At 35.4% G+C, this 288,358-nt stretch overlaps 1 protein-coding gene and 1 pseudogene across 2 annotated transcripts; both read right to left on the bottom strand.

Annotated features, from left to right (window-relative positions):
• Nucleotides 1–99,780: 99,780 nt before the first annotated feature.
• LOC122894850 lies at nt 99,781–99,862 on the bottom strand (annotated as a pseudogene).
• Nucleotides 99,863–109,738: 9,876 nt separating this feature from the next.
• On the bottom strand, nt 109,739–285,693 carry DPH6 (diphthamine biosynthesis 6). Of its 2 annotated transcripts, XM_044230901.1 has the most exons (9): nt 285,637–285,693; nt 281,734–281,828; nt 269,388–269,581; nt 181,898–181,971; nt 177,117–177,235; nt 143,905–143,966; nt 118,999–119,093; nt 111,684–111,771; nt 109,739–110,370 (listed from the first exon to the last, which is right to left on the bottom strand). In XM_044230901.1, the coding sequence occupies exons 1-9, from the start codon at nt 285,657–285,659 to the stop codon at nt 110,317–110,319; spliced, it is 804 nt and encodes a 267-aa protein (XP_044086836.1). In that variant the 5' UTR covers nt 285,660–285,693; the 3' UTR covers nt 109,739–110,316. The 2 variants fall into 2 exon arrangements, with proteins under 2 accessions (XP_044086836.1, XP_044086838.1); XM_044230903.1 differs by lacking the exons at nt 109,739–110,370; nt 111,684–111,771; nt 118,999–119,093; ... (1 more) ...; nt 177,117–177,235; nt 181,898–181,971 and adding an exon at nt 249,401–249,586.
• Between the last annotated feature and the right edge of the window lie 2,665 nt (nt 285,694–288,358).

Genomic DNA, 288,358 nt, shown 5'->3' with positions numbered 1-288,358 from the left:
AGCTTAAAATCAGGTAACGTGATGCCGCCAGCTTTATTTTTGTTTTTCAACATTTCCTTAGCGATTCGGGGTCTCTTCTGATTCCATACAAATTTTAGGATTATTTGCTCCAGCTCTTTGAAGAATGCCGGTGGAATTTTGATCGGAATGGCATTAAAAGTATAGATTGCTCTAGGCAGTATAGACATTTTAACAATTTATTCTTCCGATCCAAGAGCATGGAATGGTCTTCCATCTATTTGTGTCTTCTTCAATTTCTTTCATGAGTGTTCTGTAGTTCCTCAAGTACAGATCCTTTACCTCTTTGGTTAGGTTTATTCCCAGGTATCTTATGGTTCTTGGTGCTATAGTAAATGGAATCGACTCTCTAATTTCCCTTTCTGTATTTTCATTGTTAGTGTATAAGAAAGCCACTGATTTCTGCACATAGACTTTGTATCCTGCCACATTGCTGAATTGCTGTATGAGTTCTAGTAGTTTGGGGGTGGAGTCTTTTGGGTTTTCCATATAAAGAATCATGTCATCTGCGAAGAGAGAGAGTTTGACTTCTTCATTACCAATTTGGATACCTTTTATTTCTCTCTGTTGTCTGATTGCTGTTGCTAGGACTTCTAATACTATGTTGAACAAGAGTGGTGAAAGTGGGCATCCTTGTCTTGTTCCTGATCTCAATGGGAAGGCTGCAAGGTTTTTCCCATTGAGGATGATATTTGCTGTGGGTCTTTCATAGATAGATTTGATGAGGTTCAGGAATGTTCCCTCTATCCCTATACTTTGAAGCATTTTAATCAGGAATGGATGCTGGATTTTGTCAAATGTTTTAAGTACATTAAATTAAATTTGAGAGAATTAAACATGGGAGACATATATACATATACATTTGAGAATATGATTTTCTTAAATGTATCAATTTGGCTGATACATACAGTTTTAACCTGAAAATTCTAAAAACAATATTCCATTGTCTTTACATCTGTAATTTGAAAACTCTGAAATCCCTAAGCATTCCCATTTCCCTGCACTTTTTAAGTGATCTTCTTTCTAAATGTTTTTTTTTTTTTTATCCCTGAGGTTTAAACTATATATCTTGATATTGGCGATTCTTAAAAGCATTTTCTAAAGCAAACTGAATATTTTTGATCTATAGAGAGGATTTTTCTTCTTTCGGAGACTATTTTTTTGAATTTTTGTGGGTTTTATTTATTCTGTACCCTACCCCCTTACCCCTGCCAGCATATAATAACCATATGTTAGCTTTCCATTTTTCTTCACATCTACTTTGGTATTTTTAAGTGCTTAACTCTTCATGACTTCTTATTTTTGTGTGACTTTTCACAACCCTGTCCTCAATCCTGTCTGGGTTTTCTACATTACTGGGTCTCTTCTTTTCTGTTTTTAATACATTACATTTTTTTTTTCTTGTGGTGTTATTTTCCTCTCAATTTCTTTCTTTTGTTCCAACAGCTTCTTTTTCACTGATTCCATATATTATTCCTGTATTATTCCATATTGGATCTATTATTTCATAAAATTCAATTTTCTTGAGTGTGCAAAATAGCTGCAAAATTTTGATACCATTTTTGAAATGCATTTTCTTCCAAAGTACTCCCTCTCTCTGAATTTTATATGTTCTATTTTGCTGCTTCATTTTTTTTCTCATTTTAGTGGGAACAGAATTTATTTTATAGCTCTCATTTCTAAAGAGGGTCCTTCAATTCAAGCCTACCTTATTCCAAAATAGTATGGGTGTAGTCCCATTGCTTTTCCTTTCTTGAATGCCCAAGCACTCAGTTAGTTTTCTATTCAAACATATATAGTGGACATATGTCAATGGTCAGTATTATTTGTTTTGTGTCTCAGATATCCATGGGGCTGGGAAAAAGAGTGAGGAAATCCTGTTTTTGACAGCACTTCATTCAGCCTCCTCATACATCAGAATTCAGAGGTGGGTAAGTACTCTGTGCTTCACCTGTGATCCTGTTAGCATAACCCAGATACTTTCCTGTGTGGTTCATATGGTTTGACCACACATTTTTTTTTTCCCCTTGCCTCCCTGACTTTGTTGGCTGCTGCTTGCCATTCTTGATGAAGCACATTTATCCACAGAAATTATTCCCCTTTTCTCTCTTCTTTCCTCCTGGACCCAGAAGAGAAATGACCAAGCTCAGTTAGGGTGAGGGTTAGAGTTAGGATTAATTTTTGTTAATTTTTGGTGAATTCCACAGAAAAAAAATTTGTGCAACTTCCCCTATGTTGCCTGCCATTTTTCCTCTAATTGCCCATTTAAAACACACAGGCACGTGTGCGCACGCACACACACACATGTATCTTGGGAAAGTCAATTGACCTCTTTAGTCTCAACTTGTAAAATGAGGGGATAGTTAAATGACTAACAGGGTCCTGCTCATTTCCATGATGACATGAATAAAGTATGTTCACTATGAAGTCAACATATAAACAAAGAGCTGAATAAAAATATTGGTGCACTCTTACCTTGCCTAGTCTATAAGCAAAAATTAATTTACCCCATAGGCAGTATTCCTATTTAAGACTTCAAGTTTCCTTGCCTCAAAATTGGCCTTAGATACGTACACAGACTGTTCATTTGCAGTAACAGGAGGAAGGCAGATAGAATATTGAATGTGGAGCGGGAGGTTGTAGAAATTTTGCTCTGATTGCCTCCATTATCTCAGAGAATTAAGGTCATCATCAGGGAGTCAAGAGGTAGGAGGAGTTGTTGGAGGTCTGGTGATGAGAGGAGACACTGTGAACTAGTTATCAAGGAGTGTTGGGGAGTGAATGGATTAGAGAATATAGTAAGATTGCTGCATTAGCACAAAGGGCTCAGCTGGGGTACATGCTCACAGATTTAAAGTAGACAGTCAGTATAACAGTGTTTTTTCTTAGCCAAGTTTAGGTGCCCAGGTGCAGGTAAAGAGTGTGCAGTCAACAGGATTTAACTGGGGTTGGGTTTATGTCAGGTGAGTATAATGGAGGGAAGGGGAGGGAAAGGAGCAAGGAAGATGAGGGTGAATACATGGCGTGATCATAATGATGGGCCATTACATCTACCCAGGGAAACAAAGATAGGAAGGACAACGGGGAGCTAAGAAGGGAGGACAAAGGACTAAGAAGCATTAAGAGATGGCAGGTTTAATGATTATAGGTCCTAGTGGAATCAGAGAACTACAGGAAATAAACTAGACAGGTAGGAGGTGGCAAACAAAGAGTAAGTTGCTGGAAACAAGAAAATGGAGGGCTTGCTGTTATTAGTAAAATAATCCTCAGTGTATGACTATGAGGCTTGGTGTCTGTGGATGAAGAGTAGGTATTGAAAGGACTACCTTGACTATTTTGAAAGGTTATTGTAATCACCAAGAGCTGACAGAGAAACTGAAGTATATACATATAAGAAATGAGGAGAAATAATCTGAGGATATGTAGATGACTGAAATAAGAACTTCTACAGTATTTTTCTTCTATGGATTTGCAGAGATGAAAAATATTGACAGGTCCAGTGTTGAGCCAGTGTGGAAGAGCATGGCACAATATTTTCCTAGTCAGTCTGGCAATATTTATCTGTATTCTCATACATTCACTCAGCAATTCATTATGGGGAATTTGTCCTACATAAATTGTTGCAGAAGAATACAAAGACTTTTGTACAAGAATGTTCAAATGAAAAAATTTTTACAATAGCAAATAACTTGTAAATAACCTAAGTGTCCATAAATAATTGGTACAATAAATTATCATAAACTCACCAATGAAAAATCATACAACCATGAAAAAGAATGAAGAGGGTGGTACATGTACAGACATGAAACCATGTCCCTGGTACCTCATTAAGTGGCAGGGGGAGGGGAAGGTATAAAATGGTATACACAAAAGAAGTCCTTTTTGTTGTTGAAAGCAATTAAAAATTTTTTGGATTTTATAAACTTGTACGAGTTCTAAAATAAAAATTAGAGTTATTATAATACAAAATCAAGAAATAGTATTAGACTTCATCAGGGTTCCATGGACTACTCCAAAGACTTAAGAACTTGAGTTGGAGAATTAAGACAGTAGCAATTCAAAGTTCATCTCCAGCTGAACATGAGCTGCCCTTAAAGACAGACACAGAGGACTCATAGCCAATCTAAATTTATAGTAAGAACAGGAGATTAGTAGTTAACTATTAATTTCTTTCCTAACATGCACCTTTTTTCCTTCCTAATATTATTCTGAATGTCCAAACTCTGACATTTGGATTATATTGACTCCATTCATGGATTTAAGCCAAATTTAGTAATGGGCATGCAACACAGGCTTAAGCCAATAAACACTTTGCATTTCTATGGTCTTATCAACTGAAGTAGGATTAAGCATATGATCTAAACTGGATCAATGCAAACAATCCAGTATTTTTGCTGTGAGAATTGAGATATGGATTCCCTCATATCTATTTGTGCCCAGTGTGTGGAAATAGAAAGCTTGAACTGCAAAGGAATAAGGAGAGAAACTGGAACTGGTAGGAGGTCATATCACAATGGAGTAAACCCATAGGAAGTAGAGCTGAGAAATGGAACCTGATGGTATCGTGTGAATACCAGAGCATGAAGTAAGAGCTACTCAATTTCTGTATCCTGAAATCAAAATATTCATAACAGATACCAAGGAAAATGTAGATCTGAAGTTGGGCTCTATTTCTATCTCTGGTATCTGGGATACAACCTGTTGCAAACAATGTCAGTACTCTGCCCAGAAGCCCTTTTATTTTCTATTTCTATGCACTCATGTCCCTCTGGTGTGATGGCCACATCTTCCTGGGCCACTGGAACCATTTGGCTCACAAGTAACAGACAGCCTGGGAGTTTCCACTGACTTTCTAGTTCAGGGGTCAGGAAGTCCAGTTCCCTTGCCTGGGTTGGGACAACCCTATGGCATGATGTGTACTCCAGTGTCCACATGCTGGATATCTGCCCGAGTCTGCCCCATGCCAGGCTTCCTTTGTTTCTTGTCCTGCCCAGTTCTCCCAAATCACTTGCACGCAGATCTTCATTCAGGGTCTGATTCTAAGACAGTGCCCTCTCAATGGGTGTGCAAGGGTCAATCGTTGGCAGAAGAGGTCCAAATATGAGAACTAGGAGACGAGAAGTTTCTCTTTTGCCCAATTTGCACTGGCTCCAGAGAGAACAGAGAGAGCCATCTGCAGGGCAATTTCACAGACACTTCAATCACAGACGTAGTTTTGAGTGTGTATGTTCACCAGGATACACAATGTTTTAAAACTTCAAATTCATAAAAACCTAGAATTCCAGCTCTTAGCTTTTAGAATGGAGAATTATTTTTCAAATATTTGAATTCCTTGTACTGAGGTATCTGCTTACAACATTATTCTTTCCTACAGTGTGCTGTATCTGCTGTCCGGGCTGTAGGAAAATATACTGCTGTCACAGGATACTCAGCTTAGAAACTACTGATGGTTCCTTCAAAGTCTAATTTGTGGTATGAGTACTTTCTTAGTTAAAAAAGAAACAACCAAAAAACCACTGTGACTAATAGCATACTGAAATACCACCACTACATATGCTTATTTTAATGTGTGATTAGAGGGCATCAAAGAACTAAATGCTTTCTAATCTACTATTTATATAGAACCACACAGATTTCTGGCTTTAAGTTTTATGTTCTTAGTCTCATTATGTGTGTGTGTGTGTGTGTATGTGTGTGTATATGCATATGTATATATACACATACATATATATATATGTATGAAATGTCACTTATCTGATATTAAGTCAGCATTTTAGTATTCATGGAGAAATAATCATTTCATTTTATAAAGTTGATTTATAGGTCAAGATAAGTGGACAAGAAGTCAGAGGTTTCACACTGGATTATGGTGACATTTTTCAAACAGGGATAATTTGGGGTAGTTAAAAACCAGTAATTATAGGCCATGTAATCTCTTAAAGGAATTTGCCTTATTATAATCATATGTTAGGAAACCTTGAGTTTTGTTGATATTTGGGTATCTATGATTCTTATGTATTCTAAGGGTTATCTTCCCTGGATTTTGATGTCCTTTCTGTAGACCACCACTACTTATTAGCTGGTGTAATTTGATGAGTTTAGATAAATAATCAGTAGTTAAGAACTGTTGCTTTAATTAAAAAACATAAATTTAAATATAATTAAAATATAATTAAAAAATATAATCTGGAAGTCATTTAGTTACTAAGTAGCTTCCTGACCCGGATTCTTACATACTGCTTTCTGTGACACAGTTAATGTATTCTGATAAACTCCACCTGTAGTTCATAGTGGACAAAACTGATGGGTAGGTAATAAGTGGCTTACACAAATTGTATCATCTGGTGAGTTGTTGAGGACACTGGACCTGAGAATTCTGAAATTAATGGTTAAGGAGCTAAGAAAGTCTTATGGAGATTTAAATGAAATTCTATTTATAAGTAAGTGTAAGTATGTTTTACTCACCTCTGAATTTCACTACTAGAGAACATACTTCCAATTAAAAAAATGGAATTAGGCAAATTTTGGATTTAGGGCCCATAATGAATAATAAGAGAACGCACAACAATGACATGGGCCTTTGGGGTTAGTCCTGAATTAAAATCTAGGTTTTTTTTTTTCCTACTTTTAAGCTGTGTGCCCTGGGACTACCTACATAACAACCTCCTAAGTCTTATTTTGATGTTGTTGTTTTTTTTTTTTTAAAGATTTATTTATTTATTTATTGGGAGAAAGAGAGAGCAAACTGAATCATGATGAGGAGCAGAGGTTGAGGGAGAGAGAATGCTCAAGCAGACTTGCCACTGAGCCCAGAGCCCAATGCGAGGCTCAGTGCCAGGACCCCAAGATCATGAGCTGAGCCGAAATCAAGATTTGGATGCTTAAAAGACTGAACCCAGCAGTTATCCCTATTTTGGTGTTATTTTTAAAATGGGAATTAAAATATCTCTTGTGGAGGCTGATTGTGAGGCCTATGTGAGTTAATGCATGGAAAATACCAGATTTATAATTGGCCCTCAATAAATGATAGCTATCATTGTTGTTAGTAGCAGAAAACTCCCGAGATCAGAAAATTACTTATGGGTTGAAGGCTACTTTCAATCCATAGTGATACTAATCAAACTGGGATGGTTGGTAAGGATTTATGAATTGTTCACATGGCCTTCAACACAGTTGGCTTCTTTGTCATCATCCATAACATTCAAATCAATAGTAATTTTCAGTGCCTGTTATGTATATGGTATTGTTTAGGCACTAAGAGAATTCAAGAGATTATTGTCTCCAAATAGTTTATAAGCAAGTGGGGCAACAGATGAGCCTATGGCACCCTGTAAGACAAAATGTGATAAAAGTTTCAGGATTTTAAAGAAAGGGGAGATCAAAGAAGAACTGAAACAATTCATGGAAACCAATGAGAATGAAGACACTTCGGTCCCAAACCTATGGGATACAGCAAAGGCGGTCCTAAGGGGCTGATACCTGTTTTAAGAGTGACAGAGGAGGAAAATGGAGGGAAATTGCAACCACTACCATCTTTTATTATAACATTAATACATATGAGAAAGGGAAATCTTTGGTCGTGTAGCTAACAAATGGCAAAGGCAGCACTCAAACCCTATCCACCCAATCCCCACACTGATGCTTTCAAATTCTATGCTAACCACCATGTATGGTCTTAGACTGTCTTAGATGCTGCAGTTTTCATATTGTACACCGCGACCGATACCAGTTTTCTTGGGGTGGAATGGATACACTCAGTTGTCGTTTGGATGCTGGGGTTTTTCTATACAATCCCACTTTGATGATAATCCTAACTGAGATTTTCTCCATTTCTTGACTGGAAAGGCCAGCAAAGAAAGAGTGAGCATAAGCAGTAAATGAAATCCTGCTGTCAGGAGTCTGTGACAAGACTGACTTCCCGCTTAAAAAATCATTTCATTGTCAGTAGCTGCCTCTCCTCACTACTGGACAACACTTTATTAAGACATTTCAACAATTAGCTATGCAAATGAGAACCACCTTTAGCAGCAGATATTATTGAAAACAGAGCCATTTGGGGAACATATTCCCAGATTTGCAACTCAGTAATGAGAGTATTTTGGACAAACTTGCTCATATTTCTGTGGCTCACTTTATCTCCTTGGGTATTTGGGAACAGAAAATGTTGCCTATCCAGTTCTGTCATTTAATTCCTTTCCATCTTGCATCATTACTTACATAATAATTTTATTTGACTTACCAGTGTAAAAGCTACTTCAATACAGCAGTTAGAGTAGTATCTTGCACATGACCAATAATTATTAGATGAATGATTCATAAAACCGAAACATTTCCAGTGAATGTTTGATGCTCAAAAACAAAACAAAACAAAACAAAACTCCAAGCAGTACTGGATTATAATTCAGCACAGTGATGGAAGCTTTAAAGAGTAAACACTTTTTAGCTTTAAGCTCCTTGAAGGCAGAAGCTATAAACAAATGTCAAATATTTTTATGTTCAGATAAGAGTGGGATATAACAAATGATGCTTAATTAATGATTTTGAATCAATATAAAATGAGAATGATGCACAGTGCAATCAACATTTTTTTAAAAATTCCAAACTATCTGCTTTTTATGGCATTTTGCCCCCTTTCCATTTTTCCCTCCCCTCTGGGAACTAGAAGAACCCCTGGAATGACCTCTTTAAATGCTAAGCTTTCTCTATTGCACTTCAGTGTGAAATCTTTTTCTCCTTCTGAGAGCTGGAGGGAGCTTCCTGGATGATTGATTGGTGAGGTGTCCCCTGGACACACTGGTGCAAACACCATGCAGCCACTGATTGATGTGCTCGCTCTTTCACGAACACATTCATTTTCTCTTCTCTAACTCACACAATTTATTCATCCCATGATGCATTTATGCATCCATTATCACTGTCTTTCAATTTTTAAGCAGGTGAAGAGATGAAAAGTTAACACTTATAAGGTTATAAGGCTTATAAAGCAGGCTTGTCTTAAGTAAAAAAATCTATCTTCCCATATATCTAGAAGAATATTTTCTGAAGGGTTTCTTTTAGTCTGATCAGCTACAAATTTAGAACAACTTTGAGAAGGAGGGATGAAGTTCTCAGCTTCTGCTACATACTTGGGTTGAGTTGGCTACTAACACCAGGGCTAAAAGAGGGATCAGAAGATCAAAATTCCAGTTGGGGGCCTATCATTGCTTGTGAGTTTGGGAACGTTAATTATACTTCTTGGAGTTCAGCTTCCTTATCTATACAATGTGAAGAATGAACTAGAGCTTGGAACTTTGAAGGCTTCTTCTAGTTAGAGTGTGCAATGATTCTGTAACCGCCACTGACAGGTAGTGACATCATGAAGAAATCTGACACTCAGGAGAAATTTAAACCACAGTCATTACACTTTCTGGGTGGGGCTAATCATGGTATATTCTGTTAATGTGATTTAAATATGAACAACATGCCTGCTCTGGAGAAATAGGAATAATTTATAAAAGAATCCATCACACAACTCAAGATTGTATAAAACCAGAAAAAATTCCCCAATCCACACATAGTTTAGGAGCACACAGTAATCTTGTAAGCATTTCTGGGTAACTGTTTTTATCCTGGGGTAAAGAAGAGGGATTATGAGGGAAAGCAGAAATTTAGTTTAAAAATTGGTTAGCCTTTGGGTTTACAAAAGAGAGAAAGCCTTATCTGTACAAGATAAGGTTGCTTTTATTTTCCAAGAAGACTTATTTCCATATGGCTTATCACTTCAGTGAACTGCAAAACAGTCCTTTCAAATCAACCAAATCAATACGTTTTAACTTTCATGAAATTAAGCATTTTGAAATGTCTTAACCCAAGAGTCTCCCACAACAACATAATTTACAGTGTTATCTCTAAGAAATTATAATCACAGAAGATTTAAGGAATATAATGCAGGACATTCTGAAGCAAATACTGAAAGCATCTGAGAGAGAAGTTTCATTAGCAGGTCAAACCACAGTGGTGAACTTTTATTCATTCATTAATTCAGATGATATTGGTTGAGCAGTTAATTGTCAGGTGCAATCTTTTGTTTATTTTGTTCATCTATATATCCTTTCCAAAGATGACACGTAGATGATAATTTGTACTTTGTGATACCAGCTACCACTACCCAACCCGTTTCTCTGTCAGTGTCTCCCTTTTGAATAGTATTTTTCTTCAAAGCTCTGCCTGCCTTTTACTGAGCAATGGGATTACTGCCAGACCGCAGTAAGCAATTTGTTCATCCTTGGAGAGCACATTTGCACTACCCCATGATACAGGCATTTAAACGATTTTATTCGTTCACCTGTGTTGAACATTAAGGGGGTAAATTTTCAGTCCAGGGATTTGGCTTTAAAACTCCAATTGATGTTAATGAGAATTTGTAATGAGCCCCTTCTTCTTAATTAGTGGCACCATACCTGTGACTGTAGGAGGCATGGCTTAGACGTGGGGAGCTTAACGAGGTGATAACAAGGAGAAAATGTTTAAGCCTGGATTTTGGCCTGGTCCATACTTTACTATGCAAACATACTTTAGGAGCTCATGCTTTAAAGTAAATTTATTACCTGGCTTTTATGGCTGTGTAGACCTTCCCTAAGAACAATCTGTCTTTTCTATAAAAATACTCTTGTTCCATAGAAAAAGAGTGACACAGAAGAAGCTAAATCAAAGGATGAAAGAATAGGATCAGATTTCCCCTCCTCGTTCATGTAGAGAAAATTTGATGTTGAAACAAACTGTCTCTTGCTGTTTTGTTCGCCTCGATTAAGGAATACCACTGCTTATAAAACTCTTTCCACACTGAGGGGGAAAATTCTCTTCTTTAGGTAAACTGAAACGCCACATATCATTCAGGATATTACAGGGATGATTTAAGGAAATAAGAATCTGACTTTTATAGCATTGTACCTTGAATATTATCTGATCATTACGGTATGTGGGTAAAAACACAAGTTTTGATCTTGCAAATTCTACCCACTTGAGCTGTTTCTTACTGCTACAGCACATGACCTAATCCAGAAAGAATAAAATAATCGCAGAATAATAAAATTTTCACTGTACCTAGCAAAGGACATAAAAGTTGGATTATTGATTTTGTTTGAATGATGTGCTGTAATTTCATACGCCAACAGAGTGGAGCACAAATCCTGGCCTGCCAGCTTTCATTACTGGAATTCACTTTCTCACCACCAAGTTACTTCTACCGAGTCACAAAATAAATCTGGATTTCTCAACTTACTGAAAATGAATCTCTTTAGCCCCAGGTAATTAATAGGAATTTGAGGACTATAGATCTGCTTCATTTGGGAGAGGAGGGGAAATACCTGAATGGGGGTCTGTAACTATTTCTCTAGCTTGCAATTATCCCCATGCCAAAGATACAGTAACATGCGTACAATTTCCAAGTCCTTTCCAACTCCTATCTCTTTGCCTCCTTGACATATTGTTTTTGGTGCTTTCTGCTGGTTTCACTGTGCTAGTTTAAAATAGTTTAAAGTAATGGTAAAAGCAAAAAAACTATGCATCAAAAAACTGAAATAAAACCAGGTAGATGGCAATGTGGCCAGATTTGATCATTGTATGCACCATTTGGCTTTAGCTGTCATACATTCATAGAGCCATACCTATCTGAGAGTTAAATTGTACTGATTTTTAAGAGGAAAGGTGTGGACGACAGTATAAAATCAATGGTAAATGGTGCATAGGGCCTGCTAACATGTCAGTTTGTCCATGATGCAATCCTTATGTACAAAAAAAATTAGAAATCCATGTGTAACTAAAGGCATATACCATGCAAGTGACAAACTATCTCTGATTTATTTAAATGGCAAGAATTTTGTAACACAGGCAATATATACCAATGAAATTAGAATTTTACCCAGTCAGGAGGAGCTATGTATCTAATTCCCAATAATAGTTATATAATTAAAGGACAAGTAGTACTTAAAGCTTTATGCATTATAGTTTTCCTTCTGTACTCTAATAATATCAAATGAAAATATGTCTCAAGTATCAGAGTTAACAATGAATAAAGATGGCAAGCTTACAGAACTAGAGGAAACTGCAGAATTATATTACAGAATTCCAGACCTTTGGGATATTTTGTAATTACTTGGAGAAAAAGTGGCCCATATTAAGAAAAGTCTAATATAAGGCTCAACAAATTAGGATTTTATTGAAAAATGAGATGGTCTATGTATTTTCAGGGACTATAATCCCTCAACTTGTTCCTTGAGAAAGCAGCCTTTTATGAACTATATTCATTCCTGTAGATAAAATTAATCTGCAATTTGGAGAATATTTGGCATATTACAGGGAATTAGATTTAAAAAAACTGGTGATGAAAGAAAAAAATTTGAATAGAAGAAAAATATCTAGATTGGAAAATGTTAGATATTTAGATTAGAACAGGTTTAGGAATGAGAGAGTTTTCATGGTCACCTTCCCTTTTGAAAGCATAAATTCCTTTCCTAAAAAAAATTAAAAAAAGAAATCTTAGAAATACTTGAAAAAATGCATGGTATAAATCTTCATTCCTGGGGGTAACAAAGGCATGGATAAATTATTTTATGTAAAAATTCTTTATGGTGGAATGAATAATTATTAAAACTTTTAAGACCTTCCACAGTCTTTATATTGGTTATTTTTTACTTCTTGTCTCCTTGCAGGACAGATTTATAATCTTGGTATTGCTTAAATAGGGTAGAGAGGAGAATGTAATATGCTGCTCCAATTTGGGAGTTAAGAACAACTTTAAAAAATAGCGTATTAGCTCTGAATTTGGAGCTGATAATGTCCTTTCTGCTATCACTTACGTTTGTGTGATATGCTAGGGAATGGGGAAAACTGGCACAACATGAAATTAGATTAGAATACTTATAAGCAGAACATGAGGTAATAGGAAGAACAGTCAACTAATGTCTGATAAAATTTTATAAGATATAATCTAGTGGTTTAACATCGCCATAAGGCTAGAACAGGACTCCTGGGTCTTGAAACAGAAGGCCAGGCCAAAAAGTGGTTCCGTAAAAGGGAAAAGAGGCTTAAGGTTAAAACACAAGGCGTCAAATATCCTCACCACGGTGTGAGGTGTTGTGAATATCAGACATTTGATAATCATCAAACTAAAAGTTTGGGTTTATTCTTCCACTAAGTTTGTAACATGGCAGTTCAAATCTATGTGGGAGGCCAATACAATCTCAGTGTTTTAAACGTACAAGTAACACATTATGCAAAAGTTCCTACGTGGCGTTTTATAATTAACAATGATGAATATTGTTTGAATTTCTATTTCAGAATGAAGTTAGAGGAACGGTGTCTCATGTATTATATATCTTCACCATTCACTAGGCACTTACTATGCATCAGAAGTCGGGAAGGGCCTGGAAATACAAAGACAGACAAGCTCCAGGATCCAAGAAACTCAGAATGAGAAAGGAGAAGAGGAAAGAGAAGGAAAGCATGGCCATAACAAACACAATAAAATATTAGAAGTGTTTTAGCAGAGCCACATGTAAAACCGTGTGAGCATGCAGATAAGGAGGCAATTTTTCACTACAGTTTTTAACTTTGTATATGGCATTTTACATTGAATTTTTAGGTGTATATTCCCATATACCTCCAGTAAGTTAGTGAGTTAGTCACTTTTGATTTGTACTACTAGTAGTTTTCACGAGTTGTATCAAGTAATCTACATAGGTATTCAATTAGTCTTCCTTGAGAAGAAGATTAGAGCTCTAAAACTGACCGCAGGCTGGGGCAAATGGAAGTTTCTTTTTGAAAAACACAGTCTCTATTTATGCAATTAAATTAAGTCTTGATTTTCACACCTCCCAAACTAGATGTACCAGTCTTATCCTTTGTTCCTCTATTTTTCTTTTCCTCTCTCCCAATGAATCAGTTGTGGACTTTCACCAGTTCTGCCTCAGAAAAGCCTCTTTCATCTCCGTATGTCCTCTCCCTCCCCACAGCCACTGCCTCAGTCCAGACTCAAACAATGTTTTCCTGCCTCCCTCCTCTTTGTCAAGTTTCATTTCTAAAAAACAAGGCTGATCATGTCATTCTCATACATAAAAATTCTCTATCCGCTTTGTTGTCTGCAGGATACAACTCAAACTTCTGAATGTGGATACAAAATCCTTCATACTTGGGCTCCAATCTACCCTGTCAGCTTGCCACACACACTTGGTACAATCAAGATCTTATACTTATCCTCATTCCCCAGATTCTTTAGTCTCCTTCACAGAAGGTAAAACTGGTCTCTCTTTCTCTCTCTGGAATATCCCTTCTTCTCTGGCAGTTTCTGAGACATCTGGTAGCTTGTCAGCTACCAACTAAAAGCTTTGGGGTTTCCTAGAGCTGGCAAGAGACTCTCTGTCATCAGCACTCCATAGAGCTTCAGTTATTAACTTTGAAACTGCCCTTCCCATTTTGTTCCATAATTTACTAGCTTACATGTCTCCTTCTCCCTGTTTCTACCTTAACCTATTGACTCATAACATCTCTAGTTCCAACCCCACACCTTATATAAAGTTTACTACATGAATACGTCCAGAAAATCAAAGCCAATAAAACTATGGCACTGGTCTCAATAATAAAACTAACAATATTACAATTAGTAAATAATGTCGATGGCAAATAGTTACATAACACAATGTGACAGGCACTACTCTCAATGTTTTGCATATATTAGCTCATTTAATCCTCATGCCAATGTTACTAGTATGATCTCCATTTATAGAAGAAGAAATTGAACCACAGAGAAATTAAACAGTTTGCCCAAAGGTGTTTAAGCATCCCCCAATTTCCATGAAAGATATTCACTGGCTTTAAAAGAAACAAACATATAAACGTATTTAAAAAAAAAAGGTTTTGTGTTCAAAGTATTTTTTGGAAATCCTGGGTTAAGTAGAGATAAACAAGTTTCTTTAGGACAGGACTCTGAGGAGTCTTTACTCCGCCAACAAGCACTGTGACACTCTAAGTGGATTAAGGGCATATATGACTTGATTCTCTAGACACAGCCTTTTGTTGGCCAAGCATCTCGTGGAACTAGTGATCTAAGAAATACACTTTGAAAAACACTGCTGGAGGGTTATAGAAGGTGACACAATAAAATCTGTTATTAATTAATACTTGCATGTCTCTTTCTCTTCCTCTCCTTCCCTGATCCCAAGATAGATCTTAAGTTCTATGGTCCTGCCCAAGGTTAGAGGTGAACAAATAAACTGTCAAAGACAGTAGTTAATTTCCTTTACTGGTGTCAAGTATAGTTCTTAAACTATAGCACATAGTTTTTTATACAATGGCTAGAAAACTTCAGTGACTTTCTGTGTCTAGTTGAGGACTGTACATTACAATTGTATCAACCTTCCATTGAGCTTCTATGTGTTTCTAAAGGCAGCAAGCAAAATGTGTACAAGGTAGAAATAAAGAGACCTGGCTCTGCTTTGACTAGCTGTGAGGTCTTACTCCGTGCCTCAGTTTCTTTATCTGTATATGAAGGATATTTGAGTAGCAATCTCTCAAGAACCACTTAATTCTAAAAGTCAAACACAAGCATATTGCTCCTCCAAATTCACTGAAGCAGAGAACAGAAAAATATTAACTAAATATCTAAACTACATCAGTGGGAGTTCCCCCCCCCCATATTATAAAGAAACTTCTGTCGATGAAATTAAATATAAATAGTATGTCGTGGAAAGCATCATCAGGAGAAGTGACGAACAGGAGGTAAAAGGAATAAAATTTTTACTGCTTCCTTGGTAGAGATAGTTTTTTAGGCTAGAGAAATGGCAGATTCTTATATTCTGGTGTACAGGAACCGTATGAATAAAACATGGCTGTGCAAATGAACTCGCAACCTTATTCCAAAGCACCATTCGGGAATAATACGTTTAATGTCTCATCAACTTCCCCAGAAAAGTGAGAGTAAACCTGTGCACACAGACAAAACAACCATAACAAAAACCAAGGTAGAAATAAATCTGCTATGGGGAACAGATTTGATCGACATTTGAAGGTTTTCAAAACTCCAAGTAATATGCTACTCACTTAAAAAAATTCCCACATTTCTGCTTTCTCCCATCATTCTATGCCTTAAGATTCATCTGTCAACTTTGATGCATCTTTTTAAGTACCCCTCCAAGCCTAAAAATCCAGACCACAGCAGAGCCCTCTTTGCTTTGAAACGAGCTGATCAATCCATAGATCATTTACCTGCAAGGATTATTGGGCGAAGCTAAAGCAGCACATCAACCAGCAGCATCTGAGGGCTGAGGCGGCAGAACGTCAACAACAAATTGTCATTGGCATTCCATTTATGAACCTTCAAACGGCATCAGATCTTTTCCATGGGAAACCAGATCAGGTCAGACTAGAGCTGAATATTTCTTAACAAGCTAACCATCAAAAGGATTTACGTTTCGAATAAAAAGGCTATCATTTGTTGATTTGAATATCAAAGGGATCCACTGCAAACTCCCAGTCTAGAAAAACCTCCCTAAGCTACACTAGACAGGTGTTTAATAATCTATTATTAAGGCACTATTTTAGGTTACTCAGAATTATAAAAAATAGCTGTAACTGTGAAGCTGCAAATGGGACCGCACAAAGAAATGAATGCTATTAACATACTATTAACAATTCAAAAGAATGAGTTGACATACCAATCAAACTTGTTAATTGACTGTCAATGGCCTGTCCCTGAATATACAACATGACTGCATTATAGATTTCAAATGCTGACAGGAAGACAGTTCCATTTGCATTAACTTCATAAACTGATCAACAACCAAACTGCCACATACATTTATAATGGGAAGCTGAATCATTTCAATATTCATGGAGCTCTGTAATTGTAAATTAGGTACTGGCAAACAATACAATACTGTACATACTCTAAAATATCCTAAATTTCATTGACCTACTTTCATTCTGACTTTAAAAGACAGAAAAAAAAGTTTCATCTTGAAGTGATCATTACTTTATTTTATGGTTTGCGCCTTGGGCAACATTTGTTTGCAACCCAATTTGCAGCTGTGGTTTACAGTTGCACTCCAGAAGCATCAGCAGTCTAGAAAATACCAGGTGTAAAAGGTGATGCGCAAGTGTTCTTGCCTTACTGGGGGGCTTTGAATACAGAAATCTGAGACAAGATGGTATCAGTTCCTTTGGTGACAACCAAATGACCCATTATGACAAGATGTTTAGCAAAGAAACATGAACATAATGAAAAGAAGGTTATGTATCAGTCCTGCACTGGGGCTTCCTCAATTCTACTTAAATGAGACCTGCTCTTCTGAACCATACTTCAAAATCTTCAATCATCCGTCAGTTTGGGAATCAATAGAGTAACAGTGAAGATGAATGAGTGCTAAAGATTATGGCTAACAGAGGCTTCATGAGAAATGATCTGAAATTCAATAGTTATCACATGGAAATACTCCTTTCAAATGCTTCTATGATCTCTTGAAGAATTAACACTGATTTCTTTGAAAAGCTGTTTCCCCCAGAGTAAATACTACTTTTGTCTCTAATATTTTTGATGATTATCTATGCATGACTTCTCCAGCCACTGGAGGTTGCTCAAAGTTTGTAGAGCAGTCCTGGAGAATCTGAATGTGTCCTCACACTTGTGGGTGGGCCAATTTACTCTCATTAGCTTCAGTAAAAAGTTATTAAGATTTTTTTTGTTGACTTTCCCAATCATTGCCTATTGCTAAATAATTAACCAAATGAGTTTATTGGTTGAATGGACATACTCCTAAATCATGTGAATGTTACCCTGAGAGGATTACTCATCTTATCAGTTAAGATTTTAAAAATCTTTTTGCAAGTAAGCGATAATAAATACTACATAAAAGTAAATGACATATGCACACAATAAATATGTGTGTATAAAGCATATACATTTATATAAATATTTATATATTATCTATAATATACAATGTATATGCTTACTTACATTTATACCTATAAATGTATATAATGCAAATACATATATTTATTGTAATATGTACACACTATATATATTTAATAAACTTTTTATTTTATAGTAGTTTTAGATTTACAGAAAAGATGCACAAGATGGTATAGTGTATATAACCTGCATCCTGTTTCCCTTATTTTTAACATCGTACATTATCATGGTACATTTGTCACAACTAGTGTACTGATACTGATAACATTATTATTAAGTAAACTCCATATTTTATTTGGATTTCCTTAGTTTTTAGCTAATGTTCTTTTTCTGCTGCAGGATCTCATCCAGGAAACTGCATATAGTCAACCGGTCTCCTTTAGCTACTTTAACTGGTGACAGTTTCTCAAACTTTCCTTGTTTTTGATCAACTTGACAGTTTCAGGTAGTTCTTTTCAGGTATTTTATAAATTATTCTTTGATTTAGGTTGGTCTGATTTTTTCTCATGGTTATACTGGGGTTATGGGTTTTGGGGAGGAAGACCACAGAAGTAAAGTATCATTCTCAATACATGATATATTTTTCTCTTTGAATGTCCTCAGGATATTAACTATACTTAAAATATAATATTTTGTTTATTTAGAAATAAAAGGCAAGTTATTTAATCATCAGTAATAATATACAAAGGAGGTTGTGTGGCTATAACAGGAAGGTGTTCCTTTACTAATTAATAGCATAGCAGATGTCAAGCTATGGGTTCTCTGTAGGTTTTGGCCATGTCTGGACATGTCTGCAGTACTGGTAGTTTGGGTCCATCGGGGTTGCATTCACAAGAGAGGGAGTCAGGAGGGTAGACACAGGAGTGGAAGAAGACAACATCCTGATCAAGGAGAAAAGAGAAAATTTTTTGAGTCTGGCTCAGGGTCATTGGACAAGCTTGTGTGTAGGGCAGGGGGGAACAGGAATAGTGGTGATCTTGACCACATCATTTTCAAATTAGAAGGCAAGAAATATATATCAAGAGCATAAAGAAATATTAAAAAGAGTTGGTTAATAGACATTAGAGGCAGTGGTGCCAGCTACCTCAGCACTGATAGAAGGTCAGTGGTTTGGTAGTGATAAGGAGGAGTGTTAGTGACTTGGGAAAAGAATAAACTTTAGTGCCATTATTTAGTGTCAGAAATGACATGGGCAGGTATCACCCTTAAAGATGATATCAGTATGGCAAATGAGGAAAGGAAGATAAACTGGAGATGCTTTGTAAATAGCCAAAGGTATTAGTTTTTCATATTTATGTAAACTTTTTCTTAAGAATATGTAACGTCTTTGGGAAAAGTCATAGGGCTGGATTTTTCTCAGACAGCGTACAGCATCTCATCAGAGATACACCAGATTAGACAGTTTTTTACCTATGGGCCTGACCTATAGCCCTTTACATTTTCTTTGAGTTTCTATAAGCATGAAATGGGATCTGACCTACTTCAAAAAGTTGTTCTGAAACTTTGTAGATGTGAAAGTGATTTGCAAAGTATAACAGGTTCTTTAAGTAGGCTCCTTTGGGTTACATGCAACTGAGGTTTAAGAAGTGGGGATTTATGTAGGAATCTAAGGGACACGATAGGAAATAAAACCTCAAAAAAAGTCCTCGTGAGCACTGGAACTAAACTCTTGTGGATGGAGGGTGGTTCTTAACAACCAGAGTAGCAGTTGCTCAGGAATCTCCATTCTAATGTTCAAATGAAATTATTGTGATCTTCTAGGGGTCAGCTTTTCCTGTGTTAGTGTTCTCTCACTCGTTCTATAATTACAACACATCTGTTGATTGACTTGTGGCACTCCTAAACAATTTCAGTGTTAGCCTTAGATCATAAAGGAAAGCAATGAAGGGATCTCCAAAATGGCTACCTAGTCTACAACTCCATATAGCTTCCTACTTGTTAGGGTTGTTAGGTTCTGGTTTCTTATGGGTACAATGTTAGCTCTCCTATGGAACCTCATGGTTGCTCTTATTGTATGACATCTTTCTATGGATTGTTTTTACCTTAGCAGCATGATAATAGCCCAACCCATATCTTTTGGGGTAGGATGTTATTCTTTTTGCCTTTTAGTTTGTGTCAAGCTGTTTGAAAAGGCCATTACATGACTGATGGAAGGCTTAGTCCTTTCTTGGACAAAAAGTCTTTTCTGGACAAAAAGCCACTGGTGGTGGGAGTGGTTAGGTTATGCCCTGTACAATGAGAAGCCTGGAACTGCTTTCCTCTATATGAGATTGTCAGGACAGTTTCTCTTACAAGGGAACAATGGACCTGGCAGCCTCCAAGAATAGTCAAGACCAGTGTAAGACATGAGAAGAGATGTTTTGATTGTGATACTAGTTGGTTGTACAAAATCTAAACCAATATTCTAAAATCTGCTCCTCAGAAAAATCACAGAATTTTAGAGTTGGAAAGGATATTAGAAATTGTCTGGCCTAAAATTTTCATTTAATAATTTTCATATTAATATATGATGAAATGTATAATTATGTAATACATAATTTTTCATTACATAAACTTTTCATTTCATAATTTCGAGTGCAAAAGCTCAAGTCTGGATTAAGGGCATGCTAAAGGCCAGAAGGCTCTTTAGAACAGTGGTAGGTTCAGAGATTAATGTTCTTTTTTCTACCCCAGGAAGCGTAGATATATGTCAATGTGGCCATAAGCCTTTATCCGGTTAGGAACTCAATTTTCTTTGATTTTTCAAAAAGTTTTTATTTATTTATGTGAGAGAGAGTGAAAAAGAGAGATCACAGTGGGAGAGGGAGAAGCAGGCTGGCCGCTAAGCCGAGAGCGCAATGCAGGACTCCACCCCAGGACCCTGAGATCATGGCCCGAGCCAAAGGCGAAGCTTAACCCACTGAGCCACCCAGGTGCCCCTTCAGTTGAAAAATACACACCCTTTTCTTTATTTCTTCTTCTTTTTCTTTTGGCCAATACTTGGACATTTATCTTTTACATGGTTTCATAAAGACTCCTTTGTTTTCACTAATTGGTGATATATACACCGACATTTTCTTTAGCTTCCAAATCCTTTCTCCTTCCCTTAGATATTTACTATCCCTCATACTCCCCTCATACTCTTTTCCTTAAGATTTGTCCTATATGATCATCTCTCCCTTCCTGTCTCCTCATAAATTCTGTTAGATGTATTCTAATTTCTATCACATCTTTGTAGGGGCAAGCTTAAACCAACGCTTTTTGTCCCACTTCAGTCAATATCTCATGGGGCAACAGAAAGAAGAGAGCTATTGGCTACCTGTTACTTATTCAAAGCAGAGATTTTTGCTACAAAAATAACTATGGCTGTGTGTGTATACACTACTTCCCAGAAGGAGAAGCTGTCTTTGACACATAACTTATTATAGAAAGAAAAGATCCATTCCTGTAATTAATGATAGTATTTATTCAAAAGTAAAATAAAATAGATAATGATATTTCAAATGGGTTAACTGATACACAGAAATAAGTAATGTCATGATGTTTACTAACCAGAATACAGTCAAGAGCCTTGAAGCAAGCTCCTTCCCACCTTCTTCTGCAGAATTAAGCCACTGAGCAGCCAATCTCAATCCTGAAAGAGCCAGAAGCTTAAGCTCACACAGTCTCAGTGCAGTTTCTCAGATACATCCTAAAAAGTTACTTGACTTTAGTTCTGGTTATACCAAGCTTCTTGTCTGGTTTTTCTGCCTACAATAAGTCAGATACAACAAATTGGAAAGTGTCAGAGAAGGGGTCATGAGACTCAGGCTCATGGATGATACCAAGAAATGACAGCTGGTCAACTAGTAGCCAGGGAGGAGACACAAGGACTACATAAAACAATTCCAAACACTCTAACCGTCCTATTAACCTCAGTAGCCTTTGGGAGAATAACTACTTTAGAGTAAAATAATGTTCGTAATATGACCTTTAAAGAACAAATCTTTAAGAACAAATAAAATTCTTCTTCAGTTTTTTTTTTAACATGCAGGTAGAAGTGAAATATATTTTACCATTTTTTTAATTCAAAAAACTGAAATAACATAAGTAGTCTGAATACTTCATGTATACAGATTCTTTTCCTCTATGACTTTAGGATAAATGAAGTAGTTTTGTACAACAGCTGTTCAACTCACTTTAGTCCTGATGAAAATTCAGATACTAATTTTCATGTATTTTACCTAGTTCCTTTTTTTCTCCTTCCCTATCTCAAGAGGAGAGCTCCTTTATAACAACTGTATTATCTGCTGGTTCTTATTTTTTAGCCTCTGACCTCAGGCAATCCATTTAAGAAAGCCTCTCAAGTCCTTCAGAGTATCTTTTTCTTTGTTTCCAGATACACTGGGCCTAAGGACATCAAAATGATCTGTAGAGGATTCCTGCACAATTGTTACTTAGTGATATTCATTAATTTTTCTGGAGGAACTCTAAGTCATTCCTTTCACCTTACATATTTTCTATATAACATTTTAACAACTACCGATACTTATAGTTATTCATGTCTCGACTATAGATTTATGAAAAGAAATTCCCAGAAGTCAAAGCCCACGATCTATTAAATCATTTTTTCTTAGAAGTCATTTCTGCATACCTCGGTCCTTCTTGCCTCATCTCCTTAGATGACTTAGATTTTTTCTTTAATGGGTTGCCCCAGATACATTTCTTATGTAGTTTCACTTGACTTTTATAGAGAGATTTTATCCTTCCCGACGCAGCACCATGGCAATACAGTGTGCCCCAAGCACAGTACCCATAATCGCGCCACTCTTTGCTGTCATGCAGAACTAGAAACATTCAGCTAATCTGAAATCCATTGTTATCTAGAGGTCTTCCTTGGCTTTAAGGGCTTCCTCCTGCCTCCTCTTGAAGATCTTTTTTTGCTCCGTCTTTTAGTTCAACTTGAACTTAATTCTCTTCATGATGATTGTTTTTCATGTTCACTATCTTTCGCAGATGCTACTGCATAATTTAAAAGTTCCACCTTGATCATTAATAAAGTCACAAACACATGTGATTTCTCCAAGTTATTAGACATGAACTTTACATATATAATAGAACGGCTCAGGTAAACTGATGTCTCAGGATAAAGCAGGAATATAAATCTAGAAGGTTAGTGAAAAAAGAAAATTCCTCCTTGGAATTACAGACTGGAACGGGAATTTTAACTTATGGTGACCCAAAGCATGGACTAAAACAGTTTTAACTGAACTGATAGTGGTGAAGGAGAAGGGAATAACATGCCTATCTAAAAGGCAATAGGGTGGAGACATACCCAAAAAAAAAAAAAAAAAAAAAAAAAGGGTGGGGGATCTGCATGAGAAGTGCTGTGTATGGCCCTTGTACTCTTCTCTGTGTTCACTATCCTGGGAGTTTTGCATAATACAGCTAATGAACATACTAGAAAAACTTCTTATAACTCAAGGTTCCATAGCAGTCAGTAAGTTTATATACAAATGTATATAATTTTTTTGTTCCATTACATTAAAGATTTAAATTAGTTTTCTTACTAGAGTTCCCTAAAATTTCCCATTTGAAAAGTATTATAAAATTTTTTCATGTAATCTCCAAAGTGCTTCCAAAATAAGGTAAAAACAATTTGTAAAATATTTTAATTCTAATAATGAGTCAGAATACATTTAATCTAATTAACTAATTTTCGCTGTCTTTAAAAAATTTTTTAAAGTGATTTTTTCAGAAATCTTAATGAATAGCCATTTATGGAAGCTTTTCTTTATTTCTTAATTGTATAAATATCTCTTTGTTTTCTTGACAGACTCTGTAGAGAGATCTTTACCATATTACTCCCAGGGGGTCTGCCACTAGATTATTCTTATGCTTACATGTTTTAAAGTGGAAAACTAAAATGGGAGAACCATGCAAAATTCTGCCCTTACAAATCATTACCAAATTAAAATTTTACCCTCAAATAAGGAATATACCTTTAAAATACTTGAGGGGCATCTGGATGACTCAGTTGGCTAAGTGGCTAAGTGTCTGTCTTCAGCTCAGGTTATAATCTCAGGGTCCTGGGATGGAGCCTGGATTGGGTTCTCTGCTCAGCAGGGAATCTGTCCTCCCTCTCTCTTTGCCCCTTCCCCCATTCATGTGTGCACTCATGCTCTCTCTCAAATAAATAACCAAAATCTTTAAAAAAAAATTTTGAGTCTTGGCGGATTTTAGCTCGATATGGATAATTAAGTGCCAAAAGGAAGACCTCTGCTTGACATGATAAGAGAAAAAGACCTAGCAATGTTCTAATGAAGAGAGACATCTCAATGGATTTGAACTCATTACTTTTGATAACTAAGGAAGATACTTTGTTCACTAGTTTATCACACCAACTAATAATAATACTTTATCTATATATATTGCTTCATCCGGAGACATAAGACAAACATCTCATTAATCTTCTCAAGCCCCCAGGGAGACTATGGTACTTGGGAATATTAGAGGCATACATTATCTCTAGAAAGATCGTTCCATATTATCTCTAAATTCACAAGAGAATATTACCAAGAAAATATTTTAAATGGAATATAACAGTCTATATTTTTAATGAGATTATTCTAGTCCATGCCAACTTTTCACTTATTTAAATTGTCTCATTTTAAAATTCAGGATAAATGGAAGGATACAAATATTAAAACAGGTATCTCTTAAATGTCACAGGTTCTCTTTTCTCTTTGAGAGCAAGGGCAAAATCTATTTCAAGAATTTATGCAGTATGTCTTTCAAATGCTGTATGAAAATGAAGAATAAAGTTTTGTTTGTTTTCTTCAGTACTATCTGCTCAATAGAAATTAGATGCTATTTGACATTCATTTCACCTGAATTTTTCTTTTTTCTACTTTGGCAATGCCACTCTTCACCTTCAAGATGTTCAGAACTTTGCTCAAAATGACATTTTAAAGTTTCTACTCTAACTTGACCCAGCACTTTAATATCTCTTCCATATTATCCTGTGGCCATATGTAAACCATAATGGACTCTCTTTGATTCTCTCTTAGATTTCTCTTCTAAAACTACTGGTCTATAAGTGTTGTTTGAAAACCAAAGGGCTTACTGTTTTTAATTTTAATTGTAGTGAATAAAGAAATGCCTGAAGTAGCTCCTGCATGTCCTAATCATGTTGCTGAACCTATCTTCACTCTGTGGATGGCAACTGAGCAATAGTCATGTGGAATAGCCTTTAAAAGAGGTATCAGTTTAGTAAAACAAAAAACGACATGCCTATTCATTTGTTCATGCATTCATTCAACAAACAGTTGCCAAGGTAGGTACTGAGCACACAGAGATAAAGATGACATAGTCAAGACTGTAATGGATACAATGTTAATAAGGAAGGTATTTGGGGATCAGAAAGGCAAAGTAACTCTGTTGGGGGTCAGGGAAGACCTCCTTGATGAGATATTTGGCCTCTACTGGCTGATTAAGAATATAACACGAAAAGCAGGATTTGAAGAATCCTCCTGGACATTCAGAAATGATTGAATTGAAGTATATTACACTCCAATGTTCATAATTATTATTGAGAGTAAATGTTATGCCCCTCCAGACTGGGCCATGTTGTCTGTAGTTCGTAAAGTGAGAGCAAATCCATCGTGTCTACTAGAAAAATAACCAAATATAAGCTCCAGGTTCTAGTGGTCAGCAAACATAAAATATCAGTACTGTTTTTGACTGTAAACATAGTAAAATGAATTAAATGTAGAATCTAAAGAGAATCAAAAGAGATATTTAATCCTAAAATGCTTTGGAAAGGAAAAAACCACAATACAAATGTAAGAAGCCATTATAATGAAAAAAGAGTAAACTTTCTACTTAGCCATAGAAAGCCAAAAAACTTCCTTTTGATAATCCTTAAATTAAATTCCATTTTTCAGAATGTGTCTCTTTTTCTTGAAGGCATCCACAGTCTTCCACATGATGCCTAAGTGTAGCCAGACTGAAGTGACATTCTTTAGGCATTTCTTCAAAGAAAGGAATAAGATCTGACAGATTACTTTGCACAAGGGGAAAAGGCATAGAAGGACAAGGTCTGGTGGGAATCTTAACATTACTCTCTCCATCTGCAAGATAGTCCTTCTCTGCTACACTGTGATAATAGCTTCTGAAGGTGTTAGCACCCAGCAAGACATTGCTCTGTGTTTTTTTTTTTTTTTAATTACATAGCTTTTATTTTTGGATGGAGACTAATCTATTGTCTTTAAATGCACACACACGCATCCCCATAATCTGTTAGAGTTTTGTTTAGAAATACTAATTTTCACCACTTGACAGGTAAAATATGGAACCAATTCAGAAAACAAATGCCCTCCCCAAAAGTAAATTGACAAATAAAAACAACAACATGGTCTCTCTTTCATATCGCTATCACATGACAGTTGTGGCATTATCAGTATTTTGAAGTATCCATATTTTGAAGTAACACTGAAGTGTGATTGACTCACTGTAGCATTTTACCCCAACTGCCTTGTTAATGTTGAAGAATATAGATGACGGGTATAGAAGACTACAGGATAGGAGAGTACAGACTACAGTCAAACAATTTTGTTTATAGTATTCAACAGCTGGCTCCAAATACAACTACTTCAGGACACATGTAAAGAATATGTTTTTGAAAAAGTATGTGTAATATAAAAACATCTAGGCCCAAAGTAATTTTTCCACCTGAAGTAGTTTGAAAAGACTCATTATATCATGAAGGCATGGGCTGCTATTTGGTGGGGCTTGCTCTTGTACCAACTGCATAGTTATGGGCATAGTCAGTGGAGGTGCTTATTATATACTACGGAGTGTGACACTCCAAATATAATGCTTATAGGTCCACAGAAGTTTGTAATAATGTATGGAATAGGCAATCACACTATAGTTTCCATACACAGGAGAGCTATGGTAGCAGAAGGGGAGAAGGAAGTATGATCAGATTAAGTATTATAATAGTTTCATGGGCTTTTATTGGTTTTATAGATAAATCTAATAAAAAATTCAGTTAAGATATATAAGATATGGCTACACACCAACTGTTAGTCTCTGGCAAAAAAGGAATTAAACTTTTAGTTTACTTTAGTTGAGTTCCCACTTCCAATCAATTAATACAAATTTGATACTGTGCCAGTCAGAATCCATTCTGATTGGTTAGTGCCTATTCAATAATGACTGGTACATGTTTTGAATATTATTCCCTGTTGGTATCAAATATCCACAGCAGGTAGACCAGACTACTTACTTTCATTATAATTGTATTTAACAGTATCGTATATATATGATTTGAAAATCAAAAATATAATATTGAATCAGCTGATAATCCTTTATAATTCTTTTCCATTGTCCTTCCTGGCTCTACCTTTCTACAATGGAATGGGTACTATAGTAGGAGTTTTGGCTTAAAGTAAAAAAAGTAAAAAAAGACATTGTTCATGCACTCAAGGAGTGCATTAGTATCTATCACTAAGATAGATACAATGATTAGAGAACAGTTAAGTGTCAAACTGGGTAGAAATCATAAAAACCACAGATATTCAGATGAAGTTATAATCACTGTAGGGAGCAATAAAAGATGATTTCAAGGAAGATATCAGTCATAAACTGGTCTTGAAAGAATGGGAGGATTTGAACAAATGAAAGATGAGACGAAGGAATTGTTACAAGTGCGGAAGTGGAAATGTGCGTGGACAGTATAAAGTGCATGAAAAACGAAACAAAACAAAACTGAGAGGAGTGAAAAATAAGGCCAACAGGAACCCTGCTTGCTTCCCAAGAGCCTTGCAAGCTGTGGTGAATGGGAAGAGAAGAGCCTTGACTCAGACTGGGACTCTTTTACTGTGGAGGCCAAAATGTCACACAAGAGTGGATGCTCTTTCTTGCTTTTCTTCTGCTCTAGAAGCTAGATTGGTAAAAGGCCTAAGTCCTTCTTTTTTGGGTAAACTAGTTCTCGCTCTGCTGCTGCTGCTACTTCTTACCCATCAGGCTGAGAGATAAGCCCTTCTCAAGGCAGATACTTATTTTTACCTACTTATTGCCTGCCTCTCAGTCTGTCTGTCTCTATCTGTCTTCCCCACTCCTACCGGCACTTAGCTTCCCAGGAGTTCTTATTATCTCAGGCTTGGTGATTTGTTTATGGCATGATCCGGCCTTTGCAGGATGAGGGGGTTGTCTTTAGGCCTAAACCCCCAATTGCTCATCAGTTTTCTAGAATAATCTGAAGGTTTCAGACACTCTGCTGATATTACATATAATTCATATCCTAATTTGCCATTGCTCTTTGTGTATTTATTTCCCTTGAGAACCTCATTAGAACAAGGGCTGCATCGCAGGACAGGATATAGGGACTCCTGGGTCCCTTAGCACAAGGCTCTAATGGGATCCTCATGCTACCAGTATAGTCTAATGGAAAGCAGGGAAAATAATTTGAACTTGACACAGTATACTAAAGGAACCCAAAGGATTTTGAACAGTCAAGTAACAATAATAAAACAGTGTCATCGCCATGTCTTCAGGAAGAATTTGGAAGGAGGGAGATGGAGATAGGTAGATTAGATGGACGACAAGTGGAGTTGTCTAGATGTAAGGTGGCAGGATGGCAGTCTTAGGAAAGATAATGAAAGACAGATCTGAGAGGCACCGTGAAAGAAACAATGACAGGACTTGGTGAAAAATTCAATGCAGAAGTGATGATGAAATATTCAAATGTGACTTGAGAGCTCCTGTTTTGGAAGCCTGGAAGATTAGTGATTTTATAGCACTAATGAGAAAGAGTGGGATGGAGAGTTTTTTTTTTTTTTTTTCCTGATTTTTCTTTTCTTTTCTTTTTTAAGGGGGATGTAGAATAAACTTAGTGAAGGTAAGGTGACTGCAGGATACCTTCTAACACCATTTTTTTTTAAACATAAGATTAGAAGGCAGGAGGTCATAGGTGAAGTCATGCTACAGAACCACAAGGACAGATAGGCTAATTTACAGAAGACATAAAAAAATGAATAAGTGGTCTAAAAAGGAACAAAGTGCCAGGAATTGGGATTTGTGGAAGTAACCTTGACTAGGGCACATGAGGAAGAAAATATAGAAAAAGTGAGGGTGGCAAGGTAGAGTTGGGGAAGGCCACTAGGTAAAAGAGATGATTAAATAAGGAAAACTAAATATGTTACATGTAAAACAATGTCAAGATGGGGTATTGGTTGGCTTGGTCAGGGGAGCATGTGACTCTTGATCTCAGGGTTTTGAGTTCAGGACCCACACTGAGTATAGTGATTACTTAAAAATAAAAGTCCTTTAAAAAGTGTCAAGATGTATGTGGTCAACACAAAAACTACCTTTTTGATTATATAAATCTCTGAGCAAATAATTATGTTGATGGGGTATTTAAAGTAACTCCTTAATTTTAATCTCCAATTTCTTTGCTGCTGTTTAGACTCATTTTGATCTACCTGTAAAAGTAAAGAGCACCTTATGAGGACTATCTATATAAATTCCTTACATATGTTTGAAGACAACAATTGTTTTTGAAACCATTGTTTTCTAAGTTAAGTGATTTTACAACCTATAGCCCTTTTCCCCCATTGCTGTCTTATGAACTGTCCCACTTATTAGGTATTGATTATTCCTAAAATTTTAAAAAAATGACTATAGGGTCTGCCTTAAACTATAGACATAGGGAGAACTTAGGCAATTCCTGAAATCTTTGAACACAATAAAATGTTTAGACTTCTTAGTAGTTTCAGTTAGTAAGAATAAACTTATTTCAGGGCCTCATTTTCTGTATTTTTGCTTTTTACAATATTAAGGCTAAGCTTCTAAACTCTTTAGAATGTTGACTGAAAGACAAGATGCAATCCATAGAATTGGAACTGCTGTCTGCTAGCAACAAAAAGAACAATATTCATTGGCACGAACAAGGAAAATAAGAAATACAAAATAAAAAGAAACAATGGAAATGTACTTGCTATAATCCTCAGCCTGCTACGATGCAGTGGGAAGTCATTTTCAGAGAAACAATACTGTGAATAGAATGCACCCAGTTCTGCTAATCTTGTTAGCTATTTTGTTATTTGTACAGTAAGTTAAAGGTAAGAACATTTCAAAGTTGAGCAGAAACATCAGGGCTTTGGTTCCCAAATATGAGACAGAAGTATGCCAGGTGAGTGTTACAAATTTCTTCCAGCCTTCCTGAATTTTACTTCAAGCCCTGGTATGCTGATAATACAGTTGCACCTATGTTTTAATAGCTATTTCTGTATAAGGCTTTGGGCTTAATTAATGCATTTGGTCTACAATAGTGAGAATTTTGTCTATTTTATTTTTTTTAAGGCCATCTAGGAAAAGTCCACGCTATTTCTCCAATACCCTTGGATATCCCGAAGTACTTAATGCTCCTTAAAACAGCTCTTCCATATGCAGAGAATGGCCATTGCCTAGAAGGATCGAGCCCACCACATATTTTTATTATGGTCACGTTTTCTAATAAGGAGACTGGGAAACAAAGACAAGATTGTTGGGTTTCTAACACAGACAAGACACATAGATACATTTTCACTTAATTTTCATAGCAGTTTTATGACAAAAGATCATTTCCACTTTATATCTGAGTAAACAGACTCAGAGAAATTAGTAACTTGCCAAAGGTCGAATCGGTTGTAAAATGGCAGAAGTGGGAGTTGAAGTCAAGATTATCTACCTATAAATACCCTGTTCTTTAGTTTTTGGTAGAAGCAGATGGAGAGGAGTTTAAGGTAGGATATGAACATGCCATGAAACCACTGGCAGCCAAACATAAGAATTCCTCTTTTTTTTTTTTTTTAATTTTTTAAAGATGTTATTTATTTGAGAGAGAAAGCTCACAAGGAGAGGGAGAGGCAGGCAGAGGGAGAGGGAGAAGCAGGCTCCCTGCTGAGCAGAGAGCCCACTGAGGGGCTCAATCATAGGACACTGAGATCATGACCTGAGCTGAAGGCAGACACCTAACTGACTGAGCCACCCAGGCACCCCCACCCCCTACCCCTCCAACAGCGGTCTTATGTTTAGTGCAGCCCAACCTTAGGGTTAGTGCAGCCAAACTTCTTCACGTTGTGAATCTAACCCTAATCCCACAAAGCTGCCATGCTGCCAGAACTGCAGCCGGTTCCCTTAGGAATAGAGTCAAATGGCAGTCCATTGAGTTAAACAAACAAACAGACCAAACAGGCATTACTCATCCTTCCTGGTTTTTCTTTTTCCAATTGGATACCTTTCTTTTCAAAACTTGAAGTAAAGCAGGAAGAAAACATATCCTTTGCAAGTATATCCTTAGGCAAGAAGAAAAACATTTGACAAAAACACTCTCAATAATTAAACTTGCTTCATGGAAAAGCATCTGGAACAAGATGCTATTTTGGGAGAGAACAACAGTAAAACAAGATGAGTGAATGCAGAGTGTATGATTTACTTGTTTGGGCCATTCATAGTAATACATGGATTTACAAGCAATGAGAGTAATATGCAGTGCTAATTTTCCCACTCCTTTAATCAATACTCTTATGTACTATGCAGGGCGAAGCTAATCCACACTGGTCAGAGAATTCTCTCGCTTAGGCATATGGGAGGGGGGACCAAAAGAACTGTAACATGGAAACTCTGGAGCTGAAGGCTGGTCATATTCCTCTGTGTGGACTGAAGAAGCAGAGAAAGCAATGCTGCAAAATAGAGCAAACACTGAGACGGAAGCAGAGATAGAGAGTCATGCTGGCTTTCGTTAGGGCAATTTGGTTCAGTGTTCAAGACCATGGATTCCACAGGCAGAAAACTATGTTTAAACTAGGCATCATTTATAAGTTGTGTGACCTTGGCCATGTTACTTAACATGTTACTTAATCTGCTTTCTTTTCCTCATCTATGAAATGGTGATAAAATGGGTTAGTGCAGGGAACCCTACTTCCTAGGGAAGTAGGATGCTATAGACTGACTTGTATTCTCCCCAAATTCATATGTCTCAACCCCCATTGGACTGTGTTGAGAAGTAAGGCTTTTAGCAGGTGATTGAGTTTTGTGAGACCATAAGGGTGGAGTCTTGTTTGATAGGATTGATGGTCTTGCAAAAAGAGGAAGAGAGAGAGAGATTGCTCTCTCCTTTCAAGTCCATGCACTGAGGGAAGGCCGTGTAAGCACAGGGAGACGGCACCTGTCTGCAAGGCAGGAAGGGAGACCTCACCAGAAACCGAAATGGCTGATACCATGATCTTGACTTCTCAGCCTCCAGAACTGAGAGAAACAAATTTCTGCTGTTTAAGCCACTCAGTCTCTGGTATTTTGCTATGGTGGCCTGAGCAAACAACACAAACATGACAGAAAACTTTGCTGTCATCGTTGTTCTGATTTTAGTTCCTGGTTCTAGTTCTAGTAACTTCCTGAGGGCTAGACAATTTCTACCTTGAGGTTCTGAGATAGTGCAACATAATCATCATAAATTTCCTACCATTTGCTTAAGTAGGTTTCTGTAATTGATAATGGAGGAGTCTTACCAAGAAACGATATTGGATGTTAATGTAGACAGAAGTCACTTGTAGCTCATGGCTGGGATGAAAGTTTCATGGAACAGATGGGATTTAAGCTGGAACTTAAAAATGGCTAGACTTTGAAAAGGTGGAGGGAGAGAATGCTGTGATAACTGAGACTATGGCTTAGAGTTAGTTGTGTGTGATTGTGTGTCACAACCGTAAACATATCAAGTTCAGGAGTAATAATATACATGTGAAACTTGGATTATTCTGTATTAGATTTTCATAGTTACAGAAAACTGTTTGCCAATATATCTTAAACACATTAAAGGTACAAATTTCAAATTTAAATATCTGGATGTTAAATAAGTCTAAAGTATTGTTAAAATAGGTAAGGTAAAAAAAAATTTTTTTCTCTTTTTTGTTATGTTCAGTGAGGATCCAAATCCCATGAATTCCCTCAATGTTATCCAATTATCATTGTTTTGGATCCGTTTTTAAAAGTTTAAATTCTCTCAGATATTATAGCAAATTTGTTGGCTCCTTTAGGTCTTTGTTAGATGATTCTAGGCCTTGTACTGATGAAAGCTTCTTCAAACATAATATTAAAATAGACAGATAATTGCCTATCTGTCCTTTAGCACCACTTCATTTACAATTCTGAGTGAACTGTCCTGTAAAAATCAAAAAGGTATCTAAAGTCTTGCTCCCTCAAGCAAACTCTTATTTATAGGGGATCTCAAGGGTGAATTTCACCATACCTCCTTTTAAAACTTTAATCAAACCATTCTAAAACAAAATTATTAGGTATATTTCTCCAAATAGCTCATAAAACTAAAGACCCAAGAAAGACATTGCCTGAAAACTATTATTTAAATGTTGCCATTTAAATTAAATGCACCAAGACATATTTTGATTCCAAAGAATTGTTAATTGAGACAGCATGTGCCAATAATATGTTTTTCAGTGTCACTTAAAACAACCAAGAGGAGACATGCCTTTTGACTTGAGCAGGCTACTGGAGGAAGGGAACTCATTTTCTTTTCTATGGCTTTTAAGAAAGTCATGACCTCTCAACATTCATTCTTCTTTCTAAAAAATTGGCCCACTGTTCAGGTGTCATCTCTTTTAGGGAAGCATTCATGAATTCCCTGGCTGGTTAAGAAAAGTACTCATTCATTCCGTCATTTGTTCATTCCTAAAACATTTATTGATTATTTTGTATGTGTCAGGCAAACATTCTAAGCAAATAATCACATAGAGCCAATACAGGTTAAGGAAAGATGTGTCATTGAGACATTTACTGTAGATCTCCCAGTAGCCTATGTCAGCCTTTCAATACCCTCTGGTCAAGATATTCTCACATGCAACAAACTGGTTTTTCATTATGTGCTTATTTACTTGTTTTCACCTAAATTCATTCCCTTATATACTGCCTTCAGTTAATATTCTCATGAAGCTGCTTCATAATTTACACAACATAATATTTAAGAGTATAGTAATAGTCAACTCATCTTATTAGTCCTTGCTTCTCTAAGACAATCCATGTGTCTTCTATTTCCTCCTCGTAAAAAAAATAATATTCCAGATCTTTACTTGCTTTTCTTACTCCTAAGGCATGGTTCAGTTTCTGCACATAGGTTTTTAAAGAAGCTTAGTCTTTACTTTTTTTTTTTTTTTAACTGGGTTCTTTCTTTCCTAAACTAGAAATATGATGTATAAAAAGAACATAATTTGAAGTCAGGTAGAACTAAGGATCATATCCTATTCTAGCAGGTACTAGCTATGTGCTTCTGGACAAGTTACATACCCTCTCTGAAGCTCACTTTCTATACTTGAGAATGGGGTAATAATATTCATCTGAAAGGATGGCTGTGAGGATTAAGTAAGAAATGTATAGTTTAGCATGAGGAATATACAGTCTTTATGGTTTTGTCCCTGGCCCATGACCAGTATTTTTGTTGTTGTTGTTGTTTTTGTTTTTTTAAAGTCTGAACTAACTTATGCTTAAGAATGGTCTTGCTCTTCTATGGAGCCTGGCTTCTTCATCTGGACTTATTGTTCTCATTTACATTTTGGGTGTTGTTGCACCGTAATCATATGGCCTTGGAAGGGAATGCCATCTTTTCCTGGACCTTGACTCTATCACATTAGGTCCCCTTCCTCCCCAGAAGCAAGCCTTTTTTTAAAAAAAGATTTATTTATTTATTTTAGAGGGTCGGGGAGGGGGAAGAGAGAGAGAGAAAGATATTGGGAGGCATGGCAGAAAAAGAGAAACTTCAAGCAGACTCCCAACTGATGCACCGCTCAATCTCACAACCCATGAGATCATGACCTGAGCCAAAACCAAGAGTCAGATGCTTAACTGACTGAGCCACCCAGATGCCCCAGAAGCAAGCTTTATGTCTTCCTATTACCAGCTCTCCCCACTTGTCTTGGTGTTCCTAATGACTCATTACTTATATGGTCCTTCCATCCCCTCTAACTCTGGGAAAGATCCTATAGAATCACATCATCACCACCAAAACACTTTTAACCTAAAGTAAAAACAATGGCTACCATTTCTAGCAAAAAAGACTGTTTACTTTTATTCATTGGGCAAAGAGCACACATGTGGTGTTAGATAACTTCCAAATGCTTTGGAAGGCAGTAAAGACATCTTATATATGAGAAATATGCCATAGCAATATAAATGGTGGGGAGAACTGACTCTCTGAGAGTTACATTAGTGATTCTTTTGGCTATCTCTTTGCTGTGGTAGTTTCAGACATCTTATTCTTTCATCAGGAATAAATTTTAGAATCCATTAGTTTTTAATCCAGTTCCAAGGAGCCAACACAACATGGAAACATCGTCTTTTCTGGACACAGTTCTATTCTGTCAACAGGAAAGCTTTCCATTTTAAATGTGATCTTATCATCCTCCACAGACTAACAACCTTTTCTCTTTCATTATCTATTCAATTCATTTATGAACTGCCACACACTTTCAGAAATTTTGAGTTTGATGACATCCCACTTTCATAAGTGCACAGTATGATCATACCTCATATTTACAACTAATATATTTCCCATACAATATATACAAGAAAAAAAATCCTCTGAATGATCTGTGAGGAATAAAATTACCAAGAGTGTGAAGGAAATGAAAGTGATGCTATTTTTTGGCTAAGTTAAAATGACTATCATTTGGCTAAATTCTTATCCTGAAATTCTCCAAGGAGCCTTGTCTACATCATAGACTAACAGACTGCAAAAATTTTCTGGGCAATAAAAATGGTGGTTTAAAAATTAATGAAGGGGTGCCTGGGTGGCTCGTGGGTTAAAGCCTCTGCCTTTGGCTCAGGCCATGATCCCAGGGTCCTGGGATTGAGCCCTGCATCGGGCTCTCTGCTCAGCGGGGAGCCTGCTTCCTCCTCTCTCTCTGCCTACCTGTGATCTCAGTCTGTCAAATAAATAAATAAAATCTTTAAAAAAAATTAATGAAGAAGAAAAAAATGAGAACTCATTGTTTTATTTATTTACTTTATCACTATAGAATTGTTTTCTAATATAAATTATACATAATATATAAATTATTTTATAATAGCCAATGGACCTCTAATATATTGCGGGGGGGGGAATAGTGAGGTTAGAAAAGAAAGGATGAAGGAAGTACACCTTCTTTCCCCCACAGGGCTGGTAAAAGGGCTTCAGGGCTTCCATGGCAAATTTTAGCCAGAAACAAGTACAATGAGTTTTGTATTAAAAGAAGCAAACCAATGATAGATATAAAAGAAAAATTCACGAGTGAACTTCCAAAATTTATTAGAGACATCCACCCTGGTGAGGGAAAAGAAAACTGTAACTGAAAGAAGTATATTCTATTCTTAGCCTTAATTTCTTTTTAGTTATTTTCCACTACCAATAATTTTTCAAAGAATTTATTAGTAACTGAATGTTTTTCTTTAAAATAATAACTTTAAAATTCAAATTAATTAAAATATTAATTACTTAATCTGTTTCCTTTATTTTAGTAATAAATATTTAGGATTAAGTTCTGTGGATAGTGGTTTAGCTAACACTCTCATTTACTCAAGGAATTTACCTGTCTACTCTGAACTATCTACAAAAAATATCTTTATGGTACTTTTTTGTTGTTGTTGTTGTTAAAAAAAAAAAAAGATTAATTCATTACTTTGAGAAAGGAGGGGTGGGGCAGAGGGAGAGAGTCTTAAAACTGACTCAGCCCATCTAAGGGCTTGGTCTCATGACCCGGAAATCCTGAGCTGACCGTGCTGACAACCAAGAGTCTGCGCTTAATCGACTGGCCCACCCTGGCACCCCTACGGTACATTCTTTCTTAAGGTCTACTGGCTCTGTGACACTCTTGGCAATCAACATTTTCTTTGATCTTCTCTCTTGAGACTACTTGCCCACCATAGAGAATCCTAAGGAATAACTCAAAATGATAGAGTTAATAGAGATAATGATAGATATATACAATATATACAAGAAATGTATACAATATATACATATATATTAAAAATTAAAAAATTAAAAAAAATTAAAAAAAAAATTAAAAAAAAATCCCAAATACCATTAATAGCCCTTGAAACATTAAGTTTATTAAAGAAGACAGGTTAGTGAAAGCAGAAAGGAAAACAAATATAGTTTACTTCCTCAAGTCACCTGTACTGTGCAAAAAATACCAGTTTATTCTCAAATAAACTGGTGATTTGGGTTGCATCACAAACTAGGTGGACAAAGAACCACACATCAGATATCCTTCTGTTAACATGAAGATTACCAGGTACTTTGATAATGTAATGAGTTTTCCAGGCAAGCACCAAGAACTGAATCCGGTCCAGATGTGATGATAGCACGTTAATAAGCTAATTCCTTTAGCTACCTCTTCATTTTCTGGGGCTCATTCACAGAGTGGCAATGCCATTAACTCTGGATGAGGCGCTTTGCCCAATAAATACCTCTTGATTAAATTCGCTGATTGGGCCTTCTCTGCTCAGTTCACTTTCTATCCCTCTGGGAAATAAACTCTCACGTGGTGTACCTCACAGGACACAGAGGAGGCACCATAAACAGTAGGAGCATATACTGACTGAGTGAACAATTGACTGAATAAACAGTTCGTAAGACATCAGGAGTTAAACCAGCATCGCTAGGTTAGTGGTCACTAGCTAGAGTAAGAGAACGATAAAGTTAAAAGACACCTAAAAAATTGGTCTCTCTACTACATTACTCTTTTTATTTCATTTAGAAACCTTTGAGTGAAAAATATAATTTTAATTTAAAATTTAATTTAACTGTCATTACATTAAAATATTGAGGTGGGTGGTGAGATGTATAATTATTTGAAAAAGCTTTCATCATTCATTGTCATTTTCTATAAGGAAAGCTAACAAAGGCTGTGGGTTGGTTTCTCCTCTGAAGATAATCTGTGAGTTCTGTGGCTTTGCCATTTAGGGGCAAATGCTAAAAAGATTCTAACCAAGACAAACTATCTGGCAGCGCAGGAACATTTCCTTCAGGGAAAGAAATTTCACAGAAGCAACAGGTGCCTTATTTTTTTTTTCCATAGTAGTATCCATCAAAAATAAGACAATGGAAAAAATAGTTAAAATGTGGCATAGACAATAGGAATGGAGTCTGCAATCCCAACTCTTTATGCAACAAATACAGTACAGGATATCCACTTAGTAGCCACGGTGCTGAAATTTGGCTGAAGTGTTACAATCCAGCAAACAGGGTTCATTAAAACAATCTTTTTTATGAGTCAAGAGATGATATATTAGGGAAATAATGTGCATAAAAAACCTAGTGTTTGACAATTGGCACCATAAAGCAGTTATTATCTCTGATTAGTAAAACAGTGTGTTTGAAAGCAACCAGTTCTGAAGAATAGAGACAGGAGGGCAAGTTATAAAACATATGAGGTTTATATAGAGGGCTATTATTTTACAAAGAACAAATGATTTAAAATGCTCTGAACTAACAATTATTTGGCGTCACTTTCATGTTACAGAACTCAATAAATAATACTTTTTAAAAAACTTCACACAGTTCTTCTTGATCTTCTTGTAATTGTAGGGCAGTATTAGTTTCGTGTGTATCATGTTTCCAGATACTGGGTGTTGAAAGATTTATTCATGTTGAGCTCTGCCCTAAGGTAATTTTAGTTTTCATAAAACCTAATTCTACAATTATAACCATCTGAGAAAATGAGTATTCTTTCTACCTAACGCTGTAGGAAGAAGAAACATTCTTATTATAAGCCTGATCCTCACCAGTGATTTTTTTTTCATTTTCTTTAAATTCCTTAATTTTTTTTTCTTATTAGACCCTCAACCCACAAATGTTCAACTGTCATAAAAGATCAGTGTTACTGAACTGCCAGCATTAATCTTTTGTCTGAAACATATAAAGAAAGACAAATAAAGGAGACATTGCAAAATGTCTTTGTGAAGTAGAAGCAGATATTGAAATGATAAATAACATAACCTGCGAACACTAGTTATAATGTTGGGGGAGAAGAAATTCCTAAATATCAAAGACAGCAGCATGACTGTCAGGTGCTCCATAAATAAACCATGGACGTTTCCTGACATTGGACCTTTCATTCTTGCAATGCTCTGCTAAATAAGCATGCTCTCCTTGCCTGTCTGAATTCTACATGCCCATTTCCAGAAATGCTGCTGCAGATAAGTAACACTGTCATGTTTGTTTTGTCAACTACATGCTGATTATCCTTTCCTATCTGCAGTTTGGGAACATTATCAAGGTCAGAAGCAATCTCTCAGAAAACCTATCCTAATGTGGCTGCACTTGATCATTTCTGTAAGGGCCTCCATAAACAAACTTTGCAGAAACACACATGTATTTTCCAAGATTTGACTTTTAGACCATGATAAAAGGAAAGATATACCCGAAAGGCTTTGGGAATTTAAAACCAAAAGGAGAATGAAAAGTATTCGTTCTATGTATTTTCCTTTACTCACTGAAAATCTGATCCTGGAGGATGGCATATCCAATTCTTTGGGATGCTCCTGCAATGACCCTACTTTCTCTACCTTCCTAACCTCTTCTAATTTGTTTTATTTTATTTTGACAAATCGTTTATGAAGCATTTGCAACTGATGCACATATCACCAAATTATTTCTGCCACGCTTCCTCTGTAACCTGCCGTGGGCCACGACATGCTCCAAGATACATCGCTCTATCAACCCACATTTTTCCAGGACAATGCAAATTATGACAAATTCCATCATCCTGCATTTTGTGCTTCATTTTAATCTCACTAATTCTGAAGAATCAGGAGGGCTCGCTGTTCTGCTGAAGGGCATCCTGTCGGACTGAATGATAGGAAAACATTTGCCATCCCCTTCTCACAATCCCAGCTGTGGCCACCACTGCCCCACTTCTGCCAGGCATCTGCTCTTGTAACTTCCACGCCAGAATTAACTGCACATCAGCTGCGCCGGCTGACAGGAAACTACCTATCACCCATCAAGATGGTTTTCAAGTCCAGAAAATAAAAAAGGCATTCAGTGGTAAAATGAAAAGAGGAGACTGCATTTTCTACTGGCTGTTGGAGATCCATACTCATTTTCTGCCGTTTGAAATGAAGAGTGGAGATCAAGTTGATCTGTTATATGATAACGACCAGACAGACTTGAATGTGTTTGTTTGGGAGTTTTTTGCTTCTGGACCACTCACTGCAAATGGCCACCTGAGAAGTCTTAAGAGGGAGCGAACCTTGAGGATAATCCCTCTGTGCTTCAGAAGGTGGCAGTATTACTACATGAAAGAAGCCCACAGTCTGCGTGCTAGTCCGTGGCCACATTGCTGAAATAAACATGTTTAATTCCCCAAGAAACATATATTTTATCCGGTGGCATAATTTACTTATAACATTAAAACTCAAACATGGAGCAATTTGTAGCAATAACCATGATTATGCTGTTAGTGGCCCAAATGTCACTGTCTAGATTAGGCTAAATGATACCTAGCACCGAAGAGCTACTATGATTTATTTTTTATGATCACGGGTAGAACTTGCATGCTTAAAAGGCTCACCAGAAAACTGCCTTCAATAAATAAAAAAGGATGAAAAGATTGAAAGAATCTTGTATTATTGTTCGGAGATGTGCTTGTAAAAAATTGTCACAGGAATGAGGTAAATTTTAAATCTCAGAGACACTTCTGAAAAGAAAAAAAAAAGACGTAGATATCTTGAGCATTTCTAATGTTATCTTTTAGATTTTAAAATACTTTGTTGTAAATAAGTCACTCTTCTTATAGTGGATTAAAACGTATCTATAGTGTTTTCTCCATTATGAGTGTCTTCTGAAATGTCAGAACAAAATAAAGATTTTTAAATACATGTAATGCATTAAAATTGATTATTTTAACTACCTGTAAAAAATGCAGTAAATAAAAATCTGCTGGTAAGTGTTAGAAGTAAAATGGCCTGTTCAAAGCTCTAATAATTTGCTTTTGGGGAATTCTGGTCTGATGTGTTCTTCTACCTGGAAACTACATAATACCATAGATCTTTTGGGGGCCATTATCATATATTAAATTGAAATTATTACCGGAGTCAAGGAAAAAGGAATACAACCTGTACTATCTAAAGTTGAAAAAGGATTTTACCATAAACATACATTTTACTAATTACTAAAATTTCAGTCAGCATTTCTACTTGTACTTTAATGAAATATTGCATAATTGGTTGAATGTTTCTAGGGAGTCCTTATATAAGCTTCATAAGTACACAGCACAAATCGACATTAAAGTGTTACTAAGAAGAGACAGGAAGAGGTTTAGCTTTCTGCTTTACTCCCAGTGAGACCCAAGCCCCTCCGAGGAACACGGCGATGTGAGCGTGGCTTCGGCGAAGGCACTGGGCACCCTGTGCGTGCTGTGGCTTGTTGACAGGAACCAGGGCAGGCAGACACCAATAATACATGAAGTGCGGTTCAGAGGCAATTAGGATCAGTTGTCAAGGCCAGGCCATTAATGAAAGAACATGTCAGAGGAGCTGGAGACTTCAATGGTTGAGGGCAAGAAGGCGATTTAGTGTGACAGATCGAGTCCTTCCAATGTCCTCAGTGGTATATGCTAATACCAGCCTTAACAACCTTTTGTGGCAGTGTATAATGCGACTAACATGGACTTTGATTCAGCAAAATGACTGCTGCCACTGTTAGTCTGTCTCATTCAAACAACAGTAAAAGCATTGCTACAAATAATTATCCACTTCCGTCCCTCCCTCTGCCACTTAATGCATCCGCCCTTTGTGCATGCTATAGTGTTTGTTACTAGAAGGTTAGGGTGTTTTTCAATTTTGGTTTATGTGATACAATTTTTTTTTTTTTTTTTTGGTGGTGGTGCATATAATCCTAATTAATTAATTAGAATGTGTTTTAGAAGGCAAAAGGAATAAACTTATTCCATTCTCATGTAGTTAACATTAAAAGTTCCTAACACAAGTCAAATTTGTCTAAGAGAAAAACAATGTCCATCCTGTATGTTACTCACAGGCAGTAAGGGAAGTTCCTTACCTACGCTCTAAAACCCATTAGTAGAAAATTAACCTAATCTTCAAAGAACCGAAAGCAGGTGCATTACAGAATTATCACTTCCCTGCCACTTTTCTGGTCTTTACAATTTGATAGTGATTTAAGATAAAACCTACATGCCTATAACCTGATAATCATCAATGAGTAGGAAGATGTGTTAATTACTGGTTAGCAATCGAGAAAAACAATGACAAGGGAAATATGATATTCTAACACAGCTCAGCCTATAGATTTTTATGTTAATAATAAAACTCCATAGTCTCAAACTCTTAAATGGTTTTTATGTATAAACCCTGTAATTTGTTAATTTTTACTTTTCTTATTTTCTGCTTATTTGGATAAGATATTCTTATGAAGGGAAACCTGACTTAATAGAAGATAAGTGGCATATGTTTTCTTATCATTTATTTATGTTTGCATCCCCTCCCATTTTTCCGGGATTTACTTCCAGCATCTCAGCTACAAAAGCTGAAGCTGTGATACCTTAGGGCTTATGGCAGATAGCTCAGCCTTGTCTGCTTACCAATGACCAGCAAGATATGCAGAAAGGTGTTTGTGTAGGGATTAATGGGAATCATGTTGTCAGGATGGTAACTTCGTACATATATACATTATTTTTCTGTGTCAGATTTTTTCTTCACTTCTGAGATAGCTTACATTTCTTTGTTTCCTATCTCACATACCATTGTTGTCTTTTTTGGAATTTTGTTCAATTTTCTTTGCTCACTCTTTTTTTTTTTTTTTTTTCCTTGCCTTAGCCATAGCTATCCTTTCCCTCATAGTTGATTAATTACAGGTTTCTTGCTTCCTCATATATGCAGTTTTTTTCCTTTCTCAGGGAAGTTTTCAGAACTGAGCCCTAAAAGGAGTACTAGTGTTAAAGGAATTACCAGTACAAATATCTAAATGTTCATGCAGTCTCAAAACACATTTTCATAAAAAAATACTTTTTTGATAAGAAATATATTTAGGGAAAAAAGGTTACTCTGCTAAAAATTTATTTCTTATAGTTATATCCAAAGTAAACACATTTTCTAAATACCTGGCTGTGTTAAGCTATTATTACATTAAAATTATACAAATGTAAATTGTCTACTTGGTCCTAACCAATAATAAATATATACCCTTCTAGAGAGGAGTTCAATAGACCAATATCAACTCTTGGTCAGTCTGCAAGACATCTAGCATGGAGAACCCTCCAAGTCTGGGTCTCTGTTGTGAGACATAATATCTCTGCAACTTGATGTAAGATCAGTTGATATCTATTTTTCCCCCTGACCTTTTAGGACTAATATGATAATAGAACTGGTTCAGCTGGTGACAGGGACTAGTTTTCATTATTTTTTTTCAGACTCCTAGACTTCATGAAACAGAATCAGATCTACTGGTATAGAAGTTAATAGCACAAAGTTAGCCATGGCACTACCCATTGGTAGGATTCAGAGTTTGCTGAAATAAAAATAATTTATATTTATTCATTTGATTAATAAAAAAATTCCAAATCTATCAAAAGGAAATTCCCAGAAACTTCCTATTAAAAAAAAAAGTACAGTTTGAAGTGAGCAACATTTTTTAAGATGGCCTTTGATACTCTCTACCTCTTTGTTTGAAAACCAGGCATTTGTCTTGTCATAATGTGTTTATTTTGAGTATAACATTTTAAAGGTGTTATTTTGTCTTCTAAAAACTACTAGAAGGTTTGTTTCTCTTTACAAGCATAATTATATCTAGTTTCTTCAATCAGTGTCTCATATTTTAATAATATGTTGCCATTTGGGTACAGCTATAACCATAATAATGAACAGGGGGTTCAAAGATCACTAGATATATAGATGCCATGAACCATTAGTAAGAAATATTCTACACCATAGAGATCACACATTAGAAAACCCTGAAATTCACTACAGAATTTGCTGTTCTGACTAAGGCATCCTTCTGTGTAATTAACATAAATCTCTTTACAAAACATGCTAGTTTTAATAACAAATAGGGACATTGTACAGGAAAAATAAAGAATAGAATACAAATAAAATTATGATATGAATAATTTAGTTATCTCCTTCTCATACCTCATAATGACATTTGTGTAGTTATAATGGACCTAGACCGGAACTATTTCCCTTGAAAAACTGGCTTATCTCCTTTTCCTATATGCCACTGAAATTCACATCATCACTTCCACACAAATACACATAATTAATCCTAATTGCTTCCAACACTCTGAAGAGGAGATATGGAATCTGGGTTTTTCTTTTTTATGTATGTTAAGCTTTTCTGGCCACAAGGGCACCATTTAGTAAGTTACTTCCTCCAAAACACTGACCAGTGGCCTCTTGTCCTGAAGGAGTTAATGCAGTTGCAAGAGGTGAGCCATTGAATTCCTTTGTGACAGAAAGATGGAACTCAGTGATTGCTCAGAGGTGTCCTCTTCTGCCATTGAATGATGATCCAGTAAGGGGAAAAAAAAATCACTTCTCACAAGCAGGTTTTAACAAGACAAATGACAAGTATGCACCATAAAAGCACAGAGGGGGTGGGTGTGAAAGGAATGTAAGGGGGCTCCTGACTGGCACAAAATTAAAATGGAAACAGAATGAACTCTTCCCTAGAAGTGATTCTTCAACTTTGTTAGGACTTTTATCCAAGATGACCTGACTGTATTTTCTGTCTTATGATATTTGTTTGGGGTGACACTTGGTAGCACATGGGAAGAACACAGTTCCCATTAAACTCTGGCATTCCAACCTCTAGACTCCAAGTCCTGCTCGAATGGAAGAAAGCCTCACATCCCAGGTAGTGAAGTCAACTGCTCCAACTCTGACTAACTTTGCTTTTCCCAAACAACTCTCTGAGGCATGGCTATACTCCCCCAAATGCCCCAGTACCAAATGCCCCAGTACCTAATTCAACTTCGGTCAAGCGCTTCTTTGCTTCAGAATATCGCAGTGCTATTTTTTATCCTTTCTCTCATCCTCCCTCTGCACTCTACCCCCAAAGCACCTCTTCTTTCCTGGGTGCACTCTGCTTCCTCAGACACTTGACAGAACTGTAACAGCTGTATTTCCTTAGTCAGGGCTATGTTCTTGCAGGAGCTGTCTTTGAAGTGCTCTCCGGATTTTTGTTGTCCCCCAAGATTTCCGTCTTACACTCCTCTGGTAATTACTGTTGCAACTAATAAAGTCTTCAAGTAGCTCTTTGCTTTCAATAGGTTCATAGTGTTGCCTCCTCAAGATTAGCTAGTTCATGTCCACAAGGACTGAGCTGTAGGCCTTTAAAAAGATCCTGACTATTGCAGCAAGATGTCCTCCTTGCAAATCTAACAGTTATGTCTTATTGGTTCTCTTTAGCTCTCTTGGCACCCCTTCCTTTGGGTATTAATATCTGCCAGGTCTGATTTTGTTACTTCATTACATTCATCATTGCTGAGCACCTACTGTATGCGACACACCATGCTTGAGGTATAGTAAAGTGAACAAAAGCACGTATATCCTTTTTGTATGAAGCTTAGTCTAGTAAAGGAGTCAAATTTGTTAAAACGGTCTCAGGTATAAAATGCAACTCAGATGCACTCATAATAGATTTAAAGGTGAAGCACAAGGTGCTGTAAGAACCTGGTCAGGGATGCCAGGGAGTCAGGGAAGGTTTTCCTGAGCATTTGTGGCTTGTGCAGAGGTCTGAGAGAGGATGAACAGTTAGCTAGTTTCCAGGCACAAGGTCAGGTATGTGCAAAGGTCTTCTTGCAGGAAGAAGCATGGTTTAATTTAAGGGGCTCAGTGAAACTGCCTCTCCTCACAGCCCCAACCCCTCCTTCTATTGCTACATCAGCTACCTCAAGGTTGAAGGGAAATCCCTGGAATTGCTTTGTTCCCAGTGAAGCTGCTCTTCCTCAGCTGAAACACCGTCTCATCTCCACAAACTATCTAAGAAACTGAACTGTGGAGAAGGCTCATATGGACTGAACACCCACCTTTCCTTACATTACCATCATGACTAATCAGATCCATGTTCATCTTAGTCCAATGTTCATCCAGTCAGTTCCCCATCTTCCACCTTCTCTGACCTCCCAAAGACTTTCCTTGGGCCCTGTGGAAGAACCAAACTTACTAAAACAATCCCAGAGCAATAACATTTCCTATTTGCACAAGCCCTTCTCTCAACTTTTTCTTCACTTTTTTTGCTTACAGTGAAATCAGGCTGTATTCCAAGTCTACATCTTTCCCTGAGGTCATCAAAACCAGGTTCCTTTTTTCTTCCTCACCCCACATTCCAGGACCTGGGGCTGGTGCGTCATCTCGAGTTCCTTCAGACCCTGGCCTCTTAGAAACAAATCACCACCAGATTGTACCGCTCCTTCTACTTGATATTGTTGAGCACCTGTCAACTTGGCACGTCACTCATTCACAGACTAAGTTAGCATCTATTTCTCTGTCTTCCACTGTGCCATTATTCTCGTCAACCTTGGCTGCTTCCACATCTAGACAGATAATCCATCTGACCCTGTGGATTCTCAGGTGTCTTGAGTTTCGCATTTCCAACAATCCTTTCCCCATTCCAATAGTCTTTATAGTTGTATTTTTAAGCTGCAAGTTTGGGTCTATTACTGATTATAAAAATCAATGAGTTTTGATTTGATTTAATGAGTCACAACCAGGTTTTTTTTTTCTTTTAAGTAACATAGAATACATTTTTAAATACTAGGTGACTACATTAAGTAAGGTAAATATTGTTTTATGAAAGCTTCCTTCAGTCACACATCATATATGTATAGGCATACAAAGTTGTTCTGAAAATCATATTACTTACTACGTCCAGTCCAAAAATTGTGAGAAATACTGATCAGCTTGGTCTTCACCAATAACTACATTACTTCCAAAATCTTGGCTTTAAACATCCCACTTGCTAACTTCTACCTTCAACTTTTAGAGCCCACTTATTTCAGTCTCCTCTCTCTAAAAAGTTTTAACCTCATTCAGAGTTCCAAATCATTGATTCCACCACTTTCTACTATACTCCCCACTCCCCCATCATATGCTCACATCTCTCCTTGTCTGGCTCAGGTTCCAGGCTCTAAGTTTAATCATTCCCTTAATTGCTTTTCCCCTTGCTACTCTGTTTTTTTGGTTTTTTTTTTTAAAGCCCAAAAGCTACACCAGACTCTCCAACTACTTTGAGCAGCATCCATGCTGCTCAATGTCACTGTATGAAACAGAACTGTGCAGATATCACATTGAATTTCTGATCACAAATTCCAAGCAGGCTTTTGTTGCTGCCCAATCCTACTATATTTCCCTAGTAATTTGACTTCCCCATTCTCCTGACAACCACTGTATACTTCATCTTCTCTAAACTGATGACCTGGCTTATTTCATTTTTCCAATATCAAATGTATAAACAGTTGAGACTATATATTGCATTTGCCCTTAGATAACAACAGAATCATCCCTGCTCCTATTTAAGGTTAAACCACCCCACATCCATCTTGTGGACACAAAGACTTAGATTATAGAATTACAGTTCTGTACTCCTATGGGTTCAGTTTTATCCTCTCATTTGGATTATACCCATTAATATAAAAATATGCTGTAGTAACTTCCATTTTTTAAAAAGATTTTATTTGATATATATATTAAGGGAGCACAGACAGGGGGAGCAGTGGGCAGAGTGAGAAGGAGAGGCAGGTTCCCCACTGAGCAGGGAGCCTGACATGGGGCTCCATCCCCGGACCCCGACATCATGACCTGAGCTGAAGGCAGATGCTTAACTGACCAAGCCACCCAGGGGACCCAGTACCTTCCATCTTAAAAACAATAATCTCTAGATGCTGATTTGCAACTGCCCTATTTTTGTTCCCCTATATAGCAAAACCCTATGAAAGTGTGGTCCAAATCCACTGTGTCTTTCTGCCACTTGTACTTTCACCATAGCTATCAGGCATCTATCTCTACCTGTCTGTTGAATCCAGTCTTGTCTAGTTCTCAATAAACCCCACTTGGCCAAATCCAGAGGTCAGTTCCCTGTTGTCATCTCATTCTATTCAGAGCAGCATTTATTTTGCTACTTCAGTCTTCATTATATTTTTCCCACTCACTCATTCTTTAACTTTATTTGCTTAAGATAACATGCTTTCTTGGTTTTCTTTTTATCTCTAACACATAGAGATCCACAAAGGAAATTAACTGATCTTATTAAGAGTCCTTCTCCTCTCTTCACTTCTCTAACTTTTCTCTATAGGTGATTTTATTCCATTCTTAGATTTTAATCTGCATTGATCTGCTATGGATTTCCATTTTAAATATAGAGACCTGACCTCTTCCTTACACTCCTGACTCATGTAATCATGTATCTACTTGATAGAGGCACTTGGATGTCTACCACATACCATAAATTCAACCTGCTCCAGCAGAAGGGAAACTGGATTTTCTCCCATCCCATTACACTTGCATCTTCATTACTCTTCCCCATCTTAATTTATAGGACTACCATTCATTTGATAGTCAAGCCAAATATCTAGACACCACCCATCTCCCCCCGCCCCACACACCCGCCGTTACTTGAGTGTAGTTGACACAGAATGTTATATTAGTTTCAGGTGTACAGCATAGTGATATGACAAATTTATACATTATGCTATGTTCACCACAGGTGTAGCTACCATCTGTCCCACTACATTGCTACTACAATATCACTGACTGTATTCCTTATCCTGTTCCTTTTATTCTTGTGACTTATTCATTCTATCTACCTTTCCCCTTCCCTTCTGACAACCATCAGTTTATTCTCTATATTCAACATTTTTTGTTCTTTCATTTGTGGGTTGCTTTGTTTTTTTAGAGTCACTTATAAGTGGAATCATGAGTGGTACACGTCTTTCTTAGCCTGACTTATTTCAGTTAGCATAATACACCCTACATCCATCCATGTTGTCTCAAATGGCACAGTCTCATTCTTTTTTATGACTATGTAATATTCTTGTGTGTGTGTGTGTGTGTGTGTGTGTGTGTGTGTGTGAGTGTACCATATTTTCTTTATCCATTCTTCTTTTGATCCATTCTTCTATTGATAGACCCTTAGGTTGCTCCTCTGTCTTGGCTATTGTAAATAATGTTGCAATAAACATATGGGGACATATATCTTTTTGAATTATTGTTTTCCTTTTCTTTGCGTAAATACCAAAGAGTGGAATTACTGGATCATATGGTATTTGAGAAACCTCGATATTGTTTTCTACAGTGGCTGTACTAATTTACATTCTCAATAACAGTGCACAAGTGTTCCTTTTTCTCCAATCCTCACCAACACTTGTTATTTCTCGTCACTCTGATTGTAGTCACTCTAACTGATATAAGTTGCTATTTCATTGTGGTTTTGATTGGCATTTCCCTGATGACCATAGATGCTGAGCATCTTTTCATGTGTCTTTTGTCTAGACATCATCCTTAATTCCTATCTTTCTTTTACAGCCATTAGCAAATTCTGTTAGCTCTACCTCCAGAATGTGCCAATTCATTCCCTCTTCTTTATTTGCTATCATCATCTCCTACCTCTCTAACCTTATTTCTGACTATTTTTCTCCTCATTCACTATACTGCCCCCGCCCCCAATCCTTCCTGCCTCTTTCTGCAGATCTTCACAAGCTAATCCTTAGGGGAAAGACTCTCTAATCTAAAAGTGAATACATGTCCTAATTATTCTCCATGACTGTGTCCTAATTTATTTTTCTCCTAGTATTTGGTAGATTCTGAAATTATTCCATTAGTTTGTATATTTAGTGTCTGCTTCTCCAATAAAATAAAAACTCTCTAAGTTCAGGGCCATATGTTCAGCTCCAAGAATGTAGCTGAATGAATGAATGGGAGCTGAAAGTGTAATAGAGGTGGAAAGAGTAGTGATGGAAAAGGAATAAAGAAGTCAACAAGATCAAAAATGTACTTTTAAGAAATATCACTCTGGCTAGAGAGCCAGAGTTGACACCACGACCATGGAGGAAACTGCTAGAATAGGCTGGGTGAGTGATGATGTACTAAGATAGTGGGGGTGGAGATGGTGAGAAGAGAATGGATTCCAGAGATACTTAGGAAGATCACTTGATGTCCTATCACACTATGACATAAAAAAATGAGGGTCTGGGAAAGAGGTATTTGGAGGATGTCATCACAGTTTTGTGCTTAGGTGTAACTACTGACTTAGGGACATTGGGAGAGGCCAACATTTAGGGACAAGTCATGACTTGTTGTTTAGGCATGCTAACTCTGATTTCTCTTGACACATTTATGAAGAGATAATAAAATGGCATCTAGATATAAAATTCTGGAGTTCTGAGAAATAATTTTTTGTTTCTTTAAATTTGTGAGTCATTTGTATATACATTTGTGATACTATAAATTTGTGTGTCATTTGCATATACACAGGTAGTGACTGAGGTCGTATGTATGGAAAAATGGAACTCTCTACATTTTTGCCTTCAGAAACTGGCTGAATATTTATGATGTTTCCCATGGTGGGAAAGACTCAAGGAGAAATGATTTGGGGAGATAGGTGGAAGTTAGGTCAGGTTAATAAACTATTATGGTGCTTTATTGTCTTTCACCACACATAGTAAGTCTGTATATCACTTAGTAATTCTGGTGGCTGTTTCCTTGGGTTAGTGCTGAGGACTGAGGCTCTCAAATATTTTTTGCAACATTTGAGGACAAGGAATCTCCTTGGTAATGATCTCTTATGCCTCTTTAAGGTCACAGGCACATATAGTATCATTATGCTGGGTCCTATACATTATTCAACTATATTACCTGCTTCATAGAGTACCATCAATACAATTCAACAATCTATTCTACCACCATTTCTCAAGGTATGAGAAAAATCATCCACTTGCCAATTATTAGTATTGGATGATCACAATGGAGTTATTCAAGATTATTTCTTGACCTGAACTACAAGAAAATGATCCTCTTCCCAGGTTTAAAAAAAAAAAAAAAAAAAAAAAGGAATCAAGAACCAAGAAATTTCCTGAATTTAAAACTAAATCACACTAATTATTTCAAATAGTACTATGTAGGTTTCAAGAAATTTACAATTAAATGTATTACTAAAACATCCCTTCTAATATTCCTTTGGCCATCTAGGTAACCATATATTTTATCATCCATGCCAACACATTACTAGGAATGAAAGGAATTACTGATTGTTACATGTAAAGACCAGGACTGCCCAGGCATATTGGGACTTATGGTCCCTCATTTTATATAGCCTGACATCTTAACAATGAAAAGCCAGAGCAGTATCTGTTTTCATTTACCTAAATCAGGTGGGGTAATATGAAGCATAAAATGAAACTCAGGAATTCTGCACCTACTTGATGTTCTTCTTTGTTTTTCATTTGGTTGATTTAAATACATAATAGCTGATTAAATTTTGAAAATTAAATTTGTTTACATACCTATGAATTAAATTTGTGGTACAAATCCAGATAAGATTCCCATTTTGTTATATCAACCTAGGTCATATTTTAGTGCTTTAAAAACTTAAAGATGGTGCCCCAGGCATATCCCTTATGCATTAAAAGAAAAATTAAACAGATTTCAGAGGCCAAAATTATAAAATTATTAAGATTAAAAATACCAATTCCAACATCTGTTGTAATCAATACATAAAATGCATATATTAATAGGTTTGTTAAATATATGCATACAAAGGAAATAATGTTTACATATAGCCTATGACTATCATGTCTAAGTTAAATCAAGCTAAATACCACATCTTTAGAAACCAAAGGGAAAAGGTTCCCCATAATGTAAATATATACTTGGGGATGTTTATTTTCTCATTTCAGTTCCATTTTCAAAATATGCTGTATTTTCTGTGTAACCCATTTTTCATCTGCCCAATTACTAGCAATCTTTTTTCTACTATCAAAAATGATCATTTGTTTCTTTATTGTCGTAGATAAAACATCCTTTCATTGTTTCAGCTCACAAGCTGTGCAGATCCTACCCACTGTTCTTGCCTCCAGCACTTCACATTATTGGTGTATTATTTCATGCATGCCCTACTCTTTTATCAATTGCTTTTGAAGTAATGTTAATAGACTAGAAAATTGAGACATTTATGAAGTATAGGCAGTGTTTATGAAAAAATCCATAAAATATGACACAGGCAAGACAAGATAAAAGCAGCATTTTAATAGATTATGGCAAAGAGATCCTGTCAGAGTTGACAACTGACTCCTTCGAGATCACTAATTTTTATGGGATTAATTCTGTGGTATAAAAAAATGAAGTTAAATGTCCTAATTAATCTGTAAATAGCACACCCACAATTAAACCTTGTGGCCCCTTCTTGGATTGGGGCTGCAATGATTTTTGAAAAGTAATTATCTCATATTCATAATGAAGAAGGTTTTTCCTTTTTCCTTTTTTTTCCCCCCTCATGGCATTTCAGCTAAAAATCCACCTGGATGCAACTGGAATAGCAGCCTTCTGAAACACAAATCAGTTCACAGCCTGGTGTGGAGTGACAGCTGCTAGACTTGTAAGCCAAATATTTATGGATGGTTTATGTATTAAGAAAATAAAATTTGGGGCAATGGTACAGAGTGAGATGGTGGAGGAAAATCTAGAGTTTCTACATATTTGAGTAACTCTTCTTTGTTCCACAATTTATAGCACCTAGAAAGGTATAGAGTTCCCGTCTCTTACGGCAGGGATAACATGGCAAAGCCCTATCTCTTACAGGAGTTAGAAGGTGTATTATGTAGAAGGTGGAAAACAAAGCTATTGTCTGACTTTTCCCGATACTGTGGCGGGCTACTCAAGAAATGTTGGTTCCCTTCCCCTTCCTGACTTCACCTTTAATATTTGAGTTTTATAATACTTTCTGTAGACGTATGATGTTATCTGTACGTTTTCAAATGGAAATAATGCAATTTATTAAATATAAAATATTTTATAATATTTTTGTGAGAGTTAATGTTAACAATACATACTAGCCTTTATGATTCACATTCATTATTTCATTCATTCAGACAACATCTCCAAGATAAGGATTACTGCTACTACCTTGTTAAAAACAAGGAAACTGGGGGCGCCTGGATGGCTCAGTGGGTTAAGGCCTCTGCTTTCGGCTCAGGTCATGATCCCAGGGTCCTGGGATCCAGCCCCTGGTGGGCTCTCTGCTCAGCAGGGAGCCTGCTTCCTCCTCTCTCTCTGCCTGCCTCTCTGCCTACTTGTGATCTCTGTCTGTCAAATAAATAAATAAAATCTTAAAAAAAAATAAGGAAACTGAGGCTCAGACATGTTAAAGGAATTATCCTAATCATATCTACATAACAGGTAATAGAACGGATTCTTGAAGACAGATCTCTTGATTTAAAGTCTTATGCTTTTTCATGATAAGTAAACTGTGAGGCTGTATCTTTACAAAGAAATACTCTGTTGATATAGTAAAATATTCTGTTTTGTAAAGAAAAAAATATTCTAATTAGTGAGCTCTCAAGTTAAAAAAGGTTAAAGGGCTACTTCTTTTTTGTTTGGATATTCTGCTTCTTAGAGAAATAGGGATATAGTTGTCTTTTTTAAAGAAGGGCAGTTATTTTCTTCCTTGAGTCCCATGAGAAAGTAGGATTCAGAAAGTTAATCTTTTTAATTTTTAAAGAATTTTTATAGCCTATGGCCTGGCAATAGGTAAGCTATGGTTATAATCCAGAAGATAATGTTGTAGCAAAATCATATACTACTACTGTATTTGAAAGAAAGATCTTTTAAATTGCCATTACTTAGGAAAATAGTACCAATACTAAGAAAACTGATATTGATGTTCTCAAGATATGACAATGTAGTTTTCTTTTTTCATATTTTAAAGATTTATTTATTTTTAGAGCAAGAGAGAGAGCATGTGAGAGCAGGGGGAGGGGCAGACGGAGAGGGAGAGAAGCAGACTCCTCACTGAGCGCAGAGCCCATCATGGGACCTGATCTCACAACCCTGAGATCATGATCCTGAGATCACGGCCTGACCGAAATCAAGAGCCAGAGGCTTATCTAACTGAGCCACCCAGGTGTCCCGACAATGTAGTTTCCTGACTGATCATAGTCTTACTATAGACGCCTTAAGTGTTTTGGCTGATCAGTTGCTATCGTTAACATGATTAACTGACTTATTTATTTGATACTTAACTGATGGAATGTATTTTGCACTGGAGGAATCTACAATCCGGTTGAAAACTCTCACAGTTCACAAGAGGAAATAGAGAATCAAAAGACACTAAGTGATTTGTTCAAGATCATATATGAATTATCTTAGATTCCTGACTAAAACTTATTACTTCTGATTCCAAGTTGAAGGCTGTCTTCCAATACGTCACCTTATCTGATTGTATTCAGTCAAAACCTTGGGTATATACATTCTAAGATTTTAGCCCATCCTCTGATGGAACATTCTTCAACAGGTAAAAACATTTAAGAACAGATAGGCCCCGTATTATAAACATGATCACAAAGAGACATCCTAAGCTGACAGAAAGAGAAAATAATAAATGGCACCTTTCTCATCTCTAAACTCACTAATACCAAGAAAACACCTTAAAGCCCTTGCCTTGGGCAAAAAATATTTGAAATGCCAAATCCAGTTATCAATTCATCTCTATGTGTGTCGGGAAGGATTACTACAGTTAAGTATATTCTAAGCCTGTTTATAGCCAGCATTACTCCTAACGTTCCAATAAGAGTGCCTATTTTTATTTTTATTTTTGAAGTGACACTAACTTGAGAAGAAAGAAAAAAAAAAGAGTAAGTTTAAGCCATTCTTCAAATTTCATTGCCATGAAGCTTTTGTGATGGTTTAAAAAAAGAGGAAGCAGGCTGCAACTCAATTAGTAGGTCTCGCTCTCACATTCTCTGAATACAGATAGCAGATGCTGACGTACTTACAGAGTTTGATAATCACATTTGAAATTCTGTTTATTTATACAGTGACTATGTCCTAGAATTGAGCATAGAGACAACTAATTACATAGGAACACTTTTAATGTTACTGTTTCCACATCTTCATGTAAGAGTAAATGGGGAAGTTTCCTTCCATGGTATGGTGCATGTGACAAGGTGTTGTTACATGCCAACCTGCGTGCTCAGGAATGCTACAGAGATAGGCACCAAGTCTTTTGCTGAATAGTCACACTTGTGGAATACATAAACTTGGGTCCCTCTCAGTCAGGCTGTACACTGTTGATTCTACTTTTTGTGGTGGGTTCTTCATTTCAAGTATCTTTAAAGGGTACACAGTGACTCTTTTCTAGGGCATGTAATAATGATCAGTGACATTCCTTACACTCACAAAGTGGTCAATATTATTGAATAGAAAATGATGACCACAGTCTTAAAGAATGTAGAACTATTTTTCATGATTTTAGACCGTAACACACTCAGAGACAACAAAATTAACATTTTCCAAACCACTGTTGTTTCCATTTCCTGATTACTTCCATGATTCAAACCACTTTGGCTCTAAGTTTTAGATTATTCCCTTTTACATTCAATTACCACATCAGAAGGCATATAATTGGCTTGAGATCTACCATCTCCCTACTTGCCACAGAAACACCTGTGTTAGAGTTTGAGGATTTTTGATGCAGGCATGGAGAAAATTATAGATTCTTGGATACTGTGCTTAGATGCATTTAAAAAACCTACTGAAGATCTCACATCAACAGAATTCTATACATATTTCTAAGAAAGATTTGTTACATTTCCTTTTTTAAGAACATACACACACAAATAACATTAAAATAGAAATAGAAAATTAGCATGATGGAAAAGAAACACACATTACTCAGACCTCAAGGGTCAACATGGTAAATCAAGTTTCATAATTTTTTTAATGGTTATTCTGTTATTCTTGTGTTAGGTAATGGTATTGTTGGAACAGTAAGCACGTAACATCTGTGCACTTTGGATCACCTTAAGCCAGCTGGTTCCTCTCAAAAATGCTCATCTTTTGTTCTTACTATGTCCTGACCTGGGCCTCTAGCCTTAAGACAGCTATGTGCTTTCTGCAGCCAGGATATCCTCTTCAAGACTGTCAGGCAATTTCAAATGATTGATGTGCTAGTCTGGTGCTCTGGTATTTTTCCCTTAGTAAGTCTCCAGTAAATCTACAGCTCATTCTGTAAGAATGCTAATTAGATCTCCTTTTACTTAACTTCATGCACATTTTTCTTATTTTCCTGTATTTTTGGAGGTGAGCTTAAAGTTTATAACACAGTGCGTTTCTAAAATTTTTTTTAATAATATTACATATAAATAAAACACATTTCCCACCTAGGGAAGCAATTCCAGCAGTGAATTCAGTTGACTCTCTTCTGTCCAGAACTGTGCCATGCATCTATTAAGCCAACCTGAAGCATAGAATTCCTAGGCCCACTCTAAAAATTAGTAATCATTTACTCACTTGCCTTTTGTTCCCCTTCTTCTACTACACCTTACTATACCAACTCTTACCTGAATGCTGCTTTACTCCTTTCTTCATGATCAGGGGCAACCAATAGAGGAAGTCCTGGACTCATATCTCTGAAACCCACATTAGGTCTTACTCCAGAGGATCACTGATGGAAACTCACACCTCGCATAGGCCATGCCTCTAACTGAGACACAGTCTTCTATCAGTCAAAGCCCAAGCAAGGCAGACATAGCTAGAAGATTAGAAAAACATACCAATTTAAAATGTACTTGTATGTAAGATAGTATTCTTATTCTCAGAAAAAATATACCCTGAAGGATGTCATGCAACTAACTTTCTTTTTCCAATTTATTTATTTTTAGAAAAACAGTATTCATTAATTTTTCACCACACCCAGTGCTCCATGCAATCTGTGCCCTCTATAATACCCACCATCTGGTACCCCAACCTCCCCCCCCCACCACTTCAAACCCCTCAGATTGTTTTTCAGAGTCCATAGTCTCTCGTGGTTCACCTCCCCTTCCAATTTACCCCAACTCCCTTCTCCTCTCTAATACCCCTTGTCCTCCATGATATTTGTTATGCTCCACAAATAAGTGGAACCATATGATAATTTGCTCTCTCTGCTTGACTTATTTCACTCAGCATAATCTCTTCCAGTCCTGTCCATGTTGCTACAAAAGTTGGGTATTCATCCTTTCTGATGGAGGCACAATACTCCATAGTGTATATGGACCACATCTTCCTTATCCATTCGTCCATTGAAGGGTATCTTGGTTCTTTCCATAGTTTGGTGACCGTGACCATTGCTGCTATAAACATTGGGGTACAGATGGCCCTTCTTTTCATGACATCTGTATCCTTGGGGTAAATACCCAGGAGTGCAATGGCAGGGTCATAGGGAAGCTCTATTTTTAATTTCTTGAGGAATCTCCACATGTTCTCCAAAGAGGCTGCACCAACTTGCATTCCCACCAACAGTGTAAGAGGGTTCCCCTTTCTCCACATCCTCTCCAACACATGTTGTTTCCTGTTTGTTAATTTTGGTCATTCTAACTGGTGTAAGGTGATATCTCAATGTGGTTTTAATTTGAATCTCCCTGAGGGCTAATGATGATGAACATTTTTTCATGTGTCTGATAGCCATTTGTATGTCTTGCTTGGAGAAGTGTCTGTTCATATCTTCTGCCCATTTTTTGATATGTTTGCCTGTTTCGTGTGTGTTGAGTTTGAGGAGTTCATTATAGATCCTGGATATCAACCTTTTGTCTGTACTGTCATATGCAACTAACTTTTAAAAGGCTCAGAACACCACATGGGTGCACATACCTACACACATATACAAATACACACATAATAAATATGTTTTGTATACACACATATACACACAAATAGAGGGAGAAAGAACAAGTGAGCAACCTCATTTTCTAAGGAAAAGGGGCAAAATGTCAACAGCAGGTGAATCTAAGTAAAAGATGCAGAAGTATTCCATGACTACTCTTATTCTTATCATCTTCTCTAAGTTTTAAATAATTGCAAAATAAACCCAGAAAGAACAAAAATTTTGCTTTAGAATGCTAATATCTTCTACCACACAAGCTAGGGGCAGCTATGATGAGGGGGTAGGGAAAGGCAGGAAAATTTGTACAGTAGACAGAAATCTCTTAATTTAAGAGCTTGGTGGTCAAAGAAAGAAAGAAAATACTTGGATAACCCATAACTGGAAAGGCGATTCCTAGAGAGATGAGAAGTCTAGAGATGTCTTTGTTTTTTTACATACCACAACCATTTAGGAGTTGAAATATTTGTATTTTATGAAGACATAAAAAATGACTTTGTGTATCAATGTTTATGTTATTTGTACTTCTATACATTAAATGTAACATATGCAACCTGAATATAACAATAAGAGAATCGACACTATGGACACAGTTAATATGTGCTTATCTGAAACTTAGCAGATAAAGAGATACTGCCAACCAAAATAAACAAGCCGAAAGTGAGAACGGACATTTGAAGTACATTATTGTGTTACTGGAACATCTGGTACTAACACTGTCAAGTTTACATATGTTCTCAAATACTTATTTATGTAACAATCAAATGCTAAGCATTCCAGCTGCACTTGTCAACTTTTTATGAACTGAAGTCATATGCACAAGCTCAGCTAAATATACTTGACAGAGGGAGGAGCGTGAGGAAACTATTAACTCTCGGAACCAAAGTCTGATTGCAGCGTGGCCTCTCTCAGTGCTATGGACCAGTGTTTGCTGGGAGAGTTGAGCTGCTTGGCTCACACGAAATTCACTTCATTCTGGTAGGTAGATTCATAAATATCTAGTCAATGGTGAAAATCATGATTTAGCAGCTAACTTCTTTGGATATAACTTACTCAGGAAAGAAAATTGTATATAGATTTAAAAAAAATACAGCAGAGAACATGATGATATAAAGTCATTTTAAAAAAAGAGTATTGGATTCTAAGGTGGAAAAATATTTTCCTCAACAGATTCTAGAGTCAGACAGATAGTCTGCCTGTAGCAATGCATAAATTAGAAAAGATAGCATAAAAAGAGGAGGCACTTTTGCATGATGACCATCTAATATCACTTCTAATGAAAATTACTTGTGTGAAACCTGCTTCCTTAGAGACAGAATAAACAATAACTACCTTAAGCCTTCTGAAAGAGTAAAAAAGCAAGAACAAGGGAAACAAGTATTTCTATGACGTTTTCCTCTTCTACAAATAAAAGGAAGAAGATAGACATGACTTTTCCCAAAGCATGCCTAATCATTGCTTTAATCCAATTTCTAGAGTATGCCATACTGCAGGAACTTACCAAGTTCTTTATTTTATGAACAAAAGCTCTTAATCAAAGTGATTTCTGTCAGGTTGGGGATAAAAGCATATATTTTGGGGGGTGGGAATTAAGAATCACCTCCACCCTCAATCTACTGGCAGGATTCTGGAAGTTTCCTTTAGAATTAACCAGACGTTTCAGAGTTATTCCTAGATCTCTAAGTATGAAGATGTGTAATCTGTGATCCTCTTATCTGTACTTTACTCATGCCAGAACTTGCAGTCACAGTTCTTGCGCCAGAAAAATACCATCTCAGACCAATTAAATCAGAGTGAAACTCGGCGTCAGCCCCACTTGATTGTGCAGTTAAGGTTGAGAATGAGGATGGACTTAGAATGAAGATAGACTTTCTTTAGGGATCATGGCATTACTTTTATTAAAAGGGCATTATTCCAAGGCAAAATAACTTGGAAGCATTAGGCACTCCCCATACTCTCTTTTTTTTTATTTTAATTTTTTGAATTAACATAATGTATTATTTGTTTTGGGGCACAGATCTGTGAATCATCAGTCTTGCACAATTCACAGCACTCACCATAGCACATACCCTCCCCAATGTCCCTCACCCAGCCACCCCATCCATCCCATGCCCCTCTACTCCAGCAACCCTCAGTTTGTTTCCTATGATTAAGAGTCTCTTATGGTTTGTCTCCCTCTCTGGTTTAGTCTTGTTTCATTTTTCCCTCCCTTTCCCTATGATCCTCTGTCTTGGTTCTCAAATTCCTCATATCAGTGAGATCATACGATCATTGTCTTTCTCTGATTGACTTATTTTGTTTAGCATAATACCTTCTAGTTCCATCCATATCACTGCAGATGGCAAGATTTCATTTTTTTTTAAAGATTTTATTTATTTATTTGACAGAGAGAAATCACAAGTAGATGGAGAGGCAGGCAGAGAGAGAGAGGGAAGCAGGCTCCCTGCTGAGCAGAGAGCCCGATGTGGGACTCGATCCCAGGACCCTGAGATCACGACCTGAGCTGAAGGCAGCCGCTTAACCCACTGAGCCACTCAGGAGCCCCAAGATTTCATTTTTGATGGCTGCATAATATTCCTTTGTTAAACACTGGGGTGCACATTTGTATCTTTGGGGTAAATACCCAGTAGTGCAATTGCTGGGTCCTAGGATAGCTCTATTTTCAACTTTTTGAGGAACCTCCATACTGTTTTCCAGAGTGGCTGCAACAGCTTGCATTCCTACCAATAATGTAGGAGGGTTCCCCTTTCTCCACATCCTTGCCAACATCTGCTATTTCCTGACTTGTTAATTTTATTCATTCTGACTGATGTAAGGTAATATCTCATTGTGGTTTGATTTGTATTCCCCTGATGGCAAGTGATGTTGAATACTTTTTCATGTGTCTGTTGGCCATTTGGATGTCTTCGTTGGAGAAATGTCTTTTCATGTTCTCTGCTCATCTCTTGATTGGATTATTGTTCTTTAGGTGTTGAGTTTGATAACTTCTTTATGGATTTTGGATACTAGCCCTTTATCTGATATGTTGTTTGCAAATATATTCTCCCATTCTGTTGGTTGTCTTTTGGTTTTGTTGACTGTTTCCTTTGCTGTGCAAAAGTTTTTTTATCTTGATGAAGCCCCAATAGTTCATTTTTGTCCTTGTTTCCCTTGCCTTTGGCAATGTTTCTAGGAAGAAGTTGCTGAGGATGAGGTCAAAGAGGTTGCTGCCTGTGTTCTCCTCAGGGATTTTGATGGATTCCTGTTTCACATGTAGGTCTTTTTTCCATTTGGAGTCTATTTTTGTGTGTGGTGTAAGGAATGGCCCAGTTTCATTCTTCTGCATGTGGCTTTCCAATTTTCCCAACACCATTTGTTGAAGAGACTATCTTTTTTCCATTGGACATTTTTTCCTGCTTCGTTGAAGACTGGTTGACCATAGAGTTGAGGGTGTATTTCTGGACTCTGTATTTTGTTCCATTGATCTATGTGTCTGTTTTTGTGCCAGTACCATACTGTCTTGATGATGACAGCTTTGTAATAGAACTTGAAATCTGGAATTGTGATGCCACCAGATTTGGTTTTCTTTTTCAACATTCCCCTGGGTATTCGGGGTCTTTTCTGGTTCCGTACAGATTTTAGGATTATTTGTTCTATTTCTTGAAAAAAAAAAAACTTGATGGTATTTTGATAGGGATTGCATTAAATGCGTAAATTACTCTAGGTAGCACAGACATTTTCACATTTGTTCTTCCAATCCATGAGCGTGGAATGTTTTTCCATTTCTTTGTGTCTTCCTCAATTTCTTTCATGAGTACTTTATAGTTTTCTGAATACAGACTCTTTGCCTCATTGGTTAGGTTTATTCCTAGGTATCTTATAGTTATAGGTGCAATTGTAAATGGGATTGACTCCTTAATTTCCTTCTTCTGTCTTATTGTTGGCATATAGAAAAGCAACTGATTTCTGTGCATTGATTTTTAATCATTAATAAGTAGATGACCTTACTTCTGATTACTATCTAAACTTAGCAATTGATGTTCAATGGTTTTGGACAAAAAAAGCAAAAAAAAAAATTAATTAAAAATAAGAAAAGACAGGAATGGCATTTAGATCTGCTTTAAGTACTATCTAAAAATGTTCTCTTGTTTTGACTTACTCCAGAAGGAAAACTTGAAACAATGAGTAAATGAGTATAAGTTACAAAGAGGCATATTTTAGCTCAACATAAGGATTTTTAAAATAGAGTTGTCCAACAGAATGGATTGTTTCAGGAAATGATGAGCTCCTTTGCTGAAGATATCCAAACTGAGACCGGATGAGCATATGCCAAGGATGCTGCAGGAAGCATTTCTGCACTGTGTGGGAGGTTAGCCAACAGAAGATGACGTCTTAGGTTCCTTCCAGTGCTAAATTCTATAATCTTAAGACAATTCCAAACACGAATAACTATCTTAATGATACAAACTCTGAGGCCTGGCTAAGAAAATGAAAAAGATGAAAAACAAACAAACTTTACTTGGGTTCGAGGGAAAATAGACTATGGGAAGAAGCTTTTCCTTTTAAATGCTGAGATAAGGGGAGTTGCTACAGTCTAAAAGTCCGTTTTATGATACATGCAATTATTTTATAAAATTTAAGGTAAACAATAAAGCACACATTTCCAAAAGATAAATGAACTGAAGAATAAAAAATCATTTGCTGAATTACCAAATTTTACAAAACAGGAGGGTAAGAAGCTAGGCAGAAAGCCACTGAAGGATTAAGCAAGGTTTTCCATAGTCATACAGTCCCACAGAGAAAAAAAATGGAGTTCAGAAACTTCTAAGGGGGACAGATCCTAATTAAAAACCCCAGGATCTCCAGGTATCTGGGAGGCTTAGTTGGTTAAGTATCCAGCTCTTAATTTTGGCTTAGATCATGAACTCAGTGTCATGATCTCTGATCATGAGATTGAGCCCTGCCTCCTGCTCTATGCTCAGTGTGGAGTCTGATTGTCCCTCTCCCTTCCTCTCTGCCTCTCTCCCTTCACACAGGCATGTGTGCACTCTCTCTCTCTCTCTCAAATAAAATGAATAAACACATTCTTAAGCAAAACAAAAGAAAACAAAACCACCCAGGATCTCAGCTAGAAACCCACGTGTCCACAGCAGCAAAGCAGAAACAAAGAAGAGGTAGATTGAGCAATTGCCAGTTGAATCCCAGCATTAGAATGAAGTAGTCTGTCAACAGTCTATTATCCAACCAAATCCACAGAGAAAGAGGACATTATCCAGAGTCACTACAGTTTAGCAAATGTAGTATTTGGCATTAATAACACACATGCAAAACACAAAATGGGACAGGGAAAAAAAAAAGATCAACGGATGAACTATTTATTAGAAATATCAGGTTGGTAAAAAAGGCATGATTAATAAGTTTGAAAAATAAATGAAATGAAGAATTTGTAGATTTGACAGTGGCAAAGTTTATTTATTAAGTCAAATAGGATTTCTAGGGATAATAAGATGTAATAACTGGAATTAAGAACAAGATTGGTGGGTTAAACAGAATACTGGAAGCTAAAGAGAGGATAAGTGATCAGGAAGAAACACCAGAAAGTATCTGGCTTGAATTTGGGTAATAAAAGGTATGAAAATACTAAAAAGTTTGTAGCTACAATATGAGAATGGTAAAAAAAAAGTATATTTAGTTGGTGTCCCAGACTGGGGAGGAGAAAAATAATAGGGCAGGAAACAACTGAATAAATAGGGCAAAGAATTTTCAAAGTGAAAGACATCAAGGCAAAGAAAGACACATCATATTAAAACTGTTAAAAACTGTAAACAACAAAACAAAACCTTGAGAATAGCCAAATGGAAAAAATATACCTTACTTTGAAAGGTACAGAAATAAGAACGGTTGTCAACTTGTCAATGGAAATAATGAAAGACAGATAATGGAATGGCATTTTCAAGTTGCTGAAAGACAACTGTCTTCCTGGATTTTATACCCACCAAAATTTTACCTACTCTCCAAAAGTGTAGGTAAAATAAAGACATAAGCAGAGAGACAAAAAGTAAGTGAAATTATCAACAGCATATCCTCGTTAAAATACATATAAAAGTTAGTTTTGCTGGCAAATGGAAAATGGTTCCAAATGGAAGCACAGAAATTCAACAGAAATAGTAAACTGTGGATAATAAAAATGAATACTGAGTGTACAAAGCAGTAATTACACAGCCTTCTGGGAACTAAAACAAATGCAGTAGTACAATGATTGGTAACAATAATACAAAGGATGGCAACACATGAACATAAAATATTCTAAGGTCTTAGCCTTGGTCAAGAAGTTTTAAATGTATGGAATTATATTAGGTTGTAATAAATCCAGACTAGAGAATGTATTCTTTAGGATATGTACTCAACATAGTGAAAAAATGTATAATTAACAAACCAATAAGGGGGGGTGTAAAATAATAAAGGAAGTCTATTTAACCTTAAATAATGTAAAGAAGGAAAAAGAAGAACAAGAAATAAGTAAAAAGAGCAGAAAGCAGATCATTATAAACATGAACACATGAATAATTACATTAAGAGAGGTTGCTCTATTTATAAGCAAACATTTTCAAACCAAGATTAAAAAATACAATCAGATGCTAATTATTTATTTTTAAAGATTTTATTAATTTATTTGACAGACAGAAATCACAAGTAGGCAGAGAGGCAGGCAGAGAGAGAAGAGGAAGTAGGCTCCCTGCAGAGCAGAAAGCCCAATGTGGGGCTCGATTGCAGGACCCTGGGATCATGATCTGAGCTGAAGGCAGATGCTTTAACCCACTGAGTCACCCAGGCACCCCAATCAGATGCTATTTATAATTGATGTTCTTTATATATAAAGATAGAGAAAGGGTAGAAGTAAAAGATGGAAAAATATATACCACTGTAACTCTAATTAGAAAAACTTGTGCAGTTATTCTACTTTTAAAATGGATATATGATAAAAGGTAATCCATCAGAAAGATAAAACAATTTTAAATTTGCTTTCACATACTTTCAAATAACTAAAGCAAACATTGACAAAACTTAGAGGAGAAGACAAATCCATAAAACCACCTCTCTCAATTATTGGTAAAGAAGTGAAAGGAAAAAAAATCAGCAAAGTTATATAAGATCTAAAGAATACTTTTAATAAACCTACCTTAATTGACATATATACAATATTGCATCCAACAGTAGTAGAATACACATTCTTTATAAATGCATATTAACCATATATCAAAACTGGTCATGTGGGCCATAAAGCAAGTCTCAACAAATTGCAAGAGGCTAAGTCTTTTAGAGTACAATCTCTGATCACTACTCAATTAAGCTAGAAATCAGTAAGCAAAAAATAACAAATATCGTTGTTTGGAATATCCTAAACTAATAATATCATATCCTAAACTAAGACTACAACAAATAAGAGCCATCAGAAGTTTTCCACTGCAGAAACTGATCCAGGAGTACTTTTTAAAGATTTAAAGCTGTGCTGTCAAATAAATTTACATTTATTTTCAGTTATTTGCCCAAAAAATCCACGTAGCATATTTTTTAAATTAATTTTTATAGGTGAAATAATATATAAAATTGCTTTTCTTAATTGTTTTTGCTTATAAATCAGGTTCCTTCTTTTAAAGGTGTCACTCTATATGCCTGGATCACCTAACATGGTAAAGATTATAGTTGAATTGAAAACTTTGTTATTAAAAAAGAGCCAACCTGTCAACTTACTTCACATATCTAGTCAACTGCCACTAAACTAAGAAAAGTTTAAACATGTCTACTAACCTTGATAGACTGACCATATGGTCCATTGCTAGCAGGTGCCCAATGAGAAGTATTCTGAACATTTAGGATTTCCTTGGGATGAGACAGGCCATCATCAATCTTTATGTCCTTCTGACGGGCAAGGCAATCTTTTGAGACAAGTAGTCCTTCAGGCAACATAGTTTCTACACATACTCTGAAAAGATAATTAAATTTGTTGAGTTCATTGCTTCTTTGTGTTTGTGTAGGCTGTTCTTGAATTTTGGTTCTTGGTTACCTATTTGTATCTATAGGCAAAGATCTTGGTTACTGAATATTGTTAGCCAGAGCATATTTCAAGTGACAAGGTTCACCTGGGTCTGACAGCAAAGATGATGACATGGCCAACTGCCAGGCTGGCTTGTGTATATAGCCCTTTTGGGTGGACATATTTCCTTATTTGGGGGGCCCATGAATCAGAGGAGATCCTATCTTATTAAAATCTGCTTTGGGACTCTCCCATGTCATATTTAGAATTCCAAATTTGTGGCTTCTTCCTGTACCCAGTAGCATCAGGTACTTTGAAAGCAGGGTGCTGGTACAGTTGTTCTATCATCCTGTAATTAAATGGCCAACCAGACATAGCCTGTTCCTCTCAGTTCCTTATAGTCTTTGATCTTGGGCTTATTTAAGGTTCCTTTTTATTTTGGAAGATCTTTTCCATCTCTATGGAGCTGTAGGCTCAGCTTTGTTGGGATATGCCATCAGTCTTATCCTATTTGCTTAATACCTCCCAGAAATTTGCACTTCTGATGGCACCCTTCCCTGCTTGCTATGGGTTTATTATTGTTTTACGTTTCTTCTGTCAGTTCAATAGAATTCGGGTAGAGAGGAAAAACAAAAGCTGTCAAAATGTTCAGTCAGCTCTCTAACCAGTTTATAAATTTCTATGTCAACTCAGTTGAATTATCTGAGCAATTAAACAAATGTAATCTGATAACACTTCCTAGTTTACTGAAATGGGAGCCATCTGTCTTAATTCCAACTCCCCACCAATGTTTTAGTAAATTCATTCAGACTCTGATTTTCCAACCTTGCTTCAGTATAACAAGAGCACTATTCCACTCCCCAGCTCTCTCTTTTGTATCTCTAATCCTTCTCCTGTGGGTTCTTCTTTTCTCCTACAACAGATGATAAATCTTCTCTATCCCAAAAGTATCTCCTCAGTTTTACCTCCCTCCTGTCCTTCACAGACCTGTCATTAATTCCTTAGTCCTACAGCGATGAACATTGCCAATGCCAAACACTCCTGAGGAAGTCTTCCTTGGGGCTCCATGATCCTTACTCTTTAGGCTTGTCTGAAGATAGGGGGGATAGTAGGAATTCTCTCAATAGGGAGTGGAAAGAGCAGTAATGCCGAAGACAGAAGAATCATGAAAATTCATCAGAAATGTGGAAAGGATGGAAACAATGCTAAAAGCCTTTATAAGTCAGAGTCTATGCTCTTTCTTTTCTTAGTGTTTATCTATAGCAATGAACACTACTGAACCCTCTCTCTCTGAGGATACCTTCCATGCTATGACTTAAATTTGGTCTTCTTCTACCTTTTTGACAATTTCTTCCTAGAATGAAGGAAGTCATATAATGGGGGAGGTTTCTACAATATAGAGTTCAATCTATAGAAGTGACAGAGATTAAAAAAAATTCCTTGAAATTCATTAGAACATGGAAGGAAAATATGGAAAATAGGACAAACAGGAAAACAGACTGGAAGTAAGATAAAGTAAAAGGTGGACTTAGCCATTCAGCTGGGGAAGCAAGCAGAAGTAACACTGGGTGTCAGAGCCAATGAGGTCTGTGTGGGAAGTTGTAAACTTAGTGTTGCCTCCAGAGTGGAACAGCTGGCAGATGTCAGGTACTTGACCCCCTAACTGTAAAGTGCCTGATGAGCATTTCTTATTTCATCTGCCTAATGGTAAAAGAGCTTCCCATATCCTGGGTCACTGTTCACTGCTTCTGGGGACAAATGGTAGTCTGCTAATGGATGAATACTGCTCATTGTGCCACCTGAAATAGGCCCAGAGCAAAGCAGATGTTCTGCACAAAGTACCATTTGCCCTAGTTAATTCTACAATACTCTGATCATTCCTTCATCTCATACCTACTAAGTATAGAACATTGTCTCAGTGGTAAATAATTTTCTGCTTATTAATTTGTGATGGACCTTGGGTTGTTTTATAAAATTGTATTATCTAATTCTTTAAGAGTTAGGTTCTCTAAACCTGTCAAGAAAAATCTTTTTGATTTCTTTCTTTTAAAAAATGTATCTCCCTAGTATAGTGTTCTGCATAAAAATGAAATGAATACCAATTTCTAGAAAACTTCCTATAACATCAATTTTTCTACTTTAGACATTTTCTATTATATAATCAAAATCATTTTCTTTTTATTCCTTTATTTAATTGAAAGATTAAGCATTTCAAAATAATTGCAAAATATAATTAAGTATTAGTAAATTTTCTTGGTTAGTCTTATGTCGGCAAAATAAGAATGAAACATATGGTCTTCAGTTATTAAAAATTATGTCTGAAACCATTTATTTTAAGGATAAGGAAAATAGGCCAAATTACACCATTTGAAAATGAGCATAGATTGGGTGCAGAGAGATGAGATAAAAGAGTAAGAGGGAGGGTGTACTAGCTCCACAAGGATTCCTTTTTGACCTCACTGCCAGTACCACTCTCCTGTATTAATTTTCCTCTGCTTATACTCCAGAATCCCTTTACTTCTCAAGTCTTACCATGAATGCATGTCTCCGTGTGCAGATTACTAACAGTGGTTGTTAAAGATTAGTAAGAATAGCTGCAAAAGATAGGGATATAGAAGAAATATGTGAAAACAACACATTCGGAAATACGAAAGACACATAAATTTGAAAAACAACACAACCACTCTACCAATGGGAGAGAAGATGATAAAAAGCAAGCTTCAGAGCCAGGGATTGCTATACAGCAGAACATGAGCCTGGAATGAGGATTTAAAGGGGATAACCAGAAAAGTTCTTAGTATTAAGCATTCACACAACTTTCTCTTCACAAGACAATAATAGTTACCTACCTTCCAGGCAGGAAGAGCTTGAATTGGTCACAAATGCTGAGTCGACAGCTGAGAAATTTTTCATGCTTTTAAGATAGATGGACCAAAATGATGTCTTTTCAATTCCATTCCCCTAGATTTAATAGTAGCTGCAGAAGAAATGATATAGTCATAAGTTTAGGACAATTTTAATTAAATTAAAATTCTCCTGCTAAGAAAATTATTAGTGATATTTTGAGTCAACTTCATACAAAATATATTCCATATATGTTGTATATATTTCTGATCATGGGTTAGTGTGATTGTAGCATCTGGTGATGAAATAATGTAGAGGCTGGCAAACTTTCTCTGTAAAGGACTAGTAAATATTTTAAGCTTTGCAGGATATGAGGCAAAAATTAAGACATTATTTAGAACTTAACAAATTACAGAAAACCTAACAAAATATAGGCAACAAATTGCTTTATTAACAAAATTCAAAGTATAATAATAATAACTGAAACATTAAAAAAATATATCTACTACTAAGAAGAATGGAGTTCTCTCTTTTTTTTCTTTTAGGATATCATTTCACTTAACAAGCGTTCAAATGTACTCTTCCTGACATCAAAATGGTTGCAAGAGGTCATTTGCTTTTTAAAAAAGATTTATTGATTTATATTAGAGAGAGAGAGAAAGGGAGAGCAAGGGAGAAGGGAGGGACAGAGGGAGAGGGAAAGAGAGAATCTTAAGCAGGTTCCATACCCACTGCAGAGTCCAATGTGGGGATATATCTCTTGACCCATGAGATCATGACCTGAGCCAAAACCAAGAGTTGGACACTTAACTTGACTAAGTCACCCAGATGCCCCACAAAAGGACATTTGTAAAAATCATTCATATCTTGTGGGCAGAATCAAGATGGCAGGAAGCTGGCTTTGGTCTAAGAGTTTTAATTTATTGACTTTGGCAGTATTGAGCTTCAAAGCTATCATGATTTGGCCTTTTATAAAAATTAAAGTGTGACTTTAAACTTTAGATTTTGGAAAATCAATGGACTTCATTTTGCCAAGTTTTTTCCTTATAAACTTAATATTAATAAGATAAAATAAATGAGTTCACATTTTTAAATGTTACATTATGGAAAAAATACTGGTTTTTACTTTAGCGTACTTTTTTTTTTTTAACAAAAGATTCTACTTATTTATTTATTTACTCGAGAGAGATAATGCACACAAGTTGGGGGAGAGGCAGAGGGACAGAAAGAATCTCAAACAGACTCGAACTGAGCATGGAGTCCACACATGGCTCAATCTCATGATCCCAAAATCATGACTGGAACAAAGTCAAGAGTTGGATGCTTAACAGACTAAACTACTCAGGTGCCCCCATTATAGCATACTTCCAAAGAGTAATCTCAATGATTTTAATACCTCATCCCTTACCAAACAATAGCCAGAATAAGGAAAGAAACCCTTACCACATTTCAATTAAAACAAGTCAAGCTTATGGTTTCACTTACTTGTGGAACATAAGGAATAACATGGAGGACATTAGGAGAAGGAAAGGAAACATGAAGTGGGGGAAATCAAAGGGGGAGATGAACCATGAAAGGTTAATTTCTGGACTTCAAGAAACCAACTGACAGTTTTAGAGGGGAGGGGGTGGGGAGATGGGTGAGCCTGGTGGTGGGAATTAAGGAGGACATGTATTGCATGGAGCATTGGGTGTTATATGTAAAAAATTAATCTTGGAACACTGCAACAAAAACTAATGATGTACTGTATGGTGACTAACATAACACAATAAAAAAACAAAAAACAAAAAAAGTCAAGCTTAATTTTGACTTGTGAAATTGCTTGTAATGCCCTCTACAATAGATCTGAGATTTGAACATTTTGCAGTTAGATCCACCTTAGATGGTAGATTGTAAATACTAGAAAATTAAGATAAACAGCATTCTCTTAGATTGTTAATTGTTTATACACATTGTTATCCCTACTTTCTCCAAAGCTCTAAGCAATAATGAGACAAATCTTCAAAGGAACAAAAAACCTAAAGGATTTAATGTGATGAAGAAGCAAGAAACCAGAACCACATCTGATGAGACTGAACATTACTGATAAAACAGAAAAGGGAAATAATATTCTTGGGGTGAACTTAATCCTGGTATGACATTTGACTTTATGGAACTCAGTTGTTAAGGAACTTGAGGGGCAGTATCTCTCCTTCAGGGTGTTCCAGTTAGAACTGAGAATTATAGGTAAAGAATGCAGAGAGGATAACTGAACAGCAAAATCATCAATAAAGCAGATAAGAGAAATAGGATTTAAAATATACTATATATTGAATAAAAGAAAATAACTAAAAAATGAGATAATAACTTACAAAGAGTTCTGTTTGAGGATCTTAAGCTGTTTTCTAAATCAATATTATTTCATTCTTATATACTAGAAAATTAAGCCAAAATAACAATCACTTCCTGTGCCAGAAAACAGCCATCCTTTTCTGGTCAGACCCATTTCTTTGGTGGGCACTAAACTGACTTATTCCACATTCATTGGTGATAGTATTTCTTTAAGTACTAAAAAAATGAATTAAAACTATTCTAAAGTTTTATAGTTTGAAATGCAAGTTAATGCTTAAACATGAACCAAAGATAAAAGGTTAAAGGGGAAATACCTAAGAAAGGATGAAATATTTAGCCACAAATTTTTAAAAAATCCCATTTCTTGATGAAGGACCTCAGGGTGAGAAAGGAATCCATCAAAATCCTTGAGGAGAACAAAGGCAGCAACCTCTTCGACCTCATAAACATCACCAAAGGCAAGGGAAGCAAGGGCAAAAATGAACTATTGGGACTTCATCAAGATCAAAAGCTTTTGCACAGCAAAGGAAACAGTTGACAAAACCAAAAGACAACTGACAGAATGGGAGAAGATATTTGCAAACGACTTACCAGATAAAGGGCTAGTATCCAAAATCTATAAAGAGCTTAGCAAACTCAACACCCAAAGAACAAATAATCCAATCAAGAAATGGGCAGAGGACATGAACAGACATTTCTGCAAAGAAGACATCCAGATGGCCAACAGACACATGGAAAAGTGCTCTATATCACTCGGCATCAGGGAAATACAAATCAAAACCACAATGAGATAGATACCACCTCACACCAGTCAGAATGGCTAAAATTAACAAGTCAGAAAAAGACAGATGCTGGTGAGGATGTGGGGAAAGGGGAACCCTCCTACACTTTTGGTCGGAATGCAAGCTGGTGCAACCACTCTCGAAAACAGCATGGAGGTTCCTCAAAAAGTTGAAAATAGAGCTACCTTATGACCCAGCAATTGCACTACTGGATATTTACCCTAAAGATACAAATGTAGTGATCCGAAGGGGCATGTGCACCCAAATGTTTATAGCAGCAATGTCCATAATAGCCAAACTATGGAAAGAACCTAAATGTCCATCAACAGATGAATGGATAAAGAAGAGTGGTATATATATATATATATATATATATATATATATATATAAAATGGAATACCATGCAGCCATCAAAAGAAATGAAATCTTGCCATATGTGATGACGTGGTTGGAACTAGAGGGTATTATACTTAGTGAAATAAGTCAATCAGAGAAAGACAACTATCATATGATTTCCCTGATATGAGGAAGTGGAGATGCAACGTGGGGGGCTTGGGGGGTAGGAAAAGAATAAATGAAACAAGATGGGATTGGAAGGAAGACAAACCATAAGAGACTCCTGATCTCACAAAACAAACTGAGGGTTGCCAGGGGGAGCGGGGTTGGAAGAGGGTGGTGGGGTTATGGACTTTGGGGAAGGTATGTGATATGGTGAGTGCTGTGAAGTGTGTAAACCTGGCGATTTACAGACCTGTACCCCTGGGGCTAATAATACATTATATGTTTATTAAAGAATTTAAAAAATTTTTAAAATCCCATTTGTAAAAACTTCTTATTGTAAGAATTATGAAATATTTGACTACTGGAAAGATTTTTGAGTTTCATGCTTTATATTTTTCAAAGACTGCCCACTATTTTTCCAAGTTCAAGTATAATTCTGCCCAAGAGTCGAGATTTGGCCCAGACAAGCTCTTGCTATTCCTTTCTGTTTGGTGATCCTTTGTTAAATACGACACTCAACAGCATTTACATCTAGGAGACAGGGGATACCACTATAAGGCAAAGGATCTGAAGCTCTTATGTCAGAATTTTTCTCCAACTTCTCCTAGTCTAGAAGTAACAAAGAGAATTAGAAACTTTCCTCACTCATGTCTGTGTTTCCAATTGTGTCTGACAGCTGGAGATAATGAATTTAAACTCATGTTATACAAAATGTGTCTACTTTTAGGATTTGGAGTTCCCAACCCAAAGTTATTCTCTAAAAGGAAGATAAATAGGTGATTAAAGTTTCCTGACCCATTTGCTCGTGACACCTAGCTGGTTTGTTTGCGACCTGAAAACACTTGGTATGGAGCTGCTTCCACTCGTGATGGTCTACAGATACTGATGTTCTTGCACTACCGTGCTGAGAATACTAAGTGTCCTGATTACATGCAGTTCCCCCAACAAACATTAGTAGATAAGAGATGGGCTGTAAGTTCCACTATTATCCATACCTTCTCAGAAGATGAAGTCCATCTGTTACTGTAGCAATCTCCTTTATCTCAAAAATTTGAATAAGAATAGAAAGCTATAACCTACTTAACCATATTAGTGAAAGATATTAATAATAATAGTTTATGTAATTTTTGGCATGTGTGTGAAAAAGTTGGAACTCTCATGCACATTTTAGTAGGCATATAAATCAATTCAGCATTTTAAACAGTAATTTAACAAATGTTCACAGTCCATATTTGGAATATGGAAGATACAACAATACAGCTTTTGGAAAATTACATGGTCTTAGTGATCTTGAAATAGGGAAAATTTTTTCTTAAATGAAACACAAAAAGCATTAACCTTAAATCACCCCCCAAAAGGAATAAATTGTTTATCAAAGACATCATTTAGTGAGTGAAAAGGGAAGCCACAGTATAGAAGATGATGGGGTGCCTGGGTGGCTCAGTGAGTTAAGCCTCTGCCTTTGGCTCAGGTCATAATCTCAGGGTCCTGCACATCAGGCTCTCTGCTCAGCAGGGAGACTGCTTTCCTTCCTCTCTCTCTCTGCCTGCCTCTCTGCCTACTTGTGATCTCTCTCTGTCAAATAAATAAATAAAATCTTTTAAAAAGATTTTGCATGATGATATTGCAACACATGTATCTAACAAAGGGATTACATCTAAAAAAGTAAAACAAATAAAACAAAACAAAAAAACCCAACTCTTACTGATCCATCAAAAAGTATGAGAGATAATCTTGTAAAAGTATGTATAAGAGACTAAAAAACACTTTACAAAAGAGGATTTCCAAATGGCTACAAAGCAAGTTATGAATGACCTACCAATTAAGAATACAAGGCAATTCCACCATAATCTCACTAAGATGGCAAATATTAAAAAGACTGACAATATAAAGTGTTGGTGAGGCTATGGAGCAAATGGAACTCTAATAAACTGCTGGGAGGAAGGTAAATTATTTAAAGCACTTCAGAAAACCCAGCAATTCTTTTCAATAAAAATGCATACACATTTGAACAAAAGTTCTGTATAAGAACATTCATAACACAATTATTTATAAAGCCATAAAATACCAAAATGTCATTCTTGAATGGATAAAGGATAGTATACCCATACGATGGAATATGTTACAGAAAAAAAGTCAAAAGAAAGAAGAACCCGGGCTATCTTTATGATAGCATGGATGAATTTCATAACCATAATGTTGAGAGAAATGAAATGAAAGAAGTCAGGTACAACAGAATATACAAGAATAAGCAAAATATTTTCATTTATGTAGAGTTCAAAAACGAGCAATCCCAAGTACCTGTGGTATTAATTGTTAGAGTTGGTGACTGTCAGGAGAGGAGATAGAACAGTGACAGGGAAAGTCAGAGGAGAATTTCTTGGGAATGTTTTACTTCCTGGCCTGCATAACAATGACAAAGGTATAAGTACTTCCTGAAAACTCACTCATCTGCATATTTGAGTCTTGCTCTTTTCTTACTACTTTAACAAAAAGGTAAGAAAAAAAGCAGTCATATGGATTTTCCTAAAGTGACCCCCCCAATATCACTTCATTCATGCAAGGGTGACTCTGGACAGATATATTTCTTCCTGCTTCTCACTTCACATGGCCACCATCTTCTAATAAGTTTTGGCATGTCATCTGTATTTGTAAACATTTTCTCTCACCATCCTTTCTATATTACTTCATTTCGTTTTTTTGTTGGAGTGATAGACTATAACCCTGAAAGCCTCCAGGAATAGTTTTGGGTGGGAGCTTTAATCTGAATGATTATACCTTTTTAAACTAAGGATAGTTTTCTTCTATTTATAAGATGATCTTTCCACTACCTATTTCTGTTCTGTTTATTTGAAAGTGGGCCCCCCCAATTTTTCTTCCATATCTCTCAATTTTTCTTCCATGTATTCCAGGTTGTTCTATTATATTCTGGACCATATCATTGACTGGTAGGAAATTATTAGATTACAAACTTGCTCTTGTATCTTGAACTAAATTATTAACATCCTGTTAATCCCAGGTTATATATACCTGATTTCAGGAACCCAAGTAGCTTTCCGAATGAATTTATCAATGTTTTTGGAAAAACCCTGGATTTTTATTGAATTTTTAAAATTTTCACTCAAATATGTTATTTAAACATGTGAAAGAATAAAGAAAAAATAATGAAGATACTGCTCATGGATGAGTTTGAGAAAGATTTTAAACTTTCCTTTCTCAAATTTTATACACAGCAGACATAAAGTGATTAAAATGGATTTTTAAGAAATTAAGGTCCAATTCTGAATATGGCATTTAAAAAGCATTCTATTTAAAGATTAATGTTATTAAGATATAATGTGCGTTAGATGTGTAATTTTCCTATGAATGTCTTTGAATCATCTTCCTTGTAGAGAATTTTGGTGTGACTTTGAACATTTTTTTGGTTTTGTTTCAATGAACATATTTGTGGGACAACAGCCAAAAAAAGGTGCCATTTGGGGAAGGAAGGGGAAAACATTTTGTTTCTTTTTTTTCCTTGGGATATTTTTGTTTACAGAGTGAACACAGGTTGCCATCAAACTTTTAGATCTTAACAGCAGAGGTGACTTTTTCAGCATCACTTTGTTCCTAAAGTCAGTAGCTTTCCAAAATAGTGCAGTTGCCAGCTGACCTCTTTAGCTACTGCCACATTTAGACACTTTAACAAAAGCCTATTGTTTACTTTAAGGGGTATCATTTCATTTTTATGCATTGCTTGCTCAAGGTGAATTTATTTATAAGCGGGATTAATGCTCTAAAGTCATTCCTTCATTAAACTGCTTTAACAACACTGAGAAATTATTTTCAGCCACTAATTAAAAACTAAATGCAGCATCAAAATCCATCCAGTATTTGCTTGCTTCAGAACGCTGAGAAAACACTGTCATTAGGATTCCACTGCAAATAATTTATTTGACAACATATGACAAATTTCTACATTTAAATTTCTCACTTAAAATTTCATACCTAAGTAGCTTGAGAAATGCACCTACATTTCTTTTTTTTTTTTTATTTTTTTTTAAAGATTTTATTTATTTATTTGACAGAGAGAGATCACAAACAGGCAGAGAGAGAGGAGGAAGCAGGCTCCCTGCTGAGCAGAGAGCCGGACGCGGGCCTCGATCCCAGGACTCTGAGATCATGACCTGAGCCGAAGGCAGCGGCTTTACCCACTGAGCCACCCAGGCGGGCCTCGATCCCAGGACTCTGAGATCATGACCTGAGCCGAAGGCAGCGGCTTTACCCACTGAGCCACCCAGGCGGGCCTCGATCCCAGGACTCTGAGATCATGACCTGAGCCGAAGGCAGCAGCTTTACCCACTGAGCCACCCAGGCGCCCTACATTTCTTTTTTTACACAATCCTTCAATAACAGACTTATAAGGTAGGTATTTCACTAACCAGTGGAGAAACCATATAGCATTGAAGTTAAAAGAAGTTTAAGAGCCAATGTACTTAAGTTTAACCCATCTACTGACTACTTGCATGAACTCAGCCCAATTAACTTTTATTAATTAATTAATCTAAAGATTTTATTTATTTATTTGACACAGAGAGACACAGTGAGAGAGACAATGCAAGCAGAGGGGTGGGAGAGGGGGAAGCAGGCTTCCCGCCGGCAGGAAGCCTCTTGCAGGGCTGGATCCAAGGACCCCACGATCATGACCTGAGCCGAAGGCAGATGCTTAATGACTGAGCCACCCAGGTGCCCCTTAGCCTAATTAACTTTTAGATACCCCAGTTTCATCATCTGTAAAATGGGGATGACAATAGTATCTAACTCATAAAGTTATTATGAGGATAAATGAGTTAATACAGTGCCTGGCACATAGTAAATATTAGACAAAATTTATCTAATTCCTCACTCTTTAGGGAGGAGTCAATAGAGAGTGTCTGAAGATGCTAAAGAAGTAGAGATATAAATGTACTGTATAAAATTATGTCATCTTCCCAAAGACCTAAAAATAGAAACTGCTAAACTATAGAAGGGGAATGGGAAAGACAGTTAATACCTACTTTTCCTTAAACCTGATAAAAATAGCATAAAAATAAGTGCATAAGCTAGTTAAATATAAACTATTCCTTCCTCTCACTGTGCCTTCTCACTTTGTTATTTCTGTTATTCACAATGTTTTTAGCAATCCCTTTATGATTTCAAACATTTCCTATGCCCTGTCTCCCAAAGACTGAACATATACACACAATCCCACAAAGCTGAGGGACCCTCAAATCTCAAACAGGAAGTGAAGATTACCACATACAACTTCCTATAATTTTCCATCTCTGCAATTTTGCTCTGGGTTGTGTAAAAATTCCTGGGCTTAACCTTGCAGCTCCTTAAACTGATGTTTAAATAATTTCTTTCTACTATTCATCCCAGTACCAAGGTTTGGATTTGTTTAAGTTTATAACTGATTCACTGTTACAACAGCAGACCTTTTTGTTAAGCCAGCTGTATCTTCTCTAATTTATCAGATGCTAATGGTAATAATTAGTTTTCCTCTGCTTCTCATAATAACTCATCAAACAGGTAAATTACTTCTGTGGGTTGAAAATGATGCCTGTCTTCTATGCCTATATTGGTTTTCTTCAAATTTTTGGTGGTTCTTGGTTATCAGTTTATGTTTATGGATAAGCATCTAGATCCCTGATCATTGCTAGCTGAAGTATAAGTCTTCAGTCCAAGTGATAATCTTTTCTCTTCTGGTTCTGGGTATATTGATTATATGAGTCCCGGCCATGCTCCCAGGCCTGTTATGTAGGCCACTTATCTGGATGCAAGTACTCCTGTTCTTGTGAGACCACCCATAGCCTATGATCTCAGGCATAAAATCTCCCTCTGAGAATCTCTCTATTAGAATTAGAGTCACATACGTGGTCTGGCTTTAGATGGCAAATTTGGCTGCTTTGAGAGGAAGCTACTGCTAGAACTGTTCTACAACCTGTAATTACATTACTGGCCAGCCAGCCAGAGCTCATCCTTCCCAGTTTACCACCGACTCTACTATTTGGCTTATAAATGTCATAGACTTATGACATTTATAGGCTGATGAAACCCCTAGGTAAATTACACATTTTTAAAAATGTTAACATGAGGTATATACTATATTGATGTCAGAAGTCTCAGTATTGCAGAAATCTCCATTCTCTCCCACCTGCTTTATATATTTAATGTATCCTTGATCTAAATTCCAGCATTGGGGCGCCTGGGTGGCTCAGTGGGTTAAAGCCTCTGCCTTTGGCTCAGGTCATGATCCCAGGGTTCTCGGATCGAGCCCCGCGTCGGGCTCTCTGCTCCGCAGGGAACCTGCTTTCTCCCCTCTCTCTCTCTGCCTGCCTCTCTGCCTACTTGTGATTTCTCTCTGTCAAATAAATAAAATCTTTGGAAAAAAAAAAGGAATTTGTATAAATTCCAGCATTATTTTTGGTTGAAAATGACATGCTAATTCTAAAATTTTCATGGAAATGCTCAGGGTTAAGAATTGCCGAGGTAATTTTGAAGAACAAAACTGGAGGATTTATTCTACTGGTTATCAAGACATACTTAAAACCTGCTTGTAATTCAGAGAGTGTGCAACTAGGGCAAAGATGGACAAATCAACCAGCAAAACACAGCAAACAATTTGGGACACAGTGATATAAATAATTAATGAAAAATGGTAACACTGTAGACTCCTGGAGAAAGAACTGTCCCTTCAGTCAATGGTGACGGTTCAATTGTATATATTTATGGAAAAGATAAAATCTCAACCTTACCTCACTCTATATGCAGAAATCAGTATTGGGGGGACTGCAGATCTAAATGTAGAAGTTAAATGATAAAGCTTCTACAAGATACCATTTCTTCATAGCCATGGGCTTGAAAATGTGCTCTTGAATAGGACACTGAAAGCAGTAACCAAAAAGGAGAAAGTGATAAACTGGCCTCCACTAAATGAACAGATACTATTCAAAAGATATCATTAAGACAGCAAAAAGGCAAGCTAGGGAATGGGAGAAAAAAGGCAACAGACATATTTGACAAAGGTTTTGTATCTAGAATATATAAAGAACTCTTTATATAGCTAGCCCAATACAAAAATAGACAAGACACTTCAACAGGTATTTTATAAAAGAGATGACCAAGATAGCCAGTAAATATTAAAAAAGGTATGCAATCTCATTAGCAATAAGAGAAATGCAAATTCAACACCCACCAAGATACTACAACACATCTACTAGGATAGACAAAATGGAGAAACCCAACAATACGAAGTGTCAGCAAGGATGTGGAGTGAAGACCAGGCATCGCTGGTGGAAGTGGACTAGGTGCGCTAGGACTTTGCACATGGTCAGCATCATTTAAGACTGGACATGTGTAAACCTATGGTACCTTAATTTTTTATTGTGTACCCTTCTCTAACATTGAGTTTTTTCATATGTATGCTTAAAAGTGTGATAAACCTTAAGTTTTAGGCATTTAATTCAGATATTTATTTATTTATTTATGTACTATATTTATATATTTGATAGAAAGATAGAGAGCACAGGTGGGCAGAGTGGAAGTGAGAGGGAGAGGGAGAAGCAGGCTCTCTGTTGAGCAGGGAACCTGATATGGGGCTCAATCCCAGGACCTTCGGATTACGACCTGAGCTGAAGGCTGCTGCTTAACTGACTGAGCCACCCAGCTGCCCCTAATTTGGATTCTTGACAGCTTAAACATTTTATCTTTATTTCTTGAAAGCGGGCACTATAAAAAACCTATTCCTATTTGCTACCTACAAGATAGAATCACCTACCAAATCTAACTGGTCTCTGGAAATTATGTATATGGAAATACTTAATTACGTACATAGTTTCTAAGCCACATTTTACTTTTAATTAGTTTAAAATGAGCACAGTGATCTTATAAGTGAAGAAGTATCTGTGTTTTATGTAGTACTCAATAAATATTTATTGAGTACCTTTGGTGTGTTTGAATCATTTCCACTCCCTCCCCACCCTACTCTGTGGCACCAAGCACCTGCATTCTAGCTGAGGAACAGAGTATAAGCAAAGTGGAAGAAGTAAAATATATCCCACATTAGATACAGATGAATGTTAACAAGACATTTATAACAAGGAAGCAATAGACAAAGTGTTGGAGTGGGTAGGTAGCATTCACAGATAGGGCAGCCAGGGCAGTCCTCCCCAAGAAGGTGGCACGGTCCCAGGGGCACAAAGTAAGCCACTGGGGCTATCTAGGAGAAGAATGTTCCAGGCAGGCTAAACTGCAAGTGCAAAGGCCTATAAAACTGTCTGAAATTTCCACAAAAGGAAGCTGTCCTAATCACTCACATTTTGTCTTTTGGAACTTAACACTGGTTATGCATTTGCTTTGTACTGCAATTTAAGATGTTGCAATTCTTGAAGCATTATTCATTTTAGTTCTTGCTGAGCATTTATAATCTAGCTACTTTGTAAAAGCTTTCTAAAATTGACTTTCCAAAATCAAATATAATCTTAGTACCCAAAAAGTCCTGACTAAAATCTCCAGGGAAGATTCTTCAAGCAATGTTGAGAGTGTCTGAACTGAAAGTCTGATGACATGTGCTCCTGTCCCAGCCGTGACGGTAACCTGTTGGAAGGCAGGATTCTAATTTCTCAGTCCTCAGTCCCTCCTCTATGGAATGGAATGGGTAAGTTGATTCAGAGGTCTTAAGTCCATGTTTTGTTCAATGAACAGAGTGTTCTGGATAACCTTAAATTGAACTCTACAGTTTAATTCTCTGCTTTGCCCCAGTAAAATCAAAACTAGCCACCTTATACCTGGCCCATTTCATCCCTTAGGTATCTGCCTGACTCCTGACCAAGTAACTTTTATAGACCCTCCCAGTTATAAGGGCATGGTGCTATGGCTGTACCTTATTTATTAAACCCTTCTAAACAGAATGGCCTGCTCTGGTTAGTTCATTTATCTTCACATAACCAGAATGATGGAAACTTCCACTCACTGGAATAAAGTTAGGGAAACATTGTGAAAAAATGATAATGAACTTCTTGTTTCCTGATTGGGAAAGGTAGCAGCAGAAACACACTTAGGACATTTTTCAAGCAGCTGCCTTTATGTAGCTAAGTCCGGTAAGGTGGCTAGGAGAATCTTCATGCAATAAAAGTATAATTCTTTGAACAGTCTACAAAGCTTATTTTTTGTGGAAAAACAAACCAACCCTTCATCTTAATCCTTTAATACGAACGGAATATACATGCTGCCAGTAGATTATAAGCTCTTTGAGGGTAGGACCATTTCCTAGTTGTCTTTGCATCTCAGTCGCATAACACAGTACTACCACACAAAATACACACCAATATATGCCTGTAGATTGATTCATGTTCATAATTTTCTGCCTCCCCTTTCTGCCACTAGTTTTTGGCCCTTAAGGCATCACACACTCTCTTGCTTTGAGATCTCACAAGACTATGTGTTGCCTTTGACAGGCAGCATTTTTCTCCTTCTTTTTCCTATCTTCACCTGGTAACTCCCAAGACACCTAAATCCCCTCCCCAACCCCCCTAAACCTAGGTCAGGTGCATTCCTCCCCCCCATCTAGGTCAGGTGCATGCCTTTCATATATATTTGTATAATTATGGGTACTGTCCTCACTAGACTTTAAATCCTGTGAGCGCAGACACTTAGTCTGTTTCATTCTCTGGGATATACCTGGCACCTAGCATAGTACGTGGCACAAGATAGGTGTGGAGGCCACTTTTAGGCAAACAGGCTTGAGTGATGGAGGGGGGAAAGGGCCACAGCAACCACCTGGCTGAATACAGGCAGGCTCATCAGGTGACTCACCTGATGGAAATCTCCATAGGCCCTAACTGACAAATGGGCTACTTACAACCAGGCACAGTTAAAAAAAAAGGAGAATTCAGTCGCATAACTCCTCTTCCTCACCTTCCCCTTTTAAATAAAGCCCCCATCCACTGCCTCCTGGCAGATAGCCTCTCATCCTGCCCACTTCCTTGTGGAGTATTCAATAAACTTCTATCTCCTTTGCTCTACCTCAGGTGAATTCTTTCACCTCCTAGGCCACGGGCTTCCATCTGCTCTTGGGCCCACATGTGGGGTACCCATCTGATTAGACAGACACCCCATTGGGAACCACAACAGGTACTAAAAAGTGTTTGCTAAATGAATGTTATGAAAAGAAGGAGTCTTAGGAGGTAGCTGGCCAAAAGAAGAAATGGTGATGAGAGAAGTAAGTGATAGGAGGAAAAGAAGACTTAACATTATTTTATCGAGGAAGATAAATCAAAGTTAAGTCTTGAAAAATTATTTAAAACTAGTGCTACAAAATGATGGGTAAAAAAAAAAAAGTAAGCTGAAGAATCCTCATAGATCAAAATCCTTAATATTGAGATTTATTCCAAATAGGTTAGAACATAATGCCATCAGTGTGAGCAAAAATACTTCCTTAGGGGTTAGTAAAAGATATTAGAAAAGTATAAATTCATCGTTACTGAGGAGCACTTCAGCATGAAATACTAGTGTCAGATGATTACAGTGTATACTAGCCACTATTCACATCTAGAATGTATTGCCTGCTAAGATTATAACACACAAATGCTATCTGGTAATATCTGTTACTCTCTAAACCGAGGAAAAGAGAGTTGTGAAGGATGGGAGGAGTGTCAGCTTTCAAGAAAGTAATAAGAAACAACTTAGAAATTTAAGAAACAACTCAGTCTTAATTTTAATAATACTTAAGCTCAGCCATGAAATTCTAAATTCTTAAATTTAGACTTCTAAATTCCTCTGGCAAAATTTATCTTCTTTGGGGGTTACTAGATCAATTAACCTTGGAAAGGGAAGGTTAAAAGGACTTCTGTGGGCTACATTCTCACAGCATGAAAAAGAACAGGCAGAAGCCTGAGTGAACTGCTGGTAGGGTTCAAGGAAAGGTTTACACTAGCAGATGATCAGCTCTGTTCCTGCTAAAATTTGGCAAAGAAATACACTGTGGTTTCTTCAGATGACAGCATCATAATTCATTTAGCTCTCCCCTACCTTTTCACAAAAAGGCCAAAACCCCACAGGAAATGTGAGCACTGACATTTTCTACCCAGGATCAAAAACTGACTATTTTGCCAGAAATTGAAAACAATATAGCTAAAACAGTAAATACACAGTAATGTGTTGAAAGAAATAGGCTGCTGGACTGGCCAGTGACACAATCCATCATTTCTATTTTAACTTCTGATGGACAGAAAGGTAAAAAAGGAAAAAAAAAAAAAAGAAAAAAGAGGAAAAAAAAATGTTTGGATTGGCAGACCTCCATGCAAATATAATGGAAACCAAATAAATGTTAAAGAATCCCTTTGCGTTAATTTACAGATTATGCTCCACAGATTCATACTAAACACTGTACCTTTAATGGCAATTTTGATTATACATTTCTAGCTGATTTCCAGGCAGTTAAAAGCTAACTTAAGGGCCATCTAGAAGGCATGATTTCTTTTCTTACCACAAAATGCTAAAGCTTCTTTATCATTCTGTATTCAGCCATGAACTCAGCTGCACAAGCCAAATGTAAAGATTTTATGGGCCAATCTATCATGTGAATTCGTGAACAAGAATACAAGCCTACTCATGCAGACACTAAGGGTGATTTCCATTTTTATGAATGAAAAAGAACCCTGCATAAACATTCTTTATTTAAAGTTTTAAATGAAGAAAGATGCAAAACAAAATGGGAGCATTTTGTTTTATATGTCAATATCCTGTAAGAGGGGCAGAGTAAGGGATTTGGCTCACATGATTCCCCAGACAGCAGTATCTCCTTTGCATTAAGTACATAAATGAGATTTATGGCCACTGACCTAATCTTAGATGCCAAAATGTACAGCGGGAACAGCTTTCTGAAAATCTTAATTTAAAATTATGGTGTTAACAAAAGCACTTTAGGAAGCAGACAACACGGCCGGCGTGCGTGCACACATGCATCTAAGAGAATTGACTCTAGGAAGGAGCCATGGCTATTTGCATAAAGCTTTACAATACGTTTCAGAGATAATTCAAATCCACAGGTTTTACTTTTTCTCCCTACCACCCTGATGCTTATGGATTTCCAAATAAATGCTTATCTCCAGACAGTTGATTTCCATCACTAAAGGTCATTTAATACCAGACATTCATAGGTTCAGGTTTTGAGGAGGCTCAGAATAAAGAAAAATAAATAAACCTGTTTATTCCTTTTCTGAATTTTAAAAGCAGTTTCCTTACTCCCTAAGTACTTAACTAGATTAGCACCTTGTAGAAAAGAAAAGGCTTGAGCAGCTGTACCTATAACACTTTATTACTAAATGTGAGCAAGAGGGCTAGGATACTGCTAATCCACTGGTAACCACTTGGAGATTTTCCTGAACATTGTTTTTTGACCCGAAAAAGACCAAAAAAAAAAAAAAAAAAAAAAAAAAAGAGGAAAGTAAGCAAGCCAGCAAGAAAATAGTAAATGAAACCTATACTGACAGATGTCAAGTTAACACTTCCTTAATATAGTCCATAAAATAGAATTCCTGGAAAAAATAACAACCTGTAGAATAAAATGTCAAGTTGAAGAAACATATGCCTTCCCTTATCAATTGGATTTTAACAAGTGAACTATGCATAGTTAGAGGGGGTAAACATATAGTAAAAAATGTTTCTCAAATGACTTAAAATTTTTTTATTTTTAAATACAGATTTGAAGCACTGAAGTATACATTTCAGATCCACCTAAATATATCATCTCCCTGAAACAGATAAATCAGGCCACCATGTTACATGTCCACAGGGCTAAAATGATTTTTAAACAGTATCGCTGAAATTTTGAAATTAAAATGCAGGGTTTAAAAGAACATTGGATTATGTAAGTTATTTGAACATTCAATTCTAAATTCCTGTCTTACTTTAGATTGTCCCAGAAGAGAGTCCAAAAAATGAACTTGGCTGTAGGTAATTTCCTTGGGAGGTAAACCCCAGGAAGCAGAGTGGGAAAGCATGGAGATTGAGACAGGGAGAGAAAAACCAATAATGCTATTGCATTCATTAATGATCTGGGCAACCAAGAATCAGTTCTACTGGTGATTCTCTGAGGAACTCTGTAGAATGTGCCTCAAAATGTTCATCTGAGAGATGTCAGGCTGGTGCCTTTATTAACAATATCCTCTTTCCCATTAGATAAGGGCTACTGTGAATGGCAGTAGCTCCCTGACCTTTTCAAGCTTCCTGGGCATAAGGGCTGAATAAGGTTCCTTGGCTTCAGAGAAACCCCAGCCAGGGTCAATGGAGAAATACACAGCTCAAGCTTCTGGTAGGACACTGTTGGTGTGCCTAGAACTATCCAGTATTGTTATAGTTGGGATCAGAGGTGACGTGACAGCATGTGACAAGGGCATCAAACAGTGTACCTGAGATGCTAGATCACATACAAAAAGCCTTGAATCAGCTCATGGATACAGATAGTAAGACTCTTCATAAACTCAAAGGTTTTGCTTTCATTATTATACCTAAATCTTAACAAGCTGAAATAATCTAATTTATAAAAATAATTTATGTGCTCCTGTAACCAATCCAATTTCCTTTCTGTGTGTGTGTGTGTGTGTGTGTGTGTGTGTGACCTGGGTGACTTAATTAGTTAAGCTTCTGACTCTTGGTTTCAGCTCAGGTCATGATCTCAGTGTTATAAGATTAAGCCCAGTCTCAGGCTCCCCACTCAGCATCGAGTCTCCTTGAGACTTTGCTCAAGTCTCCTCCCCCAGCTTGTGCACTCTCTCTCTCAAATAAATAAATAAGTAAATCCTTAAGCTGAGCAAAAGGATAAATTAGAAACTTAAAGAGAAAGAGGAAAGAGAAGGAGCCAATGATACTAAAGGAGAGAAAGAAAAGTATTTATGACAGGTATTTACGACAAGTAATTTTCACATTGTATCAGTACTATAAAATTATTTAAATGGAAAATAATGTGATTTGATTGTTTTTATTTTTTTTATCTCAATAAAGAACATTCTGGTTTGGATTAATTTAACACATTTCAAATGGTTGTGTCAGCATCATGAACACTTTGTCTTCACTGTTCTTCTTTTAGAAGACCATGTATCATGGTGGTTAAAATTGCTCAGGCTTTGAGGTCAGATACTTATGTTTGAATTCTCACTCTATAGTTTACCAGCTGAGCAAAATGACAGTTAAATTATGGTGACAGTTAAATTATATTAGAATATATATATACATCTCCTCCATAAAAGTGTCTAACTCATAATAACTGCTCAGTAACACTGGCTATTATTATTGTAAATAGTCAGCAAAAATTAGGGGTAAAAAGTCAGAACAGCAAGTTTGTAATTATATGTGTATTCATATACTATTACACTACAAAGCAATAAAGGAGAAAAAGAGCTTCTGAGTAAAATACGGACTCACTCTCTTGTAGAAGGTGAGTCAATGATTTCTAAGGAGAGGTGGAGTTTCACTTCAGTCTTCTTCCTCTGTTAGAGTGAGGATGTTGTCCTCATTACAGTTCACCACACATGAGCAGTTATGCATAAACGGCTTGTCTCAGGATGCCAAATGCTAAGAAAAAAAGATTAGTGAGCAGAATAAGAAATGATGAATCAGGAAGCTTTAAAAAAAAGCTGAAATTGGATAGGTAAGTATAATTTACATTTACTCAAGATAAAATGAAGAGGAAAAGCAAAAAGTTTAGGAAAATGCAATATATGAGAATGGCAAACAAATCGATATTGGTGACACTCCATGTTCAGTGACTGGTGGAGAATAAAGCAGTGCTACTGCGGGCACACAAATACTTAGTGCAGCACAATCATACAAAGCAGCAAAAGCGTTGTATGACAAAAGCATAGAGTTGTGGACTGTTTAAGGGAAGGGGAAAAATATATAGCTGTTAAAAGCAGAAGACACAAAGTAAGAGTGCATCAGTAAAATACCTTTAAAAATTTAAAAATTCCAGTAGGAGAAAAGGCTGATCATGTAGTATTAGGCCAGCATTAGAAACTTGTATGTTCGGGCGCCTGGTGGCTCAGTGGGTTTAGCCTCTGCCTTTGGCTCAGGTCATGATCTCAGGATCCTGGGATTGAGCCCCACATCGGGCTCTCTGCTCAGCGGGGAGCCTGCTTCCCCTCTCTCTCTGCCTTCTTCTCTGCGTACTTGTGATTTCTCTCGCTGTCAAATAAATAAATAAAATAAATAAAATCTTTAAAAAAAATAGAAACTCATATGTTCAATGGAATATTACTCAGGCATCAGAAAGGATGAACACCACCATTTGCATCGACATGGATGGAACTGGCAGGGATTATGCTGAGTAAAATAAGTCAAGCAGAGAAAGACAATTATCATATGGTTTCACTCATACATGGAATGTAAGGAATAGCACAGAGGACTACAGGGAAAAGGAGGGAAAACTGAAGGGGGGGAAATCAGAGAGGGAGACGAACCATGAGAGACTGGACTCTGGGAAACAAACCGAGGGTTTCAGAGGGGAGGGGAGTTGGGGGAACGGGTAATCAGGTGTTGGGTATTAAGAAGGCACATGATGTGATGAGCACTGCGTGTTGTTCACAACTAATGAATTGCTGAACACTACATCAAAAACTAATGATGTACTATACGGTGGCTGATGTAATAATAAACATTATTAACATAAAAAATAACAAAAAAAACCTTGTATGTTAGCATCCATTAATAAATGAGTTCAGTTAAATAAGTACATAAACATTGTGTAAAATAGGACAAGGTAGTATAAATGAACACAAAGTACTGGGTATACCTGTATGAAACTAAATTTACATTCAATCTGGGTTAAATGTGTTATTGCAGACTGCCATAATGGATCTAAGCTACCATAGGGATCTAATAAGCATCAAATGGTAGATACCCATTTTTAGTTCTTCAAAGTCCTCTAGTTTTAAAAGTGGAATACAGAGGATACTTATTTGGGATTCTGTAATTTTAGCTTTAAAAGAAACCTCAGTTTTTAAAAGATAAAAACTATTTTATTTATTTTTTGCCTTCAAGATTTTATTTAAATTCAAATTAGTTAACATATAGTGTAGCATTAGTATCAGGAGTAAAATCTAGTGATTCATCACTTAAAACACCCAGTGTTCATCACAAGTGCCTCCTTAATATCCATCACCATTTTAGCCCTTCCCCTCTACCCACCTTCCCTCTAGCAACCCTCAGTTTGTTCTCTATAGTTAAATTAAGCTTATTTTAAATAAAAACTTTCATCTATTAACCCCAACAGATGATTGGATTTATAATAAAGTTTGGTTTAAAGTAGATAGACAACCACAAAGTATGTGTGAAAGGTAAATTTGTGTATCACAAGAGAAAATGTATTTTCCCCAGTTATTCAAATTGGTTTCCAAGTAGTTTTTTTAAACTGGGCTTTTATATCAAAACACAATGTTCTTATTACATGGGTTTTCATAATGTGAACTTGAGAAGAAGTTTAATGCTTTCCTATAAAACTAACCAATAAATTTTAGACAAGTCAAAGATGATTGATTCATGCTTATCAGATCTGTTTTTCTCAGTAACACTTAATGGGGTTTCAGTAATTCATGGGTTATCTGATTCCCTTCCTTTGACAGTCAAATGGGAATGCTACACAGACTAGTATTCCTGCTACTCAGTTTAAATACATCAATTCAAGGCTAATCTTTTCATCTATACTTTCATCCACTTCTCTTTATCCTCACTGTGATTATGTTGAAGGGAATCCCAGATCTCACAGCATTTCATCCGTGTAGATTTCAGTAACTTGATAGAGAACTCATTATTTTCTTTTTTAAATACAACCATAATACATTTATCCACCTAAAAAAATTAATTCCTTAATATCAACTACCTTGTTGATAGTCACCTCAAAATTTGATGAACTGTAACAATATGTAAGCATCTGAGCGGATAGTACAATAAATGGCCAAAGCAAAATTCAATCACCTACTCTGAAAAATGTGTCTTGGTTTTTAAAACACATTTGGTGGAGCCTGGGTGGCTCAGTGGGTTAAGCCTCTGCCTTTGGCTCAGGTCATGATCTCAGAGTCCTGGGATTGAGCCCCACACTGGGATCTCTGCTCAGCAGGGAGCCTGCTTCCCCCTCTCTCTGCCTGCCTCTCTGCCTACATGTGATATCTCTCTCTCTCTCTCTGTCAAATAAATAAATAAAATCTTAAAAAAAACATTTGGTAATTAATTGCGTGTTGTTCTCAGATGAATTATTAATAGGTAAAGTTCTTAATTATCCAATATTATTTAAAATCTCCTTTAGGCAATGTAGGATTTTGACTTTAAAATTACATACTCACCAGTGAGTAAAAGTGTTTGTTCAATTTTTCTGTGAACAGTCACCCTAACTTGTATTTATTTACACATGCACACAAACTACAGAGATGATGTACTTCCATGCCCATAACACAAAAGTGCATGAGGTCTTTGTAGCTATACTGCTACCTTATTTTCCATTATATACTACTTCATGTTCTAAGAACTGTTTTATCTATGGTGACAATGAATAGGTAGGGCTCTAGATTACTGTAAAAGATGGCCTTTAAATTCAATCATCCTTTGACAAATGTAAAGAGCTGGCCAATTCACTTCAAATTAATTTAATAAATATTAAGTGTCTACTAAATACCTCTGTGATATTATGTGTACTGTGATGTTAGCAGTCACTAAGAGAGAAATGATCTCCTCTCTCATCAAGCTTATAATCTAGTATAGTAGAAAAACTGTAAAAATATCCCAAAGCAATAAATGCCCATGTAATCAATTTCTAATACTTAAATGTGATATTTAAAACAAACTCTAGGAACATTTGTTTCTCATGTGGAAAATATGATTTTATTAAGAAAAAAATGGATGAGGAGAAGTGGAAGGTTTTACATATAGAAGGCTACTCAATTACAATTAATGGGACTAAACTGATTAACTTAGGATTTTTCTCTAGAAAAGGCATTCATTACTTTTCATGTTTAGCTGTTAGCTGTGTTTAAAGCATGAGAGATAATTTATAATTAAACCTGAAGTAATCAACTAAGATAAGTCCGAAACATTAAGTCAGTGTTTGATTATTAGGTATCTTTTTTTTCCCCAGAAGTTTATCATTATCACTAATGATTAAGGGAAGCCAGACCAGCAAGAAAAATGATTGGGGGGGACATACACTAAAAAGTTCAAAGAGAAAATGTAATTGCCAATCCTAAATCCATTTGAAAATGATCTTTGTCTTTAGAAAGAATATTTGTTCCAAGCTGAAAGTGCCATTATATGCAATGGAATGGAACCATAGTTTATAATTGGGGTTGAGTCAAAAGTATAAACCAGAAATTCCATAAATACTTAACCTGAATACAGAAAGAAAGTCTCCATTTAAGTGAAAGCTGTACATTTGAAAGTTCGCAGAAGACTCAATTACTATGCCTCATTCTTTTAGTAAATACAATTCAGGAACGGCTTAAAAGGAAGTATAAAAAAGTTTAGATTCCCAAAGGATTTATATTCTCTTGTTAGATATCCACTTATTTAAGTGAATAAATGACCAAGAGATAGATACCAAATTGAATCAACAAAAAGAAGCAACTTGATAGTATAGGATATGGATATATTATAAAATATTTTCCTACATGTGTATCTTGGTTGAAATCATAAATAAAACAAAAAAATAGGTTATCAGAGTCCATAATTTTGTTCTGAGCTTTAGTTATAATAAAAAAGATAGAAAATTCTTTATTTACATATTGTTGCAGTTAAAGAATGTGCAAAAAACATAAGCGGATATCAGTTTCTACTTTATTTCAAACTGAACTTGAACTATCTTTGGACTTAATTCAAGGAAATTACTTTTAGAACAATCAGGAATCTTATTTTTAAAGAGATCTTTATCCTTCCTCCTTGGTTAAACTATTAAAAAAAGATACTAAAAATGTAATGTACAATAAATATGATGACTATGGCTAAGACTGCTGTATGATATATGGGAATGTTGTTAAGAAAGTAAATCCCAAGAGTTCTCATCATGAAGAGAAAATTTTTCCCTTTCTGTTTTGTTTTCTTTTCATTGTATCTATGAAGAGAAAAATGTTAGCTGGATTTATTGTGGAGATCGCTCCACTCTATGTGAATGAAACTGTCATGATGGCTTGCACACCTGAAACCTATACTGTGATGTACGTTGAATATTTCTCAATGAAATGTTTGAGTTGGCTCGACAATCCAACAACATACACCTGTATATAAAAGGATCAACAGGGACTGCCAAATATGTAGCTGCAAAGTATCATATTAGTGTTTGCTCAATAAGGATAGAATTTTTGATGTAATGTGGTACCCAACATGCTGCTAACATTCATTGTGAAAACACCAGCATTTAAATAACATAACAATATAATAAACAGTTTTATGATTACAGTAGCCATTTTAATTAATAGATATAAAATATTAATATTGTTTAATAATGGCATTATTAAATATTAGCTTTTTATAATATTTCAGACCGATGTGTTTTGGTAAGGTGTTGCATCAATCATCAGTTCTTGTTGAGACCTTTCTTCTATTCTATCTGCAGAATAGAAGCTTGCTTCTATGCTTCCAAGAGCTTAATTCCTAATCCCACTTTTAATAAACTGAAAAGGCCAAATATAACAAAAACATTACACTGAAAGAAATTCTTTTTTTAAAAAAAGATTTTATTTATCTATTTGACAGAGAGAGAGAGAGAGATCACAAGTAGGCAGAGAGGCAGGCAGTGAGAGAGGGAGAAGGAGGCTCCCTGCTGAGCAGAAAGCCTGATGTGGGGCTCGATCCTAGGACCCTGGGACCATGACCTGAGCTGAAGGCAGAGGTTTAACACTCTGAGCCACCCAGGCGCCCCACAAAAAAAAAATTCTGATTTTCTCACAGGAATTCTATATTTGCAAGAAATTGGGAAGTTCCCCCATCTTTATTATATAAGTATAATATGTAAGTAATAGGTAAGTAGATTCTGTACTTAGATTATAAACCATAAGGGATTATAAAAGATTATCACCTAATTTTAGCACAAATAAAAGAAATTTAGAAGCAAAAATCCTAACAAATCATTCTTAATGTTTCTTCTCGTTCTTTTTTTTCACATGCATAGATTTTACATGGCTATAATCATACTGCAGGCACGATTATGTCTTTCATTGAAAGGTATGTAATAAGCAATTATTAATATTGTATAATAAACATTTTCAATGAATGTATTCCACTAAGTTGGTGTGCTATAATTTAACGATTGCCATTAAAAAGAAAAAGGCAAGGGTGTCCATATTTAAAATGCTTAGAAGAGTATCTGGTATATACAGTTAAGTTCTGCATTAGTGTTGGCTTTTATTATTATCATTATTATTGTTATCATTGCAATTGTCTTAAAGTACTGAGAAAATAGAACTTTAAAAGAATAAATGAGATATAAAAATATTCCAATCAAATCGATACATATATAGTTGACCTTGAACAATGAGGAGGTTAGGGGTGCTGACTCCCCTGTGCAGATGAAAATCTGCATATAACTTTTCTCCATTTTCCAAATTTTTATTTAAATTCCAGACAGAAGACATACAGTATAATAGTAGTTTCAGGCATAGAATTAGTGACTCATCACTTACATACAATAACCAGTGTTTATCACATTAAGTGCCCTCCTCAATTTTTTTTAAGTAGGCTCCACAGCCAAAGTGGGGTTTGAACCCATGACCTTGAGATCAAAGGCCATATGCTCCTCCAACTGAGCCAGCTAGGTGCCCTTAATCCCCATTGCCTATTTCACCCAGCCCCCTACCTACTCCCCCTTTGGTAACCCTCGGTTTGTTCTCTATAGTTGAGTCTATTTCTATATCTGGTTTGCCTCTCTTCTCCCTCATGTTCATTTGCTTTGTTTCTTAAATTTCACATATGAGTGAAATCATACATTACGTGTCTTTCTCTGACTGACTTATTTTGAGTATAACTTTTGACTCCCTAAAAACTTAACTACTAAAAAATAATGAATACTGTTTTTCTGAAAATAAATAAATTGGAAAAAGAAAAAAAAAACAAACAATTTTTCTATTAAAAAAAAAAAAAACTTAACTACTAATAGCCCACTGCTAACTGGAACCCTTACTGATAATATAAGTCAATTAACCCACATTTTATATATTTATTAAATACTGAATTATTACAATAAAGTAAGATGAACAAAGAAAATGTTATTAAGAAAATCAAAAGGAACAGTAAATACATTCAGAGTACTACACTGCATTAAAAAAAATTCTGTATATATATAATAGACTCATGCAGTTCAAGCCCATATTGTTCAAGGGTCATCTGTATCCTTTGTGAAATCCAAGAGAATCAACAAAAATATTATCAGAAATTAAAAAAAAACTTTTGTAAGTTAGAGCTATAAAATCAATTTATAAAAAGATCAGAACTTTTATGCAAATGATAACTTGTTAGAAAACAGAATGTAAGAAGATGATAAAGTATAGCTAATATTTAGTGAACATTGTTAAGTGCTAGGCATGGTTGCAAATACCTTAAATTTATCATATTTATTCATTACCTCTTCAAAACTACCTTATTCATCAAATCTAAGACAACATCTACTGTAGGACACATAATTTCAAAGATGTTAAAATGTAGCAAAATGTGCCTTATGATCAGTAAAATTCAGTATCATCATCCCTAGTTTATTATTTTTTTAGAGATTTTATTTATTTTAGAAGGAGAGAGAGCAAATGTGCATGAGTGGGAGGTAGGGGCAGAGGAAGAGAGAGAGAGAATCTCAAGCAGACTTCCTGCTGAGTGCAGTGTCTGACAGAGGGATTGATCCCACCTGAGATCATGACCAGAGCTGAAATCAAGAGTTGGATGCTCAACTGACTGTGCCACCCAGGTGCCCCACAATATTCCTATTTTAAAGGAGAAACTGGGACAAGAGAGGTTAGAAAATTTGTTCAAGGGTAGTCAACATGAAGGTGGAAGGCAGCCTGATTCACTTTCTATTTCTGGATGCACATAAATCAAACTTTTCTCTAAATTAACCTTGAATCCAGAAACTTTACAAAGCTTGGTATTAATTCTAAGAAGTTCATAGATTTGTTTTACATTTTCTATTTATACAGTCATAATCTGCAAATAATAATAGTTTTATTTCTTCCTTTCCCTAACATACATTTTATTTTTCTTGACTTCTCCACTGGTTGAAATGAAGTGATGATTTCAGGAATCCTTATTGTGTCTTTAAACTCAAGTGAAAAGATTTCATCAATTCACAATGAAATACAATGTTTGCTACATCTTTTGCAATGGTTATATGCTCTTGTCTCTGTTATTCTGTTAATATGGTGAATTCATTGACTGATTTTCAGTTGTTAAATCAGCCTTGCATCTCTAGAATAACCCCGCTGGGTCATGATGCAGTATTTATCTTGTATCTCAGAGGTTCAATTTGATAATATTTAATGAAGGATTTAAAAATCTGTGTTCATGACTGAGATTGTTTTACTATTTTTTTTCAATTATCATCTTTTTTTTCCCAATTTATTTATTTTCAGAAAAACAGTATTCATTATTTTTTCACCACACCCAGTGCTCCATGCAAGCCGTGCCCTCTATAATACCCACCACCTGGTACCCCAACCTCCCACCCCCCTGCCACTTCAAACCCCTCAGATTGTTTTTCAGAGTCCATAGTCTCTCATGGTTCACCTCCCCTTCCAATTTACCCAAATTCCCTACTCCTCTCTAACGCCCCTTGTCCTCCATGCTATTGGTTATGCTCCACAAATGAGTGAAACCATATGATAATTGACTCTCTCTGCTTGACTGTTTTACTATTTTTAAAATTTCTTAATAAATTTCTTAATTATCAGATTTCATTATTTCCAAGTACATTAAAAAAATTAGAATCATGAATCTAAGGTAAATATAGATTGAACATATATCAAATATCAGTGATATTTGACCTTAACCACTGAGTAAAGATTTTCCCAAGGGAATCTGAGAGAAGATAAACTAATGAACTCTGGAATAAGACATAGATAGATATGCAAAAATGGCTAATATCCAACAGGGCAATAAAATTGTAACTTTTGGGGCTATTTGTTCTACATCACAGAAATCATTCATATCCCTACTGGACAAAAATCTATATATCACTTAGCAACTTCACAGATTCTAGGCCTTAATCAGTAAATTTCTAGTGAAATAAAAGTCCCTTGCCTAGAGAATTAAATATTATTGTTCAACACTCCAGAATAACACTAAAAGGTCATGTGTCATCCATTCCAAAATATTTTCAACAGAAACGTCAGTTACATGTAACAGTAATCTACATTACAATAACCTCATAAAATGAGTCTCCAATATAGTTTTTAAGGAAAAATTTGCAAATGAAGCCCTTTAGATCTGGAAATGTGTGGTTTTTAATAATCAATCGAATTTATCTAATGTATTAGATAAATATTTGATATGTATTAGATAAAAAGACTATTCAGATTTGGTAATTTTTCTGGTGTCAAAGTTGTTTTTTTAAAGAATTCTTCCAATTCATCTAGGTTTTCAAGTTCACTAGCATAAACCGATTGGCATATCCTCTTTTTTACTTTTAACATCTGAACCGTAATGACATCTTCCTTTTAAGATTTCTAGTACTATTTACAGTCAACCCTTGAACAACATGGTGGGGGGGACTAGAAGCACCAACCTCTTGCGCAGCTGAAAATCCACATATAACTTTTGACTCTCCCAAAACTTAACTACCATTAAACAGTCAATTAATAAATATTTTGTATATGTATTATATACTGTATTCTTACGATAAAGTAAAATACAGCAAAGCAAATATTATTAAGAAAATCATAAGGAAGAGAAAATGCATTTACAGTACGGTGCTGTATTTATGGAAAAAAAAAAAAGCCATGTTCAAGTGGACCCATGCAGTTCAAACCTGTGTTGTTCAAGGGTCAGCTATATTGGTGCCTTTGCTTTTATCTCAGTGTTGCCAGGTATTAATCAAATTTAGTTATTTCCAAGAATGAACTGTTGGCCTTGGTGACCTCTTTATTAAATGTTTATATTTTATTTAATTTATATTAAAAACTTTATTAATATTTTTGTTTCTTTGGGTTAAATTGCTATTTTTTATCTAACTTCTTATGATGATTGCTTAGCTCATTGATTTCCAGCTATCTTTCTCATCTAATATGTATGTGTGTGTGTGTATATACATATTTGAAGTTATAAATTTCATTAAACATTATTGCTTTAATGTTATTTCACAATTTTGATATGTCAAATTTTTCATTAGCAATTTGTTAAAGAAATTAAGTTCTCTCAGGATTTTCTGTGTCATGGATTACTTAGAAATTTATTGTTAATTTCCACATATATGAAGATTTTTCAATCTCTCTTTTTAAACAATATTTATCTACTTATTTATTAGAGAGAGAGAGAGTGCATGAGCAGAGAGGAGGGTCAGAGGGAGAGGGAGAAGCAGGCTCTCTGATGAGCAGGAGGCGCAGTGTCGGACTAGATCCCAGGACCCTGGGACCAGGACCTGAGCCAAAGGCAGATGCTTAACCAAATGAGTCACCCAGGCACCCCTCAATCTCTTTCTTTTTAAAGTGTGGCTAAAAATATGCAACATAAAATTTATTATCTTATCATTTTTAAATGTACAGTACAGCTCTGTTAACTATATGTATATTGTTATGCAACAGATCTCCAAACTTTTCGTCTTGTAACACTGATATACACTTACTGAAGTGTACACTTACTCACTGAATAAATACTCATTTCCCTCTCCCCCACCAGCCACTGGCAACCAATGTTATACTTAACCCTTTCATAGAATTTGAATACTTCAGATACCTCAAATAAGTGGAATCGCGAAGGAATTGTCTTTTTGCGATTAGATTTCACACAGTATAACCTAAAGTTTCACCAATGTTGTTGCAGGACTTCCTTCTTTTTTTAAGGCTGAATAATATTCCAATGTATGTATATATCACTTTTTGTTATCCATTCATCTGCCAATGAACATTTAGGTTTTGCCACATCTCAACTATTAAGAATAATGCTACAATGAGTACGAAAGCACAAATTTCTCTTTAAGACCTTAATTTCAATTTTTTGGGTAAATACCCAGAAGTAGGGTTGCTGGGTCATGTGGTAATCTACTTTTAATTTTTTGAGAAACTCTGTACTGTTTTAATTATATAATGGTTCCATCATTTTAGATTCCTACCAAAGGTGCACAAATGTTCCAATATAGCTACATCCTCACCATTTGGTATTTCTTCTCCTTCTTTTCTTCTTTTTTTTTGAAAGTTGAGGTCCTAATGAATGAGGAGATATCTCATTGTGGTTTGTACTTGCATATCCCTAATGATTAGTGATGTTGAACATATTTTTAGACATCTGTTGGGCATCTGAATACCTTCTTTGGAGAGATGTATGTTTAAGTCCTTTGCCTATTTTTAATTGGATTATTTTTGTTGCTGTGTTGCAGGAATTCTTTATATATCCTGGATACTAATATGGTTTGCAAATATTTTCTCCCATTCTGTAAGTTGCTTTTTCACTCTTTTGTTTATTTATCTATTTTTTGCTGTGCATACATTTTTAAGTTGGATGTAGTCCATTTGTCTATTCTCGACTTTGTTGTCTGTGCTTTTGGTGTCATATCCAAGAAATCACTGCCAAATTGAAGGTTTTCCCATTTTCTTTTAGGGGGTTTTATGTTTTCAGGATTTATGTTTAAGTTATTATCCCATTTTAAATTAATTTTTGTAAATGGAGCTAGGAAAGGACCCAAATTTATTCTTTTGTATGTGGATATACAATTTTCTCAACACCATTTGTTGAAAATTGTATGCCTTTCCTATTGTGTGGCCTTGGTAGTCTTGTTGAAGACATCTGACCATATACATGAAGGTTTATCTCTGGGCTCTTCATTCTGTTCTATTGACCTACATGTCTGTCTTTATGTTGGTACCACACTGTTTTAATTTCTATAGGTTTGCAATGTTTTTTAAAATTAGTAAATGTAAATCTTTTTTTGTTTTTTTTTTTTTCAAGAGTTATCTGGGCTATTTGTGGTCCACTGATATTGCATATGAATTTTAGGTCTTTTCTATTTCTACAAAATAATAATTAAAAAAGCAATTGGGATTTTAATAGGGATTACATTAAATTTGTAGATTGCTCTGGGTAGTGTGGATAATTTGATAATATTAAGTATTCCAACCTTGAACCTTGGACTTGAACATGGACTGTTTTACATTTGTGTCTTCTTTAATTTTTTTTTTTTTTTAGAATTTTTTGGTAGTTTTTAGTGTATAGGTCATTCATCACCTTGGTTAATTTTATTCCTAAGTATCTTATTACTTTTGAGGCAATTGTAAATAGAACTGTTTTCTTCATTTCCTTTTCAGATTATTGTTAGCGTTTAGACAAACAACTGGCTTTTATGTGTTATAACTGGTTTTGTATCTCGAAACTCTGCTGAGTTCATTTATTAGTTCTAACAATTTTTTTGAGTGAACTCCTTAGGGTTTTCTACATACAAGATCATGTCATCAGCCAACAGAGAAAGTTTTACTTCTTCCTTGCTGATTTGGATGTCTTTTCTTTCCTTTCTTACCTATTTGCTCTGTCTAGAACTTCTAGTACTATGTTGACCAGAAATGATGAGAGACAGCCTTTAGTTTTATAAGGGGAAGCATATTCAGTTTTCCACCATTGAGAATAATGACAGTTTATGGGCTTTCATTTATGGTTTTTATTATGTTGAAGTAATTTTTTTCTAATTTTAGTTTGTTGAGTATTTTCATTATGAAAAGATGTTGAATTTTTCTGTACCATTTGAATCAAGTAGTTACTATCTTTTAATGTGATATATTGTGATATATAATGTGATATATTTGATTTTCATATGCTGAACATCTTTGCATCACTTGGTTGTAGCATATAATTTTTTTTAATGTATTGTGGAGTTCAGTTTGCTTGTATTTTGTTGAGGATTTTTGTGTCACTATTCATCAGAGATCCCAGACTATAGTTTTCTTTCCTTGCAGTATCTTTGCCTGGTTTTATGCCAGCTGAATAAAATGAGTTTGAAAGTGTTCCCTCCTCTTCACTTTTTTGGAAGAGTTTAGGAAATCATGTTAATTCTTTAAATGGTAGAATTTTTAGTGAAGCCATCTGGTTTAGGGCTTTTCTTTGTGGGGAAGTTTTGATTACTGATTTAATCTCCCTACCATAGAGTTCTGCCCAGATTTAAAATCTCATCATGATTTTATCTTGATAGGTTGTATTTTTCTAGAGTTTTATCCATTTCTTGTAGGTTATCCAATTTGTTGGCATGTAATTGTTTATAGTAGTCTCTTATGATTCTATTTCTGCTACACTACTTGTCTTCTCTGTTATTTTTTAATTTTTGTTAGGTCTTCTACTTTTCTTAGCAATAATCGTGCCTCGGATGAACCTCATTGGCTACGATACTGTCACTGCGCGAAGCTAGGTTTTCTACTTTTCTTAGTCTACCTAAAGGTTTATCAATTTTGTAGATCTTAAAAAAAAAAAACAAACCTCTTAGTTTCATGGTTTTTTCATTTTCTTTCATTTATTACTGCTTTATTCTTTATTATTTCCTTTCCTCTGCTATCTTTTGGTTTAGTGTGTTCTTTTTCTAGTTCGTTGAAGTATAAAGTTAGGTTGTTGATTTGACGGCTATTCTTTTGTTCTTAATGTATCTGTTCTTTTCTAAATTTCCCTTTTAGTACTGCTTTTCCTGTATCCTATACGATTTGGTATGGTTTTTGTTCTGTATTTGTCTTAAGGTATTTTCTGATTTCTTGTGATTTTTTTTTCTTTGACTCATTGATCAATCAAGAGGGTAATTTTTGGCAGATTTATAAATTTTCTAGTTTTCCTTTTGCTATTGATTTCTAGTTTCATTTCACTGTAACTGGAAAAGATACTTGATATGATTTCAATTTTTTAAAAATTTACTAAGACTTGTTTTGTGATCTAACAAGTGATCTGTCCTGGAGAATGTTTCTTGTGTGCTTGAGAAGAATGTGTACTCTGCGGTTGTTGGGTAGAGTGCTATTTTTATGTCTATTAGGTCCAGTTAGTCTATGGTATTGTCCAAGTCCTCTGTTTCTTTGCTGATCTTTGCACTGGTTGATCTATAAATTATTGAAAGAGGGGTATCAAAATCTCTACCATTATGGTGTTACTGTCTATTTCTCACATCAGTTATCTCAGTATTTGCTGTATATATTTGGGTACTCTGCTATTAGGTGCATATTTATTTATTACTATGCCTTCCTTGTTAATTGACTTTTTTTTTTATCATCACATAATCTTCTTTGTCTCTTGTGACAATTTTTGACTTAAATCTATTTTATCCAATATATGTATGGCAACTCCTCATCTCTTCTTGTAATCATTTTCATGGAATATTTTTTTCCATCCTTTCACATCCAGTTTATGTATGTCCTTATATCTAAAGTGTGTCTCTTGTAGACAGCATAGAGTTGTATTTTGTTCTTGTTTTTTAAAGATTTATCTATTTGACAGAGATCACAAGTAGGCAGAGAGGCAGGCGGGGGTGGGGGGAGGGAAGCAGGCTCCCCACTGAGCAAAGAGCCTGATGCGGGGCTTTATTCCAGAACCCTGAGATCATAACCGGAGCTGAAGGCAGAGGATCAACCCACTGAGCCACCTAGGCACCCCTTGGTTTTTGTTTTTGTTTTTAAAAATTCATTCAGCCAGTCTTTGTCTTTGATTGAAGCATTTAATCCACTTACATTTAAAGCAATTACTGATAAAGCAGAATTTGCTACTGTCATATTGTTGTTTTATGTCCTGTAGTTATTTTGTCATTCCTGTCTTACAGCTGTACGTGGTGTGTTTTGTTAATTTTGGGGGGATGGGGTCACGCTTTGATTGCTTTCTTACTTTTATGCATCTTCTATAGGTATTTTCTTAGTGGTTAATATTGGAAATTACATGGAACATCTTATAGTTATTATAATCTATTTAAACTGATAACATCAGTTACAAATAAAACTCTCCTCCTTTACATTTCCCCCTTCCATTTTATATTACCAATGTCACAAATGATCTCTTTGTATATTTTGTATTCTTTAACATAGATTTATGGTTATGGTTATTTTTAAATTTTTATTTGTAAAATTCCATACCAGAATTAAAAGTAGTTAATGTAGGGATGCCTGGGTGGCTCAGTTGGTTGGGCGGCTGCCTTTGGCTCAGGTCATGAAGCCAGTGTCCTGGGATCAAGTCCCACATTGGGCTCCTTGCTCAGCAGGGAGCCTGCTGCTCCCTCTGCCTCTTCTGACCACTCTGTCTGCCTGTGCTCGTGCTCTCTTTCACCAAATTAAAAAAAAAAAAAAAAAGTAGTTAATGTAACACCCATTACAGTTATTATAGTTAATATATAGTTAATATATAGACATATATATTCTATATGTCTCTGTATTTATATTTATCAGAAAGTTTTACATTTTCATATGCTTTAGTATTGCTGCCTAGGGTCCTTTTTTCTTCTTTCTTCTCTTTTCAACTTAAAGAACTCCCTTCAGCAATACTTTTTTTTTTTTCATTTTATTTTATTTTATTTTCAGTGTTTCAGCATTCATTGTTTATGCACCACACCCAGTGCTCCACGCATGCCCTCCAAAATACTCACCACCAGGCTCACCCAACCACCCTTCCCCCTCCCCTCCAAAACCCTCAGTTTGTTTCTCAGAGTCCACAGTGTCTCATGGTTTGTCTCCCCCTCAAATTTCCCCCAACTCACTTCTCCTCTCTATCTCCCCATGTCCTCCATGTTACTCCTCATGCTCCAAAAGTAAGTGAAATCATATGATAATTGACTCTCTCTGCTTGACTTATTTCACTCAGCATAATCTATTCCAGTCCCATTCATGCTGATACAAAAGTTGGATATTCATCCTTTCTGATGGGAGAGAACCAAGATGCCCTTAAGCATTACTTTTAAGGAAGGCATGTCTAGTCGCAATGGACTCCCTCAGCTTTTGTTTGTCTGGGAAGGTCTTTATTTCTACTTCCTTTCAACTTTTCTGTATGTTTAAAATTTTCCTTAATAAAATGTTGGGATAAAGCAAAAGTGAAGTTAAGAAAAGTTTCAAATAAAAACTAAAAAAATTTATTACTAACAGACCCACACCAAAGGGCATTAAAGACCTTAACATAAATGTTATTAGCTAGAATTAAGTATTTGCTTATTTCTTCAGGAAACAAATTACAGTGAAATGAATAAACCATAAACATACATCAATGAATTCTGATGAATGCCTTACTGTCATCCTGGAAGTATTCTCACTTTAATGTCTGAGGGGTATTTTTGCTGGGTACAGAATTCTAGGATGGGGTTATTTTCATTCAGTATTATAAAATATATGATTCCATTGCTTGTGTTTCTTTCTTTCTCCCCCCCCCACCCCCCCCATTTAAAAGTTAGGTTTTATTCTAATAGTTGCTTCTTTGAAAGTAGCCTGTTTTTAACATATTTCAACTGTTTTCAATTTCTTTACTTTGCCTTTTGTTTCTAGCATTTTCATCATTATATGCCTAAATATGTATTTTTAAAAAAATTTTATTTAGCTTAGGGTTCATAAAACCTCTTGAATCTATACCTTGGTGTATTTCATCAACTTTGGAAAGTTCTCAGCCATTATCTTTTGAAATATTTTACCTTTCCTATTATCCCTCTCCTTTTTTTCTGACATTAATTACATGTATTCTAGACCACTTCATGTTTGTACTTCTCTTAATCTCTAATGTATACTTTCTATCTTTGTTTCTCACCATGTTTTCATTCTTAATATTTTCTTTTGAACTTTTTTCCAGTTTACTGAATCACTCTTTGGCTGCATCTACAGGCTTCTCACAAGCTCACTATCTCCCATATGACCAAAAAGTCTGGTCTTATTACTCTGTCACCATGGAAACCCAGGATTCTCAGACTATGCTTTTTCCATAAAATCTAATCCCATTTTTATGGATAGTAAGACAACTTTCTCACAGTCTCCCTTATTTTAAACATTTATTTATTTGTCTCATTCTATAAGATATAAGCTTCATGAAGGAAATAATTTTTGGATGTTTAGTTCACTACTGCATCCTTAGTGCTAGGAAACAGATGTAAGCACTCAATAAATATGTGTTAAATAAATGAGGAGTATTCTACTTTTCTTTTATAAGAAATCACCAAAGTGAAACTTTATGAAAACATCAGAAACTTTATTTTTAAAGCAAAAAAAATGACAATAACAATAACAAGCTGCATACAAGAGCTTAACAACTAAATAAATAGTAGGACAAAATATATAGTTCACTAGAATTTGAAAGCAGACAAGAAAATCAACTGATTGATTATTTTTATCGCCTCCCCCTGAACTGATAGGTCCACCATAGATTTTGGATTAAAAACACTTTTACACTGTCCAGTTTGATCCTCTTGACATAGTGGTATATTGTTGCTACTACTGAAATCCATGCATTAGGGATACAAACGAGTCAAGTGGCTCTCTGAGTGAATCTGATGCTTGATTTATTACTCTGCTCCAATGACAATTTGCAGCAGCAGTGACTTAGTAGTACCGAAGGCCGAAATCTCTCTGAATGTCAAGTTATATCATTGAGGTTTGTAGAATTAGGATTTAAAGTTTGCGATCCGCTTTGCTCCTTCTTATCAAATCATTTTTCTGCTCTTTAGCTTGAGGACAAAGGTGGGGGAGAGAGTGGGGTAGGAAAGCTGTACTGAACTCGAATGTTGGTGAGTGAAAGTCATCATTCATCTTCCTTCCTCCATTGTCTCTTCTGTAAGGAAATATTTTTGAAGTGGCATAAAGACATGGCAGCTTATCTCTCTGGACAGGATCTTCAAGTTTATACATGTTGATATGAGTAGTGAGAGCAATTCCCATGCATAACAAACTCAAGAGGCCCACTATCTGAATGTTTTTGGTCCTTTTTTTTATGTATACTTTCCTCCCAGCATTCTCTGTGCAGACTTTACTACAGGATCAACTAGATTTCAACCCACATTGTGGGTACTGTTTTCACTTGAGTTCTACGGAAAGTTTTAAAGAATCCTAGTATGTCTCTTTCTACCTTGACTACAAAAGTGTTGTGGAATAACATTTATGTATTTGTTTAGCACTGGAACTCATTATATCATCTCCACCTCCTGAGGTTAATTTTCTTAATCAAATATTTTTAAATTTACATGTATATACTCATTATATAAGAAGTTACAGATTATAGATTATATAAGTATTAAGCTTTTCTGTTTTTCCTCTTAAGCCCCTTACCCCCAAGATAGCCAATATTATCACTCTGGTTATTACGTGCCCACCCTTACCATATTCATTCAAATATAAATGAATATATAAGCTCCTTGACTCCATCAGTATTTTTCAAAAAAACAGGATCATATCCTATACATCCCTCTAGACAGACTAGATATCTGTCACTGTAATCATGATGCTGGGAATAATGATTACCTGTAATAACTTTGATTTGAACTTAGAATTAAAATTACTCTGTAATTTGTCATTATTTATAGTGAATTCCAAGGGGTGCTAACAATTTTTTAAACAGAGTAAGTACTCTTAGGTATGTTTGATTGAAGCAAAAAAAATAAAAGCACAGAGACAGCTTAATGCTATAAAGTTTTTCAAGATATTTGATGGTATTTCTGAAATAAAGCAAAATAAAATGAAAAGAGCCAAGAATGGGTTATGAGACTATGATATCTTTAAAAGTTACAACTTCTTGGAATGTGGGCTTTTACAATCATATAAAATATATATTTGTTCCATGAGATTATTTGACAAAAATCAAATTAAGTAATAAGAAATAGTAGTCCATTAATAGAATTGGGGCTAAGTGTTTGTGAACCTGTTTCTTTAAAAACGCAGTCGCTTTGTCAACAATTAATTTGAAATATTATTTCTCACAGAGCTGTTTGGAAATTCTAAAACAACTATATAAGGAAGAAAAAGCTTGTGAATGGTGAAAAGTAGAAGTCTTGATTTTTCTGTTAAAGTTTATGCATTTTAATATGATCTTTTGGCTGATTTATGTAAAGCTTTGTATTTTTCATTTTCTCAAGCCTGTCACTGCAGTGATGTATGGCATATTTTAGCATCAAGTTTGCCATAAGCAATAAAGTCAAGGCCCCAAAGAAATTTTAATATATTTCCCCATTTTTAACCTGGAGCTTTCCATTATTCAGTTATTTTGTTTGGGATCCCCTGTTTAGTTGACGTAAGTTTTATACTCGCATAAATAACTTTATAATTTTAAAGATAAAATTTAACTAGATTAATTATTGGGTAAGTTTACAGGTCATCATATATAAAGTGAAAATCTTAGTGATAACTTAAATTTTACACTAACAACCCGTCTAACGGTTATATTTTATATTCTAGCTTGCTTTAAGAGCATTTTTCTCTAACAAGATAAAAGAAAAATGAACGAGAAAGTGACTTTCATTAAATGGTAGGCAACATGAAAAGGAAGCATGTGTTTATAAAATTCTGTAAGAAGAAAAAATGAAGTAAGAAAATAACAATCAATTATAAACTCAAAAATCTTATTCCAGAACAGCTGTTACAGAGAGTACAAAAATGAAAAAGGAACAGTCCTCAAGAAATTTACAACCTAATGGAAATAAGTACTTAAACGTTATAACATAAAGCTGATTAAGTTTTTGTCACAAGAAAGGAAGAAACAAAGTATTAGGACAGTTGATCCAGTATGGCTAAATGTATAAGTATTTGAGTTCAAAAAGAAAGGAAAACAGATAAGATAGAATAACCAGAGGCAAGGGAGGAGAGAAGCAGAAGGCACAGTAAGGGAGAATCCATCCAATTGTTCTGTACTACTAAGAGGAAAGGATACATGTAGGGGGTTCCTGAGAGCAAGACTGAGAAAAGAAGTTACACTACCATGTTATACAGTCTTCAATTAAGGTCTACACATCCTGTTTATTTAAAAAACAATGTAGTTGTATAATGGATTTTTGTGCAGAGACACAAAAATAAATACAGCAGTGGAATAAAATAGGGGGATAATGAAAGCAAAGAGTTCACTTAAAGAAGCTGTATGCTGTCCAAGAGTTTGGGCAAGATATGACTTTAACTAGAGAGGTGGGCATGGAGATGGAATGGTGTAAAATATATATTAGAGAATTAGCATGTAAAGAATTAGACAACCAACTGAATGTCATGGTAAAGGAGACCCAGCTGTAACAGATGATGCCAATGTAACAGATGAAGACAATTGTCTTCCCCTTAGTAACTCAGAATGCCACAACAAAGCTTGTCATTTGCAAAAAAACAAAAACAAAAATAAAAACAAAACCCCAAAATGGGCCTAAATGAGGCAACATTTAACATAAATTTTAATAATGAAGACAAGTAAAATGTCTTAGCAATACTAATGAAAGAAATCACACAATGGAGATATTCCATGATCATGGGTAGAAAGACAGTATTGTCAAGATCTCTGTTTGTTTGTTTTTTTGTTTTTTGTTTCTAATTTGATCTACAGCTTCAATGCAATCCTAATCAAAATGTCAGCAAGTTACAAATTTATTCTGATATTTATATGGAAAGACTTAGAATAGTCAACAAAATATTGAAGGAAAAGAATAATCAGGAGGCTGACATTACTGACTTCAAGACAACTATTAAGTTATTAATTAAGGCATTGTGGTATTGGTAAAAAAAGAGATAAACAGAGCAACAGAACTGAGAGTCCAGAAATAGATCCACACAAATATAGTTAACTGATCTTTGGCAAAGGAGCAAGGGAAATAATGGAGAAAAGATAGTCTTTTCAACAAATGGTAACAGAACAGCTATACTTCCACATATAAAAAAATGAATCCAGACATAATCCTTATACTTCCTTATAAAAATTAACTCAAAATGGAACACAGCCTCAAATTAAAATGTAAAACTATAAAACACCTAGAAAATAACATAAAAGAAAATCTAGAAGATCTTTGGTTTGAGGATCACTTTTTAGATACAATAGATAAAGGTATGATATATGAATGAAATAATAATTCATTAAAATTAAAACTTCTGCTTCATAAAGGACAGTACCAAGGAAATGAGAAGACAGCTGTAGACTGGGAGAAAATATCTGCAAAAGATATAGCTGATAAAGAACTACTATCCAAAATACACAACTAGCTCTTAAAACACAGTAATAAGAAAGCAAACAACTCAATTAAAAAATGAGCCAAGAGCTGAACAGACACTTCACCAAAGATATGGGAATGGGCAAATAAAGCATATGAAAAGATGTTCCACATCAAATGTCATCAGGAAAACACAAATTAAAACAAGATAATGCTGCACACCTATTAGAATGGAAAAAGTCCAAAATATTGACAATATTGAAAGCTGATGAAGATGCAGAGCAACAGGAATTCTCATTTATTGACAGTGGGAATATAAAATTGTACAGTCACACTGGAGGACAGTTTGGTGGTTTCTTACAAAACTAAACATATTCTTAACCGTACAATCTGGCAATCACACTCCTTGGTGTTTACCCAAGGGAGTTGAGGATGAAAACCTGCACATGGATATTTATTGCAGCTCTACTTATAACTGCCAAAACTTAGAAGTAACCAAGATGTTCTTCGGTAGGTGAATGAGAAGTAAACTGTGGTACATCCAGACAATGGAATTCTCAACACTTAAAACTCGTGAAAATACATGGAGGAAGTTGAATGCATATCTCCTAGGTGAAAAAAGCCAGTGTGAAAAGGGCATGGCTACACATTACCCGACTGCAATTATATGACACTCTGGAAAAGGTAAAACTATAGAGACAGTAACAAGGTCATTGGTTACCAGGGGTAAGAGGGAAAAGAAAGGATGAACAGGCAGAGCACTGACAATTTCCAGGGCAGTGAAACTACTTTGTATGATGCCATAATGGTGGATATATGTCACTATACATTTGTTCAAACCCATAGAGTATGCAATATTAAGAGTAAACCATAATGTAAACTATGTACTTTGAGTGATAAAGATGTGTCATTCATTGTTTGTGGGTTCATTGATTGTAATAAATGTACTACTCTGGTGCCAGATGTTGATAGCAGGGAAGGCTATGCATGTGTGAGGGCTGGGGGCATATGGCAACTCTCTGTTCCTTCTGCTCAATTTTTCCGTGGATCCAAAATTGTTGTAAAAAATTAAGTCTATTCAAAATAAAGTTGTCTAAAGTCAGCACAGATAATACCAAAATATTGTGGGTTTTGTTTTTTTTTTTAGAAGTTGGCTATTGTAAGTAATGCTCCTATAAACACAGGGGTGCATGTATCCCATTGAATTAGTATTTTTGTATTCTTTGGGTAAATATCCAGTGGTGCAATTGCTGGATTATAGGGTAGTTCTATTTTTAACTTGTTGGGGAACCTGTTTTCTGTTTTCTAGAGTGGCTGCACTAGTTTGCATTCCCACCAACATTGCAACATTGAAAGTTCCCCTTTCTCCACATCCTCACCAACACCTGCTATTTCAGTCATTCTGACAGGTATGAGATGATATCTCATTGTAGTTTTGATTTGCATCTCCCTGTTTATGAGTGATGTTGAGCATTTTTTCATGTGTCTGTTGGCCATCTCTACATCTTCTTTGGAGAAACATCTGTCCATGTTTTCTGCCCATTTTTTAACTGGATTATTTGTTTTCTGGGTATTGAATTTTCTAAGTTCTTTATGTATTTCAGACACTAACCCTTTATCAGATATGTCATTTGCAAAGATCTTCTCCTATTCTTAGGTTGTCTTTTAGTTTTGTTGATTGTTCCGTTTGCTGTGTAGAAGCTTTTTATTTTGATGAAGTACCAGTAGTTTATTTTTGCTTTTATTTCCCTTGCCTTAGGAGCTTTTACCTAGAAAGAAGTTGCCATGTCTGATGTCAAAGAGGTTATTGCCCTTGTTTTCATCTAGAATTTCTGTGGTTTCAGGTCCCACATTTAGGTCTTCAATCTTTTTTGAATTAATTAATTAATTAATTTTCTTTTTATTTTTTTTTTTCCTCACCATGGCACATACCCTCCCCAATGTCCATCAGCCAGCTACCCCATCCCTCCCACTCCTCTTCCCTCCAGCAACCCTCAGTTTGTTTCCCGAGATAAAGTCTCTTATGGTTTGTCTCCCTCTCTGGTTTCATCTTGTTTCATTTTTTTCCCTCCATTCCCCTATGAATTTATTTTTGTGTATGGTGTAAGAAAGTGGTCCAGTTGCATTTGTTTGCATGTTGCTATCCAGTTTCCCAAACACCATTTGTTGAAAAGACTTCTTCCCATTGGATATAAAAATTGCATTATTTATTGTTATAAAATACTCAGACCTCATGATATTCTTCCTGATTGTCCAATACTGTTGATAAAATGAATACTATATCGAAACAAAAAATGACAAGTCATGTCAGTAATATCCAGTAGAATAAACTTGATTGGCTAAGTAAACTTCCTTTTCATTCTGATTTTCAAATGCTCTGCATCATTAGACAACTGGCAGAAATGAAAGCAGGAAAGAGAAAAGGAGAAAAATAAAACAATGGGATGAAAGAAAATAAATGTTACAGAAATGAGAGTTGGAGATGAAGTAAAAGGGGAAAAAAGACCACATATTATGTACAGGTCATGGATAGGACATGGTAACTAAAGTCAGAGAAAGTGAATCCTGAGGAAGTCACCAATGATAATGAATGAGACTTTCACATTTCCCCAATCATCAATGTTCCTATTAACTTCTTCTGATAAAGATATATATTTCTAATAAAAAATGCAGAGAATGAGCTCGATATAATAGTTGAGAAAATGTTATGTAGTTTTTTTCATATAGAAATGGCAGCTTAGTAAACAATGTTCAAAATGTTCTTCAAGAATTATATATATAATTAGATGTTCTGTAGTTGTCAGGTACTGTGGACACCTAAAAAAAGAAAAAAAAAAAAAGAAGAAGAAAGAAAATGCACCATATTTATTTAGTGTCAGTGAATATTCCACCTTAAAGAAATAACATTCTTTTCTTTGAGAGGGCAAATGGACTGTGAACAAATGAAATACTAAAACAACAAGGTGAACAATGAGCTATTTAGGTAAAGCTGCACATATAATGGCTGATATGTCTAAACAAAATAAGTTTCCTCAAAAAAAACCCCAAAAAGCAAAACAAAAAATTCAACAGTTTATATTTTGTGTGTGTGCACGTGGCAGCAATAGCAGCAGAGACCGAGAAAGTAAGAGGTTCCTTTCCCTGGATATGAAGGATGTTTGAACAGTACAGCTTTACTTTCTCGAGGATTACCAGCTTTTGACTTACTTTCTATCTTAATTTTGCTAGACACTGATAATTATATTCTTCCTAGAGAAACTCTTTCATCCTAATTTCTGGTTACCATTCTTTTCCTTCCTTTGCCAATCTTCATTAAACTCTCTTGATTCTTCAGATTCTCTATCATAAATAGCCTCAAGACTTGGTGATAGAACACTAAAGATGCAGAAAACTTCTTCCAATCCTTTATATTTCAAGTGGCAGACTTTAAAAATTTTTTTATTTAATTCTAGTTAGTTAACATACAGTGCAATATCGGTTTCAGTAGAATTCAGTGTTTCATCACTTACAACACCCAGTAAGGAGAAGACCCCTTAATCAAAGGGTCTAATCCAGATCTCTACTTATTCCACAAGACATCCTTAAACTGACATTCTGCTATACCTTGACAATCAACGTATTTAAAATAAAACTCTTTATCACTTTTGCTTCACTTTCCATCTTTCATTTGTACTTCTGTTTTCTTGGGTATTTTTGGAAAAGCATTTATTTTTTCTTTTCTTCCACTCCTAAACTTTGTATAATGAAACTCCAATTCATTCTCAAACCTTTCCCCTCATGCTTATGTACAATGAAGCAATTTTTATTTTACCAGGTGATCTAATATTTGGTTGTATACTGTCCTGTCTTCTCATTGGTTAATGTATATATGATTCCCTTTTTAAGTGAGTTGCAAGCCCTTCAGAAATGTAATTTCTTAAGCATTACCTAAGTAATTTGAGTTCTCAAAACCATAAAAATTTGCAAAATTTTTAGTTACTGACTGAGGATCTGGAAAAAAATCATTAATGATAAAATGACTTTTTTTTTTTAACCTTTTATCTGTTGTTATAGCATTATAGATACAGAGCCAATGCATATACCCCAATTTTCTCTTGAAATCACTGGGAAAGTGAATCTTATTTACTTGCCTTGTCCTCCAAGTGCAATTCCAAAAAGCGTAGATAAGCAACAGGTGCAAATGCATCAGCTGAATGTGTGACCACTTCTGATGAATCCCTAAAACATAAAAATTTTATAATGTGTTTATTTACTACGTAAATTGTGGCAAATTGTTCTCTGCTAGTGACTAGAAGAGACCCCAAATCCTACTTTTGTATTTATTTCCACTGGTAAACAATATGTAGTGATTAACATCTATTTTTAAGAATTCAATATTTTATTGGGAAAAGGATGGAGGATACTAAATTTACAAGAAAAAGTAAAGACGCTTTTGTCTTTATAATGACATAGTTCAACTTTCAGGTTCACTCAAAGCTCTCTGAACAGTTTAAAGACTTAAAATTCCTATTCAATTTCATTTTCACAAATTTGCTTGGTAGGGGCTAACCATTAAACAATAGCACTTTATCTTCATTATTCCTTTCATTTTCAAGAGGTAATTCATTCAGTGTTTCACACAAAATCTCAATTATCCTTCACAAAAGCAGTACTGGTGACGGTTTTAAGCTCTAGGTGAACTCTTCACACTGCAATATCATTGCTATTAAAATTGATTGTCTGACATAGTAATTACCACATTCAGGTAAAATGGTATGAACTGCTTGCTGGCACCATATGGATACATGTAAATTAACTGAACTTTTATCAAAGATACCCTGTAAAGCGCATATGAATAACTAAGATTATGTGTGAAGTTCTAATAACTAATTATTTTTTATTGTTGTTTATTAAGAAAGCAATAGTGTTTTGCATTTCAACTAAATTTTAAAAATAGAATTTCTCCGTATCTCTTTAATGCCTTGGGAACTAGTTCCATTATTTATATTAATACATTGTTAGCATTTTAACCTTTGTAGGATAGCAAAACAAATTGTTAACTTTATTTGACTTTGTCACTAATGTAAGATATTTTTGAGTAAACTTTTATAATGTAAAGTTATTTAGTGGCAATAAAAGGAACCTCAAAATACTTGGCTCCAGAATATTAAATTTTCATGGACAAAATCTGTTTACTTTCCCCTTTGAAAGATCAGAGATAGAGAAAAAAAAATATGGTGATTAAAAGAGTCAGCTACTATTCATGAACCTTTAATATCAAATATGCCTCTTGTTAATGCTTACAAAAAAATAACATTAAAAAGGGCTTCAGTGACATTACAAGGAAAGCAACTTATGTTATAAAAGAAACAGAATTATTAAACAGTCAGGATCCTGACAGAAAGATATAACCTGCTTTCACAGGCACATCAACCAAAAGATGTCTTTGGTATAATGAAGAGGAGAAAGAGAAAGTAAAGAGGCTGGCTTGCTTTCTCACACCTGCCCCCCTGGCTTGTTAGCCCTAATCTTGTTTTTCCTACTTATCCCAAAACTGCTTGTTCTGGTCATATCTTAGATCATCGATCAGATGCAGATTCCAATTCCTATGCACAACCTTACTCTTACATTAAATTTCAATCTCCCTGTTCCTGATCTCAGCCTTGGAAACTGACTCTGAACCTCAATTATGCCTAATCTAGGCAGCTTGGTTTTGATATCCTTGACAATGGAGTGAACCAAAACTATAATTAACCCAGAACCAATGCTATGTCAGTAGAAAGGGTTTTGGGCCCTCCCTTCTCATGCCAGTTATCTGCACTCGAAACTGAAGGTTGACAGCAAATAGCTCATTTAATTAACGTAATTACTGCATTCTGAATAAAGATGGTTATCCAGAGAAAATATAGAATATTCTAAGCACTAAATAGAGAAGAATATGATTTTTACGGTTTCTATTAAACCCGTAATCTTTTGTTGACTAACATCATTTCATTCACTTATACAAAGTCAAACAACTGGAAGAGACTAGATCTCAAATGAACAGTTTTTAGTTTCAAACAGAATAATGCCACTATTGCTCTTCTTCTCCCTTTCAGACACTCAACTGAAACTCAGCTTTCAAGGATCTTTGGTTTCTACTTCACGGATTTCTCTGAAACCTAGAGTAGGAACTGTTGAAATGTCCTTAGAGTGACCCAGAAAATTAAGACCAATTGTGCCACAGCAAAAATGCTTTCCAGTTGGTGTTCTCCTCCCCTTTCCCTGTTAATACAAATAGTCAGTCTGGGCACTACTTCTTATACAACCAAGGCTTCTTGGTAGCCTCGGGGGCTAGCCCATGTTTCCTTTCACTGTTCCATTAGGCCTACCCCTAGGTACAACTTCAAAAGGACAGCTGAGTCAGGCCAGGTTCTCATGGTGTGAGGTCAGGCCCTATCCCCTCACTTCAGAACAAAAAAAACCTGACATTGTCTCTTCAGACAGCCATGGTCTTTGTTCCAATCATTCCTCTGAGAGAATAACATATACAGATATTCCCTGTGGACTCACACTTGTCCTCATAGACATCTTCAGTAACATTTCTGTGAAGCCTTCCTTGACATTTTCTAATAGTCCTTACTTGTCTTCTTTTATGTGCTTTTGTATGTGTTCACAGGCCTTTCATTGCACATCCACTACATTACAATTATGTGTTTGTATGCTCATCTTTCTTCTTAGAGAAAAAAAAACTTCTACAGAGAAGTTTTGATCACCTTTGTGTGACTTCCCCCACCCCACCCCTCTTGGCTCAGTACAGAGTACACTGTCTGGTATTTCATCAGACTTTTGTTCAATAAATGATTATAGTTGAAATTTTGTTAATTATCTTCACATTACATACTACTGAATTCTCATAAACCCACACTGATTTTTAAAATTACCTATCTTTTCATGAATAGATACCTTCTCATATGTGTACATTGCATGTATACATGTACATATATATACATGCACACACACCAATGTACCATATGCTATCTTCTAGCATAATAAAGATAACACTTAATAGGTCTAAACGCCTGGGTGGCTCAGTTGGTTGGACGACTGCCTTCGGCTCAGGGTGTGATCCTGGAGTCCCGGGATCGAGTCCCACATCGGGCTCCCAGCTCCATGGGGAGTCTGCTTCGCTCTCTGACCTTCTCCTCGCTCATGCTCTCTCTCACTGTCTCTCTCTCTCAAATAAATAAATAAATAAAATCTTTAAAAAAAAAATAAACATTTAAATATAAGGAAAATAGTTTGTAAGTTTAAATAAATCCCACATAATACAGGATAGATGTCAGAAGGTAGGTAAGTACTTGATTCATCCCCACTGCTAAATGCCACATTGTGATGCCCTGTGCTGAATTATGCCTTGAGTGGGTAGAAAATAGGAGTAGGTGGGAAAAATGAGTACAAAGTGTTTTAACCACAGAATTTAGTATTTCCTTCCTTCCCCCCCTCCCTTCATCCATCCCATGTGTAGCAACTTTATTAGTGTATTAATATTAATAATGCAAATGAAAGATGGGGATGTACTGAATACTGACATTTTGAAAATATGTTCATTAATAGAAGAAAATCACTTTCATTAATACAACATTAAGAGTTCTGTTCTTATGTCTGATAAATACACACATGTATTTTAAAGTAAGAAGTAATAAAAAAGTAGGCTCTTTATTTGAGGACCTTCAATTGCCCCACTATTATCCTCCTTTCAGAAAGGTTAAGCTGTAATTGTTTTCCTCAAGGCCTCTCAGAAAAAAACCCTTCACTCTCTGAACTAAAAATCTCTATCTAAAAGTGAGTAATCACATATTAATTGACATGAAAAGTGAATTGTAAAATGCTCCTTGAGAAAATTTTTAAATTACTTCCAGACAAAGACTGCTACATCAGTCTTTCCTGCAAGATTTTAAAAAATGTTAATTGGGACAAAATGTATCTTATAGTAAACTTCTAGAACCACCCCAATTTCTCTAAATTACTTCGATTCAATCTGTGTTTATGAAGGAAAAAAAAAAGCCCTAATAATAATCAAGTCATTTTGCAGGTAAAAGTTTATTTTTTCTCCCCTTAGAGGTGATCTCTTTTTCATCAAAACAATTTCAATCAGACATTTGAAATGGGATTCCTAATAATCAATTAGCTTTATGCCAATTGTGGCAGACCACAGAACAGGGGAAATGTTAATTTGTCCAAGAATGAATTCAAAGTTACCAGATCCAGTATTATTAATAGTCAGTTTTTAACAGACAGTTATAAGAACTTATCTTTTAGTTGTATCATCTCTAAATAAAGTAACTTTCAGGGGCGCCTGGGTGGCTCAGTGGGTTAAGCTGCTGCCTTCAGCTCGGGTCATGATCTCAGGGTCCTGGGATGGAGTCCCGTATCGGGCTCTCTGCTCAGTAGGGAGACTCTCTCTCTGCCTGCCTCTCTGCCTACTTGTGATCTCTCTCTGTCAAATAAATAAATAAAATCTTTTAATAAAAAAAAAAATAAAGTAACTTTCATTTACATACAGTTTTAGAATGTGCAATGTATATTCACTCCCAGTATCACATTTAGTGCTTATCAGGTAGGTATGATGATGACATTTTCTATTTTAAAGTGGAGGAAAGATTTTATATCTAATAGGTGACATGCTTTTTCCACAAACTAGGATATGTTCCAACCTATCACCTCCAATTACAACCTAAAAAGGAACACATAGAAGTAAGTGGAAATGGGATAAAATTTTAAAAACAATAAATGACTGATTAATTCAACAATATTTAACAAACACTTATCAGTGACAACTATGTGTTCTAAGAGTTTAGGAATGAGAACAAGCACTAGAAGGGATGGCAACAGAAGCTTTTAAAAATGGAAGGACTTTACAGCATAGGAAAGATAGTCAGTGGTACTGTAGTAGTAGTGCTGTATGGTGACAGAGGGTGGCCATACTTGTGATGGGCAGAGCAGCACTTATAGACTTGTTGAATTGCTAGGTTGTACACCTGAAAGTAACATAATGTAGCATCGTGTGTCAACTATATTTCAATTAAAAAGAAAAAAAAAGAAGGATTTGGCAAAGAGGAGAAAAATGGGAAGGCAAGCTAGAGAAAAGGCATCAAATAAAAAAGTTATGAAGATAAGGTGAGGCATAGCCTATGAAGAAAGAAGCACAGAATATGTTTAAGCATCAGAATTAGATGAGTGATGAACTGATAAATGAGCAGGAATGAAAAGACAGTGCTTCCTCTGTGCTCTCAAGATACACACCTGTATATATTAGCACTTATGTAGTTGACACCTGTCTCTCCTGTTATGAGAAAAACTTCTACAGAGCAGAGCAGTAGCTTGCAGAGTTCCACCCATACAATTCACCTCAATAAATGATTATTCAATTGAACTAAACATTTCAGCACTAAGAGTTTAAATATACCTCCCCTGACATCCGTCTCTAAAAATAGCATGACTGATTTCTCCCATGGCATTGTCTTGGCCAGGCTTAGGTTCCCTTGTCTACAAATGAAGTCTACAATAGTTTCAGTTTTCAGGTCTAAAGCACTATAATAAGCGGACCTTCTTCTGCTTATATAGTGTAAAGCAGTACATCTCTTATAATTCTAGGTTCTAAAGAGTTTTAGAACCTCAAGTTGTCAAATAAATGGGAAAAATTGTATTCTTTGGCATTTTCTCCTTAGCATGTCTTTTTTTTTTTTACAAATTTAGTCTCATATTAATAAGTAAATATACTGTAAGTTCCCCCATTATACTATATGTCACCTGCACATGCGAATACTCTACTTGAATAATAGAACGGTATTTTCTTCTGGAAGTAAGACCTAATGTACATTTCATTCATGAATTATTTTGTGATCACAGTAGCCAGAAGAATGGTCTCTACATATGAACTTATAACTTTTATCCCTTATCATCTTGTATCTTAATTGTACATAGATGTGTCTTCCACTCAACCTCTGAAGGCAGAAGCTATCTTTGAACATCAACAGTGCCCAGTAGAATGCTTTAGACATAATAGGTACTTGATAAATATTTGTGAAATAAATTCTGTCAATGATTATTAATGGAAAAGAAGTTAGAAAAACATGAAAGTAAGAGTGGATGAATATTACATATACGATAATGAAAATGTCTTGGCCATGTTTCATTAGAATAAACGTATTTTTAAAAAAAATTTATTTATTTATTTGACAGAGATCACAGGCAGGCAGAGAGGCAGGCAGAGAGAGAGGAGGAAGCAGGCTCCCCGCAGAGCAGAGAGCCCAATGTGGGGCTCGATCCCAGGACTCTGGGATCATGACCTGAGCAGAAGGCAGAGGCTTAACCCACTTAGCCACCCAGGTGTCCCAATAAACGTATTTTTTAGAAAATTCACATAGAGTTATCTTAATTTTATTTCTCTCTCTCTCTCTCTCTTTTTTTTTTTAAATTTTATTTGTCAGGGAGAGAATGAGAGAGCAAGAGAACACAAACAGGAGGTGGGCAGAGGGAGAAGCAGGCACCTAGCCGAGCAAGGAGCCTGATGCAGGACTCAATCCCATGATCCTAGGATCACGACCTGAGCTTAAGACAGACACTAAACGACTGAGCCACCCAGGCATTCCATTTTAATATTCTTAGATCACTCCTTCACTCATTATTATGTACAAAGAAATCACCCCTTAGTGGTGAACATGTTGAAGTTGTCCACTCGAAATAGGATGCCAGTCTTTCATCAGATGTGGTTCCTGAAGTCGAGCATAATTCTGCCAATCCTTCCCAAGAATAAGAGCTTAGAAAAAGCAGATCAAGTGCTCTCTTAGCATAGGAGAAGAGGAACACAAATTAGAGTATAGATAACAACGTTAACATACTGCAAAAAAAAAAAAAAGGAAGTTCTTGTTTTTCACTACACTAATTTTAACAATCTATGGCAAAGAAATCACAGTGCTTGCCAAAAACTGAATTCACTCAAAAACAAAGTTTATATGTAAAAATAACCCCAAATAATAAAAAGAGAAATGTTTAGCATTACTATTCCAAGTTGTAAAAGCCAAGAAAGAGGAAAAAGAGGATGGAGTTAATGGAACCCACAGGCTACTGATGTGGCAGTTTATCAAATGTAGCTGTAATGAAAGATAAATAATACAGGCAATTCACACTTCATGAAAGGATAAAAGTGTCAGTGTGTAGGTACCAGTTTTACTGCAGGGCATAATCAGCAAGTAAACGAAAGTGCAATATCTAAAAAGTTTATAGCCTTCTATGAAGGCCTCGTCTTGTCAGGTATTGATTTAGGTATTCAGACGACTTCACTGGTATTAAACAAATTGAGTGTTTGTGAACTTGGAGGACACGTTCTATTTCTCCCAACAAAAGTTGCCTCAAGCTTAATGTTAAGTTGTTTCCATCACTTAAATTTAAAGAAAGGGAAGAAATGCTGAAATGATATCTTACACAATTATTTTCTTCTTAAATAGAGGGCAATCCAAAGTGAATGTTTCATACTCTCCTCCTTCTCCACAAACATGGACTCCATACTTCTTAGAAAGCTGAAAGTAAGAGCATAACAACAACAAAAAAGGAAACTCAAAATTAGGCAGCAAAAACACTCATTTAACTAATATTATTTTTTCCTAAAAAAAAAAAAAAAATCCATGCAAGAAACTTTAATTCCAAAAAAGGATCACAAGCTACAGGAAAATAACTTTGTATTTCAACTTAAAATGTGTTTAAAGCCATCTGAAAAATGTTATCATAAAAGCACAGGAGTTTTAGTAATCCCCAAATCCCTATATAAAGATGTAAAGGTCAACATTTTACATATAACGAGAAAACTTAGAGATTACCATAAATTTTAGGAATGACATTAGCTTTAGATTCAAAGAAGACTAAGGAGAAAAGGTACCTAGTCATATAGTAGTAAATGAGACTATATGCAGCGGAACTGTGATTCCCCTTTGCCTTTTGACCTATATGTGAATGGGGGGAAATAGGGTGTGTTTAGAGCATTTCTTGGAGACACATAGAAAGCAATGGAAGGCCTTTCCTTTGGCCTGTGAACAAAAGGGGGTCACACACATGGTCATTATGCTTGAGGTTATAATTAGCGAAGTTCCAAAGGTACTAAGAACTAATGCAAGTTCCAAGGCTGTGGACAAGTCTTAGGAAGGTCTAACACCAAGAAAGGTTGGGATAGCTTATCATGTTATCTAATTAAACCTGAAATTAAAAAAACAGGCATGCAAAGAAACAACAAACATCCTGTGATTTGCACTAAATAGAAGTTATATTACTTAAATAATCCCAAGACTGAGAGTAAAATCATTTCCCATTTGGTCCATGTATGGCTGGACTCAGGGAACACTCTCACTGACTGTGTCAGAGAATCTTCCTGTTCCTGTGTTGAGGCTTTATTACTATGTTCCATCTTCTTCACTCTGAATTTCATAGCTTTCCCTGCTTATAGCCTCTCCCTAGTCCAAAGTCCTCATTGCCCAAAGGAAGAGTGACTCCACTGATGCTGCCTGCTACTGCCAGTGCTGGCAGTATGGCACAAGTCTTCAGTTTTATTTGAATAGTTACACATTTATTTCTCTGGTTATTTTTGTAGCCATGCTGTAATTCTGAAGTCATTATATTTAAACTCTTGACTATATGCCCATAGGGACTTAAAACATGGATCTGTGTGAATTCTACTGCTCTTTTCAAGGATCAGCAGTAATGTGAATGACACTTTAAAGCCAAACAGTAAGGAAAGTGAGGGAAAGAAAGCTGGGTGGCATTTTCTATATGAGTTCACAAGAGCAAAGCAGAAATTTTCACCTTGAGTCATGAAGTAGAGAAGCAGTGAGACAGAATTATGGCAGTTGGTCCTTGTAGGAGCAGATAACAAGAACAGGTTACTTTACTATATTAAATCAAATTAAATTAATGTCTGCTCTGCAATCAAAATGTAGAAATAATAACAGGATATGGGTTTCAGGGATGTTTCCTCATTCTGTAGCTAGGATCTGTCCTCTTTTTTGCTGATATCCCGTTTACTGGTTTTCCCATTCCAGGAACTTTCCATCAAATGAACCTTCTGATCTCACCTTTATGGTCAGTCTTCTTATGAGGGAGTATACCTTATCAATTATTAGCTTCCTTTCATCAGAAAATTCTTTACTTAAGCTTTGCATAATTTCTATAATCTACCACCAAAGAATAACTGGATTTTTAAATTAAAGTTGGCATGGCTGTTATCCTAGTGAAGTAGTTAGTGAAGTAGTTCTATTAGTCTCTAGTAAAAATAATGTAAGCTGCTATTTAAACGAACATACTCTCATTATAAAAAGACTGCCAGAAGGAGGAGTCAAGATGGTGGAGGAGTAGCAGGCTGAGATGACATCAGGTAGCAGAAGTTCAGCTAGATAGTTATCAAAACATTCCGAACATCTACAAATCCAACAGGATATTGAAGAGAAGAAAAGCAGCAATTCTAGCCACAGAAAATTGGCCACTTTTGGAAAAAGAGGACCTGCGGAGAAGTGAATCCAAAGGGAAGGGAAGATAGACTGCGGGGGGAGGGGCCGGTTCCCAGCAAGCAGTGGAGCAACAGGGCACAAAATCAGAACTTTTAGAAGTCTACACCACTGAGGGACATTGCTCAAGAGGCTAAGCGAGGGTGGAGCCCTCATGGGGACATCGTGGTCTCGGGTCCTGCAGAGTCACAGAAGGATCGGGGGTATCTGAGTATAGCAGAGTTCACAGGTATTAGAGTGGGGAAGCCAGTTACAGAGACAGAGCAGAGGAGTGAGCTGCAGTAACAGTTAAACTGTTATCTGTGGCACAGTTGGGCCACTGCTCTTTGAGCAGGGACCCTACAAGTGGCAGACCCAGGGAGACCTCCCCCTCAAGAGTGGCAGGGATCTGCTGGGTTTGGAGATTCCAAACAGGGCTGTGTGCCAGAGATAGAAGCACTCAGTCACAGGCCACAGGCTGAGTTATCTTGGAACGTGCCTGGAGACCAGTGAGAAGGGAATGATTGAGTGCTTTTCTCCGAGGGTGCACTGAGGAGTGGAGCTCCGAGTTCTCAGTAACTCTGAACGGGACACTGGGAGGCCACCATTCATATTCACATCCTTCAGAGCTCTACGGAAACCGTTCAGGGAACAAAAGCTTCCAAGAGCGAACCAGAGTTGATTACTTAGCCCGAACCCTGGCAAGGGCAGCACAATTATGCCTCAGGCAAAGACCCTTGAGATCACTACAACAGGCCCCTCCCCCAGAAGATCAGCAAGAAGTCCAGCCAAGACCAAGCTCACTGATCAAGGAGAACTGCAGAATTCCAGAGGAGAAAGCAAGCATGGAATTCACGGTTTTCTCTCATGATTCCTTAGTCCTGCAAAGTTAATTCAATTTTTTTAATTTTATTTTTTTCTTATTCTAATCTTTTAACTTTTACTCTTTCCTCTTTTAATGTTTTTTTTTAACTAGTTTATCTTAACAATACCTTAAAAAAAAACCTTTTTGAACCTTTATTATTATAGTCATATTTTATCCTTGATTGTATCTAACTTAATATTTTGTATATACATAGGGGTTTTTCTCCTAAAAATTTTGGCATACAACTTCTTCTAATAGATCAAAATATACCCTAAATTTAGCACAGGGTTTGTTCTAGTCTCCAGCCTCAGCGAATTATCTCCACTTTCTTTTTCTTTCTTTTCCCAACTAACTTATTTTGTCAACTCCTTTTTTAGAATTCTTTTTTAAAATTTTCATCCTTATAGTCATATTCCATTACTTCATTGGGATGATCCTTATTTTTTTTATAGATATAAGTTTTTCTTTCTTTAAAATTTTGGGAGGTAGTTTCTTCTAAGAGACCAAAATATACCCAAAATCAAGTGGGTGGCTCTGTTCTCTTCATCAATCTAAAATATATATTAATATATATTTTTTTCTTTCTTTCTTTCTTCTTTTTTTTTTTAACTTTTTACCCCCTTTCTTCTCCCACGATTTGAGGTCTCTTCTGATTTGGTTACTGCACTTTTTTCTGGGGCCTTTGCCACCTCTTTAGTATTTTATTCTGTCATTCATATATTCTTATCTGGATAAAATAACAAGGAGGAAAAACTCACCACAAAAAAAGGAACAAGAGGCAGTACTGAAGACTAGGGACCTAATCAATAGGGACGTTGGTAATATGTCAGATCTAGAGTTCAGAATGATGATTCTTAGGGTACTAGCTGGGCTCGAAAAAGGCATGGGAGATATTAGAGAAACCCTATCTGGCGAAATAGAAGCCCTTTCTGGAGAAATAAAAGAACTAATATCTAACCAAGCTGAAATAAAAAAAGCTATTAATGGGGTACAATAAAAAATGAGGCTCTTGGGGTGCTTGGGTGGCTCAGTTGTTAAGCATCTACCTTCAGCCCAGGTCATGATACCAGTGTCCCGGGATCGAGCCCCACATCAGGCTCCCTGCTTGGCAGGGAGCCTGCTTCTCCCTTTCCCTCTGCATATATACCCTTTCTGTCTCTCTCTCCGATAAATAAATAAAATCATAAAAAAAATTTTTTTTAAAAAAAGCAGAGGCTCTTACTGCTAGGACAAATGAGGCAGAAGAGAGAATGAGTGATATAGAAGACCAAATGATGGAGAATAAAGAAGCTGAGCAAAAGAGAGACAACAACTACTGGAGCACGAGGGGAGAATTTGAGAGATAAGTGATACCATAAGATGAAATAATATTAGAATAATTGGGATTCCAGAAGAAGAAGAAAGAGAGAGGGGAGCAGAAGGTATACTGGGGAGAATTACTGTAGAGATTTCCCTAAGATGGCAAAGGGAACAAGCATCAAAATCCAGGAGGCACAGAGAACCCCCCTCAAAATCAGTAAGAATAGGGCCACACCCCGTCACCTAATAGTAAAATTTGCAAGTCTTAGTGACAGAGAGAAAATCATGAAAGCAGCCCGGGACAAGAAGTCTGTAACATACACTGGTGAAAATATTAGATTGGCAGCAGACTTATCCACAGAGACCTGGCAGGCCAGAAAGAACTAGCATGATATATTCAGAGCACTAAATGAGAAAAACATGCAGCCAAGAATACTATATCCAGCTAGGTTATCACTGAAAATAGAAGGAGAGATAAAAAGCTTCCAGGACAAACAAAAAGTAAAAGAGTTTGTAAACACCACACCAGCTCTACAGGTAATATTGAAAGGGGTCTTTTAAGCAAAGAGAGAGCCTAAAAGAAGTAGACCAGAAAGGATCAGAGACAATATACTGTAACAGTCACCTTACAGGCAATACAATGGCATTAAATTCATATCTCTCACTGGTTACCTTGAATATAAATGGGCTAAATGCCCCAATCAAAAGACAAAGGGTATCAGAATAGATAAAAATATAAAACCCATCAATATGCTGTCTACAAGAAACTCATTTTAGACCCAAAGACACCTCCAGATTTAAAATGAGGGGGTGGAAAACAATTTATCATGCTAACGGACATCAAGAGAAAGCTGGGATGGCAATCCTTAGAACAGATCAATTAGATTTTAAGCCAAAGACTATAATAAGAGATGAGGAAGAACACTATCATACTCAAAGGGTCTGTCCAACAAGAAGATCTAACAGTTTTAAATATCTATGCTCCTAACATGGGAGAAGCCAGCTATATAATCCAATTAATAACAAAATCAAAGAAACACATCAACAATAATACAATAATAGTAGGGGACTTTAACACTCCTCTCACTGAAATGGACAGATCATCCAAGCAAAAGATCAACAAGGAAATAAAGGCCTTAAATGACACACTGCACCAGATGGATATCACAGATACATTCAGAACATTCCATCCCAAAGCAACAGAATTCACATTCTTCTCTAGTGCACATGGAACATTCTCCAGAATAGATCACATCCTGGGGCACAAATCAGGTCACAACTGGTACCAAAAGACTGGGAACATTCCCTGCATATTCTGAGACCACAATGCTTGCTCTGAAGCTAGAACTCAATCACAAGAGGAAATTTGGAAAGAACCCAAATACATGAAGGCTAAAGAGCATCCTACTAAAGAATGAACCAGGAAATTAAAGAAGACTTGGAAAAATTCATGGAAACAAATGATAATGAAAACACAACTGTTCAAAATCTGTGGGACAGAGCAAAGGAGTCCTGAGAGGAAAATATATAGCGATACAAGCCTTTCTCAAGAAACAAGAAAGGTCTCAAACACACAACGTAACCCTACACCTAAAGGAGCTGGAGAAAGAACAACAAAGAAAGCCTAAACCCAGCAGGAGAAATCATAAAGATCAGAGCAGAAATCAATGAAATAGAAACCAAAACCAAACAAAAACAAAACAAAAAACAAAAAACCCAACCCACAAAGAACAAAAAACAATAGAACAAATCAATGAAACTAGGAGTTAGTTCTTTGAAAGAATTAATAAGATTGATAACCCCCTGGCCAGACTTATAGAAAGGAAAGAGGAAGAACCCAAATTAATAAAATCATGAATGAAAGGGGAGAGATCACAACTAACACCAAGAAATACAAACTATTTTGTATTATAAGAACATATTATGAGCAACTATATGCCAGCATTTTGACAATCTCGAAGAAATGGATGCATTCCCAGAGACATATAAAATACCACAACTGAACCAGAATGAAACAGAAAACCTGAACAGACCCCTATCCAGTAAGGAGATTTAAGCAGTCATCAAAAAGCTCCCAACAAACAAGAGCTCAGGGCCAGATGGCTTCCCAGGGGAATTCTACCAAACATTTAAAGAAGAATTGATTCTGATTCTCCTAAAACTATTCAAAAAAATAGAAATGGAAGGAAAACTTCCAAACTCATTTTATGAGGCCAGCATTACTTTGATCCCAAAACCAGATAAAGACCCCATCAAAAAAGAGAATTACAGACCAATATCCTTGATGAACACAGATGTGAAAATTCTCACCAAGATACTAGCCAATAGGATCCAACAGTATATTTAAAGGATTACTCACCACGACCAAATGGGATTTATTCCAGGACTGCAAGGTTGGTTCAGCATCCGCAAATCAATCAACGTGATACAATACATTAATAAAAGAACGAACAAGAACCATATGATACTCTGAATAGATGCTGAAAAAGCATTTGACAAAGTACAGCATCCTTTCTTGATCAAAACTCTTCAAAGTGTAGGGATAGAGGGCACATACCTCAATATCATCAAAGCCATCTATGAAAAACCCACCACAAATAACATTCTCAATGGAGAAAAACTCAGAGCTCTTCTGCTAAGGTCAGGAACATGGCAAGGATGTCCATTATCACCATTGCTATTCAACATAGTACTAGAAGTCCTAGCCTCAGCAATCAGACAACAAAAAGAAATTAAAGGCATCCAAATTGACAAAGAAGAAGTCAAACTATCACTCTTTGCAGATGATATGATACCTTATGTGGAAAACCTAAAAGACTCCACTCCAAATCTGCTAGAACTTGTACAAGGAATTCAGTAAAGTGTCAGGATATAAAATCAATGTGCAGAAATTGGTTGCATTTCTATACACCAAGAACAAGAGAGAAGAAAGAGAAATTAAGGAGTCAATCCCATTTACAATTGCACCCAAAACCATAAGATACCTAGGAATCTGTATTCAGAAAACTATAAAGTACTCATGAAAGAAATTGAGGAAGAAACAAAGAAATGGAAAAATGTTCCATGCTCATGGATTGGAAGAACAAATATTGTGAAAATGTCTATGCTACCTAAAGCAATCTACACATTTAATGAAATCCCTACCAAATACCATCAATTTTTTTCAAAGAAATGGAACAAATAATCCTAAAATTTATAGGGAATCAGAAAAGACCTCGAATAGCCACTGGAATGTTGAAAAAGAAAGCCAAATTGGTGGCATCACAATTCCAGACTTCAAGTTCTATTACAAAGCTGTATCATCAAGACAGTATGATACTGGCATAAAAACAGACACATAGATCAGTGGAACAGAACAGAGTACCCAGAAATAGACCCTCAACTCTATGGTCAACTAATCTTTGACAAAGCAGGAAAGAATGTCCAATGGAATAAAGACAGCCTCTTCAACAAATGGTGTAGGTAAAATTGGACAGCCACATGCAGAAAAATGAAACTGGACCGTTTCCTTACACCACACACGAAAATGGACTCAAAATGGATGAAGGAACTCAACGTGAGAAAGGAATCCATCAAAATCCTTGAGGAGAACACAAGCAACAATCTCTTCGATCTCAGCCACAGCAACTTCTTCCTAGGAACATCGTCAAGGGAAGCAAGGGCAAAAATGAACTATCGGGACTTCATCAAGATCAAAGGCTTTTGCACAGCAAAGGAAACACAGTTAACAAAACCAAAAGACAACTGACAGAATGGGAGAAGATATTTGCAAACAACATATCAGATAAAGGGCTAGTATCCAAAATCTGTAAAGAACTTATCAAACTCAACACCCAAAGAACAAATAATCCGATCAAGAAATGGGCAGAGGACAGGAACAGACATTTCTGCAAAGAGGACATCCGGATGGCCAACAGACACATGGAAAAGTGCTCCACATCACTCGGCATCAGGAAAATACAAATCAAAACCAAAGTGAGATACCACATCATGCCAGTTAGAGTGGCTAAAATTAACAAGTCAGGAAACGGCAGATGCTATGGAGGATGCAAAGAAAGGAGAACACTCCTACATTGTTGGTGGGAATGCAGGCTGGTGCAGCCACTCTGGAAAACAGCATGAAGATTCCTCGAAAAGTTGAAAATAGAGCTACCCTATGATCCAGCAATCACTCTACTGGGTATTTACCCTAAAGATACAAATGTAGTGATCCGAAGGGGCACGTGCACCCAAATGTTTATAGCAGCAATGTCCATAATAGCCAAACTATGGAAAGAACCTAAATGTCCATCAACAGATGAATGGATAAAGAAGATGTGGCATATACATACAATGGAATACTATGTAGTCATCAAAAATCTTGCCATTTGCAACAATGTGGATTGGACTAGAGGGTATTATGCTGAGCGAAATAAGTCTGTCGGAGAAAAACAATTATCATATGATTTCCCTGATATGAGGAAGTTGAGAGGCAAAGTGGGGGGTTTGGAGGGTAGGGAAGGAAAAAATGAAATAAGACAGGATCAGGAAGGAGATAAACCATGAAACTCTTAATCTCATAAAAGAAACTGAGGGTTGCTGGGGGGAGGAGGGGTAGGGAAAGGGTGGTTGGGTTATGGACATTGGGTAATGTATGTGCTATGGTGAGTGTTGGGAAGTGTGTAAGTCTGATGATTCACAGACCTGTACCCCTGGGGCTAATAATACATTATATGTTAATTTAAAAATTAAAAAAAAAGACTGTCAGTACTCGGAAATCTAAAATTTGTATGTATCCAGTGATATTTTCAGTTCACACAAAATATTTCCATAATATTAATTCATATCACTTCTTCAACCAGTATTTATTGAACAATGATTATTAGGCAGTTTGTGTGGGATGAGGAAGATCTGAAAGTAAACAAGACAACACCCCTGGTCTTTTAAAGCTTATCAAATATATACACCTTGTATTTCAACACCAAACAATAATGAAACAGTGATGTTGCTTCTATAAATGACACACACAATCTCTCCTCCCTTTCATTTACTGATTCATTAGCATGAATACAGATTCTAGGTCAAGAAATCTGAATAAAGAGCTCAGTGGTTTCTATAGCTGATGAACCAAGAAGTAGTCTGTGAATCCTTAGGATGTCTTTTGCAGCCACTCTAAACTCTACTAGCTTCAAGTTCTAACAGACCTAAGTCCTCAGAGAAAAATCCTTCTTTATTGGCTTACTTTTGGCCAGCTTCAAGACCCTTTGATGTTCTGCAAAAAGCTTCTGAAGAAGCAAAACCCATGCTAGTCAACCACTTTCTGTAATGAATCTTCTGCGAAGACCTACTATTCTCTTAGAAATTGACATCCTTGCAGCACAAAAGCACGATGTATGCCCGTTATAGAAAGGGTCAGATTAGGAAGTGGGAGAATCTAGACATGCACATTCCAGAAACATGTTTTGGGTACAAAATATTCCATTTAGTTTCATAAAGCCTGTTAAGTGTGTGTTCCTAATACTTACACTGTTCACAGAAAGTTGCAACTTTATTTCTAATCTGTCTCAGGTCTGTGTTTTGCTTCAACTCAAAATTGCCATTATTAGATGCTAACAATCATTCCCAATACAGTTTTACAATTCCCTTTGATAAATTTCTCCATCAGTCTTATTGTCATTGAAAATGCTAAATAGGTAACAGTTTTTCTAAAGTTTAGTTTCTCACTGAATTGTCATGATTCTTTTCATAATTTAAGTACATAAAACAGCAAACTATATTGAAAAGTAAAAAACAAATATTTTTCACATTGTCTATTTCTTCACTGAGATCTAATATTCATTAATGATTAAAATATATTGAACAGTTTCAGTTAGTATGTAAAAAGCAGAAGTAGATAGTTATTCTCACCATAACAGCAAAAATATGCTAAACAAGTTACAAAATCATGCTTTTTTGTTTTACATACGGAGAGCTGAGAATGCAAAGAAGTCTGGATGGACTAAATTCCAGATCAAGGTGAACCTTTTCTAGGTGAGTAAACATCAACAGCCACCTTCTCAATGGGCAAACAGCATACTTCCACAGACGAGGGATTTCTATCAGTGCGTGTAGAAAGGAGCTGAATACAGGACCATCTGTGGACATTTGTGATGGCTTATTAGAGTCCTGAGGAGACCTGGGGAGTCTGTATAGCCTACCAGTTCTTTCCCATAGCTTGCCAATTCTTTCCTAAAGGCCTTAACCAGGTGCACTGACATGTGAGCTTTCATTGTGCCAAAGGCTGGAGACAGGGAGGAAGACTAAGATTTTTTTCCAAGGCTTGGAAGGTCAGGAGGAAGGTAAGGAGAGGCTTAGAGCAATAAGCCTGTGAAAAGGCACAAAGCACCTGTGGCAGGACAGTAAAGCAGGGGGAGAGGGAGGGAGGAAAGAAAGGAGAGAGGGAAGGGGGGGAGAGGAAGAAGAGGGGATGGGAGGAAGAAGAGTGAGAGACAGAGACAGAGATATCTAGACTCACCGAAGCATAGATCGCAAGCCCTGATAAATGAAAGCATTTGAAACAAGTGGTAAACAAAATGCAACTCAGGTCAGACCCAGCTCAACTGGGAATTAACAGAATAAACACCCTAGACTATCTGTCAGACAGAGGAAGGGATGTGGCTTTTGGGGGGTAAATATTAATTACTTTAGTCTCTCCTGTTCTTTTTTTATTGAGTATCTACCACAAAATACATTTTAAAAAAAGACGTCAAAAAGTGAAAACTGTGACTTATAATCAAAAGAAAAACAAAAATAGAAACAGATCTAACATTAATCAAATACTGAACTCCGTAGGCAAAGACTATAATGTAACTACTGTAAATATTAAAATATTATAAATATATAATTCATATTTTATATTTGTATTATAAATACATATATATTTCAATTTATATATTCATACATCATTTTACCTCCATATCTATATATTTCTATATTTAATATATAATTTATATATATTTTATGCTATTTATATATTATATATTTATATTATGAATAATATATAAATTATATATAATTATATATAAAAATATTAAAGGGTTTAGTGAAAAAGATAGATGAAATTCATGAACAGAGAGTAGTTTCAGCAAAATGGAAACCAGGGATAGATAGATCTAGGTTCATACCCTGACTCTGACACTTATTACACAAGGGACCTGGAATGAATTACTTAACTTCTATGGATTTCCATTTTCCTAGGTAATACCTACCGTTTTGGGCATGTTGTGACTGTTCAAACAGATAAATGATACATGCAAAGCCTTTAACTCAGTCCCTACTGCACAGGAAAACACTCAACACGTGGCATTTTTTCTCTATTAGATTTGCCCTTCCCTTGGGCTTTCTGTTCTTTTATCTATGTACTCCCTTCTTTGAGGATTATGATCACTACTGTATGTCTTACTTCTGTGCATATGGTTCTCAAAGCAAAAACCCTAGCCACCAACCTCTCTTCTATCTATTAGTCCCCACTCAAAATTCTTACTGAGTGTTTTACTTCTGAGCCTTGTCTTAAATTTAAAATGAATAAAACAAAGTTCTTGATTTTCTTCTCATAACTATTTCTCCCTCCTCATTTCTCTATTTCTGTAATGGTTCAATCAACCTGAATGCTTGAAATACTGAAGGACTTAACTCCTTCCTTTCCTTCTGTCAATCCTTCTGCCACAGAGCCTATATTTTTAAAAAAATTCATTAATTCATTTACTGAATCAACAAATCTTTACCCAGTACTTACTAAGTGCCCCTAGTATATAGAATATATATACTATATAAATATAGAATATATATTCTATATACTAGGGGCATGGCAGTAAATAAGATGGATAAAGTGAACAAATGTCTTCTAACATATTTCATGATCACTTCACACTTGTTATCTCTTGTCTTCCTGCTTAGTTTTCATAGCTCCCAATCTATCCTACATATTATCATCACTAACTTTCCTTAATAATAAATGACCATGGCACTCATCTGCTTAAAACTTTTTGGTGACTATTACCTGTTCAATAAAATCAAACTCTGTAGACTGACTGACATTTCAGCCATTTGACCCCATCCTTTGCATGGATATAAAGAGATAAAGCCAATACAATAGATAAAAATTCAGAAAGATCTTTTGATACTAAATCTTATAAAACGAAATAAAAAGTGACAAATCCCAACATTTAGTTTCCTTCTCTTCAACTTAAAAGGAATTGCACTTGTTACTACTATCTGTGTGACTATCCTGTGCTGCCTTATGACGTATTTCTACATTGTGTCACTATATACCTCCTGAACTTGAAATTCTTCATGTGTGACTTTTCCTTACGAAACCACTTTCTAAATCCCTTAGACACTCTCCAAGTTTCTTTCTAGCGGTATGTAGCTCACAGTATTTAGTGACCAATGGGGTGCCCTCCTTATGGTCCAGATACCCATGCATGCTTCCAGAAAAGGGCCTGATAGACATAAACTGATAGCTCTAATCTGAACCAGAAATAAAGCCACTCCTAATCAGAATTTACCAAGCAAAAGGGCAGGGAAAGTTACTGACTTCTTTTTCTCTACCCTTAGAAATTGCATTTTTATCCTCTGGTGTTGGAAATCTGAAAGAGTAAATAAAATTCACATGTGATAGTCAATTTTTTCCTTATCTCATTAGCCACTGGATCAGTGATGTCACATTCCCCTCAACCCCCACTTTTAGCGATTTGGAGAATGTTATATAGAAAAGGTGGACCAGCTGACCACTGGGTAAGATGAACACACATACTATTTTGTCTGACACCCACAATTTGGTCCCAACCTTTGTATGAATACAAAGATATAAAGCTAATACAACAGATAAAATAAAAGTTCTAAAGGATCTTAAACAGTTGAAAAGAAATATGTTGCTGTTTTCTAACCAGTTGGATTATTAATAAAAGACGATCATTTTTTTACTAATTATACAATGTAATTTTCATTGCATAAAAGCATGTTCATTGCTTCACATATATCTAAATTGTGCTGTGTTCTCTTTTAGATAAAGCTTACAGGGAAAGTTAACACTGGTTTGCCATCTAACTTATGTTAAGATGAGCATTTTAAAAAGCATTTTGAACAGATGTGGCTGACTTGGGTCATTTCATGGATTATAAGAATGCCTTGGAGTCTGAACATTTAAAAATTCTGAATTTCTAGTAAATGAAAAGGAAATTACTTATATGATTCTATTTTTTCTGACATACTTTTTTATATAGATGAATATTCATACTCATAATAATTCCATTTGAATGCTACTGATTATTGAGTTGAAAATGTTAAGGGCATCTGGATTCCGCTTAATTTTTATCCCTTTAAAAGACTATAATAAACCCAATTGTGAGAATTTCTTATTAAATCTAGATTTTTTCTTCTTTTAAACCTGCCTCATATATGTTAATCATTTAAAAATTAGAATTAAAAAAAAAGTCAAATCAAACCACACTTCATCCCTCTCACCACCTATAGAAAACCCTGAGGTTTATAATAACTGCTAAAATTTCATTTTATAAATGATATGCTTAACATACAAAACAATTTCATGCTGCATATAATCATTCATAGCACTTATTCAAGAAGTATTTATCAAGTATCTACTATAGGTTTGGTATTGTTTCAGGTGCTGGGGATAATGATGAGAGCAGACATAAAAAATTCTGCACAGAGCCACTTATTGTCTGAAGATAGAGACAGAAAGTTAAACAAGAAATAACAATAATGGGTAGTGATCGCTTTGGTGGATGCATGAGATGCTGCGGGATTGTAAAGTACAGTAGCTAACCAGAAGGAACCAAAAGGCTTCTCAAAGTAAAACCTAAGCTGCTATCTGAAGAATCAGTTAACCAGAAAAGGCTAAAAGGGAGAGGGAGAGGCCGAGGGAAAGAGAGAAGACAAGAGAGAAGGAAAGACTGGTCCAGAGGGAATGACATATGTTAAGTCCCAGAGCACATGATAGGTACTAGAAACTAAAGTATGGAACAGCTGGATTACAACTAGATAAATAACAGTGAGATGAGAAAGACTAGAAAGAGAACAGATCTTATGGGGCTTCATAAGTTATGCTAAGTCATTATCCTAAGATCAGTGAGAACCCATGATAAGTTTTAAGAAGAAAGCTGAACTGCTCACATTTATCTTTTAGAAACACTCCGGTTGCACAGTGGGGAAGGACTGGAGGGGAGTAAGTCAAGAAGCACAAAGAACTGAGAAGTTGCTGGAGTAATCTAGGCAGGAGGTGAAGATTTCCTGAACTGGGGAAACAGCAGTGAGGACAGAGAGGAGAGGGCAGATATTTTGAGAGATATTGTTAGGAGGCTGAATAAGTGATTAACTGAATGGAGGAATGAGGAAAGTTCAAAAAGAATTAAGGAAAATTGCCAGCTTTCTGCATTGAGAAACTGGATGGATGATGGCTGTGTTTCTTGGTAACTCAGTATGAATAGTAGTTCACTGGGAGAGTCCAATGACCTTACCCTTTTCAAATTTTATGTGGCATGATACTATGATATATATACTATGCATGTTTCTAAGCTACTGTTTAAGCTATTCTGACACCTTCCTGCTGCTCCTAAATTATAAATATCCCTCATGAATATCTGTAATATATTCTTAATCAATTTATTGCCGTGGGTATAGCCTATGCACTCCGTGGCTTCCACCATCACCTTTATGCTATTCTGCTGCTGGTAAAACCAACAGTATCACTACTAACTAAAGACCATTTATTTCATGCCTTAAAATTAAGAAAATGATATAATTCTTTTAATCCTCAAAATGACTTTTAAGAATACAAAAGAGAATAGGTTCTGAAATCAGATAGATTTAAGCACATATTCAACATTTGCTACTTCCCAGCTGTGTGACTGTGGAAAAAGTAACTCACCCTCTGAATGATCCCTCATCTGTAAAATGTAAATATCAACAGTCACAACCTCATAAGTTAGTTGATCAAATAAAGTAAGTCATAAAAAGCACTTAGCACACAGTATGCTGCTTAGTAAGCACTTACTAAATACACTAAATACACTACATACTTACCAAATACACTAAAAAGCACTTACTAAATACATAAAAGTAGACAAAGCACATATTTGTTGAAGACCTATTTGAGAGTACAAACTTTAACAAACATTGTAAAATAACAAAAAATAAGAATACTTTTAAGAACATTTAAGGAACAGTTCTAAACCTTTATAATTTGATGCAACTCATATATTAAAATTCGTCTACTTTTTTGAACAATGAGAAAATAAATCGTCCTGGGGGGAAAACTGACAAAGGATAAAATAATTTTAGACTCCATTTGTTCACTTATCAGATAATTTTGGAAACTGCAGAAGTTTAAGAAGGAATAACTATCATTATTCCATAGTTAATTTAGAGTAATAAATGTACAATCCTTAAAGTATTTTTTGACCCAGGAATAATATTCCTAGGAATTCATATGAAGCAAGTAATAATCAGAAATGTATAGGAAGATTTATGAGGAAAGATCATAATTATAACATTGTTTATACAAATTTTAAAATATGTAACATTGTTTATAATAATTTAGAAATAACAAATATTTCTAATAAGAGGCAATTCATTGAATCTGTCAAAATACATTCATATGTAGGATGCAAATATGATGGAATCCATATAGCCATTAATTAATGCATTTTCTTAGTATATTCAGTTAGGTGGGAAAATAAATACAACATAATGCTAGGAGAACAAAGGACACAAACTGTAGGTACAGTCAAACCTAATTATGTAAATAAAATATGTACAACTATTTAACTATGTGAACTTGTGTGAAAAACTCTTAGGAAATAAACCATTACAGAGTACACCAACATGTTAGCCATGTGCATTACAGGACAGAAAAACTATGCTTTTTATACTTCTCTATAACTTTATTATATCTCAAATTTTCAGCAATATGTAGGTACCTTATGTTGTTTTTTTCTAATTACAATTTATTTGTATACTTCATCCCCCTTTTTTCCCTTATCACAGGCCAACACTTAAAAGTATTTAATGTGTAACTTTTGTCTATGTCTTTGCAAATATATTATTATTTTGTGTGCCTGTATTTTTAATTCCTTTCAATGTTACTTTTATGCATTCAACACTTTGCTGCTATGTGCACAATGAATGTATTTTTCTAACTGCAGACTTGTATCTCATAACACGTACTCACCACATTTTAACCATCTGCTCTTCCAGAAATGGACATTCATGTTGCCTCCAATAACCCCAACACCATCAAAAGTAACCCTGCAATGACTATTTTCACTATTGTCCCCTTATGGAATTTAAGCATCTCCTCACATCTGTATTTTGTCTTGCGATATTCTTTTCTACATAGTGGTTCTCCATAGATTTTACCACTTTTCTGTTAGGATTGTTACCTACATGTTGATATGTCAGTTAACAATCTCCAGTTATAGTGTCTACCCAGTTTTGTTTTGTTTTGTATTTTGTAAGGTGGAGGAATTGCAGAATTATTCTTCAGTAATAGCAAATATTATTCATAGTATTAAACATTGCTAACACTTATTGAGCACTTAGAATGTGCCAGATGGTAAGCTAAGCACCTATTGTTATTCCTTTCATTGTATTATGTGGGAAACTAACTAGACCAACATTTGAGGTAAGCAGTAGCATTGGGGTCCACACCTGGTCTCCTGGGTACAGAGTTAACTTGCTGATTGCTGTCCTATGCTGCCTCTTACTTCATGTGATCTGAATAAACTATGAAAAGGACACTTGCCCAAAGGTATCTTTTCTCCACCACCTCTGCTACCAATCTGTCTGTCATTCTCACAAATAATATTAATTTCTTCAAGGGAAATCACTGTAATACACATAAATTCCCTAGCTAAAAAATATTAACTCTTGGATATAATAATAGATTAAAGGATTAATGTATTAGCTAAAATAACATTACATTTTGCAAGTGATGTCCACCCACATTACACAAGGGGCACCTAACAGGTGGTTCAGGATACCTGAGGCAGGTGAACAAAATGGGTTCTTCTACTTTACCCCTTCTTCTCCCACTCCTACAAGTTCGAAGGTTCTCTCCTTTTGAATTTCTGGACTATTCAGGAGAGTTGTATCAACAAGTCAAAAAATGAATATGTAGTTGATTTTTTATCTCATTTAATGAGGTTAGTGACATTTTTCATAAAGATAAGGACTTGGGGCACCTGGGTGGCTCAGTGGGTTAAAGCCTCTGCCTTCGGCTCAGGTCATGATCCCAGGGTGCTGGGATCGAGCCCCGCATCGCATCGGGGCTCTCTGCTCAGCAGGGAGCCTGCTTCCACCTCTCTCTCTGTGTGCCTCTCTGCCTCCTTGTGATTTCTGTTTGTCAAATAAATACATAAATCTTAAAAAAAAAAAAAAGATAAGGACTTATATAGTCCTTAAACCCTGATATATCTTAGGCAATGATGGAGAAGACAGAGCCCTAGAAAATAAGTTTAAAAAATAAAAAACAGCCATTCCCTCTAAATGCTGAAAGAAGATGAGAGTTTGACAAATGACTCATTTGCTTTTATATTAGAATCATTGCACTCTGAATATATCAGGCAATTGATTGAGTCTCCTTTATGAGCATATGTAAAAATGAAAGGAAAAAGAGAAAGCAAAAAACCTGGGTTAAAATCTGGGTTGTGTCAGAAAACTGTTATACATGTAGTGAGAAACAAATTGGCAACAAATTGGTGTAAAAATTGATTAGGCACTCACTTGATAGAAAGCTCACGTACACACAGATTAGACTATGCAGAACAGAAGCCAAAGAAAAAAAGACACTCTAAATTGTTTTGCATGATTTTCTATAACTATTAGGAAATATAATTCCTGTTCAAAATATGCAATTGGCCATTAATATTCAATCTTTCCCTTTTGAGCAATTTTTACCATTCTGAGAAGCTACTTGTCAAAATCAGCAAAAATAACCACAGCTAAATCCTATAGTAAAATCTCTTCAAACATTGCTTCTGTTCTTTCCTCTCTCTCCTTTACTCCTGCAACCCCAGTTACAGGTATGACAAACTTCTCTCCCTTACATCTCATAGTTTTCTCTTTACTTTCCATCCTGTTTTCTTTTTCTTTTTTTTTTTTTAAAGATTTTATTTATTTATTTGACAGGCAGAGATTACAAGTAGACAGAGAGGCAGAGAGAGGAAGGGAAGCAGGCTCCCCGCTGAGCAGAGAACCTGACGTGGGGCTCGATCCCAGGACCCTGGGATCATGACCCGAGCCGAAGACAGAGGCTTTAACCCATTGAGCCACCCAGGTGCCCCATCCATCCTGTTTTCTTTGTGCTTCAGCCTGGATGGTTTATATCACCCTAGTTTCTGGGTCTTGAATTATCTATACAACTCTATCAAATCTACTGGTAAACTCATGTACTGTGTTCTTAATTTCAGGTTTTGCATTTTAAGTCCTAGAATTCTATTTGATTGACTTATAGAGATTCCAAATTGCCCCTAAAATAGTTCATCTTCCCACTCAATGCCACAGTCATCTTAAAATTTGATCATAGGGATCCTCTGAAACCATTTCTAGTGTATGTGTTTTCTCTTGTTTTCAGTTATCTCATTGGATCTCCTCATATGCTGGCCATATCTGATTGTCTGCCGAATTCTGTGTAAAATGTTTTAGAGATAATCTGAGGCTCTGAATCATGTTATCTTTTTAAAGAGAGGAGCATAAGATCAATTCAGTCTAGAGTTGATATGATTCAAAGCTGGATATAAGTATTTGCAAGGGCTGGACTATTTCTGGTTTGCCTCTAAGCCCTAGGGAATAACCCATTCAGGAGTTGACTGAATACCTGGAGGGTTAACCAGGTTTTATTTCCTTAGCGCTATGAATCTGCTGAAAGCCCTACTCAGTTTCTCAGCTGGAGTTCTCTCCTTAACTTCTTGGTATCCCTGTATCATTTTTTGAATTAGAAAAGTCTTAAGGGTTTTTAGAGGCTCTGTTCTCACTGGAATTCTGGCCCCTCAAATTTTCTCATTTTTTAAAATTTCCTAATGCCTTCCAAAATTATTTTTGTTTTAATTCCATGCAACTATTCTAATTGTTTTAACTGGGAGAATTGGTCTGATTTAAGTTATTCCACCATAACTGAAAATGGATGTCTTCAATGTCTATTGCAATTAAAAACATACAGACATTCTGACCCAGTATTTCCATTATAGGATTTTATCCTACAGATAAACTCACACATGTCCTAAAATATATGTACAGTAATGTTCACTCTAGCATTATTTGAAATAGCAAAAGACATGAAAGAAAGCAGTAAGGAATAAAGCCCATCAATAAAGAAGAGGCTCAATATATTATCCATATATGAAGTCACAAAAACAAACCATCTGAATCCTTTGTGTTAATATGGAAGATGGAGAATGATGTACAATACGTTCTAATTTTGGTAAAAATGAATAAACACATGCATATATATTTACATATGCAAAGAAAGTTTTTGAAGAGATACCTCACAACAGAGAAGAGTGGTTATTCTGGAAAAGAAAATGGGGGGGCAGGTAGTCAGTGGAAGATTTTTGATTATTTGATAGTGTTTAAATTTATTTTTTACACATTACATGCTTTAATGTTATAATAAACCACTAGAAAAAACCAGATAGCATGAGAAGTGCTACAGACTGGGAGTCAAAGAAGAAAATGTCAGCTCAAAGGAGGTTTATTTATTTATAAAGGTTTTGTTTATTTATTTGGCAGAGAGGGAGAGAGAGCACAAGCAGGAGAAGCAGCAGGCACAAGGAGAGGGAGAAGGAGGCTCGGGAGCACGATGCAGGGCTTGAAGAGGACCCTGGGGTCATGACCTGTGTCAAAGGCAGATGCTTAACCAACTGAGCCATCCAGGCACCTCAAATGAGGCTTATTTAAGCTAGAGTTTAAAGCTTAGACTTTCAGACAGATTAGATTTAGTTGAGTGAAGGAGAGAAAAGTCTGCAGAGATGGAGAGTAGAACATGGAGGTACAAGGAAGTACTCAGTTTAGGGAAACTATTAGTAGTTCTAAACTCATGAAGGATAGGATGGATGTAGGAGACTGCCTATCTTACAAGACTCTTTTTCCTCAAGGGTAGATGGTGTTAAGGAGTTTAAATTTTATTTAAGGGAATGGGGAATAATGCAAAATTTTATTTTGAGGGAATGGGGAACAACAACATGATCAGATTTGCCCCTCACATGTATGATGATGACAGGCCTTTGGATTGACAAGGGGTAAAGTAGGGAGGAGATAGACTTGAGCTAGAAGATTGTAATAACCTAGGGGAAACCTTAATGCAGTGACAATGAGGATTAAATGGGACAGATTATAAGATGTTAAGAAGGTAGAATTAAAAGGAGCTGGGGCCTTATTTGTGAATAATGGAATATATGAAATAATTTATTGCAATTCACTTTTTATTGGTCTTGAACAACTGAGTAGACAATGGAACTCTTCACTGTCAAAACACATAAAAATGGCATAGATATGTCAGCAAAGAAATGTTCAGTTCTTCACAGCTGAGGTTGAAATGATTGAGTACATCTAAGAGGAAGATGTCTGGAGGATAAAAAGGTGGTGGAGGAACACACTTAATTGTCATACAAATAAAACTGGTAACTGAAGTCATGAGTATTTAATATCACAACAGGGGTAAGGCTATGGATGGAACGACAACTTTTAAGGGGTGGAATATATACAGTAAGCCCTGAAAGGAAGTTAAGAAAATACTCAGAAAGCTTTCAGAAGTAAGTAGCGGAAGCCAATGGATGACAACGGTTTCGAGAAGGCTTACATTCTTTCAGAGAAATCTAGAAATAAAGTGCCTAAAATGTGTTACTGGTATTGAAGAACTAGGAGATGATATATTTGATCACCGTGTTAGAATTATCTAGTGCTTGTTTAAAGATTAGATTCCTGGTCATTCTTAGGGTGGGAAAAGAGTGTATATTTTAACAACGTCCCAAATAAATTTCACCCTCCCATCTGAGAACAACTATGGCAGACTTTAAGCTCCTTTAGAACAAGGATCTTGTTTAATTCATCATGTAGCCCTAGTGCTTGCCACAGCATTTGCCATGTAACAGGTCCTCAATAAATATGAAGTAACTTAAGGATGAGAGCAGAGAATGGATAGATGGACAGATGAACACACGAATGAAAGAACTAAAGATGTCTTTACCAAAATCTTGGTAGGATTATTAGAGCTTCCATTCTGGTGGGGTGGGTGAAGGGGTGACAGATAGTATACATGCAAGCAGATAGACAATTTGTAGAGATAACTTGTAGAGATTTGTGTTAGCTGGGATAGTCATGGAAAGCTTTCCTGAGAAGGTATCGTTTGAGTTGTCACTTAAATTATGAGAAAGCATTAACCATGTGATGCTCTGAAGGCAAAAAACATTTGAGGCAGAACAAAGTCCTAAGGAGAAAAAGGGTGAGTAAAGTGTATTTCAGTCATAAGGAGGCATCTGTGGCTCTGGCTCAGTGAGTGAGATAGAAGTTGGTGGCAAATAAGGATGCTGATCATAAACAGTTTCATCAGTTGTGATCTCATAGGAATTTGGATGTTATTCTAATTGCAATGAGAAACTATTTAAACTTTAAACAAAGCAGCAATGTGATCTGATTTACACTTAAAAAAAATTACTCTGGCATCTGTATGAATAATGGATCATAGCAGGGCAATGGTGGAAGTAAGCCGACCAGTGAGGGGTTGATGAAGTATTCCAGACAACAGATGATTATCTTGTGGTGGTAGCAAGAGAGACAGAGAGAAGTGCCTGGATTTACAATATATTCTGGAGAGAGAGAGAGAAGACAAGACAAAACTAATGGGTTGGCCAGAGTAAGTAACAGAAAGAGAAGTCTAAAGAATTTGGATTTTAGACAATAAGCAATGGGGACTCAAAGTCTTGAAGTGAGTGAGTGACACAACAACAGTAGAATATATGAAAACAGATATCTTCAAGTAGTAGGCCAAATGAAGTCTTTGGGAAATAAAATGGAAGGTAGAGGCGAATTTGGAGTTGTTGGTAATACTCTAGGCCTGAACTGACAATTACTGAACTAAGATGATGACAAAAGTAATGGCAAAAAGTGACGGATATAAAGGGCCACAATGAAGTTCATGGAGATTTAATTTGCCATGCCTTTATGCACAAAGACTTAGAAAATTTGGGCTAGAAATATTTGGGAGTCATCAGAATATAGATAGCTTTTAAAGCCATGTGAGTGACTGAGATCATCCAGAAAAAGGTGATAGAGTGAAAACAGAGCTTGGGCTAGGAACTGGCTATAGAGACTAAGAGTGACCAGAACAAAAAGAGAAAAACTAGGAGAATGTGGCATCACAGATGCTGATGGAAGCATCGGAAGGAGGAGTGTTTATAATGAACAAATAAGGGCTAAGAAGGGTTGGTTGGGTTTGGTAAAATGGAGATCATGCATGATCTTTGTCAGAGCTGTATCCATTTAGAGCTGGAAGGAGAAGCCAGGCCCCAAGTACACGAGGCATCTGAGACATGAAGAAGCACTGACAGTCAACATGGATAATACTCTGAAACTTTTGGTTTTGAAGCAAAGAAGAGAAGTAGCTAGAGGAATAACTAGAGTAGAGGGAAGGAATTTTCAGAATGGGAGAGATGGTGCATGTTTCAATATGATGTGAAAGAGAGTAAAGAGAGAGGAGGAAGCTATTGGAGAGGGTGGGTGATTGCTGCTAATGGGATCCAGAGAACAGGAAGGGGGTGAGCCATATGTGGGAGGAAGTGCTCTTCTCCCAGTTACAAGAGCAACAGTGTGCCTGGGTGCCAGTAAGGTAGCAGGGGTGGTGCTCAGAGGCAGAGGAATTTCCAGGGTGATGGCTCCCATATTCTTTGTGAAGAAACAAACCATCCACTCAAAAGTGAGGGGAATGGTGAAGGGGACTGAATTTAGAGGAGAGTAGAGAAGGAATGCAATAGCCATTATAGAGAATGGGTAGATAATTTTTTCAGAGAAATATGAGATTGCCTGGCCATACTGAAGATTGAATAAAATGATTTCTGCAATTTTTGTGTTTAACTATTCTATGATAATATCCAGATTAACTCATAATCAACATCATGGCAATCCCAGGCCTAATACGCCTATTCTAAAAAGAACCTCTACATACTGGATACCTGAACTCATAACTTTAAATTTATGGAGTAGCTTACAAAAAGCTCTTTTGCTAAAGCCCCAGTCTCTCATTTCTGAAGTTCTCTTTTTTTTACCCCAATAAATTTAATTTCATTATTTACCTACATTTTTTTTCAGAAGCAAAATTTAATCTGATGATAGGGAATAGATATGAACATAGATGTAATGTTGGCCATAGCACAAATTGCTGTGAGGAAAGTCCTGTCAGAGTAGCATAAAAAGCAACCATGTCTGTTAGATTGACTTAAACAAGTGACACTAAATTATCTAGAAATCAAATATAACTTGTCACAATTATATGCTCATTTCATTTTTATTTTTACTATTTGTCTCGGATATATTAGATACTTACTGATATTTAGTGAAAAAGAGATGAACATTTCAGAAATTTCTAAGCATTTGGTACATATTGATAAACCATAAAATAATCAAGTACAAAGAGCTGAAAGAAAATCCAAAGACTATAGGGTTAGTAAAGAAGGTACTTTATGAAGTAAAGAAGGTATCTGCCAGCACATCACAGTAATTGTATTAATAGACGTCTAGAGACAATGTTGATAAATTTTTTAAAAAGATTTTATTTATTTGACAGAGATCACAAATAGGCAGAGAGGCAGGCAGAGAAAGAGGAGGAAGCAGGCTCCCTGCTGAGCAGAGAACCCGATGCGGGGCTTGATCCCAGGACCCTGGGATCATGACTTGAACTGAAGGCAGAGGCTTTAACCCACTGAGCCACCCAGGCACCCTGACAATGTTGATAAATTAAGAGGGGGGAAGGGAACATGATAACTTACTAAAGGAGTTCAGTTCTTTTTCATAGAAGCAGGATAATTTTCATCATAATTGTGAAATAAAATACTCTCATCATTATACTCCTTTAGTTGTCACTGGCATGTGAAAGCATTTGCCCCTAACGCTCATAAAATAATAACAGCTAATAGAAAAAAATAAAAATAACTAAATCTTTCTTTAAAGCTTAGAACACATTAAGGATTTGACAATGACATGGGTCAAATGATTGTTACTGGAAACCTTAAAATAATTTTTTTGCTATTCTGCAAGTTAATTTCCTAATTGGTAAAAGAGAACAGGTTAGATTAGATCATCTCTGAAGGAAGTTTCTACTCACATTTCTAATTGAAAAGCATCTAATCACAGAGACTATCAGCTACTTTAGGAGTATAGTACTTCCTATATAGCATACAATGTCCATGTTAATTAAAGAAACCTGACAGGACAGTTTCATTTTAGGTATAGCTTACTTCTTTATACAGAGCAAGAAACTGATAATGATTCTCATAATTAATTTCAGATATTTTCATATCCATTAGAAGTTGAATTTTTTTCACAAAACTATATCATGAATGTTATCAGAATTTTTCCAAAATAAAATTAATTTTATAATTATCATATCATGGCCTTATTTTTTTTCTTCCTTTAGATGCCTATATTTTGAGAAATAGTATAAATTCTTACCTCTAAGAGATAAGGTTCCATTTGATCCAGGGTTTTTCCAAGATGTTTATCTGGATCTAAACCTGCCAAGAAAGATTAAATATTTTTTAAGATAATTATTAGATTGTAAGACACATTTCCCTCTTCCCTTTGCCTCTCCTTGCTTAGGAAACCAGTATATGCATATTTCAAATTGCTTTGATCCTATAGTAAAATGTATTTGGCTAGTATTTATTTTTCTATTCCCCTGGAATAGGGGATTTTCTTGCTCCTGAAAAATAAGTTCCATGCTAAATCATTTCATTGCATTGTGTCAACTTCCAGATGCATTGTTTTAATTCATTTTTGAGCAACTGTAATTTGAATGGAAAAACAGGTATCATTTCAAAGATAGGACATTTATGTCCTTGGTATTTTAATTATTATGACTATTTTATTCATGGACAATAGTGAGAATTTTCTTATGTATTCCTGTTTTATCTAAACTTTAAAATTCTAACTTAGAGAATAAGAGTAGAAAATAGAAGAGCGGTAGACCCTTATGCCTGTATAATTAATTCACTTCATAAAAGGACACATATATGGGCACAAATAATTGTATTATCAAATTAAATGATGTTTCATTTCAATGACCATTTGCATGATAACGTTTTCTAAGCAAAGATAGAAACAACTCTGAAAAATCATTATTGTGCCAACAGCATGTGTATAATCTTAGATAAAGATGTTCAACTATATAGTAGAGTTGATGTAGGTGATAAGGTATAGGCAGACAAGTATGGGCAATAAACTCTTCCCACATACCAAAACTAACTTGCCAGGAAGAAAAAGTCACATACTACAAATCTGCTATGAAATTAAAGAATTCATTTTAGATATTACATCCATAATATATTTAGATATTTATATATGTAATGCGTGTATTGACTTAGCCTCATTTAAATGAGTTGTTTTTATCTTTTACTGGTTTAAATTATTTAGCTATTAATTACACAAACTGATCAATAATTTTCTGCTTCTAGTTGGATGCTTTTTTTGGTAACATGTTATTTCTTATATCACATATGAGAAGAAGGGAAGTCAGGCCAAGATCGAAAACTCTTCTGCCACTGAGTATTTTTAGGTGAAACTCAAAGCAAACAACTCAGACCAATAGCACTGGACAGACTTTTTGTCTCACCTCCCTTCACAGCAATCTTATTCTCATGATGTATTCACTAAAATTAAAATTTCAAGAGATGGGTGAACATTTAGATGAACCAATCACTGACTCTGTCTAGTTCCTCTACTTTCATCACAATTTAGAAATTCCATATTTAGAATGAGTAAGTAAATGAAATACTTTGAAAGAAACACCCATGTAATCACCACCCAGATTTAATAAGCATGAACATTGTGCCATATTTTCTCTACAACATTTTTTTAAAGAAATAAAAACTACTAACACAATAGAACGTCACAGTATAACTATCTACTCTTAATCTACATCCCCTACACTTCTACATGGTAAGTACTCTTTTGAAGCTGGTGAGTTACTAATTATGCTTTTATAATTTTACTACAAATGTATGTATCTAAACACTATTTAATACTGTTTACATATATTAAATTTTTATGTGAATGATATAATCTTTAACTTGATTTTTTTCAATTCATATTGTTAATGAGATTAACTTACATTGATTGCTGTGGCTCTGGTCCATTCATTTTTATTACTGTATTCTATTCCTTTATATGGATATACCAAAATTTAATTCTAGATTTTCCAGTAGATAGGTATTTAGACACTGGGCTGTTTCTAATTTCTGTTTTGCCACAAGTACTTTGTATGCTGCAGTAAATATGGTTTTCTGTGAAATTACCATGATACAAGAAAATATATACATATAATTGTATGTATTATTGCAATGTATGTGCATGAGCGTGTGTGTGTGTGTGTGTGTGTGTATAATCTTCAAGTCTATTAGATATTGCCAAATTGCTCTCCAAAGCAGTATTACCAATTTGTACTTCTACTATTAGGACACAGAATTCCTATTTCACAATAGGAATAATGCAATATATTGCATTAAATAATGCACAATAATGCAAAAATAATTTAGTGGTGTCTGAATTTTAAAATCTTTGCTAATCTGGTAAGTAAATAAATAAATAAAATTGTTTTAGACACTTATTTTAATTCTCATTTTCTGATTATTATTAAAAGTAAGCACCATACCCAATACAGATGGCTTCCCAGGTGAATTCTACTAAATATTTAAAGAAGAGTTTAGAAGAGGAAGGAAAACTTCCAAATTCATTCTACAAGGCCCACATTACCCTGATATTGAAAATCAGATAATTAAACTACAGAAAAAGAAAACTACAGGCCAATATCTGATGAGCATAGATAACAATCCACAGTAAGATATTAGCAAACCGAATCCAACAATACATTTAAAAGAAAAAAATCATTCACCATGATCATGTGGGATTTATTCCAGGGACACAGGGGAGGGTGGTTTAGTATTTGCAAACAATCAACATGACACACCAAATTAGCAAAAGAAAGAATAACGGCTGTATGATCATGTCAATAGATGCAGAAAAACACTTGTTAAAGTACAATCTTCGTTCATGATAAAAACTCAACAAACTAGGTTTAGATATGGTTTCATTTACTTGTGGAGCATAAGGAATAACATGGAGGACATTGGGAGAAGGAAAGAAGTGAGTTGGGGGAAATTGGAGCAGGAGACAAACCATGAAAGACTGTGAACACTGCGAAACAAACGGAGGGTTTTAAAGGGGAGGGAGGTGGGGGGTTGGGTGAGCCTGGTGGTGGGTGTTAAGGAGGGTGGGTATTGCATGGAGCACTGGGTGTGGTGCATAAACAATGAATCTTGGAACACTGAAACAAAAATACATTTTAAATAGTTATTGTGTCAAAAAAAAAAAAAAAGGAACAGCTCAACATAATAAAGGCCATATATGAAAAACCCACAGCTAACTTCATTCTAAACGGTGAAAACCAAGCTTTTCCCCTAACATCAGGAACAAGACAAGCATGTCCACTCTCTTCCCTTTTATTCAACGTAGTACTAGAATTCCTACAGCCATCAGGCAAGAAAAAGAAGTAAAAGGCATCCAAATTGGAAAAGAACTAAGTAAAACTTTCATTATTTGCAGATGACATGATAGTATTAAATATAGAAAACTCTATAGATTCTACTAAAAAAATGCTAAAACTGATGTATAGATTTAATAAAGTTACAAGATACAAAATTAATACACAAATAATGTGCTGCCTTCCTATACACTAATAATGAGATAGCAGAAAGAAAAATTAGAAAAATAATCTCATTAAAATAGCACCAAAAAGAACAAAATACCTATGAATAAACTTAACAAAGGAAGTGAAAGACCAATACTTCAAAAGCTATAACTTGATAATGAATGAAATTGAACATGACACAAACAAATGGAAAGATACTCCATGATCATTGATTGGAAGAACCCATACTGTTAAAATGTTCATACTATCTGAAGCAATCTACAGATTTAATGCAATCCCTATCAAAATACCAGTAACATTTTCCACGGAACTAGAACAAATAATCCTAAAATTTTATGGAACCACAAAAGACCCCAAATAGTCGAAGCAATCTTAAGAAGAACAAAGCTGGAGGTATCACAGTTACGGATTTAAAGATATACTACAAAACTTCAGTGATAAAAACAGTGTGGTACTGGTTCAAAATAGGGTTATATAGATCAATGGAACACAGATCTATACTTACACAGGTCAATGCACAGAAATAAACCCACACATTTATGGTCAATTAATCTATGACAAAGGAGGGAAGAATAAAGAATATGCAATGGAGAAAAGAAAGTATCCAACAAATGGTGTTGGGAAAACCAGACAGCTACATGCAAAACAACGAAACTGGGCCACTTTCTTATACCATAACAAAAATAAAATGGATTAGACCTATGTGTGAGGCCTAAATTTATAAAAATCCTAGAAGAAAACATAGGTAGCAATTTCTTTGACATCAGGCATAGAAACATTTTTCTAGATATGTCTCCTAAGGCAAGGGAAACAAAAACAAAATCCAACTACTGGATTATACCAAAATTAAAAGTTATTTGTATGGTGAAGGAAACCATCAACAAAACAAAAAGGCAACTACTGAATATTTGCAAATGATATATCCAGTAAGGGGTTAATATCCAAAATATATAATTTTCAAAACTCAACACCAAAACCCCCCACAAATAATCTGATTTAAAAATCAGTGAGAACCTGAATGGATTTTTTTTTCCCAAAGACATACATATGGCCAACGGACACATGGAAAAAAAGCTCAACATCACTCATCATCAGGGAAATGCAAATTAAAACCACAATGAAGTATCAATTTACACCTTTTGGAATGACTAAAATAAAAAACACAGGAATTTAACTATTTGTGAGCATGTGGAGACAAAGGAACCCTTGTGCATTGTTGGTGGGACAGCAAAATGCTACAGCCAATGTGGAAAACAATATGGAAGTTCCTGAAATATTTGTGCTTTATGTATTTGAGAGCTATGTTATTATGTGCATATATACTTGCAATTTCTAAAGTTTTCTGTAAGATTATTCCTTTTATCAACAAGTCATGACCTATTCGTTTCCATATATCTTCATACATGATTTTTATACTATATTCTACTTACCAACATTATAACACCATCTTTATTTTGTTAACATTTTACTGGCATATATTTTTCCATAATTGATTCTTGAATTTTCTGTGTGTGTGTGTGTTTGTGTTTTCATATGCCATTTATCAACTACATATAATTGGATTTTTAAAAATTTTATCCTGTCTTATAAATACAACTCTAAAGAACGGAGTTTAGCCATTTTACATTTTTAACATTTTATTCTATCAACTTATTATAGATTTCCTGTTTTACTAACTATATTCAGCTATAGACTGAATTTCTACTCTTTTAGTAATCACTTTTAATTTTTAAAATTCATTCAAAGCCTATATACATTTAAAGCCTAAATGTATTATCTAAAAGTTATGAATCTTAGAATATAAATTTAACAATTTGTTTAGCACCCTTTTGACTAAGAGAAGTTAGTGTGTTTTCACTAGATACTAAATAAGCCCCACCATTTCGGTTGCTGCTACTGTGTTAACTTTTAGTTGCATCCTTTTGTGAAGAAAAATTAAGCCCACTAGCAGATTTTACAATGCCTCCTTTCCCAATTGTTTCTCATTCATTTCTCCTGGAAGTCAATCTATTTCTAACTGAAATCCATTCTTTATTTTTTAACTGAAGATCTGTGAGTGGTAAAGTCTCAGGTTTTAGATGGCTGATAATGTTCTATTTCACTCTCACCATATATAATAGTTTAGTTGTAATATATTACTTCTTCAGAAATTAGTCGTTCTTAGTAAGATTTATACTGTCAGTCTAATAGTGATTCCCATATAATAATTTTTTTCTGTGCTAAATTGTAGTTTTCAATGTACTTGTGACATTTCATAATTTTAATACATGGGTGGGTGTATATTTACTTTTTTAATATTCTACAGCACCTAATACACACTTTCAATTCCAAAACTTACATTTTTCTTCAAGTCTAGAAAATTTTCAGTCATTGTATTTGTAAATACTGTTTTTCTGCCTTTTCTTCTATTTTTTTCCTGAATCATCTATTATACAAATATTGTGACTTCCAAACTATTGAGCATATTTTTAAATTGCTCTTAAAAAAATTTTTTATGTTGCCTTTTGGGTCAATTATTTATTTATTTTTAAAAAAGATTTTATTTATTTATTTGACAGAGAGAAAGATCACAGGTAGGCAGAGAGGCAGGCAGAGAGAGAGGGGGAAGCAGGCTCCCTGCTGAGCAGAGAGCCCGATGCAGGGCTCGATCCCAGGACCCTGAGATCATGACCTGAGCCAAAAGCAGAGGCTTAACCCACTGTGCCACCCAGGCGCCCCAGGTCAATTATTTTTTTTTCCTGGTTCATTCATTCTCTTTGACTTGGCTCACCTAGAGTTTATTCTGCCCACTGAGCTTTTTGTTTTTTAAGTGACTATATGTTTCATTTCCAATAATTCTAATTTGTTACTTTTCATGTCACCTTGTTGCTGTTTCACTGTGATTTCTTTTTCTTTTTCTTTTTAAAACTTTAAAAAATATTTTATTTATTTATTTGAGAGAGAGAGAGAGAACACAAGCAGGGGGAGCAGCAGGCAGAGAAAAAGTAAGCAGAGGGAGAAGCAGGGTCCTTGCTGTACCTGTCCACGAAGGACAATGTTCTTTATTTTTCTAACTGATTGCTCTTCCTTTAATGCATGTTTTATTTTTCTTTATCTCTTTGAGATTCTCCCTTATATGGGGGCACTTTTACTCTGTTTCCCCCCAGGATTATAATCTCCCAACTGCTTTTGTTTGCTTCCTAACCCTTTGTATTATAGCCCCCTGGTTCAGTCCTGCTTACTATTTTGTGTCTCCTCATTTCTACTTCACAGAAATGTTTCTTTTTTTTTTTTTAAGATTTTATTTTTTTATTTATTTGAGAGAGAGAGACAGTGAGAGAGAGAATGAGCGAGGAGAAGGTCAGAGAGCGAAGCAGACTCCCCATGGAGCTGGGAGCCTGATGTAGGACTCGATCCCGGGACTCCAGGATCACGCCCTGAGCCGGAGGCAGTCGTTTAACCAACTGCGCCACCCAGGCGTCCCCACAGAAATGTTTCTAATGTTTTCTAGGACAGCTATGTCTTTCATACTTTTCCTTCATATATTCATATAAAGCATGAAGGTGCAAGGCCAGGATGAATGGAAGTCACTTTTGATCTTTCCTTCCAATTCCTTCTTACGTATCGGTCAAACAACGTAACCTATCTCACTCAGCATTTGGGTACACATCATTAAAATCAAAGTCACTTGACTGAATCTAATAATTTATGTTTTGATTCTTTATAAGGATCTGAGAATAAATAAATGCCTGTCAAAGAGTCATGAAGGGACTTTAAGAGCATATGGTTTTACACAGGTAAGACTGGGAGATCAAACTTATAATCTTCCCATTTTTCTTGTAGTAGTCTTTTAATTCATTAGAGAATCAAGTCTCAGTTCTGAACTCTTATCATATAGAAACAGCTGTTGCATCTCATTTTAGCGATTGCTGCATTCCATGATATAGATAAAGTAATTTGGTTTACCTTTAGATAAGAGTCAGTAAAATATGTAAACATAGGCCACATGGGGCACAATTTTTTCCACATGAAACTGATTATCACACAGACAAACTATGTTAAAAATTAGTTGATTATTGCAAGATTTTTCTGTATTCATAAAAATACTTTAAATTTATTTATTCCTGGGCTAAGCAGTGGACATTCTGTGGCACTAAAAATATTAATTCAAATTTAAAACTTAAAGAAGATTTTCAAATATTTTCCTGAAATAGGAAAATAGACCATTTCATTACAGTAGGAAATTATTATAAAGCTATAAAATAGCTAAAATAAAAGAACTACATTTCTTTTCTCTCAGTGTTAATAATGAAATAAGCTGCACGTATAAGTCTTTATAGTATGGCAATGGGGTCTGTGTCACGTTTAGTGAGTGTGGTAGGTGCTGCTATATTTCATGGTCTGATGCTTTAGACATTTCACACAGAGAATACGACCAATTAGTAATATTTCACATACACAAAGCAGTAGATGATTTCACTGGACATATAAAACCAAGAGAATGACAGGACCTGAGAAATAAACAATTTTGAAATATTGTAAACTTATTGGAGGTTGTAGCTGGTGATTTTGGTAAGCTTCTTTGGCATGAACAATGATTTAAAAGTTCTTATCTCATGATCTGATATTATTTGAATAGATTATAATTCTTTTCTGGAAAACGTCTCTGTTTTATAATAAAACTGTTTGTCTAGATTCAATATAATAGTCTACCTATTCTCTTGAGTGGATCTTTCTACTTTAAATCAAGACTGTATATGATACACACCTGTGTCATGCTAACATATTCCACTGTACTTGATTATGAATACTTGAGTTCTTTTCTCCTGATGTTTTGCTGGGTACTCAGAGTGCAATCTGTCTTTGCTTCCATTTTTCTGTTCATTATAAAGTGACAAATCACTGGGGACCTCATCATCACTGCCCACATGAAATTTCAGACTTTTTACAAAATACATTCTTGGATAAGATCCAGAGATCACTAGGAATTCAAGCTACTCTCTTTGAGAAATCCAAGGCCTGAAACCACCCTGATCTCAGAGATCTCTTCTAAATCAATTGACCCTATTGCATGTGGGACGATATTAATCGGATGTGGTAGGTAGGGTGTGGTAGGTAGATAGGATGTGGTAGGAAGATTATTCATCCTATCCCAGAATACACTCAGATATGGAACTTTTCTTAAGAAATCTTTACTGCCTAGAACACTTATAATTCCATAAATATTAAACTACATGCAAATGAAAACTCTTTGTAACTCATTTTTATAAATATAATGAAAGATTGAATATTTAATTTTCTTACACTTCCACATATTTTTTCACAAGCTTCCTCATTTAGAAACATTCCAGCATTGTATATACAGTCTTTATGATATTTAATTTCTCTAAATGGAAAAAGATTATTATTTAAAAATTTAAAATAAGAATCTGAGAAACAAATCACTTTAACATGAAAAAACTGTTAGCTTATCTATAATTATGAAGCTCAAGGATGCCAGTCTTTTAACTCATGTATTTTTGGTTTGGGTATTTTTTTAAAAGATTTATTTACTTTACAGAGAGAGAAAACACAAGCAGGAGGGCCAGAGGGAGAGAGAATCTCAAGCACACTCTCTGCTGAGCATGAAACCCCATGGGGGGGCTTCATCTCAGGACCCTGTGATCACAACCCAAGACAAAACCAACAGATGTTCAACCGAATGTGCTACTCAGGCACCCAGGTTTGAGGTTTTGTTTTGTTTTAATTTAATTTATTTATTTGACACAGAGAGAGAGAGAGAGAGCGCGCACAAGCAGGAGGAGCATCAGAGGGAGAAGCAGGCTCCCTGTTAAGCAGGGAAGCCCAATGCAGGGCTTGATCCTAGGACCCCAGAAAAATGATCTGAGCTGAAGGCAGACTCAACCAACTGAGCCACCCAGGCATCCCGGTTTGGGTATTTTTTAACTAGATGATACGCACGGAGAATTCTGATATTCTTGAAGGTCTCTCCTAACTGAATCCTTCATAACTCAAAATGGAAGGCTGGGATCAGATTAGAATCAAAAAATATTTTTATCATTGGACTTATTTTTTAACATTTTTGCTTTCAGTGCTTTAAAGAGAAACAGTTTAATAATGAGGTCAATGTTTGAGTTAAAATTTAACACAAAGATTAGAGAACATTAATAACTTCTCAGTTTAATTTCTTGTTTTACCTACCTTTAATTTCTTTAATTTCTTGTTTTACCTATAATTACCTATATTCCTAAGTATAACTAAGGATGCTAATATACCAATATATTTGTATTATATTCTATTACACAGTCATTTAATGTATGTATGTATGTATGTAATGTCCACACCCAACATGGGGCTTGAACTCACAACCCTAGGATCAGGAGTTGCATGTTTTACTGACTGAGCCAGCCAGGCACCCCATATATAGAGTCATTTTAAAGTATAAGACTATATAACAGTACCTCAGTAATTTTTAGAGCTATCTCATACATTCATTCTATTTTCAATTTTTAAGCAATAGCAATTTAACTGGTATCTGTAGTCAGTCCAAAAGGCATATAATCTCTTCTTTCTTTAAATAAACCCTACCTACTATCTAGACCCAATACAATTTCAGTACAATCTGAAAATTTCTCTCCTAATCTTTGTAATGTCATCATTCCATTTTATTTTATGTAAAATTGCATTAGGTTAAAACCCTTTGAGGGGCTGTGAAAAGCCTATGAAAAAGCCACAATGGTTCATGGGTTTTTTCAATGAAATTCAACTTTATCTAAAAGCTTCAATTTATCACAGTCCTTAAAAAAGATGTTTCTTTTTTAGATTCATTCAATTCAGGTATCTCTTTCCTTGTGCAGCCTGGGTCATGAATGGACATAAACTGTGCTTCCCCAAAACTGTACGGTCTATTTAATTTACCTCCTAAATCAGTGACTGATAGAATGTGAGTCTCAGTGTATCTATCTCCCCTCTAAAAACCTTTTTAATGATTGAGGTTATATTATTAATGTTAATATACATATCAATATCAAGAAATATCAATATTAATAAAGAAGATGATTACAATCCATAAAACTTAGAATGCTGTTATGTTTAGAGTAAATTTTAACAAATACATAAAAAAGTTACTCAAATGTTACTAACAAATTTTTCTCCAAAGTGCAGAAAAAAATTTACTGTAAATCCTGACACCTAATGATTTAATCATGTCTTGTAGACATTCCTTGATGGAAGCTGGGTGGATGAATAAACCTACAACAAGACCTAGGCACTGGATAACTCCATGCAGAATTAAGAAATTAATTAGGAGGAAGAGCCATAATTTGCAGAGCTGACATCTATTTTACTTTACCCTCATGTATCAATGGGAAGCAATTACAATTCAATTAAAATATTCAATTTTATTACTTTACTGACTGACCTTGAAGTTAATGCCTGTTTTATTTAATTGCATCATCTATGAATAAATGTTAACCCTACAATGTTATGCCCCATTATTTTCAATGCATTTTTCAACTTCTCAACTGAATTATATCAGTTAATTTATTATCTACTGTCATGAAAGCAAGTGGAGGTTTATTTCTTCACGACAGCCCAATATACGATATGAGAGAAACATCACAAAATGTTTGATAATGCTATTTTTAAGAGAGTCAAGTAAAATGAATTGTGTTCTCATCTCAACTTTTGCAGCCTAGACTTTTACTGTAAAATCAGTAGGTGGTATTAGAAGAGGTATAATCACTTGGAGAAGCAATTTCTAGTTTGCCTATAATTCTTGATAAATTCAGTACTGACAGGAATGGAGCATCCTATTGTATCTTCAAAAGCTAAGCACGTGTGCACACACGCACATACACACACACATGCCCCCACACCTAATTATCTCTTCCTATTTCTACCAGATTGATCAGCCACCAGAATAAGTAGATCCCATCTAAAAAACTTTAATAGTTTTGTTGATAAATGCAACTTATTTTTTTTGTTGTTGTTGTTCCTAGACTCCAGGTAAGCACACTATTACTCTATAATGGAGCATTTTAGAAATAAAAAATGACTAAACTTATGTTAAAATGAACAGATAAGAAAGCCTGATTATCCAAAGCAAAGATAAACTCACATATTCTGAAAGCTCAATATTTGGGGAAGGATATTATTTCACTTTCCAAATTTTTCCATTTCTACAATTCTATCACTAAATGTTTAACCTTAGAGATTGTACTGGAACTCATCTCAACATAGCTTCTTTTTGAAATCTATTAATTGTTATTTTATTTCAATATAAGTAACATAAAGGAGACTCATATACTTTATAGATTCACCTTTAAGATCTATGACATCCATAAAATGAGTGACCAATAAATCATATTAAGTATAATTATTATACAGTTAATGATGATCAATACTTGCTATTGATCCCAAATGTCCTTTCTTCTACCTTTAAAATATTATAGAGTTAACATGTAAAAAATGAATCAAAGTAAAAAGTATGAGTTTCATATGAAGATTTCTTTTTAAAAGGAGGATCTGAAGTTATTTATTTCAGAACTATCTTGCTAACTTTTCATAGTAGTATTTAACATGGTAAGTACTGGAAACTGGAAGAAGTTCAATATGAGTAGGGAATGTTTGAAGTAGTAAATGTTGAGGTTAAAAAAGCAGACAAAAACCAGATCCTAAAGGGGCTTGTGTTTCATCCTAAAGAATTACACTTGAATATCAGGCCACAGAGAAGCAGAGAAATGCTAAGCAAAGGATGACATAATCCAATTTGACTTTCTAGGGGCAGTCTAATTCCTTGGCAGGAAACACGACTGAAGGCAAAAAGGCACATAAAGGGGTTGTTCCAATAGTGAGAGAGAATGTAACTGACAAGGCAGTTAGTATGAAAGGAAAAGAACACATTTGAGAGCAATATATAATAGGTAGGATATATAGTATTTGCCGATGAACTAGGTATGGGAAATACAGGAAAGAGAAAAGGCAAGGATGATTTTCGGGTTTCTGACTTTGGATAAATTTAAAGATGATGGTAACATTTACTTCAGGTATAGGACAATCACAGAGGAAGATTTGGGAAGGAAAATAAAGATAGAATCAATTTAGACATGTATTTGAGGTTCCAGGGAATCACCAAGAAGAAATATCTAATTTGCAATCAGATGTAAGGGCTTAAAATTCAGTGCAGACGGCTGGGCTAGAGATACTAATGTAGGAGTAGAAACTATGAGATAAAAATACTCAAGGAGGCTATGCAAAGAAAGAAGAGAAAATAGGGAAAAAAGCTTTGAGGAATATAAAATTTTAATTGACACTGTAGTCAGAGAGTGGTCCAAAATGCAAATCTGATCTGGTCATTTTCATATAAAATCTTTCAGCCATATTCTGGGCAAGTTGGTTATACCAGCACTAGCTTCTGATTCTTCTCTTTTCTTCCTGTGATGTTTAATTTTATGTGTCAACTTGAATGGGTCACGAGGTCCCCAGATTAAACATTGTTTCTGGGTGTATCTGTGAGGGTGTTTCTGGATGAGACTGGTATTTGAATATGCGGTCTCAGTGAAATAGACTGTCCTCCCCAGTGTAGGTGAGCCTCAACAAATCCATTAAGAGACTTGGTAGAAAAAAAAAAAAAAAAAAAAAGAAAAGAGACTTGGTAGAAAAAAGCACAGAGGAAGGAGGAATCTACTCCCCTTTTCCTGACTCAGTGCTTAAACTGGTACATAATCACATCTTCTCCTGCCTTTGGGCTTGGATTTATATCCCTGGCTCCCCTCATTCTCAGGTCTTTCAACTTGGACTAAATTATAGCACTAGTTTTCTTGGGTCTCCAACTTGTAGCCAGCAAATTGTGGGACTTCTCAACTTCCATAACATGGAAGTCAATTCTTCATAATACACCTTTTAAAACCTACGGGTTCTTTCTCTGAGGAACCCTGACTAATACATGGCCTAATACATTTCTCCATTCCAAACTCCACAATGGGGAAAAAAAAAAAAATCAGGGGCGCCTGGGTGGCTCAATGGGTTAAAGCCTCTGCCTTCAGCTCAGGTCATGATCTCAGAGTCCTGGGATCAAGCCCCACATCTGGCTCTCCGCTTAGCAGGGAGCCTGCTTCCTCCTCTCTCTCTCTGCCTGCCTCTCTGCCTACTTGTGATCTCTGTCAAATAAATAAATAAAATCTTTAAAAAAAAAAAAAAAACACTGAGTAAAGGTAGAAAACATCAGGATTGAAACTACCCAGAACTTGTACTAAATTCTGCTTGAGTGAAGATGGAATCAAATTCAAAGGAAAGTCTGTCCTAGACCTTTCCAGTGAAAGAATAACTTGTTAAAAAAACAAGCAAAGGGGACTCTAGAGAATCCTGATAGTAGCTCATATTTTGGATCTTGCATTTTGAGATGCAACTCCTCATGTGGTTCTTAATGTAATTTTATACTGACTGTAACCTATATACATTTATACGAATTTGAGACATCAAACAATACAATAGTACCTATCTGAAAGAGAATTTACCAGAGGACAAGCAATACAAACTTTATAACATATCCTTGCTCCAAGCAATTTTAATAGATAAATATTGGGCCCTTAACTGATATAGGATAGTCTCACTTTCCAACCATGGCAAATACAGACTAATACTGGTTTTAAGGTACAAAACACAAATATCTGCTTGAGCAGTAGAGTTATTAAATAGTCTAAAAACTGAATAGATGAATACCTTCCAGGGGGAGTTTTCAGTTAACTCTTACATATTATCATGTAAGTTGTTCTAGTGTAAGCTGCCTGACACAGATATAAATGTTACTATAGAGGGCTAACTTTTTAATAGCTGCATTACATAAGATCTTATTTTTTGTGAATATTGCATTCTGTATATTTTTGATTTTTATAGAATGGAGAGAACTGGCACTACTGGCTGAGAGGAAGGTAGAAGGATAGGCTTTAAAAATATAATATAGTACATATTTCTTACAAGGCAATATAGTATATATATTAATACACATAGTAGCTATGGGATGGACAGGATCTTAATCTATTAAAGAACTCAAATAACATATGCATACCAGCACCAAATAGTAATAGATATAACTTATTTTTAGAACACTGTGCCCTATCTAGAGGGAAAAAAAATGTTAGCAATAAAATAAACAAAATCAGCATTTATTTCCTCTGCTATTACAATCTTGTTACTCTTCTTCACAGATTGAGCAAAGGTGTTCTATTCAGAGATGGGTGGCTGTGGGACTAATAGTATCTGTATTTGAATCATAAGGAAATATTATATCACATATACTTAGAATTTGATATTTAAACCTTGATTTAATTTGCCCTCAACTTAAAATAGTAGGTAATTTACAATACATTTGGGAAATGTTAAAAGTCTCAACTTTGGATGTTTCAATACTTAAGTCAGAAGTTTAAAATTTCTGTGTTAAGTATTTTGTATAGGGGTGCCTGGGTGGCTCAGTCATTAAGCATCTGCTTTTAGCTCAGGTCATGATCCCATGGTCCTGGGATCAAACCCTGCATTGGGTCCTGCTCAGGGGAAGCCTCCCCTGCCCCACTCCCCCTGCTTGTGTTCCCTTTTCTGTTAAATAAATAAAGTCTTAAAAAAAAGGTATTTTGTATAAAGAAATATATTTCTTCCTAGAAATATATTTCTAATAGCAATTAAACTATACTTGAATGCATATTATGTAACCTTTTTTTAACAAAATAATTATTTGAACAAAGTTCAGGTAAAAAATGATACGTTAACCATAGAATATGAATGAATAATGCAAATTGCTTCTAACCTTTACTATTCAGCATTATTTCCTAGAAAGGCTATTACAATGAGTGGTTTTAATCATGTCCATTATCATCCAAATGAATGACAGAAGAGCACAATGTGTAGGAGTAATAATTAATATGACTTAGTTTGGCCTATTTGGGCAGTTACAAAAGAGGAAATAGATTAATATGACATACAGGAATTACCACAGTTAAGTATGTGTAGAAGTGGAACTCAGGAACTAGGAAGGTTGCACAATTAAAGCTCATGTTCTTATTAGTATGGGCATCTCTAAATGTTAACTGAAAGGGGTAGACTTTAAGAAGTATATATTAAAAACCTGAGAGGGAAAAGAGAGAGAAAAAAAAAAGGCTGGCAGACCTCTAGGAGGCAAGTAAAGAACTTAAAAATTAAAAATTATTTAGGTTGCTTGGAAGACAGATAAGGACACTGGTTATGAGAGATGTACGCACTATGCCTTTATCTGAAAGGTCAAAAGAGAAATCTGTGGATAGTTTAAAAACAAAACAAAACAAAACAAAACAGGCAAACAAACTAGAAATAAGTTCACACAGACATTTACAAACACACTGAAGTATTTAGAACATTTTTTTAACACTTAATGTTTTTTTTTCCCGAAATACTAAAAATATATTGTCAAAGAAAGGGAGAATCTGAAAAATAAAGACAAAAGGTAACATTAGGACTAGACAATCAACACGAATGGCTGGACCAAGTCCTGACTTTCTTTCCATCAATGAGGACTTCCAGTGAAGACAGCAAATAAGAGGAAGAGAAGCAGCAGAAGTTTAATTTAGTTTTACTTGGCATTGACCTTGTCTGTACAGGATACTAGGGAAACGACTATTCCAAGGGCACTTTCTGAGAAAATCAGTGGGGCAGTAACAGAGAGCAATCTCCTAGGAGGAAATAATAGAGCAACTTGAGAAATTCCACAGCAATAAATCACCATGACCAGATGGTATTCAACTGAGAGTTTCTGAAGTAAATAAAGTGTGAAATGGCTGAGCTACAGATGAGGATATGCAATGTATCTGGAAAACCAGAAACTGTTTTCAGATATTGCGACTTTGCTAATACGCTCGCTTTTCTGTAGGAAAGCAAAAACAATCAAATTAAGATTTATAGAATTACAGACCAGTGGCTCTCTTGGTGATAATGGAGAAACTGATAGAGTCTAATTAAGAATAGCTCCCTTCAACATCAGGATAAGGTTAACCTGCTAAGGTCAAATCACCCACTGAGTCTATAAAGAGAACACTGTTTTTCTCCATCCTATTAAACTTATCTGGAGATGTCAATAAAATACTAGATAGAAGTAAACCAGTAAATGTAATTTATTTGGGAATTACATGAAGCTTTTAACAAGGTCACATGAGACTACTGGGGAAAATAAATAAGCACAGTCTTTGGGAGGAGAGGCCACAAGAGAAACTTCTGTCATTAATTGTAAAACTTGCTAAGTATCGAAAACAAAGTTTCAGGGACAATTTCTCTTTTCTTCCCTAACACTAAGTTACTTCTTCCCAAAGTACAGATCACCTTCAAACAAACAAACAAACAAACAAGCAAACAAAAGAATTTCACTATAGACAAGATACAGAGTAATAGAGTAGGGAAGAAAGTTAGCTATGAAATCAAGAAGAAAACAAGAGATCAAAAGACAATGGCAAGATAAGCATGTAACAAAATTTTTACCTATCCACTGGAATATGAATACCATAACTGGGCTTAAGTTTCTCATCACCATGCTCTCTGTAAGCATCAGAGTTTAATAAAAACTAACACGTAGTAAAGTAATGAGATGGATTTTCCATATTCAAATTAGGACTGTCACTCTCAAGTGGTGGTCTTCGTACACTATATGCTTATTCCAAAGTACTATATATTTGTCATTAAATCATTTCTAAAATTTCCTCTACAGAACTGCCTTCAGAGGCAGGGGCATATCCCAATGGGGACAGAGCTTCATCCTTCAGCAGCAAAGCCAGAAGCCATTAGGGAAGAATTTTTTCTTCCCCAAAAAGCAACCTTTGTTAGTCCAATTCTACAGCCTCTGATTATCATCTCTGTTACACAGAGCAGAGGGGAGCCGTATTATATGGGAAAAGGCAAGGGGCCATGCAGTAGAGGCTTGAAGAAATCACACAAAGGCCTGGGGAAACCTCCTATGCCATTATTTGAGAGCTCTCCAAATGTCAGAAAGTTCTCATACCAAACCAAGACATATTTCACCATATGACTTACACTTACTCTTAGAATTTTCCTCTGAAGCCATGAAAAATGCCAGCAGCCTTTTAAATATTGTGGGTTGCTACAAATCCCCATTCTCCTTGGCCCAATAACCTGCTACCTTCACTTCGGACTAAATATATAGTTCCTTTAAATAGTCCTCCTATGGCCCCACTGCTTGTCCTTTCATTGTTCTGGTCACTTCCCACACTGAAATATAGCTGCCTCTGTGTCCTGTGTTAATGCAATCTTTCCCTGTTTAAAAAAGCAATTTCTGTTCATTTTAGGAAATATAAAACGCATTAGCAAAAAATTTAAAATTTTCACATTATCTGGTGACATCTTCTGCTAATCCACTGTCATTTTTATTTTCAGTGTTCTTTTTTAATAAATACCGTTTGCATAGATCTGAGACCCAATTATTTATCCTGCCTTTTTCTTAAATTGCTGTAGTTGTAAACGTCTTAAATGAAGGTGTTATAATGAGACACAATATTCCACATTAACTCTGTTAATGCCACCCCTCAGAGCTCGTTAGCTGCTTTGGCAGCCACGATGTACCAATGACACATATGTGACGTCACACAACCTCAAAGGTTTTTCTCTCAAGTGCTCATGTTAAGCGATAACTCACCCATCCTGTATCGTGGAGTTGGTTTTAGGGAATAACATTCAGAAATCTTTATATTTACACTTATTACACTTGATCTGGTCAGAGTTAGTACCAACTCCGAGCCAACGAATATAAATCAGTATTCTGAATGCATCATTCAAAGTATTAGTGATTCCAAGAATCTCTGTGTCATCTACATATTTTATGAGTATGCCACTCAAGTGCTCATTCAAATAATTGTTTAAAAGAAGAAACGTGTAGGATAAAGAAAGAGTGATACAGCCCTTCCTACATGTGATACTGACTTATTACCAACTTCATATTAGTTTTACTTAACTAAATATGAATTAAATATTACATCTTTGTTTTTATCTTATATTACTTACATACATGCATTCTACATATAAAATCTGGTATTTTTGAAAAATGAAGTGAATTAAATCAAATTTTAAATATTAACAGAATTCAATATTGAAAGGATCTGTGTAATGAAAAAAAAATCTATCCCAAATATGAGTAATACTTTGCTAATGCTGTTTAATTTTAACTGTATATTGGTGGTGTGATATTTATGAGTTAGGAGTGGTAAAAATCAAAACAGGGGCTGAACAGGAGCTAGATCCTAGGAGATCATGGACATAAGAGCTAAAACTAGTCTTTTGGGGGAGAAGTGGGATGGGGAGACTAATTTGCTAATGTGGATCTGTACTTTGAAACAAGGCTATACTTGTTAGTATGTAAAGACTGAATTAAAAAAGAAATAATCAAAATATGATATCTATCTTTTCAAATATATGTTAAGTGAACCTTGAACTTTTCCAGGGAAAGTACATAGAAAAAGGGGAAAAAGATGAAAGCAATCTGAAGTCATGCTATGCTAATTAAATAGGGACACAGATATAATAATTGCATACTATCAGCTGCATTCACTTCTGACTGGAGTCTATTATTTGGTAATGCATTCATTACTGCTTGGTTTATAGAGTACTACAGTTATTTACCTGAAAGATAAATAGATAACCTGTACTTTAACTTTTTTGCTACTTGATATGTTAAACAACCTTCATACTTTAAAAAAAAAAAAAAAAAGCAATTATCAAAGCACAGCTGAATGGCCCCAGAGCACACAGGCTCCATTAAATTTGCTTACATCTAATTACTCCTGCCTGAGGCAGGTGAGAAATTTACTCTTATAAGATCTTTCTTTATCTGGTAGCCAAAAAATAAAATGAAATAAAATCAGTGATTTTCAAACTAATTACTACCTAAAACTATTTGTAGCACTTGCTCTTTCAGACCCTATAAAGCTGGGCTTTGTGCAATAACCATTATAATTATGTTTTTAACTGCTTAATACAAACATTTCCTCTTAGAAAAATTAGTGTAAATCATCATCAATGTCAACTATGAATTCATTTCCTGTATCTTTCAAATTAAAATTTTAGGGTCATTTAAAAACACTGTTATTTAGAAACTGTGGTACTGTTCCAGTTTCCCCAAATGTATAAATTTATCTCATCTTAAATATCTTTTAAAAACCAAATAAAAATGTGAGATTAACAAGTACAACATAAGAAGCCAAAAAACTCAAAGATTCAATCAACCATAATTCAGACACTGACTTTTCTGGACCTATTAAAAACAGAAAAATGTATCTCCTAGCTTCATTCCATTGAAAAGCCACAGGCTTTAATTGTCTGTATTCCATCTCTTGCATGGGAAATTTCTAGTGGTTTTTTATAGGTGAAGATAGAAAGAGAGGTGTATTGAATTTATGTTGCAGTACACTTATACAGCAACCACGTTTCTTTTTTGCCAAATAGGAAAGCGAAACAACAAATGAAATGTATGAGAAAGCTCACCTACTAAGTAATATTTATTCACATTATGTCACTGCATATCAAAGGTCACTCACTATTACCCCTGGACCTCCTTGGCAGTTAATAATAATGGGTGTAACACTAACGTTAAGCTGTTCAAAATACTTTCATAGGTAAAGTCTCATTTTAGTAATAAATGTTTAGTAGGACAGATGCTAAAACATTGGTTTTATTGATAAGAAAATGGGAGCTGTGAAAATGGAGGTCCTGGGTCTAAGTGGATTCTCTAGGACTGCAAAACTAAGACATGATAAAATCAGGCACTGAAATGACATTTTGATTCTGAGTCCAGTACTCTTTCTTAAAGATCAAGTTAAACTATAATAAAATAAAAAAGGTGCCCCTTACAGTGCATAGACAGCAATGCGCCACAGACTGTAACAGTTCAAATTAACATAGCGTACCTTCTTAGAACAATTTTGTTATAAAATTAGAGAAATAAATACCCCCCAAAAATGGAATATAATGAGGGTGATCATTTTGATATTAGGCATACACTGAAAAGTCTAAGAGGTAGCACAACAGATTATTATAATAGGCAGAGAGTAGTCCTCAATCTAGGCTGCCTCTTAGAACCAACTGCTTGGCAAACTTTTAACAAATATCAATATCTGTGCCTTGCCCCCAAACCACCAAAATAGACTATCTGGGTGTGGGGCCTACACATAAGTATTTTTTCAAAGTCTCCCCAGAGGATTCTAATGTGCAGTCATGGTAGAATAACTGATAAAATATTACACAGGTGGATGAACAAAATATGGACAAGGCTTTTCCAGTTAAATACAAGGGAAAGAAGTACATGAAAGAATAGAAGAAAAAGTCCCTACAGGTTTGAAATGAGGAAGAATGGGAAATATCTTACAGAAGAATAGATTGCTGATTTATACTCATGAAAGAGATACAATCTTCTAGATACAGTGTTTGCTGCAGTTGAGTTTCTTACCATTATTCACTATCCTCTTGGGTGGTTTTCCAGACTCATATATAACAAGAGCTCTCAGACTATGCAAAGTCCTACCAGAAATTAGACCAAAGAGTATAACCAGGAAGAGAGAAAAGGTGCCTGACCATAGGGAAGGAAGTGAGAGGAGTTGCTTAATCAAATTGAAATCATTTCCTGCATACCGGGGCGGGGAGGGGGGGGAATAGGAACACCAATAAAAAGTATAGAATTACTGCCAAAGCAATCTCAAGTAAGAACAAAGCTGGAGGTATCACAATCGCAGATTTCAAGATATACTACAAAGTTGCAGTAAACGAAACAGTATGTTATACTGGCACAAAAACAGACACATAGATCAATGGAACAGAATACACAGCCTAGAAGTAAACTCACACTTTTACAGTAAATTAATCTATGACAAAGGAGGCAAAGAATATACAATGAGGAAAAGACAATCTCTTCAACAAATGGTGTTAGGAAAACTGGATGATGACATGTAAAAGAATGAAACCAGACCACTTTCTTACACCATATACAAAAATAAAGTTGAAATGGATTAAAAGATCTAAATGTGAGACCTGAAATCATAAAACTTCTAGAAGACAACATAAGCAATAATTTCTCTGACATGAGCTGTAGAAACATCTTTCTAGCTTTGTTTCCTCTGTAAGGGAAACAAAAGCAAAATTAAACTACACCAAAATAAAAAGCTTTTGCACAGTGAAGGAAACCATCAACAAAACTAAAAAGGAACCTACTGAATGGGAGAAGATATTTGCAAATGATACATCCAACCCCATCCATGGGGTTAATATCCAAAATACATAAAAAACTTACACAACTCAACACTCAAAAAAACACCAAACGGCTTGATTAAAAAATGGGCAGAGGACATGAACAGACATTTCTGCAAAGAAGACATCCAGATGGCCAACAGACACATGAAAAAGTGTCAGGGAAATACAAATCAAAACCACAATGAGATATCACCTCACACCAGTCAGAATGGCTAAAATCAACAGGTCAGGAAATGACAGATGCTGGTGAGGATGCGGAGAAAGGGGAACCTTCCTACACTGTTGGTGGGAATGCAAGCTGATGCAACCACTCTGGAAAACAGCATGGAGGTTCCTCAAAATGTTGAAAATAGAACTGCCCTATGACCCAGCAATTGCACTACTGGGTGTTTACCCTAAAGATACAAACGTAGTGATCCAAAGGGGCACGTGCACCCGAATGTTTATAGCAGCAAAGTCCACAATAGCCAAACTATGGAAAGAACCTAGATGTCCATCAACAGATGAATGGATCAAGAAGATGTGGTATATACACACAATGGAATACTATGCGGCCATCAAAAGAAATGAAATCTTGCCATTTGCGACAACGTGGATGGAACTAGAGCGTATCATGCTCAGCGAAATAAGTCAAGCGGAGAAAGACAACTGTCATATGATCTCCCTGATATGAGGAAGTGGTGATGCAACATGGGGGCTTAAGGGGGTAGGAGAAGAATAAATGAAACAAGATGGGATTGGGAGGGAGACAAACCATAAGTGACTCTCAATCTCACAAAACAAACTGAGGGTTGCTGGGGGGAGGGGGGTTGGGAGAAGCAGGGTGGGGTTATGGACATTGGGGAGGGTATGTGCTTTGGTGAGTGCTGTGAAGTGTGTAAACCTGGCGATTCACAGACCTGTACCCCTGGGGATAAAAATATATGTTTATAAAAAATAAAAAAATTTTTTAAAAAATGGGCAGAGGACCTGAACAGACATACAGATGGCCAACAGACACATAAAAAGATGCTCAACATCACTCATCATCAAGCGAGTGCAAATCAAAACCACAGTATCACCTCATACCTATCAGAAAGGCTCAAATCAAAAACATAGGAAACATCAGGCATTGGTGAGGATGTGGAGAAAAAAACCCAACAATACCCTTGTGTACTATTGGTGGGAATGTCAATTAGTGCAGCTACTGTGGAAAACAGTATAGAGGTTTCTAAAAAATTAAAAATGGAACTACCATATGATCCAATAATTCCACTTCTGGGTGTTTATCCAAAAAAATGAAAACACTAATTCAAAAAGATATATGCATCCCTATGTCTGCTGCATCATTATTCTTATAGCCAAGATATGGAAGCAACCTAAATGTCCACTGATAAATGGATAAAAAAGATGGGGGGGTGTCTGTGTGTATTTATAGATACATAGATAGATATAGATAAAGACACAATGGAATATTACTCAGCCATAAAAAAGACGAATTAAATCTTTCCATTTGCAACAACATGGATGGACCTTGACAATATAATGCTAAGCGAAATAAGCCAGTCAGAGAAAGACATATGATTTCACTCATATGTGGAATTAAAGAAATAAAACAAAGAAAAAGCAAGAAAACACTTTTTTTTTTTTTTTCAAGAAAACAGACTCTTAAGTATAGAAAACAAACTAGAAGTTGCAGAGGGGAGGTGAATGAGGAGATGGGTGAAAATAAAACAAAACGAAAGTGTTGAATTATTATAAAAAATATACCCATAAACAAACAGATTAAAAAGTAGAAAGTAGAAAACTCAAGTTATACATTGTTAAGCTTTCATATGTTAAGGCAAAAGAAATAATCTGGGATCAAGAAAAAAATTGTTTTTGAGATACAATTCCTGAGGCAGTATCAAAGACATACTCCACTTGAATGAATTAAGGAAAAAAATGAAGAGATCACAAATAGGGAAGTTGTAACATAAAATAATTAATGGTCAGCACCAAAACCTGGTCAGATATATAATTGTGTTAAAGAAGTTTTACAAATCTACTGTTAAATGTAAATGTCAAATTCATTTTTGAAAAAGAAACAATATATGTAACTGAAAATAATTAGTAAAAATAACAGCAACAATATGGGTTCAAACTTCAGGGCCTAGAAAATGGTAGGGGAATGTATTGGAAAAAGCAAAGGATGACCAAAAACTAGATATACACCAAAAGGTACAAGCAAAGGACCCAAATTCCTTTAAATTAGAAGAAATAAATGTATGAAGATAGCTTTTCAATGCTGAAAATCAGTGGCATTCTCCCAGGCAGAAAGGCAAGATTCAAAGTTAAAACCCCTCAAAGATACCCAGCTCACAGTGAAATTGCCAGACTACAGTGAAATTCCATTAGGTCTCACTAGACTTGAGTTTGGAAACTCTTCCTATACAAAGTTAAACAGTAAATGCTTTGGGTTTTGTGAGCCATGAGTTCTCTTTTGCAAATACTTAGCTCTTCCACTGTACCAACACAGCAGACATAAATAAAAAATGAATATGAATAAATGAGCATGAGCATGTTCTAATAAAACTTTATTTATATATTCAGGTGATAGACCAGATTTAGCCTGCAAGTAATAGTCTGATGATCTCTACAGTAGACCAGTAGTTCTTTAACTTCGTACTGGAATTACCTGAGGAGCTCTAAAAATACACATGTGCCTCAGTTCTATCCCCAGATACCCTAATTTAATTGATCTGGGTTACATCTTGGGCACAGGATTTCTAAAAGGTCAACAGTTGACTCTAATGTGAAGCCAGAGTTAAAAATCATTGTTCTAGAAACTTGCCCTAGTATGCGTCTATGGAGTGGGGGAAAAAGGGAGGTAGACTAGATGTCTTTATTTGGCTGTGACATTCCCAAATGTACAGCCTCAGGCTCTCCCATACAACATATAAATTAACTGCAAGAGTACCAGAGCATGTAGTCCTGAAAATATTTATATTCATCTCTATTACAGGCTTATAAACTAGTGCATATCAGATCCAACACAACAAATATATTTCTGAAAAAATGCGGCAGGTCAGTTTGAATCAAAGGCCAATCCATTGTATCCCTGGGGTCTAAGGATTCCTAACAGGACTGTTTCTGGTCTTTCTATGGGCCCAGCTCCTTAAATTTTTTATATTGACTAGGAAGGGCTGAAAAGATGTTATCATTTTTTTTATATTGATATTTAAAGAATAAGTTAAAGAATGCTTTTGAAAAGATTAAGCTAATCCCTCCCAGGAAACAAAAAACATTAAGATATCACATATTGAAAAAGTAGAAAATAAAGAAAAAAGCAGTAAGTCATGAAAAGCTGATGACAAAGTGGATAAAATTTTTTAAAAAATGAGAAATAACTTATTATATCATAAACTAGGCTATAAAACATCTCCTCAAAATTGCAAGTAACTGAAATACTTCTGAATGTATTATCTCAACAAAATGTGATTGAGCTAGAAATCAATTACATAAGAGACATACAAAACCCTCATATTTGGCAACTAAGTAATTTAAGAAATTAAGCAATGCATTTCTAAATAATTTATGGGTTAGAGAATAAATTTCAATACAAAGCAGAAAATAAGTTGAACTAACAGGTAATGGAAATACAACTATAAGCTGTAATTAAAGGAAAAATTAGAGCTTAAACATACCTACTAAAAAACAAGAGTGAAATTTAGTATATATGTATACATTAAGTAATTAGAAAGCATTTCATAACATATACAAATATTGAATCATTATGTTATACACCTGAAATGAGTATAATGTTGTTTATGACAATTATATCTCAATTAACAAAAAGTTAGAAATGAGGAATAGCAAATTAAATCCAAAAAGAGTACAAGGGAAGGAATAATAAAGATAGCAGAAATTAGTAAAATAGAAAACCAGTATGTCATATAGAAAACCACCAAAATCAAAGGACTAATAAAATTGGTAGCTCCTATAAAACCGATATAGGCAAGGAAAAGAACAAATTACCAACTGGAATGAAAAAGATGACATCACTACTGATCCTACAGATGATAGCACAATGAGAAGACTATACCTACTATTTTCACAACTTAGAACAAATGGAAAAATTCTGGGGAAAACAAATTTATCAAACTGAAATAAGAAATGGAAAATCTAAATAGTCAATCTAACAAACTGGATTTCTAATAGAAAACTTCCCTAAAAGATAGCTCCATGCCCAGATGGCTTAAGCAATAAGTACTTCAAAACACTGAAGAAAGCATTAATAACCAGTCTTACAGAAAAACTTTCAGATAATAAAAAAGAAGAAACAACTACAAAGCTTTATGAAACCAATGTACGCTTATTATCCACATCTGTCATTACTAGGAAAAAAATTCTAGGTCAATCCCTCTTAGGAACATATATGCAAAATTCCTTAACAGAGTAATAGCAAATTGAATACAGCAATACATATAAAAGACAATTCATGACAAAACATTACATGGCAATAAAAACAAATCAAATACTGATTCATGATGTAATATAGATGAATCTTGAAAACATTATTCCAAGTGAAAGAATCCAGTTACAAAAGACCACATATTACAGGATTCCATTCACATGAAATAGGCAAATGCAAATGTATGAAGATACAGAACATGCAAATCTATAAAGAGATGCGAGGGGAAGGTTGGGGAAAAATGGGAAATAATCGCTAAGTGCATACAACGTTTCTTTTTCTTGATTATGGTGATAATGGCATAATTATGAGAATATACTAGAAAACACTGAATTGTACACTTTAAATGTGTGGATTACATATGTTAATTATAGCTCCAAAAACTATTAAAAAATAGTGTACAGTATATAATAGATTTATGCTCAGGCCAAATAGATTTAGAACTCAAAATGGTAGGGGAATTTCAGAAAAACAAATGTAAAAAGTTCTTTTTAGCTATTCTCAACAATCATATTGGTGGTAGTAATAGTAGCACTGTTATTCTGAGATTTTTTCATATATTGCTAAATTTTTAATATCAATATTTATTAATATCCTGAATGCTAACATGAGTTCCCTGGAGCAGAACAGATTATTATTACTACTTACATATAGTAAGTAGATAATACCATTCTGGCTCTTCTCTGCCCCAGCTCTTATCTTAAGAGCAAGGTGATGAGAATGAGATGTTATCTTTCAAGAAATTGCTCTACAGAAGGTAAGGAATCCCCCCAAAATAAATTTGCATGTTTATTTAGGAAAAAGTAAACAATTGTTTCCCCTCCCCTTCTGAGTTTCTTCGAATATGTAAAGGAAAAGACTTGTGTCTTCATACCTTAGAATGTAAAAAAAAAAAAACCCCAAAAACCAAAACCAAAAAACAAAAATAAAACAAAAACCCTCTGGGGGGAATAAACTAGTGTCTTCAGTTTTATAACCTTGATGTCTCCAAGATCCTGGCCTCATTCTGGCATCCTTGAAATGCAAACATATACCTCCAGAGAAGTAAATACCTCTGCAGTTCTCACTCTTCAGTCATACATTACATTTCAATGCCTGTCTTTTAGCCTAGGTCCCAAGTTTCTGTTAAATTTGCTCAGAAAACCCTAACTGTGAAGACGTATTTAAAGAACAGAAGTAATGAAAAAGCACAGCAAATCAGAGAGAGGTCCAGGACCCCAAGAATAGCTTTCCAGGTCCTTCCGTGTTATACTGTGGCCCAGATGAGCATGTGAGGTCAATTAGCATCATAGTAACATTCTCCATTTCTCACCCAACAAAAACAACTCCTCTCATGCACAGTCACATTCACAGAGACTGGGGTGGTGACCAAAGCATACCCTTCAATAAATTCTTGATTCCATCTGGTTTCAGAATATAACTATACCCCAAAAATCCCAGTACAGGCTTTAACAGTCACTGGATTCCAGATGTCATTATGCAAGATGCTCTCTTCAAAACAACACAGTGTCGTTCTGTTATCTGTCTGATCCCAACCCATGTACTGTGGGAAAGACAATCCCCTTTATATCTCTGGTACCCTAGGCCGTTAGAAAACAAGCAGAAAGGCCACACTGTCCAGTAATGTTCACCATAACCTAGACTAGCCACAGTATTCTCACAGTTGGAATCCTTCGCTTGGCTTCTGATACTCCTGATCATTGATCTTTAAAAACATCAACTGCCATAATGATTGGAATATTAAATAGTCTTTCCTGGGCAAGGCCACGAGCCCTCTCCCTGCACTGACACGATGTTCCATTAAAGTAAAATACTCTTATTAGTCCAGTCATTTAAAGCTTTGTTGTCCCTCCAGGCCCAGGTCTAGATGCAGCCAGTCTCCTGGAAGAGAGCTCCCTCTAGTGTCTCTATTTGGACTAGCAAATCCTCTTCATGACGATGAACTTGAGTTTCATGATTTTGGTCTAATGCAGTACCTCAAATCCCTACAGAACATGTGGCACAGAGGGAAGAGCAATCAAGTTACAACATGGGTTATTACCATAGTATATTAGTAATATCTCTGAGGTTAGGAAAATGGTTTTCACACAAAAATAACCAATGAAGTCCAATGAGGTCATCAATTGGTATATTATACCAAATACAGCTCTACCTGGGTGTCATAGGTTTTCCATAAATGTATTTTATGTAACTTCACAAAGGAGTTACCAGTAATATTGATTCACTGTATATCCTCCAAATTTATCTCCTAATAATAATATTATTTATTTATTATTAAATATTAATATTTATTAATAATAAATTCCACTTTCACTGATGTATTTTGTATTCAAAGGACTAGACCAAACTATGGCAGGCAGTGGAAATCTGTTTTCCATGATACCTAGGTAGATGTCTTAGCAACATACTGTTTTGATTTATGCCCACAAAAAGAGCAAAAGCTCCACTGTTCAGAATCTCCCACTATATAATTCAACAGTAATGATCAAGTCAGCAGAAACATGACCAGAATGGTAACTATTGCCCTTAAACCAGTAACTGAGTGGTAACTGTAATAAACTACCCCTGCACTGAGTCATCAAGTGGCACTCTGTCATTTAGTTGCTGCAAATTATCCAGGTGGAATCTTTAGATACAGCTTGTACATCAGCGATTTCCCTTCTTTGCAAAAATAGGTCCGAGTTTCTCTTGACATCAGTTAAGTAGTCAGCATCAGATCTGAGAGGGATATCTAAAATTCTCTAGCTCAGAGGTCCTATTTCAACCTCACATGAGGTCATGTGAAGTCACATGATTTCACCCCTCCATGGAATTGTAATTCACTTATAGGCACCTTTCTATTTCCTATTATTCCCTCCATTTCCATTTATTACCTGTTTGACCCATATCCTTTCCCCTGTGATTGGTCTTTCTGGTTCAGTAGATGCATTATAAATCCATAGGGCCAGTAAAAACAGCAGCCTTGTTAACACATCTCCTTGGACTCACTCCCAGGCTGACACTATAGAATTCAACAGATAATCACAGACACATGCCCCTCCATTTACAGACAGACCATGGATGAAGCTATGACACACCGTAAGAGTCTTTAAGAACATGCATTGTCAAACTTATGGTATTAATATTGTGTTTAGTGCACTGTAATACTTTCCTTTGGTACATAGTGCAGATCTGTGGGTGATGAATTCTCTCAACTTTTGCACATCTGAAAGTGTCTTCATCTGATCTTCATTTTGAAATTTATTTTTACTGAGCATAAAATTCTTGGTAATTTTTATTGATTTTCCATCACTTTAAAGATGTCTTATCATCTTCCAGTTTGCATAGTTTCTGAAGCAAAGTCTGCTGACATTTTTATCTTTGCTTTCTGCATAAAATTAATCTTTCTTTCTTTTCTTTTTTTTTTTTTAAAGATTTTATTTATTTATTTGACAGAGATCACCAGGCAGAGAGGCAGACAGAGAGAAGGGGGGGGAAGCAGGCTCCCTACTGAGCAGAGAGCCCGATTCGGGGCTTGATCCCAGGACTCTGGGATCATGACCTGAGCCGAGGGCAGAGGCTTTAACCCACTGAGACACCCAGGCGCCCCTAAAATTAATCTTTCACACTGGCTGCCTTAGGATTCTTTCTTTACCACTGGTTTTCAGCAATTCAATTATGATGTGCTTTGCGATTTTCTTCACGTTTCTTCTGTTTGGGGTTGACTGAAATTTTGGATCTGTAAATTTACAGTTTTTATCAAACTGGGAGAATCTTTTGGTCATTATTTCTTCAAATATTCTCCTCATTACCTCTCCTGAGGCTCTACCACTTGTTAGGCTGCCTGATACAGTCTAACAGTTTGCTAATGTTGTATTACTTTTAGTCCCTTCTTTTTCCCTCTATGCTTCATTTTTGACAGTTTTATTTGTCTTCAGGTTTACTCATCTCTTCTGCAATGTCTAATTGCCATGCACTGTTCATTTCAGATAATGTATTTTTGAAGTTATATTTAGGTCTTTTAATATTTTGTATTTTCCTTGTCATAATCATAATTTGACTTTTTTTGGGCATACTAAGCATATATAAGAGCTGTTTTAACTTCATTGCAAGCTAATTCCAAATCTGATCTATTCTGGTTGATTTTCTCAGTATCAATCAAATGTTTTTGCTTCTTTGCATGCCTGGCAATTTAAATGCAAGGCATTGGGAATTTTACATTATATGTATTAGATTTTATAGTATTCCTTTAAGTAGTTTAGGATTTTGTAGAATTACCATATGATCCAGTAATTGCACTACTGGGTATTTACCCAAAGAATATGAAAACACTCATTCGAAAAGATATATGTACCCCTGGCTTATTGCATCATTGTTTACAATAATGAAATCATGGAAGGAGACCAAGTGTCCATCTGTAGATGAAGTGTGTGTGTGTGTGTGTGTGTGTGTGTTGTGTGTATGTGTTATACACACAGTGGAATATGACTCAGCCAGAAGAAAGAAAGTTGCAACAACATGGATGGGCTTAGAGGGTATAATTGTAAGCAAAATACATCAGTCAGAGAAAGACAAGTACCTTATGATTTTTCATATAGAATTTAAGAAACAAAACAAATGAACAAAGGAAAAAAAAAAGACTCCTAACTATAGAGGACAAACTGATGATTATCAGAGAGGAGAGGGTGAGGGTAGGGGATAGGACAAATAGGTGAAGGGGATGAAAAGTCCCCTCAATCACTGAACACAACATCAAAAACTAATAATATGCTATATGCACATATATGAACATAAAAAAAAGTACACTTATCTTGATGGGTACTAAGTAGAGAATAGTTGACTGTCTATATTGTACACCTGAAACTACCATTGTATGCTATCTATTCTGGAATTAAAAAAAAAAAACAGAAAAAATAGCTTAGGATTTTGATTTATTTATTAGATCAGGTTCATAGCAGCCTTTGGACTAAGACCCAAGACTACCAAGGCACTAACTGTTTGAGGACTCAATTAAGGTAAATCTAATTTTAATGACCTGGACAACAATCCCTAAGACATACAGTTGAGTAAAAAAGTCAAGCTGTCAACCAATACAGAGTATGATACAATTTACGTAATATTTATTAAAAAAAAATCCCATAAAACGAACATAGCATTTCTACTCATACACAATACATATAGCAAAAGAAAAATGTGATCTAGAAAGATGATCAGTTATTACTTCTGGTACGTTTCTCTGGGAAAGGGAGTAGCTGGAGAGAAAGGAGAGAACAGAAACACATGGAAACTTTATCTAGAAAATTTTAACATTATCTGGCAAGAATTTTCATGTAGTTTTCATGTAATTACTCATACAATTTTCACGTAATATACAATTAAAAAAAGTATTTCTAAAAATCAGGATTGTTCTTAAATACAATGTATACAAGGTTCTTTAAATAATTCTAAAACCCCGAAACTTCTTAAAACAGAAGATTTAATGTGCAGATTTCATGAGTTCACTGAGGCCTACAAGAGACCAAGGTTATGTGACACAATTATCAAAATACATTTTTATTCAGCCATGTAGAACTGACGTTTTTCTAAGACCACTCCTATAATCTAATGGGCCACAAAATTTTGCTGAATCCCTCTCCCGACAGAAAGGTCCTATTGTCCCACTTTTTGATTAAAAACCTTTCTGAAAATTTTAAATAGGCAAGGAAGAAAGCTTGGAAACCTATTTCACATCATTTATGTTTTTACATTCTTAGAAAGAATGTCCCACTCAATAATAAACCATTCCTTAACAGTGTTCTCAAGAATAACTTTTACCAATTCACACCTTTAGGTAATCAATAGAAACTATGTACTATAAATGTTAAAATCAGATCTATACTTTTGTCATTCGAATGCTGAAGACAAATTAGCTCAGTTTTATACTTTATCTAAAAGTTTAGTACAGTTAAACACCATCTCTAACCCCTCCATAGAGAGACACACATATCCACATAGACAAATGAAAAAAAACCATACAGTATCAGTTACGCATAATAAAGGTGTCACAGAGGTTATATCATACGGCTCTTTCTAATGAGGTAAGTTCTCTGGGTTCTAATCCATTCCATTCTCCACTCCATTCTAGTAAAAGTGACAGAATGTGTACTGTTTCGTGAGGTGTCACATGAACTTCATTACAAAGTAGGCAATGTTAGGCAATCCAAAAGAGAGCAACAGACAAAGAGAAAGCAAGAGAACATAATCTGTATAGATTTATATAGAAGCTCAGAGGACAAATATATCTATAGTGAGAACTTCAATCATAAGTGTTGCTGAGCAACCTTTTCTCAAAAATGAGAATACCCCACCTCGATCTTTCTCTTGTTAACAGCTGAGGAGATTAACTTCAGGTTCTCTATATAACACTTTCCACTACAGAGAACATTTCACCTTCAACAAGGACAGAGTAGCTTCATGTTTACCAAGGAGAAATATTATGGGATCTTTCTTTTAATGTTGTTTAAAATGTGAATTTGTCTTTAAAATCTTCCACAGCTTGAGACCTTGCTATTTCAGAGATCAGCAATGTAAACTTGCAAATGAGGTACATGATTTAGGCTTTGAGAAACCTGAGGCTCCAGGGCATTTACTGTAATAGGTTTGTGAAATAAATATATTGAGCTCAAACCCTACAGTTTATTGAAAGTGAATATAATTATAAAAATTCAAAATAACAAATTAAGTGTGTTCGTATATAATATCCATATTTGAATCACATTACCACCTGCCTGTTGTATCCATGCTAACTGATCAAATGACATTCTCGCAAATATAATTTTCTTACCATCCCCTACAAAAACCCACTACTCTGCTTATTTCTGACACCACAAAGCCAATCATTCTATTTTAGCATATTCAAAATGTTTTAAAAAATATGAAAAATATGATATGTTGGGTGTGCCAAATACAGATTTTAAGAAATTTAAAAAAAAGAAAAAAGAAAAAAAGAAACCAGCCTTGTTATCCCATTTCCTATGAACCTGTGTTCTGAATCCTATAAAAAGAACTTTAATCAAAGGACCAAAATACAGTAACAATTTTAGAGGCAGTTATACATTTAAAAAAGAAAATGATGAGGCTCACTTGTAATCACTTTGGTAAATGGTCAAAAGCCCATTTGAAACTTCCCCCTAGTCAATTTGTTCAGTTGTGACTCCACATTTTTACATTCTAAATTATTCTCCTTTTTCTGTTGTAACTGTTTATTAGTGAACACAGATTATCTGTGTGGTAACAGATAACTCCCTTTAAAGTCTGGCTACTTACCCAAAGCTGCTACTTTAATGATGATTGCTTGAATGTTAGACGATATCATCTCTCGGAGCAAATCTTCCTGGTTTCTCTGCCAAAGGTAAGCTAAAGGCTGGAGATTAAGCCTTTTACACCTATAAAATAAAAAGAAAAAAATCAGATGATATCTTGATGCTCTATACTTGGATCCACAGCAATTACTTTGACTTTAAACATAATGCTTCTCTCAAGGATTTTAGCATTTTAAAATGCTTTAAAAAACATGTTTTGCATAATGAAGTTTATATATACAACATAAACATATTTAATTTCCATAGGCTATGCATAAACAGATAAAAATAAAATCTCCAGGCAGATTAGAAATATTAATTTTAGTAAGACTCTAAGTTTAGAAATCTATGCTAAAAAGCTTCCAAATGCCGATGGATGATTATTCTTGTTCTTAGAACTTCCTTAGGTATCAAAATTGTGAAGCATATGTAAAACAGGCAAATCAACTTATCCTAATAAAACAATCTATATGTTGATTAAATTTACAATACCTATGGTTACATGAACTATTCTTCTCTACTAACTTTGACATTTTTAAAAAAGAATTTGACTTTGAATGAAAAATAATAATAAGGAAAAAAAGTACAATATATTGAGCATTGTATTACATATTTTACATTATGGTGCAATAGAGAGAATATATATATATGGTTTTGGAGTCAAGACAAATCTGGATTTGAAATCTCCTCTGGCACTTACTAGCTACATGACTTTGACAGGTTAACTAAACTCTATGTCTTTAGTTTCTTAGTTCATAAATAGGAACAAAAGTATCTCCTTTCAAAGTTCTTGAGAAGATTAAGAAATTAGAAAGTAAAGCCATCCTTTACTCCTCTTTTTTTTTCTTTCACATTTCTCACCCAATCTACCATAACACACAACATGATCATTCCTCAACTGCTAACACCCATGTCTGAGCCACCATTATCTTTGATGTCAGTATCCCTCTAACTTCTTTCCTTGCTTCTTTCTTTGCCCGTTCAAAATCAGTTTTCAATGGAGCAGCCAGTATAATCCTTTTTTTTTCCCCCAATTTATTTATTTTCAGAAGAACAGTATTCATTATTTTTTCACCACACCCAGTGCTCCATGCAAGCTGTGCCCTCTATAATACCCACCACCTGGTACCCCAACCTCCCACCCCCCCCCGCCACTTCAAACCCCTCAGACTGTTTTTCAGAGTCCATAGTCTCTCATGGTTCACCTCCCCTTCCAATTTACCCAAATTCCCTACTATACTACAGTATAATCCTTTTAAGACATAAAATGAATCATGGGATTCCTCATCTCAAACTCTCCCCATCACTCCTTATAAAAGTCCTTGCAAGAGACCTACATGGATCTCACTCTGGTTAGCACATAGCTCCATCTCCTACTACTTTCCCTTCACTCCAACCCACCACCACTGGCCTCCTCACTCTTGTCTAATATACTAGCCATGTTTCCTACCTTCTTCACTTGTTTTATGCCTTAGCTTAAATGTCACTTTCCCAAGAGGACTATAACTGATTAAAAGAAGTAAAGATAAAGAAAAGAGTACAATGCCTGGATAAAATTGATTTTCAATAAATGGCAGTTAAAGCCAAGTGACTTGCCCAGGTCAGAGTAAGTGGCTGAGATCAGATTTCAAATAAAAAAACATCGCTCTAAAACTCAGCATCTATAAGTTTGCCCTGCTGGACTACTCAAGCCCACAATAAAATTTCTCTCAGCAAACCCCAATACTTAATAAACATACTACATATTTGGTCATTTACTCATACAAGGCCTTAAAAATATTACTCTTTGGGGCGCTTGGGTGCATCAGTGAGTTAAAGCTTCTGCATTTGGCTCAGGTCAGGATTCTGGGATGGAGCCCCGCATCCGCATGGGCTCTCTGCTCAGCGGGGGGCCTGCTTCTCACGCCCCCACCCCCTACCCCTCGCCTCTCTGCCTACTTGTGATCTCCGTCTGTCAAATAAATAAATAAAATTTTTTTAAAAATTTTTTATTTCTTTTCAGCGTAACAGTATTCATTGTTTTTGCACCATACCCAGTGCTCCATGCAATCCGTGCCCTCTCTAATACCCACCACCTGGTTCCTCCAACCTCCCACCCCCCGCCCCTTCAAAACCCTCAGGTTGTTTTTCAGAGTCCATAGTCTCTCATGGTTCACCTCCTCTTCCAATTTCCCTCAACTCCCTTCTCCTCTCCTCTCCAAAAAAAATATCACTCTTCTTTTTCCAGGTATCTATACCCTGACTTTCAAAGACACCAAAACCTTCCTACTGCAGACTGTTTTTACATACTTACCCTTTATAAAATGTCCCAGAGTATCCAAATCAATGTTGAGGCAGTTAATAAATACAAAAATAATAAAACTGAAAGTCCCCATGTAACAAAGGCATTATAATTTTAGCTGTCCTCCCACCAGCACTTAACACCTACCAATCAAAACGATCTCTCTACATTTTTTAGCTAAGATTTTTTAAATTGAAAAAAACCTTATTCTCTTTCTATCTTTATTGCAAAATTCTTAGTTTTTGCTTTGATAGCCATAATCTTTTGACTATTTCCAGACTTAAGTCAAGCTTTTTTGCTTATTTAAATTCTTTAACAGTTCAAAGTATCATGGCTCAAATACACTTCCTCTGTAAGTCACTACTGCATTTGAGCTTGTGATATTTATTAAATATTTTATATCTTGAAAATACACTGATGCAATACAAACTACAAACTGAAGACAGGCTAATTCAAAACTGAGTCTATAAACCAAGGGACTCCCAGTAACAACGCTTCAAAATTTTCAAGGATAAAATTAGTGGAGATATGGTTTACTCTATAAAATCTGAGTACTTTAACCATGTGTTAAAGTGCACCTGAGACTGTTTTAAGAAAAATCTTGCCTCTGTCTATGGGTATGTTCTGGACCCTTTTCCCATATAGATATAAGGCAGCTTCCTAATCAGGAGCACATTTTCATTTGGCTTTTAACTTTCATAAATAAATGTCAGCCCCATCTATAGTTTGGCTACCCATTAAACCATGTGGGCTTGAACTTATTAAAAAACACAGATTTGTAAACTAAATAATTCTCAGAGAATACGACCTAAAACTTGATGAAAATAGTATTTCTAACATATGGTTTAAGGGATATGCAATCCATCTCCATCTGTAGATCAGTCGTTCTCAAATGTAGGCGAGCAGAATGTAAGGAAATCTTTTTCAAACTACACATATGACCTCCCCCAACTTCCACCTCCACTCTCCCTTTTCCAGAGATACTGATATCCCCCAAATTTGAGAGAATCATATTCCTCTTCATTTAATTATACTTTGTCCTATATTTCTTTCTTTTATTTTTTAAAAATTGGATTTTTAAAAAAAGTTTTACTTTTGTTTATTTATTTTTTAGTAATCTCTACAACCAACAAGGGTCACAAACTCATAACCCTGAGAGATCAAGAGAAGCATGCTCTTCTGATTCAGACAGCCAGATGGTCCTAAAAATTCTGGATTTTTGACTGTCTTAAATTCACTGCAGAATTAAGAGATAAAATAAATGCAATTAAAAAAAAAGTCTTCAAGCCAATTAATATATGTTTTTTTAATACATAAGTTTTTTATGTGATAGTCAATATGAATATGTCTTTGTCAAGAATATAAAACTATTACATAAATACAAACTTTATCTGATTTCTATTTATCACTCTGAATGGCAAAATTACTTATTTCTAGGTCAAGCTGTACTGAAGATTAATACTGAAGTCCCTATTTTCCTTTTTGCTAATATAATCATATATAAAGTTTCTATTCAGTATTTTATTTACCCAAATAAACTAAAAATGAAAAATAAATTCAGATGATGTTTTATAAGCCAACATTAAATAACCAATATTATCATTATGGTTTTTGAATAGATGAATAGAATTGATTATTTTGGTATCTGGAGATACAATGTTTTACCATTGCTACATCCTTTGAGGGGTGAGAAAGATGAAGAGAGCAATAATCTAAAAAGTCCTTGAAAGCTGAATGCTTTGTTTTATAAGTATTTCAATCACATGAATATTTTTGGCCAAGAGTTGAATTCTAAAGACCAAAGAAGGAAAGATTCCTTAATAAGCTTTTTTATTTTCCTCTTTAAAATACCACTGCATTCCTGGTGTGTCTGGATGATGTAATAGGTTAAGCACCTGACTCTGGGTTTCAGCTCAGGTCTGATCTCAGAGTCCTCAGATTGAACCCTGCATCAGGCTCCATGCTCAGTGAGGAGCCCTCTTGGCTTTCTCTCTCCCTAGCCCCTCCCCTGTTCTCTTTCTCTAAAATAAATAAATACATTTTTAACAAAGGTATCACTGCATTCATTTTACTAGCTGATTTTTATTAACAATGATTGATGAGTTAAAAGGGATTAAAAAGGCATATTGATTCAAATAAGGAAACTGAAACAATACTTTTGACTTTAAAAATCTTTGCCTTGATTTTTTTATTATAAGTAATTTATTTTTCCTTATGGTAAGGCAGTTGGAGTTTTATCCATGTGTGATATTAGGATAGAAAAAAAGTAAAAGTACAACTTTTGTTATTTAGATAACATAGGTAGTTATTATGTCCATGAAGCATGTAGAATATACATTTTACTTATTATTTGGATACAATTATATTTTTAATTTAGTCCCATTCTTAAAATACATGTAATTTTAAAATATAGGACAAGTTTTTAAAAATAAAATAAAATACAGGAAAAATAATTGTTCTCTTACACATTTTCTACTCGAACACGCTGATAGTCAGAAAGTATAGCACCTACTGATATCCCCTCTACTTCTTCTTTTTCCTGAAAATAAAAGAAAAAAATATAGCTTTAAAAATAAATAAAGTGTGGCTATGCATCTTGCTCTGAAAATTATTAAAGAACTGTGTATCTTCTAGAAAACCATCTTGAAGCAGAATAATTTATGAAAATGCAATCCACATTCATAGATTTAAGTCATACTCTCAGCTGTGGGAAAAATAATCATTCTTTTTACTTAAAATCCAAATAACTAGAGACTACTTTCTGTAGACTGGGCAGACTTAGATGGTACTTTCAAATGTTTTCTCACTTAACATATTTTTAAAGATTCAATGATGTTCAGTTGAAATTTTTGAGAAATTTCTATTTAAGGACAATATTTTCTCAGACTGAGTAACTTTAAAAGAAAAATAAGCAGTGGGTTAAGTACAAAAGGAGACACAATGATTTTTTATTTGTATCTCACGAAAGGTGATTAATAGGAGCATCCAGGAAGCAGAGATGGAAGAGTGATTACCTGAATAACAGTATAGCACAATGGATAAAAAAATTCCATGATGAGAAGGAAACAATGAATTATCATCAACAGAGTTACAACTGAGAACACCCAGCACTACATCCAGCAGAGTCTCATAGGAAAGAGAACTAGTCTACCCAGAGTGCTCATTAATGATGGAGATGTAAATTCAAATATGATCAAGTCTGCAATGATATAAAGCTAGGACAGATAAAAAAATAAAGAAGAGGAGATCAATCAAGTACATATATGGATACAGAGAACTTGGAGATTTAGAAGGACAGGTCTAAGATGAGATTTAATGTAAGGAAGTATAAGATAGTATACTTAGGGAAGAATAATATACAATACAGGTATACACTAGGGAACTGTTATCTAGAAAACAGATAGGAAGAAAGTGACTAGGGGGTAATTACTAATAACAAACTGAACAGAAATTCTCTGAATAGGCATAAAAGAAAATCCATCCCAGCATATACAATACAGAAGAAACTACTTGAGAGAGATGACTTCATTATTAATACCCTTTCCATACTTGGAAATCTACAAAGAAAAGCAATAGTGTCTCACATAAAAACATATGTAATACTTCAAGACATACTGAAATAATGGAGTGTGTCCTAATAGGATGTCATAATAAGTAAACAACTAAATGCACAAGAGTAATCTCTCATATCTTTGGAGATAAAGCCAATTTAAAGTTTCCCCTCCAAAATGATGAAGAAAGATCTGCCCCAACATCCCCAAAATAAAATGATTCTATTAGATAAGGATGACAGGAAAAAAGCTATTTCCTTTACTTCCCTAGTTTAGCAAATCTGTGAGAACATTTGCTTATAACCTTTCTCTTCACTTCCTACTCATTTTCTTTTCATGAAAGTCATTGTATTCATTAGAAAAGGTCAAGGCATAGTGTTCCTGAATAAATACACAGATCAGAGTAGTGAACAGTGTCTCAAAAGATAAAGATCAGTTATATTCCTGACCATATAGTTGTTTATAAGTTCTGCCATAAGAAAATGTCAAGTACTGAATATTGTATGTGTGTGTGTTTGTATGTATTTCTCTGTACATCAAGAAAATAAAGACGAGAGCCCCTGGCAAGTTTTCTCTTTTAACTTCAAGTTAATGTTAAGTCAAGACATTGTTAAAATAAAATTGGCATTTATTATCCATTTAAAATGTACTATCATTCTATGATTCTCATTTAATGCTCACCACCCTAAATAATTATTATTTAATTCTTCATAGTCTACATTTTTCCTCTGGAATTATCTACTATTTCCATCTCTTTTATTTTCTATTTGGTAATACCTAACTAATCAGCTCTAGAATTATATATATCAAACTGAATTTGGACTATTCTTCCAAACAAGGCCTAAATCCAAATTACCTTTTTTTAATGTAAGAATCTTTTTTTATTAATTTTTAAAGTTTAATTCCAGTATAGTTAACATACAGTGTAATATTAGTTTCAAGTGTACGATATAGTGATTTGACACTTCTATCCATCAGATCCATACTCATCAAGGTAAGTGTACTCTTAACCCTTTACATTCACTTATTTCACCTATCTCTTCCCTCACCCACCTCTCCTTTATTAAAAGTCTGTTTGTTCCCTATAGTTAAGAGTCTGTTTGGGATTTGTCTTTTTTTCTCTCTCTTTTGTTCATTTATTTTGTTTATTAAATTTTCCATATGAGTGAAATCATGTGGCATTTGTCTTTCTCTGACTGGCTTATTTTACTCAGAATTATATCCTCTAAGTCCATTTACATTGTTGTAAATGGCAAAATTTCATTCTTTTTAAATGACTGAATAATAGTCCATCATATATATAATATTCCATTACACACACACAACTGTATCCAGTTGTATAAAGGTATAACGTTGTATAAAGGTTCTTCCCTTGATAAAAGATAAAGCTAAAGACTCAGTGTGGTTTTGCTGCTGCCAAATGTACAAAATAACTTAGAATAAACGATGAGATCAAATGTTATGAACTCACTATTCATATCTGCCTACTTTTGATCTGAAGGAAGTTAATAACAACAGTGCAAGGTAGGGCTGACAGTAGGACAGTCAAGTTCTCCATCTGGGAGATCATAATCTAAACATAGATCTAACGAATGACTTGTTCAACAACCAGATTACGACTACCCACTAAAAATCCACCCTAATACCTACTAGTTCTGTGAATTTGAACAAGTTAGATCATTTTCCTGTTTCAGTTTCCTTATTCACAGTGAGGATAATAACCAGTTCCTATTTTCTAGGGTTACTACGAAGACTGAGTAAAATAATCCAGATAAATAACACTGTCTAGCACCTAGTAAGCACCCAGTATTTTCTTCTGTCATTATCATAATTTTCATCATTATTACTACTACTTATGTAACTACTTCTGTTACTACTACTACTACTACTACTACTGAATACTGCCACCACCACCCCCACTACTATTACTACTATGGGACAAAGGCCTAACTTGACAGACAAAACCCTTTCATTTCTGGGCATTAACTTCTTGCTCATTATCACTTGAGGAGATTTTTTATAACTTGAACTGGTAAACTAAGTAAAGAAGATAACCCTAACCATTGACGTGGGCATCATCCAATCCATAGAAGGCCTGAATAGAACTAAAAGGTAGAGGAAGAATGAATCTACTCTCTGCTTGAGCTTTCTCCACTTTCTTCAGACATTGGCACTTCTGGTTCTTGGGCCTTAGAACTTGCACTGAAATTTATACCATTGGCTGCCCTGGTTGTTAGGCCTTTGGGTTTGGACTAAAACCAAACCACCAGCATTCTGGGGTCCCCAGCTTGCAAATGGCATATCATAGGTCTTTGTAGCCTCCATATCAGAGGATAATCTCTCATTATCAATCTCTTCCTGTACATCTTTATATATCCTCAGTTCCCTCTTTCTCTAGAGAACCATGACTAATATATAACCCTTAACACTCAACCCTACAGTCCAGTTACAATAAACTTTTCCAACATAGTGAGTGCTGAATCAACTAAGGCTAAGTAAGACTTTAGTTGAATCCTTAATCATTTAGAACATACTACTAACTTCAAAGAAAGGCAAAATCGACCTTTAAAAGGTAAAGATATAACAGAGTCAATCTACTCCATAAAAAATATAAAGTTAGTAAGCTCAGGCCTTGATCCATGACCTATATCTCCTGGGAGAAAAAAGTTAAAAAATTAACAATAATAACAAAATAACAGCAGTGGAAGTGTCAACTAAGAAACAGAGAAAATGATTAGTAGAATCAAAGATAAACTGAGGCTGCATGAAGACAGCCAAATAAATCACCTGGAGCCATAATGGAAATAAAGATGAATGTGTTAGAAAAAATAACTAACACAGAATCTGGGCTCCAAAAATCTGGTCACATTCAGATCACCTTCCTATGATACAATTCTATGAACACTGAGCAACGTTTAGATTCTAAATTAGGTTGCCTTATTCTTTTCAAACCCAGAAACATTATGCTAATCCATCAAAACAAGCATTCTCATCCTTATAACACAAATGCTTACATTATAAATGAATGAACTGATGTTCCAGTTTACACAGTCTTAAACAGCTTTGATTTGTATTAATGTATACTAGAGAGAACGATAACCTCTTGGTACATCATCAAAACCAAGTCTCTAGCCTGGAGAACTATACCACAGTGCTCACCAAATATTGCCAAGCTTAACCAGTCATGTAACCTCCAACAATAATGCTAATTGTCATTGTTCTTTAGTTATTCACTTAAGCAACAAAAGAAGGGGCTTGACATATAAGGTATGGTCAACAGTATGGAGTAGCTGCAGTGGAAAGCATGCATTAAGAAACAGAAGGAAAAAAAGGCTAGAAAAATTTGGGATGAGACTAGACTGTTCAGAAATGTGGCCTGCATCCTGAAGGCAATGAAGAGCCCTTCGCTGTACACATTTTTAAAAGTAACTTTACTGAGGCACAATTTACACACAATAAACTGTATCCATTTAAAGTGCACAATTCATTGTTTTAACAAATGTATATTCCAGTGAAACCACAACCACAATCAAAGTACAAATCATTTTGATTATACCCAAATGATACCTTGAGCCTCTTTATAGCCCAACCCTCCCTTCATTCCTGGCTTCAGGCAACTACTAATCTGCTTTGTATCATTATGCATTAGTTTGCATTTTCTCAAATGTTACACATATAGTAATGATACAATATATAGATACAATATATATCCTTTTGTTTCTAGCTTCTTTCACTCAGTATGATTTTGAGATTGATCCACATGTATCCACAGCTCATTCCTTTGTATTCCTTTTTAATCCACTGTATGGATATACCACAATTGTTTATCCATTCTTTTATTGATGGTTATTTGGTTTACTTCTCATTTGGTGGTTCTTGTGAATAAAGCTGCTATGAATTTTCCTACATGTCTCTGTGTGAATATATATTTTCATTTCTTTCGGATCATGCTAAGGATATTAAGAAGTAAGATAGGATCATATTTACAAGTGGAAAGACAGACTGGTGACAGTGTTAAGTGTAAAATGGAGAGTAGAGAAAGAGGAGCTTAGTCTGAAAGAATTGATGGATGCAGATAAGAAGCTAAATTCCCAAAACAATTTAAAGACAATATCAATAAAACTTGGGAACCACCAACACAGAGACCAGGAACACACATAGAGGGTGGGACCAAGTGACTATTAGCTAGGAACTACATGTCTTAAAACAAAACGATGAGTTTATTTTACTTTGTATATGTTTTTCCAGTTTGTTTGCTAAGTATCCAAAGTAGAAAAGAACTATTAGACATATTAAATACTCTGGTGCCCAAGACATATAGAAAAAGATGTGGGTGTTATCAACATACAAGAGAACTTAAAGCTGCAGGAGCAAACAAGAACCCCAAAGCAGCAGGACATGAGTGAGAAGAGGGCTCAGTGTAAGAATGTGAGCGTACAGTAAAATGTAAGGACTGTCAGTGTAAGAAAGAGACTTCAGTGGAGACTCTGGACAAGAGTGGTCATGATAATAAGAGTAATATAAGAGTAAATAAGGACAGAGTAATCGGTGCATGCACAAATACTATTCTGATGAAAAGGAAAGATATTACCAAGTGCCTAGTATATACCAAAATTTGTGCTCAGCAATTTGTGTATCTTGTCTTGGTTATTCTTTATAGCAATCCAAAATACTATTAAACTGATTTTACATGTGAAAAAAAAAAAAAAAGATCATTCCATTCAATTAGACACAGCTGGTCAACAGAATAAGCAGCCCTTACATTGAGGCCTGTCTGCCAACCACACCTGTGCTCTTGCTTATACACAAAGTGTCACATGCTGTGGAAAGTTCAACAGAACCACTGTAATTTCCAATTAATAAATTATGACCACCGTGGGGAAAACTGCAGTCATGTTTGATGAGAGCAAGAATGAAATATTTGACAAGTACCAGTCAAATTCTTAAAAAAAAAAAAAATTGGATACTCAGTAAAATAAATGATGAATCAAACAATGAATATCTATTGCTAAATTCAACACAATTCATAGAATTTTTAGAGTGAACACATTAAATTATATTCTTGTCATCGGGATGAACAAAGGCAGAGAAGATAAAAATAAAAAGTAGTAATGTCAGTAATAAGTTAGAGACAAAGACTGGACCCTCAATAGCTGGGCATTGTGCTGAGCCACAGCAGCTCTCAGACCCAAGTGGCCACCACTCGGCTTAGAACATCATCACGATCAGTGATAGATGTATTTAGTGCAACTCAGCATACAAATAGTGAAGTCAGCAATGAGCATCACGGAGTACTAGAAACAGCAGTACTTAATACCATTAAACATTTATATTAGTTACTGCTTTCAACAATGCTTTAAGGAGACTATCATCATCTTCTTTGTCTTGAAAATAAAAAACGCTAAAAGATATTTACAAAGTCCGCTTTGAGTGATTAGCTAAGCACACATCACAGGGCCATTTGTTTCCTAGAGCACCCTTTCCGCCCGTCTTTGTCAATGTGAGACACAAGCAACACTGCTGAGAAGCGAGTCCCGGCAGCTCTCTGAACAATTCGGCCAGTCGTAACAATGGAGGGAACATCTGCAGAAGCACACAGATACTCACAAACAGCTACAAAGACAGCTTCATTATAAGCAGCAGATGGTACTACGATATAAAAAAGAACACAGGTATGGTTGGCAGATAGGCCTCAACAAAAACAAATTAGCAACATGGAAGATACACCAAAGACTAAAATTTCTATCACTCTTAAGTAGTCAGCAAACTGTTCTATATCATTTATGTAGAGAATCCTCCCCACCAACTTTCACTGTCAATTTTATCATGTACCAATTCCTATCCACATTTAAATCTTCTGTGTACATTCTGTTCTGTTCTACTGATCGGACTACTTCTCGGTCAGCACCACATTGTTTTAATTATAGCACCCACAGAGTACGTCTGAATACCTGTTAGTGCACGTCTAATCCTTGTCTTTTTAAGTTGGGAGATATCAGTGAACCTCTTGGATTTTTCTGCAATTATATTTTACAAATCTGCACTGGGCTCTTAAGGCCAAGAATTGTGGCTTGACCTTCAGCATTTCTTTCCTTTTGAAACAAACTGTATTGTGTTTTTAATTAAGATTACCATCCAGAATACATAGGTGATTTTTTCCCCTGCTCTTGGGAAGCCATTCTAAACATTTAGAAAAGAACATAAAAGCCTGAAAGATCTAAGGACCATCAATTCTATCAACCTATTGGTATCTGTACCTGTAGATTCTGCCTCCACCTATGAAAATGGTCTCCTAAGCCCTAAGTGCTTCTAAGCATCCCTTTGCAGGAGATTCTACTCCATCTAGATAGCTTAGGGACTAACTTTATTTTGTTTTGTTTTGTTTTCCCCCACACCATCAATTTTTACTCCTGGTTCATGTTTATCATTATATAATATGCTGTGATAGCTACCAAAAACTCCTCTTCCAGGTATCATTATTTCTATTAAAGTAACACTCCTCAAAAGAGTTTATATGTTTTTCTCCACTTTCTCATCATCCATTCTCTTTTAAGCCACTCCAGGCAACCTTGAGTTTGCATCAGTGTATTAAAACCTCTCTTATCATGTCAGTCAGTGACCACTAGATTTGCCAAATTCAATGGTCCATTCTCTGCCATTCCCTTACTTGAATTCTTCTTCCTATTTTAATGGCTATTTCTTATTCTCCCTTAATAGTGCCTTGCCCTGTTCATTATCTCTAAAAATTAAAGTGCCCAGAGTTCAGTCCTTGGCTCTCTTCCCTTCTCTAGCTATATTCATTCCACAGGAATTTCATTTGGCTGGATGGTTCTAAATATAATCTGTAAATTAATAATTCCTACCTCTCTGAGATCCAGAATCCAAATATCTGCTCTAATGCCCATCTGAGGATCTACTAAGTTTCTCAAATGTGAACACTTCAAAACAAACTCTCGGTTCAGAAACGTATACCCATTGTTGCCAGAAGTCCTTCCATATGGCTCCTCATCTTAGGAAATGACATTGCACGTACATTACTGTTCAGGCCAAAAATCTTCAGAGTTGTTCATGATTTCTCTTTCCCTTATGAACTATATCAATTAAGCCATAGTTCTATTAGCTCCATCTTCCAAAAACGCTCAAACTCCAAGCCTTCTCATCTCCTCCACCATTACCACTAGTCCTAATCACCATCAATTTCAATTGGACTATTGCAATAGATATCTAACTAGCTTTCGTTAAGTCCACACTTCCTCACTACAGTTTATACCCACAAAACAGTGATCATTCAAAATATAAGCCAGAACATGCTCCCTCACTAAAAATCCTCTAATGGCTTCCCATACTACTTATGAGTAATATACAAGCTCCTTGTGAACAATATACAAGGTTCCAAATGAGCTGGAACATCACTACTTCTCTGACATCACCACCTACTACTATCCTCTCAGCTCATTCCAAGGATCCACACTACACTTACTGTCACTCAAACATTTAAGCTTGTTTATATCTCAGAATCTCCTTCCCTATGACGATAACACACTTCCTATAGATATTTACATTATTTCTTCCTTTACTTTTTTAGGGTCTTGCTCAAATATCTCAAACAGGCCTTCCTTCTCGGACTTCTTTCTAAAATAGTCCTACAATCTTCTCACTGTCCTCTCCTACCCCTGTCACTATTTCCTTGCTCTGGCTTTCTTTTCTTCATAACATTACCTGAAATTACATCATATATTTACTAATTTAATTTTTAAATGTATGTCTTCAGTTATATGAGGGCAGGTACTTAGTCCTGTTTCCCTATAGCCTCAGCTCTAGAAAAGTACCTGGGATGACAGAGTATTCAATAAATATTTGTAAATGAATGAAGTTGATTAAATAAAATTACAGTACTTCTACACTTCAACATTATCCAAAACAAAACTAAGGTAACAAAGAAAAATAAAAAAACTATTTTGTAACATATATGATAAAGGGTTAATGTCTTTCTCTTTCAAAATATTAAGGAACAGGTTAACACCCAACAGTAAAAATGAGAAAAGATATTACTAGGTATTTCTTTTTTAGCCTGAATCTATTTTATTTATTTATTTTTTTTACCAACATATAATGTATTATTTGCCCCAGGGGTACAGGTCTGTGAATCATCAGTCTTACACAATTCACAGCACTCATCATAGCACACACCCTCCCCGATGTCCATAACCCAGATATCCTATCCCTCTCTCCCACCTCCCAGCAACCCTCATTTTGCTTCCTGAGATCGAGTCTCTTACACTTTGTCTCCCTCCCCAGTCCCATCTTTTTTTCATTTTTTTCCCTCCCTATCACCCAGGACTCCCCCCCAACCTCTCAAATTCCTCATATCAGAGAGATTGTATGATAATTGTCTTTGTTAGATTGACTAATTTTGCTTATATCCTCTAGTTTCATCCACGTGGTTGCAAATGGCAAGATTTTTTTTTGAAAAATAAAAGAATAGTATTCATATATATATATATATATATATATATATATATATATCACATCTTCTTTATCCATTCATCTGTTGATGGACATCTGGGCTCTTTTCATAGTTTAGCTATTGTGGACATTGCTGCTATGAACATTCAGGTGCATGTGCCCCTTTGGATCACTACATTTGTATCTTTAGGGTAAAAACCCAGTATTACTAGGTATTTTAAAGAAACACAAATAACTAATTTCAACCTTCAGAAAAACAAAGAAAATACAAGCTGGAATTACTTTTTGTCAAACAAATATATGCGAGTATGGATGTAATTTGATTAAAATTTGATTAACACTCAAAGATGATTAGGATATGGAGAGCTGCATAAATTCATGCACCGCAGATGAAGCTGTTAGTAGTGCATCCTTTCTGAAAACCAATTTTGCAGTATGTATCAAGAAGCCTTATTGTGTGTATTCTCCTAGACCCAGCAATTTCATATTTTATTACTAGAAATTTAGTCTATAAAAATAACTGTAACTTTGCACAAAAGTTTATTTATAAAGATATTCATCTGATTTACATTCTTCATGTTACTGGAACAGAAATCTGAAAATCCTAAAAATCTCAAGTAATAGAAGGATGGCTGAATAAACCATGATACATTTAGAAGAGTGAAAACAGAGCAGTCATTAAAAACATATTTTCAAAGGTTATGCAAATAAGGAACTATTTATACGATTCAGTGAAAAAAATTTCCCCAAGTTGCGCATTAAAATATATGGATTTAAAAAAGAAATAGCCATAGGCATGGAAAGAAGACCAGAAATAGACAAAATTATAATAGTGCTTATTTCTAAACAGTATTTCATGTTTCTATTTTATTTATAACTTTATAACTTCTCAAATATTTTTATACCAGGTGTATTACCTTTTCAATCAGGGGAAATATTAAAAATACATCTATGCATATGTGTATTCATTCTTTGTCCTATGTGTGGATATACTGGTAGGCAAATTACTCATGTATTTATTAAACAGCAATAAATAAAACCCTACTGTGTGACCAATCCTATATCAGGAAGGGGAAAATATATCTGAAAACAGCACAGTTGCTGACGTTAAGAAATTAAAATCCCATGAGGGATGCAAGAGAATGGACATTTTAAATAAAATAAGTGACAGAAGTTTATACAAAGTATAATAAACTACAAAAGAAGGAATTCTTTCCTAAGAGGAATGACATTAGGAAATACATTAGAAAATTATATCCTAAGTATTGAATAGTCAAAAATATTGATCCTTTGCCCTTCTTGACTATAGGAAAACACATAACTGCTCCTAATACTTCCTATATTTTCCTTAATATACTGTTTATGTACAAAATCCACCAAATATTTTTCCTCAAGAAAGAAGTCTAACTCTAAAAAGAAATATATATTATAAAATTTGTCTGCTAACAAACTGACAACAATCCTAATTGCCTACCTTCATTTGATATCTGATTGTATGGTTGAATCTTCTAATAATAAAAGAACCAATTAATAAGGGCCTAATATGCCATCAGTCCTACTCTAATCACCATAAGAAGTATGAACATGGAACTGCCAATAGTCTGAAAGCCTTATTAATGCCTATCTTAAAATTAGCACCCTAAAGTATCAGGAACACTGACATCAAGGATAGAAAGGGACTTCTACTATGAAAGGTACCAGATCTGATTTTCTCATTCATACGTGAAGCTCTACCATATCACAGCTAAAAGGCACCCAACACAGAGGCTGGGATGGTGAAAGCATGCAGCAATCTGGTAATAGCGATTATTACAAGTTTATAAGGAGGGTCTCAAGGTAGAAATTCAGACCCAAATTAGATTTGTTCCTTCAATATTCACTTGTCCCCATATGAAGAAGTTGGTTCACAAAGACAACAAGATAAATTGAAAACAACCTGTCCGTTTTTTTTTTTTCTTTTTTTTTTTACGAATGAAAACTAGACCTACTTATTCTAAAGATGAGATATGCAGCTTGCATTTATCAGGGAAATTATTTTCTTTGAAAAATGCCTGTTACTAGTAGTATTCTGTTAATGAGTTCCTGCCTGTTGAGAAAAAAATGATCTGCTGAATTTAAAGTGTTTTTCATCTGAAAAGCATTCTAACATTTTTAATATGAACCATTCATTAAAGAAGCACACTTGCATTAGAGCTCTGAGTGTTGATATTTGGACTTCTGGCAACATGACATTATTAAATAAGAAACATTTGTGAATGCCGATGATGTTTTAGGGCCTGGATAACTAAACAAGAAATTTATATGGCCCGTAAAGCACTAGATGCTTTTCCTTAAACTTCCAATTCTTCACTTGAGTAGAATTACCAAGTCCAGATTAAAAAAAAAAAAAAGAAAAATGAGAGAAATGAATACTATTTTATATGAAGAAATTCTGAAAGTAACACTGAGAATTTTCAAATGGTAATGACTTCAAATGATATATATATTGCAACTAAAAGTTCTCTTTGACTTGTTAAAAAGGCTTTGTTTTTCTTAGCATCATCAATATAAGACATTTCTGAAATGGAAAATGATCACCATCTGGAGTTCTTCCATTAAACAGTGAGCTCATGACTGAGTATTAGGTCACTAATTTGTAGAATTATTGTCTCTCTTTGTGAGCTTTCTCAATTAAATAGGGAAAAAAGTTGTTAAGGCTGAAAATTAAATGACAAAGAAACTGTGGAAAATCATAATCATTTGTCATTTATTTCTTTTTAAAGCTAGCACATTATTTTACTTTTGAGTCTCCACAGTATGACACTCACAGTTTTGAATAAATTAGCTCTTTGCTACATAGTGAGACCCAACCTCAATGCAGAAACTGAGACTATGCTGTTCAGCCTAGACCAAATTCAACCTAAATATGAAGCTGAACAGAAGTCTAGAACTATAGTTGCTTTTCCAATTGAGTTTCCCAAGAATATTCTTGCTAAAATGATAAGGTGACTGTGAAACTTTTTAACAATAACAAAATAAATATACAAAGGATTAATCTGTTAATCCTTGTTGGGAGAATAAAGCAACAATCATAAAGTATTTAATTCTAAGGAAATCAGTTTGGTGTAAAGTATCTAAGCTTTTTAGAATGTGCAGCGGGTGTTATACATAACTAATGAATCAATGAACACTGCATCAAAAACTAAAGATGTATTAATACCTATTCTCCTGAAACTGTTCCAAAAAATAGAAATGGAAGGAAAACTTCCAAACTCATTTTATGAGGCCAGCATTACCTTGATCCCAAAACCAAAGAACCCATCATAAAAGAGAATTCATATCAATATCCTTGATGAACACAGATGCGAAAATTCTCACCAAAATACTAGCCAATAGGATCCAACAGTACATTAAAAGGATTATTCACCACAATCAAGTGGGATTTATTCCAGGGCTGCAAGGTTGGTTCAACATCCGCAAATCAATCAACGTGATACAATACATTAATAAAAGAATGAACAAGAACCATATGATACTCTGAATAGATGCTGAAAAAGCATTTGACAAAGTACAGCATCCTTTCTTGAACAAAACTCTTCACAGCATAGGGATAGAAGGTACATACCTCAATATCATCTAAGCCATCTATGAAAAACCCACAGCAAATATCATCCTCAATGGGGGGAAACTGAGAGCTCTTCCACTAAGGTCAGGAACACGGCAGGGATGTCCATTATCACCACTGCTATTCAACACAGTACTAGAAGTCCTAGCCTCAGCAGTCAGACAACAAAAAGAAATTAAAGGCAGCGAAATAAGTCAAGTGGAGAAAGACAACTATCATATGATCTCCCTGATATGAGGGAGTGGTGATGCAACATGGGGGCTTAAGTGGGTAGGAGAAGAATCCATGAAACAAGATGGGATAGGGAGGGAGACAAACCATAAGTGACTCTTAATCTCACGAAACAAACTGTGGGTTGCTGGGGGGAGGGGGGTTGGGAGAAGGGGGGTAGGGTTATGGACATTGGGGAGGGTATGTGCTTTTGGGTAAATTGGAAGGGGAGATGAACCATGAGAGACTATGGACTCTGAAAAACAATCTGAGGGGTTTGAAGTGGCGGGGGGGTGGGAGGTTGGGGTACCAGGTGGTGGGTATTATAGAGGGCACAGCTTGCATGGAGCACTGGGTGTGGTGAAAAAATAGTGAATACTGTTTTTCTGAAAATAAATAAATTGGAAAAAAAAATAAAAATAAATAAATAAAAATAAAAAAAAAAGAAAGTAAAGGCATCCATATTGGCAAAGAAGGAGTCAAATTATCACTCTTTGCAGATAGTATGATACTTTACGTGGAAAACCCAAAAGACTCCTCTCCAAATCTACTAGAACTTGTACAGGAATTCAGTAAAATGTCAGGATATAAAATCAATGCACAGAAATCAGTTGCATTTCTCTACACCAACAACAAGAGAGAAGAAAGAGAAATTAAGGAGTCAATCCCATTTACAATTGCACCCAAAACCATAAGATACCTAGGAATAAACCTAACCAATGAGGCAAAGAATCTGTATTCAGAAAATTATAAAGTACTCATGAAAGAAATTGAGGAAGACACAAAGAAATGGAAAAATGTTCCATGCTCAAGGATTGGAAGAAAAAATATTGTGAAAATGTCTATGCTACCTAAAGAAATCTACACATTTAATGCAATCCCTACCAAAATACCATCCATTTTTTTCAAAGAAATGGAACAAATAATCCTAAAATTTATATGGAACCAGAAAAGACCTCGAATAGCCACTGGAATGTTGAAAAATAAAGCCAAAGTTGGTGGCATCACAATTCCAGACTTCAAGTTCTATTACAAAGCTGTCATCATCAAGACAGTCTGGCACAAAAACAGACACATAGATCTATGGAACAGAATAGAGAGCCCAGAAATAGACCCTCAACTCTATGGTCAACTAATCTTCGACAAAGCAGGAAAGAATGTCCAATGGAGAAAAGACAGTCTCTTCAACAAAAGGGGTTGGGAAAACTGGACAGTCACATGCAGAAAAATAAAACTGGACCATTTCCTTACATCACACATGAAAATAGACTCAAAATGGATGAAAGACCTCAATGTGAGAAAGGAATCCATCAAAATCCTTGAAAGAACACAGGCAGCAACCTCTTCGACCTCAGCCACAGCAACTTCTTCCTAGAAACATCACCAAAGGCAAGGGAAGCAAGGGCAAAAATGAACTATTGGGACTTCATCAAGATCAAAAGCTTTTGCACAGCAAAGGAAATAGTCAACAAAACCAAAAGACAACTGACAGAATGGGAGAAGGTATTTGCAAACAACATATCAGATAAAGGGCCAGTATCCAAAATCTATAAAGAACTTCTCAAAATAATCCAATCAAGAAACGGGCAGAGGACATAAACAGACATTTCTGCAAAGAAGACATCCAGATGGCCAACAGACACATGAAAAGGTGCTCCACATCACTCAGCATCAGGGAAATACAAATCAAAACCACAATGAGATACCACCTCACACCAGTCAGAATGGCTAAAATTAACAAGTCAGGAAATGGCAGATGCTGGCGAGGATGCGGAGAAAGGGGAACCCTCCTACACTGTTGATGGGAATGCAAGCTGGTGCAACCACTCTGGAAAACAGCATGGAGGTTCCTCAAAGTTGAAAATAGAGCTACCCTACGACCCAGCAATTGCACTACTGGGTTTTTACCTAAAGATAAAAATTAGTGGTCTGAAGGGGCACGTGCACCCGAATGTTTATAGCAGCAATGTCCACAATAGCCAAACTATGGAAAGAACCTAGATGTCCATCATCAGATGAATGGATAAAGAAGTTGTGATATATATACACAATGGAATACTATGCAGCCATCAAAAGAAATGAAATCTTGCCATTTGTGATGATGTGGATAGAACTAGAGGGTATTATGCTGAGCAAAATAAGTCAATCAGAGAAAGACAATTATCATATGATCTCCCTGATAGGAGGAATTTGAGAGGCAAAATGGGGAGGTTGGGGGGTAAGGAAGGAAAAAATGAAGCAAGATGGGATCGGGAGAAAGACAAATCATAAGAGACTCCTGATCTCACAAAACAAACTGAGGGTTGCTGGGGGGAGTGGGATATGGAGAGTGGTTGGGTTATGGATACTGGGGAGGGTATGTGCTAGGTGAGTGCTGTGAAGTATATACGCCTGACTATTCACAGACCTGTGCCCTTGGGGCAAATAATACATTGTATGTTAATAAAAAATTAAATATAAAAAATTAAACAAAATTAAATTAAAAAACTAATGGTATACTATATAGTGGCTAACTGAACATAACAAATAAATAAATGCTGCTTTCTTTACTTATTTTTTAAGCTTGTAAGGAAATTTCTTTGATTTGTCTGAAATAACTTTGAAAATGCAACTCATATAAATGAGAATTATTTTTATATGATTTAAAAATTACTCCAGCTTTACAGAGTTATAACTGAAAATGAAATTGTAAGCTATTCAAAATGTGCAATGTGGTGATTTGATACATTCTGAAAGAATTTAGAATTCTAACTATCAAGTTAATGAACACATCCATCACCTCACATATTTCCTCTTTTTTTCTTTTGCTGAAAACATTTAAATTATACTCTCAAAGCAAATTTTGATGATACAATATGGTATTATCAACAATAGTAACATGTTATACATTAGATCCTCAGAACCTTATTCACCCTACAACTTAAAATTTATACTCTTTTACCAACCTCTCCTTATTTCACACATCCCCCAGCCCTGGCAACCGCCTTTCCACTCTATGAATTCAAGGTTGTTTTTTTGTGTTTGTTTTTTGTGGGTGTTTTTTATTTTTAGCTTGACATATAAGTGATACCATGCAGTATTGATCTTTCTCTGTCTGGCTTATTTCACTTTGTTTAATGCCTTCCCAGTTTATCAGTGTTTTTGCAAACGACAAGGCTTCTTCTTTCGTTTAAGGCTGAATAATACTGCATCCTATATATAAACCTACATATTTATATTATATATGCATATGTATATATGTATACACACACAGAGAGATATTTTCTTTATTCATTCATCTACCAATGGACACTTAGGCTGTTTCCATACCTTGGCAACTACAAATAATGCTGCAGTGAACACAACAGTAGAGATCTCTCTCTGAGATGCTAATTTAATTTCCTTTGGCTATATATATAGAAGCGAGATTGCTGGTCCATATGGTATTTCTATTTTTAATGTGAGACACCTCCATACTGTTTTCAGCAGTGGCTTTTTCAGTTGACATCCCCACCAAAAGTGCACAAGGGTTCCCTTTTCTCCATATCCTTGTCAGCATTTGTTGTCTCTTGTCTTTTTGACGATAGGCATCCTAAGTGATATCCTATTGTAGTTTTGATTTGCATTTCCCTGATAATTAGTGATTTTGAGCACCTTTTCATATACCTGTTGGCCATTTGTCTGTCTTCTTTGGAAAAATGTCTATTCAGGCCATTTTTAAATTAGGTTGTTTCACTGCTATTGAGTTTTACGAGTTCCTTATATATTTTGGATATTAATCACTTATCGTATATGTGGTTTGCAAATATTTTTCTCTCATTTTCTAGGATGGCTTTTCATTTGTTGGTTTCTGAGGCTATATGAAAACATTTTAGTTTGATATAGCCCTATTTGTTTATTTTTGCTTTTGTTGCCTGTGCTTTTGGTGTCAAATCCAAAAAATCATGGCGAAGACCATTATTAAGAAGTTTACCACTCTGTTTTCTTCTAAGAGTTTCATGGTTTCAGATCCTACATTCAGGTCTTTAACCCATTTTTGAGTTAACTTTTATTTATGGTCTGAGATAGAAGTCCAGTTTCATTTTTTTGCATGTGGCTAACCAGCTTTCCCAATGCCATTTATAGAAGACACTATCTTTTCCCCATTGTATATTCTTGGTTCCTTTGTCAAAATTAATTGACCATATGCATGAGTTTCTTTTAGGACTCTCTATTCTATTCCACTGACCTGTATATCAATTTCTATGCCAACAACATACTGTTTTGATTACTGTGGTTTTGTGATATAGCCTGAAGTCAGGAAGTGTTATCCCCCAGCTTTGTTCTTTCTCAAGACTGTTTTGGCTATTTGAGGTGTTTGTGGTTCCATACAAATGCTAGGATTTTTTTTTTTCTATATTGGTGAAAAATGTCTTAGAATTTTGACAGGATTGCATTGAATCTGTAAATCACTTTGGACAGTATGAACATTTTAACAACATGAATTCTTCCAATCAATAAGCATGCAATGTTAAGGACATTAACATTGCTGTACCACTAGACTTAAGTTTTTTAAAGATTATATGAGGTACTGATCAGAAAAGTATAAAGTTAGAACATCTACTCAGGAAACCCTAAAAGAAATCTAAGTAAAAATATAATGAAGACCCAAACTAAGGTAGTGGTTATGATGATAACAAGAAATGGCAGACCTGTGACATAAGAAGAGACCAACAGATTTTAGTGACATGTGGCTGGGAAAGGAATCCAAAATGCTCTCAACTCTAACTGACCCAACTAACAGGTTTATCTTCTCCAAATCAACCCTTTTGTATTCCCCATCTGTTAAATAAATTTCTCTCTCTAATCTTATTTATTTTCATAAATCCTTTATATAACTATCTACTATTTAGGCTGAATATGCTAATTTCCATCTCTCAACTTTTGTTCTTACTCAGCTTTCCATCTGCAATTTTCTATCTATCCTCTGGCCCCAATCTCCACCAAGCACAATCCTACTCATTCTTTACAATCAATGAAACCACACCTCATTCCTCTGATCAGAAGTGATCCCTCCCTCCCTTAACCCCTTTATATCTCTTACTCTATACATTTCTTGAAGCCCTTTACCTTATTTTTTATGTATGTTCTAAATTGTTATATTTCTCTTAGCAACACAGTACCCAGTATAATGTCTTATATTCAATCATCAAAAAGCGCATGAGAAGAATTCAGTCCTTTTAAAGGACCCTACAAGTATTAATAAATGTAATGGATGGTTATTTTATTCATTACTTGGCAATATTAAAGTTATTTAAGATTAGGACTTCAATGACTATATCAGTCAAAGCCCAACTAGAAAAACAGAAACCACTCTAAAAATGTAAAAGTACAGGGAATTGACTACACAGATGACAGGACCGAGAAGGCCAAGAGAGCATAGTGACGTAACCCAGGACCAGCAGTAACAAAAAGCAGTTACTTTCCCTAAACTGAAGGGACAAAGGACTTCCAAATAGTCCAGCTGCAGATGGAACCTCAGCGGATGTGTCCAATAGGAACTGAAGCAAGAGGGAAAACCAGCCACATCAGATCCTCCACCCAGGAAGATAAGAAAGAGTCAAAGGATTCTCCCTTCCTTTTGACTGTCAGTATCCCCAGTGCCTTGCACTGCCTAAATCCAAGGGAAAGCCAGCTAAAAGGAGCAAGGGAATCTAAGCCACCACCACCCCCCCACCCACCGCCAAAGGGAAACTGAACCCCCTTGGTATATCAAGCAGTGCCTAGAATGGGCAAAGAATGGATATGAAGACAAAGAGGTCCAGGACCAACAAGCACAATGACCTTAACAGTATGTAATTATTTAAGAAAATTTAAAGAAAGGGGGGAAAAAAGTACTTACCAAAGTAAAATGTCAAAAAATCAGCAACAGACAAATCCCAACATTTTTTTTTTCTTACTAAGTAAATTACTCATTATTTGAGTTTCTATATGCATTCTAGATTAAGCAATACATTGGTAGACACTACCTGTACTTTCAGGGAGCTTACTGTCTAATAAAGGCATTCCAGAATACATCAACCTTTTAAATAGATACAGAAAAATCATAAAATTCATTGGTTTCCACCATCACCACATAAAAGAAAAGTAGGTTATCGGTTCTATCTGAAATTTTCTTTTCTTCTGATTCTCTTAAGTGCTAACTTAGAAAACCCATTTTGGTGTCATCAGTGATGACACCAAAAATGGAAACTTAGGAGGAAGAGTCTTTAAGATCCTTGATTTCAAAGTATTTCTTTGCTAGGAGTTAGGCAGGGATAGCAAGAGAATCCATGTTTAAATGTGCTCATTAATAAGTACCACACTGATTACTAAACAAACAGGCACTGTCTCATTTTTACAGAAGGTCTGGTAACAACCCTGGAAAAGAATGAAGTCATGAGATAAATACCCAGTAGTGCAATTGCAGGGTCATAGGGAAGCTCTATTTTTAATTTTTGAGGAATCTCCACACTGTTCTCCAAAGTGGCTGCACCAACTTGCATTCCCACCAAGACTGTAAGAGGGTTCCTGTTTCTCCATATCCTCTCCAATACACGTTGTTTCCTGTCTTGCTAATTTTGGCCATTCTAACTGGAGTAAGGCAGTATCTCAATGTGGCTTTTATTTGAATCTCCCTGATGGCTAGTGATGATGAACATTTTTTCATGTGTCTGATAGCCATTTGTATGTCTTGATTGGAGAAGTGTCTGTTCATATCTTCTCCCATTTTTTGATATGATTATCTGTTTTGTGTGCGTTGAGTTTGAGAAGTTCTTTATAGATCCTGGACATCAACCTTTTGTCTGTACTGTCATTTGCAAATATCTTCTCCCATTCCCTGGGTTGCCTCTTTGTTTTGTTGACTGTTTCCTTTGCTGTGCAGAAGCTTTTGATCTTGATGAAGTCCCAAAAGTTCATTTTCGCTTTTGTTTCCTTTGCCTTTGGAGACATATCTTGAAAGAAGTTGCTGTGGCTGATATCAAAGAGGTTACTGCCTATGTTCTCCTCTAAGATTCTGATGGATTCCTGTCTCACATTGAGGTCTTTTATCCATTTCAAGTTTATCTTTGTGTACAGTTTAAGAGAATGGTCGAATTTCATTCTTCTACATATAGCTGTCCAGTTTTCCCAGCACCATTTATTGAAGAGACTGACTTTTTTCCACTGTATATTTTTTCCTGCTTTGTCAAAGATTATTGACCATAGAGATACAGATGTAGTGAAAAGAAGGGCCATCTGTACCCCAATGTTTATAGCAGCAATGGCCATGGTCGCCCAACTGTGGAAAGAACCAAGATGCCCTTCAATGGACGAATGGATAAGGAAGATGTGGTCCATATACACTATGGAGTATTATGCCTCCATAAAGGATTATGCCTCCAGAAAGGATGAATACCCAACTTTTGTAGCAACATGGACAGGAATGGAAGAGATTATGCTGAGTGAAATAAGTCAAGCAGAGAGAGTCAATTATCATATGATTTCACTTATTTGTGGAGCATAAAAAATAACATGGAGGACATGGGGAGATGGAGAGGAGAAGGGAGTTGAGGGAAACTGGAAGGGGAGGTGAACCATGAGAGACAATGGACTCTGAAAAGCAACCTGAGGATTTTGAAGGGGCGGGGGGTGGGAGGTTGTGGGAGCCAGGTGGTGGGTATTAAGGAGGGCACGTATTGCATGGAGCACTGGGTGTGGTGCAAAAACAGTGAACTCTGTTAAGCTGAAAAGAAATGAAAAAAAAAAAAAAAAAAAAAAAAAAGAACGAAGTCATAGTACCGGCTTTAAAGAAGAAGCACATGCTATGTTTTCAGAAGCTCACCAATTAAATCAGAGGCACCATTATCAAGTCAAAGACTTAACACTGAGTTACGTGTTCTTTTCATTTAAAAAGTAAAAATAAAAGCCTAGAAGCCTAGATTAAAAATAATATAACCATTGTGTTAGGAAAAGCCCAGTTCCTCCTATGTTTTTCCTTTACTCTCACCCCACAATTATCACACCCACAGTACTTATGATGCCAGATGTGTGGGGTTTTTTCCCCCACACCGAGCAATTCTGCAATACCAGTGTCCTACAATTTAACTCAATTCTAAACACTCGCTGTCTGGAGTTAATGTCAGATCCCACAGGTTAATGGCTCAGTTCTGTAAGACTGCCTCCCCCCCGGCCCTTCACATGGCAACTGCAAGTGGTAAGTCCCTAGGTTACCCACAACCTCTGACTCTTGACTACAAACTGGTGGTCTCCATAAACATTTTGAACATTTTGAATTCTGAACCAGGTGAATGCACTGCCTCCTCAATAAATAAATAAAATTAACAACAACATCAACAGTAAAATCCTCTAAATCTTTGCCCTTAGCAAATTTGGCAGGAAACTGATTTCTAAACCAAGTTAATTTTTCCCCCTCTCTCTAAGAGAGAGAAAAATTCAAGGGAAAAATTCCAATTAGTTCTGATCTGCATATTATTGCCTGAAGTGCTGTTACAACTACAGAGTCACTAGGTTTAAAACTCTAGCAGAATGTTGCCACATAAACATATGGAATTGCACAAAGGAGAAGCAAATACTGAAGACCAGTTACATTCTTAACAATTCTTTGCCCTTGATAAATACACAGACACATATGCATGTAGGCCTGCATACACACATACGCGCGCATGCACGCACGTGCACACACACACACACACAAACCCCAGCCATAACATTAAAGTTTCAAGGCAGAGATTGTACTTTTCAGAATTATTTCAAGGTTAATCTGCTGAAGGCCTACACAGGGTTAGGCTAATTAAGATGAAACACAGATCAACCTGTCAATTTTTCATAGTAGATCATCTTTTAGTTACTCATTTTAGCATTTCTGGGGAAAAAAAGAGTGTTGACCGCCAGCCAAACAGTGCTTCTCTCAAGCCATTCTGGAATATTATATAAATGTAAAAAGTTAAAATAGCTAACAGATTTTTAAGGTTTATTTCTAGCATCATCTAATTAATGAATACCAGCTTTATAAGTGGACTGAAAAGTATTAAGTAAATGTAAGAAATGTCTCCATTCAGATCTTTGATACCAAAGTTGGGACATAAAGGTCCAGCCCTCTGCGAGGGGTAATGACAATACTGCCCTCATGCCACCTACGAACTATCACGATGGAAGGAGCTGAAGACAGTTTAAACAGCTAGCACCATTCTTGATTTTAATCTCTCCTTCAGGCTTCACTTCTGCATCTGGATAATGAAGCAGACATAACAAAGTACATTTAATCTAAAAACATGGCTATCTTGGGTCCAACTAGCAAATATTAGACATTGTATAGAATAGAGATGGGACAGAGAGCAAGAATTAAACAAAACTTGGAGATGGTCTTTATAGGTCTTCTTTCCAAGTACTAAATTATACATACATCCAAGAGATCACTGATGTGATTTTCTAGGTCAGGGTCACATACTGACTGTGGGGCAGATCTAGAAATAAACCCCGTATCAGTAATGGTTTCAGAAGCTATAGATATCAATATCCACTTAGTTTCTCCAAACTTTTTCTGCAATCAAAGGCCCTCAGAAATCGTAAAACTGGAGAACCTAATAGGAGCCAGTATTCCCAACTTGCCATGGTCTTTCCAGACTGAGCACTGACTGAGATGACATCCAGTTACAACTAAGGGATACAGTGCTACTGGGGACACACTGATTAAGTTGAATTACGTATTTCTTAAGTCAAGTCTTTGATATTCTGTGGTCAATTTCAGAAAAGTAAATTCTTCTGATACAGATGCTAAAGACATGGGGGATTTTAATTGTTTTGAAACATTTTGTGTTTTGCCAAAGTTATGTTAACATTTTAATATTATTAATTTCTGAACATAAAGCACCAGAGGAACCTGAAATTAATGTAAAAAAGACTGAATTAAAAAAAACAAAGCCAAGAAGAGGAGTAAGGTAGCAGAACAATAACAATAAAAATAATAGTAACATAAATCAAAAGGAAAAAACTGGAAGAATATTAAAAAGCAATATAAGCCACAGTCTCTACCCTCAAAGAGCTTACTTGTTGCTAGGAAAATAGATATATAGAGAATTAATACAAAACAGTAAATGAAAAGAACAAGAATTTTTATAAAACAAAACATCAAAACATTGCTGTAAGAGGCTACAAAAAGTACGGAAGAAATGAAAAGGAAAGGTTTGGGATAAGAGAAGGCTTATTCCTTTTTAACAAAAAGCTTTAAAAATATACAGCCCTTTTCAATGATAAAAACTATTACATGATTTATAAAAGCAAGAAATATTCCTAACTGAGTTCCCTTAACAGAAATGCTATCTATAAGATACTTATTTCTGATAATCACTAACTATGGATCTTTGGCCAAGATTCCTGACTTCTCTGGATCTCAGTTCTCTCACTGGTAAATGAGAGGCTCATACTTCTTTTCATGTCTATTATTTGGATACTGAGTTGTTGAGGCTAACAAACATGGCTGCGTCTAAAGAAAGGATGATGGAATAACACATGATCTAAAAAAGTACATTCTGTGCGACTTGGTCCTTCTGTGTTAAGTCTAGTAACTGAAACACAGTCTTGCTTTTTCTAAAGCCAACCAGAGGTTAACGAAGAAATTACTATAAATAAGTGCTAGCAATGATCTTTAATTCTGAAATACCAGAAAACTAGAACACTCGTTTAAACACAATCTAGAAATCTTAACTTTTTAAAAAAGTTCTCATTGAAACACAAAGATTCTGCTTATTCTATTTGATGATTTTAGTTTATTGCTGTCACAGTATACACTATATTCAATTTACAACAGAAAAAATACACTAAAACTTTGTGATTACAAAGTCTTCAAGATCTATTCTATAGAACTCAGAGGTGAAGCGTCTTTAAAACAAGGACCTATTATTAATCAAGTACAACAGAGAGTGACTAGATTGAATCCCACTCACCAGTAATAATGTGTATTATAAAGAAATTTCAATGTATTGATTTAGTCTTCAGAATATTCATTATAGAACAATTATAGCACACTAAAAGTGTTAAGAAAAATAATCTATGAAATGTAGGTAGCAAAAGACTATGCAGATTTCCAGTTAATAAAACTTTTCATTTTTTGTAACATTTTCATTCCGTGGAAATTACTAAATTTTCTGTTCTAAAAATGAACATGAGATTTCAAAAACCAAACCAAACAAAATAAAAACATGCAATCGTAAATTATGATAAAAGACATTTAGAGGTGGGCACAATACTTTATAACATCTACAAAGATAAGACTTCTTAATTATAGGTTTTATTTTTCATACAAACTGAAGTGATATTATTTTAGCTTTTATTATACCCTATGCATATCATTAATGAAAGTGGGAAAAAACCCTGGAGCCTTACTGCTAGATTAAAATGTACAATTATACAATAACTATATATCAAAGTATAACATTTATTGTCTGAATTACATATAATTTTAAATAAATCCTTCTTTAGATTTTTTGCTGTTGGTGTTTTGTTAAGGGGTCCTTGGAGGGGAGGGAGGTTTTCTCTTAAATATTAACATGGAGTTAACTATGCTTTGTTATACAGCATAAAATATTTTTCCAAGTTAAAAATGAATCATATTAAGAAGTGTTAAGAGCTTCATAACAAACAAGGTACTGCAAAGGCCCTATAGCATCAGTGTACTTCATCAACCCAGCATATTCGTTCATTCGAGTGGTGCCATCATACACTTGGATAGTAGTGATGTATTGGTTCCTGGTAGATGTATTACTTTCACAGGTCAGACCAGTGTAATATTTTATAAACTACAGTACATAGTGATTTCATTCATTTAGAAATTTCATTTCCTCGTCACAGCCTAAAATGAATTTTTCTGAACATTTATGATGGTTTCATTTTCCATTTTTCAAGTGTCTTAACTGGCCAACTAACCAATTGTTTAAATTAGTATGACTTACATGGGTTTTCTTCAATTTTACATTCTCACTTCTTATCTAGCCATCTTAGGGTTCAGCAAAAAGAAAATTAGTGATAATGCTTTCAATTTAATTAGTATATTACATGCACTGTAATTATTAGCGGGAAATGTTATATTAATGAATGTAAAAGTTAGCAGTAAATTACCTTGTAGCTATTATCAATTTCCCAAGCTACTGCTCCTTAAGATAACCCTCTCCCTATGGTCCTTCCGGTAATTTTTCTTTGCCTGATAAACATGATGATTAAATAGCACACAGAGCAAACCTTTGATACTTTTTAAATTAAATCCATGCCCAGCCTAAGGGCTGTGTCTGATTTCAACTAAATGTGTCAGTTAATCAGATAAAAAATTATCAGTAACTCAAAGAAACAGCAGCCTTAGGCTTCATCAGTGCCAGGGAAAGCTGAACAAAATAAGACATTCAGACAATATCACATTATGTGTAAAGGTTACTGATAAGCCTATAACTAAACAGAACTGCTTACCACTGTAACAATGTCTGTCTGGAAAGAAATGTTATATTCAACATTCAAATTCCTCTAAAATTTTAAGGAAAAAAATGTAATTTAGAAAAAAAGTCTAGAGATACTTTATCTGTATACACAAACATACATGCACACACATACATATATAAACAAATCCACAAAAAGATAATAAAATTATGCAGTGAGTTAGGAAAGTGGAATTCTTAAAACTAGATTCTTGGAGAATTGAAAAAGAATTATTATAGAACTTACTATTACCAATACAACTTAAAGGATACTTCAAAAATTATACAAAGTAAACCAAATGTTTCATGGTATGGTAGGGTAAGATATTTATAAATTCAAGATTATTTATCCACACAGTTTTACCTAGTGTCTTATAATGATGAAATTTCAACATTTCTTTAAAAACCTGCCACAGCCTAAAATTATAGCAAAACTCTAAACTAACTTTTAAAAAACAGATCATTTTTAACCTGTAACAATGAGCACCAATAGTCATTTATTTTCAATACTGCCAATTAAAATAATACATATTATCAGGATCCTGATTATTTTATTAAGACAATTTAAAAGCTCCTACAATTATTAGAGAAGCTGGCAAACTCTTAAACTTTCAAAGCATATTATGATTTTTCAAAGCATTCTCAGATTCCTAATTAAGACTGCTTGAACCATAGAAGAAGGCTATCTTATAAACTGATATATCAATAACAAATGCAAGAAAGAAACTATATCTGAAAAGAATAAAAAATTATCATTGAAAGACATAATGGGCAGTAGATATGAAAAATCCATTTATAGAGCAGGAGTCCCAAACCTTCTGACAAAGAAAATTTCAAATTAATACTCCATTATCTTTATTCTTCACTCTCTCTTTTTTTTTTATTTCTTTTCAGCGTAACAGAATTCATTATTTATGCACCACACCCAGTGCTCCATTCAATACGTGCACTCCTTAATACCCACTACCTGGCTCCCCCAACCTTCCACCCCCGGCCCCTTCAAAACCCTCAGGTTGTTTTTCAGAGTCCATAGTCTCTCATGGTTCATCTCCCCTTCCTCAGGGAGCTCCTCAACTCCCCTCTCCTCTCCATCTCCCTATGTCCTCCATGTTATTTGTTATGCTCCGCAAATAAATGAAACCATATGATAATTGACTTTCTCTGCTTGACTTATTTCACTCAGCATAATCTCTTCCAGTTCCGTCCATGTTGATACAAAAGTTGGGTATTCATCCTTTCTGACGGAAGCATACTACTCCATAGTGTATATGGACCACATCTTCCTTGTCCATTCGTCCGTTGAAGGGCATCTTGGTTCTTTCCACAGTTGGGCGACCGTGGCCATTGCTGCTATAAACATTGGGGTACAGATGGCCCTTCTTTTCACTACATCTGTATCTTTGGGATAAATACCCAGTAGTGCAATTGCAGGGTCATAGGGAAGCTCTATTTTTTTTTTTTTTAAGATTTTATTTATTTATTTGACAGAGAGAGTGAGCACAGGCAGATAGAGTGGCAGGCAGAGGCAGAGAGAGAAGCAGGCTCCCTGCTGAGCAAGGAGCCCGATGTGGGACTTGATCCCAGGAGGCTGGGATCATGACCTGAGCCGAAGGCAGCTGCTTAACAAACTGAGCCATCCAGGCGTCCCAGGAAGCTCTATTTTTAATTTCTTAAGGAATCTCCACACTGTTCTCCAAAGTGGCTGCACCAACTTGCATTCCCACCAAGACTGTAAGAGGGTTCCCCTCCTGCACATCCTCTCTAACACACATTGTTTCCTGTCTTGCTAATTTTGGCCATTCTAACTGGAGTAAGGTGGTATCTCAATGTGGCTTTAATTTGAATCTCCCTGATGGCTAGTGATGATGAACATTTTTTCATGTGTCTGATAGCCATTTGTATATCTTCATTGGAGAAGTGTCTGTTCATATCTTCTGCCCATTTTTTGATATGATTATCTGTTTTGTGTGCATTGAGTTTGAGAAGTTCTTTATAGATCCTGGACATCAACCTTTTGTCTGTACTGTCATTTGCAAATATCTTCTCCCATTCCGTGGGTTGCCTCTTTGTTTTATTGACTGTTTCCTTTGCTGTGCAGAAGCTTTTGATCTTGATGAAGTCTCAAAAGTTCATTTTCGCTTTTGTTTCCTTTGCCTTTGGAGACATATCTTGAAAGAAGTTGCTGTGGCTGATATCAAAGAGGTTACTGCCTATGTTCTCCTCTAGGATTCTGATGGATTCCTGTCTCACGTTGAGGTCTTTTATCCACTTCGAGTTTATCTTTGTGTATGGTGTAAGAGAATGGTCAAGTTTCATTCTTCTACATATAGCTGTCCAATTTTCTCAGCACCATTTATTGAAGAGACTGTCTTTTTTCTACTGTATATTTTTTCCTGCTTTGTCGAAGAAAAACTACTAGAACTCATACAGCAATTCAGTAATGTGGCAGGATACAAAATCACTGTACAGAAATCAGTTGCTTTCTTATACACCAACAATGAAAATACAGAAAAGGAAATTAGAGAATTGATTCCATTTACTATAGCACCAAGAACCAAAAGATACCTGGGAATAAACCTAACCAAAAAGGTAAAGGATCTGTATTCGAGGAACTACAGAATACTCATGAAAGAAACTGAAGAAGACACTAAAAGATAGAAGACCATTCCATGCTCTTGGATCGGAAGAATAAACATTGTTAAAATGTCTATACTGCCTAGAGCAATCTATACTTTTAATGCTATTTGATCAAAATTCCACCGGTATTCTTCAAAGAGCTGGAGCAAATAATCCTAAAATTTCTATGGAATCAGAAAAGACCCCGAATTGCTAAGGAACCGTTGAAAAAGAAAAACAAAACTGGGGGCATCATGTTAACTGATTTCAATTTTTACTACAAAGCTGTGATCACCAAGACAGCATGGTACTGGCATAAAAACAGACACATAGGCCAGTGGAACAGAGTAGAGAGCCCAGATATGGACCCTCAACTCTATGATCAAATAATCTTCGACAAAGCAGGAAAAAATATACAGTGGAAAAAAGTCTCTTTATTCTTCTATTTTACTATAATAGGATAATCAACTACATCAAGAATCTCATTCCTCTTTATCAACTGCTACTTTTCAGTAAGTAGACCTATAATAGAATTGGGCTAATTCTAAACAAATATAAGCTGCTAAATATCAAAGACCCATACAAATTAAAGTTATCCAACAAAATTTCATACTCACTAGCCACATAAAAATATAAGATTATTATATCTTTAAGTTTAGATTCTCAATACATTGGAACACTTAACATAGACCCTCTGAAACCGCTACTTTAGTTAAGAATTATCTAAGAGGGAGGGGGAGAGGATGGGGAAAATAGGGGAAGGAGACTAAGAGGGAGGAACTTCCAGTTATAAGCGAAATAAGCCATGGAGATATAAAGTACAACATAGGGAATATAATCAATAATATCATAATAACTTTGTATGGTAACAGTAACTAACTACACTTACCATGGTGAGCATTTTGTAATGTATACAACTGTCAAATCATTAGGATGAACACATGAAACCAATATAAGATTGCATTTCAACTATAACATAAAAAAAAGAAAGAAAAAGAAAAAAAGAAATAAAAAGAATTATCTGAAGTGCAGAGGAAGTGGTTTTGCTTTCCTAACTGCTATAAGCAGCAACATATACACTTCAGGAAACACCTTTGACTATGGAAGTCCATCCAGGTCTAAAACTGCTTAAAATTAACACAAGCTAATGCTTCTCCAAGACATTTACACATTTCAGGGTTCACCAAAGAGCAGCTGAAAAATTATCTTAAGATTACAAGATGAAATCTGAACTGGTTACCAAGAGATTACTTGATTTAGATACTCTTAGCAATCCCCCGGGCTCTCTCGTCTTTTCTCATAACACAAACCCTCTGACCTTTGCATGTCTCACATGAATGATCACAACACTGTCTCTCTGAATATTCCAAAACTTCAAATCTCAGTAAGAAGGATAACAACTTCTTTAAATAAAAAAAGTAACTGTTTGTAGAGCTACCCTATGACCCAGCAGTTGCACTACCGGATATTGACCCCCAAAATACAGATGTAGCGAAAAGAAGGGCCAAATGCACCCCAATGTTCATAGCAGCAATGTCCACAATAGCCAAACTGTGGAAAGAGCCAAGATGCCCTTTGAAAGATGAATGGATAAAGACTTGTTCCATATACACAATGAAATATTACTCAGCCATCAGGAAGGATGAATATGCAACTTTTGCATCAAAATGGATGAGACTGGAGGAGATTATGCTAAGTGAAGTAAGTCAAACAGAGAAAGTCAATTATCATATGGCTTCACTTATTTGTTGAACGTAAGAAATAGCATGGAGGACATTAGGAGAAGGAAAAAATGAGGGAAGAGAAAATGGTGTGGGAGACAAACCACGAGAGACCATGGACTCTGGGAAACAAATGGAGGGTTCTGGGGGCGGGGGTGAGCCTGGTGATGGGTATTAAGGAGGGCATGGATTGCATGGAGTGCTGGGTGTTATATGCAAACAATGAATCATGAAACACTACGTCAAAAAATAATGATGTAGTGTATAGTTGACTAACACAACACAATAAAAAATAAAAAATAAATAAATTAAAAACATAATTATTTGTAAGTATTAGAAATTCTAATTGAAAAGAAAATTATCAAGACTCTGTAATTCCAATAGTAGGTCCATCCTCTACAAGTAACTGAAAGGAAAATAAGAATGATGTCCTATATTAAAATAATGTATTTGTTACTAGATTCTAAATAAACTCTACTGTTTTTAAATTTATATTTCTGAATAGTAAAAAAATTTTAAAGAATTACTCTAATGATAATATTTATTTTTGGTATGTGATGACAGATGTAAATCATATTAAACTTTGAAGAAAACAAAATAGAAGTTAATCTTAGATTTTTTTTTTAAATTTTATAGCAATAATCAAATTTTATTCCTAGGGTGGTTTCAAGTCATTAAGAAGACTTTATAAAAATATTACCTAAAAAAATCTAGTATCAGGTAGATGATTATTGGCAACCCAATAGATGCATTTTGTTTTTTATTTTAAAAGCTCAGATATTTGCAGAACATTTGCTTATAGGTAACTCTTTCAGGAAATCCTATGTAAGGATGACTTCCATCAGAGGCCTGATGATGACTTATATTTAAAATTGAATATAAGCTTCCTGAGACTTAAAATTATTCTACAGTGATGAGGTACTGATGAGCAAACATAACGATTAAATTTAAACACTAAAGGTTTCTATCCAATACCAACCACATAAATAGCAATGCCTCTGGAATACCTGTAAAACCTATAGTAGTTAATATTTTTATTCTTAAACAAAATGCTTAATGTGTAAAATAAGGACTATCATACTTTATATACACCATACTAATATTTAACCTAAGAATTCCACTAAAATAATGAAATAAGAAAACCTAAACCACTTTATATTTAAGAGTGGACACTGTCTTTAAGAAAAGGTTATTTTTGAGATAAGAAACAAGAATTTGTGTTATTTTTCCCATATGTACCCTATCACTGGGTAACTGCTGGGTAACCAAATAATAGGCAAAGGGATGATTCTATAGAATATTCCAACTAATAAATAAAGAAGGAATGACAGAATCACTAGTATCACCATTTTGCAATATCCTTTTAAATAAATAAATTTAAGTAATGATCATCAATAGTTGTTAACACCACAAGAAAGAGATGTAATTAGACATTATACGTCTCCTGATGGAAGACAAAAAACCATTTGTGAGGCATTCTTAAAATTAAAAAAATCAAGCCTGAATTTGAAGAGAGCCTAAACACAAACTTTTAAATTTATGGCTAATTGATTTTTGACAAACTTTCCAAGGCAATTCAATGGGGAAAAGGATAATTTTTTAACAAATAGTACTGAGACTGGATGTCCATATGCACATTTATTAATTTGCACACTAACCTCACACCATATACAAAACAACAAATAAAAAATACATTTATATCTCAAATGTAAAGGTAAATGATAAAACCAAAACATTTAGAAGTAAATGCAAGAGAAAATCTGAATGTCCTTAGCTTTAAAAAAATGCCAAAAGCAAAATTCATGAAAGAAAAAAAATTACAAATTTAGAATTCCTCATATTTTAAAATTTCATACTCAAAAGATGAAAAGATAAGCCATGGACTAAGAGAAAATACTTGCAAACCATTTACTGAGAAAAGATTTATATACACACTTTATAAAGACTTCTTAAAATTGAATAAGAATACAACCAACTACTAAAAAGTGAGTAAAAGATTTTTTTTTTTAGGTGACTAAAAGATTTTAATAAATATTCTACTGAAGAAGACAAAAGAATGGCTAGCAAGCATATGAAAAGATGCTCAGCATCTTTAGTCATTAAGGAAATGCATATTAAAACCACAATGAGAGACTATGGACTCTGAAAAACAATCTGAGGGGTTTGAAGTGGCGGGGGGGTGGGAGGTTGGGGTACCAGGTGGTGGGTATTATAGAGGGCACAGCTTGCATGGAGCAATGGGTGTGGTGAAAAAATAATGAATACTGTTTTTCTGAAAATAAATAAATTGAAAAAAAAATGAAAAAAAAAACAAAAAAAAAAACCACAATGAGATTCCACTCATACCCATTTAAATGTCTACAATCAAAAAGAGAGACAACTGGGGCACCTGGGTGGCTCAGTGGGTTAAAGCCTCTGCCTTCGGCTCAGGTCATGATCTCAAGGTCCTGGGAAAGAGCCCCGCATCCCGCTCTCTGCTCAGCCGGGAGCCTGCTTCCCCCTCTCTCTCTGCCTGCCTCTATGCCTACTTGTGATCTCTCTCTGTCAAATAAATAAAAATTTTAAAAAGAGAGAGACAATAACAAGTAGTGAGGAAAATGTAGAGAAACTAAAACCCTCATTCACTGAGTAGGGATGTAAAATGGTGCAATCACGTTTGGAAACAATTTGGCAATTCCTTAGAAAGTTGAATTTAAATTTACCTTATACACAGCAATTCCATTTCTGGTGTCTACACATGAGAAATGAAAATATATGTACATAAAATTTACATGTGAATGTTCACAGCACCATTATATATATATACATATACATATATATCTATATCTATATCTATGTATGTATTAGCCCCCAACTGGAAACAATTCATTTTCCATTAATTGTTGAATGGATAAGCAAAATGTGGCATATGTATATAACGGAATGCCATTTGGCAATAAAAAGGAATGAAATAAAGAAATATGTACAACATGGATGAACCAAAAAACATCATGGTAAATGAAAGAAACCGAACACAGAAAGCTACATATTAGATTACTTCATTTATATGAAATGTTCAGAACAGGCAAATTCATAGAGACAGAAAGCAGATTAAGATGAAGTAGGTTTCCTGGGGTTGAGATATGGGAGCAAGGGCTGAATGCAAATGACACAGAGAAACTCGCTGGAATAGAGATGTTCTAAAGTTGGATTACGGTGATGACTGCACAACTCTGTAGATTTACTAAAATCATTATACTATATAGTTATGGGAAATTTATATTACACAATGGGTAAATTTTATAGCATGTTGTAAATTATACCTCAATAAAGCTATAAAAACAAACCATCAACAAGGAATAAGGAGTAGGGAGCTATAGATGAAACAAGTTTGGCAATATCCTGAAAATTTTTAAAGCTGGTTATATTAGTTTTCTATTGCTGCATAAGAAATTACTCCAAAACTTACTGGTTTAAAACAAGAAGTATTTACTATTCTGCGTATTTTGTGCTTTAGAAATCCAAGTACAGCTTTGCTGGACACCTCTGATGTAAGGGCTCTCACAAGGCTACAGTCCTGCTGTAGCCAAGGCAATGATCTCATCTGAAGATATAAGAGGGGCGAGATCTGTTTACAAGCTCACTCACATGGTTAATGGCAGAACTCAGTTCCTCACAGACTAGTACACCAAGGGTGCCAGTTTCTTACTGACTGTTGCCAGAGGCCTTCTTCAGTTCCTTGCCATGCTGACCTCCTTCAAAGTGATTGAGCAACAGAGCAGGAAAGGAAGTACACAAGATAAAACAAACAAAACAAATCTTATTTTTTTCTTCTTTTTAAGGGTTTTATTTATTTATTTGAGAAAGAGAGACAGGAGAGCACAAGTGGGGGTAGGGGCAGAGGAAGAATGAGAAGCAGGCTCCCCACTAAGCAGAGAGCCTGATGTGGGACTCGATCCCAGGACCCTGAGATCATGACTTGAGCTGAAGACAGTCACTTAATCAACTGAGCCACCCAGTGCCCCCAAAACCAGTCTTTTTGTAACCTAATTTGGGTGATATCCCATCACTTTTATTGTATTCCTTCCGTTAGAAGTTAAGTCACTAGGTCCAGCCCACATGCAAAAAAAGAATATCACAAAAGGCCACAGACATGAGGAAGCACAGATCACTGAGGGCCATTTTAGAGGCTGCCAAATGCAATAGGTGATTGGTATCTGGGTTAGTTACACTATATTCTATTTTGATGTAAGTCTGAAAATTCTCATGACAAAAAGCTCAAAAACAAAGAGAAAATACTATCTTGAGAAACTAAACGTAAGAAAGTTTCTACAAAGTAGCAAGACAATGGGAATACCATTAAATGAAAAAAAAAAAAAACCTGGTAATCTGCACATTTATTGACCACTCACCACATAGGAGACAATATTCTAAACACTTAACATGTATTAATATAATTTAACATTTGCAACAATCCTCTGCGGTAGATACTACTATTTCACAATTTTAAAGATATGAAAACTGAGGCACAGAGAGGTTAAATAACTTGTCCAAGGTCACAGAGCTAGTGTGCAATAGAACCAAAGAGTTCCATGGTGCTAAGGAGAGGGATGGGCATTGGATGGCACACAGGGAATACATCAAAATTTTTGAATTAGGAATTCTTGGTGAGGGGAATTGAGATATTTTGTGTTGTCATATTAATGTTTAAATCATTACTGCACAATTCATGTGTCATTATATGTTACCATGTCAAAATAAGTAGATGGTCTTAACTCTCAATTCCATTAAAAGATCAGGTTGTTATGAAGATAAATGTATTCTATGGTTCATCCCCTGCTCAAAACATCAGCATGGATGATCTTCAGATATAAATAATCTTTAATAGCCAATTTAATTTCATATTTATACATATCATAATGTGGCCAACTGTTCTTTTCAACTATCTTTTGTTCTTCTACCACATCACATGCCTTCATTAATCTGATCAGTTGGCAAGGTTCCTTTTCCCATGCTTCACTCTGCGTCAGAGTCAAATGTCTAATAATAACTTCTTTGGATAGCACATCTCTGAATTTATGAAGAAAGTTCATACATCTTATCTTATTCAATTCTTCTCACAGTAGTTTGTGATGAATTTAAGTGTACTATAGGACTGCTAAATTTAGATCCTGCTAAATTAAGATTATAGTGATAATGATGAGAAGATGGCAAGTTTAAAGCTCACACCCAGACTACTGCTTCTTAGTCCAGGGCCCTTCCCAGTACCCACTGTCCTTCTCTAGGTAGTTCTGGAGTTCAGGAGATCACAAATCACTAGCTGCCTTAAGTAATTAAGTATCAGAAAAAAGGGAAAAGGAATACATTTCACATTATATGAAATATAGTTCTGTGGAACTATAAAAGAGAAAAATGATAAGGAAAGGAAATTATAACAAAAATGGAATTAAAAAATCTGGTTGAGTACCAGAGATACTGTAATTCAGAAATAATGAGACTTGAATTTTGCTAAATTCCCTAAAAATACAAGATTGATACTGCAACTTTGTGCACAGCAAGATATAAAATCACTGAACAACTTGTAATTTTAATGAATGGAGTAAATACATATTTAGTTGTCTGTCCAGTATCTCTTTTCTGCAAACTGCCCACCCACTATCTATGTGGTAACCACAGCAATTTTTTTTTTTTGCAAGATGATTCAGTCCCCATGACAATAACTAATTGGTTCAATAATGGGCACTCCAAGCTGTGCAGTAGTTGATTTTTCAGAAATGTGAAATTGGAACTAAGAGATTTCAATCTCAGCCTAAAATGGGCTCTTGAAAAGAGTTATAACCTTGGAAACTATTAGCAGCCATGTTTTCTACTACAAGACCTGTGGATCTGAGAAAATCAATCTATTGAGAGAAAATAGAGTGGATAAACAAAGAGAAACAGAAAGTTTTGAAAGTGTTCCAAGCCCTAATCCTAGTTTCATGAGATTCCCTTCCTTCCTTAAAGCACCTTTTTTCTAGCTTAACCTAGCTTAACTTGGTTTGTCACTTGTAACCAGAAACCCAACTAAAATATTACACACACAGAATATTATGCATATTAATAAATATTAACTATAGTTAAAAACAAAAATTATACTCTAAATTTATGAAGGAAAGGGCCTGTATCTTCCTCATGTTTAAATTTCTCTGAAAAGACATCAAAAATATCTACCCCAGAGTACATATCTGGAAAGATATCCGTAATATATTAAGTGTGTGTGTGGGGGGGGGGGAGCTGAGGTATTCAATAGTACATAGAATGAGATTCCTTTTGTTTACAAACTAAAAGATTAAATATGAAAACCATTTTTTCCAGTGCAATATACAAAAACTATTAAATGTTTGGCTTTGGGAGGATGAAAAACAAAGTCTACCTTCATGTACAGTTTTATTGTCTAATAATGTTCGTCTAATCGTCTAATAATACATTAACAAGGTTTATCTGGATTATGGGATTCCAAGATGTTTTTTATCATTCATCTGAATTTAAAAACCTAATAATAATTACTTTTTTAAAAACTGCGAAAAGAAATACTCTATTTTTGGCAAATAAACAATTAGAGAAAAAGGTTGAAAATGCATAAGCCCAGAAGGAATGCCCTTCATGCAGAAGAGTCACCCAAACTTAAAGAAAACAGTCAGTGCTAAGAGAAGACTGGGCAATTACCTCTCTACTTGGACTAAATCTATTCCAGGCTCACTAGCCTTTTCTCAACCACACCTCAATTCTCGGGTTAATTGGCATTTCACTTACCAGTCAAGTCTGAGACTGCTGCGAATTCTTCTTAGTCCTCTTAAAGAAAAACAAAACTAAAAAACAGAAAAGTCAGCCTGAATCGCTAGTCATGACGAGAGATGTGTAGCAGATCAAATGAATGTGGAACGTAGCTAATAAATGAACTATGTTCCATCACTTTAAAACAAATACCTTCAGTATATTTGACTGAAAAAGGAAAGAAAAAGAATTATTATGTATATGCGACCACATAGGGCCATATAAGGATAGCAATTTGCTGTGTCAACATTTCCTCTTCTTTAGGTCCAGTATTATAGGAAAGAATATTTTCTCATAATAAATTCTTGTGTGCCACTTCATTCATGGTATTTTATTTAGAATTTCTCTTTTCTAAGATAGCCTCCTGGGACATGCATCTCATTTTCATGAGGGTCCCTGAGAGACTTGAGCATACAGTATTTACTTCAGTACAATGTCAACAACATATTGCAGAACATTTCATCTAAAATAATAATAGAAAATGTTGAGCCATCTTTCCACTTGGAAAAATATATCTGGAAGAATGTGATGTCTGACGAAATCCACATTGTTTAAACACACTGTGCCATCTCAGCTTGCTTTGGGAGTTTAAAGACATTTATATATATATATACATATATGTATATATATATACATATTTTTTAAAAGAATGGAAGAATGTAGACAGATAAAAGTCTGTACAATGCTAGGGAAGAGAAAATTAATGGATATCTACATACTGTTCCTGGCACAGAGGAAACAAGAACACCATAAGGTTAGCTGACTATATGACTTGGTCCAAAGTAAAATGACTAGATTCGCAGATAAAGAAAAAATTTCTACCAAGTAGACTGTTTCTGAAATTAGTGTCCTAAACAAAGTTCTTTCAAGTTCTTCCTATAATCACTTCCTCAGTAGCATTTTCAATTAATCATCTGGCCTGCCATGGTCAACATCAAACAAGAGGCCAGTGAAAGAAGATAATTAATTCACCTATTAGGTTACTCGAGTTTTTCATTCAGTCATGAAAATATTCACCAGGAAACAAATGAAAATTATTTATCAAATTATTTATTTATCATCGATAAAAAAATTATCAAATTATTGCTAGGAGGTGTTCCATAAAATTTTCCTCCCTCTTCATCAATAATAGCAAACAGGAATACGATTTCCTAAGACTCAAAAACATTTTTTCTCTCACAAAGGATATTTCACTGACTACCACTGATAGATTTTCAAGTTTGAGAGCACTGCTAACAATTAGAGCTGTTAAATTAATGCATGTTCTCTGCTAAGAGTCTTATGTATTATCTTATTTAACCTTCACTATAACTTCATAAGGCATGTTCTTTTCCTTTTAATTTTACAAATAGAAAACTGAAGCAAGAGGAACTAAGAAACTTGCTCAAGAACTATTAGGGCCATATGGCATCAGGATCTAAACACTGGCAGATTGGCCTGAGTCCAGATATGTACAACAGAGTAAAGGTATTGAAAAAAATGAGTAATTAATTCCAGTATTTTGGTTTCCTAGACAATACATAGAACTTTACAAATATAGATCCAAATGTGTAAATTACTTTGATCTGATTTTTAGTGCTATCTTTAACATTTAAAAAAAGGTGGTTCTATTTCCTACTATGAGAAGGCCATTAACTTTTCAATTCTTTATCCAAGAATAGTAGATTCATGCTGATCTACCAACATTCTCTCATCTGCAAATAAAACATATTTGAGATAGTTCTCCATGGTTAAATTTAATTTAATCTATACTCACAGACAAAACAAAGCTAATTGGCTCACTCACTATTTCTAAATATATGAATTAAACAGCCAGAAATATCAAGTGTATGTGTGTTGTGTGAAGAATGTATGCAAACTTCAACTCACAGAAAAGTTATGCTTTACAAATCTATTTTAAGTAATAATTAGACTCCCTGGCTTATTTGTTGAACTAATAGTAATATTCCCAAAGATACATGTACTGAAAAAGAAAAGAGTAGACAGCAGTAAAAATTTTAGTAATGAAACAATAACAAAAAGAATTGGATTTAAAGCAACACAAGAAAGCTTTTATCTCATACATATAATACCTGAAGGAAAACACATTCGATGGGATCAAGAGACAGGAGCACAATAGGACATTCTAGAATAACTAAAGGGTCATTACAGTCATTTTAAGAGTCTTACTAGGTTAGGTCTAGTCGTTCTAGAATTTTATAGATTAAATTATTCAACTCTATTTTATCATTTGGAAACTTAGGAGTATGATTCATCATTGTATCTAATTTCACAGCATGACAGCTTTGTTGATATCCAGAGAACATGAAGTAGTTTGGGGTAGGAAGAGTGTTGGTGTGAGGGTCAGACGAGATGGTCTAGGAAAGACAGGAAGGAGGAACAGTGTACACAGCATATGTATGGGGGCAAATATGATGTCTTAATGTAGAGAGCTCCTACAGTTTATGTGGAAGAATTTTAACAACATTTTTGTTGCTCCTGCTATATGTTTTTACTGTGAGATTAAAATGCATTATTATCCATCTATTTTAAGATTCTATTAAAATTAAAGATTTCTATCCCAGCATAACATACCACAGCCTTCTAGAGAAAGCTCTGAAGCCAACTTTCTGGGTTCAAATCATGATTCCATCATTTATTAGCTGTATGAGCTGTAGCAAATTACTTACCTTTCTGTGCCTCAGTCTTCTAAACTGTAGAAAGGATGGATAAAATAGTATTGTGATAATTATTGTAAGGAATTTGTTAATGCATGTAAGTCACATAGAACAGTGTCTGCTCAAAAGCGGGCTATTTTTTTTTAAAGACTATTTATTTGAGAGAGAGACTGGAGGTGTGAGGGGCAGAAGAAGGGCAAGAGAATCTTAAGCGGACTCACCACTGAGCGTGGAACCAGTGGGACTCAATCTCACTACCCTGAGATCATGACTTGAGTGAATAGCAAGAGTCGGACCCTCAATCAACTCAGCCACCCAGGTGCCCCCAGAGCAGGCAATTTTTAATTGCTCAAAAATATTACCTTTAGCTATTACTACTTTTACTACTATTATTATAGCTACCATTATGACTACTCCTTGTCATGCACCTATTTTATGATGTGACATACTTTACAATGATCTAAATGAAAACAATTTGTGCAATGCACAGTTTAATCTTTTGTACATTCTCACTATTTTGGAGCACCAGACTCTGAATTAAAAGGAACTAGAGCAGTTATTTGCATTAGTAAATGAAAAAAAATTATGTAACAACATTGGATACCTGTGTAGCAAAAACTAAAGAATCAAAAATTGTGTTAAAAATAGTAAAATGTTGATGATAAATATCTAGAGATTCTGAAAGAGTAGATAGCTAAGGTTTTAACTTTTTCAATGAACTCACACTTCAAAGTAATTTTCCCAGTTTCCTCCAAATCATTCTTTTCAAATTTACAGAAACTAGGAGATATCACAAAACTCCAATTTCCAAAAAATTCCTCTCTTCTACTATTTTCCATATCAAAATTATCCATCAGTAAATCTTATCAACTTTTCTCTATTATAGCAACAATTAACATTCAAATAGTCTATGAGCTTCAAAGTTAGTTCAGGATTAAAAACAAAACAAATGGGCACCTGGGTGGCTCACTGGATTAAGCGTCCAACTCTTGATTTTGCCTCTGGTCATGATCTCAGAAGTGTGAGATGGAGCCCGCCTTGGGCTCCCTGCTGGGTGTGGAGCCTGCTCAAGATTCTCTCTCTCCCTCTCCCCCTGACCCTCCTCTACCTCTCCCTCTCTTAAATAAATAAAATTGTTTAAAACAAAACGTATTAAAAAACTCAACAAATGAACAATGAGCTATAGAAAGAAAGCTATCTTAGTCAGGTAAAGAGTATCTACAAAATCCCTGTAGCATATATCTTAGTTAATTGTGAAATACTAAAGGCTTTATTCTGAGATCAGGAATAAAAGTCATTATTCACAGGTGACGTAACTGTTTATGAAGAAAGTCCAAAATAATTAATAGAAAACACTTTTAGAATTAATAAGTGAATTTAGCAAGATCACTATATATAAGAACAATATTCAAAAAAATTTTATGCTACATTTTAGCAACAAATAATTTGATACCATTGTGTTATGGGCTGAATTGTGTCCCCTTAAAATTCATATGTTAAAGTCCTTAACCCTCAGAACCTTAGAATGTGACTGTATTTGGAGATGGGGTCTTAAAAGAGGTAATTAAAATAAAATGAGGTCATGTGGATATGTCCTAATCTTATTTGACTGGTATCCTATTAGAAGAGATTAAAACACAGACATGCTTACAGACACAGAAGAAAGACTATGTGAAGAAGAAACAGGGAGAAAAGTGTCATCTGTAAGTGAAGGAGAGAAGCCTCAGAATAAACCCAACCCTACAGACACTTTGATCTTGGACTTCTAGCCTCCAGAACTACGAGGAAATAAATTTCTGTTGTTTATGCCACCCACTCTTCAGTACTTTGTTATGGCAGCTCTAGCAAACTAATAAACATCACTGCAACATCAAAAAGCACTCAGAGATAAGCTGAAAAGAAATATGTGCATGACTTCTACATAGAAAACTTCAAAATATTATTTAGAGGTATTAAAGAAGATCCAAATAAATGAAGGGACATACTATGTTCATATATTCAAGACTCAATATTGTAATGATGTCAGTTCTCCTCAAATTAATCTATAGATGCAGTGTAATCTCAATCATCAAACTAAGGTATATCCACACACAGAATATTATACTACAATAAAAGTGCACATTTTACCACCATGTGCAAACGCAGAAGTATCTCATAACCACAAAAGGATCAAAAGGAGCCAGATGTAAACTCCTAAATACTGTGATGGTGACTATATGACACTAGGAACAGACAAAAATTACCTGCGGTGGTAGAAGCCCTTGGTAAAGGGGGTGTTATGACTAGAAGCGGATATAAGGGATTTCCAAGGCGCTCTTTTGTATAAAGCTCTGGAGCCTTAAACTATTCATTCAAGTGCACTCAAACCTCATTTTTGAAGTATAATGCACGTACAGAAAAGTGTATCAAAGAGGCAGCTTGATGAATACTCCCAAACAAAACAACCTATGTAACTGCTACCCAAATCCACCTACTTCTCCAGACTCCTCACACATCACTCTCAGCTTTCACTCCATATACTGGGGCCATTCTGTCTTTCTCCCAGCCTAATACTGCTCACCAGGACGCTCTCCTGCCACTAGGTGCCTCTGCCCATGACTATCTCTGGAATGGAAACAATTCCTTTCTAGCACTCACTCAAATACCATCCAGCTGAAGAAACCACTTAACACTCAAGCCTCACTTCAAGAAAGCCCTTCCAGGGGCACCTGGCTGGCACAGTCGGTTTAGCAACCACTCTTAGGTTCTGCTCAAGTCGTGATCTCAAGCCCCAGGACTGGCTCTGCGCTCAGCACAGGGTCCGCTTGAGTTTCTCTCTCCCTCTCCCTCTCCCTCTGCCCCTGCCCCCTGCCCTCTCCCTCTCTCCAATAAATCTTTAAAAAATAAAAAAGGAAGCCTTTCTAAATCTTCAACCAGTTTAAATTCCTTCTTAGGGCCTCTTATGATTCTCCTTTGTAGCACTTGTCACAGATGCAATTTTCTGTTTTAGATGGTTTATTTGATTAATGTCTATAGACACTAATAACTAATTATGTAATTAATTAGTAATTAACATAGACATTAATTACTAGACTCTAAGCAGATGCTCACCATTACACTCCTAGCAGTGAACATAGGGCCTGTCACACAAGAAGTGCTCAATGTTAAGTAAAGGAGTGAAAAGAAATATAATGAAATCAAACTATAAAATTATGTCATGCAATAGGGAAATAGTTTTAGTGAGTTTTTCTTTATACTGGAATTTTTATGTTTGCTGTTTTTCAAGTGTGAATTTCCAACCAGTTACACATTTTAGAAACCATCACTGACACCAATATACAAAGCTATCTAGCAAAGCTGGAATTGACTGTTCTCTAAAATGTGTTCCTCTTTCATATAGCATATTTGCTTGCCCTAGGAAAGGTACTCCCAAGGTTTTTATAACCATATCCATAGTTGGAAGGAAGTGCTCCATTATATGGTTAACTCATTCCTAGTAAAAACAAACCAAAACAACAAAACCATTTTCATCAGTCTTTATATTCTGTGGGGAAAAGGAAAAGATAATGACTACTCACCCTGCCAATGTATCAAAATTTCAATCAACCCTCAACAAAATGGAGAGAAAAGGATGGTTCAAAAATCAGTTAAAAGTAATACAACCAAAGCACAAAATGGAACTAAGTCAAACTGAGTTAAAATTATCCAATATCATTTCAAAACTATTTATTGAAAATATCAGATATTTAAAAAACAACTGCTATTCTACAACGCTGCCCAATAGTATAAAAATAATACAAGTAGAACAGTTTACAAATACCAGATACCACATGAGATGAAGATAACAAAGCAAAAGAACCACCTGGAAAATGGTGTATTATTGTTCACGGTTGGGGAGCTGTGTTCTTTTTTTAACGCTAGAGGAAAGCCTATGCAATATTAGTTAGTCACTCTGTAAACCAACCTCTTCACTTTCAGTAGTTTGAGTAGACACGAGTACATCAAGTCCAGCACTGGGCAAGATCACTGCTGAGCTTAACAGTGAGCACCTTCTCTCTGTTGGGTTTAGAGACATCTCGTAATTCAGAAGTTAAAAATCCATGCCCTTCATAGTATCTCAAATATCCCTCTAACTATGTTCCTGATATATTTGGAAGCTCTCAGGAGGTTTTTCTCAGATAAATCTAGAATGATGAAATATATAAAAAATAAACAAAACCCTCTCAGTCTCAGGTCCCTCATTTTTTTTTTAAAGATTTTATTTATTTATTTGACAGAGAGAAATCACAAGTAGATGGAGAGGCAGGCAGAGAGAGAGAGAGAGAGAGAGAGAGAGAGAGGGAAGCAGGCTCCCTGCTGAGCAGAGAGCCCGATGCGGGACTCGATCCCAGGACCCTGAGATCATGACTTGAGCCGAAGGCAGCGGCTTAACCCACTGAGCCACCCAGGCGCCCCAGGTCCCTCATTTTTAACAGCAAGGTCATGAGCTGATACAGGTACTAGTTTCTCTTTCCTGTTCTTCATCTTTCTTCTCCTCCCTACTCTCAGCCTGAAAAATAAAATCACTTCCTGGGAGAAAATTAGAAAATCCCCTTATTCCTTGATTACCATAAGAAACATATTTCTGCAGAGGCTGGCACATGGTTATCAACGCATAAGATTAAATTTATTCCAGGAATCTTCTTATTCTCTCTCTCTATCCCACATCTCTCCACTTCCCAAGAAGTACAGTTAAGAAACTGTTGCTAGAGGAAAGTACATGGTTCTTCGTTGATGGGAATGGGGCATTCTGCCATGGGATTAGGCACATTATTATCCTTAATGATTTCTATATAATTCCAAACAATAGACACTTCCTGATACATTATCACTTTTTCCCCCACAATAACAAGTCTTACAAATTACAATTTTCCACTCCAACTAACACAGCCCTTATATTTTTGTTATATTCCCTTTTAGTCTCTATCTATATTTGCTTTTACACAGATGCTGTTAAGGTGTATGTATAATTTGGTATCTTGTTAGAGGCTTATATATGTTATATATGTTAAAACATAGGCTTTAGCACTTACTGTAAGGCTGCATAAAATATCCCACTTAATGGGATTATTTATTTAGCCATCCCTACAATGTTACATACCTCTTACAATAGTAAGTTCCTATAGTTTGCTAATCCTTGAGAAAGTCATTCTATACTTCTCGATTTTCCTAAATTTGTTTCTTTCCAACTCTAAAATACCAAATACAGAATGAACTTACTCATCCTTCTCATATTCCTTTCCAATTCCCTTTGTCATTGACAAATTTCACTTGAGATGCTATGACTGGAATCAAATGAAACAGTCTAAGGGCAGGAGTTTCAGAGCTTACCCAAAAATACAATCTTTCCTCTCTCTCTCTTCATTTCTTTCTTTCTTCCACCTCCCAAGTTCTTTTCCTGTTATTATGAGATTTAATGTATCTTTTTGGCTATAAAAACATATTAGAGGGGTGCCTGGATGGTTCAGTTGGTTAAGCATCTGCCTCCAGCTTGGCTGTGATCCCAGTGTCCAGGGATCAAGCCCCACATTCAGGGAGCCTGCTTCTCCCTCTCTCTTTGCTGTTCCCCCTGCTTGTGCTCACTCTCTGTCATATAAATGGATAAATAAAATATTTTTTAAAATATTAGACTGATGTCAATACTTACTCTGTCCCAACCTATGAAATTTGGGCCAAGTGCAAATTTAATTAATAGCACAGAATATGGAAATATCTCTGTCCCTTACCCCACCCCTATAAAAATCTGGCAAAAGGTTTAGATCTGAAACAGGAATTTTCTATGGTGTGTTTTGGGAGAGGGAAGATAAAGAGGGAAGAGTTAAGAGAGATGGTCCCTGGCTATTACTATAAGGATAGAGACCCTAAGCATAATTATGCTATTGACATTAGGGGCTTAGGGTCTCTATGGCCAAATCACTACCATACCAGTAAGTGAACTTGTTTAAGTATTAAGGGGAATACCAGTTACAGCAGCAAAAGGAAATCACAGGTTATGGGTCTAGCAGATACTTGCTCTATTTACTTTCTGGAAACTGGCAGGATTGCCTGTTGGTCATCAGTGCAAGGGTGTCATGCTGGCGAGCTTCCCATTTAACTCAGTGAGTACCCTGCCAATAGTCACAGCAGTGTCAACAGAAGCAGGAATGATGCTCCTGGCAATAATGTGCCCCTAACAACCAGCTTGTGAAAGGGATCATCCAGTCTTCTGGGTGTCAGCAAAGTCACAGACTGCAATGGTGTGACTTGTTTTCATTAGTGCCAAGAGGTTAAGAAGTTGAGAGTAAGGTGAAGCTAAAGTTGACATAGTTTTCTAGGTTCATTCCTATCATTAATATGAGAAACACTTTAATCCTACCCTTTAAGTAAGCCCTCTGTTTTTACAGAATAATGAAGATATCCGTGTACACCACAACAAAATCAGTATCATAATTAGCCCTTATTATGCTGATGGATCTTACCCAGGGAAGACAATGATGGGTCTCTCTTGATCAGAAGCTTCCTATTTTCAGTCTTGAACCTCATATAATTTCCGTCAGTAGAATCATAATGTTATGGTCAACAGAAGAGTGCAATATTCCCCATTCCAATATTCCCCACCTAGCAAATATTTTCAGCATACTAACAAGGAGCCCAATATGATCCCAGTCAATTTAATTTGATATTCACTATCTTTTCTCAGAACTCTATCTGCTAGCAATGCAACCTGGTGATCAAGGAGAATGAGTTCCAGGGCTATTTTTACAAATAAGTGTTTATTGACTGGGGGAGCCCTGTCCTGATTTAAATAATAATTTAACCTATGGTCCTACAAGCAGTAGTTACCCTACTACATACTTGTTCACACGAAGGCTAAACTCGCAGTGCTTTATTCCCTAACATTTATTTTTTATCTTAACAAATAACTGGGAGACCCAAATATGGACAAGCCACCATGCGCACACAAACCTGGCTGTCTTCCAGCATCTTGCTTCTATTAGGAATAAACTCTTCTAAGCCAGCAGATTTTAGCATGTACTCTCTTTTTGTGATAATTAACTTTTAACATTAAATAAAAAATGGGTCTTAGTTTGAGTAAGCATTGTATGAATTTCCCCATTCAGAAGATCGCCCACTTATTTCTCGCCTTTTCTCCTGGTCTCATTGCTCATTCTCTTTTCAAAAAGTGCTTCCTCTAACTTCATAATTATCAGTAGTAATAATAACCTAGGATATGGAAAAACACTAGAAGCTTCCTCTCATATTTATATTAGGTTCTGTTGAAAACTATGCCCCTCGTTAATATCATGTTTCTTTACTTTTGAGCAAAGTGATGCTCATGAATGCCAGAGCAGCCTTCCTGTTTGCATTAATGTTTAGCTCAGTGAAAAACTCAATTAGTTCTCTTAAACTGCTGACATGGGTCAATTTCTGACAACTGTAACTTTTTCCAGGAACCTTCATCATGTTTCACAGAAAAGATGAAAAACATAGAAAAATTAGTTGCATATTACTTTTCTGGAAAGTTAACCCAGCTGTTTTTTTGTTTTCAAATAAATACAGTGAAATGTGTTCCTGAAAAATTAACCATAAAATAAAATTGTAATATTTTTGTTCCTTCATTAAGAAACTTTAGAAACCCAAATTATTACATTTATCTTCTGGAGAAAAAGTAGAAAGCCATTCTGATTTAAATTTTGTGCCTATACTTTTAAGGGTGACTGCATTTTAAAAAGGTTCTCTTGAGTTTTTCTAAGCAGGGTAACAAGGACTAGTCAGTGGGTCAAAGATGTTCTCAAGATAGACCTTAACTAATTAATCCAAGTTTAGCATTCCCAAAATAAGTTCAATTCTTCTCATGTCGTTAGTAGATATTCTTGACTTGACTTCAATCTCTCATTTAATAAATAACCTAGAATTATGATGCTTTAATGGCCCTAACTGGAAAACAATAAAAACAATGGCTTTAAAATGCTCACTTAAGAGTATGGGGGGTGGGGGGAGAGTTTCTTCAAAACCTGTTTATGCAAATTTATGTTTAATTTTAGATGCTACTATGGGTTCTTCTATGTTTAAAATTAAGATATAGTTAATTATCATATCCGCACCAAGACATCTCAGGAATCTGTATGCATTAAGTGAAGCATTCTGTGTTGAAAATTATTGAAGGTGGAGTCAGCTACATGGGGATTCATAACGCTATTCTCTCTACTTTTATACATGCTTGAAATTTTTGTCAATCAAAAGTTAAAAAAGAAAAAAAGTTAAGCATTAAATGAGATTTGGGGTAGTTACCAGAGAGGAAATGAAACAAACTATCACCAGAGTCTCTGCATTTCTATTTCCAATCACTCTTCCTCTATTATTGACAAATAATATCCCATTCAGAGTTTTGATTATTTTCTATTTATGAATACAAACTATAAGTACTCAGTTTCTCACAAGTTAAAAAGATATTAAGGGGCACCTGGGTGGCTCAGTGGGTTAAGCCTCTGCCATTGGCTCAGGTCATGATCCCAGGGTCCTGGGATCAAGCCCCACATCCAGCTCTCTGCTCAGGGCGAGCCTGCTTCCCTCTCTCTCTCTGCCTGCCTCTCTGCTTACTTGTGATCTCTCTGTCAGATAAATAAAATATTTAAAAAAAAGATATCAAGTGGTTGACATTGGGGTATTTAATAATCTTTTGTAATATAAATTAATGTATACTAAGTTAAAATATTCTAAAGGTAATTCTCCATGCTAAAAAATGGGAACATTGTTTAATAAATAAAATACAGGATAAACACTTAAAAAGGAGCATTTGGAAAAAAGCTAATGAAATAACTCTTGAAGCAACTTACCTAACATAGAAAAACTGCAACACTATGTTGTTATGAAGACATTTATTTTACTTATTTGTGAATGTCTCATTCTGCTTTTAATTCATTTAAATGGGTAGTCTAGGCACCTATGTCTATTAGTCTCATTATTAATTCTAAGGTGGGAGGACTATTTGTTTGACTTTATAAATTGTTTTCTGGCATGTGATTCTTTCATCAATGATATATTAAAAGACCATCATAGAGTGACTGAATCATCTGTTGTTTGTCACCCAGAAAATATTATCTTTGAGCAGCTGTATTTGTTTAAATGCATAGTAATGCTGCATTCTCCCCTCTGAAGTATGGAAGGTGATTCTCATAGAAATTTTACTTAACAATTGTCTGCAATAATTTTTGAAATGCTTTATTTATATATTCCATAATAAAATACATTTATTACTTAGCTTGATATAAGTAACTTCCTAAAAGAGAGATCTTCCTAACAAATATCTTTAATTTTCTTTCAATTTAACTGAAATTAAACTTGAAAGATTGTCGTCTCCTTTTCAAATTTCTGGTTTTCAACCACACACGGGCTCTTGGCAGTTTGGCAATACTCAGTCCCCTTTTCCTTTCTCCTAAGAGATTATTCCAAATATTTAAAATTCTCCTCAAATCCCTTAATTACTTCCATCATCTCTACCCATCTGAGGGAGATGGTCTTGACTCTAAGATCACAGAGAAAAATAGCAGCTGCTGCATGGATAGTCCTTTTTATTCCATTCCTGGTTTCTAAACATATCTGTATTCTTCTATCCAGACCTAATCTACCAACCTGTGCTCTGCTAACAATCATTCCCATATCTTATTCAATCATTTGTACCTTGAGTAACTTTTCTTTTGCTGCTTTTTCTTAATTGATAAACACAACTCAATCTCTCTCATCTTACAATACTCTTTCTTTCTATTGATCAGCCATTTCTGCCTCCTTAACAGAATACTTCACAGGGGGGAAAACAAAACACCTATTCTAAACCCTAAATAACAGCATGTAACAATAATAATAAGAGACTCTATATTAACTCATTCAATTCTCACAGCAACTCTGTAAGGTAGTCAATTTTTTTTTTAAGTGTACTTATTTAAATGATCTCTATACCCAATGTGGGGCTTGAACTCACAACCCAAGATCAAGAGTCCCATGCTTATCAACTGAGCCAGCCAGACACCCCATAAGATAGAAAATTTTTATCCTTATTTTATGAAGGAAGAAACTGAGGCACAGCAAGGTAAAGTAACTTGCCCAAAGTCACATAGCTAGAAAGTGGCAGCTGGGAAACTAGGCATCTGAGCCCATGTTCTTTCTCACTATGCAACACCTTATTCCCATGTTTACTCTCAGTATCTTGATTATTAATTATACGCTAATGATCACTACTATCAGCTTATCTAGTCTTTATTTCCCTATTTATTTTTTCTACTTCCTATTTTAAGATACCTTAATTTCAATATATCTGAAAGACCGAGCCTCCATCTCTCTTCTCCCTATGCTTCCTCTACCCTACTACAAAATACAACTCTATCCACTTTGCTACTTAACAAACTCAATGACTCTCCATGAGCTACAGAATGGGGTCTACAAATTCTTCAGCAAGGCGCACAAGGTTCATCATAATCTGTTCCCAAATTACCTTCTTATTCCTGTTCCTACCATTCCTTTACATATCCTCCAGTCACCAAACTTTGAGAAGTGTGTGCCATACTTTGTTGTATCCCATGCTCCATATATAATATTCTCTCAGTTTGGAAAATCATTTTCAATCTTCTCCTCTTTATGAATCATTACTCATCTGTATTATCCCAATTGCCCATTTCCCCCTTCCCCAGCTAAAAGCTAATCTCTCTCTCCTACCTCTATGTTCCCAGAACATTTGTTTAAAAAAAAAAAAGTTGTAACTCTATTATCACAATATAAGATTATATTGTCATTAATAATCTAGACTATGAGCTCTTAGAGAGCTAGGACATTCTCTTACTGATATTTGCATTCAGTACCCAGAATAAGAGCAGTCACTCAGAACACATATGATGAATGAATAGATGAAGCTCTTCTTTAATATTCAAAATCAATGTGCCCTGGACATGGGAAGATAAATTAATACATCATAGGAAACATCATAATCTTAATTAATCATTATTTGCCCAAGAAATGCCTAAAAACTTAACAACACACAGAGCATATTTTTGTTTAAATATTAATACAAGTACAGATTCTTTTTCTTGAAGTGTCACTGAGCAAAGAACTCTACCATCTACACAGTGATCTTGAAGTAAATAATAAAATACCTGAAAACAAAGAGAAACCATAAGTGTTAGGCCTATCTCTAAGTCACAAGACTTGATAATGAACAGCCATCAAATTATAAGTTCTACAAAATATCCTCATGAATAAACAGCAAAGTGTTAAGTGAAGTTTAAGACTCAATAGTTTCCCCACTACACTGATTCCCTGACGTATAAAATATTTTGGCTCTGGTATGACACAGTCATGGCATTTACCAAATGGTTTATTAAATCATATTTATAAATCACAACAACATCAGCTTACATGCCTGACTAAATATAAATGTGAGGTGGACCAACACTGTCTCTCTGAGCTTCAAGTGTGGGAAACACACTCCTCTTAAGTTTTACTTATAAGAATAGAAGTAAATAGAAGTAGAAAAAGTTAAAACTGTTGCATAAAGTAAATCTTTAAAGAAAAATTCAACCATAAAGCAATATGATTTCCCACTACTTTTTTTTTTTTTAAAGATTTTATTTATTTATCTGAGAGAAAACAAGCATGAACAGGGGGAGATTCCCTGCTGAACAGGGAGCCTGATGTGGGGCTTGATCCCAGGACTCAGGATTATGACCCGAGCCAAAGGCAGCCAATTAACTGACTGAGCCACCCAGGTGCCCTCCACCATGCTTTAAATGGTTGTTTGCACTGCAAGCATTTCCTCCTAATTCTAAGAAAAAAACAAACAAACAAAAAAAAGTGAAGAGTACAAAATAAGGTGATGAGAAGAATTCAGAGTAGCACAGAATAGGGTAATGATGAAATACCCAAGCAGTTTGGTTATCTACGCTACGATGAAGTTGATTAAATATGTCTTATTTCTTTAAAAACTGATGAATATTTCACTGACAGTATTTTCCTAATTTATATTAAATTCTAGTATCAACATTCTTTGATTGCATTTAATAATATGAGTGGTATTGAGTGATTTTGATCCTAAAGTTACTGTGTTGTTTATACACTGGGGTTCACATATGGGCTGGTCTAAGTTCAGAGTTCAAAATAATTCAACTTTTAATACATATAATGAAAAATTACACCTAAGTCACTCACCAGAACACAAAGGCAACATTAATATTGCTGCTGTAGACTAAACAAAAGCAGGAGTGATCAGTCTTTAAACTTTTACTGTTTTTCTAGCCTTAAACAGGAAAAGCATTTTGGAAATATAGGGCTCATTAAAGAACACTCTTTAAACTACTGCTGGAACTTAGGATTTTTGCCTTATAGGTGGGACTCCGAACAGAAATCTATTATCCATTCTTATTTACACTTGTCAGAATCTTAAGATTTTATACTTTACAGAGAACAGCTGACGTTCAACATAGCAAAGTTCATTATTAAAACCATAGTATGCCAAGTTCAAGACACAAAAGAGAAATAAAACTTTGATTTGTCAAGAAAAACCTTATTGTGCACAATTTACTTTTCCTCCTACATCACCAGATTTATATTTTTATCTTACTTAAGATCGATGGCCTAAAAATACAATGAATTAAAATTAATTAATTAAAAATAATTTAACACAAATATTAAATCACCAAAATACTAGAACACAAACAAATCTCTAGGAATGCTTAAATAAAAATTCTGGAGCTGAAAAAGAGCTATTTACATGCTTCCCTGCATTAACAAAAGAGCAGGTAATAATGATGGCTTGTATGACAATATTGTCTTTGTTAGTTTAGCCCCAACAGAACTAAAGATTTCCTGATTACAACTTTGTAATCTAAGTCAACTGAAAAGATTTCTGGGGAAGGGAAACAAAGAGGAGTCTGAGTGCTAGCATTAAAGTGGAATATATTACCTAAGTTTATTCTTCAGTGTGGGACACTGTAAATAAGAGGGGCTCCTACTTCGACAGCCCATGCTAGGTCATGACCTGAACTCACTGTACTGGTGTAAAAGAGAAAGTTGTGCTGGAGTCTCAGATTTGCACGCTTCTCTGCTTCACCTTCAGGATCCTGTAATCACAGAGGGTCTTACAATGAATTGTTCACTCTGTACTGTATCTCATTGTCAGGATTTTTAAACAGTTGCTTTTTTATTGTAATGAGCCAATTATGAGCCAGTCACTCAAGAAGTCATTAACAATAGATTTTTTTAATTGCATTTTTAATGAATTTTATTTTGGATAAAAGCCCTTAAAAGCACCTATGGCAAAGGGTAATCATACATTGAATTAGCAGCAAAATCTGTTTAATAATGACTTGTCTTTTATTTACTACAACAAAATAAATTCCGGTGAGAACGCTAACAAATTGACAGTGTCACGGAAAAAAGAGTGGGGGTTGGGGGAGGGAGTTGTATCTACACTGCTAAAAAAAATTAAAATGAAAACATGCCTTCTTTGCATTTAGCTATGTCCTTATTCTTTCCTCATTTTAAGGCACAAATAAAACATCTGATCAACACAGACCTTGCTCTATATTTAGAAAAGAGTTAATATTTTATCCATAAGTTATCAAAAATGTCTAATATAATTATAAAATAAGCTAAACTAAAAAAAAAAACACCAAACCAAATTTAACGTGTTCATTCCTAAAGATGAATGTAATATAGAGCTAAGATATGATAAAAGATAAAACTGTTGCTTAAACAAAACAGTATAGTGTAAAAATCTTCATCTTGAAATACTTCTATGCAAGTATGAATGGAAATGTTCTTGTTGAAGATAAAACGTGATCCTAATGAAAATTTGAATGAGCACAGTTTACGATCAGATATAAAAATGTATTTTTTTAGTTGACTCTGTTGAAATCTCTGAAGTCTTAATCATAAATAAGAGCCCACTACTCAATGTAACTTAGTAATGTAATTAGGAAATCTTAAGAATGTACCTTGCTATCAGAAAAATTCTCTCTTTATGGTTTTATACATGTCATACTGTGGCTGGATTTTAAATTTTTTAATCCATTAAAATCACTCACACATGCTAAGGGAAAAGTATCTATCTACCTATTTACACTGTATGTATATATCGGAGATTCCTTAGAGTAAGTGTCACTATACACTCTGATTCTGTGAAAGAAAAAAACTTTTAAATGTTCAAGGTCTTAAAAACCTTGCATTATCTGCCTCAAGAATGGGCTGACTCAAAGCACGAGCCTCTGCAGCCTCTGGTTAATTAATCTGCCGGCTGAATGACAGTGTGCCTAGGGGCATGGCGCTGACAACCTACACAGGGTCCCAACGTGCTTTAAGCCCTGGATAGCTACATTCTGCACGCCAAGACTTTGCCCAACAAATAGTAGAGAGGCCTATAGAGCCTTTCTTCTTCTGAGACATTCCATTTAATTAATGTAATCCCTCTTTATCTAAAAGTTTTAATAAATTTAGAAGGTGAGACAAAATCAACATATTTATGACACTGAATGCAGTAACTAGTTGCTCTAACACTTTTTATATGAACCCAAAAGGTTTCTTTACAAGGCAAAAGAAAATGAAAGCAAAAAAAAAAAAAAATGTTATATCACATTCAGAAATTTTCAAACATGCTACTTGATTTGTTACAAATATATATTTGTACCACCCAATGTTTAAGAATTTGATTAAATGAATCTGGTCCTTTCCATCTTGCTGGGTTTAAAGATTTTACTGTTATAAAAATATAAATCATACACCCACCTCAAAACTCTTCGAAAATTATGAATACCTAATCTTGAGCAAGGTAAGGCTATTTTTTTTTAGCAACAGGATACAAAGGACATTCTCCTAATCCCTTTTACTGCCAGAACAAAACATCTTTCAAATCAAGATAAAATCGCTACATCATGAATGTTAATATCATTCTGAGAAAAATAATACCTTATGACTAGAAAAGACCATCCCTTTAGGGAGAAATGTTGTGTTAAAGTGGATTATTCTTTTAGTAGTGTAATAGAATGGCTTCTACCTAGTCCCAGATGGAAAATCAAAATCTGCATTTAAATGGAAATATTTTAAAACAGATAGGGAAAAGGCTAAAACCATAAGGAATACCTCCTTCCTTACATCTTAAAAATCCAAAATGCTTCATGAGAACTTTTCTGGAAGGTATGGCTTTAAGATTTTTGTTTGTATGTTTCTTTCATTTTTATGAAGAGCTTGCAGGGTAACATAATTTCAGTTTTGTGATTAACATATACTGTTTATGCCTATTTTATCAAATTTATAAATTGGATCAAGAAGTTGAGCTGCAAAATTTTTAGCATTGCAAGAAACAGATTTATGGTTTAGGCTTATGCAAAGTTAATAAGAATGAGTCCTCCATTTTATTCCTATTTTTTAACCATGATGTTTTATATGTAATTCTTACAAAGCAATAGCAGTTTGTTGAGTCAAATAAAATCTGAGTTTCTTCTAGCATTTGACTCAAATCACCACCATGGTTAGAGTAAAAAGAAAGCAAAATGTTAGGCAATATTATAACAACTGCTCTTTGCGACCTGAAAGATTATTTTCAGTTCTTCAATAGTTGGGGCAATTTTCTTAAATCCTAAAGGAGCCTGACAGCACTGCACATTTCTTAATGCTTGCATTTACTTTTACATTATAAAACAATAAAACAGCAGGATAATGTTCATGCAGTTTAGAGACTTGTAACATTACCACAAATAATTCTACTGTATTATGGCAAAACATAAGCTTTTTAAATGTAGGCTGCCTAAAGAAAGGGCAATCTATATTCATTGAAAGTACATCGACAAGTAAGATTGGAAATATAACTTAAATGTTGTAGCTAGTTCTAAAATAATGGTTGAAACAGTTTGAAAAAGCAAAATCCATGCTAGATGAAATTTTTTTTGGTCATAAATTAAAATATAATTAATTTTCAAGCGCAGTGCTTATTGGCAAAGGAAAGGCTTCCCACATTTCTTTCTTTGGGTTTATAACAGACTACATGGCTTCAGCCACCTCAGGAACCAACTACATTAGATAATTTGATCATTTTTCCTCAACAATGTTATAAATCAAGACACTTTACAATTACCCACTTTAAAGATGCAGGTGATTTGATGGTGACTAATGGATTGCAAATAATGGACCAACCTGCAGAAGCTGGCCATAGCATTTCCCTTCTAAAATCAGCCCATCTTCTAGTCACTCTATTGCAGGTTCTGATATGTCCTTATTGTCAGAAACTGTCCATTTTTGTACAGGAAATTGTGTGGGTCTCTTTAAAAGACATGAAACACATCTTATTTTAAAGCATAATGGGAACAACTCCTGTGTATGTATTGGGTGATTTTCTCACTTTCAACAGGTAATTCATTTTAATCCAGCTGTCCATGATCCTCCTAGTGCTACCCATAAGGATGAGAAAGAACAAAGCATTTCTCTGCTGTAACCCAATTATCCTTTACGCTGGTGCCTCCATCCTGTTTCCAATTCCCACCTCTCACCCTCACTCCCGAAACCTGCACAAGAAAAGTTTTTCAATGGGAGATAATACACTATTAAATCTCATCACCAAAATAAACCACAAGACACATCATCATTAGTCTGCACTAAAGAGCAAACTAAATCAGGGCAGCTGTACATGGGGCCATCACAGAAATCCAAGACTCACAGATCATTTAAATCACCAGGCTCTACAACTGCCTACATTAGATAACTGTAGAAACATGGCAAATTTACATTTTAAAAGAAAATGTATGCCCTCATCTTTGTAGATATTAGACTCTTATAGCCAATGTATGAACAAACTGACCTTTAATTCAAATATTTCTTTCTAAATCAATGATACTTTCAGTTAGAAGGGAACCAAACTCTAAAACCTCACTACCCACAGCAGGGCCTCAGACCAGCAGAACTGGCATCACCGAGGCACGTGTGAGAAGAATGCCAGGCTCCACCCAGACTAACTGAATCAGAACCTGAATGTTTAATAAGATGCCCAGATGACTCATCTACATATTGATGTTTCAGAAGCTCTGGTCTAAACTTTGTTCTAGTTGCACCATTTATTCTTCATTGAGAGACATAAAGCAGTTAAGGGCAGAACAGCTTGTACTCATAAAAACACTTAAATGTTACAGATGACCACAATTTAAATAATGAAAGAGAAAACAGGGAGAAAATGTAAGTAAAACTTCAGCAACTAAATTAGATCTAGACCCTGCAATCTTTATTTTCAACACTTGAAAATTCATGTATATGTTACATGCCCAAATGCATGTAACAGATGAGAGAGGAAAATGGGGAGGAAAAAGAATGAAAGTGACAGGAAAAAGAATCAGAAGAGAATGGAACTACAAAGTACGCACAGTGCATAGAGGTAGATATGTTTAGAGCCTGAAAAGAGAAGAAATGAGGTGAAAACTTCATTTTGGAGAGAAGCAGCAATAACCCCCTCAAAAACACTCCCACATGCGCCCTCTTATACATACAAGCCCAAGCCAGTGTACTGGAATGCAGGTCACATCACCAACAAGAAATTACCAAGAAATAAGTATAACATAAACAGAGTATGTCACAGAAGCCAGTATGCCAGTATCCCCTAATACTAATTGAACAACAATACAAGAAAACACAGCAAGAATTAGTTCTGAGAAAGCAAAGAGACCAACAGCAAAAGGTAGTTACAATACTAAAAAGGTGATCTAAGATTCTTTTTCCAAAGTCTAAATAATCATTTAGCTATAATTACCATAAAATCAACATTACCTATTTATTTATTTATTTATTTTTAAGACTTTATTTATTTATTTGACAGACAGAGATCACAAGTAGGCAGAGAGGCAGGCAGAGAGAGAGGAAGGGAAGCAGGCTCCCTGCTGAGCAGAGAGCCTGATGCAGGACTTGATCCCAGGACCCTGAGATCATGACCTGGGCCAAAGGCAGCGGCTTAACCCACTGAGCCACCCAGGCGCCCTAACATTACCTATTTAATACTTACAAATGAACTTGCTATTATTAAAGTACAATTGTTATTAGTTACTATACTAAGTCTACTAAATCCAAAATTGCACTGTTGTTTTGTTTTTAATGACATAATAAAAACAGCCAACATGAATAATATAAATTCATTTTTAAAAAAAGGAAGCATAAGGGGCGCCTGGGTGGCTCAGTGCGTTAAAGCCTCTGCCTTCAGCTCAGGTCATGATCCCAGGATCCTGGGATCGAGCCCTGCATTGAGCTCTCTGCTCAGCAGGGAACCTGCTTCCTCCTCTCTCTCTCTCTCTCTCTCTCTCTCTCTGCCTGCTTCTCTGCCTACTTGTGATCTCTGTCAAAGAAATAAATAAAAATCTTCAAAAAAAAAAGGAAGCATAAGAGATTTTCTATGGGATATTTAGTGAATATAAAGTAATGGCTTATACCTGCAATAATAATTTATAGAGTGTGAAATATGCCTAAAATATTATGCTTGATATTAAATATATATACCCCAAATGATTAATCTATGATTAATCCAATAATCTATCAGCATTTATTTAATGAAAAAATTAGAAATAATTTCTAAATACTGCCAAACTTAATGATGCCAATAGAAAATAAACCAGCTGATAGCCAGAGACTATAGTATGGCTAGTCAGAAAATAGAGCCTGTCAGAAAAAAATGAGTTATAATTAACATTATATCTGGAACTTAAGAAAAATAACATACATGTTACTATGTCTTTATCTGTGTTCATCCACTTGGCACATTATCAATATACAATATACTAAAACTCAGCTCACTTTGTAACTAATCTTTTGAATGTAATCCCATTAAAACACTGGAAAATGACTTCTCACAATATGAGGGGGGTGGAAATCACCCTATGCCTTGCATTATGTGACTGAGCTGCCCTAACACATATCTCTTTGGTTTTGCTCCAAGAGTAAAATGCAGTCAAAGATGGGCAGAATGCTACTCCCAGCTTGTATTCACCACATGCCAGGAACTGTAAAAATAGAATTCCAAGTTGAGGTTTCAGATACATTAAACAAAGACTTAGAATTTCAAAATATAAATAATGCATGCATAAATAGTTATATTATTTATGGAAATCAAGTAGGCAATATGTATCAATGGTCTTAGAAATAATCATATACTTTGATCCATTAATTATACATCTAGAAATCTGTCCTAAGAAATTAGTATTTTTAAATGTAGACAATAATTGATGTGCCCACATCAAAGTGCTATAATTTATAGTAAAAATTAGACTCAACCTAATTTACAAAATTAGCAAATCATTAAGGAAATTATTATACAGCTACATGATGGAATATTAAGTAGTCATTAAATTATGTTCATAAAGAGGTTTTAATGGCATGAAAAAATGCTCCTGGTATTTTAAGTTAAAAGAAAGCAGTCTACAAAGTTATATACACAAATGATTATACACGTGTATGTGTGTATCTATGACAGTATGTTAAATATATATGTGTGGAAATATGTCAAAACGTTAACTCTGAATGATTGAGTTTTGAGTAAGATATTCATATTTTTTATACTCTCATGCCTTTCCTTAATTTTAAAAACAGTTGTAAGTATCAAAGAATATTAAAGGAGTAATTTAGATTAACAACAACAACAACAACAACCAAAAACAAGGCATGAAGAACAAGGGTGAGAACGCTTCAAAGTTACAGCAAACCTATGCTGCTAAATAGAGAAAGTGTGTGTGTCAGCAAGAGGAGTACTAAGAACCTAGTCCTAGAGGAAAGAAGCTGCTGGACTACCTGAAAGGTGGAAGACAGATGAAAATCACTGATAGTTAAGTATAAAGACAAATGAAAGTCAAATAAAACAATGCAGAAAAGTCAAATCTATTAGAATCTAATAAATAGACAAAAAAGCAAAGGGGATATCATCAATGCCAGGGTTATTTTCACTATGCAAAAGCATCAAATAGTTGCAGAAAGTAAAATATAACCATTTTAGGAAGATTATTCTAAATCTTTGGTTAAATGTAAGAAATGGGTTACTATCAAATCATAACAAAACACAATTTATACATCCTCATTTTGTTTTCTACAAAGTTGAAAACTACAAAGACTGCTTTTTTCTTTTCAGAGTTAAATTCATCTTTAAACTGTGCAGATAATGAAATTACATACTCAAAAACACGTATAACCCACAAGCTACATCTTTTATAAAATAATATTTTAGCTAGTTTGTTAATTAAGTTAGTTGTAATTTACTATATCTTCCCTTAACCTTCCTTGGTTGTAAATGCTTCATAATCATTTCTATTTCAGACTGCTTGATGGATCTGCTGGTTCCAAATCAATAAAAACATGGGGTAAAGAGTAGCCACACAAAAGGCATTATATAAAACAATTCACTGAAGGCAATGATTTTAACCACAAAGCAGAAAACATCAACGTGTTTCTTCACAAACTAGATTAGTCTTATCTATTATATAGCATTGTTTTGTCTAAAATATATACAAGTAACAGTCTGAGAAAAAACTATGCATAATAGCATGAAGGAAAAATCAGGTTACTCAAAGATTAAGACAGAACTCCTGTATAAGTATAAATGCTTAAAAACTCCATTTGAAACAAGAACCATTGATACTAACTTAAAATTGAAGTTTATAATATTATCTAGGCTTTGACAGATCTAGTCTATGATGGCCCTAAGGAATGTCTGAAATAAATGTGAAGATGCTTCTTTAAGTAATGGTGGGGGGCAGTTACTGGCTTTCCAAAACAACTAATTTAAAATAAGAAAGTAAATACTGTCTAATTAATGATCTCAGGATACACTGAGTTGAAAGTTTGATTTATCCATTTGTCTGTTGAAGGGCATTTTGGTTCTTTCCACAGTTTGGCTTTTGTGGAGATTGCTGCTATGAAACGTTGGGGTACACATGGCCCTTCTTTTCACTACATCTGTATCTTTGGGGTAAATACCCAGTAGGTGACCAACATAACACAATTTCTAAAAGTTTGATTTACTTTTAGTATCAAATCACACTTCACACTTCGGCGGTGTTAGCACGAAAAAACTATTTTAATATGTAATGATCTGCTCTCTACTGGAGAGTACCGGGACAGGGAAGAAACCCAGAGCCTGTTAACACTGAATGGCTAAGAATAAATGATAAATTATTTCAAGGTATTAATCAAAAGTATAAGCTAAATCAAGAATCAAAAGTATAATTCTTAAACAGACCCAGATAGGACAACCCTGAGCCTTAAATACCATAGGGTTCTTAGAGAAACTCAGCAACAATGGCCATACAAGGAAGGATGAATGCCAAGTCATGGAACAAAGAGGTACACTGCAAGGTATATGGAATATTTTTCAAAGAGCAAAGAATGAACCACAAATAATAATCATCATGAATACACAGCAGTAAACTTCTCCCTCCTTGAGACAGGCACAGTGCCTTAATCATCTACATCTCCAGCAATTAGAAAAATGCCTTCAACAAACCAAGAGAAAAAATATATATTAACATTCTACAACTCATACAGCATGTGTAAACATTATGAATAATGGTTATACAGTGTGTGATTTTTTATCTTTGCACTTCTAGATTTTGTCAATTTATTGAAGTTCAAAGAAAAAAGCATATAGGATAAAATCATCTGACAAAGTTCCTCCTCATACTGTTTTCTTATATAAACTTTTCAAATTGTTGGTGATGTGTCCGTTTTCTGCCCACAAAGCTTTCCCATTAAGAAGTTTTTAGTAGATGGGACCCTGGAAGACCCTATAGAAAAACTGAACTGTGGAAAATATTCAATTAATTCCAGTTGGTATCCAGCTAAAGTAAAGTCCAAAACAAACATATTAAAATGCACAAAATTTGACATGACATTTGCCAATGTGAAAGCAACTGATACATGAAAGACCAAGAGGAAAGACAATTAAAGACAAAATAAGGAGCAGGAGAATTTCTACCATACTCTTCCTGAATTCACAGAAGGGCAAGAAACTTCTCTAAGAACCAGATCAACAGAGCAACCATGACAGATAAAAATATCTTATTAAACTAGTTAAGTATGAGCAATGCTCCATTGCTCCCATGACGTAAGAAAAATATTTTATCTAGTGACTTGGTATAATATTATTGATAATATAACCAACAGTATTAACATTAGTTAAGATTATTATTATTATGATTATGATTATGTAATAGTTAACATTTATTGAGGCTTCCTTTATGATCTATTTTATTTTACATGGATTATCCCATTAAATGCTCATGACAATTCTATGATGTAGGTACTATCGTTAGCCACAACTTTATAAATGTGGAAGTCACCGTGTATAAAAGTTAACTAAACCAAGGTCCTATAGCTAGCATGGGGTAGAGCCTAGAACAGACACGTGTGACTCCAGAATCCCCACTTATCTCTTGTAGCCAAACAGCAAAAAGCAAAAAACCATGTCTTATTACACACAATACTGATTTCCTTAAATATATGTAATTATAAAGGTATCACTGGACGTCATTAAAATAAAAGATGAAAATATACAGTGTAACAGGGGTTCTCAACCGTTTTGGTCTCCAGACACTGATACATGCAATATATTATCCCTTCTTATAATCCAGTGATGGAGTTGAAGAGGAAATACTATCCAGTTGTCTGTCCCACTCTGAGAATTCCACAGTACGCAAACCTCTATCTTTATGTGTAAGCAATGCTACTTATGGCTCTACCCAAATCTTGCTTGTGGCTCAAAAACGTTAATAAATAAAATGTATATTTAAAGATTTTGCCACGATTCTCTCATGTAAGAGTCATGTTAAAAATAGTAATTACATCAGTATTAACTCATAAAAAAAGAAAGCTGAATTAAGGAAAATAAGACAATGTTACTTTTTCTTGGTTTAAGCTGTTTCATTCAGCAGCAAGATCTTGTCTCATATTCTACCACCTTGAAGAAATTTAAAGGATTTCTTTAGAGGACTGCTATAAAATTATCATTGACATTTTAATTAAAAAAAGAAATGTATGTTGAATAAACAGGACATTTCCCCTAACAGTCTGCAGTAGCTGCTCCATTGCTTCTTTGTACAGTCTTGGTAAATTATGCAGGCTCTCACTAGACAGAGCAGCTGTATTTCACTGTCTTCAGTAATGTAATCTACATTTATCATTATTTTAATTAAGCAGATTCTTAATTTGGTACTTTCACTGCAAAGAAAAATAGCTTATTCATTTTTTTTTTTTTTGGTAGACAGCATCTTGTCAGTCTTATAAACCAGAATTTAATTTTAAACATGATTCTTACTGCAACTAGTCACTATTTTTTTTTTAAACTACCATATTTGGTTTATTAAAAGCTTGTTCAGTCTCATTCTATCAGTTTAAAACATTGGTTCCTTCTTTATGTTTTTAAAAAAAGGGTACTTTCACAGTTCCCAATTTTAACCCAAGTAATATACTAAAAACAATATAATTTATTATAATATTAAGCTCAGGATTCAAAATTAATATGATGCACAAATAAGAACTTTACAAGAAAAATAATGCTTTACTCAATGTTGAAAAAATTCAATTCACAAGTTCTTTGTGCAAGATTATTTTTATCATCAGGTCACTTGAAGTGTCTAAATCTTTAGCTAAATCCATCATTGAGGAATGCAACAGCTTTTAATCATCTTGAAGACAACTTCTGAGTATTTTTTATTCATTTCCCATTATTATTTGTAGTCACAACATGTTGATTTCTAAAAAAATAAATTGGTGAATTACACTTGAAAAGTGCTTGCTTAAATGGTTCACATAGAAACAAGTACTCTAATAGTACAATGCCACACTAAATTGCGCATTTTAATACATATGTTATCTCAAATCTTCTACATCAATAAGGCCTGACATTAAAAAAATTCTGTATTTAGCATACGTTAATTGAGCATCTTTTATGTGCCAGGTAAAGAATTAGCTGCTCTGAATTCAAACCAAAGAAGAACAAAAGCCTTTATACAAAAGAAAGAAAGAACATATATGTACACACACATATGTGTATATGGTAAACTGGTTTTTAAACTTTGTTCCTTCAAAGAGAACTTCAGGCCCCCATCTCCACTTCAACCAGAAAAGCTCCACTTTCATCTATTTTTATATCTTTTTTGGTAACTGGGTTGAGAAAGCAAAATCCACTTACCTAGAAACTATGAAGAAGGACTCTAGACTACTACTGAGAACACAGGCAAATGAAAAGTATCCTGTTTTCTCAGATACATTAAGGGAGGAAAAAAAATGAAAGACTCTTTTCTCAAGTTTCATTTATTATCTGTTTTCACATGTTGCCAAATATTGGTTTGTGGTTAAATTTCCACTAAAGTTTATAAACATGGCTTATAAGAAGTTTGGGGATAAAGTCTGTAAAGAATTGAAAGTTAATGTGCACCTCATTTTATCAGTCCACATTACCAAGGAATGCCATGTTAGCTTTCAGATTCACATAAATCATCGGAAGTAAAATTTTTGAAAAATCTAAAGTACATTAAATGTGTTCTAGGTTTTTATTAAAACTTCCTTGTATAAAAACAATGCCATTTACCTTCACGTTGTGATTTTTGGAACAAAGTAATCATTTGGGCACTTATAATAACTTGGCCAATAAATATACATTATATCTAATTCCTCACAAAAACCTCAAAGATAAGCTATTTTTACTTCCATTTTGCAGATAAGAAAGCAGGCTCAGAGATTTAGAAATGTGTTCACCATTACGTAGTGAATACCCATGGAGAAGCTAGGATTTGCCCCATGCTCTTTTTACTAAAACACTTTCAGAAGCAAAATAAACTTTGCCCGTGGAGTATTTTTACTTCTAATCACACAGCTAAATATGAGCCTGCTTGTATTATCATCTAATAACTTCACATAAAGTTGTGTTTACAATGAAAAATTTAGCTATCAATATATATAATCAAATAGGTAACCCATAAAGAAAGGAAGGCAAATCTAAAATTTAAATCAATGCTAATGAATGACAAATACTTTAGACATTGTGTAACTCCCTTGGTTTGAATTTAAATAATGTCCTGTATAAAGCCTGGGTTGCCCAATTCAGGAACAAGTAAAAGTTAAGTTCTAGGCAGCCCACTTAGGCTCTAATTAAATAGAAGAAATGAGGACAAAGGAACTAAATTATTTTTTAAAATACTCCTATTGGAACTCAACTTCAAAAAGATATTTCATAAAGAGACAGTACAGCTTGTAAGATTCCTTCTATCTCAAATTACTCTGATGAATGTCTGATAAAACTTGAGATTTACCACTGGGTAACAACAAGAGGTAGCCAATAATTCTAAATGAAAACTCAGAATGGTCCTTTGTTCCCTTTGTTTAAAGTAAAGCCGCTAGTGAAAAACAAGAATGTCTACTTAGGAAAAAGGACTCTCTTGTCTGAGAAAAAATTAAATTTAAATATCCTGCTTCCTACCTGAATATTCTAAATCATCTACATGTATCTACTGTTCCCTAAAAGACTACAGAGGGCACTGTTGCATCAGCTTTGAAGCTTTACAATAGAAGCTGAGAAAAACTGTCTATAACATATAATTTCTTAAAGGGTCAAAAGCATGGAAATCTACCAAGCTTAATATAAGGGATAAAACCAAAATGTACGTTTTTTTAAAACAGGCTGGACTTCAATGGGGGAAAAAAATTAACAAAAACAACTGTCAAATTGAGAACACTGCACCACACACATTTTGCATTTCCTTTTGTAGTGCTTTCATGAGAAAGGTAACTAATCATAGCACCTCCTTATCCAATGGAAACAGGAGCCCACTGCAGAATCCTTTTTACAATCAATAGGAAAATGAATGTGGCACCTCATGCAATCCTTCCATAATTCTATCAACAGAAAGAATGCAGTCTGTTTGCATACTTTTTGTCTAAAAGGCCAATTCCATTTGTCCCCTCTTTGGGTAAAATGACAGCTACAGATCAATCACTCTTACATGAGAGTAAACACACTGCAAGAAAAAAAAAAAAAAGGATCAAAACTGAAATCTTCACCGTTTCTAAACGTAATTTTGTTACACAGATAGGAACTCAAACTCAAAGCAAAATAGAAAAAGCAGGTTTTTCCTCATAGACATGCATTTCGTGCTATTGTGTAAAAGTACTGGGATACAAAATTATAATTAGATATGAGTAGCATTCAATTGAACTTCTATACATTTTCTGTTCTCTCACATCATTCCTGTTACAATTCTTTGAAACTAAATTCAATCAAGTATAGTGCCAAAGGTTTTTTTTAATACATGCTTGCAAAGTATTACAATAAGACTTATATATAAAATATAAAGCTTTTTATTACACTACCACCTAATGTTTTCCACTTGCTTATTCACCAATTTAGATTTCTGATACTACAAACAATACAAAAATGAAAGAAAAGTTATTTTATTTTTGTAATTTAAAAATAGTGTCTTTAATAGCTTAACTTCTGTAAAAACACTAACATTAGCTGTAAGACCATGACCAGGCAGGCAACTAGAGATAACATGTAAAATGAGAAAGGAGAATACTCCATTAATGCGTATCAGATCACACCACCACATCACATATTAGATAAATCAACATTAATACAGGTGCCATCATAAAACTAAGGCCTCTAATAAAGAATCCCTGATTCCCTAGAAAAACAGTATACAACTCATTTTGTCACTCTCAAACTCCAGAGAGATTAGCACCTTCTCTGAAATCAAAGTGTAGAACTGTGAAAGTGTTAAACATTCTTCAATAATATGTCAACCTACTCATAAATCAAAAAAAGGGGAAGGGGCTTCAGATGGTATGTAGATTTCATTTTATGACAAAAGCCTCGGTTTAACAAGTTATTTTCAGCCAATAAAAGTCAAAAGTAAAGATTGTTAAAGTGGGCAGCACTGATTCAAAGGCTTTAACTTACTAAGTTAACCAAAATGCTACTTGAGTATTGCTCCCTTAAATTATTAATTTACGAGTTTTGCTTAGTCTCCTCCTGAGGCAAGGTGGTTTGTAGGTATATTGAATGCATGTAAATAAACAGAAAGCTTTTATAATAGTCTAATAACACACCAAACATAATAAAACAACCCTTTTTAATGAACACTGAATGTACAATCCTATAAACCAAGTTTATATAAATGGGCTATATGGATAATTTAAAGAAACTGTAAGATCCTCTAGGAAGTAAATGCACAAATTCAGAAAAATTAAACATAAGCCTATTGATTTTCACTGATATGATAAAAGCTTTCAACAAAATCAAAATGTCACTATGCCTATGAAGAGTATGTCACATGCAGTTTTGGAGAAATATAAGAGAAAATGTCATAAACTGTTAGAAAATTTGCAATATTGCTTTTCATCTACCTTAAGTGTGACTGCAAAAAAGAAAATCAGGTAATGTCTTTAATATTCACTGTATTTAACTAGCTGTTGTAGTTTACTATTGTAGAAAGGAATGCAGCATATTAAAATCAATTTTAGTTAGCTCTAATTTATGCAAAGCTTGATTGTGAGCAATAGCTGCTAAAAGGATGCAGCATTGTTGATTCATATACAAGCATTTTACTTAACTACATTGGATAATAGCAGTGCTCCTAAAGGAGTATAAAAAGCAAAGTGATTAGCAGTCATTACTGTTAATTAGTGCTCACATTACATTCCTTGGGATGAATCTTCTTTAAGTTGAATACATGGGAAGTTAATTTTTTTAAAGAACTGCCAAACCTTGCCTAGGTAAGTATTGGAATAAACAGTTAACTATCAGTAAACGGACTAAAAAACAGGGACAGATCAGCATCCAATTAGTATGTCTAAGTTTTTAAACAGGAAAAAGGTTGAGGGGAATGAGTAAAACTGGAAACTCATACTTCACATTCTGCAATCTCACTGATAAAAGGAGGAAATGTGTGTTTATCAAACTTGCTGTGAGTGCACAGTTCATGTGGAGTCCTGTAAACAATTGCCTGACTGCCCACTTCCAAATGCATGTGAAAATCTTGGAGATTCGGAGCATCATATTCAGCAGACGAGGTCACTCTAGTAATGCCCTGGAAATGGGAAATTAGGAAAACGTGGCAATCAGAGGTTTAGGGCTGACCAGAAAAAACCCTCAGGCTGGTTTACCATCTTTCACCACCAGTCAGGCTTTCTGCTTATCCAGTATTAACATGACAGGGCTAAGAGTGAATGAAAAGAACTCCACACACCTAACTGGGACATTGCCCTTCTCGTTTAGAAAATGATAGGCATTTGTCATGGGAAAAACAAAACAAAACAAAAGACAACTAAAAAACTCAAACACAGCTTTCAAGAATAACCTCTGAAAGAAAAACAGGCTCCTCATGAATCTTCAGCAAAGAACCTAGAGAATGGCGACATCCTGTTGATTCTCAGGTTTCCTCTCCTTCTACACCATTCTGTGCATTTTAAAATGGAGGCCAAATTTTGGACAAAGAAGCTTCAAATACAATGTATGATCATTAGAGGGAAAACATTTAAAAATTCAAATGTGCAAAAATTATACAAACATTCTTATTACTTCACATATATGTGGACCTAAAATATGTCCTTCGATTATTTTTCTATGTATATATTCTACAATTAACTTTTATGAAAATATAATCATAACCATTCAGGGTATTTGCTAATCTATTCACTTCTCTTAATAACATACACAGATGTACTTCTGCAACTTCATTTTTGATGCTATATATTTTACACCATGATTCAGTTTGCCAGCCACTTCTAAATCTTTGAATACATCTTTATATCCTTAGAATAAATTTTCCAAAGTGGAAATACTTGGTAAAGAGACTCTATTTTTTGTATCTGATGAGATCTGCCAAATTACGTCAGAAAGGCTGAACCAATTTATAGGGCTGCTGGCAGCACACAGGATACCCATTGCTTCAAAACCAATATTATTTCTTAATGCTGCCAAAGTGATAGCCACATTTTTTAGTTAGTGAGGTTGCACATTTTTTGGCTATTTGGATTTCTTTCTCTATGAACTGCCTGTTCATATCCTTGGCCCATTTCTCTATTTGGAGGCCAGCTTTTAAAAATTTAAAAAAAAAAAAAAAAAAAAAAAGACAAATGCTATATTAGAGGATCCCCAAAAAGAGATTAGTTAAAGAGGTTGATGGTAATTATAAAGACATTCAAAGACTCTTTTAAGGTGGGTAACTTCATATGAGACTCCTTTACCACATATCATATTATAGAAGGAGACATCCCAACCTACCCCCCCCCAAAAAGAAAAATTAAAAACTGACCTGGTGTAAATATTATCTCATTGAAGCTCCCTTTATTTTCTATAAGTGGAAAATCTATGATACTAGTCTATTAATCTGGAACTAATAGTACTGTTCTGCTGTTATCTCTTTTTCTTAAACTTTCTGTTATTCCAGGGAACAGTTTGCACATACAAAAATGCAAATTAACTTATTAGCTGTTTTTTTTTTTTTTTAAAGATGTTTATTTATTCATTTGATAGACAGAGATCACAAGTAGGCATAGAGGCAGGCAGAGAGAGAAGCAGAGGAAGCAGGCTCCCTGCTGAGCAGAGAGTTCCATGCGGGCCTCAATTCCAGGACCCTGGGATCACGACCTTAGCTGAAGGCAGAGGCCTTAACGGACTAAGCCACCTAGGCGCCCCTCTTATTAGCCATTTTGGTAAGTCATGGAAACAGACTGTAACTATAGATGATGGACAGGTTCCTCAAGCTATTACCCTGGATCAAGGATTTAATTAAAATATGTCATTCTTGGGGTGCCTGGGTAGCTCAGTGGGTTAAGCCTCTGCCTTTGGCTCAGGTCATGATCTCAGGGTCCTGGGATTGAGCCCTGAATCGGGTTCTTTGCTCAGCAGGGAGTCTGCTTCCCCCTCCCCTCTGCCTGTCTCTCTGTCTACTTGTGATCTGTCTGTCAAATAAATAAATAAAATCTTTTTTTTAAAAAGTGTCGTTCTTGAAATAAAGTACTAAGTATAAGAAAAAAATGAAAAATGCCCTCTCCCCCCTAGGTGAGCTCAATTAGGGCCTTTTCTCACAGAACCAAGGAACTGACAAAGTAGCCAAATATACTAATTCCTACTTCATCTTCAGAAACAGGTTTAAATTAGAATGTAATTTCAAGCTATAGATCATGTCTTTTCTTTTTCAAACAAACCATAGATTAAAATAGCTGTTACCTAGAACAGTGCTTCTCAAGCTGTGTTAAAGACAAGGTTTTTTTCTTTTAATTTCCAAAACTTTGAAGGCAAAAATGTCTATAAAATACAATTGAAATGAATTACAAAAAAAAAAAAAGAAAATTTAAAAAGATATAAAATATAAAGCCATTTTTTTGTTATTAGACTCAATAGATATAAAATTACTCTCAAATAACTACAAAAGTTTCCAAATGCTTATTTTCCATTTCTATAAATAGCTGACCTTGTACCAGTAACAATTATTTCATGGATTAGTACCAGCCCCTAGACCACACTTTGAGTAGAAACAATTTAAAAGAATTCTGAGAGTTCTGAGATGAGATGAGATCAAGCACAGAGAAATTACTTTGATCCTTGACTCAGTAACATCACTCCCCCTTATCTAACCACATGTCCACCCCTCTGTCTCACTATTAATTCACACATGCCCGATTGGTTTATAAATATGCACTATATATGCACTATTTTATGATAATATCTGCAATAGTACTAGGAGGCAAAATACAGTAATTAAAAATACATATTCTACTACTTTCTAGCTGTGTAATCTTGGACAATTTACTTAACCACTCTGTATTTTAGTTTACTGATGACAAAACAGAGAAAATAAACCCGAGTTGATAAAGATAAATTAGAATATAATGTATAAAATATATAACAGTGTCTGGCAGATAGTGCTGCACAAACAACAACAATTAAGTTATAATGCAGAAATAACTGAAAAAAAAAAACCACATGTCTCCGGGCTTCTAACAATTAATATAAAAAGAAAACTAGAATGAGCTGCATGATTTAGTTTTCACACATTAAAACTGTCCAACAGTTATAGCAAGACAAAATATTTAAGGCCAAGTCACACAAGAAATTCCACCCCTGAAGTGTCATAAATTTGAATGTGTGATATGATAAAAATCTGGGTAAAAATACCTGAGTAGTTTTGTCTGTTAGTGTCCAACTCTTGATTTCTGCTCAAGTCCTGATCTCTGAGTCTGAGATCGAACCCTGTGTTGTGCTCCATGCTCAGTGGGGAATCTGCTTGAGATTTCTTCTCTCAGTACCTTGCCCCTATGCACATGTGTGCACACACTCTCTCAAATAAATAAATCAATCTTAAAAAAAAAAAAAAAGATATGATAAAAATCCTCAATGGCATCCTTAGAGCAAATATACCACAAAAATTTTGAGCATCTCCTATGGACAAGGCCTCATGGTGAGCACTGCAGAGTATCCAAAACCGAAAAACACAAAGTTCTTGCCTTTAAGAGGTTTAAGCTAACAACGAAGATATACTATATATGCAAATAATTATAGAAAAGAAGGCATAATGTAGTAACTTCCCTCAAAAGTCATTAAACACAACAGAAATTCAAAAAATGAAAGCTATACTTCAGGAAATCGCCTTTTGCATCTCTATTCCCCTTCAACACAAAACCCAAGGATCTATTATGAGCCAGCCAGACCATGTACAGGTCCCCAAGTCTAGTGTTCCTTCTCTGGTCCCCATCACTTCCTACCTGAAATTTTAAGATACCACTTTGCACTCTATTCCCTTTGAAATCTTCTTAAGAGATGCATGTCATCCTCATCTGCTCTCTGGTGCTACCTCCATTCTACTGTCTTCCTCACTCCTAGATGAAGACCTAGATGGCCCCTCTGACCTCACAGCACCTACCAACACCTTTGAGCATCAGGCTCAAAGGATAACTGATTCCTGAGCTGAGAAGTCATAAATACCCCTGGGCTACAAGGCTTTCTGAAATTCATGGTTAAAACAGTAGTTATCAGACTTTTGAAGAGAAGAGACCAATGTGAGACTGTAATAAAAATCTGGACCTCTGCCCAGAAAAATTTATATATACAAAAAATTTACACAAAACTTCAGAGTTCAAAAACACCTCTCTCCTTGTCTTATAATATTACATTATCTTGCACTGAATTCCATTAGACTGCTTTTTATTAGTTTTCTATGACCAAAACTAGGTTATATGAACACTCAAAGTCAGTAGAACTTTGGTGAGGGTTAAAAAAGTCACCAAATGACTATGAGATCAGTAAAAATTACTAAAAAATATGATTTGTGAAAAACTCAAAAGGGAGACTGTGAATTATTTATCAAGTGACAATGATTCTCCCTACCTTCCTCACTTCCCAGTGAAATTACTATATAGGAAAGAATTCATAAGGAAACTGGTCTTAAAATAGATCTTGGGTCATTTCAATGGCTCTGGAACCAATCCTATAGTAGAGAGCAAAGAATCCTATATGAGAAAGGTTAACAAAATGTCTGATAAATAATTTCTGTCTTTCAATATGATTTCAATATGATTCTCAACATATTTTTACAGAAATCTATAAGGAAAAATATTAGCTGGATTTTGTCAGGGTTAGATGGGCTTAGCTTTGTTTACCAAGTTTAATTTAACAACTGCTCGTTGAACACCCAATGTGTGTAAGTATACGAAATAACCATATGACCCAGTACTGTAGATGTTAGGAATAACTGTGATATAATTCCCTGGCATTGAGAGGTAAGAGCTTTCACATACAGCATTGCACACAATGGCCCTTTTCTATTGCCACTGGACATCTCTTAATTTCTCAGATTCTCTTTCAGAAGTTTAATTTCTCTAAAGTCAGTTCATGTAACTTTAAAATGGAAGTTCTTGCTTGAGGCTTTTTACAAATGAGTTAATAGAAAATACACTGCTTAGATTTTAAAGATAAGCACAGAATTTTAAAAGAACATGCCAAAATAAGTTTTGATGGAAAGAAAGCATCTATAAATAAAAACCTTTGTCATCTTCTGGTTCAATTCCTTATCTTCTTTTGAAACAACCCATACATCAGTTTATTCACGTTGGTAACTAGATAAAAAACATCAATTCCATATGTCCTCAGAAGGTTCAATTATCTGAATGTATGAGTCTGAAAAAGACTCAAGGGGGCCAAAAATTAAAGGCAACAAATGTAGAAAGATAAATTCAATCTAATATTAAATAAAAATTTGCCCACATTAAAACCTCTTTCACAACATGAACGAATACCATTCTTTTTCTTCTCTGTATTAACTTACTAATAAAGTTGAGAGGAATTACACTCATCTCAATGCTAACTTGCAGCTACTACTTAATATTAATTAAGTATTAATGCACTTGAATGGAACTTTGTATGTAGTGGGAAAACAAAAACAAAAACAAAAACAAGCAAACCTGACTTTACTTAGCTTCACTGGATTATTTTGGAAGCAAAGGAATAAAGAAGAAAGAATACCTGGCACTAACATGAAGTTTACAGGGTACAAAAATAACAACAACAAAAAAAACCAAAATTAATTTATACAGCATCTTTCTTCCTAGAAACCTAAAGAGACTCTCGTATATTTTCACCTTATTCTCAAAACAGATAAATTTAAAAAAAAAAAGATATATCCATAGTTTATAGATGCAATAAATGAATTCCAGAGGAGTACAGTTAAACACAATGCCTGTATAGTTCAACAGTTGTATAAAGTACAATAAAAAGTAAAATATAATCCCTGCTCCTCAAGTTACTTAAGATCTTTAAACAAAACCCACAAGATAAAAAACAAAACAAAACCTAGTAGCTCTGTATATCAGTATATCAAGACAGATTAAGTAATATAAGAGAAATACAATGTTATATGAAGGTTCCAGAGAGGAAGTTATTACATGCAGTAGGGGCATTTGAAGGAAAATATCAAAAGGAGATGCCATGTGAAAGAAGCAACTGGAGAGGAAAGGTTATTTCTAACTATAACACAGCACTATGCAAGAAAGACATGGACTGTGGTGGTGGGGGGCAGGCGGGATGAATTCTGACATAGTCTAGTATAGATGGAAAGTAGGTACTGTGTGGGGGAATACTGGGAAAAGATGAAACATTAAGTGGAAGCCATATTACAGAGCACCTCACAGATCAAAGGTAAGCAATGAAGATTTTTGATGAAGAGAGGAATGTGACTGCATCTATGCTTTTTAGTAAGATTAATCTGGCAGGAGTTTGAAGGTTAAATTATAGAGTGAGAGGAAAACCATAAGTGGAATCAATTAATTTACAGGCCTGAATCCAGGTTCAATCTGACATGATGCCCAAAAGCCTATAGAACCTATTAAGACTTTATATTTTGTAAATAAGTGCAACTAAACCAAACTAAAAAAACTTCTGCAGAGCTAGAAAAGCAATCAACAAAATGAAAAGACAACCTATAGAATAAGACACTTGCAAATCATATATCTAATAAAAGGTTATTACTTAAAATACATAAAAAATGCATACAATTCACTGGCAAACAAAACAAAACAGTAAAAAAAAAAAAAACAAACTACAAAAACCCCCACAAATAAATGGGCAGTGGAACAGAATAAGTATCTTTTCAAATAAGGCATCCAAATGACCAGCAGGTATACAAAAAGGTGCTCAACATCATTAATCATCAGAGATATGCAAATCAAAACCACAATGAGATATCACGTCACATCTGTTATAATGGCTATCATCAAAAAGGCAACAGATAGCAAGTACTGGTGAGGATATGGAAAGAAGGGAATACTTGGGCACTGTTGGTAGGAATGTAAATTGGTACAGTTGCTTTGGAAAAACAGTATGGAGGTTTTTGAAAAAAACTAAAACCAAATGACCAGCAAGCCCACCTCCGGGTATATATCAAAGGAAATGAAAACAGGATCTCAAAGAAATAATCTGTACCTCCATTGTTCATTGCTTCACTATTCCCAACAGCCAAGATATGGAAACAACCTAATCTTAATCAACAGATAAATGCTTAAGAACGTGTGGTATGCATATACCTCATTATACTAAGTGAAATAAGTCAGCCAAAGACACATGTGGAAACAAAAAAATTCCAAACCCAGAGAAACAGAGTAGAGTAGTGGTCACCAAGGGCTGGGGAGTGGGGTCAATGGGAAGATGTTGATCAAAGGGTACAAATTTCCAGTTATAAGATTAACAAGTTCTAGGGATCTAATGCACAGCATAGTGGTTATAATTAATAATAGTGTATTATATACTTGAAAGTTCTAAAAACATAGATCTTCAATGTTCTCACTACAAAAAAGAAATGGTAATTAAGTGATGGAATGGGGGTATTAGCTAATGCTAGGGTGATAATCATTTTGCAATTTATAAATATATCAGTCAAAGCACTGTACACCTTAAATTTACACAATACTATATGTCAATTATATCATAAAACTAAAAAGACTATATTTTGCTTGTAAATACCAGTAATTTACTGACTTACCAGTAATTACCGGTAATTTACTGGTAAAAATAAGTAAATAACTTTTCAATGCAATTACTATGATAACTTAAATCTCACCTAAATGCATTGTTATGTTAAACTCATTAATACCATACATTCTGCTTCCTTCTGTGAATTCACACTAGGTGATTTTATTTCGAGTTGAGAAATAAGGATAACATATTTTAGTTGATATGTACTACATATAACAATATGAAAAAAATTAAATGTTCAATTAAAAGGACCATCAGACCAACATTTACTTATTTAAGTTTTTTTTATTTTAATCACTGGGTGCTCATCACAACAAGCACATTCCTCAATCTCCATCAACTATTTCATCCATCTCCCCACCGCTTATCCCCTCCCCTCTGGTAACCATTAATTTGTTCTCTATAGTTAAGAGTCTCCTTCTTGGTTTTGCTCTCTCTTTTTCCCTTTGTTCCTTTGTTTTGTTTCTTAAATTCTACCTATAAGTGAAATCATATGGTATTTGTCTTTCTCCGATTTTGCTTAGCATTACATTCTCTAGCTCTATCCGTGTTTTTACAAATGGCAGGATGTCATTCTTTTTAATGGCTGAATAATATTTGTATGTGTTTGTGTGTGTGTATAGCTATATCACCTCTTCTTTATCCATTCATCAATCAATGGAGACTTGGGTTGCTTCTATAACTTAGCTATTGTAAACAATGCTGCTATAAATGTAGTGGTGCATGTATTTCTTGAGTTCGTGTTTTTGTATTCTTTAGGTAAATATATAGTAGTGCAATTGCTGGATCATACGGTAGTTCTATTTTTAATTTTTTGAGGAACCTCTACATTGTTTTCCAGAGTGGGGGTACCAGCTTGCATTCCCACCAACAGGGCAGAGGGTTCTTTTTTTCTCCACGTCCTTGCCAACACCTGTTGTATGACTAACATTTATTAAGAATTAATCTTGATTAAATGAACCCAGCTTGATATGAAACATCTTCTATATCATCCTATACCAGCTTAAAAAGATGACAAAGATAGGGCACTATAAAATTTAGTAACACAATATTTGTGATATACAGCTATTGTAATTCACTCGGATTATCAAAACTGCCCAGTGAAATCTGAATGAATTAGCCATGGAACTGTTAGTTTACGAAGTACTTTGTATAGACTCCCTGTCACTTTTTATATAAATACCATCTTTTTATTTAAGCCACCATCAAGGCCTCTCAATTCACCTCTGCAATGTCCTCTCTCTTTCCCACTGCTACTCCTCTAGTTCAAGTCCTCAGAACCTTTCAGCTAGCCTCAAATCTCAGTTTTCAATCTGAACCCCTCATCTCCAGAATTCCACTTCATCAATCCATTTCTTGCATCATTATAGTGGTTCAACTTAATGACAAGTTCCCTTCAACTGTACAATTCTGTCATTCCTTTTGTAAAGTCCTTCAGGATAGTGGCTTTCAAATTTGTTTAACCTTAACAATTTGTTTAACAGCCTAGAATATACCTAATGTACATGCATACACACACATGAATGCACATTTCACAAAATATAATTAACCTTACTATGTACAATGCACTTTGATACTTTCTATTTTATTCTGGTCTCTTTCATTTAAAGGGAAAAAATGGTGACACATTAAACTGAGTTTGGAAAATACCACCTTAGGGGCTTTCTATTGCCTAAATAATACTTGGCCTAAAATTTAAGACTATTTTTTTGCTTCAATCAACCTTTGCAGACTGGTTTTCTACTACCCCTTAAACTCTGATCTCTAGCCACACTGAACTTCTTGCTATTTCCCTGATATATCTCATAATTTTCTGCTTCCATGACTTTGGCTAAGCTCTGCCCCTAATTTGCAACATTCTTTTAGGCATTCACCCATGTTGCCTTTGTCAAAATCCAAACAACTTTCAAGGATATCAAATGTACTTTCCCCCATAAGGCCCTCCAAATGCCCCAACATAAGATTTTTTTCTCCTCAGAATCCTCACAGCCGGGCCACCTGGGTGGCTCAGTGGGTTAAAGCCTCTGCCTTCGGCTCGGGTCATGATCCCAGAGTTCTGGGATCGAGCCCCACATAGGGCTCTCTGCTCAGCAGGGAGCCTGCTTCCTCCTGTCTCTCTCTCTGCCTGCCTCTCTGCCTACTTGCGATCTCTGTCTGTCAAATAAATGGGTAAAATCTTTCAAAAAAAGAATCCTCACAGCCTTTTAAATTGCATTCTCCAATGGCAACTCTACCTTGTAGTAGTTTCTTTATGTACAGGTCTTATCTCCTCAAGCTCTGTGAAGGCTGAGACTGTCTCATACATCACTCTACATTACTGATACATTATAAGCATCCAATTAATGTTTGCAGAATAAAATACATAAAAGGGTCTTATAAATTGTAGTAGTATCAAGTTAAAGTTAAAAGGAAAAGTCAAGGGGCACCTGGGTGGCTCAGTGGGTTAGAGCCTTTGCCTTCGGCTCAGGTCATGATCCCAGGGTCCTGGGATCGAGCCCCGCATCAGGCTCTCTGCTCATCAGGGAGCCTGCTTCCCTTCCTCTCTCTCTGCCTGCCTTTCTGCCTACTTGTGATCTCTGTCTGTCAAATAAATAAATTAAATCTTTAAAAAAAAAAAAGGAAAAGTCAAGGTCAATTAATACACCTTTTTAATTCACTCAATTTTTTCTCACATAAGCATGTCACAGAAAAGGCCTCTATTGAATTATCTCTTACCAATAATACTCATTTTTAAAACTCTAAATATTTATTGATTTTATCTTTGCTTTTTATGGTTACTGTATGATTTAAGAACTACAAATCTGCTGAATGAAGATGTTCCCAATTTAAAAGGGAAAGTCATGGGGCTCCTGGGTGGCTCAGTTGGTCAAGCATCTGACTCTTGATTTCAGTTCAGGTCATGATCTCAGGGTCATGAGATTGAGCCCCACATGGGATTCTCTCTTTCCCTCTGTGTTCCCTACCCCTGGTTGTGTGTGTGTATGCTCCATCTCTTTAAATAAAAAAAAAAAGGAAAATAGATGTAAAAATATCAGTTTAAGATCTAACATATTGTTGTGTGACTACCAATAAAGTCCTGTGCCACAAAAAAAAATATTAAGGATAACAATAAATGAATAAATTAATTATTTCTAAAAACTATTTTATTTGTCAGATAGAGAAAGAGAGAGAGAGAAAAAGCAGATAAGCAGAGGTGGCAGAGGGAGAGGGAGAAGCAGGCTTCCCGCTGAGCAGGGAGCTGGATGTGGGGCTCGATCCCAGGATCCTGTGATCATGACCTGAGCCGAAGGCAGACACTTAACTGACTGAGCCACCCAGGCACCCCATGAATTTTATTTGTAAATTTTTTTTTTTTTAAGATTTTGTTTATTTGACACAGAGAGAGATCACAAGTAGACAGAGAGGCAGGCAGAGAGAGAGGAGAGAAGGCAGGCTCCCTACCAAGCAGAGCGCCTGATGTGGGGCTCGATCCCAGGACCCTGGGATCATGACTTGAGTGGAAGGCAGAGGCTTAACCCCAGGCGAGCTTGTATTTGTAAGTTTTGATAATACGTTCTCAGTAATGTAATAGAGAATACGACAAAGACAAGGTAAACTACATCTCTAGAGATGAAGTAAAAGACTATAAGGCAGAAACATGCATCTAGTGTCTTAGACAACACAACTCCAAACTAGACAACTACATAAAGTTTCTAACCAAATAAAGTAAAATAGTCAGGAAAAAAGACAAAAAGTCAATAGGACACAAACAACAGAGTCTTTAAAGATAAGTCAAATATACTCAACATACTTTAAAATATATAGAGTATATGTTAAGATAGAAATTATAGTTCACAGAAGAGAAGAATACAGGGACATAAAAGTCAACTAGTGAATTTATAGAGAGGCACTGAATCAGGCAAAAAATAAAGAGTATACATGTGCATGTTTAATACACACACACTATCAGTGATACCAAGTAGAGAAAGTTCAAGGTTGAGGAGAAAGAATAATTATTTTGCTACAATGAGGGAGTCACATTTTCTAGATTTTAGGGGGAGTCTACAGATGAAGACTCTAGATCTGTGATAAGTTTACAAACTATAATAACTGACAAGCATAAGCCAATATTTTATTTCCAGACAGATCATCCATCATGAGCTTTCTATGTATGCTTGACTTTATTGTCTGAAGGGCCAGCAAAACACAGCCTCAATAAAATCACACCTGGGAGCCAAAATGACACTTGTCTGTGCTAATTGCAACTCTTCTGTTTGGGGTCCAGAATTGATACTAACAAAACATTTCTTGTGCCAAGGACCAGGTTTAATGTCCAAAATCTTGGGAACTGACAGGGCTTGAGGCAAGCTGTGCAATGCTGAAGAGCCAGGAGCAATCTGTATAGGGCTATGTGCCTATTTAATTAGCAGTATGTTTGGGTCCTCCCTGAAAATCTTAAGGCCCTCTTATAAGTTTCTCACACCCTACACCCTTTGGATTTGCTTTAAGCCACCCAACCATCTAAGGCTTTTTTCACCAAGATCCAAAGCGGAAAGAAATCCGCAGAGCAATTTTCCACCATAATAAGCATGTTTTCTAACATGCAGATACCAAAAACAATTTGAAAAAGTGTCTGCTTGGCATTTTTATAGAATATTCTGCAGCTGGAAATTATTCCTGGTACACTTAGTGGTTACACTGCCAAATCTGATAGGATATCTTATTTTGCAAAGTTTCATTATGATGCCTATTCCAAGTGTAAAAACAAAAGCAAATAAGCAATCCTACCAATGTCCTGAGAAAGAGTATAGGTATGGAGAGTGGACAAGTAAAAGACAGGAAATAGATAAATTAGAGCCAGTCTCACAGAAGGGTATGAGGTGAGAAGAAGTTCTTTAAAACAGAGATAAGAGTATAGAAAAGCACAGGCAAAGATTCAGACACAAAAAGCAATCTCCTGGAAACATAATCAGTTCATAACTTGAACCCAGAAATATGTGTGGGAATGACAGGATCAGACAGGTAGAGATGCAAGGGTCTCTTCTTAGAGTCTTTTTATGTCAGGATAATGTGTTTGTAGTTTGTCTTAATAATGGGTTATTTAAGTATTTGTGCAGAACAGCTGATGACAATATAGTAGAAGGGCTGAAAGGTACACAAGGCAATATTGAAGGCAAGTTGACAAATCTTCTCTTTTTGATAAGAATGAGACCAAAGGGTCGGATATCAGAAGCCACAGAGTAATATCAACAAGTACTAGGGATGTAATAGTGGTGGTTGGCATGGGAACTGAGAGAAAGTAGAAATCTAGTAGTGAGGCTCTAGGTTAGACTCAGGTGATAGGGTAAATGAGGATGATTTTAACTAAGAGGGAAATATAGGAAGTGGAGCAAGTTCACGCAGAATGAGAATGACTATGTTTTGAACTTGTTGAGTTTATCATGCCTATAGAATATTAAGGTAGAGAACTGATGAGCAAGCGAATACAAGTTCCAGAGTATAAGCTCACTGTTGTGGTTCCAATGATAAACTATTTTTGAAAGAGGTTAAGAGAGAAGGAGGGCAAGAAGAGATGGAGGAAAGGAGGGAGGGAGACAATAAAAGAAGAATCATTTAAGATGGTGCCCAAGTTTGTAAGCAGCTGAAACCTATTTATTTTTCAAGAAACCTGCTGCTTTTTACCTCTCTGACACCGTTTGCACTTCTACCAGCAACAGCCTGCTTTGTATTTGGGGACCCAATTTCCCCCAAGGGGTTCTGTTCTTCCCATAGAATCATAGTAAAATGAGGTTCCAGTAATCATGACTCCCATCTCTTGCTCCAGGAATGGCACATGACCTAAGTCAAGCCAGTCAAATGAAGTCATCTTCTCCCATTAATAACTAGCTAATGGATGATATAAGTCAGGCCACTGACAGTGAAATGTAACTAAATCTTCCTTTGAGTTATTTTAAAAGACTGGAGCTTTTCGTTCTAGATTTGAACCAGCAAGAATGTAACCGGGGGACGCCTGGGTGGCTCAGTTGGTTAAGCAGCTGCCTTCGGCTCAGGTCATGATCCCAGCGTCCTGGGATCGAGTCCCACATTGGCCTCCTTGCCCTGCAGGGAGCCTGCCTCTCCCTCTGACTCTGCCTGCCACTCTGCCTGTGCTCTCTCTCTCTCTCTCTGACAAATAAATAAATAAAATCTTTTAAAAAAAAAAAAAAGAATGTAACCGGGAGCCATCTTATAACTGTAAAGGTCTAATCAGAATGGAATCAACAGAAAATAAAAGAAACAAATGGAAATGGGGAAAAAAGACTTTGATTTTATTCTCTGTCGTCTGTATCTAGTTTTCCTGAAGCCAAATTTATCTTTGGGTTATTGTCAATAAATTTCTCCTTTTCTTAAAGGAACACCTGTGCACTGTTGGTGGGAATGCAAACTGGTGCAGCCACCAGTGGAAAACAGTATGGAGGTTCCTGAAAAAGTTATAAATAGAACTACCATATGATCCAATAATTTCACTACTGGATATTTACCCAAAGAATATAAAAACACCAATTTGAAAAGATATACGCACCCCTATGTTTACTGCAGCATTATTAACAATAGTGAAATTATGGAAGCAGCTCAACTGTCCACTGATAGATGAATGGATAAAGAAAAGGTGGTATATATAGTCCATGGAATATTACTCAGCCATAAAAAAGAATAAAGTCTTGCCATTTGCAATAACATGGATGGATCTAGAGAATATAATGCTAAGTGAAGTAAATCAGTCAGAGAAAGACAAATACAGTATGATTTCACTCATATCTGGAATTTAAGAAACAAAACAAATGAATAAAGCACAAAAGAGACAAACCAAGAAGGAGACTCTTAATTATAGAGAGCAAGTTCCCCTGTGGTTACCACAGGGGAGGTGACTGTGGGGGATGGGTGAAAAAATGAAGGGGATTAAGAGTATATTCATCATGAGAGCACTGGGTAGTGATAGAATTGCTGTATCACTATATTGTACACCTGAAACTAATAAAGCACTGTATGTTAACTACACTGGAATTAAAATTTTAAAAATTAACATGGAAGAAAACAAATAATACCCAAAAAGTAAATAAGTAAAATTATCTTTTTCGTTAAAACTGCTTGAATAGGACTTTCTACTTCCTGTAATCAAAATAAATCTAACCAATACAAAGAGTAAAGTGGCAACCACGATGTTTTCAAAAATATTAAGTTAAAATCTAGTTTTAAAAAATCAGTCAGTTATTTATAAACCTTTCTATCAACAGCAAACTTTCTATTTAAAAAAACAAAGACAGGGGCACCTCAGTGACTCAGATGGTTGGGCATCTGCTTTTGGCTCAGGTCATGATCTCCAGGTCCTGGGATCAAGCCGGTATCCAGCTCCCTGCTCAGCTGGGAGTCTGCTGCTCTCTCTTCTTTTGCCCCTCCCCCTGCTCATGTTCTATCTCTCCATATCTCTCTGTCTCAAATGAATAGATAAAATCTTAAAAAAAAATAAAAAAAATTTAAAAGACAACTACTCATTTATTTTTGTATTCAAATTACAATGAAAGTGTCAATTAAGCAATTTAAGATCATAGATAGCAAGATAAAATGCCTAATGAGAAAAAGAATATGAGAGGAAAAAAGTAGCAAGGATTAGAAGAGGAAGACTGAAAGTGAATATTCGACTTTGGGAAGAATATTAAGTGCATTCCATTAGAAAGAAATTAACACAGATTTCTGGATGAAGAGAGTTCATTAAAATGAAAACAAAGGTGTAACCTCTAGAAAACAAAGGGAATGTGGGGCAGGCAGGTGTCAAAAGGATTTCCATAAATTTCTTGAGTCAGCTGATCAAGAAGAAACAATGACTGACAAATCAGCATAAGAAGCTGTAACCCACTATTTGCATTGAAGAGAAGAAAGCCAAAGAAGAAAACAAACTAGGCTACATTATCCTGAACTCCAGACATAACAAGTGTGAGATGTGGGGCTGAAAAACTCTAAAATCAAAAATGTTCAGTCATCGGGGCACCTGGGTGGCTCAGTGGGTTAAAGCCTCTGCCTTCGGCTCAGGTCATGATCTCAGGGTCCTGGGATCGAGCCCCGCATTGGGCTCTCTGCTCAGTGGGGAGCCTGCTTCCTCCTCTCTCTCTGCCTGCCTCTTGCCTACTTGTGATCTGTCTGTCAAATAAATAAATAAAATCTTTAAAAAAAAAATGTTCAGTCATCTGTGCTCTTGCCTTATTTTTAGATACTAGATATGAATAAGTAACCAAAACAGTTGAGAAAAGACTACGACATGAAAGAGAAAAAATAAGAGAAAAGAACCCTAAAGAAAACATTAATATTTTAGGAAGCAAAGGACAGTGTTTAAAATTAATTTGTATTTTAAGAGGGATATAAGGATATTACATCTACAGAAAGAGAAACTAGCTATTATAAAAATGAAATTATCAATAAACAAGTAAAGTTACTGAATACCAAAAATATGCCTGTTAAGAAAGTAGGGAATTTTAAAAATAATCTTACGTAATGTACAACAAAACAACATAAGTGTAGGAAATAATGTGAGAAAAGATAAGAGACATGAAGATTCAATCTAGGATGTCTAATATCTGATCAGTAAGAATACCAGAAAAAGAGAATAGGGAGAATCAGGAGGGCAAATTATCAAACAAATAAAAGAAGAGGATTTCACAGAGCCATCCTCAAACTGCAATCCTATTGGCTCTGCTATTTTTTGTGTCAGATTTGACATCAGGTTTTTATCCACCTAGAAACAAAAGCCATAGCAGTTCAAGGTCTTACACCCACACATTCTTCTGTACTGGGGAAAGTGTTTATCTTCTGCCAACCATTCACCATCCTAGGCTTCATTCTATTTGATACACATAAGTTAACAAGGCCATCACCGATCTAATCGCTATAGTCAGGAGAATGCCATATTGTGACTGGCTTCCCCTGGATTAATACCAACTCTGAATGGTCCTTATGGGGAAGAAGACAGGGACATGCTGCCACTCAATAGGAAGCTTCAGAAGGGATACTAGAGAAACAACGTTCAATATCCAATGCATTGTTGTGACATTTCTGTACACCAACCATAAAGGCACAATCATAAAAGTTAACAGGGAGGAAAAAGACTCAGCTAAAAAGAACAAAAATCATATCAGCCGCAAAACTCTCATCAGCAAAATGCTAGCAGACCATGAAGCAGTATCTTCAATGGTTTAAGGAAAAATTATTTTTCAATCTAAAATTTTAAGTTTAACCAATGTATCCATCAAATGTGAGGGCAGAAAAGGAACGCTATCAAAATGTAAGGATTTCAAACTACCCTCTCAATGGAAGTTTCTTAAAGATGGACTCTGAAGAGAGGGAATAATATCAGAAACAGTAAGAAGGGCCTCCAAAACACTGGAGAAAGAATGAATATGTTAATCCTTAAATATATTCTCCAGCGGGATATGGTGTTTAAATGTATCCTTCAGTAACAATTATATTTCTCCTATGACTTAAAAAGAAAACACAAAGAATTTGAAAATTACCAGGAAAAAACCCAAGTTATCTATATGCCAAATTAATCCAGATGAAAACCATGGAGAAATTTTAATATTAAATAAATTCTAAAGAAAAAAAAAGCTTAGCTTATGAAAACCACGTTATCTTGTAACCTTGAAATATACATTTGTATCTACTTGTTATAATCACCTGGTCATCCATGAGATATAAAGGCTTATTACATTTCTAGTAGTTTTCAATACTTCTACAAAATAGTTAGGAAACTTAACTCCAAATTCTTCCAAGTCATTGTGACTTTTTTTCAGCAATTAGTCAATTATATACTTTGCAAAAAGAAACATCTCCTATTCAAAAATTAGTTCTAGTATTTTGTGGAAAAAAGAGATATAAGAACGAAAGATTGACTTACATATAAAAGTCACAAAACTGCAACCTGTTACAAATAAATGTTTATAATGAAAATGAGTCTAAATGCTTCCAATGCTCATTAATATTCAAAGATTAAAAAATGCAATTCCATCTTTTTCTTAGAATGAGTAAACACTAACTTGAAGAATTATAGCTTTTCTAGATTCATTTTTTTCCACAATTACTCAATTATTCGTTAGAATATGTAAGACCTCTATTGGAATCCTTATATGAGTGCTTCATAAATGGATTAAACTATAAAAGTCTGGTTATACAATATCTTCTACAAAAGCAATATATTTCCAATATTTATAGCCTTAAAATATCCTATAGTAAAACTAATATTTCTATACAGAAAAAGAAGGAACTATTTAGTCCCCGACAACTTGATAACATCTCTTTCAACTATAGTTATAATTATCATGTACGAACTTCCAAAGCAGTTGTCAAGATTTAACATTAGCATTAATTTATGTCATAACTGACGGTTACTATAAAGATAATGGGAAAGCATCCATTTCTCCAAAGACAGCATGGATCAAAAGGGAAATTTCTTCTTAATTACTACTAATCTGCCCATTTTTAATTAAATTGATTAGTAATTTATTATCTTTCCCTTTCTTGGAAGGCTGTTATTATCACATAGCTTCTCTAAAGTTATCAGTTATTAGTGATTTTTAAGCAATCCAATTACTTCTCATGTGAATCCCACCATTTTGTAATACTGGTTTATGCTAAAAACTTATTACCCAATTTCTTTGTACCCTGAAAAAGAAATTTTAAAAATGTAGACTTTGTACCTCAGTATTTCACACCTTAAAGTGAACAGTGTCAAGATCTTATTTATACAGAGAACACCATTTAAGTGGAAATTTTTATGCCTTTCTCCCTTGTTTAATAAGCAAAATAGTTGTTATTAATATGTATCTTCCCACAGGAAAGAAAGGAGCTCCCTGTAATTTCCTTTGAAAAATATATATTTCTTATACTATCTACAACTAAACAGTAAATTATGGCATTATTCCAAAAATTTTCCCTATCAGTGTTTTTTTAAAGGGTAAATAAAAATGAAAATGTTCTGACATACAAAATGAGATATATTTTAATTAAGCAAAATTTGAAAGAATTTAAGTGCTTCATATATTTTTCTTAATTAAAATCCTTAATTGGTATTAAGCTTTGATCAGTATCAAATTTTAAGTATAACACGGAAGTAGCTATTTGACACCAGCAAATTTTCATGACATTAGTTCATAATATAACTTCTGAAAAGCTGAGCTTCTATGAAGAATGAGAAAAATAAAATGCAATGCCTCTTGGTAGAAAGGACAGAAATCTTCCTTTCTTTGGTGAAAATATGCTAAGACAAGCAGGAAACATCAGCTTGTCTAATGAAATAGGGACAACAGTCCCTTTTTCATTAAATATGCCATGTATGAACTGACTACAGCTTACTGAAAAACACTTCATATTAAGAATACAAAATGTAATCAAATAGTTAACTATCAATGAGAATGAAAAGATAATGGCTTAATATAAAATAATCTCCATGAATTAACATATAATGAATATAGTATATATTAGATATATGAGTCCCAGGTTTTCTCTCCTAAATTTTCTGTTTGGAAAAATTAACAATCAATGCATAATGGTTGCTAAACTCTATGTGCTGGGGCTTAAGTATTTATTTATTTATTTATTTATTTTCTTTCAAGAGTTTTATTTACTTGAGCAAGAGGGGGAGAGTGAAAGGATGAGCAGATGAGGAACAGTGGGAGATGCAGACCCACTGCTGAGCAGGGAGCCTGATATGGGGCTTGATCCTGGGACTCCAAGATCATGACCTGAGCTGAAGGTAGGCACTTAACCAACTGAGCCACCCAGGTGCCCCAGGACATAAGTATTTAATTCATAACTCTCTTACTAGATTTAAAGCAAGGCTCAGTCTCTTGCTTTCATTAGGTCTATTTAAATTTCACCATACCAGAAAGGTCTTGCTTGACCACCCCTTGTCATCACTTCTTATCATTCTTGTCCATAATACACCAAGTGGATGATTTGCTTGTCTGTCTATTGTCCATCTGCTTCCACTGGAAAGTAAGCTACAGCAGAACAGGGCTTTGTCTGATCTGTTCATTGTTCTAGACACATCTCCAGTGTCTAGAACTATATACCACACACATAGTATACATTCAATAAGTATTTGCCCAGAAAAAAAAATCATGAAAAGATGACCAGCTACAAAATCCTAAGGAAAACTTAATTAAATATCATCTGACAATCCTGAATGCCAAACAATAACAAAAGTTTTGTTTTTAAATAGTATTTAATATAAAGGCATAATAAGTTTTCTTTTCTATCCAAAAAGATAAAATACCTTTTCAAAGAATAGTTGGGCCACTAACAGTTGTTATCTATTACTAAGTAATTCAGTTAATGTATTTGGTCACTGGGCATACCTTAACAAGTTTCAAAAGCTCATAGAGATCTTCGACCTCATCACCTTCGCATTTGGTATACACTCGTCCTGTATCCACACTCCTTCCTCTTATGGTGCGGCGGTAGAGAGGAAGACCCATTGCTTCTGCATACAAATCAACAGCATGATGACCCACTGTCTGATACATGTAGCTATCCAGTTCATCTGCCCCCACTGCAACAATGAAAGTGGAAATAATCAGTAAAACAGAATGAAAAAGAAAAGAGATTTGAAAGTCCATCTGAGTTTTACTGCTTGGACACTTACTACACTATCTATCTCTCTGCATTTACTAAGTGAAATAAAGGGGTAGAGTTGCACATTTGTCCATAGCTGCATCTACCTCACATCAGCTCTAGTCATCTGTATTGCTAATTACAAATACATATAAATTTTTAAAACTACATACAATGTTTAAAGAGAATAATATAGCCAATAAGTTTTAATTAGTTTATTTGATTAAAGATTTTATTACATAAATGTTTCTCAAATCATTCAAGGTTATTTACAAAGTCATCTAGAGTTTAGGAAAAAAAACCTTGACAAATACATAAATCACATGCTTTTGATATATTTTATATTCAGTATTTCAACAAGACATACAAAAATATATAAATTATGGGAGGGCACCTGGGTGGCTCAGTGTATTAAAGCCTCTGCCTTCAGCTCAGGTCATGATCTCAGGGCCTTGGGATCGAACCCCGCATTGGGATCTCTGCTCAGCAGGGAGCCTGCTTCCTCCCTCTCTCTCTGCCTGCCTCTCTGCCTACTTGTGATCTCTCTCTGTCAAATAAATAAGTAAAATTATATATATATATATATGTATATCTACACATATATATATAAATTAGGAGGCAGTCCAAGACAGCTGCATGAAAAGACCCTGAACTCAACTCCTTCCTCAGACATACCAGAACTATAGTTATGTATGGAATAATTCCCCGTGAATTCTAGCTGAATAGCTCCCTTCACAAGGGATAAAAGGGCCACATCAAGGTGGCAGAAGCAGACTCGATCTCACCCCAAACCCAGCAGTGATCTACAACAAGGAGGGAGCTTACAATACTGAAGCTTCTCTCTGAGGAGTGAAAGGTTTATGCAGTCTGACACCTCAACCCTGTAGGACCTGCACAGGAAAGACAAGGCCCCGAAAATATCTGGCTTTGAAAACCAGTGAGGCATACACCCAGGAGGACTGGGAGACTGCAGGGATTTGAGATGTTCATTTTGAGGAGCTTGTGCAATGACTCACTCCTCCCAGGACCCAGCACAAAGTCAGCAGTTTGAGAAACGACTGGATTATATGAAGATTTATCTAATGTTAAAGTGACTTTGAAGGGAGAGAGAAAAATGAGGACTTTCTTTGGAGATGGAGAGCACCATTTTCCCACTCTCCATCTCTCTTTACCTTGCTAGTACTGGTGGCAAGTGCAGGTGTCTGGCTCCCAATACTTTTCTCCTATGTGGGTAAAGTTATGGGCATGCCCCACCCTCAGGGCACTTTCCTGGCCCTGATAAATCCACAGGTGAACCCTACCTCCTTTTCCTGCATTGCCAAAGCTGTGGGCATGTCCTACCCCAGTGCTCCTCCCACATCTTGCTAAAGCCAAGAGTATGCTCTACACCCAGCGCTCTTCCCCCTGCGTCACCAAAACCATGAACAGCTCACCCTCAGCACTCTCCTGCAGCCTGACTAAAGCTGGCCACCAAGCACAGTCCACACAAGGGACACCCCTTGATCACTGCAACCCGGTAGCCAAAGGGGCTTCTGTTTCTGGGCCCCACAACCAGAGAGACAGTTCTGCACAGGTTACCAAACCCACAGCACTGCACAGACAGCAGACTGAACTCATCTCAAGTCTGCCTGTGAAAACGGCCCATCTACCTGTCCTGGAGCTTCAACCTGAGGGACAGGCTTCATGTTAGTCACATATTGAGAGATTATAGAGGTGCTCTCAGGGACCACAGGCAGGGAGATGAGCCCTGCCTTCTTTGAGCCCCAACATGGCCTTGTCACAGTCACTACTACCTCCCAGAAAGAAGCTTATACACTTGTCAGAAGCCCTGCTTTTTGTAACTGTTGCCCAAGGGACACATCCAGGTCTCCCGGTCTGGCAGCAGAGTTTACTCTTCTGGTCCCACAGAAATGTATATATTTGCATTCTTCAAAAGCTGCTGCCTGAGGATCTAGAGTCCAGAAACTAGGTCTTGATTAAGATCACTCTATTTGGAACACTGACAGATCTTGGCACACCTTCAACAATGGGGACCTATCAAAAATAAATAAGTCTATTTAGACAATCACAAAAATTTAAGAGACAACCAAGAGCTAGGGCAAAGTTGAACAACAAGTTCATCTCCTATAGAAGTCCACTCCTTTAAGACTAGAAGAGTATCTGTTTCATCTAATAATAGAGCAAACAAAGAGAGTAAAGCAAAATGAAGAAACAGAGGAATATGTTCCAATTGAAAGAATAAGAAAAAACATCAGAAAAACATCTTAATGAAGCGGAGTTAAATAATTTACCTGATAAAGAGTTCAAAGCAGTATTTATAAAGATGTTCACTGAATTCAAAAGAAGAACGGATGAGCGCAGTGAAACTTCAACAATGAGACAGAAAATATAAGAAACTACCAAACAGAAGTCACAGAGCTAAAGAATACAAAAACTGAACCGAAAAATACACTACAGGAGTTTAATAGCAGACTAGAAGAAGTAGAAAAAGTGATCAGTGAGCTGCAAGACAAAGCAATGGAACTCACCCAAAAAGAGCAGTAAAAAGAAAAAAAAAATAAGTGAAGATGGTTAAAATGACTTATAAGACAACATTAAGGGTAATAACATTCATATTACTGAGGTCCCAGAAGGAGAAAAGAGAAAGAAGCAGAAAGCTTATTGAAGAAATAATGGCTAAAAACTTCCCTAACCTGAGGAAACAGACATCCAAGTCCAGAAAGCAAAGAGAGTTCCAAATAAGATGAATCCCCCAAAATGCATACCAAGACACATTATAATTAAAATATCAAAAGGTAAAGATAAAGAGAGAATATTAAAATCAGTAAGAAGGGGCATTTGGGTGGCTCAGTCCTTAAGCATCTGACTTCAGCACAGGTCATGATCCCAGGTTCCTTGGATCGAGCTCTACAGGTTCCCTACTCAGAGGAAAGCCTGCTTCTCCCTCTCCCCCTCCCCTTGCTTGTGTTCCTTCTCTCGCTGTTTCTCTCTCTCTGGCAAATAAATAAATAGATAAATAAATAAATCTTTTAAAAAAGAAAAGGTAGTAAGAAAATAAACTAGTTACATACAAAGGGAACACCCCCTCCCCCCCATAACACTATCACCTGATTTTTCAGCAGAAACTTTGCAGGCCAGAAAATAGTATCAAAATATACTTAAAGTGCTGAAAGGGAAAAGAAAACAAAACAAAATAAACAAAGCAAAGCAAAACAAAACCTCCAACCAATAATAATCTACCTAGCAAAATTATCAGTCAGAATTGAAGGAGAGATAATGATTTTTCCAGACAAGAAAAACTAAAGGAGTTTACCACCATTAAACTGGGTTATAAGAAACTTTAAATGGACTTCTTTAGGGTATAATGAAAAGGCACTATCTAATAACGAGAACACATATGCAAGTAAAAATCTAATGGGTTAAGGCAAATATATAGTAAAGAGAGTGAATTAGCCATTTATAAAATCAACATAAAGGCTGAAGAGCAAAAGTAGAAACATTAACTATAATAGTCAGTTTAGGGATATACAAGATTAAAAGATATCCAATATAATATTAAAAACACAGAGTGTAGGGGAGGGAACATAGCTTTTAAAATGCATTCAGATTAAAGTTGCTATCAACATAAAACAGACTGCTATATATAGACTGTTAGGCATATAGGAAACTCATGGCAACCAAAAACCAAAAATCTATAGTAAATACACAAAAGATAATAAGAAAGGAACCTAAACATAATGCTAAAAAAAAAAAGGCATTAAACCACAAGGGAAGACAGCAAGAAAAGAAGAAATTAACAGAGAGAAACTACAAAAAAAAGCAGGAAACTTAACAAAATGGCAATGTTATATACCTATCAATAATAACTTTAAATGTAAAGGGACTACATTTTCCAATCAAAAGGCACAATGTAACTGAAAGGATTTATTTAAAAAAAAAAAAAAAGGCAAATCACAAGGCTCATCTCTTTTGCCTAAAAGAGACTAACTTTAGATTAAGGACACACAAAAGAAGGAAATAAAGGGAATGGAAAAGATATTCCATACAAATGGAAATAAAGCTGACAAAACAGACTTTAAAACAAAGACAGTAACAAAAGACAAAAAGCATCATATAATGATAAAAGGATCAATCCAAAAAGATGTAAAATTTGTAAATGAAGAACCTAATTATATAAATATTACCAGATCGAATATTACTAGACTAAAAAGAGAAATGAACAGTAATACAATAATAATAGAGAACTTTAATACCCCTACTTACAGCAATAAATTGATCATCCAGAGAGAAAAATCAACAAGGAAATATAAGCCTTAAATGAATGACACAAGACCAGATGAACTTGATAGATTTATAAAGAACACCCTATCCAAAAGCAGCGGAATACATAGATTCTTCTCAAATGCACATGGGACTTTCTCCAGGATAGATCTCATGTTAGACCAGAAAAAAACTCAATAAATTTAAGAAGTCTGAAATAATATCAAGCATCTTCTCTAATGGTATGAAAACTAGAAATGGTATGAAAACTAGAAATCAATTACCAGAAGAAAACTGGAAAGATCACAAGTATGTGGAGATTAAACAACATGCTACTGAACTAATGCATCAATAAAGAAATCAAAGGGGAAGTCAAAAAATACCTTGAGACAAATGAAAATGGAATTAAAACAATCCAACATCTATGGGATGCAGCAAAGGCAGTTATTAGAGGATAGTTCATAGCAATACAGACCTACCTCAAGAAACAAGACAAATCTCAAATGCACAATTTAACTTAACATCTAAGAAACTAGAAAAAGAATAAACAAAGCCCAAAGTTAGAAGTAAGGAAACAACACAGAGTATAGCAGAAATAAATGAAGTAGAGACTAATAAGACAAAAGAAAAGATCAATGAAATTAAGAGCTGGTTCTTGGAAAAGATAAACAAAATTGACAAATCATCTAGATTCAGGAAGAAAATAAGAGGACTTTGAATAAATAAAATCAGAAATGAAAGAGGACACGTTACAACTAATACCACAGAAATACAAAGGACCATAGGAGTTACTAAGAACAATTATATGCCAATTGGGCAATGTAGAATGAATGTTTTTAGAAACATATGGTCTTCCAAAACTAAATCATGAAGAAATTGAAAATATGAAGAGACTGATAACTAGTAAGGAGACTGAATCTGGAATCAAAAACAAAAAATAACATAAGACCAAATGGTTTCACTGGTGAACTCTACCAAACTAAAAAAAAAAAGGTTCTATACTTATCCTTCTCAAATTCCTCCAAAAAAAAAAAAAAAAAAAAACCTCAAGAATACTTCCAAACTCATTTTACAAGGCCAGCTTTACACTGATAACAAACCAGAGCAGAATACCACAAAACAAGAAAATAACAGCCAAATATCCCTAATGAACATAGACACAAAAATTCTCATCCTGAATTCAGTAATATATTAAATACAATATATTAAAAGGAACATACACTATGATCAAGTGAGATTTACTCCAAAGTAATAAGATGGTTTAACATCTGCAGATTAATTAACAGAGGCACCACATTAGCAAATGAAGGCTAAAAATCATATGATCACCTCAACAGTGTAGAAAAAACATTTGACAAAATTTGGCATCCATTATAATAAAAATTCTCAGCAAAATGGATATAGAGGGAATGTACCTCAACATAATAAAGGCTATATATGACAAGACCACAGCTAGCATCATACTCGATGGTGAGAAGTTGAAAGCTTTTCCTCGAGGATTGGATGAGACCATTCTCATCACTTTTTTTAAAAAAGATTTTATGTATTTGAGAGAGAGAGCGTGAGTGGAGAGAGGAGCAGCAACAGAATCTCAAGCAGACTCCACACTGAGCACAGGGCTCAACACGAGTTTTGATCCTACAACTTATGAGATCATGCCCTGAGCCAAAATCAAGAGTTGGATGCTTAACTGACTGAGCCACCCAGGCACCCTATCACTCTCATTGCTTTTATTCAACATAGTCCTGGAAGCCCTGGACACAGCAATTAAGCAAGACTTTTAAAAGTCCACATTAGGAAGAACTGTCACAATTGCAGATGACATGATACTATATAGAAAAAACCCTACGGACTCCACAAAAATATTAGAACTAATGAATGAATTCAGAAAAGTTGCAGGATACAAAATCAGTATACAGAAGTCTGTCACATTTTTATACACTAATGACAAACCACCAAAGAGAAATTAAGAAAATAATTCCATTTACAATTGCATCAGAAAGAATAAAATACCTAGAAATGAATCTCACCAAGGAGGTAAAAGTCCTGCATACTGAAAACAATAAAATATTTGTGAAAGAAACTGAAGAGGACACAAATAAATGCAAAGATATTCCATACTTGTGGGTTGGAAAAACTAACATTGTTAAGATGTCCATACTACCCAAAACAATCTATAGATTCAATGCAATATCTATCAAAATTCCCATGACATTTTCACAGAACTAGACCAAATAATTTTAAAACTTACATGCAACCACAAAAAGACCCTGAATGGCCAATCTGGAGAAAGAAGAGCAAACAAGGAGGTGTCAAGCTCCTTGACTTCAAACTGTTCTACAGAGCTATAATAACCAAAACAATATGGTATTGGCATAAAAACAAACACATAGATAAGGGGAAAAGAATAGTGATCCCATAAATAAATCCACAATATATGGTAAATTACTTTACTACAAAGTAGGAGCCAAGAATACACACTGTGGAAGGGATAATCTCTTCAATAAATGGTACTGAGAAAGCTGGACAGCCACTTTCAAAAGAATGAAACTACATATATCATATACAAAAAGAATTCAAAATAGATTAAAGACTCGAAAAAATTAGAATTAAAAATAGAGGGGCGCCTGGGTGGCTCAGTGGGTTAAGCCGCTGCCTTCGGCTCAGGTCATGATCTCGGGGTCCTGGGATCGAGTCCCGCATCGGGCTCTCTGCTCTGCGGGGAGCCTGCTTCCTCCTCTCCCTCTCTCTGCCTGCCTGTCTGCCTGCTTGTGATCTCTGTCTGTCAAATAAATAAATAAAATCTTAAAAAAAATATATATATATATGAAAGACCTGAAACCACAATAGTTCTACAAGAAAACACAGATGGTAGGTTCTCTGACATTGGTTTTGGCATTGAATTTTTGGATTTGATTCCAAAAGTAAAACTTAGCAAATGGGACCAAACCAATCTAAAAAGCTTCTACCCAGCAAAAGAAACTATCAACAAAATGAAAAAGGAACCTGCTGAATGGAAGAAAATATTTGCAAATCATATACCCAATAAGAGGTTAATAGTCAAAATATGTAAAAAAAATGTATACAGCTTGAGAGCAAAACAAAACAACCGAAACAATCCAAATAAAAATGGTCAGAGAATCTAAACAGACATTTTTCCAAGGAAGAATAGAGATGACCAAATGGCACATGAAAATATGTTAAACATCACTAATTATGAGAGAATTGCAAATCAAAACCACAATGACCACTGAATACTGCCTAGAATGGCAATTATCAAAAAGATAAAAAATGACAAGCGTTGGAGAGGATGTGGAGAAAAGGGAATCCTTCTACACTATCAGTGGGAATGTAAACTGATACAGCCAATATGGAAAAAGAGTATGGAGATCACTCAAAAAATTAAAACTACCACTACCATATGATCCAGCAATTACCTCTGGGTATTTATCCAAAGAAAACAAAAATGTTTCAAAAAGATACATGCACCCTCATGTTCACTGCAGCATTATTTGCAATTGCCAGGATATAGAAATAATATAAGTTTCTATCAGTGGACAAATGGATATAGAAGATGTGGCATATATACTGCTACATACAAGGGTATTATGCTAAGTGGAATAAAGTCAGATAGAGAAAGAAAAATATTAAATGACTTCACTCACATGTTGAATTTAAAAGAAAAAAACAAAAAACAAAAACAAAATCATACAGATAAAGAGAACAGATTTGTGGTTATCAGAGGGAAAAGAAATTGAAGGAGGATGGGCAAAATGGGTGAAGGTGGTCAACTGTGTGGTGATGGATGGTAAGCTGATGTGTTGTGGTAATCACTTTGTAGTTTAAACAAATACTGAATTATTACATTGTGTACCTGAAACTAGTATGTTATATATACCAATTATATGTTATATATCCCAATAAAAATAATAAAAAGTTACCATATCTCAGGTGGAGCCATAAGTTTTGTAATATATTTTAAATAAAATTGTCTATCTTAGAAAAGAAAACAAAATTCAATATTGTTAGTTAAATATGAGTACAGAAACATAACTTAAGCTAAGCAATAACACAATCATGGTTGTCACAAGAGTCCACAAATACTGATATAGGTAAAATAAATGAGTTACATCAGACTTTTTGATGATACAAATAAACTGACAAATATAATGGAACAAACTTTTTGATCTTATACATTTACTTTTTAGTAAAAAGAATCATGAATGTACAAAATATTATTTGCAAATATTCATCATAGCATTATTCACAATACACTAAAACTATTGTGTATTCACATAATGAAATACTATGCAACCATTAATATAATTTTGAAGAAAAGCATTTTCTTTTTTTTTTAATTTATTATTGAAGTATAATTCACATACAATGTTGTATTAATTTCAGGTGTGTAATAAACATAGTCACCATCTGCCACCATGTAACATTATTACAATATTATTAACTATATTCCCTATGTTGTGCTTTACAACCCGATCTGATAAATATATCTGTATCTCTTAACCTAATTCATCTATTTCACCCATTCCCTCCATCAGGTCTGAACGCAACTCACACATCATACTGGCTCCCATGTACTTGCATTATTATTATGTAACTGTCTATTCCTGGCCACAGTAGGAAGTAGAGATATAGCCAAAGTCACCTAAAAACCTTTCAGCTTAATCTCATCTCAGACTTAGACTGGATCTATAAATGTATTAGTTTTAAAGTATATTGATGCAACTGAATTTATATATTTAAAGAATTCTGAGTTTTTGAGCAAGAAACCTCCTGATGTCAGCTAATAATTACAACATTTTACTGACTGGGGTGCTTGGGTGGTTCAGTGGGTTGAGCATCTGACTCTTGATTTCAGCTCCTGTCACTCTCAGTCTTGAGCCCCCTGTCTGACTCAGTGCTCAGTGCTCAATGGGGAGTCTACTTGGGATTCTCTCTCTCCCTCTCCCAATTCCCAACCCCCCACCCCTGCCCCTGCTCATGTGCTTGTGCTCTCACTCTTTACCTCTCTCTCACTCTCTCTCTGATAAATAATAAATCTTAAAAGAACAACAACAACATTTTACTGACTTCAAAAACCTAGAAAACAATTTTCCTTTAAGGCTCCATTTAGTCCTAACCACAATGTAACTTGTATTAATGGAACCTACATTGCAACAATGCTATGAGATCAGATAAAACCAAAAGGCTCCCCTGTTGCCTGAAGCACCTCAATTAACATGCCACAAAAGTTCCTACTACATAAAGAGATGGTTTTGTGAATTTTAAGACAAGTTCACATTATCCCCATTGATGGGAATAAATTCCTTTTCAGACTACCCATTGAAAACCCCGTGCCATGAATTCACTCTAACAAGTTTTATACTGGAGTCCTCTCTACCAGTTATTCCTTATTAAGATTTCTTTTGCAACATGTTTGGGGGACAGGGGAAAAAGTCAATCAATGAAACATTCAACGATCCACCAACTTCCTGCTGACTTTAAATCAAGATTAGCTAAACCCTTTCCATCTACTAACCCACAACCATCTATTCTCTTCCACTACAATTACTACAGTTTCAGCTGATTTTCCAGCCTTTACTTCATAAGATTTTAATTCCATTTACTATTGAATTTTTTCCTCACTAACAGTATTCTAAGTAAATGTCTCCACACCATTCTGAGGTATAATTTAGAGATACACTTTGTTTATCATTTTACCCATCCTGCCAGTGAACCATGAGACATGGAAGATTATACATTAATGATTCAGTACAAAGTCACTATAATAATTCAAGTAGAAAAGCTTAAGACAAGATCGAAACTCCAGGAAGGAAAATTATATCATTGTATGTATTATATATGATACAAACTTCTGCCTTTTAAATATCAAGACCTCCCAAACAGAAAGCTTAAAAAACCCACTTGCCCAATTAGCTACAAGGAGTAAGGGAATTTCTTCCTTTTGATAATAGAAAGTAAGTCTACAACAAAATTCTGCTTCTTCTTTTACAATACAGAAGTTCCAATATGTTCCCACTCACCCTTAGTCAAAAAGTTTTCTCTTTATCATTTAAAGTCAGAAAAAAAGGTCATTTTCCACACATTTCTAAAATGCTATTATTATTCATCATTGCAATCCTAGTGCAAAATCCTAGAGTATGTGTTTCCCCATGACCCTCTATAAGACCCATTTTCTCTTCCTATAAAATATTTCTAACCTCTGTCTTCCCACATCACTTTCAGCATTACTTGGGTCTTAAAATGTGAAGGAAAGAAATTTCAAGTATCTGACTGAAATACCTGCTTGCTCTTCCAGGCCTAATTCTAGTTAGGTCATTATTCATCTGTCCACCAGTAACAGAGTAAATGCCTACCAGAGGCACAGAGCTGTCCCAAGTGCTGAGGTGCAATTAAAACATAGAAGATACAGAAAAGAAACATAGAAGATATGACCTTCCTCTCAAGAATCTTAAAAGCAATCTATTTGGGGATAAAAGTCAAAGACCAAATAGATCGACAACAACTGTAAAATGATATAAAAACAAAAATTCAACAGACTGGCAGCCTTGAGGAAGGAAGGAAGGAAGAAAGAAAAAAGGGACATATTTAGCACTAGATTCAGATTCAACTAAATTTACTGGATGCTTACTTCATGCCAGGAACTCTAATTAGTGTTTTCACATATACTACTCATTTAATTCATCCTAAAATAACAATAGAGCAAAAGCATGGTCTTGAAAAAAGCTGAGTAAAGGGGATGATAAAAAGATCTTACTAGAAGAGCCATGTGGAGAAGCAGTTTAAATAAAGTCAGACAAATGTTAATCTCTCCCTATTGTACTTAACAGATAGTATCTATAGTTATATGGGTATAATAGAACAGTATAAAACACAAATTGGTGTATATTTTTCTTTTATTTAAATTCTAATTGGGGGGAAAAAAAACACCCAGATGTGGCAATAGATGTTAACTAATCTTCTTGCGGTAATCATTTTGCAATATACACAAATACCAAATCATTAACTTGTACAGCTAAAATTAATATAATGCTGTGTCAGTCAGATCTCAAAAAATAAAAGAAATTACTGAAGGTTGAATCCTAACATCCATTGTTCAAATTGTGTTCTCACTGGGAACTGGTCTCACTGCAGATGTAATTAGTTAAAATGAGATCATTAGGGTGGCCTTTTAATCCATTAGACTCATGTCCTTACCCACAGAGGAAACTTGGACACCGACAAGGACACAGGGAAAACCAACTTTCTGATAAAGGAAATTTCATGGGGAAGAAAACTGAGAAACACAGCTAAAATGAGGTCTGTGAATTATCTGTGGATGTCCTTGTTATCACAGGCAAATAAAAAGCAGAAATGTGTTGCTTTATGCCTCTCTCAAGTCTTACATGTTTAGCTTACATCTAAGATGGATCATTTATCAATATATGTCTTACTTCTCAAGCTCCTAGAGGTTGTATCTTATTTATCTGTGTGTTGGTCAAAACACTTGGGAGTTTTATGGAGGAACAACAGTACACACTGAAGATTCAAGGGTTCAAGTCTCAGCTCTGCAAGTTTGATCTAGCTATTTACCTTGGACAAATTTATAAAACTGTGAGTCTCAGTATCCTTGTCTAATAAAGCTCTCTAGGAGTTCTTATGAAGATCAAGGACATGTAATTAAAAACATTTAGCATAGAACCTAGCATCTAATTAGGTGCTAAATATATATTAGTTCTATTTTTGTCTTTGCATGCTGTACACAATAGAATGCAATTATGAAGTTGGAGTTCCAGTCCTTTAGAGAACTTCCTATTAAAGGTATACACTTACCTTGGTTTTCAGCTGGTCTCAGATTTGCTAAAGCAACAATCTGATGCCCAGCAGCAATGCACTGCATCATATTATAACAGCTATCCTTCCCACCACTAAAAAAGAAATAAAAAGATAAATATCAGGTTACTGACCATTATTAAACATAGAATCATTAGATATCAAAATATATTTACTCAACTTTTCTGAATACTTGAGAGGCTGCTATACAATTAAGATACAAAAAAACACAAGTAATTTCCATCACATAAGAAAACTGAGCAAATGAATCTGAATGTCTAAGGCTACTATTCATAAGGGCTTATGAAATTATGTGCCATTATCAAAGATCACTCTCAACAAAATACAGTAACCTTGGTTTATAATAGTGGCTTTCCTTTATATACAAAGGGCTTCAAAAATTTTTTAAAAATGATTTCATTTTACAATCTAGCTAAAGAGCTATTATATATATTCCTCAGATGAAATTCTCTATGGAAAAATAGAAAAAGATCTATTCTGTTCTCCTGTCAGAAATCTAACAATTTGCCACCATCACCAACTAAAGGGTCTAATTAAAGATTTGAGATCCAATCTAATGACAAAGTTTGATGTACTGGGTGGGTTCACATTCTGGAGAGATAGAAAACAAAATGCTAAAATACACTGATGAACTTAAACATCAGTACCATTAGTACTTTAGCCATCACTATCCAGATGCTGGCAGGGTATGCTTGAGCGTTAGAGCTGATAAACAGATTGAAAGAACTTGTAAATTCTAGGACCCATATCTACTGAAAGCAGGGGCATATAACTTAGTCAAGACAAGTAGTTTCATCTATAACAAGGCTGAATGACAACCTTTATGTCAATGGCAACCTTTATGACAAGTTCATCCATAACAAGGTTGAATAGCAACCTCTATTTTGGTTTAAACTGTATTGCTTCTCACTATACATATTTCTTCCTTTCTTATCACTGCCTCTCTTCCCACTCCCCCTTCCCTTTCTTTCTAATTTTTGCCTAAAATCTGCAAGTGTATCTACAGGAAATAGATATATTCACAGCCCAAGAAACTTTTTTTTTTTAAAGATTTTATTTATTTATTTGTCAGAGAGAGAGGGAGAGCGAGCGAGCACAGGCAGACAGAGAGGCAGGCAGAGGCAGAGGGAGAAGCAGGCTCCCTGCCGAGCAAGGAGCCCGATGTGGGACTCGATCCCAGGACGCTGGGATCATGACCTGAGCCAAAGGCAGCTGCTTAACCAACTGAGCCACCCAGGCATCCCCAGCCCAAGAAACTTTTAAAGAGACTGTTCGTCCTAGAAGCTAGTCCTTTTGCCTTATATTTTAGTTCCCAACATTTATCTGCTTCTACTATATCAAATCATTAACTACTGTTCAGAACTTCTCATGGGGAGACCTTAAGAGGCACAGTAAAATTATACATTATTCTCCCTTTTCTCAGACTCTGATATTCCATTATTATATCTTCCACAACTTCCCCTATTGAACTTCACTGCTCAATTTTCTCAAGACAAAAAGATTTGGCTAATTCTTTAGACTATTTAGAACATCAAAGATGAACAGGTATACAACCACAATTACAATTCTTTAGAATACTAAAGATTAAAGGGCATCATCTACAATCAGAACTCAGCTTTATAATTCACTTGAAAATTTGCTAAAATTTCAAACATGGTTTTAAAACTGTATTTCCCAGGTGCACCTGGGTAGCTCAGTCAGTTAAGCATCTGCCTGCCTCTGACTCAGGTCATGATCCCACGGTATTAGGATCAAACCGAGCATCAGGCTCCCTGCTCAGCTGAGAGTCTGTTTCTGCCTGTGCCCCTGCTCCTGCTCTCTCTCTCTCAAATAAATGAATAAAATCTAAAAAACAAAACAAAACCCAAAAAACCAACCAAACAAACAAAAAAACACAGTTATTTCCCAAACTGTGTTCTATGGAACACTAGTGTCCAGCAAAGATTTTAAGAACAAAAGGTTTAAGGAATGCTGAGTAACTTACTCACATTCAGAATATTACAAAGTACATAAGCATGTTAGGTGAGAAGTCCTATAAAAAAGATCGAAATTTTAGTTCCCAACTCTGGTATACTAAGCAGTTACTCAATGTGCCTGGGTACATGCTTCATTATAAAACTAGAGAATGGTTTAGCTAGTCTTCAAGCTGTCATTCAACTATAAAACTGACTAATTCAATCTTTTGTGTATAAGGAGAACAATGTTCTTTATGTTCTAAAGATATTGTGAGAATCTTGGTTTCACTTACTCCTTAGAGCACACAAACATATTCCATCTCTCATTTTAGTACACATACACACACACACAAGATATATTACAAATAGATCCACTGTATTTAAGTTTAAATTCATATATATTCAAATATATATTCATATAAATGTATGTATTATGTATGCATTCATATTCATATATAAAATTGTTATATATTCATACTTACAGCATTCATTCTCCTAACATTTATACATTTATATATATTTCTTACAATCTAGCAAGAATTTTCCAACATTGCCATTTTTAAGTAATTTCCTTTTTTATAATAGAGTAATATATGCACATTACTGAATATTTACTGTAATGGATTACAGCAATCTTCTATCCTTCCTTCCAAGATCTCAATCTTCAGTTGCTGTGTCTTACTTCAGCTAAACTTTAGGCAAATCACATATGATGTGAATTACTCATTTCCTGAACTACTTTTTATTCTTGTCTATTTGATCAAATGAAGACCACAGTGGTCAGAGATTAATCACTTACTTTACGGAAGAAATTTACTGAATAACAGTAATTAGTCTGACGTTATAGAGTCCCCAAAATGGCACTGAAGTAAAATAAATTGGAATATTCCAATCACTACAGAAGGGATTCAAATGTTACATCAAGAGTTCTTAATAGGTCACTATTGTTAGCCAGTATCAATCAACTAGGACATTGAACAAAAACGTGTATGAAATACTCAATGGGTTTACAAAAGAAAATGTGGTTTGTTGTGTATTTCAGATACTCTGTACAGGTCCAAACCTCATCAAATATTCAAGTACTGCGTCTATAGTCCCTTTTTAATGTTACTAAGTTTACTTTTGCTTCAGCTTACAGATTGCATATGGAAACATTTAAACTGACCTGTCTTTAGTTTTTTTAGGACTTACTTGAGACACCTAAATATAACGCGTTACTATAGATTTAAAACTTCTTTTGGAATAGACTGTTACCATAGGTCAATCTAAAAGCACTTAAGGTGTCTGTAGCAAAAGCAATTAGATCTAGGATAAAACTAACACAATTCCATTTTAACCCCGAGGGAAGAGACCCTTTTCCTGTACTTGAGCCCGAGGTAAAACACACCTTTGTCGTAATCAGGTGAGACAGGGGTGGCCTTAAGTGGGAGGGGCCTTGAGCTATTAACAACCTCGGGAGAGAAAGGCGGACCCGAAGGACCGAGCAGAAAGACTGAAGGAACTATTGTAGAGAACTGAGTGAAGCCGTGGCTCTCAAAGGTCACTGCCCATCACACTTTTTAAGAATGCAACCCTGGGCCATGTCACAGTAGTGAAACCAGCGTTCTGGCGGGAGACGCAGACATGGGTGGGTTTTAAAGTACCCCTGTGAATCCAAGTTTGAGGGCCAGGAAAAAACAGAGAGGCGGGGACAGGCACACAGGACGAGCGCCAGTCCCAGGCGGCGGGACACGCCGGGCCAAGCAATGGCCTGAAGACTCCGCCTCTTCCTGTGGCCGGGAGGAGCCGCTGGATGCCCCGACACGCGGTTCCTGCAAAAACACTCTTTTCCGCGCAACCGAAAGCGCCGGCTGCAGCTCCCACCAATCAGCAGGAAAAGATGACAGGCTGGCAGGAGAGGAGGAAGGCCACTCCGGCGCCGCGTTACCTGATCAGAGCCGCGACCCTCATGCTGGGCTCAGTGCGCGTGCGTGCGGCGGGCGGGGGCGGGAGCCGGGGAGTCGCCGCCGTAGCCGTAGCCGCCGCCGCGGCCCGTCGTGACGCGCACCGGGGCCTCGCGCGGGTGTTCGCCTCGCCGCCTGTCAGCGGCCCAGCGCGGCGACCCTTGGGGCTGCCTGCAGGACGCCTGGCCGGAGAAGACGCGCCATATCGGCGCCTTGTCCCTGTGACAAGGACCTCCTGGCCCAGAAAAGATTGCTATTTAGGCATGGCCTGACCACCTAAGTGAGGGCACTGAAGCTGCTCGGGGAAGGGCAGGGTCGGCGTCGCCGGGCCCTAGTGCGGTGGCCGTGGATTTGTTTCGGTAGGAGAATATTCAAAGTCACTTGTGTTGCAAATTGAAACACTTTGAACGTGCAGAGGGAGAGGAAGTTTGCCTTTACTTCCTCAGCCACCTGCAAAAAACTAACTGCACCGTTTAGTGGTTTTTTGTTTTTGTTTTGACCTTCTATGTCCTCTATGGAACGAACTAGCCCCCTGACCTTGAAGTTCCGTGGGGTTTGAACCTTTGCGTAGTACAAAAGCTGAGAAGCCAGAGAAGGCTCCTTCCGGAACAGCCTTTTTGGCCCTGGAGAAAGAAAATCTAGCTTCCAAATTCATTCGCTAAGTATTTATTGAATGTCTCTCATGTACCAGGCACTGATTGAGGCTCTTTAGGATACATCCATAAATAAAACAAGGCTCATTATCCTGGAGTTTATATAGGGTAGATAGAGCAGACAACATACAGGTTAAAAAATGTTATACAGTACATTAAAAAGTAATACGCACTATGAAAAAAAAAAAGAGGATTCAGGAAGTAGGGAGGATTCAAGAGTAGGCAGGCGGAAGAGCTAGTTGTTGATAAAGGGCAAGATGGGACTTACTGTGAAGGTGAGAGTTGAGCCAACTTAAAAGAGGACAGTTAGCTGTGTATAACTAGGGGTGTGCTCCAGGCAGGAGGAAAAGCTAGAGCCAAGGCCCTGGATCTTTTATGTTTGTGGAAGAACAAGGCTGGCCATTGTGGGAGCAAACAAGGCAGAGAGTAATGGGAGCTGAAGTTCTTGTTATCAAGGGAGGAGGAAGATGACATAGGGTCATATAAACCACAAAGAACTGTGTCTTTTATTCTGTGTGAAGTCAGTGACCACCACAGGGTCTTGAACAGAAGTATAACTTAAAACTTTAAAAAGATTATACTATGCTGTTCTAAGGATATATACCTCTTAGGAGGCTAATGCAGTAACGAGAAGAGAAATGATGGAGCTTGGAAGTGAATTTGGTGAGAAATAGGAGGAGTCCAGGTCCATTTTCAAGATAGAGTCAATTGAGTTGGATGGATTACATATGGCATGTGAAAGAAAGAAAACCATGAAGGATGATATCAAAGTCATGAATTAAATAGTATATGTAAAAAAATTTAGAATGATGCCCAGAATATAACAATCATTCAGTTAATTATACTATAATGTTCTCATTAACTCCTGTACTCTTAGGATGAGTGACTACAGCTGTGACAATCTGCATACCAGTTTCAGCATCTAAAATGATGCATTTTAGTATATGTGCTGCCGAAGCGAGCACTAAAATGATGCATTTTAAAATTAGGCATTTGTGAATATTTACCAAAGGAGGCAAGTATTTATAGAGTTTGTAGTCTATTTGGGGAGATAAGGCAAACACATTAAACAGATATTCACAATACAAGAGGGTGTGTTTTGGAAGTAACAAGTTAGGTAATGCATAAGGCAAGAACCCCATGAGTTGAACCCAACAGGGTAAATACTAGAATGAGGACAGGATTTAAAAGATGGGCAGAAATGAGCAGCAGGAACAATTAGACCCTACAAACAAAGGTAACAAGACAGGAGGAGTTCAGAGCATCTTACCCCAAAATATGCTACTTCAACATACTGATTATTTTACATTAAAGGCACTCAAGAAATAGTAGATGCAGGAAGGGCACTCTGACCCTCCTTTTTATTCCTAAAAGGGGGGAAGTAAAACTCCCCTGTAGAAGGTCTCCTCTCTGTACCTGGGATAAAGAAGATATTCTTATGATCAGAGAAAGGGAATTGAGGAAGGAAGGTGATAATGACCTAAACATTCATTCCTAAGGGGTTATAGTAGACTGTAGTCTCACACCCCTCTTAGTCTGGGGTTGTTGCATGTGTCCATTCATAGTTACCACTGGGCAAGGGGATACCAAGAGGCACCCAAGTAGATCACCCAGGTTCCACATGTATTCTTCCTTGTCTCTGCTGTGTGAAAGCAGCCCCATCTCTTCTGGCTAATAAGAGTCAATTATCCTTGGATGCTGGCCCCTGGGTGCAAAAGGTTACAAGTGACCTACTACTAAATATCTTATATTTCAATAGATCACTATCGTGCCCCCTGGCAAGAAAGAAAACTTTGAAGACTGGGACTTCTAACTCTGGTCACTCAGAGTTGTGGGAGGAGAAACACAATGTTCCCCCATGGGTCATTGGGAGTGATTGTAAAGGAGACCATTCTTGATTTCATCCTTTGGTTCCCAGATCCATATATTTTTCCTTTTGGAAACACAGTGCCATATAGAGATCTTTGATTTAGTGCCTATACTATATCCTGAGGGATGGTACACCCTCATTGTTGAGTATTGTTTTTGAGCTGCTGATTTAGCTTTTACTTCA

This window comes from Neovison vison, chromosome 13 (genome assembly GCF_020171115.1).
Source record: "Neovison vison isolate M4711 chromosome 13, ASM_NN_V1, whole genome shotgun sequence".
Lineage (NCBI taxonomy): Eukaryota > Metazoa > Chordata > Mammalia > Carnivora > Mustelidae > Neogale > Neogale vison.
This window is presented reverse-complemented; position numbering and strand designations above follow the sequence as displayed.

What these genes read in the sequence shown, in the direction of transcription:
- DPH6 (XM_044230901.1), bottom strand. Translation starts at nt 285,659, where the DNA reads ATGAGGGTCGCGGCTCTGATCAG. An exon ending in CATTAAAGTAGCAGCTTTGG is followed by an intron (nt 143,967 to 177,116) that starts GTAAGTAGCCAG and finishes CTTTCTTGGCAG; the next exon opens with GTTTAGATCCAGATAAACAT. An exon ending in TGGAACCTTATCTCTTAGAG is followed by an intron (nt 119,094 to 143,904) that starts GTAAGAATTTAT and finishes TCTTACTTTCAG; the next exon opens with CTTTCTAAGAAGTATGGAGT.